At 40.7% G+C, this 209,269-nt stretch overlaps 7 protein-coding genes across 8 annotated transcripts; 4 read left to right on the top strand and 3 right to left on the bottom strand.

Moving 5' to 3' along the window:
- The first annotated feature begins 3,424 nt into the window (after nt 1-3,424).
- c16orf91 (chromosome 16 open reading frame 91) lies at nt 3,425-5,496 on the top strand. Its single transcript, NM_001113045.1, is given in 2 exon segments — nt 3,425-3,535; nt 4,619-5,496. Coding segments are annotated over 2 exon segments (342 nt in total). The 5' UTR covers nt 3,425-3,500; the 3' UTR covers nt 4,926-5,496.
- A 1,557-nt stretch (nt 5,497-7,053) lies between these two features.
- Nucleotides 7,054-11,893, bottom strand: h3f3b (H3 histone, family 3B (H3.3B)). Its single transcript, NM_203695.1, has 4 exons — nt 11,854-11,893; nt 10,582-10,723; nt 8,601-8,754; nt 7,054-8,513 (listed from the first exon to the last, which is right to left on the bottom strand). The coding sequence occupies exons 2-4, from the start codon at nt 10,707-10,709 to the stop codon at nt 8,385-8,387; spliced, it is 411 nt and encodes a 136-aa protein (NP_989026.1). The 5' UTR covers nt 10,710-10,723; nt 11,854-11,893; the 3' UTR covers nt 7,054-8,384.
- An 11,504-nt stretch (nt 11,894-23,397) lies between these two features.
- Nucleotides 23,398-69,983, top strand: unkl (unkempt family like zinc finger). Of its 2 annotated transcripts, XM_012970032.3 has the most exons (16): nt 23,398-23,708; nt 26,600-26,809; nt 35,755-35,931; nt 37,167-37,300; nt 40,048-40,183; nt 41,657-41,774; nt 43,980-44,064; nt 44,420-44,586; nt 52,047-52,232; nt 54,620-54,682; nt 56,552-56,729; nt 64,112-64,204; nt 64,603-64,833; nt 65,780-65,982; nt 66,364-66,621; nt 67,852-69,983. In XM_012970032.3, exons 1-16 carry the CDS (start codon nt 23,644-23,646, stop codon nt 68,005-68,007), a joined length of 2,460 nt encoding a protein of 819 aa, XP_012825486.1. In that variant the 5' UTR covers nt 23,398-23,643; the 3' UTR covers nt 68,008-69,983.
- A 9,881-nt stretch (nt 69,984-79,864) lies between these two features.
- Nucleotides 79,865-89,806, bottom strand: cyp2w1 (cytochrome P450 family 2 subfamily W member 1). Its single transcript, XM_002941810.4, has 9 exons — nt 89,610-89,806; nt 89,104-89,266; nt 87,179-87,328; nt 86,544-86,704; nt 84,663-84,836; nt 83,107-83,248; nt 82,141-82,328; nt 81,384-81,525; nt 79,865-80,507 (listed from the first exon to the last, which is right to left on the bottom strand). The coding sequence occupies exons 1-9, from the start codon at nt 89,799-89,801 to the stop codon at nt 80,302-80,304; spliced, it is 1,518 nt and encodes a 505-aa protein (XP_002941856.3). The 5' UTR covers nt 89,802-89,806; the 3' UTR covers nt 79,865-80,301.
- A 6,680-nt stretch (nt 89,807-96,486) lies between these two features.
- Nucleotides 96,487-98,745, top strand: cox19 (cytochrome c oxidase assembly factor COX19). The gene is made up of 3 exons (NM_001126977.2): nt 96,487-96,650; nt 97,089-97,200; nt 97,845-98,745. Exons 1-3 carry the CDS (start codon nt 96,569-96,571, stop codon nt 97,930-97,932), a joined length of 282 nt encoding a protein of 93 aa, NP_001120449.1. The 5' UTR covers nt 96,487-96,568; the 3' UTR covers nt 97,933-98,745.
- Nucleotides 98,746-100,213: 1,468 nt separating this feature from the next.
- Nucleotides 100,214-193,525, top strand: adap1 (ArfGAP with dual PH domains 1; the record flags this gene model as incomplete). Its single annotated transcript, NM_001097289.1, is given in 12 exon segments — nt 100,214-100,512; nt 137,066-137,196; nt 140,820-140,911; nt 146,958-147,040; nt 182,768-182,880; nt 184,332-184,478; nt 185,789-185,872; nt 186,601-186,663; nt 187,197-187,268; nt 187,637-187,865; nt 188,924-192,367; nt 192,368-193,525. Coding segments are annotated over 11 exon segments (1,128 nt in total).
- A 3,379-nt stretch (nt 193,526-196,904) lies between these two features.
- On the bottom strand, nt 196,905-206,299 carry get4 (golgi to ER traffic protein 4). The gene is given in 9 exon segments (NM_001016708.2): nt 196,905-198,042; nt 199,021-199,093; nt 199,329-199,404; nt 200,118-200,258; nt 200,435-200,573; nt 201,493-201,642; nt 202,133-202,214; nt 202,357-202,435; nt 206,109-206,299. Coding segments are annotated over 9 exon segments (978 nt in total). The 5' UTR covers nt 206,258-206,299; the 3' UTR covers nt 196,905-197,953.
- Nucleotides 206,300-209,269: the final 2,970 nt, after the last annotated feature.

Raw genomic sequence — 209,269 nt, 5'->3', positions numbered from 1 at the left:
TGCCAAATCATAAATAAAAAAAATAACGAGGGGCGTGGCCTGCACTCGGCGGATAGAAGACATGTTCTAAGCACGTCTTCTATCCGCCGAGTGCAGGCTATGCCCTCCTCCGCATCGCATCCGGTATCTTTGGCAACCACCCTACCTTGCCCCTGTGCTCGGCGGATAGAAGACGTGTTCTAAGCCTTAGAACACGTCTTCCATCTGCCAAGCGCAGGCCACGCCCTCCTCTGCATCGCATCCGGCATCCTTGGGACCCACCCTACCTTACCCCGCAGCATCCGCGGCCAAACATATTGTATGGCTCTCACGGAATTACATTTTAAAATATGTGGTGTTTATGGCTCTCTCAGCCAAAAAGGTTCCCGACCCCTGGTCCAGACAGTACCTACATAGGTACCTACAGTACCTATGTCTGAGGTGTGAACAAGTGAACAATGGGGGTGATTACAGCCTGAGCCTGAGGTGTGAATACTGCAGGGGTTGAACAATGCAGGTATTAAAAGGTGTGAACAACACAGTATGTTGAGGCATTCAGGTTTGTTAATCATAGGCCCTATATGAGGTAATTCCGCATTCCACCATTGAGAATTGTATTAATCAATTTTCTTCTGCCTGTGTGGCTGCATGGACATCAATACTGAAAAGGAAGAAATTGTGTTTAGTCTTATTCCACATTGGTCTCCACTGGGCTTCCATCAGAAATGATGGTGCCCCATAATACTTAATTATCAGAGTTCCTCCTCCCCAGGGGACCTTCTGTTATATATCCATCAAAAAATAAAGATATACATACATACATACATATATTAATCTGCCCCACCCCTTCTGCAATTTGTGAATTGGAACTTTGCGTCTCTTTTGGCCCCTCTCTTCCCTCTGATGGTGTTTCATGGTCTCCATTTAAATGGGTACAGGGCAGCACAGCAGTGCAGTCAGCACTGACAGTGCAGGCCAAACTTGTATAGATCTTTCTACATTGCCATTAAGGAGATCAACAGTCAGCCAGCAATGTAGAATCTACATGTTTGTGTTACATAGAACAGAATAAAAGCTTGTTGCTTTGCACCATTCCATGGAAAAGGGTTAAATGACCGAAAAATAGTTTCTCCAACCCAAGGAGCAGGGTAAAAGAGTCAGCAAAGTAAAGTTCTTTTCTAAGATAAGCCCCCTAATTCTTTGGCACCTGCATTGATCTGGAGTTCCAATATGGTCATCTGCACTAGCAGCTCTGTCCCAGAATGAGGTCATGAGACTTCTGCTGGGGCCTTTTCTTAGAAAAACACTGTACCCCATCTGGACTGCAGGGTCTGATATTATGTGCATGGGGACCGAGTGGATGTAACTGGGCTGGCCAGGTTGTATTAGCCTTAGCCTTTGCTGGTATTTAACCATCCCTAGTATGGTGTGATCACCTGTTTAAATATTATACATTTACTAAATCTATAATATTTCTCTTTTTTTATTTGTAAAAATTCAAATAAACTAATTTAAACGAATGTCTGATATTTACTTAAAAGTCTGAACTTAAAAAGTCTGTGTGGGAAAAGGTCACGAAGGTTGCAAAACTGCAACTTTTTCAAACTGTTGCATCGAAACAAGACGATCACCGCCATGGTTCTTCAGTCCTCCTCGGCAGGGCTTTCATTATACTCGCGTTCAGCACATCCTGCTGCAATCGCACATGAGCACCAGCGCTTGAAGCAGGCTGTGCCCAACCTGCTTGTTGGACACAGCCCCGCTGTGGAGGACTGAGGAACACTGCAGTCAGTCTTCAGAAAGGTTGTTATGGTTCACTGTACATGAATATTTCCAAATGCTCAATTTTTGCTAATGTATATATATTGAAAAAATATTTTTGGCACTGAAAAGCCATATATAAATTTAATAACAAAGGTGAACCACCCCTTTAATTTTGAGTTTTTTTTGTCAACATTAGTATTTAGTTTTACACAAGGCCAAACTGCTACATAATTATTACTAATTTATAACTGACTGCTTTCTCTTCTCTATTTGTATTTATACTCATGGGTAGGAGTAGCCATATTGTTTCCCTTAGATAGTATGAGGGTATAGGACATTGTGCATCTGATCCCACCATTTCAACTATATAATAGGGGTGTTTTTTTTGTAAAATGGGTGTGGTGTTTTGGGTTGTGGTGAAAAGTGGGCGAGGCCACAAAAATTTCATGCTTAGCGCAGCAGATTGTTTTGTCTCTCTTTCCTTTCTTCAAATGTAGGGAGGTATGTCAAATACTGTTGTGCCCCCAGAAGTTACATCACACACATATGCATTTGATCCTTTAAAGCCGCTAAATGGAATAAAGGAAAAGTTGTCAGAATGCTGGAAAATCTGGGGTCGCGGTAGGATGGTGGGAGCCCGGAGGGAGGGCACCAGCACTGATGTTTACTGTCAGATTCATCTGTGTAGCTGATTTTAAACAAATATTTTAACCTATTGTTGTTGTCGCAGGTGACTAATCTCCCCGCAGTGCCATCCCACCGGCTAGAATCTAAATCGTCGGTGGGAAGGCATATGCGGAGGAATTTGCCGTAGTCTCCTTGAGAGGAAACCGGCAAAACGCAGCCCTGCGTATGCCATCCCACCGGTGATTTGGCATTGCAGGGAGATTAGTTGCCCGTGACCAGGGGCGGGCCAAGCCGACCGGGCGCCCTAGGCAACCCGGTAGGCCAACTCCGCCCACCTCCCCGCCCCCCCCCCGAACGGCGCATGCGCGCCAAAGCACAGGAGGCGGTGTAGGGGAGGGCGGGGCGATTAGATCGGTCATTGCCTCCCCCGCTAATGACAAGCAGCGGAGGCAATGACAAAGTAGCACTAGGGGTAGGCAGGAGAGGCTCCTGCCTGGCGCCCCTCAATTGTTGCGCCCTAGGCAGCTGCCTCTTCTGCCTACCCCTAGTTCCGGCCCTGCCCGTGACAATGGAGATTTGTTGCAGCGTGACTAATCTCCCCGTGTGTCACAGCCCCTAAAGGTAAAGGCTCACAAGCTTTTGCCTCTGTGCTTCTTGGCATTGTGTTCCCATGCAGGGAAGTGCATAAGGAAACGCTAGTGAATAACCAGCCTTAAAGGTCCACATAAATGCATAGCAGGCTGCTTTTCAAACGTATCACAAAATTAAAACAGGTCTGGGAATATTTATTGACGCAGCAACACAGCAATTGGCGTTTCCCTTACAATGTAACAGAACCCATAAAATTAAAAAAAAAAAATCGATCGTATTGTGGAATACCAAATTTTAAAAACCTTGTTGAGGCCGGAGTGACAACAAACTGGCATCCAGAAAGAGAAATGTCGGAGATTAACCCGAGGAAAGGCTGTGATTGGTTGGCTGGGAGCGCTTGTGTTGTTGCGTCACTTCCTTCTCATGCGACCTTCAGAACATGTGTAAAGAAGCGCGGTTTCCTGCCAAGTAAAATCTACTGTTCTTCTAGGATGCGACTATCTGCGCTGCTGAATCTATGAACGGCAGAAGGCGTCACTATGTGGGGGAGCTTGTGCAAGGCGCCGCTGCTAAGGTAATTAGTGTACGCAGGGCTCGTTCAATAATACATCTTCCGAGAAACTAAGAAGAGTGTTTTTATTATGTACAGTGGTTGTGAGCATAGTAACCTTAGTATTGTATGTCTTCATAGCATGGCCTCGTTATCTTCGTACTTAAGTAAATCCTGTGATGGGATCTGGTATTAAGCTTTTCTGGGGTTTTAGCTTTAGGGAGGAGAAGCTGCAGGAGAGTATTGCAATTAAACCTGCTGTGTGTTTGTTCTGAATTGGTAGAACCGAGTTCTCTCTGCAGTATATCTTGTGCCCTAAGCTGTTTGTTGCACTAGTTCTTTATACACACAATGGTAATTAAAATATAGATGACTGTGTGCCTAACAAAGTTTCGTTTTATTTTGTATGTGTGCTTTCAAGGGCAGACTGTGTAAGATATTTGCCTTTGTCGCCTTACTCGCAGTAGGCAAATTAAATCTGGTTGCAGATTGGTGGACCCTGGTAACTGCACTAAATTAGATTTCTTATTAAGGGCTTTAACCTGCGTTTCCATGCAGTGGAGGTTTTGTACATTTTGCCAATGGCAACACAGGAGTATGGCTAAAGACACAGAGCTACTAGTAGCAGCTACTTGTAACGGCTACTAAAATAGACAATACTGATAATTGTCTTATGTGTGTTTTAGCAGAGGCAATTCTCAGTATTTTCTAAGGCAGGGTCCCTTTCTCCTCCCTCCAGAATTTAGCACAAAAAAGCCAAAAAGAGCCCTAAATGATATTAGGTAGCACAATTTTATTCCAGGCTATGCTACCCGAGGACCTAAGTAGCAACTAGGGTCAACTTGCAGTGCCTATAGTTGGATTCATGAAGAGATTTATATGCTGATAATTTTGTGGTTTGTCCCATAAAATATTATGCAATTAAAGGACATGTCAATCCCTGCTTTTAATAGCAATAATATATACAAATTGGTAATGAATGTTTAATAGAAAGTTGCTTAGAATTCTTTCTCACACACATACTTAGTCCTACTGATTGATTAATTATTGATTGATTGCTTAGACTTGTATAAATGGCCTGTATCATTGAGGTTTGTTTTTTTTCAGGTTAAGACCGACATTTGCAGCAGTTTCAAATGTAAAGACAATCCATATCAAAGCCAGCCCGGATTATAATGAGGGGAGTGACAAATCCAAACCCCTGAAGTTCTCCACCAGCAAAGCCAGCCACCGCCATTGGACTGTAGCTAAATCATTAGGAAGTAATCAACAGAGACCTTGGTGGAAAGTGGTTCCTTTAAGTGTGTTTTTAACAACAGTTTTACTTTGGGCCATCTTCAGGAAAGAGACAGACATTGACGAAGCGATTTATAAACCTATTGAACAGCTCCAAGATGAAAGTGAAAATAAATGAAAAGGATAGAGTGGGACTGTGTAAATACAAATTCTAACAAATTATTACCTTAATTTATACATTGTGGTTCCTTGATTATAGCCCTTACTTGGGGCAAAGCACTTTTGTTTTTACATGCTGCCAATGTATTTATTCAGATTATCATTCTAAGTGAAAACGCACGGAACTACTTAGTAGCAGCTATTTGTCATGGCTACTAAATGCAAGAAAAAACCTTCCATAGACAGTACTGAGATCTGCCGCTGCTAAAGCACACGTAGAGTCACATAGCCATGACAAGTAACACCATGTCTTCACCTTTACAAGTATATAACAGTATGGTTTCTGGAAACCAATATCCAGAAAGCTCCAAATTGGGGGAAGGCCGTCTTTCATTGAGTCCAATGTAAGCAAATTTAATTTTGTTTACATTTTCTCTTCCACAGGGCAGGCATGGGATCAGTTATCTGGAAACTGGTTATCTAGAAAGTTCTGAATTATGGAAAGGCTATCTCCCATAGATTATAAACAAATGGTTCTAATTTTAAATGCTTTCCTTTTTTTCTGTAATAAAACAGTACCTTGTACTTTACACCTGTGATTACATAATGAATCCTTATTGGTAGCAAAACAATCCTATTGGGTTTATTTAAATGATTTTTAGCTGATTTATGGTATGAAAATCCAAATTATGTAATCTAAAAAAAAAACCTCAAGCCCCATAGCTGTACTACATTGATCCCAATTTAAAGGACAAGGAAGTAAAAAGTAAGTCTAAAGGCATTCTTTTTAAGTACTTACTGCATATCTAAATTCCCAAATCCCTGCTTGCTTCTCTGAGATATGGTGCTGGCAGCCTACAGCAGTGTGAAGCCTACAGTGACATCATTGAAATCTCTCTCCCCCTCCTGTAGGTGCCAGTGGCAGCCTTCCTATTCTCTGAGCATGTGTGTAACTTGATCCTGTCTCCTGTTCTGAGCTACACATGCCCACCAGCCAATCAGAAGCGGATCTGCCAGAGGGGGGGGGAGGAATGAAATGAGGGAAAGGAATGGAGAATACCTTTTTAAAGATGGCTGCCTGTTCAAGAGAACAGGTAGAAAATGTGAAGCATGTGTGACTTAGTAAATATTTGATTAGGTGAGCCAAAAGTGTGGTGTTTTTACTAATTAGGTGGACTAGTGGGCAGTATGCTTTTAAAATTTTGACTTGCATTCTCCTTTAAGAGAAAACCCTTGTCCCAAGCATTTCAGATAATAAATCATGTAGTTGAAGTTGAGATTTCTTTGACACAAAAGGACAGTTAAGATAGCAAGGGCTATTCTGGGTCTTGATTTAACAGAACATTCACAAAAGGGAACTAAAGAATTCAGTAATTAAGCCCCTTGGTTGTTTTTTTTTTTTTATAGCTAAACAGTCAAAGAATCTTTGCAAAGTAGAGAATTACAAATGCACATATCAAATGACCTTCATTTTTGCTATTCAGCTTAGGAAATAAGGATATTCCATAATTAAGTAGGCAAAAGTGTTCAGCACTAGCTGTATTAAAAAAAAGTTTAAACAAGTGGGAGCACAGGTATGGGATCCCTTATCTGGAAACCTGTTATGCAGAAAGCCGAGTTACAGAAATCCCATCTCCTATAGACTCCATTTTAATCAAATAATTCAGAATTTTAAAACTGATTTTCTTCCTCTGCAAGAATAAAACAGTACCTTGTACTTGATCCCAACTAAGATTGGACTAAGATTATTGGATGCAAAACAATCCTGTTGGGTTTAATTAATGTTCTATTGATTTTATTAGACTTAAGGTATGGGGATCCAAATTACAGGAAGACCCCTTACCCAGAATACCCTTGTTCCTGAACATTCTGGATAACAGGTCCTATACCTGTACTGCCTTAGGTCTGAAAAAATATCCTTTACAGCAGAGGCACTAAAACCCAAGCAGCTAGACAATGCTATAAGCTGTGCCTACTACTGATAGCAGCCATGTCATTGGCAATAGGTCGTGAATTTCATGCATTCACAAAGAAAAAGCTACTCCTGCAACTGGTTGTAAAACAGCCAATGACAGCTTTAGCATTTCAGCCCTAGAATTGAAAAACTAAGTAAATTTTATAGGAGTGAATTAAATTGTAGATCATAATAACTGCACCGTGCCTGCTTTTAATGTTACCAATATTATTTAGCTGTATATGCACAACAGAGTGTCCTGCAATGTCAATCAGACTGGCAAAAAGGCACAAAGTCTACAGGAAGTTGCATATAAATTTAAGTAGGCCAGGAATTACAATAAGGCCATAGTCTTTTACAGTTCCTAAAATTCACATTTGCAAAGAAAGCTAATGTAATCTTTCTGAAGCTGGACATATATGCCTTCTCTAGTACACAAAGCCAATTCTCGGCACCTATGCAAGAATTAAGTATTGATGTTAGGGCCTTACCCTGTTTTAACAGATGACTGTATGTGAACCTGCAACAGTTTAATATGGTTATGATTTGGGAAATATTGAAGCAGTAGTTCCCCATACAATTATTCCCTTCACCAAGTTTAGTTGCACCAGAACTATTTACTTTGACGGTTGCTTTTTATCAGACAGTTTAAGTTTCATCTCCCGTCTCCCAGGATCACCTCTTTAAACGGGGATGGGGAGTTTGAGTCTTACTCTTCCGATTTGCTTCACTGAAACCCTACAGAGCATAATCCAAGTTATATTAAAAGTATTCTAATTAATGCAATAGTTGCTCTATTCCTCAAATACTTCAGAGAAATGCAAGGGCACTGGCACACAGGAAGATTAGAACCCTAATAAATGTTAGTGGGCTCACTGCTGTTACACTGAAATAAGGGGATTTTAAACCTCCCAAATTTAGACTATAGTACCATTGCTTTGTTCTTCCATAGCATTCCACCCAACACCAACTTAGCTGAAAAGATAATGTATAACCCCTTAGTAAAAAAGGTATATATATTTTATGCAATTAGGAAATGCTTACACTGGCACTTTGTTTTAAAGTTTAGGTTAAATACTGGCATGCTTTAATAAAACTTTAACCTAATACTAGCAAGTCATAATATGCCTTGAGGCTGAAGTATTTGCCAACAGCTGCAAAATTAAACTGGTCCAAAAATACTACAGTCATGCAGGATTCAAAACCCAGGTATAAACAATGCAACAAGTGAGGTAGTGGAAAGTTTATTTACAATGGAGTTACACAGAAAGATACTAAATTATGTAAAGAATGAAGTATGGGCATGCACTATGTTTTAAAGGAGAGGGTCACAAAAGACTAGCTGCAGATACAAATTTCTGAAAAACCTGAGGATTAAGGGAATGTCATATAAAATGTTTACTACCATCTTACTGTCAACTACTCTACAGTTAACAAACCCTTTATAAAATAAAAGACATCACACTTGTATGTACAATTGTAAAAAAAAAAACTAAGTTCAAAAAAAAGTTCCTAGCAAAATGTTTAAGCACGCTCGCCACGGATTCTTCTTGCTAACTGGATGTCCTTGGGCATAATTGTTACTCTCTTGGCATGAATGGCACACAGGTTGGTATCTTCAAAGAGGCCAACCAGGTAAGCCTCACTTGCTTCCTATAGAGACAATTAAGGACAAGTTAGAGTTTTGAACTTTCAAAGTCTTAAACATTCAATAAAGTGCCCAAAGCAAAACATACTAACCTGAAGAGCACCAATAGCTGCACTCTGGAACCTCAAATCAGTCTTGAAGTCTTGGGCAATCTCCCTTACAAGTCGCTGGAATGGTAGTTTTCGGATCAACAGCTCAGTAGACTTCTGATATCTTCTGATTTCTCTCAAGGCAACAGTGCCAGGCCTAGCAGTGAAAGTTTTCAGTGAGTTTTACACATGTACATCTATTGCGAACATACTTCACAACGCATTGTGGTACAGGCATTACTATTTAGCACTATTATAAGTAAGCTTTATTTACAGCTTGCCCCTGCCAGCAATCAGCCAGCTACTCAAAGTACCAATAGCATGTGTTGCTTAAATCTCAGCCCATGGAATTTATAAAAGCATATAACTGGTAATGCACAGCTAAAGCATGAATAGCTGGAACTACTAGAACTGACCAATAGGGTAAAACATGTTTTGACAATGTTTAACCAAACACCAAATTCCTCACAAGTCAAACCACAAGATAAGTGGCTGAGGGACACCATACACAAACTATGCAACTTATGCAATTTAAATGCTTAGAAAATAGAATATGAATAAAGTGCATTACACCTTGCAGCCCTCTACAATGTACTACATTTTCATATTCTTTTTTTCTAAGCATTTAATTTCTTAACGCTAATATGTATAAAGTCTAAAACTTAAGGTAAGATTTGAATGTTTGGCAAGGTCACTAAATGAGCAGATTCTTCAGGTATGCCCACCTTGAGAACTATAGGGCCAAACTACAAAGGTGAGCATAGGCACTGTTAGACTGCCACAACAAGCCAATGAGCAATGCCCAACTGAGACTGCCAATTTTAGGCTAGATATCAGTCAGGTAAGCCCATGGGGTACCCATGCATGGGTAAACACAGTCTGGCTATCAGGTAGCCTCTACGCACACTACCCACTTACAGGAGGCTTTATTTGGTAGTAAATCTTGTTTTTATTCAACCTAAACTTGCCACCAAGTCAGGAATTCAAAAACAACTCTGGTTAGGGGGCACCGAGAGCAACATCCAAGGGGTTGGTGAGCAACATGTTGCTCACAAGCCACTGGTTGGGGATCACTGATCTACACCATAGGGTTTTTGAATGAAGAGCTTTGAAGTGGCAAAGTTTTTGATACCAAGTCAGTCATAATATTACTAGGTTTTTCTGGATGTTACAGAACCCTGCCAAGCCTGTGATTTGGTAGCATTTACCATTGAATAACAAAGGTTATCTGAATTAATGTCAAGTTACTTTCTCAGGGGAAGCCAACACATTAGCCTCCATCCAATGAACACAGTTGCCAGGGTATTTAGGAAAAACTTTATGGGGTTAACATTAGCAATATTTCTTACATTTACCAGTCGTCCCATGGCAGACTTAAGGCATGTTAATGCACTATTAAGTTTTTGTACTATGCCTGCACTAAGGTCACCTAGGAAAGCAAAACAGCAGTGACTTTCTCCCAGAGCATTCCTAAGCATTGGCCCAGAGGGTAGCAACTGAATTTACTTTTCCTTTAGTGGCACTGTTGGCTAGACTCCTGTGGTTAAGAGTCCTTGCATGGCATATCTCCTACAGTGAATAGAACTGAATGCTACTTCCAACAGGGGTTTCTATTAAAGGAACGGTAACACCAAAAAAATATAATGCACTGTTGCCCTGCACTGGAAAGGCCGTGTTTGCTTCAGAAGGACTGCATGAAAGTTGTATAGAACAGAGTTCTACACAATTTATGTAACCTGTGCCTCCTTTTTTCAGTTTGAATACCTACCTCCATGGCTACACAGCAGCATTTCTGAAGCAACTTACCAGTGCAGAGCAATAGCACAATATATTACTTTGACACTCTTTTTGGTGTTTAATTTTAAGGCTGTATTTTGCATGTTAAATAATCTAAGGAAATTAAAATTTCTTTAAACACTTAAAACTGTGGGAATTTGGCTCAACGCTAACAGCATATTCTGGCTAACATGCATCCGTAGCTTACCTGTATCTGTGTGGCTTCTTCACACCACCTGTGGAAGGAGCACTTTTCCTGGCAGCCTTTGTAGCCAGCTGCTTCCTTGGAGCCTTTCCACCAGTGGATTTACGGGCAGTTTGCTTTGTACGAGCCATTGCTTCTTGTTATTCTAATATAAAAAACAAAAAAAACACAAATCTTAACCTAGTTGCCATACAAAATCCTGGGAAAAAAGCTGCCCCTCAGCATTTTTATAAAAATACCCTATAGGCTAAAGGTCATCCACTGGACTTCCCAAAGCATAGCCAGGGCCCCAGCTGCTGACTGATGCATTCACTAGCTCAGCCATATGGCATGAAAGCCATTTACAGCTCATGTATCCAAGCACTTGATCTAAAACTATATTGCCAATGATGTTTAAATTCAGATTAGGCTTTAACAGTTCACAAGCACCAAATAATTCTGTTTGGAGAAATTTAAACCATTTCCAATATTTACGTTTACAAGGCATCAGCGGGAAGCGCATTCAGCGAGTGTCTGCCCCTAGCGGCAGCCGGTGGTAGCGCAGCCGGAGACAGCCCGCCATTATGTGATCTTTATCTGTGGCCAGGCACAACAAAACCTTCCTAATTCCAATAATAAAACCAGAAACAAGTCCCCATATAACATTTTTTATACAGATGTGACTGTAGGAGACAAGACACGGCAGATAGATCTAAAGAGCCGATATGTTACCAGCAGTGCAGAATTACACGTTTAACAATGGGCAGAATTCTGTATTTCAAAAAATAAAAGGTGAATTTAGGCGCAGTTGCACACAGCCACGCAATAATGCGCTGGAACTAGCACATGGGACCAGAAAAAGACAAAAAAAACTTCCCACAAGGGGGCTTATACCCCCAATTCCCTAGGAACATAGAATCCCAGCCACCATTACACGGCACTGCTGCCACACGTCCCTTCTCCTCCATCCCCGAGCGGAGAGAGAACATGGCGGCGGGCAGCTCCGGGGGGAGGGAGGCAGCACACGGATTAGGCCCCCAAACTAGCAAACCATGAGAGCCCGCCGGTCACTTTACCCCATCAGTCTCCCTATTAACTAACTCACAGCTTCCGGTCTTACAAGTACAAAACCGGTAACGACGAACGTTACCGAAAAACACCGGAAATGGCGTGTTACCGGGGGAAGAAAAAACTAATACAGCACGCCACCGGGGCAAACAATATTAACCAAACTATAACATATAAAAAAAACCCGGCAAAATTGCGACCTGAACAAATAAACCGGCGCGCACTTACCGATCACTCCCGGGAGCGTAACCCAAACGGTCAAACGAGGAGACAAACTAACGTATCAGCGAGCCCGCCACCCTGCCTTATATAAGTCTCAATACGTCACACGTGACGTTTCGTCTTTGTTTCCCCCAGGGTTCTCCTGCTATTGGATGAAAAGGGCAGGGGTAGGCTATGATTGGTTAGTTAGAATCGGGTTGGGGAGGGCTTTCCCCTTTCGCGTTGGTACTGAGTAATCTGATCTGTTTCTGTGGGATCTTCGAGCTGCCAATCTCACATAGTTGTTTAATCACTACTTCCAGCGTCCCCGGAAACTATGAACAAGTCACGGACAGGGACTGAACTTCGGCTTTACTATAAGCTGATAGCGTTAGGCTGACGAATCTTAGGCAGGCCAAATGGAATTCTCTTGTGGGAAAGTTTATAATAGGTAGTTAGTCGCAGCCTTCTATTCTTGCACAGTTATGACTGCGAATCTTTGTTATTGGAGAACAAAAAAGAATTGGCGAGAATGTGCTTGGGTGCACTCCGCAACTCAGTATCATTATCCAAAAGCATTTGCCTGGGCTTTAGCATCAGGGGGGCCAGAAGGGGTAAACTGAAGTACAAGCACCAGTGGTGTAACTAGATGTTACTAGGACCCACAGCAATTCAATGTAGGGCCCCAAAATGCTGGAAAGTACACTTTTCCACTAATATATATTTAACATTTAGGGCAGTTGTGTAACTAGAGGAAGCAGACCCCTGGGTGGCTGAGGGACAGGGGGGCCCAGACTGAGGGGTTAGTTTCCTTTGTAGTTACTCCACTGTGGATTATTACATGTTACAACACTTTACATGATACTTTGATATTTGGGGGGGGGGGGGGGGCTCTGCTTCCTCTGTAGTTACACCCTGAGAAGCACCTTGTATTCTGACATGTTTTCATCAATTAAGCTTTCAAAAGCAAGGGCAGTTTATTTCCCAGCAGTTGTTGCAGGCCCTGATTTATGTTGCCCCTCTCCTTAAGGTGGGCATACATGTAAAGATCACTGTTGTTTAAAGAGCAGGTACTCAATGAGCAAATCTTCAGGCAGAATTCTTTATTAAAAGTAGTTTTATTGGAGTACCATGAACAATTGCCTTATGCCTTTTGTGTTCAGGGACACTTAATAATATTACATCAGCCTACAAAACGCATAAGCCAATTGTTCATGGTACTTCAATAAAACTACTTTTAATAAGGAATTCTGTCCGAAGATTTACTCATCGAGTCCCTGCTCTTCTAAAAACAGTGATATCCGCTCCCCTAGCGGAAGGCTCAGGCTCAGGCTCCTGTAGTTCTTCAGGTATTTATGGGTGCATAGGTGAGTGTAGCTCAGATGCTACTTGCTAAGAAGCACTGATGTTGAATCTCTTTCTCACCTTATTCACTCTCTGTACACAGGAATGTTAACTGACAGCATGGCAGTTCTGATACATAAATATCTGACCCCACTGCAAAATGTTTTATCATTATATAATATATTAAAGGAGACATATCCTATAAAAATTATGAATGTGCCAGTGAATTATACTCCTCTAGATATAGAAGGAATGTGCTTAAAAAGTTGTGTTTCTGACTGATTTATTGAGAAATTCCCCCAAAACCCCACTAGCCCCGCCCATCTGTGCCACTTCCTGCTGGCTGAATTATCTGGATGAGCTGGGGAGCCGGCGGCCCTCCATACACTGCACTGTAGGATAGGAACCAATCAGCAGCTAGGCTGACCTGATAGGGAACTGAAGCCTGTCATTGCTTGTGTGAGTGCAGGGCTGTGATTGGCTCTACCCCTCCTACTGTGCTTCTGGCAGGGAATGTTAGGACACGCCCACTCTTCATTTCAAACATGGTCAGAGAAGTGAGAGGATCTATAGGGAGCTCCAATAAAGGGGCCATTGTTACAGATAGGATTAATGTTTAGCCCAAAGGGAAACCAGCACCGGATATTATTCATAATTGCTTACAAAATTAGGGTTTTCCCATTTATCCAATATGTCTCCTTTAACTGAATCATGCAAAAACTTTGTTTAGAGCACTTAGATGTACAACAGCAGACAGAGGCCTGAATTAAGACTGATAACAATATGGCAATGCCAGGAAGTGGCTCCAAGACTGCATACCTCCCAACTGGCCGATTTTCACAGGACAGTCCAAAACTGTAATAACACATAAAACAAGACCCCAAAATCCCCAGAAATGTGTTCAAACTTTAAAAAAATCTGCCAAATTTTGTAAAATGAGAGTGGTATTTAGGGGATGTGGTTGCAAAAATGGGCGTAGTCAAAAAACTTTTGCTGCGCTACACGCAGCATTTCTTTTTGTCCCTCTTAACATTTTTCAAATGTTGGAAGGTATGCGAGCACTTCCTTTTCTGCCAAGGCATTGCCAATCATGGTTGCTTTAGATTGCACTGTGCCCTAACTTCCCTAACTTCTGTGTTGTAGCAGGAGGGGTTTTGTGTCCAAAGTATTAGGTGCGGCCTGCCTTTGTAAGGAGCGATCATATGGGCCCCTACAGTACCCTGTTTCTGTGGCTTTACATTACAAAAGACTGCTTGCAAACAGTGCATCTAAATCCTCCTGTTTCATTTTGTGACCCGTTTGTTGTTATCAATCATCAATACATTTTTTGTAATCATTGCCATAATTAGATGTGACTGAGCCCCAAAGCAAATTTAAGTCAGATGACCTATTCTACCAAGATTTATTAAAACTGCAAATTGCAGTAAGCCTTCCACAGTCCTAGTGGGCTCCCCGCAACCACTTCCTCTGTAAGGAATGTGATGTACAACATGTTTTTGCTATAAAACTAAATGATACGGAGAATGGGAATTAATTATAACAGACTCTCCCTTAATATTTCTACATGGGGGCACCAGATAACCTCATAACTGATTTTAACATAGGGGTGAAGTGATCTCTTTTGCAACAATGCATTTATTTTCTGTTGTCAGACACAGATTTGTTGAAAGATCACAAAGGTTCAGTCCTAAAACAGCATGTTTGTTCTTGGGTACTTGGGATTGGTCATGCAGGAGATATTTTCAGTTTTTGAATCTCCCACACAATCCCCAGTGCTCTAGAACTATTGAGTTTATGCGTAGCTGGATGGGAGGGTAAGGGTGGGTTGTATGAGAGTAAAGGTCCCCATACACGGGCCGATTCTAGCTGCCGATAGCGGTCCCTTAGACCGATTCGGCAACTAATGGGCCCGTGTATGTTGTTGTTATCAACTCTACTCTCATACTTTGGCTATACCCGCTGTAATAATTTGATCGTTTGGCCCCAGAGGTATGGTGGGGGATATCAGGAGAAGATCCGCTCTAGCTTGAGCGGATCTTAAGGTGTATGGGCACCTTTACATTTGTGCAGGCTAAAATAAATTTGAGGGGTGGAGTTTTGCTGTCTAAAGCTTATATTTTCTTTTCCCTGTGGTTGTGATGTAGAAGTTAGTGGGCATACAGCGCAATCTTTTTGGGCCCCTCTAAAATAACACAATTTTCATAAACATACACTGAAACTATTTTCAATGCCCCACTGGGTGATCTATACCTCTTGGGCCCCCTCCAGTCATGGCATCTGCTCCCTCTATAGCAGGGTCACCCATGACAGCAGCTGACTATTTCTAGGTTTGTTGTGTGGGAATTTGGCACAATAATTCTAAGGGTGCTAACAGAACAGGGGTATATTTACACTGAAGGTCATACCAGAGGCTGGCTGAACTTATATAAATTCTGCTGTTTTAGTCAATGGATTCCATTCTTATTGTATCTGAATTACTAAACTGTAAGTCAAACACAGGGTATTGTATTTATGGTATGAATTACATAACCATTTATTTTTGCATTAACTTTAAATGACAAAGTATATAGAATTGTTTGTCCCTTCTCAACATTCATACATGCATACTATGCAGTTCCACTGAGTGTAATTTGGCATGCTGCTATTTTGCTATTACTGGTCATATTTTTGTATTGTGTCTTGGGTTGTATTTTCAGTGGTCCTCAAAAGAGAATTGTCATTGAGAAAAAACTGTAGCTGTTGTTTACAAAACCTGTTTAAAAACTAGTTTAGTGCATTTAGTTTTTAAAAATAGTTCTCTCGTAAATTTAACATTTTGTATGTTGCAGAAACTGGCATTTAAAGATAATTTGCTATGAATTTTTTTTATTACAGAAATATTTGCATTTTTGTTATGCAATTTCAGGCCTGAAATTTCAACTACTGTCTGGTTGCTATGGCTTATTTCCCCAAGCACAAAGCAAATAATAGTACTGCACAGGTCACATGGTTGTGGTACCCTGGGAAATAAAGAATATGGCTAGCCCCATGTGAAAATTAATTCTAAAAAATCTGCTTGTGTTTTTGAAAAAGAGATTTCAATGCAGGGTACTTCTGGGGAAGCTCTATTAACTGATGTGTTTTAAAAAAAAAAACATATTTTTTCCCATGACAGTATTCCTTTAAGGGAAGATTCAATATATAGGGCTTGTATTTGATGCATATTCAGCCTCTTGTTTTAATTAAAAAATAGTTTTGGTTTCTATTATCTCTTGCATCAAACAGCACAAACAGTAAAATAAAAGGTATTTTAATTTTATAGTCGATCTAACCTCTTTGGTTGCTGAAAAAAATGTGGGGGGAGGAAAAGGTACCCAAATTATCTTTTCCCAGCCCTGTGGGTCATATTAAATACATAAATAAAGGTGTACATGAAAGACTATTTCTTGCAAAAGATCAATTTGTTAACTGCACTTTGCTAGGCAGCTTATTTTCTCATAGCATAACCTTAAACCTGAAATGCAAGTACTACCTCCTTGGAAGTATGTCACTTTCCTTGTTGATGAATAGTACCTATGCTGTTGCCAGGAAGTGGGGTTAAACAGCCTACCAGGGCTACAAAACTTAAACTACATTACTGGTATATTCAAGGACAATATGTAACGGTGGATACAAGTACTGATTTTTGTTGCAATTACATGTTACATGTTAATTTAAAGTTGCTTAGAATTACACTTTTTAAAGCAGTTTTTGGGTGGAGACCCCCTTTCAACCTAAATGTTTTTAGATTTCCGCAACCGAATGGCATATTACTGACCCAGATGCCAATACCTCTTTTTTTTTCTAAAAATAAATCATGTACTGGAAATAACCATATCAATGCAATATAGCTGCACTTTAATACTCTCTAATTAGCACAACAATTTTCAGGTAGAAACAAAACACTTTAGTCTGGTGACAATGTTTCTCTCTCTCATTTCCACAAATCATACCTCTGTTTATGGTTTCCTAGACCTGCCTTTTCTTTATGTCCAGTACTGGTGCTATGACTATGAATAGCTCTGTTTGGATTCCAGTGGAATGAAAATAGAGATGATTGTATTTGTTTTGCATAACAAGGAGTAATCGGTACAGGGTAGAAATTTTAGTTAGTGATCAAAATGTGTCCTTTTTATATTTATATTGGAGCATACTTTTATTCAGGACCTTACAGCAGCTAGCACTGTTTTGTGAATGAAAAGGTCAGAGCTTTGTAATCAGAAAGCAGATACACATTATCAGGGTCGGACTGGGGATGTGCGGGTCCACCGGGGCTGCCGCCCCAAGGGCCCCACACACCCCCGCTGGGGGCCCCCACCTGCCACACATCACTGAGTGATGAGTGAGTGTTTTTGTATGTGTTATTTATTATTTAAATATATCCAAACAGATTGGAATCATGTAGTTATACTGAGGGGCACATTTATTAATGTATGAATTAGTACGATTACAAAAAAAACATATTTTTTCTAATTTATAGAACTGTGCGTATTTTCTACAATTTTTTTGTTCATTTCTGCGACTTTTTCCTGCTTTGTGTCAATTTGTGTGTCAAAATTGTATTTGTCTCAATGAGTGCGAAAGTTTCGTTATTTATTCAAGCTTCGGTATTGTGACTTTCCTTTGGCCAGGTTGGAGCTGCAGAGTGCCATTGAGCCCTATGGGAGACTTTCCTTGGGCCGGGTTGGAGCTGCAGAGTGCCATTGAGTCCTATGGGAGGCTTCCAAAATCATGCACTGAAGCTTTAAAGTCAGAAAGTTTTTCATGCTGTTTATGATCGTTTGGATATGAAAATTTTGGAACTTTTGGAACGTACCACAATATTTTCGTACGACCACAATATGATTTTTCACGAAGTTTAACGCACATCGGAAATTTTTGTATTTAATCTGAATTTTTTGCATTTTTTGCAAGGGCTCTGGCACACGGGGAGACTAGTTGCCCGCGACAAATCTCCCTTGTCGCGGGCGACTAATCTCCCTGAAATGCAATCCCACCGGCAAGGATGTAAATCGCCGGTGGGATGGCGGAAGCTGCGCCTTGAGAGTCGCGAGCGACTAGTCTCTCCATGTGCCAGAGCCCTTAATGATCCGAAATTTTGACTTGATGAATCTGGCCCTGAGTGTTAAATATATGTAAAACACAATTACGTTTTCTAAGCAGGTTCTTTTTACAGGTTTATGAAGTGGGGTGACAATGGTGCAGCACTCCCATTTATGCCAATTTGGCAAACAGGGGCCCTAGAACAAAGCCTGCTCCTATATGCGCATTACTAATACCTAATTTATGGAAGCAGATGCTAATTTGCATCTGCAAACTGATAAATTGATTAGCACAACCTATTTTAAGCCTACTATAATAACAACAACTGTTAAAAAAAGATAAGCCAACAGGTAAAATCAAAACAAAAAGGTAAAAAAAGGAGATTCTTAAAGAGGAAATACTTTTGGGGCGGATTTATCAAAGTGTGAGATTAGAGCTCACCACCAAAAAAATTCACCCATTTTATATTCATTCCCATGGAATTTTTATAAGCATAATTATCAATTAGTGAAAGATAGAGTTCACCAATCAATAAATATGCTTCCCAAAATCCCATAGGAATGAATAGAAGGTGTTGATTTTTTTGGCAGTGAGCTCCAATCTCACATTTTAGTGTTTTAAAGTAATGAAAATATAATGTACTGCACCCAGGGTTGCCCCCTCTGCTGGCTAAGAAAGCCAGGCACTGGGCGGGGGTGACATCATGGGGGATAGGGAGGAGGTTGGGCTGTGATGTCACAGAGCGGGAGGAGGCAGGGCTGTGACATCACAGGGGCAGGGCTTTGACGTGGCGAGTCCTCCCTGGTTTTCCTAAGTAGGGAAACTGAGCAGCAGGTTTTGATCCGGGCAGCCCTTCCGAAAACCGGGCTGTCCAGATCAAAACCGGACTGGTGGCAACCCTAACTGTACTGGTACCTGCACAGGTAAGTTGTGTATTTGCTTCAGAAACACTACTATAGTTTATATAAACAAGCTGCTCTGTAGCCATGTGGCAGCTATTCAGTCTGAAAAAAAAGGGGAAAATCCACAGGTTACTTAGTAGACATCAGAAAAGTTCTGTAGAATACAATGGGATTCAGTCTGCTATCTGCCTGTGCCTTTTCTCCTTTTTTCAGTCTGAATGGCTGCCCCAATGGCTACACAGCAACTTGTTTATCTAAACCAGTGATCCCCAACCAGTGGCTCAAGGGCAACATGTTGCTCACCAACCCCTTGGATGTTACTCTCAGTGCCCCCAAACCAGATAGTTATTTTTGAATTCCTGACTTGGGGGCAACTTTTGGTTGTATAAAAACATGATTTACTGCCAAATAAAGCCTCCTGTAAGCTGATAGTGTGCATAGAGGCTACTTAATAGCCAATCTTAGCCCTTATTTGGCTCCTCAATGAACTTTTATGATGCTTGTGTTGCTCTCCAAGTCTTTTTACATTTGACTGTGGCTCACGAGTAAGAAAGGTTGGGGATCCCTGATCTAAACTATAGTAGTATTACTAAAGCAAACACACCAGTTTTACCAGTGCAGGGCAAAAGTACATTGTTATTGTTTTTTCATTACTTTTAAATACTTAATGTGGCGCCCCCAAGACCACCCCCATTGCGCGCAGCCTCCCCCTCACATACGGAGCAGTGGGGAGAAAACGCGCTGAAGTTTTCTGTGCGTCCGGTCCCCATTGCTCCATATGCAAGCAAATTTTCAGTGCGGCTGGGGTGGAATGCCGCCCCTAAATTTGTGCCGCCCCAGGCCCAGGCATTTGTGGCCTTGCCACAAATCCAAACTCCTGTTAGGAGAAAACTGCACTGGCCAGGGATTAATGCTGCCGAGTGATCCTCTTCCTTCCTTCCCCTTTTTTATGAGATACTGGGGCCTGCACATGTGTAGTTGGGCAAAAAGCTGGCTTTTTAGCTGAACTAGTTCAGCTTTCAGCCTGCATTTTTTTCTGGCTGAGTGAAGTTGATCTGCTCCTTTAAGCACCTCAGTAAAACTGCATTGACACTATTACAACTTAAAGAAGAAGGAAAGGCTAATAAAAAGTTAATCTCAAGCTGCAGGCATACCTTCAGTGCCTTTAGTGCCCTTAAGTCTCTCCATATTTCACCTGTTCAGATGATCAGAACAGGAAGAAAAAATGCTGAGCTGTGTAAAGAAAGTTCCCATAATGCCTCACTCCTGCATGGACACCCAGACCAAGTGAACATGCTCATTTAATTAGACTATGAGGAAGCTTCCTGCTGATTGGCTCAGACCCACATTCCTAAGGGGGGGGAGTGAGTTCTTAGCATTCTTGAGGGAGGGGAGAAGGGAGAGAGCAGAGAGCTGCGTGTTTCTGGCACATGAATTACAGACACAACAAATCTTTTGACAGAGAAGTCAGTGCAGTGTTTCTGTGAGTGCTTATGGCTGCATTTACATAGACCTTTCTGATAAAGCTTACTTAGTTTTTACCTTTCTTTCAAGTATCAATTTGAAAAAAAAAAAAATATGTGAACTGCAAATATATTAAGATAAGGAAAGTGCTTACATGTATGTGAATCCACAAATGATATGCAGTATTAAAGGTTTATTTTATAAGTTAGAATTGCAATGTGACTTAAAATATATAGGTAGAGAGAAGATATTAGAGCCATACAAAGCAGGAGTAGTATATATTCTATTCCAAAACACTTAAATATTTTCCATATATAGACATTTCTAACAGAAGTTACAGAAGAAACGTTGCCTTGAATAAACACGCAGGGGTTATAATAATTTCTACTGGACTTTCAGAGAGTGCCGACTCTCTGGGCCGTGCACCAAGTAGCTAACTTGTTGGAGGAGGTAAGGGTGTGCTGGTGTAACTATTTTTCCACAGAAGATCGCATCACACTCCCCCCCCCGGACTGCGGATGCGCGCCAAAGCACGACGGGGGGGGCCCGCGAGGTGGCTTGGCTGCCCTTGTTCAAAAGCATAAAAAAGTACTTTTCATATCCATCTGCAGTTTGCTCTATAGGGACACAGAATGCCACAGTTCTTTATACTGCATACGGATGGATTATGGATCATTTACATTAGTCCTTGCACCAGTGGAACTTACAGTCTAAAGGTGGCCATACACGCACAGATAATATCGTACGAAACCTCGTTTCATACGATATTCGGTGCATGTATGGCGAGTTGACCAATATCGCAGGAGGCTGCTGATATTGGTCGACTCGCCGAAGGCGCCTGAGCAAAATCTGCCTTCAGGGCTGAATCGGCAGAAGGAGGTAGGAATCCTATTGTTTCTACCTCCTTATCTGCCATTTCAGCCCTGAACGTTAGTGGCTGATTGAAGGAACTTTTGTGCGACCGATGGTAGCACGAAAGATCGAAAATCGCCACGTGTGTGGCCACCTTAAAGGAGACATATCCTATAAAAATTAAGAATGTACCAGTGAATTATACTCCTCTATATATAGAAGGATTGTGCTTAAAAAAGTTGTGTTTCTGACGGATTTATTGAGAAATTCCACAAAAACCCCACTAGCCCCGCCCATCTGTTCCACTTCCTGCTGGCTGAATTCTCTGGATGAGCTGGGGAGCCGGCGGCTCTCAGCACACTGCACTGTAGGATAGGAACCAATCAGCAGCTAGGCTGACCTGATAGGGAACTGAAGCCTGTCTGTGCTTGTGTGACTGCAGGGCTGTGATTGGCTCTCCCCCTCCTACTGTGCTTCTGGCAGGGATCATTAGGACACGCCCACTTATCATTTCACACTGGACGGAGAAGTGATACGATCTACAGGGAGCTCCAATAAAGGGGCCATTGTTACAGATAGGGTTAATGTTTATCCCAAAGTGAAACCAGCACCGTATATTATTCATAATTGCCTACAAAATTAGGGTTTTTCCCATTTATCCAATATGTCTCCTTTAAGGCAAATGTCACTATGAACCACATACTAAATTGCCCTGCTGCATGGAGGCCACCAAGCAAACTAACAGCAATCATGCCCGGATTTGTGAGAGGCCACAAAGGCCCGGGCCTAGGGCGGCACAAATTTGGGGGTGGCAAAATTTTGGAATGTATCTCCCATACAGAGCAATCAGAATTACTGCCATATGTGACTGTAAAATTTTGTGCATGCGTGCAGTGGGAGTGTGCTGTTTGCATACAAGACCAGCAAAAAGCTGTACCCGTTAACTTTGAACCACATTTCTTATTTTAATAACCATAATACCGAAGCAGAAGTGGGCGCAGACCCAACCTCCCAGAGTGCAAAATGGGAGTTAATTCTGATATTTGCTAAAATGTGTTTTGTCCAGATATTTATTAGAGAAGATGCCATAGTAACCAGTAAAAGGGTGAAGTAGAACGGAAGGTGTGTTCTCTGTGTAAAATGGAATGAAAGTTGCATTGTCAGAGTAAGGAAACAATTCCTTTATGGAACGATGCAACGGTAGTGCGATATTGGTAAAACAAGGGAACAATGCAACTGCGGTGTCATATTGTCAGAGGGAAAGAGCAATGCAACAGTAGCGTAAAAATGGAAGCGGCTGTGTTGTGAGAAGGACCAATGGGAGGAGCCTCTTGTTAATGGGAGGAGGAATAGATGTATTTACGGACTAAACTGGGGCAGTACAAAGGAAGATAAAGGAAGGGCAATGCCGTCTTCATAATATAAAATGCATGTGAATATTGTGTGTGAGGAAGTTGGTATTTGTGAAAAGGCACTGCAGAGAAGGGGCGGTGCCAACAGAGGGAACTGCCGTGCGTTTTTTTGTGCTTGTAGGTCTATGAAATGTGCCGCCAATAAAAGGAATATAATAAAAGTTCTAAATGGGCGGAGGAATAAGAAGGCTGCTATGTGTGGGAAGAAGAATGGGAGGTGCGTTGCCAATGTCGGGAAGGTCTTTTTCAAAACAACTCTTGCAAAGAACGTGACCGCAAATGGGCCTGCGTGGGGAGCAATTAACTAAGGAGGGTTCATGCTGCGAGGCAGAGGGTAATGTTGTCGTTTTAAAGGAGTGTGGTTGGAGGAGAGGGAGGTGTGGCTACAAGACGGATTGGGAGAGGATGGTGGGGAAAGTGTGTTTGTAGGAGGCAATGTTGTCATTGTCAGGGGCGTGGCTTGCAGTGGGAGGTGTTACCCTAGAGTTGGGGCTGATGGGGATTTGTTATGTTGCTTGTCAGAGTGAGGAGGCGTGGCTGCAGGGGCGTGTCAGAATGGAAGAGGGAGAGTTGCGTATTTGTGTATTTAGCTGGAGGGCGTAGCTGTAAGGGGGAGTGTCAGTATGGAATGGAAACGGTCAACACGGGGAATGTGTTGCGTATGGAAGGATGAGCTCAGTTTGGGGAGGAGCGGTGCTGGGGGTGTTGTCAGTCTTGGGAGGAGTGACAAGTCACAGGCTCCAGGATTCCCGCGCATGCGCATAGCTTTGTTTTGACTGAAAATGCCGTCGGTTTCGAAAACGGCGCTGAACGGCTCCCCGCAGACCGAGAAACCGACTCATTACACGTAAGTGCTGCAAGCAGCGCACTCCTCCGGACACTGAGCTGCCCTGCAATCAGGTTGCATTGTGTCGGAGGCGCGTCTTAGCAATAGCTGATTCGACGGCAGCGCTTCATGCAACCGACAAATTATGCCCGTGAGGCCCCCTACTGCAGGGGGTCGCGATATTGTCGTTTAGGAAAGTATCGAGCGCTCAGCCAGGGCTCTCCTCCATTCCGCTCGGTCTCCCTCGCTTGCAAGAAGCGCGGCTCTTACGCCACTTACGTAGTGCGCCGAGCGATGCTTGAGAAGTCGCGCTGCAGCTGGAGTAAAGCGGTTTTGTGAATAGCCGTGAAAGCGGCGCCTGCTCGTCCCTGACCACTTTCCTCCTTTAAATAAAAGCCATTTTCCCTCCTTGTTCCTATCACACTCAGCATCTGCATGGCAGCCACTTGTTGCTGGGTTATCGCGGACCATTGGCAGCGGGTGTATTGATTCCAGCGATCGAACTCCAACTTCCAGAATTCCCTTGTTTTCAGGAGAGAGTTTTAGTTCGGTGGCGCAGGGCGAAGCGCAGGCATTGTGTGTGTGTGTTTTTTTCTTTTTGCAATGTAAGCAGTAACAAACAGCAAATAGCTGCTGTCACCATCTGGTTACGTTCACTTTCAGGCTTACTGGTTGTGTAGCGCCAGTGAGTAGTCCTATATTTACAGTCTAGCTTGCGCTATTGGAGCTGGGGAGAAGGAAACACATGGGAAAGTGGTGCCTGCACACCTCAGTGCAACTCCAAGCCAGGGATCTAGTGGATCTTCACTATACTCTTACTTGTGTCTTTAATAAATAATAAAAGTGTTTTGGAACTTTACTACAATGTTTACTTTCCCGTTTATATTGGATGTATATGGCTACGTCCTGTGTTCAAGTAACTCAGTTAAACTAATTTAGTCTCCTGTCAACATTAGTCTAAACAGATTTACCTAATATTTTGGGGGAGAGAGATAAATACAGTCCCTTTTAATTCATATCTTGATCTGAACCCTAGTTGCCCTTACTTGCCCAGGGATGTCAGACAGCTTGGCTGGTTTCAGTCATCTGGACTTGTATGCCAGATTTGGGGTTTTTAATGTCTTCCTGATGAATTGCAGATGATTTGGAAATGTTTTAACATTACATCTTCCCGATCAACATGGTGGCCAGTGTAAGTTGCATCATAGTTCTGAATGTTCAGGCTGCTGGCCTAAACAAACACAACAGTAGGCAGCTGACCGTGTCCATGTGCGATCCAGTTTATTGGCCCATTTATAATCTGACATCTTGGTAAATAGTGATAATTATGACTTATTAGGTAAGCAAATATTAGTCTGTCTAGGTACCAAACGGGTCTTCGAAGTGTTCCCTATCAGGGGGCCTCTCTAGTGAGTTTTTTTTAGTTTTATTTTCCTGAAATAGAAGTTTGCAGCCAGGTTTAAGATCTGTCTGTAAACTCCCATTTCTGCTGATTAATGAATCACAGTCTGTTTACTTGTTTCTGATTCCAAATAAAAATTTATTGAAATAAAAACTCAAACCCTCTAATGATTTCTTAAACCTCATGGGGGTTAAAACATTTAACAGATTCCAAAATATGAATTACAATCCTTAAAAGGTTAGTCCAGCTTTGTTACTTTTTATTCAGTAATGTCCTATTCCTAGCAAATTGTCAGTTGGTCTCTATTTTTCATATATTTTTGATATATATATATTAATAATGGTCAATGTTGTTGTGCCCTTTTCGTTGTACAAATGAGCCACTGACTCCGACAATGTGAGGCTGCAGTTGTTACTTCTTACTTTTCTTTCTTTTTGACCTAGTCCCTCATTTTAGAGATTGCCTGGTTGCTAGGGAAAACTCTGAAGTTGCAAACATGAGCTACTAAATAGTGAAATGAAATCTCTAAAAAATCAAAATGAAGACCAACTACTTATTGTTTCACAATATCCCTGTCTACATCATACTAAAAATTCATTTAAATTTGATCTGCCCCATTAAAGGAGAAGGGAAGGTAAAAACTAAGTAAGCTTTATCAAAAAGGTCTATGTAAATATAAGCACTCACAGAAACACCCTCTGTCAAAAGAAACACAGCATTTCTTTTCTCCTTTTTTTGTAAACATGTTCTTGGGGTATTTGATTTCCTCTCTCAGAAAAATCCTTCATTCCTAGTGCCAGAGTCTGCTCAGTTTACTCCGCTCTCCCCACTCCTGCTTCCTCTCCCTTTCCCTCAAGAATTCATAAAACTCACTCCCCCCAACCCTAGCTATTAGGGCTAGACTGGAAACAGGAAGCTATGAACACCAAGCTATAGTGGCAGCTGCAACAAGAGAAAGGCCCTAGTGCTCTTTATTTAGGTATGGTAATGCTTTCTGCAGAATAAATATGGAGTTCTAGGTGGCACTAACATCGAAAATCTATTGGCAGCAAAATGACTTACCTTCTCCATTAATACTAAAGCTGAAATTGCTGCTTCTTAATCACTCTAGGAAAGTCATCAAACTTTTTGTTGAAACCATATACAGACATTTTTTTTTATCATGCAATTGACATCTTATGTATGCCTGGACCTGGAATAATTAAAAACAGCTTTGTGTGTGGATTTGAAAACTCAACATACAGTATGGCATGTTTGTCTGAATTTATGTTTGGTTATATAGGGTTATTGCCTTTTCTTTACTTCAAAGCTATGATGTAAATGCTGTTGCTTTAGTTTCCTCTGTTCAGTGCAATTCCTTACTGTGTCCAAGATGTTATTTGTTTTGTATGAAATCTGCATGCATATTCTGTAGGTACTGTGACATGTTTGTTTTCTTTTTACTAAGCAACACCTTGCTTTGGGGCAATGCACATTAAAAACAATGGCTGATATTCTCTTTTTTTAACAGGTATCTAAAAGAATTCCGGACTGAGCAGTGCCCACTTTTTCTGCAGCACAAGTGTACTCAGCACAGACCCTTCACTTGTTTTCACTGGCATTTCTTAAATCAGCGGCGCCGCCGACCAATCCGACGTCGCGATGGGACATTTAACTACAGCCCAGATGTTTATTGTACAAAGTATGATGAAACCACAGGAATGTGCCCAGATGGAGATGAGTAAGTGTGGCAGTTAAGATTAATTCTACAGTTGCCTACAATATCAGTTGGTTGTATTTGTACTTGATGAGTTAATGTCACCCAAACCTACATAGCTATGTGCATGAAAATTCTTTAGTCTGTCAAATGAATGCTACAGATAAAATCAATGCTGGCTGTGTCTATTGTCATTCTTCATAAACCTGTTGAGTGTGTAAGAATGTTAGGAGTCCCACAGAAAATTGACCGGCACAATAAGTGTGATGCTTGTGATGTTTATTCAAAGTATAGCAGCAACATTTCAGGGGCATACCCCTTCGGCAGGCATGGTATATGCCCCCAAAATGTTGCTGCTATACTTAGAATAAACACGCAGGGGCTAAGCCCCGCTTGCATCACATTCATTGTGTTGGTTAATTTTCTGTGGGACTTCTAACATTCTAACATATTGGTTTTTTATCTCCTGTGTGCTGTGTCAGGTTTGGATAGTCGGGACTGAGTTGCAGCATGTTAACACTATTCCCTGACTCTCTGAGTTCCATGGGATAAATTATTTTAGAACACCGTTGTGGTCCTCGTCAGCCAAATAAGGTGCACATTTTAAACTTGTGTGGAAATTTTTAAAAACTGTGTGCTCAGGTAAGAATAAATGCAATTTTTTTTTACAAAAAATTCTTAGTGTGCAATTTGTTGTGTGTGCTGGCCTCGAAATTTGTGTGCACAGGCAACAGAGGAAACATTGCAATAGGCGAATACAGGTTCTATTGCCCCAGATCCTAGAAATGCTCTGTTTCGAGAGTTCGGTACCAATACCAACACCATTTTTGGACAAGTGAAATGAGGCTGGGTGCAAGAGTACAGCGGTAAAGGTAAACTTCCCCAATGGAACCATTAGCATACGCTATATTATCTATAATATGACACTTGAATATATAAATGGTGTATTTGGAACCATCATAAAAGAGCTGTATCAGGCACAATCATAGTGCTGTTATTCCACATTCTTAGTGAATGACAAAAAAGAAAATAAACTGCAATAAACAGCTGCCTGTTATAGTGGCCATAAAATGTGCTATATTTACCTCAGGAGATTTTAAGACCATATCCCAAACAATAAAACATAATTAGTCAAGTGAGAAAGCAAGCAAACAATGTAAAGTCATTCATATTGCAAAGCTTATTCACCAGTTTTAACCGACGTGTGGTGTCTCGTCCTGGGATACACACTACACATATTGCATATAGACTCAGAATGAGACTCTCATTGTTCCTATTATAATGGAAGTATATGACGTAAGGCACCGAGTCTGAATTCAGTAAGTTTTTGTGCATATCACAAAAGTTTTACTTTTGAGTCTTTACATTAATGTTGCTGCTTGGTAAAGCCAAAGCAAAAATAAAGATACCGAAGGGTACCATTTCTCCTTAGAACCAGTATGGCAGCTCCAACATATGTTGAGAATAAGAAATAGATAGGAACCATGCCTAATTAATTTTCCATTTAGCTACTGAGCTTAAAAATGTTGGTATGTGCTCCTTGCACTTTGTATAGTTGTAGTTCAGTCCTTCCTGCCTTCTGTTATGAATCGGCTGCTTATTGACACAAGGGAACTCTGGAGCTACCACCACCTCCTGACCAAGTGGTAGCTCCAGGGTTCCTTTTGTGCCCTGCATCAGTCGGCACAGCACACTTGTGCTTAAAGAATTGAGTATAGATGTCATTTGCATACTGAACATTGGAAATGATTCAATTGAATCTAATTTGTGCCAAAATGCACATGCAGTTGCATTAATTTTGCCAAATTGAATGCATTTGCACCAGACACAGCGCAAATATATCAGGCGCGATGCCTGCTTTTAGGAAAAGATGCTGCATTGCGGGAAAAAAAACATGGCAATTGGGCTTAAAATTGCATTTTGCTCAGTGCGTTTGCAGCTGTTTTGAGCCCTATTTTAGTAATGCTTTTGAAACTGTATGTTTGTTATTTAAAAAAATATATATATTTTTTAATAGAAATATGAAAGAGCAGATCAGTGCTGTGTTTTGATGTACATTAGCATCTACAGACATTACACACAGAGCAACTAGTAGCAGCTACTTGTTGTGGCTGATCTTGTACTGATAATTGTCTCTACGTGTGTTTTAGCAGAGGCAATTCTCAGTATTGTCTATGACAGGGTATTTTCTGGTGTTTAGTAGCTGTAACATGTAGCTGTTACTAAGTAGCTCCGTGTGCCTTCACCACTTATTATGTGCTCCTGCCCAGGGGAAAATGTTTGCTCTACTCAAAGCAATTAGACTTGACTGAACAGTGTTATGCATATGTCTATATGGGGGTGAATCTTTCTCCCCGTCCTAAAAACAGCTACTCGACATTTTGCACTGTTGGCATGGAACTCCTTCTTCTCTGCAACAAATAAATGCTCTTGGTTTTTTTGTTTTTAACATTAAATTTTCCCAATAAAAGAGAATGCTTCTTATTTTTGGACCTGATCATATATTTTGCATCAGTATAAAGAAAAATGTTTTCTCTATACTCAGAGCTTTGTTTATAGAGCAAAGGGCATGTTCCTTCCCTCTTACACACCCCCTTCATCCATGCTTTTTGTTTGTTTGCAAATAAAGACAAAGACTTTGCAGTTGTTTCTGAACTACAACAACCTTTTTTAATGACTTGGTCATGTGTGTAGAGCTAGTCATAGCTCAGCTTTAGCTGAAGAAGCGTAGAAATTCCTGTGCTTGCTAAATTTGTCTGTTTTTTTACTTGTCTTACTGTTTCTGCATTCACTTTTAGGCAGTCTGATTAACAAACATACCCATGTTCTCTTACCATGCATTCTACCACATGCTGTAGATAGTGTGCTTTTTATGTATTTTAATGGAAAGCAGCTGCGCTAGTGTTTTAGCGTGCTTTGATCACTGTGGTTTTCCCTGAACAGATTGTGTCAATTAGAATTTTGTGTTTTGTATCCCTAAAGGGGGCAATACAAAACTGCGTTCAAGATGAGCCCAATAGTTTTTTTTTTTTTGTAGCCCTAAACAAATTATAAAAAGGAAAGTAAAAAAACTTTCATGTTAAACTTGATTGTTATACCCTTTAGATTGTAAGATTTTGCGAGTAGAGCCCTACTTAACTCTTGTATTGGATATGGCACTCTATAAATAAATGATGATGCCCTCCCTGTTCCTTTAAGAGTAGTAGTATGGGAGTAGGCGAAGGTAAACAATCAAATTATCTTTCCCACTTAGGGCAAGGGTACACAAAGTGGATTGACCACTGTCCTCCTCAGGCATTTTTTTTATAGATGTGGAGGAAAGTGAATCCACACTTATGCGTATACACCCCCATAATTCCATTGGCAGGCCTCTGATTGCTTAACCAGTGGACCAGCTGATTGGATCTGGGCAGTTTTGTTACCAGTTTACTTACTTCTGTAGGGTCAGCTTTGCTAATAGTTTATGGAAAATTGCCATATTTATAAACAATTATACTGGTAAATTGGGAAACAGTATAATATTTGCGATTACAATGCAACCTCATGTCCCTAGAGCTCACCAGACAACCTGCCACCCAGGGCCCCCATGCAGCCCACCATGATATTGTACTAGCAGGCCAGTATAACCCTATTATTTTTTTAGCCCTATTTTATTGTGTTTTTAATATTTTGTAAAGCTTGTATGAAGCCTGACGTTTAAGTATCTATACATTTTGGAACAAAATCCATATTTCTTAGATACAGTAAAACCATGTAAGGCATTTCATTTATGATATTAACAGCCACATTCTCAAATTTTCGGTCTGTTCAATGCTTCCTTGTTTACATTTTATAAATTCCTTCTGCGCTGAAATGCTGGTATAGACTCATTTAACACTGGCCTTGACTAGAGTACATGTTTCTGATCTAGTTTGCTATGGAATACCTCGGTGACTCACCGCACTGTTATTGCTTATCTGTTTTCCACTTTATATAGTCTATTGTAAAATTTATTGTTCAGTTAAATTATTGTACTGCTTATTATAGGTCAAATGTTTCATATGTCCATTATACTAAAAAGCACGTAATCTTAACATATGGGTCCCAATGCTGTTTAGAGTGGGTCACCAGGGTCATCAAGGGGTACAGGAAGTATTGCAGTTGGTGATTTGCAGTGTAATTTGTGGGCGGTGGACTTGGGTGGATGGTGGGTGGGGTTTTGTTATAATAGGGTGTGACTGGGGTGTGTCAGGGGCATGGTCATGAATGCACAGACATTTTTTCTTTCAATAGGGGTACCCCGGTGACCAATGGGTAAATAATTGCTTCCCCCCGTGGGGTGGGGAGGAGGGCCCTGTTAAAATAGTCATTAAAACAAGGTATTATGACCATGAAGATCAATTGTTGATTACTTGTTTAAAGGGAACATATGATTGGCTGCACCTTTTTAACATTACACTCAGGGATGTATTTATAAATATTGGAGACAAACATCACACTGTTCATGTTACCCATAGCAAGCAATAATCAATTAGATTTGAACGGTAACCTACAAGTTAGAAAACAAAAGCAAAGTTTGATTGGTTGGTATGTTGGTGTGCTAATAAATACACCACTCAGTTTTTCCAGATTGTTGATCTTCAACAGGTTGCATGTGGGGTTACCGTAATAGTTTTTGATCAGCCATGATAGCCTGTACCCACAGATGGCTCATGTGTTGACCCATTTCTTAGCATTGTTTCTTGGAGGTTTGTAGTACAATTTTTCATTTTTGTTTTAAAACTTTGCAGCCTGGCCCCCAGCCAGGGTCATGTGACTTGCAGTACTCTGCTGCACAATGTACCAGTAAAGCCATTGGCTGCCAAGAAGCAAACTCCCATGTTCATAAGCCCAGACTTTGTTTACTTATGTTAAAATGAAATTGGTGGTGCAGTCAGAGACACTGTCACACACCCATGAAAAAAATCCATGGACTATAAGACAAAGGAAGATGTTACTAAAGCCTCTAGGAATTGTTCACCTCTATTTTTACTCACACGCTGGAGCCCAGTTTAAAAGAAGATGCCTGGCGGTCTGCCATCCGCACACGCTCCCTCTTAGTTGCCATGACAGCACTGATGTGAGGAAAATGAAATGCAGGCACATCTACAGACTTACCTGTTTAACTCTGATGCATTATTCAGTCAATCCCTAGTGCATACGGCTATTGCATTCCCTGCAAATGGATTTTTTTTTCTTGTAAATAATGTATATTTTTGGGTTTGATTAAAGGATTCCTGGAAGTAGTGAACCCCTTGTAAATCCATCTAGATGGCCAAGTCATTATTTTTAGTTATGATCTCTGTTTTGCAGACTCAGATACAGAACAATTTAGGGAATGCAGTGTAAAGCCAGGGTGGTGGCTGTTTTATTTTAAGGGCAACTTAATAACCTTACATATATGCAGTGGACTGCATATGAACAAGCAAATGCTCATTTGTAATAGCCCTGAAGCCTTACATATTAATAATGTTAGCACATAATATTACAGCAACTCTTTGGTTCCGAAGCTGCCTTTTTTCGTGTGAGTTATATTGTTTCTTTTGACAAATTTCCTTTTAGGGGAAAGAAAGTTCCAAACACATGCAGTTATAAGTGCAGTGTGCACCTTCTGTCTATGTATATGCCATGTAACAGCTATAACTTTCTTTCCATAAAATCCTCTGCCCAGCTGAACTTTATAACCAAGTCTGTAGAGTTCAGCTCAACCACAGCAACATAAGTGATGATCTACAACAGGGGTCCCCAACCTTCTTCTCGTGAGCTACAGTCAAATGTAAAAAGACTTGGGAGCAACACAAGTATCATAAAAGTTCATGGAGGTGCCATAAAAGGGCTAAGATTGGCTATTAGGCAGCCTCTATGCACACTATCAGCATACAGGATGCTTTATTTGGTAGTAAATCTTGTTTTTATTCAACCAAAACTTGCCCCCTAGTCAGGAATTCAAAAATAACTACCTGGTTTGGGGGCACTGAGAGCAACATCCAAGGGGTTGGGGAGTAATATGTAACTGTTTGGGGATCACTGCTTTACAACTCTGGGGACATACTAAAATGGATTAGTGGCAAATATAAGCTTGCTGAAGCTGGCTAACCTGATATTACTTTTTAATTAAATATATCTGAAAACTGGAAACGTTGTAAAAACTAAACTAAGCTCAAAAAATGTATATTTAAAGGGGACCTGTCACCCTAAGAAATAATTCCAAATTGTTTTCTATTGTTTTTGTCAAGCAAAATAAACTTCACTTACACTATATAAATTATTTTCCTTTTATTTTTTTCAACCTTGAAATTCACAGTTGCAGCAAGCAGGAAGGCACCATTTTGTGGTCACTGTTATTAAGGCAAGCTTTGCATGCTGCTGAAATCGTGTTTCTGTGCCAGTATGGGGGGACCTGATCCCCATGTCCCTGCACTGGTTTCAAATTTAGATGGTGAGGAGGGAGGGGGAATACGAGGAGGGCAGCAACATCTAAGAAGTTCTGAATTGAAAGTGAAAGTAACTCTCTGCCCTACCTCTATGCCTAAGGTATAGAGGCGGGGCAGGCAATATATGATTGACAGCAGGGATTTTTAAATGCTTTTATAATGGGTAAGATGTGTTAATAAAAAAATGGGTTTGGAGTTCATGTTTAATTTAAAAAGTATGCCTGGGTGACAGGTCCACTTTAAATAAAAAAAGACAACTTACAGTTTATCACCTGTAGTCACATTCTAACTTTACACAAGGATACTTTATGACAAGTAATGTCTGTTTTTTAATCGTCTGTCTTTTATTAAAAATTGCAATCTTCCTTTGAATTGTTGGGCAAGAAAACTGTTAGTTTTGAAGTCCTAGCTGATAGGACTTTTGTATTAAAAATTATAAAAGTCAAATTGTTAAAAAAAAAAAAATTTTTTTTGAGTCTTAATATTACTAGGAGCAGCTTTTTGCCACCCCTGGTAACCAGTAGGGAGCTGCCATTTTAGGAAAGATTCTCAACTTGTCCCATGGTAGCAGTTCCCCCTGCAAAGCTATGTATGTGGACCAGGTGGTAAACAACTTTTTTGTGAAGTATTGTTTCTAGTTGTTGTTTCCAGCCAGTCCATATGAAAGACGTGAAAATAGGACTTAATTTATTGCCCATGAGACTATGTTTGCTTTTGCTCAGTATATGTGTGACAGTTCGTTCAGATTCACTTGCAAAGAAACTGTGGCATTCTAAATCCCTTGGCAAGTAGCCTTTGTTTTTATTTGTGTGTGATCACCTATTTGTTTTTTTAGCTTACACTGGTTTAGAATTTTGGTAACTAGGTTATCACTTAGCACCTTAGCAACCAGACAGTGGTTTGAAGATATACGATATAGAATGAACTATGCATATCTTATAGGCATACTCATGATGAAGTATTATGATATGTCCCTATAGGGACTATAAATAATGAATAAGTCATGAATAAGCTGACTAGGACACAGTGTCGTGCTACCAGTTGTGCTGGGTCATGTAAAGATTCGAATCAATACTAGATATTTATTCTGCCGTTTAGGGTGATAATTAAATCTAATTTCTGCTCAGACCGTAAAAAATCCTTCTGAGCTTTTATGGTGAAAACACATGGAGCTTCTAGTAGCAGCTACTTTTTCATGGCTACTAAACACCAGAATACCAAATACCCTGCCATAGACACTGAGGATTGCCTCTGCTAAAACACATGTAGAAGACTGTTATCAGTAAATAATCTGCATTGTCTATTTTAGTAGCCATGACAAGTAGCTGCTACTAGCAGCTCCGTGTGTCTTCACCCTAATAAAACTATACCTTTCCAAAAATTATAGAGTTCTGAAATTACCTGAGATGCTGTAGTATGATCATTCTTTTTAGTGCCTACTGCTCTCTTTCAGATAGCGTTAGTTTGGGGTACCCAATAGGAAGTAACTACCAGGAGATCTTAAACCAGTGGTCTCTATATCCCAGTTTTCACACTTTTGCATATGTCCCACTCAGATTTTTTAAAATAAATGGTCAGGGTGCCCTGACTATTTAGTGCCACTTATGTCACCCCTTCTATTTTTAAGCAGACTATTCCTCGACTGTTACAAATAAGATGTTTACAGCTGTAAGAACTGACCACATATTTTCACTTCCTTTATTTATTCTGTTCCTGAAACAATGTTTGTACCTAATTTCTGGCAGTATGTGTTGCTTAACATCATAGTGACATTTGTTTGCAATTATAATTTGCTGCCAAATGTGATTTCTTGATAACCATAGAGTGTTGGTTTGTTAATTATTAACCTTTTATTTTATTAAAACAATGAAAAAGAAACTATACAAAGGTTTATTTTAAAATAAAAGAATGTTGTTACATCAGTTCAACATCATTATTATTGATCTTAAAGATGCTACTGCCGTCTTATAGCCACGTTTTCTGATAGGTACAAATGAGTGCTGTTGAGTCATAAGGCCAGGGGTGCTCAAAATGTAAATTGCCATTTTCCTGTAGTTCTTGAGCTGGTGATCAGTAGATCACAACTGCCCATCACTGTCACCATTTGCCATATTTTATATATATTTGTATTAATGGCTTGGGAAATGGGTGGTAATCAACAACAGTATGAAGTGTAATGCAATGAAGGTTCTTTTCTCACACTGTAAGTTCTGGGTACTCCTGTTTTAGGCTATCAGAGTCTGGACTGGGATTCCAAACAGGTGCTGGCATTCAAGTACACAAAGGTCCAAATAGCCCTTCTACCAGCCCAATAAATAATGACTATCTATGACCTTTTATAGTAGCCCCTCTGGCATTTGCCAGAATCAACAGATTGCCAGTCCAGGCCTGAGGCTATCATCTGCTATGCTATTACACTAGCCTGCACTCTTATTATTTTCCTCTTATTAACACTAGCTTGTGTCATATACAAAACTAAAACTTGCTCAAGTGAGGTTATACTCTTTTATGTTACAGCTGTCCATATTTGCACCGGACAACAGGAGACACAGAAAGAAAATATCATTTACGATATTACAAGACTGGTACTTGTATTCATGAAACAGATGCTCGAGGGCATTGTGTGAAGAATGGACCCCATTGTGCCTTTGCCCATGGTCCTCATGACCTTAGACCTCCAGTGTATGATATAAGGTAATGATTTTTCTCTAGATATCAACGTTTTATAGAGTCACCATACGGTTGGGTAAATTCCCTTGTTGTGCAGTAAATCATACAAGTTCAAGTAAATGTCACATTTGTTAAAATATTATGCTTTTTATGGCATATTGTGAAAGTATTATACTTTTGTAGGACATTTAGTGGAAATATTGCATCTGCACCAAAGTGCCCTAAAGTTCAGTGTTTTAAACAACACGGCAAACAGTTCCTTTTTTTTTTATTTCAGTTTTGCAGAACAGAAAATCAGATTGCTTCTCCCAGAGCCTGTACCCGTTAGTAGAACAGAATTTGTAAAATGGAGGGGAGTTCTATGCTCTCCACCTCACTATACTCTCTATTAGAATAGCTAAGTAACTAATATTTAAAACATGCGCTCTTTGGGCAGCTGAATTTTGTTTGTATGTCTTGACATATGACAACCAACAGATAAAGGCATTTGTCTCTCTACTCCAATACCACTTCATGCCAACCTGACTTGGTTGGAATGTTGGTAGGTTGTTCCTTTGTTAAACATTATAAAACAAATGATCTTTATTACTGTATTAGAACTATTTTGTGTTATTACTAAATCAATTTCATCTTCACATTAAGATTTATGGTAATGAAGAAGTCTATGACTTACATCACAGGCTTTAGCAGAATTTCCTTCTCGGGCTGTTTTAAAAAAAAAAAAAAAAAAAAAAAAAAAAAAGGTCAGATACTAAAGTAAATGTCATTTAATATGTTCATAGACAAGTCAAGCATCTAAAGGCACCTTCCTTTCTTTATTGGCATGCCACTGTTACAAATCTACCTTTTCTAATTTTGATCTTCTGTCCCATTTTGTTATCATCCGTTCTCATTTTTCTCATCTTTTTTTTTTTTTTGCTACAACCTATTTTTCCATCTGTTTGCTCTTCTATCGTTCCATGAAAGATATCTTCACCCCTTTCCTTCTTTGTGGCAACTTCATTTGTAAGTTTTGTTGTTTGCAAAATAACACACACTTCTCTAATTGCTTGTTGGACAGTTAATACTGTACTATCAGAAAACCGTTCTCCCTTGTACAATCAACATAGTTAAAATTTGATAAAAATATAAGTTACAAAAAAAAAGAAAACAGTTCTCCCTGCTCTGGTTTTGTGTTCTTGATGCGCAGAATATTTACATTTTTAGAATACTTGTTCTCTGAAGATGTTGATAGTAGCATGTTTTGTACTGTGATGCAGGGAAATCCAGGCACAAGAAGCCTTACAAAATGGGCAACTTGGAAGCGGTGATGGAATTCCCGACCTGCAGCCTGGAGTTTTAGCAAGTCAAGCAATGATAGAGAAAATCCTTGGAGAGGATCCTAGGTGGCAAGGTAAGTTTACAACAGGCTGCCTTGTTGCTTATTATGTTTACTAATGTATTTATTGTTCTACCATTTTTATACATTTATCCACTACTTACAGTTGTTTAACCAGTTGATGCGTGGAGATATATATATATATATATATATATATATATATATATATATATATATATATATATATATATATATATATATATATATATATTGATCATAGGAAGCCGGCACTCACGTTAAATCAAAAATATTTCGCCTGGGTGCAGATACCTCAAGAAGTCAGTATGTAGATTGTAGCCCAAATGCAGGAACCACTCACTCAGGTCTTATGCAACTTGAAAATCAATTTATTAAGGTGAACAAACGACTAATGTTTCGGCTGGCACTCCAGCCTTTGTCAAAGCCCCATAATATATTCAGAAGGACCCACACTCGCGGGTATATAAAATAATTTAACAACAAGGGTTAGAGTATATAAATAAGACCAGAAGAACCTGCAAGAGCTTATCAGATATGTTCTTGGCATGTTACTAGTTGCTTTTGAGAGTAACTAAATCCCTGGCATTGTGTCTTGCTCTATTAAACATGGCAACATTAACAAGAGTATACTATATTGAATAGTACTTGAATAATTAAATGTTTTAAGTGATTTTTGTTTTATAGATGTAAGAGGTTTGTAGGAACCTGTACTATGTATAATATATCACTGTGTATAGTCAAGCTAGAGATTATTCTATATGTGTTGCCTTGATGTTGGTTGACATTTAGAGAATAATGATAGGCCCAACCTACGAAGAATGCTGTTGCTGGTTGTGACATTAAAAAAGTCTGGTGTTTTACATCATCAACCAGTAACAAAGCTTTACAAGCCTGGCCTCTCTTTAGCGATTCAGTGTGTCTTGCAGGACCTCTTTTGCTTGCTGAATTTATTGCTTATACATTGCAGTTAGTGATTTTCTTGGTATTTTTCTCCCAGTATTGGACACGCATCATCTTTAAAATTGAAAAGGCTTCAACGTAATATTTTAAGACTCTGTATTGCTAAAGATAATGTAAAGCTTTGAGAAATTACTTATTTTGGTGGACGCATGCCATGGAATTAAAACTCTTCCTAGCAATAGACGGCTAGAAGGAAAGCTTGAAGCCAGATGGCACGGTGCAGATGAGACTGGTGGAGCTGCAAGCCCCTGCAGTGAGCACATTAGGTGCAATTTGTACAATATTTTACTCCCGTGTGTTGTTGATGCCGTACACAAAACAGCAGTTAACCTGAATTCCAATCTTTTCAGCATGCTAGTGTATTTGCAGGCAAATGGTTGGCATAGATAGCTGAATGAGGAAAGAGGGGTGGCTTCTTAATAGAACAAAAAAACCTGCCATCATGCTTTGTATATTATAAGCAAAACAGCTTTTCTTTTGTATTGAAGCTGTGCTTCTGTGTCCTTTTCTCTGTCACTTTAAGGCAGTTTTTTTTTTGTGAAGTCAACTGCAGGGAATCCTTAAATATGTGCTCATTGCCTACATTGCTGTGGCCTTACCCAGTAAATTGGCAAGCCATGTCCTAGTCCTATTGGTTGTTTTCCCAGGCTTTCCCCTAAGGATTGCAGTATTAGAAAAAAAATTAGAAAGAAACAGGCTGTCTGTGCCAGAGAGCTGGCCCCTATAGAGAAGGATTACATGGAGTATGATATTGCTACGGAAGAATGTTCTAGTTGCACTGATTTGACTGTCCAGCCTGCGATTTTATGAAACCTATTGTTGTGCAGGAGGGTAGCTTGGCTGCTTTCATAACCTTACATATCACTGTCTTATCGGAGACATGGACTTTCTGAGCACGTGGCAATGTTTCCCCAGTTAATTTGTGGTCTTTGTTTTGGCAGAGTTGGATTTCCATCTTTCTTGTTGGTTTTCTTATAGCAGAATATGTTGCTTGCCTCATTCTTTCCTACTTTCTGCTTTTTAATGTATTCTTCTGTTCCCACATTTTCTACTTCTAGTCCCAGAATGAGTTTACTGTCACATCTGGCATGTTTTTTTTCTGCCTGCTTATTCCTTTGCTGTTTTCCTTGCCTTATTACTTACCAGTCTTAATTGCCATACTCTGCTCTCTGCCCTGTTCTAGCCAGAGTTGGACCTACTCCATTCCTTATTACAAATTCTGCACACTGCCTTATGTCTTCATTCTTCCCCTGTCCCCCTCTGTTTTCTAGACACAGCTCCCTACTTATCCATTACTGCTCTTTGTCCTATGCCCTTGTACCGTTTTATTGTTCTCTGGGTTCAAGTTAATTATTCAGAATGGTTTGATGATGGCTTATGTACAAGATTTGATAATTACTTTTTAACTTTTGCTTTTTTTCATTAGTTGCAATAAAAAAAGTGGTGTGCAGAAATACCCAGATATCAGTTAGTTAAAAATAGCCCCTTTCTGTATTATAGTTCCTTATTTTTAGCATGTAGATTCCAGTTGATTCTCAGACCAAAAAAGAATTTTATGACTTGGCTAACAGTGAAGCGTAATAAATGTTAGTATAAAGACTTGAAAGAAAAGAAGTGGGACAGTATATACTTCTATATGCAGTTTCTAATCTGTGAATCATTGTGTCAGTACTCCTAATACCAATCAGCAGGGTTTAAGAAGCATAGGCAGCATTTTAACCAAGCCCTTCTCATGATTCTGATTCCCCCACTGTATTATTTGCAAAGCTATTTTTTTTTTAAAAGCATATTCAAAATCAGTGTAAATTGTTTTCCCTCCGTAGATACTAATTTTGTTTTAGCCAGCTACAAAACTGAGCAATGTACTAAACCACCAAGGCTGTGCCGGCAAGGTTACGCGTGTCCACACTACCACAATAGCCGGGACAGAAGACGAAATCCACGAAAATTCAAATACAGGTAAATAAAATGACACCTTTTTCCCACGAGTTCATACAGCAGTAGGTAAAATCACTATTGTTCCTCATTTTTACTTCTGTACCCCCTTTATTTGAAAATAAGTACAACCTTAAAAAAATCGCTATATTCTGTCTTTGTTTTAGCTAGGTACAAATGTACACAGGCTATGGCTTGTTCTAACACAACAAAATGTATATACAAAACTACCTGTAGTATTAGATTAATAAAGCACTTAAAGTACATACAACTGACCGAAAATTACGTATTTTATTTCCATTTGCTGGAGGAAACCGCAATTATAGAGAAATATTACAGTGTATATTGTTTCAGTTCATAAGCCCGACTGACCAGTTGGTTGTGTCACATCTCTTCCCTGAATTCTTTTCTTGAGTACTCATGAATACATCCCAGACCTGCAGACCAAGTAAAAGGGTTAACTTTTTGTATGTTGTTAAAAGAGCAATTGGTCTTCCTTTTTTGCTATTTGTGGTTTTTGAATTATTAAGCTTTTTGTTTAGCAGCTCTCCCTTTGGAATTTTTGCAGCTATCTGGTTGCTGGGGCCCAAATTACCCTAGCAACCAGGCAGTGGTTTGAATGAGAAACTGAAATATGAAAAAGAGAGGGCCTGAATAGAAAGCCAGGTAATAACAAGCAACAATAACAAATTATAGAATCAACGAGTGAATCAGAAACTATAAAAAAAAAAGGCAAATTGAAAAGTTGTTAAGAATTGGACATTCTATAACACCAAAAGTTAACTTAAAGGTGAACCCCTTTAATGACTGCCAACAATAGATTAATAGTTTTTCTTTTTGCTTCTTAAGGTGACCATAAACGTACCTATTCCGATCTTTCCTGCGACCATTGGTCGTTTGTTCTCTCCATTGGCATTCAGGATTGAATTGTCAGATGTGGAAGTAGAAACAATAGGGATTTAGCCCTATCTAACGATTCAGCCCTAAACGCAGACTTTGCTCAGGCGCCTTCAAAATTTTTTTGTTCAGATCGTCGAGACGACCCATATCCGAGGCATTTGCGATATCGGTCGTCTCGTCGATCTGCCATACATGCACCGAATATTGTACGAAATGAGGTTTTGTAAGATAATATCGGAGCATGTATGGCCAGCTTTAGAATACAAGTTATGGATTAGTGTGGTAAATTAATAAGTAAGAATGCTGGGTATCTAGTACCAATATCAAAATGCAGGGGTCTACTAGTGAGAACAAATTGCACATAGGGATGTTTCAGCAATATAGAAAAAGTGTGCAAATAGTCAGTTGAAGGTGTCATCTGATTTACACAATACTGTATGCAATTTGTGGACTACATGTACAAACTGGAGTGCAGAACACTGAAAGCCAATATTGACTCTTCTATCCTATTTGGCCAGTGTTAAAACTATATTTTAGCTTCCTGTTTTTAAAATGTATTACTGTATTCAATATATCTTTGAACCTTTTCCATTATAGGTCTACACCTTGTCCAAGTGTAAAGCATGGGGATGAGTGGGGAGAGCCTTCAAAGTGTGAAAGTGGTGACAGCTGTCAATACTGCCACTCACGCACTGAGCAACAGTTTCATCCAGAGGTAGGCTTGTGTCAACTTAAAGGGGATGCAATCGCAAATATACTTTTGCATAATAAAAGTAATTCATTCTTAGCAACTTTCCGATATATTTATTATATTCATTTAAAGTTACTAATGTAATTGTCTATTACTATTTTCTGCTCTGCTAGCTGTGATTTTTTTTATATATATATATATATATATATATATATATATATATATATATATATATATATATATATACATACTTATATGAAATCCTGTGAGTGCTGACATTACATTACAGTGTGTATAAAGATACACTATATATAAATAATATATCATTGAACTAGTATAGGAGTAGTTAACTAGCCAGCTTTCTTCAAGCCAAGACTCCAGTTCCTACAATGACCAAAACACTTCTGTAATTCTCACAGGCCTGTAATTCACAGAATATGCTGAATATTCTAAATATGCTTAACTGTAGCCAATAACATCAGTGAAGGTATTAAAGGAACAGTAACACCAAAAAATGAAAGTGTTTTAAAGTAATTACAATATAATGTACAGTTGCCCTGCGCTGGTAAAACTGGTAAGTTTGCAACAGAAACGCTACTATAATTTATATATCAACCGTGTGCCGCGAGATGTTGCCTGGTGTGCCGTAGGCAGGGCCGCAATTTTTACTTTAAAAAAAAATCCGGGCCCTGTCATTGGTTGCGCCCCGTGTGTACGGGTGACGTCAGTACGCACGGGGCGCAACGTTATAAAAGGGCCTGTGTGCGGTCGCGTGTAGGCAGAAGTGCAGAGGCGGCGCGCGTGAGGGGAAGATGCTGCTGAAGCCGCCGAAGAGTAAAATGCTGCTGGGCACCAATGTATTAGGGGGGGCCACGGGGCACACTGACTTATGGGGGCACTGCTGCTGGGCACCAATGTACTAGGGGGGCTGGCTCTTGGCACCAATGTACTGGGGGGCACTGCTGCTGGGCACCAATGTACTAGGGGGGCACTGCTGCTGGGCACCAATGTACTAGGGGGGCACTGCTGCTGGGCACCAATGTACTAGGGGGGCACTGCTCTTGGCACCAATGTACTAGGGGGGCACTGCTCTTGGCACCAATGTACTAGGGGGGCACTGCTGCTGGGCACCAATGTACTAGGGGGGCACTGCTCTTGGCACCAGTGTACTAGGGGGGCACTGCTGCTGGGCACAGAGTTAAATTTTTTAACATTTTCTAATGGTGGTGTGCCTCATGATTTTTTTCATGAAACAAGTGTGCCTTTGCCCAAAAAAGGTTGAAAAACACTGATATAAACTATAGTAGTCTTTCTAAGGAAAACACAGTTGTACCAGTACAGGGCAGCATTACATTATATAGTAATTACTATTATACACTTTCATTTTTTGGTGTTACTGTCCCTTTAACAATGGACAAAGAGACCATGGTCTTAGTAGTAAATACATTTCAACAAATTGTTGACTTTTTATATGTATATTGGACAGTAGCTTAAAATGAAATATGCTTTCATTATGCAAAATTTTAATTTTGAATTTACAATCCTGTTAAACATTATTATCTAAATTTTATTAGAGATTAAACTGGGGAATCCAAAAGGGTTCCCAGAAATATAATCTTTGTTATGGTTTATCTTTCTTGACAGTCAGGAAAGTTTTCCATGCATTGGAACATTTATCATTTTGTCTACATAGGGATAATTTACATCCACAAATTAAATGGGCAAATTTCAGTTTTGGTAGGAAGAACAGAACAGCACTGAGTGTAACTATACAGAAGTGTAAAGAGATCATTCAGACGCAAGTACCTTTTAATGAAAATGGTTTTACCTGTAACTCAGTTCAGGTAAATGTCCAAGTTACCCACTGCATTTGCAGATATAAATGAGCTCTAATGTGTTTAACTGCTTTGAGCATTTGAACATCATTCTGTTCAATATATTTGTAGGAGTAAGGCTTTGAAAGAGTGGTAGTACTCTGATCACTGTTACCCATTTGAACCCCTACTCCTTAATACTAATCATATTTGGGGAGAAAGGATTCTGACAAGACACTCAATAACGCTTGTAAAACGTAACTATAGATAGATCTATTCCTAAATAACACTGTAACTTGTATGTAAATTTTATGCTGTATTCTTTTTGTTCTCTCATCTTTATTACATACCAGAGCTCTTAGGTTGACGGTACACTTGTTTTTTCTATACTTACAAATTTTTGCAATTTTTATAGATCTATAAATCAACTAAATGCAATGACATGAGGCAAACTGGATATTGTCCAAGAGGTCCCTTTTGTGCTTTTGCCCATGTTGAAAGTAAGTAATAAAGTTAAGTAAATAAAAAAAGTTGTCTTAAATTCTGTCTGTTTGCCATTTTTTACATCTATCTAATTTAATTCTGCCATCCTTGTGCTACAGTAGGTGTTCAGGTTAGCTTAGATTTATTCAGTCACTATCAGCCCCTGTCCTATATAGATAGCAGTTTTAAAATCTACATTTAGACACAGCCAGGTGCTGTCTTGAGAATGAAACTGGACCTCCTAGAATTGTATTGTCTCAGTGCCTCCACCTGGTGGTTTAGTTTAGTGACTTTTCTGCATCCATTCTTTTGGATGGTTCTGTTTTTGGTTTACAATAATGATTTTGGGATTTATAACATATTCTCCTACAGGAATTCCCTCAGCAGAGGAGGCTATGAATGTAATGTTGCAGTCAAGCTGCCATTTAAAGCAAGGTCCTTCCCTTTATTCGGGTGACAGTATAGGTCTTTCCAGTGAGTGGAGCACAAATCTGGGTTGTACTAACAGCATCCTGAACCACAATGAACAAACCGTAAATGTGAGTATTGCATGCAGCTATCATTTACATTTACAAACTACGAACTGTAGCAAAAGCCTCATTTTACACAGTGTCTCTTGTTTAGGAGAAGTATCAATCTGTTTTGAGGATATATGTGAACCTGAATGACTGACAAACTATTGTTAAGGAAGGGACATTTGCAGTTTTGTTACATATTAATATTAAAGTGTCTCTCAAAATAATTCCTTTAAATACTGTATATCTGGGGATATATATATATATATATATATTATATATATATAATCCTTAAAATATATTTAACCGTTATAGAACCTTCTTTATATGTATATATGCTATATTTTATAATACATCCTAGACACAAGACTCCTTATTTTTGGTATGTACATATGTTGTGTAAACCCTTTTAAATTAGCTTAATTTTAACTTAACTCTTTGGTGTGCATTTGATATTGTTGCCAGAAATCTAGAGGCCTGCACCGTGCAGCTTAACTAATGCATCAGGCAATTCACATTTTCTATTTCAGGTTATTGTATAGCCATTTGTTTCATATAAACATTTAATGCTTGACGATTTCTTTCTATACTACAGGTGTATGCCTGAGTTATAATTAAGCTCCTTTGTACTTCCCATTTTGCTTTGCATCAATTAAGTTTCATTGTTCAAATGAGTTAAATAAAAAAAGCTGAAGGCTAGGATTGTCAGCATGTTAGTCAATATATAATAATCAGTATTTTTATTGTATTTCCATTAGTCCAAGAAAGTGTCTAGACACCCTTTGCTATATTAGAGAAACACAGGAAGTACTCTACTGATTGTATAATATGTATTACTGATTGAGAAATCCTGTGTACCATGTTATGAGTGTGACACAGCACCACAGTACGTAGGTTAGTGATGAATACATCTCTGGCACATTGATATAGGTGGCTGAGATGGCACTGGAGATGTGTAGCTGGAAAATGCTACACCACAGTGTAGAAGGAAGTGGTTTATAAGTCCTAAACAGTGTAAAGTCAGGCGCTTCAGAAGCCTAGAAGAATCTGGATGCATTGCAACAGAACAGGGAAGTGTTTTCAATAGCCTGTGTGCTAGAGTGTGCCTGTGAACCGTTAGCTGGAAGAGAAGTATATCCTTGGATTTCTGCCCATAGCATTGTTTACAATACATTAGATTTTAAACATTCTAATATGGAGAAGTAGACAATTATTGCAGTAAAAGTTTTATATTTAGGGGGACATGATTAGACGTTTCACAGACTTTAGCCATGCACCCAAATGAAGATTTTACTGTCCAATAATCATCTCTAAACGATTTGATTGAAATCTAGTTTTATCAGTATCAGAATACAATTCCAAATCCATACTGACATCACAACTATGCAAGCCATTTTATGCCTTTAAAATATTGCCATTAATGTTATTAAAGCTTATATCTGGAAAAAAAAAACTTTCAAGTAATTTTTTTCGTTATTCTATTTTGTTCTTTATAGCTTTATTATAAAACATATTTTATGTTTTCAATAATTGTAAAGTTTGTTAAAAGTTTGGCAAAGTCCCACTTATGGAATCAAGGATTTTATAATTTTTTTTTTCTTTAATATAAATTCTGTCAAACTGTGAACAATGGAAGACAGGCCTTCAATTAGGTTTCCAAAATGCCTTTGCGTGCCTTTTGATACAGCATTGCACCTCCCAGGGAAGCAGCCTGATACCAGTGCAGTGCCCTTTGTGGGGAACCATCTCTTACTGACTTATTTCTTTCCCTATGTGATGAAACTACTAAAAATTTCCTCTTTTTAATTAATTCCATCTTGCATCTCTTTTAGGGTTCTCAAAAAAAATTGCTTGTTTTCTCCTCTGATTTACAGGGTTCATCTATCTAACAGGAAATTCTAACCGTTTCCCAGTGGTTTCTGTTTATTTAAAGAAAAGAAAATGTTTTATGTTAATATGTCTACAGTTTCATCTGATAATAAAATTAACACAAAGACATAAGTCTATGAAGATTTTCATTCATCCAGGTCATGGTATATCTAGTATAAATAAATTTGAAGCAACTGGACTTGTTTAGTAATCATTGAAGACGTTTCACTACTCATCCGAGCAGCTTCTTCAGTTCAACTGACTGGTATGGGAAGTCCTCAGCATATATACTCTTCCACTAATCCAATCACAATGGCACTATGTAACTCTTCAGAAAGGTGACATCTGAAACTCACAGAGGTGTGAATGCTGTGGAGTTACTTTGAAAGGATTACCCAAGTATCATGCAACTCTTCAAACAGGTGTTACTTGTTAAAGTTGCATGAATGGATGTGTGAAGAGTTCTGAAACTGCCGGGGTACAGATGTTAGAACAGCATTATATGTAGCAGACAGATGGTGTCGAAGTCCCCCGCCTCTGTTAAGGGATGGTTTCTCCACTTTGACATGAATGGCCTCTTTTACACCTCTTTCAAACCAGCGGTCTTCTTTGTCCAAAATTTGGACATTGCTATTTTCAAAGGAGTGTCCCTTGTCTTTTAGGTGTAGAAAGACAGCAGAGTCCTGGCCTGTAGTGTTCGCCCTCCTATGCTGAGCCATTCGCTTGGAGAGCAGTTGCTTTGTCTCACCAATGTAAAGGTCTGTGCACTCCTCGCTACACTGGACTGCGTATACAACATTGCTTTGTTTTTCCTTTGGTGTTGGATCCTTTGGGTGTACAAGTTTTTGTCTCAGTGTGTTGCTAGGTTTGAAAAACACAGGGATGTGGTGTTTGTTGAAAATTCTCCTGAGTTTCTCCGACACTCCTGCTACATAGGGGATGACTATATTGCGCCTTCTCTCTGCCTCAGGACGGTTATTCCTTTTGGTGTTCCTGTTGGGCTCAGTTGCTCTTGTTTTGACAAAGGCCCAGTCTGGGTAGCCACAAGCTTTCAGTGCTCCTCTGAGATGTTTACATTCCTTGTCCTTGGACTCTGTATCAGTTGTTACACTTTCCGCCCTGTGGTGTAGAGTTCTAATGACACCCAGTTTGTGTTCCAGCGGATGGTGGGAATCGAACAACAGATATTGATCCGTGTGAGTGGGTTTCCTGTATACTTCTGTTTTCAAGATACCCCCCTCTTGAATGGATATCAAACAGTCCAAAAAAGCAAGTTTGTTCTCATGGACATCCTCCCTTGTGAACTTGATGTTGTTGTCCACTGAGTTAATGTGTTCTGAAAAGGCCGCCACTTCGTTGGATCTGATTTTAACCCATGTGTCATCTACATACCTGAACCAGTGACTTGGTGTAGTTCCATTGAATGTGAGTAGGGCCTTCCTTTCCACTTCTTCCATATACAAGTTTGCTACAATGGGAGAAACTGGTGAACCCATTGCACAGCCATGTTTTTGCCTGTAAAATTGGTCCTTGTATTTGAAGTATGTGGTGTTCAGGCACAAATCTAACAATAAACATACTTGGTTGGGACTGAGTTTCGTTCTGCTGTTGAGGGTGTTATCTTTCTGCAGTCGATTTCTTACAGTCTCAGTAGCCTCTGTGGTAGGTATACATGTGAACAGTGAAGTGACATCATATGATACCATAGTTTCTTCTGCCTCTAGTTTGACTCCTTGAATCTTGGTGACAAACTCCCATACCAGTCAGTTGAACTGAAGAAGCTGCTCGGATGAGTAGTGAAACGTCTTCAATGATTACTAAACAAGTCCAGTTGCTTCAAATTTATTTATACTAGATATACAAAGACATAAGTAACTCTTACAGATATATAGTAACTGTTAACAATTCTCCATTATATCAGAAGCTTAACAATACATTTTAACAAGTTTAACATAAAAGCAAGGTAAAACGGCCCCCTCCACAACAAAATGCTTTCTATTCTAACTGACTGTTTCCTATTTGCCTTTTCTCAAGGATCAATTCAAAACTGTTAGTTATAGGGTAATGTATAAAAGTGTTATGTTAAAGTTGTAGTTTACAATTTAGTATGGCATAGACAGTGCAAGTGTCGAACCAATCTGTAATTTATTTTCATTTAAAAATCATTTTTTTGTGTGGTTTTTAAATTATTTTGCATTTTTCTTCATCCAGTTAGTAATTTAAAGGGGTTGTTTAGCTCTAAATAAACGTTTAGATTGATGTAGACATTGATATACTAAGCCTGTTTGCAAGTGGTCTTTATTTTTTAGTTTTTTGTGGTGTTTCACTTTATTAGCAGCTCCATAGTTTGGTTTTTCAGCTATCTGGTTGCTGGGGTGTTTTTTTACCCTAGAAACCAGGCTGTGGTTTGAATGTGAGACTGGAATATGACTAGAAAGTTAAGTATCAAAAAGTACGAGTAACAATAATATTGTAGCAATAGTTTTTGGCTGTGGTTTTGAGTCAGTGGTGCGTATTTTAAAGCTAAAAAGAGTCAGGAGAAAAAGACAAATAATTAAAAAAAATAAATAAAAAAAAAAATAACAATGACAACCAAAGTTGCTAGGAATAGAACATTCTATAACATAGAAAAAGTTTACGTAAAGAAGGACCACCCCTTCAATAGGAGTTGGCCTCAATATAAAGATAAGTAATGTTAGCAATAAAATTGTAGCCTCAAACCTTAAATGTAAGAAAAAAAATAAAGAAACATGTTCAAAGCATGGTTCGCGGTCATTAACAATCATTAGTGTGTGGCTGTCTCCAATATACAGTTCAGGGAGAGACAAGTAGTTATCAGAAAGATACACAGAGCAACCATGTTACGCAATACCTTACATACATACATTAGTGCTTGTCTTGTCCTATCCAAGTACAGAGTTAATCTAGAAAGCGATTGCCAGCCAGCCATGGAATCAAATTTATCTGGGCATCCTTGGGCCAAATATGTCAGTTTGATAGCGGGGAGGACTTTATTAATTAACTTGACCCCCTGAGTAACCATCGGGGCATTGTTACCTATCCAGTTCATTACTACTGATTTCTTGGCATAGTTCAGAGTTACCCTCAAAAAAGATCTAGCCTTGGTCAAAGGTACTAAATTCTCCACTAAGCCTAGTAAACAGGTCTCTAGGGAGAAGACCTTCAGTAATGCCAGGTTGTCTGCTAGGTATCTCGTTACCTCTCTCTCCCCAGAATCTCTGTATTGGGGGGCAGTGCCATATAAATGCAGGAAGGATGTCTCTGATACTTGGCATTTTGGGCACCAAGCCTCTGGTTTATGACCCATTTTTTTGGAATGAATTTGTACTGGATTAAGTTACCACACAGGGAGATTGTCATGTAGAGCGAGTCAGTGTTCCCAGTGTTCCTCACTCAGGGCTGGGAGGAACCATTGCCAGCGATGCATTGCTTTGATAAACGGTGAGGGGCTATAAGTGCCTGGTCTAGATGTCAGTTTTTTCAGGACCGGATCATGCAGAAGTAGTTCCACTAGAGGGGTATTATAGGCCTCCTCCAGCGAGAGAAATTGTGCTGTAAATGCATGGCAGAATTGGAGGTACCTTTTAGAATTGTAAGTCTTGCTTATTGAATTTTATCTTTTGCTGTTGGGGTGTGGGAAATGTCTGATTAGTCAGAATATCCCCAAGGAATTTAAGACCCAGTACTGACCAGTACATGTAGTCCTGGAGAAATTTAAAGTGAGGTAGATTAGAATTTCTCCACAGAGGAAGGAAGGGGAAAAGTGTGGGTGGTGAGTGCCCAGAGTATGCTCAGTGGGATCAAGCACAGAGAAAAAAGACATTGCACCTATTTGAAATAGCTTGTGCTTAACTTTGCATGTGTTCTCTATTAGGTCTATTAAGAGAACTGTAATTTGTTTAATGTAAATCTTAATGAATAAGGCTAGAAATATTGTATTATATTTTAAACTCACTGTACCAGCCAAAAGGTGTACCAGCCTTATAACCGTAATGATCCAAGCATTCTAATTTATTCACAGTATCTCCCCATCTTGCATCTTTTGAGTGTCAGCGGCATTGCACATGCTCAGTGCGCGTTAAGATGTTGTTTTAAACTAAGTTTTGGGTGTCATGTGAAATTGATGTTGCATCTGTCATATCAATTTTCTGATTTAGATTGTACTTGTTTCTGTGCTCCAGTTTTATGTTAATCTGGACTTATTATCAATCACTCTTGTATTGTGAAATTTATTATTTATAGATACTGAATATTTGTCAATACTTTTCAAGTAACTGACAGCAGCTCAGAGCCTATGTGATGAATCAGCACCAGCATGAATGAGGCACAGATATTCACTAAAAGACTTTTGTGACTTTAAGCTGGCACAGAAACTATGCCACCAAATTGTAGTAAATATATTTTTTAAAAATAAAAAAGGTTTTTGAGATGTCTCTCCTTCAGCCTGTCATTTTGTGTTGCAAAGAGGCCAGTCATGTTGTTTGCATTTTGTTCATTATGAATCAAAAGGGCTTGTTTATAAACACTGGGCAAATTTGCACATGGGCAGTAACCCATGGCAACTAGTTAGTGATTGTCTGCAGCCAGCTGCAGGTTGAACAACAAAAACACACATTTGATTGGTTGCCATGGGTTACAGCCCAGGGGCAAATTTTCCCTACAATACTGACACTTGTCACAGTGTCACTGCATGACTGTGCTGTTTGTACAATGTTGGGTTGAGGAGTCATTAAACAACTGTAAGTAACATATAATCATGTCTGTGCAACAGTTGCATTTAACGTTCAAAACAATTTAGGGGGTTTCTTAATTAAGACAGGGGACCCCTTCAGAACCCTTTCATTCGACTGAATCTTACACCAGTTTGGGCACATGTTAAGAGTTTAAAATTGGCAGGGAATTTAGAAATCTCTGGACCAAGGTAAACTAAGTCATTTAAATCAAATTTGTATTTGTTCCCAATAAAGTCTGTTCAGTGTCAGAAGGATTTTAACTGGAGATAGAGCAAAAGTCAGAACCACTGTAGCAGAGATTCAGCTAATTATTTATTGTTATTGATCAGAATTGAGATAACAGCAATGATTTGATGTGGTAGTCATGGGATTGGAATTTGGCGACCCCTACCAATATCAGCAAACAGACATTGCCATCTACAACTGATTTGTCCAATACAAAGGAGTGTATCTTACTGTTGGGGTTTAAAAGGAAAGCAAAAATCAAAACTTCAAGATTTGCAATTCACATGACCTCACTGGATAAGTGTATTTAGGTGATCCTCATTTCAAAGATTCTGCTCTCTGTTCTATATGCCTGACCCCATAGTCTCAATGAGAATGTTGTGAGGAAAGCACAATACTTACAAATGAAGAGGGAAAATGTGTATTATCAGTGTGAATCATATGTGAGAGGGAATTGGAGGATTATTCTCATTGTAGAAATAGGCATTGTTTTCCTAAACAGTAACTTCATTACTGCAGGGAACAATAACATTTATGTAAATTTATTTAGAAATATTCTATATTTGCATAGAAAAAAAAAAAAAAAATCAGGCATATCCATTATTTGCTTTCTGTATTCATATTCTTCCTCTACAGATTTCATGCTGTAGTAGTCCAACAGTTACATCAAGCTCAGATAGCAGTAGCTCCTTCTCGCCTGTTGGATCCATAGGCAGGCCAAAATCATTAGCAAATGGTTTGTGTTGTGAATCTGCCACCCCAGGTGTCTCTTCACTCAGCTCTAACTATCCGAGGGCACCAGGTTTTGAAAGAGAAGACCAGGTATGTATTATAGAACTGGGTGTTCAGATCTGAATTTCTTCCTGCAGTTTTGGAACATGTACATGTTTACAACAGATGTCTTCCCCGCCAAGTCATGTTTCTTATTGTTAACAATCTGTCTCTCATTTATAGATAACTTAATGTGTGTCTGAAACTTTGTTACCATGCTATGGTAGCAACCAACTTTATGTATATGCTCCAAAATCAGTCAAGTAGTCACCTCTCCCATGCTTAAAACTTCTATGGACATAGTCATAACAGGCACATATTAACCATATGCAAGTGACTGATTTGTGACTCTGTGGTTTGTAGATTAACTGTTTCTGCTACATTTTTGCATACAGACTTCAATCTGCATAATCCATTATTTCTTTCCCAAGAGGCCTTGCATTTTGTAACATTTTAGTGGCTGTGCTGGTGTTTTTGTGCTTCACTTCAACAATAAACATGATTGTACTTTTCATTTGAAACTGCCTTTTTTCCAGGTTTCTAGGTGGTTGCCTCACAAGCTGTTCATTTGTACATTGTAGATTATCTAACTCATCTGTTGCTATAGATCTGTTTTCTTAGGTTTTGGTGGAATAACTTTATTTGCACAAACCCTTCATAAAGAGAAAACTGACTATTTTATGATTTATTTTTTTTTTTTTAAGTAGCTCAAAGCTGCTGAGTGGCAAATGTACATTATTCCTTAAATATCCCAATATAAAAATATTTATCACTTTGTTATCCGAGTATTTGTGTACACACCCAGTCAAAAGTTGTTTTGCTAAGAGTCTTGAAGAGTGTCACCAGTGTAATAGATCAAGCTCTCCAATACTAACCCCCATATGTAATAAAAGAGACACCGCCCAGAAGCCAGGTCTGGACTGCGAATCAAATTAGGCCCTGGCATTTCAAGTACATGGAGGCCCAAACAGCCCAAACCAGCCCAATAAATATTGATTGTCTATGGCATCTTACAGCAGCCCCTCTGCCATTTGCCAGAATCCACAAATTGCAGTCCATGCCCCCCAGGAGCAGTAACCCATAGCAACCAATAAGATGGGTTGCTTTGGGTAACCGCTCCTGTACAAAATTAGTGCCTTTTATTACATATGCAATCTATATTGACCTAAGTGGTTACCCAATTAGGTCAATATAGATGGGGTACTATCGCAGTATTAGCATCAAGGTAAAAACAAACACATGGTGCCTAATTTTCCTGATCAAAATGTATTCCCTTTCTGATTAGATCTAAAATGTATCAAATAAAATAAGTCTTACAAATGTCTTAAATTACATATACATATTCCTTAATGACATTTTAACGTCTTAGGCTAATGCCTCAACACAGGTGGATAAAGAGCCAATCTGCGCCCTCCTGTATCTGGACTGACAGGCACAGCGTCGACCTGTGTGCTGACATGAAGGGATTTTGGTGTGGAAACATGAAAGGGATGGCATTTTGCAATGAAAATCTGTTCTGTCAGTGCAGATACAAGACGGACTGCAAAGAAGTGGAGCAACTATATATCCACTTGCATTTATATGCAGGGGGAGAAATAGCCTTGTGTGGCAGTAGCCTAAGGGTAGCTTGTTTAAAATGATACCAAATATGCTTAAAAGAAAAACCAGGGAGTTCGAAAACTTTTGACTGGTAGTGTCATCATTTACCTGCAAATTCCTATACTTATATAGGGTGACAATAGTCACCCTAAACTAAAATGAATAAATTACTTCCCAGACAACCAACATGATGTGTCAAACACAGCATTGGTATTGTATGTTTGTGGACAGTGGGATACTTACATTGACACCATTTTATGGCTTTTCTGTGTATAGGCTGAGAAAAACCTATGGGATTGTTCTGCAAATGCTAAGCCTAGGAATATCCACCTTCTGCTATTTCTGGCTTTTTCCCCACCCCTTCAGTTATATCATATCATAATACTTTGGCTGCAAATCCATGCCCCCTTATGTTGATTGTAAGGACATCATAACACGATAAGAGGACTGGACAATAAGGGGAGCCAGGCACTTACATTACAGCATTTTTTTTAATTGCCTATAAATGATTTGTGTTTTATCTGTTTTGTATGTGTTATGGAACTTACTAATATTAAGGAAGTTTTCTTAATTTTGCAGTTGTTTCCCTACCCCTTTCTTACCATATCCATCTGTCTTCTTCATAGCAACTTGCTTTATAATGGACTTATTTGCTTATCTGCATTGTGTGTCTTATGGAAATATGGGACTTTGATAATAATTCAACATACATTCTAGAAATGACCTGTTTCTGTTCAGAGCATGTATTAACTCAATTTTCTCATCATATTTTATGTTTGATGCATCCTCTCTATGATTGTTTTATGGTAAGCTTTACATTTGTTTCCTTGTTGTTATAGGCAAAACACAAGTGCCTGGCATTGGATAGTAATCACAAAATGAATGATCAAGAAAATAAGCAGGTAAGAAATGTGGAACTATCTGTATTAGATTATGTTTGTCAGCAGCCATGGAAGATGTCCAAACCCCAAATTTATTTAACTGTGCACCCTAATGTTATCCCATCATTATTTGATAAAGGAGCTTTTTTGGGTAAATGGAAATTTGCTGTGTTAAGCTTGTAAAATAAAGCAAACCATAGATTTTTCATGATTAAAGAAATAGGCATAAAGTATGTTTGGCACAAGCCCAATTTATTTAATGCACAGATATATACTTAACCCTTTCATTTACAACCAAGCTAACATTTTAGGTGTATTTGGGACAGAATATATATGTTTTGGCTGCCCACCCTGCCACTCCTCTTGTCTCCACATGCTAGCCCCACAATTTGGAACCACTGCTTTATGGCAGATGTGCCTGGTCAAATTTAGAGGGAAAAAGTGTTCTAGTTTCCCAGTGAGAATTTCTAGCTAAAAACTGAATTTGATTACTTGTACAGGTGTAGGATCCTTTATCTGAAAACCTATTATCCAGAACGCTCTGAATTACAGGAAGGCAATCTCCCATAGACTCCATTTTTTCTGTAATAATACAACTGAACCTTGTACTTGATCATAACTAAGCTATAATAATCTTATTGGAGGCAAAACAGTTGGGTTTATTTTAGGGATGCGCAAAATCCTCTCTTTCTCTCTCTTAAAATTATGATTTCATACAGTGAAGTCTATGGAGCCTCTGAGCAGTTTAAGAGCCATAAAAATTCTTTGGAGGGCCACATTTAGCCCACGGGCCTCCAGTTGGGCAGCCCGGCTGTAAATTATATCTTTTTAAATGGTGCATATGTTATACATAATGCTTAGTGCTCTATCATGCACCAAGAGATTATACCCTCTGTTGTATATTAGTAGGATATTAAGTCACCTTGGTATATTATATTATGTAGCACCTCATTCATTTGATGTTATTATAATGATACACACTATACTTTTATTTAATGCATACTTACTTCATTAATAGGACAAATGTTCCATCCAAAGACATTATTTTATGTTGAAAAAATTGAATACTATTACAAAAAAAAGTCACCTTGGAGTTCTATTATATATATGTATATTTTACAATAGGAGGAATATGATTCACTATATATAATATTATATACCAATGTTATAGTGTTTGACTTTAAAGCTACTAATAGTTGTGAAGTTTAATATATATAAATTTGCTAATTTGTATATTTGCATTTATTATTTGGAGTAGCCATATTGCTTACCTTATCTGGGCACACTGTAAGCAAAAGGTGATTTAAGAGGAATAACAATTACTGTGCCCTTCATCACCAGGACAAATGCAGAGTTCATGTGTTTTTTCAAAGTCACAGTGTTTATTTACATGACTGCTGGCTGTCCATGGTTAGCCTTTATTCTTAGGCTCTCCTGGGGCAATAGTGTGCTCCTTGAGCAGTTTCATTTCACAGTTACACAAACAGTGCTGGCATTTTCTGCATTCTGCCCCATAATACACGAACATTCTTTCACGTTCCCAATAATGGCACATTACTATATTTGTAAATGACTGGAAGGCTTTAGTTGTCTTTGGGGATTATTTTTAATGATGGTGTATTTTCCAGTTGCAGAGTTTATATTGTTAATAAAGTACATAAATATATATGACAGGTTTCAAAGATTTATATAATATAACTAAACCATATCTAAATAAAAGCAGATTTTGATTTTTTTTTTCTGTAAATGTAATTTCTTTGCATTAGAATTTTTTTTGTTATACTAATAAACATATTATTATTGTACTGTATTTGCAGCTGCTTTTATTTTGTTTGCAACAAATGCATCGTTACTTATTTCATTTATATATATATATATGTTTTTAAACAGAGCCATCTCAGTGTTTTTTCAGTGGTAAACCCACTGGCTTCCAGTATAACCTCCAGTATAACTTCTAGTCTGGCATCCAGTATTGGCTCAGATAGTTCATCCCCTACTGCGCTATCAAGTGTTAATGCCAAAGCACTCCCATTCTACCCTGCTAGTAATACAGTTGAATCAGTAATAGGTAAGCCTACATGTTTTGTCTTTACTGTGCATATATTATTATTTTTTTAATAAAGCACCAATATATTTTGCGATACTGTACATCATAAGGGTTTATATATATATATTACAGCTAACAGTGGGCCATGCTTGTTAGAGCTTACAACCTAATATAGAGTATGTCAGCTTTTATTTTTACCCATATGTCTTTGCTTTTGCCTGTATTTAAAAAGATGTTACGGGGCATTATATTTCCTACAAATACTACACATTGTTGAAGTGCCATTTAATTGGTTTGTATAGAATTATTCTGCACTATAATAGGTGTCGGATTTTATAGGCTGCAGGTTCTGTTGGGATGGACTTGAGAATTCATGTCAGTGTGTCACAGTTTTAAACATGAAAGAGTACCTGTGGTCATTTTATCCCTAAGATAAAAAACAGCACTGATATAATAAAAGAAAATGTGTTCGCTAGGTAGTTTCCACACTTTAGTTTTTGTGCTGCAGCTCCAGATCCTCATCAGTAAAGGTACAATATCAACCAACACTTGGGGTTCCCAGGAGAACACCTCTTAGACGCCAAAACCCTGATTTTGCATGTACAGGTATCGGACCCCTTATCCGGAAACCCGTTATCCAGAAAGCTCCGAATTACGGAATGCCCGTCTCCCATAGACTCCATTTTAATCAAATAATTCAGAATTTTAAAACTGATTTCCTTTTTCTATGTAGAAATAAAACAGAACCTTGTAATTGATCCCAACTAAGATATAATTAATCCTTATTGGATGCAAAACAATCCTATTTGGTTTAATTAATGTTTTATTGATTTTTTAGTAGACTTAAGGTATTGAGATCCAAATTACGGAAAGACCCCTTATCCGGAATACCCTTGGTCCCGAGCATTCTGGATAATGGGTCCTATACCTGTATATATATATGTGTTAATATTGTAATAACAATCATACTCTTGTATTGATTATATTAGGGGATAATGTTATAGCCTGGAAGTGACTATATTGTAACTTACAATATTTAAATTTTACATTCTGTGGGTATGATGGACCTTTAAAGGAGAAAGTTTTAAAAATCAAAAGGGACTCTCAGAGACTTGGTGCAGCTATTAGGACTTTGGGACAGAATTAAAACTCACACTATATTTAGGTTTATGGCACATATTGCATTTTCATAAAACAGTGGCAGAGAAAATGTGCCATTTGGCCTCACTGTGCTCCATAGACAGGACTGGAATATGCCCCTCAATGTGCACACAAATCTGATTTTGGCAGAAAAATACTTCAGTATTTGTCTGGCCAGTGTCCTCAAAGTGTGCATTGACAAGCTAATTCCAGTCCTGTCTAAGCACATACATATGGGGTGCAAGGAAGGCAAATCTGGGTTTTCTCTGCTGGCAGAGACCACCCAGTGGGTGCCATTTACAGGCTACCACTGTCTACCCAGTGGGCCACGCCAGACCCCCCCCCCCCTAATAATAATACCTGGGTTGGGATTAGCCATTAAATCTATTGAACTGAGATAATAAGAAACCAAGCAACTCCCTCCTTTTTGGAAATACAGGTATTGGACCACTTATCCGGAAACCCATTATCCAGAAAGTTCCGAATTACAGAAAGGCCATCTCCCATAGACTCCATTTTAATCAAATAATTCAAATTTTAAAAATGATTTCTTTTTTCTCTGTAATAATAAAACAGAACATTGTACTTATCCCAACTAAGATATAATTAATTCTTATTGGAGGCAAAACAATTCTATTGGGTTTAATTACTGTTTAAGTAATGTTTTTAGCCGACTTTAGGTAGGAGATCCGAATTAAGGAAACGCCCCTTATCCGGAAAACCCCAGGTCCCGAGCATTCTGGGTAATGGGTCCCATACCTGTAGTACCTTTTTCCCGTAAAACAGCCGGGCTTCCACTACAGACAATACATGAATGAAAAACATGAAACTGATAAGCAATCCAAATCACAGTTTTGCTTGTGCCAACTACCTATTATTAAAAATAAAAATGGGATGTTCACCTTTGGCAAAGTCCTACCATTGTGTGATCACTCTGTCAAGTGGCTGTGAGGGATCAATGTTTATTTTAAACTTTATAGTCCCTGTTTTTATATTGGCTTTTGAGTGGAATGTCATGCAAATTTGCATGTTATTTCAACATGAAAGGAAAACCGGGGCAAGCAAATGTCCCAACCTGCATTATATAGCTGTACCATGAAATCTATAAAGATCTTAACACATTTGCTATTTTCTTTTAGAGTTTTAAGATATTTGCTAGGGGATCTCCACCCAATATGCAATTTTTCTTATACATTAATTTACCATCTGAACCAAATTGTATTAAAGGAGAAGGAAAGTCTTTTTGGCATTTTACTGCCAATAGATTCACCACATTAGTGCCACCTAGAACACTGTATTTATTCTGCAGAAACCATTACCATACCTGAATAAAGAGCCCTAGAAGCTTTCTCTGTTTGTGTAAGATTGCAGCTGCCATTTTAGCTTGGTCTTTATAGTTTCCTGCTTGCAGCTTAGGGAGTGAGTTTTTTGAATGGGAGGGGAGAGCAGGAGGAGGGAGAGAGGGGAGAAATGCACAGACTCTGGCCCCAGGAATTAAGGATTTTTCTGAGAGAGGAAGATACCCTAAGAACATGTTTACAAAAAAAGGAGACAAGAAATCCTGTGTTTCTTTTGATAAGAGGATTCAGTGCAGCTTTTCTGTGAGTGCTTATGGCTGTATTTACATAGACCTTTCTGATACAGCTTACTTGTTTTTTTTCTTTCCTTCTCCTTTAAAAGCTCCACAAAACACAGCAGTCCCTAATATACCGTATATACTCGAGTATAAGCCGAGGTACCTAATTTTACCTAAGAAAACTGGAAAAACTTATTGACTCAAGTATAAGCCTGTTAGCACCACAACATGAACGGTAATGCATAGGAGACAGTATAGGCAGCAATATCACAATGCATCCTTGTCCAACCGGCACATCAAATACAATAATTTGATTCTATTCTTATCAATTTTGAGCCATCACCAGTATCCTATATCCAAGCCTTGTGGCTTTCACACTCACACCAAAGTTGCAATATAACCTATATTATACCTGGAAGAGGCCATGATGGTGAAACACTGACAAAGTGCATGAAAAGTTAACTGCAGATTCGGTGATTTATTGTATTGGTGCCTTTCGACCTACCGGCGCTGATGACAATCAGTTCTGCATTCTGTCTCCATATCACCATGCAGCCTTGTCCATCCCATAGTCACAGCACGCGCACACCTCCTGTAACTCATTTCAATAGAAACTGCCTGTCACCAGGGTCGGACTGGGTTGGTTGGACACTGGACAAAAAAAACGCGATGGTGTGGTGTCACCACTGCAACAGACAATTTTAAACCCCAATATGCTCAAATATGTATTTTGTGCCAAAAGTGCCTGTTACAAGTGGCAATAGATGTCTTCCATTCACATGGGGGTATCAGGAGCTTCTCAGCAGAATTAAATATTTAGTCTATGCCATATTCTACGTATTCCATAAGCCTTACGCCTCCAACCACTCCATTCATTATTACATGTCCTAAAACGATTATAATGGAACAGAACATAATGTGGTTCTATGTGGATCACAATAGTGCCTCCAAGGGAGGATTTGCATCCTCCTAAAACGATTATAATGGAACAGAACATAATGTGGTTCTATGTGGATCACAATAGTGCCTCCAAGGGAGGATTTGCATCCTCCTAAAACGATTATAATGGAACAGAACATAATGTGGTTCTATGTGGATCACAATAGTGCCTCCAAGGGAGGATTTGCATCCTCCCCCGCACCCCCCCTGCACCGGTGGTGCGCAAGCTTGCCAGCACGAACATACGTCAGCGGGGGAGGGGTGGGAGCGCAGAACGCAAACTAACCATATATACGCGAGTATAAGCCGAAGGTGCCTTTTTCAGCACATTATTGGGGTTGAAAAACTCGGCTTATACTCGAGTATATACGGTAAATAAATACCATTTGTATATGCTGAAATCCAGCTGCAAAACAGCTCTTCTCTTTCTGCATCATTTGAAATCCTGGCAGGAGAGAAGGGTCAAAAACATTGATAGAAATTGTAACAGCTTCTCCACAGCTTACAGACAGCATGCAGGAACTACAAAACCCACAATGCATTGCACTGTGATGTTGTTTACCTTATTTATATCATGTGTGCAGGCTGAGAACAGTCGACTATTGTTACATTTATTTTCTGATTCTCAAAGTAGTCAGCCAGATCAGTAAGGGAACAGGGGCTAGGCTTAGGGAACTGTTCCAAACCATATTATTACATTAAAAATCACGAAAAAGCTGCATCTATTTTGAATTTTTAATTGATGTATAATGCAAAGTTACTTGAAATTATGTTTATTTGATTGGTTACTGACTGCTAACAGCTTAGAGAGTTGAAAGCAGGAAGTAGAGTCTCCCCATTATATTAGACATCTGCCCACTCCAACTAACTTTATTAAAAACATTTTTTTTATTTTGCACAGTCTATCTATTTTACCCAGTTTCATTTTACACTGAACTGTTTATAAGCATTATTGCAACTCCATCAGTATTTGTTTATCCCTTTCTGTGGGGTTAGGAGTCAGAACCAGTAGTGAACCAGAACAGATGCAGCCAAACAGATGCTGCTTTCAATAGAAATGACAAATTAAAAACTACTGAAATATTTTATTTTATAGTGGAATTGCATTTCATTCATTTTTAGAAAAGAGAGTTTTTTTGTGGTGTAGGAGCTGTTTCATGTTGCGTTAAGTACTGTTTATTGAACATTTCCCCATTAATAAGTGTGAGTGCTGGTTATTTGATAGTGTGTGCCGATGTAAGAGTGATCACATGACCAGAGAAGGGACACTGGCCGAGATTAGCTGGTGTGCTTAGGAGCATTCTCTTCTCAGTGTGTGTGAGAGGAGCATGGAGTAGAGCACTGCAGGCAGTGAGTCAGCACATATACAGCAGGTAAGCTCCACTGTAGCATTCACTCTGCAGCGGCAAACTTTTCACTCATTCCTCACTGCATTGAATGTTTGTAAGCTGCCTGCACATCTGTTATGCTTTCTACGTGTCTTGGAAAGACAAATGCTCATTATACCTATACAGAATTGCATTTGAGAGAGGCATGATGTGAATGTAACTTACTGGGATGAAAATACTAATCCAGTGATGCAGAGATATGATTATAGATAGTGCTCAGCAGCTCCTAAAATATATATATTATAAATATAAATTATAAATAAATGCTTTGCTTGGACACTGTCTTGGTTGTGTTAATTTAACAATTAGCATTTGAGCTACTTGTACAAATAGTTCCAGCCCATAATAATGGCTTCTGAGTTTCTGAGCACTGGCACCAATGGCAATGTTAATGAGACAGGTTGTAAAAATAGGGTGTGTCTGGGTAAACTGGCTTCTCTGCCAGCAAAAAAAATAAAATTGCTGTTGGGAAAAAATAATTTATTTATATATAATATCTTCCGGATACCAGGCACTGCCATTGGACAGTCACAGAATCTATACTATTTTTTGCTTAGCACATTCTCTAATTAGTTACCATGTTTTTTTAACTGCCAAGCTGCTGTCAGTAGTGATATCTTACAAAAACAATTTTGTATAGTAGTGCTGACCAATGAGAACTCTGGGGACTAGATGTGTGCCTCTAAAGACTTTTTAAAGAACAACTAGGGATGCACCAAATCCAGCATTCAGTTTGGTATTCGACCAAGATTTGGCCTTTTTCAACAGGATTCTGATTCAGCCGAATCCACGGTCCTGCCCGAACCAAATCCAAAAATGACTTTTTGTCGCGTTAATGCAGAAGTTGAAAATTTTTCGCCACACCCTGCGTGTTCAACAACATTTAATCCTTCCAAGACCTAATTAGCATATGGTCATTCGGATTCAGTTCAGTATTCGGCTGAATCCTTTTCAAAGGATTTGGGGGTTCGGCAGAATCCAAAAAAGTGGATTGGGTGAATCCATAACAGCCTATGACTGACCAGGCATTTTTTCCACTAGCATAGAAGCCCCTGCAGAGAAAAGGCTAATTCATCCTGTATGTGACAAGACAGAATATGATCTGGATGTCACTGTGCACAAGGCCGGATTTTAGACAGAAGACGCTAGGTTTTCTTGGCTAATAAATGGTGCAATACATACAGACACCTACACCATTCAGCTTTTTCTCCCAGCATCCTCCACTAATACCACTGAGGATTCTGTGGGCTGTAGCTTTGCAAGTGATAAAGGGTTTCTCCCTTGACATTTATCCCTTATGTAGTTATTTGTGCCAAAGCCAGAAATATTGTTTCTCAGGGAAACTGACACTGCTTGAGCTTTAAACTTGTAAGAACATCCTGTAGCCTGTTAAGAGGCGGATTCTCCATACAAAACAATGCTACCTTCTGACCCCTGGATTCTTTACAAGCAGCAGTGCATTGGTGCAGATAAGTGAATGTTACTCAGAACTGTAATTCAACAATGATTGCTGGGCCACAAGTTAGAAACCTCAGATATATATTCATTTTAGATAAAGTCCTCAGGTTGTCCGTTAATTTCCCAGGAAGTATAATATATTTTGTATGGTAACCTTCACATAATGTATTGGTATTGAAGTAATATATATCCATTGTGTCCTACCTGTGTGCCTTTCTTGTAATGTATACTAATGCTTTAGAGTGTTAAATTGGCATTGGTGGTTGGCAAGGTTTAACTAGGATTGGGCCACTCACAGCTCCCAGGTAAGTCCTTTGTTTGCGGTATAGCTACACTAGACTTATCTGACACATTCTATACAAACAGTCTAGGGAGCTGTAAGAGTGATGACAGATATGGATTTTGAATCTGTTATTCTTATGTTAATATTATATGTGAATTAAATATTAAACATACAAGCAGTGAATCAGTGAAATGGAGCACTACTTAAATGAACCTATGGTGATGTTCATTCTGTATGGAAAATATTTCAGCTAAGCAAACAGTATGGTCTTTCCTACTCATGTACTGGGGTCCAGCTACATGCTATACAGCTTTAGAGAAGTCCTTAAAATTCTAAGCAAATTTCTTTGGGGCTTTTGTAGGTCTTTAAAATAGCAATAAGCTTGTATTAAAACTTTTGGGAGCATAGGTGCTCCAGGTGCTGAGTGTTATAACTTGCCCTTAGACTTTTGCGCTGCTGAAATGGGTAAAGAATCAAGATAATGTGATTTGCAGTTTTAATTTCTTTACATTATTTATTTGTGGGATCTTGTAATAAAAGGAATTTTACATGAGTTACAGATTTCACATGACTTCATCCATTCAGTACTTCCATGCTGACATTATGTTTTGTTTAACAGGTTCAGCTCTAGATCTTCATTTTAGCAATATTAATGTTGCTTCTCTAGATAAAGAATTAGAAGATACAGAGAATAGCGACCTTGGGCTGTCAAGTAAGAATCTCTTTTTTTTTCTTCTTTGTTTGAAAACAATTCTCTACTTTTAATTATTCAGTTATAGCTCTGCTCTGGGCCCCTGGTCCTTTAGATGCTCCAACCCATGCTTACCTTTCATCCCTATTGTAGAGAGTACAATTGTGCTCTTCTCACTAGAAGATCTGAAATTCCAATTTCAAAATCAGAATTCCGACTCTTTAATGTTACCAGGTCACCAGTTACCTCATGGTAGCAGCACCACTACCCCACCCATACATTACAATTTATTTCAGCTGCTTAAAGAAGAACTAAACTCGCCTTAAACCCTAGCCCCCCTCTACACTGGACCTTCCCCTGCTACTTCTCTGCACATTATATGCCATTCCTATGTTTTTTTTTCTTTTTCTTCTCCTCAGGTCAAAGGCTTTTGGGAAGTTCTGCTCCTGTCAATATCCCAGGCTCTCTTGCACGTTCCTCTTCTCTGCATTCATCATCTTCGCTCTCCACCTCCCCTCTTAGTTCCCTGTCTCAGTCATTGTCCCAATCTTACCTTTCATCCAACATGGCTCCACGTCAGCATCAGGCTCAGCCCCTGAAATCAGAGCACAGTGTTTTGGGAACATCAGCTTCTTCTCACAATTCTCTAGGTGAGCATAATGCAATTATGCTAGGAGTAATGCATTGTCATATGCTGTTAGTGCCTTTTGATTGGAATAACATGTTCTTCAGTGAAATGTTCTTCAGTTTTGTGACCTTGTAAAAGTACCATGACACAGGTCAATAGCTTTTAATTGAAAGGTAGTGTCTTCTGTGAAACCTATTTCATGGTAAGCACATATTTTTCTACAGATTGATTTTGAGGGACACATTAGGGAGATATTAGGAGGCTCCAAGGATTTCCATGAGTATAAAGTTCAATGACCTTTAGACAGGTCATGGAACTCCAAGCAACTAATTATAATAACAAGTGACAAAAATGGCATCACTCGGCACTAATTAGAAGTGATGACATCACTAAGCAGTGTTAGTAAGGATATTTACAGAAAATTCCTTGCTCTTGTAAATTATAGTGGTATCATACACAAGCTATATGGATCTTATTTAAAATATATCCTTATAAACAGTTCTTTTTAATACTGTGTCCCCTGTTGTAAAATATGATATTAAAATTCACCTGAATTTCTTGAGCTGTATGTGAACCTTTATATGGTCATAGATCTCCTCTGTGTCCTGGGATATTTACAGTGGTCCATCTGTAGGCATTTATTTGGTACTTTAGAAAAGAATAGCTGCTTCATATCCATACAAAGATATTAGACATAGGATGAGCTCAGTTGTCAAGCAAAAATTTGAGAGAGTTCACTTTATTCTTTGTCTGTTTTGTGGCTGACCCCTCCAGCCAAATAGGACTTTAAAGTTGCAGATTCATGAGAAAATTCCCAATAATCACTTGTGCGCATGCCCAAACGTTAATTTGTTACAAGTCAAGAGTAAGAAGCTTTATTAAAGTATAGCTGGTTAATCTCATTAAACTATAAGAAAAGCATTTATGTGACAGGTATGCTTTATTCCCTTTGTGTTGCTGTCTACCAGGTTTAAATGGTGTAACAGGCAGTATTTGGGACTTTGTCAGTGGGAGTTTTTCTCCTAGTCCCTCTCCTGTGTTTAGCACTGGCACAACCCCTTCCACCAATACCAACTCAAGTGGAAATGAGCTCTCACGAGTGAGAAAGGAACTTGATGAAGCCAAGAGCAAAATAAAAAGATGGGAAGACTCATGGCAGCAAGTAAAGCAGGTAAGAATTATTCCTAAATCCCTGTCTTCTCAAGTGGATCCAGTTTAAGATAGGTCTGAAGGCCTTTTCTTTTGTAACTTCTTCTTAACTTTGTGGTCAAACAGTTTTTCTGTGAATTGGGCAACTGAATATGAAACATTACATGTTTGGGGATTAAATAAAATCGCTGATGTCAGTGGTACTGTGGAGAAGGCTGGGGCCATAAAAAACACTGGAAGGCCAGATCGGATCCACCTGCCTCCTGCTGGACTACCCTGACTTATCCCATAATAAACACCCATTTTTTTTACAGTACTATTTAAAAAAGAGAAAAAGTTTTCTATACTTTTGTGAATTCCCCCCATTACTTTTATGTTTTATAACCTACCAAATTTTCCCTAGGCATGTGATGCTTGGCAGAAAGAAGCTCAAGAAGCAAAGGAGCGGGCAAAAGCAGCAGACACGGACAGGCATCTAGCACTAATGCAGAAGGAGGAGGTGGAAATGAAGCTGAAGAAGCTCCAAGAAGAATATGATACTCTGCGTGTGTCTCCACAGTTTTCTGTACTGACAAAATATGGAGATATAGACAAGCTTCCTTTACCAAAGCTACATTCTCTGAAAAGTCAGCTTTGTTCTGACTTGGAAACAGTTGATGAGGCAAGTGTCTGGGGTCAGCAGGGCAAGATTCTTTAGGGTTTTATTTCTACTAGGGAAATTGCAGTAATTTTAAGCATTTCATCAGTAGATACATCAGATACACATTTATATAAACTTTCTGACGCAAACACAGCAGTTGCGGGGCAGCAGTATATTATATTCTAATTACTTTTATACAATTTTTCATTTTTTGGTGTTACTGTTCCTTTAAAGAGCCCCACACAACATAGAAACCCCTAATATACCTATCTCTTTTACCTGCTTCTTCAAGAAATATGAAAAAATACCATTCAGTATGCTAAAATCCAGCTACAAAACAGTTCTTCTCTTTCTGCATCATTTGAAATCCTTCCAGGATTGTAACAACTTTGCCACAACTTACAGACACCATGCAGGAACTACATAACTCACAATACATTGCACTGTGATGTTCCTTTCCTTATTGACATCATGTATGCAGGGAATTGTGGGATTTGGAGGATGCAGGCTGAGGACAGTCGACTATTGATATATATATATATAACAGAACAGGGGGCCAGGCTTAGGTAACTAATTTTTAATTGAAGTATATTGCAAGTTTCTTGAAATTATGTTTACTTTTTAAAAAGCTTTTTTTTTGTTTTGTTTGAGTGAAATTCCCCTTTAATCAACCCAAACCATATTCAGTGATTGCTGTTTTTTCCTTTGATACACTTATTCCAAAAGGCCACAGACAAAGCTTAACAGCACAATAGTACATTTCTACTCCGTTGTTGATATTATATTTGGGTACAAAAAATGTTACCTCTGTAACCCACTTTAGAAGTACCTTCGATCCATTCTCAGCATTTGAGATGGTGCTGTGCTCATAACTAAAGTCATAAGTCCACCATTAGTATTCTGTTTTTTGCTGACTCCCACTACTTTACAGTTTCCCTCATTATGCCTTTCCTTCATAGTAAGGCAGTGGGATTCTTTAATGCAGGTTTCCTTTGGAGGTTCAGTTTATGGTCAGTGCCCCCTACCTTAGACCATAATAAGTTGCAAATAAGGGAAAATATAATTATAGCAGTCATTCAGCCATATTTCCAAAAATATTTAGCGCAGCAAGCAAGTAAGCCGCACAGTTTAGGAATCACATGTGGTAAGGCATGGCACATTAGCGAGAGGCAAGGTGCAGTGCCATCATTCGTTTGTCATATAATTTCCTTGTCATTAACTGAACTGTCTATCCTGTACTTTCATTCACAGTTAATATTCAAGCTACATTCCAAGAAATGCATTGTTTGCCACGAACAAGAGCGAAGTATAGTCCTGCAGCCTTGCCAACATTATGTACTATGCGAACAGTGCGCCACAAGCAAACCAGAATGTCCTTACTGTAAGACCAAAAGAATTAAATGGTGAAGAACCATTCTAAGCCGTTGTTTATAAGGCCGCTGAGACTCATCTGTACCATGTAATGAAACTAAATATTGAATTGTATGTTTTACTATTTGATATATAAACTAGAAATAATAAGTGAAAAAAACATATTCTCTTTAAGTGATAGACTGATCTCGACCGCTCATGGAGCACCAAAAAGTGGGAGAAATAATTTTCATTGGTTTACTAGGGATTTCGACCATAATTGTATTTACTTTCTTAGGTGGTATTTTTTCTGTAGAATTTTCTTGCTCTTAAGTTTAATGAAGGCTTTTTTATATAGTCATTCATTTGAATTAAATATGTCAAATAATACTTAACATGAGCTGGCCATTAATGCCCAGATTTGATTGGGCAGGTTAGCTGCTTTTGACTATAATGCCCAACTAGTTGAAGGGCTGTTTAGACAGATAATCCTGCAAACCTAGTGGATTGAGAATTATCTGTCCGGATGGAAATTATCCGTTGGTTGTCTGAAGGGAAGTGGAGAAGAGACATAGCTCCTCTTCACTTCCTGCTATTCTTGTTGTTTGGCCCAAACAAACAGAACACTGTAGAAGTGGCAACTTGTCTGGTATCTGTCCGTTGGGCCCGTACTAGTGCCCTTGCTAGTCGGCATCTTGACTATGGTTGGGTCAGCTGGATTGTCTGAAGCAGAGATGGCTGCCGTGAATGTCTTCTAAATTCAGGCTGTATTTGTAATTTTTTTAAACTACTCTTGTTAGATAATTTGATAAACCAAGAGCAGGGAACATCATTTTCCTGCTATTGCCACTATGTTTAGCCTTCTGGGGTAGCTGAAGAGGTAATGGCTGCATTCCAAAGGACTGAAAGGAAAGCACTTACGTATCACAGCCGTGTTCTAGATTGTATTATTACAGTCAGCAAGCCATGTTTTTCTTTGGCCCATACCAAGTATTATAAAAAGAATACAATCATCGTTTAAGAACAATCTCTGATTTAGCATTTTTCCCATCAGACCTGCGAATGAGCCGTTTAATAGGCTGACCACCGTAACGTCTGATAGTAAATGATGAAATCCATTCCTGGTAGACAGATCTGTATTGGCACCGTGCATGTTAAACATGCTGCATGTGGGCTTGGAATCCGTCTAACACTATTTCTTACTAGGTTATTTTGAAGAAGTTTAATTCTTGTTAAAGCACTTTGTTAACCAGGGATTCTGTTTTAGAGGTTGTTAAAAATTGCTTTAAGCTGCTTTGTAGATTTTTTTTTTTTTTTTTTAATATGCGATAATATTGAGCTTTTTTTGTGTACTGTGAACAGATATATTTCATGTTGGATTATTACTGTTAATAGTGTAGTAAATTTATTGTTAGGTTTCATATGCTGAATTTAGTACTTTATTAAATGAACAATATCTAGTCGTGGGAAATTTAGCCTAGGATTTATACAGTTTTCAAGTGCAAACTAATAGTATTTATAATTATAACCAGCAAAACGGATCGATAATGAGAAGGCACATATTTACTGAAAAGGAAAAAAATCTAATCTATTGAAGGAACCATTTTTTTAAATTTTGTTTTTTAACCTTTTTTTTGTTTTTGCTAAACAAGATTTTTCCACATTTATTGCAATGCGTTAATGATGTTTCTGTGTTTTTTTAATAGCTTTCATAATGACCTTGTTTATATGAACCCCTAACTTCATGATATACATTTATAAGCTTATTTTTTTTTTGTTTGTTTTTGGTTGGAGATGTGAAATGAGGTCACATGGCCACTTTTTTCAAGTGCCTATGCCTTACTGCAGCTAAACGTAAATTCAATATTCAACCAATTGACTTTAGTCTGCTTTCATTTTTTTTATTTTTTATTTCCTACAATGTATTCTGGGCATGCTTGAATAATTGGAAATATCAGAGATGACTTGGCTTTTCAAAATGTTCATTACTAAGTATAAAAAGATTAAAAAAAAAAAAAAAGTTGGATGTTAATGTGAAATTCTAAATGCAAAAAAAAATCTAAATGTGGTTGATCAATCCGGCAGTGGTGCTTTTAGGTATATTTCATATTTCGTCTTTGTGTTACTTTTTCGCAACTCCTTTCTGCTTACGGCTGATAGAAAAAATGTCGCCACCAGAGGGAGCGTTCTGGGGCAGAACAGCCTTCAAGGGTCTATGATCAGTATATACATGGGTTTAGTTGTAGAACATATGGTTAGAAGAATGCACTTCAGGAGAATACAAATAAATACTGTATTCATTGACACTGTATCTAGTTACATTTGTATTATTCGAGCTGTTTTAAATGTAGATTTAGAAATTGCAGCCGGTGTTGATTTTTTCTCGTATACAAAGTGACACACGTGCAGAGATGTAACTGACCAACTACTGTGTTACATTAGCTGTGTTGTTCCGCTGTTGCAGTTCTGAAGAAGTTCATTTATAGGATAAGCAAAGAGGTGGCCTTATCTTTGCATTCGTCCATGTTCCAAATCATGGCCTAGCTCTCAGTAATTAGTCTCCAAAATGTAAATCAGCCTTTTTAGCCTCAATCAAAACTCTCTACATTTGTAACTGCAAAGTATTTAAAGGGAAAACATACCCTATTTATATGTAGTGTATTATAGAGTTGTTAAATGCAGAGGACATGCTTTCCCAGCATAACTAAATTTATATGTAGAGCTGCTGTGTTTTCTTCTTCAGAGGCATTCACCATAGACAACAAAAATGATGCATTTAGATACAAATAGCACTTTTGTAGTGAGTTTAAATATCATTTACGCAGCCTCCACTGGACACAGCAGGCATTAGCTTCAGAGTATATGCACCGAGCAAGCTCACCCCTTAATAGTTACAGGCTGTTTCCAAGAAATAGGTAAGTGTAATCAAAAAGGGATATCGGCTTAATGTACAATTGCTCCTCTGAGCACTTTTGTAAGTTACATTGTTATTTTTCTTAGATTTCATGATATTAGCAATTTTACACTGTTAATATGGTGAATATATAACAGGCGCTCCCCCTGCTGTTAATTTGGGTGGGGGTTGGACAGAACAGCAAAAGTCTAAAGGTGGCCATACACAGACAAGCGAGTGGATCTTCTCCTGTTATTCCCGACCTACGGGTGGGCTAATTCGGTCGTTTGACCCTGGGGCAAACAATTAAATTAGAACGGCGGGTATAGGCGCCGCCGGTTTGGGGACTGTATCAACAGGCTGATGCAGTCCCTGATCCAACAAAAAAAATCAAACCTGCCCGATTGAGATTTGCCTGATTTCAAGATGGATGTTGGTCGGACAGGCCTGTCGTTCCTGCCCACCTTAAGTTGCTGATGCAGGAGGAGTTTGCTGACACTGCTGTTCTCAGTTTTATTGCTGCTGTGGCCTGGAGCAGAGAAGCATCACAAGATGCTTCCTGCACTATAGTAAATTAAGCTTTTGCCAACCTATCCCCTGCAGTGCTCCACTTACACATTCATGATATTATATTAAAAATATAATGTGTGTTTAGAAGAGAGAGATGGGTGGCAATATGTTCCCTTTCAGGTACGTGGCCACATTCAGCATTTTGGCAGCTGTAGACTTTTAAGGAGGAACCTTTGTGGTTGTTTTCTTTTAAGAGAATGGGAAACTCTTTGCCTTCACAAAGCCATTCACTGTTTGGCAGGGATCACCTTGGGTGATCAAACCACAGCGTTTGCCATACGCCTAAGAACTTCTGTTCTACTATTGTCATCCCCTTATGATGATGTAGGTTATTAACCCACGGCAGTGGTTAAAGGGTGACTGGAGTAAGGAACACCAATAGTGCCGGTGTCTGCCATGGTGGAGCATTTTCCATTCACTTAAATAGAATGTCGCTGCAGGGGGGGGAGGGAAGTCTTGATTGTTGAAGTTAAAATGGCATTGTACCCTAAATCCTCTTGAATTCTGACATGATTTAAAGCTGAGATTTTAGCTATCTTTATATCAGTGCCATTTGCAACCCATTTGTCCTTTACAGAGTGACAGAAGATATGAAAGCTTATTTATTGCCATTGTTTCCTACATTTTGTAACATAAAACCACTCCTGCACTTATTACAATTCCCATAAAATAAAAATATTAAAAAAAAGGGATACATTTCAAGATGACAGCACCTCCCAAAGAGATAAGCACTAATTATAAATAGGGTATACATACGCGTAGGTAAAATTCCAAGCTAACATTTCAGATTTGATGCTTTCCATCATTTGCTGATAATATCAATGGACTTCTCCTTGTCATTGTGTGTGTTTTGTTTTCTTTTTTGTCCTTTTGGATTTTATTTGTGTAGTCTTTTTTGCCAAAGACATTATTAACATTAATAGCATTTTCAGCTAAAAATGTGCAAGTGACTTGGTATTTGTTTGTTTTTTTACGTGACCAAATTTAAATGTTTTCTTTCTTATTTTTTTATAACTCTGTAGAGATTGTGTTGGCTTTAGACAATAGTTCATGTCAGTCGACAATGTGGAATAACCTCTAGTTGTTTAGTTGGAACAGGTAACCTGTATCGTTTGTTTTCAGCAATTTTTCCTTTCTTCTATTTAAGAATAATCTTAAATGAAAGTAGTGTAGATTGGAAAGTGACCATATGCATCGATGCTTTGTTCCTATCTCAATGTTTGGATGTACTTTTCTTGTGGTGTAGCCACAACTTTAAGTCTTTTATTTTGTATTTTAAACGCGTTCGTTTATGCAGCTGCGTATTCACAAGGAGGATAACGGTGCTTTTCTTTGGTCTTCATTTTTTTGCTTTTCAACCAACTTGAAGTGGTTTATTTCACTTCTTGGGGCTTTTTTTTTTATTTTCCAGTTGTAATAGGAAAGTGACAGCCATTTCATGTAAATTTTTAGTCCAAATACATTTTATAGTAGTTTTATGTGTTAGGTACATGCATGATCCATTCTGTTATTCATTGTTTAGATTTTATAAACTGGCACTTATTTAAAGATCACTTAATAATTTAATCGATGCTTAAATCAATTTTTATTGAGCTTTTTTGATTAAAGGCCTCCTTGGAGCTCTGAGTTATATACAGCCCCCCCTTAATTAATAGTAAGGTTACACATATAGAAAACAGAGAATATCCAGGGGAACTAATGTTCCTCCTAAATTTCATCTTAATTGACTTTCAAGCAGGGGTTTCAGGTGTATCTAGGAGGGCAAATAGGCAATCTCCACCTTAAATGGCCTTTAGGCCATTGTCTTACAATCAAATCACTTTGTAGGTGTTGTTAGAATTAGACATTTCCACCTTTGGTCAGTCTTGAAAGGTTGATAAGGACCCCCTACAGTGTTTCACAAGAATAGTAGAGGGCGATCTAGGAACTTGTACTCTACTGAGCATCAAATTGTTCCTTCATTAATAAAAGTATGAAGCCTGTGGCTTTGCACATTTATATGACCATGGCTTTCCAAGGAAAATACTGATAGTTATAATGCAAAGGATCTCATTTCTAGTTGTAATCTGAAATCCCACTGTAATAGAGGGTTGAGTTAGGTGGCTGGGCCTTATGTGGCAGAATGACTTCGACCGAATGACTTCGACTGGCCATCTTGATGTAAAAACAGGGGCAATTGTAGCAGTGAACCAAGCTTCCCTACCTGCGGTCATATCCTCAATAAATTAATGGGAAACACTATGCAAACTGCAAATGCCTGGGAATGCTGAAGTGTTGTTACCCAAGTAATCTCCACCTATCACAACCTTTCCTTTGGGCACCTGGGAACACCACAGGTAGCATAATGCTGCTTTGCCCCAAGTCCTAAAACTATTTCTCCACCAGTTATGCTCCCTAGGCAGCTTTTGACACCCTCAACTATCATTTACGATCCTACATTTTATCACTGGAACTTTCCCACAATTAATTAATGCTTAAAGACTACACCTCCCAGGCTGTTGAGAGACTCATATATAGTGGCAGCTAGGGGATATCAATATATATATATATATAACATATTTTATAGTGAGGTTTTATACTTCGTTAAATGTGGAAATAAGATGGTTAGAATAGAGAACTCGCGTTCCTTAGCAATATATTGTATGATATGCTTCACTTTTTAATGATATTCTGTGCGTACATATCGTAGCCAATTAAATTACAGATTTTAATTTCAGAGTTACATTTTCTTGTGCAAACTTATCAGCAGAGATATCTATTGAAAAAAATCACAAGTCTGTATAGCATATTTAATTTGAAACAATTAATGGTATGGCTACTCTTCTATGCCTTTAATGCAAATTAACTTTGCCCCCTTGCAGTGTTCCTAAGGATCATGGATTACACTTCATTGCATTTAATATCCCAGATTGGGCAAAAGTGGTTAATTTAGAATTTATTTTAGCACCGCGCCCTGTAAAAGAGCAGGTGTGTGCCCCCACTCCACCATATAAGTATTCCTGTCACTGAGAAACATATTCTTGCCCTCTATTTTGGACAATCCTGTTTCCTGCAGCAGGGAGTATTGGGAATTGAATTGGGAGCATTGCTTGAATAGATATGGAGTTTCCCTTCAAATGACCCAGTGTATAAATTAGGAAAGTTGGAAGTTCTTTGCCATGAGAAGCAATTGGCATCCAAAGCAGCAACTAATACTGTAACCCTCCACCATTGTTACATGTGATTTACCCTTGGGATCTTCATCCTTGATTTGCTACTTCTCTGTCTCTGTTCTTTATCAGTCCCAACAGGTACCATATATTAACATAGCAGCCCCTTTTATACCATATTAACCCTTAAAGTATTAGTATTTCTATTAGATAACCCTACATTTTATCTTTATATTGAATGTGCATACTTTCCTGATCTATAACAGATATACTGTACACACACACAGGTGTCCCATTGCAGTCCTATAAAGGATTTTTATACTTTTTAAAGCATTTTTATTTTATTATCCAGCTTGTTCTATGCTAGATACATTTCTTAATTACCCAGCCGCTTCTTCAATATAGGTCCATTATATCTCTATGAAAGGCAACATTTACCCTATGCATACACACCAGTACATTACTCAGCACTATTATATTATTTCTAATTCCTCTGTATTTCCTGCCTGCTGTCTCCCAGGCCACAGCACGTGTGGTTTAGTTAATGCACTTACAAATGCATGCAAATAGTGAATAGCTGACTGTTAGCATCGATCTATCTGCATCAGAGCCAGAGCTCCCTTAACCATTACAGATTACATTATGGCAGAACAAAGGTTGGGCTGCTTCTGGGTGATATTGTTAGAACCATGCCGTGGTTTGGGCTCTTTCCAGTTGGGCAAAAATGGTTTCTTCATGAGTTGATTTTAATGGAATAGACCAAAGAAATGTACCAAAATGTGAATTTTTTTGGAATAACTTTTTTCAATTGAAAACTGAAACCCTGGGTATTACTAGAACCGTTGATTGTTGCTTGTGTTTTACATTCACATAAGTGTGTTGGGATAAAGGGCTTCTCTACCCAGTTCAGTGAATTAAATATAATCCTAAGAAGCTTTCCAATATACATTTATTTTAGATTTGTAATGTTCTTAAAGTTATTAATGATTGTAACAGCTGCTGAAAGCATTATTTACTTCTATGGCCTATGGCACACATTGTTTTCTCCTCATGCACACGGGGCAGGTTGCGGGCACAAAATGCTTGCTTTTTCATTTTCCTCTGAAAATCCTTGAAGGGTGCCAGCAGGATCAGTGCTTTTATCTGTGCGTGACATAGGCGTAAAGCAATGGAACAGGCGTCAGTTCTCCTCTCTCTTTTTATCAGCTGCCTTGCAACATTGCAAGCAGGAGTGCAGAGAATGTAAGCCAGGGGGCTCAAACTCAATTTACCTGGGGGCCGCAGGAGGCAAAGTCAGGATGAGGCTGGGCCGCATAAGGGATTTCACAAAAAATTGGCTTTCAAGGGATAATGCAAGGCACGGCGGGCGGGAGCTGCTGATTGCGGAAATGACGTTATGCCATCATAACATTTATTATGGGAAGACGTTCTGTGTGCACAATTAGCTCCTTAGCAGCTAATTGTGCACACAGAACGTCTTCCCATAATAACTGTTATGATGGCATAACGTCATTTCCGCAATCAGCAGCTCCCGCCCGCCGTGCCTTGCATTATCCCTTGAATCACAATAAAAATCGCGATCCATTCATTGCTTTTGAGAAGGCGTTGGTGCGGGCCACAAAATACTGTACCGAGGGCCGCAAATGGCCCGCCGGCCGCGAGTTTGAGACCCCTGATGTAAGCGGTCCCACAGATACTACTTTTAACAGTAACTGCGTTTTTTTTATTTAAATAGTTAAATTGTCTTTTAAATATATTGGAATGTTACATTTTCTTTCACTTTGCCCAAAAAAAAAAAAATTAAAAAAAAAAAAAAGAACAAAACAGATTTTTGGGTGGAGGGCCCCTTCAATAGTAAGAGTCTTAGACATTTTTTGCAGTATTTCATGCTATTTCACACTGTTGCCAGGATATATATATATATATATATATATAATATAAATATGAGTCCAAAAGTGTCAGCAGTCTGCCGATAATTATACTTACAGGTGCTTGGTTAAAGACTTCCAGGACAGACCAGGCTACTGCGTATTGTTAAATACATCTAAGTTTTATTTGGTTATCACTTGATGCATGATACATGGTTTGCTGGTCTATCCTGCAGGTGTGTGTGTGTGTGTGTGTGTATATGTACATATATATATATACACATCTTTGTACTCACTGGATATCTTCTACTGGGAGTTTTATTTGGAGAACAAGACCCCTTTATACCAGTCTGGTTTCAATGGGTATATAGATCTAAGCAATTAAAGTAGAAATAGCTTACACGTTGTACAAGGTTGGTCCAGGTGCTCATGCCCCAGACCCTCAGCATAGGGGAGCCCAATAGGAACCAAGATAATGAGTGAGGCAGGCACTCCGGAACTCCAAAGAAGTAGATATAAAGCTCAGGTATAAAGTAAAATCAAAGTAGTTTATTTATTAACATATACACATAAATGCTATAAAGCCTTATGCTTTTCTACCATACTGGGCACTTAATCATAGGCTAGCCTATTTACTTTATACCTGAGCTTTATATCTGCTGTTTTGGAGTTCCAGAGTGCCTGCCTAAATCATTATCTTGGTCCTGGTTTCAACTGGGCATGCTTGTGGCTGCCAGAGAGAGCAAACCAAGAAGGAAGAGATGGTGGCCGCTATCCCTGCTGCACTATTTTGGCTCTTATGTTGTATGAATAGAGTTGCCACTTATTTCTTTTTGGCAGTCTGGGCATGGGATGGGGCAGGGGGCAGAGTGGGGCTCGTGAAATCTGGGGTGGCCTAGTGATGTCGGGGAGGGGGGAAGGCGGTGCCATGTTGTGGGTGTTCATGACATCAGACAAGGCGATTGGTAATTTGCTGAATGTCCCATCTTTCACGGGTCATCCTCTGGATTTCCTTATCTGGGAAACCTGGCAGTTTTGACCCAGACCACCCTTACGAAAACCAGGTCAATACTGAACAGGTGGACAGGTGGCAACCCTAGGCATTGGGGAGGAGGATAGCATGATTGGGAGTGGGATAGGGGATCTTTGCAGGGGACCAAACTGGTATAAAGGGATTTTGTTCTCTTTTAAAAATAAAAAAATGGGAACTTGCACCAGAAGTTAACCTGTATTATCAGTGAATTGAATGAACCCCCCAGGTCAGTCATCCAGGTGAGTGCAGGCTAAGCACAGCCTCCTGTGGCTCTCAGCTGTGTAGACCTCCCCACATTTTGGGTAAATACATTGCCCTATATGTATCGGGGTCTCAGCTTGTACAGATTTGCGCAAAGGATTTGACCACACTCTGCGCACTGATAATGTTACAAGAACAAAACTTTATTTTGCATTAATATGGTGTAATCTTAGAATTCATCATTCCCACATAGGCTCCTTTCTATTCTAGAACTATAATAAAGCATTGAATGTGACACATGCATCCGCATTAACCCACGAATGAAACGTTTGTGACTGTGTTCTCGTTATGCAAATATTCAAAAATGAAACTAAATTGGTGCACTAACAAATAGCAATTACAAGTATTACATAGCTTTTCCTATGTAAGAATCAAAATTCTTAATTTATGTGATTTTTTAAAAAGAAAATTTGACCAAATAATTGTCCGTGCAGCGCAAATGCCATTTTTATGTGAATGTTGTGATACAATGTTGTGTTAGTCCGGGGAGTAATAGAATAACTATTAGGTTTTGGTCTCTCAGGGTTTTGAAAAAAGGTCGGTGAATTTATGACGGAACGCGAGCTGCATACTGTAGAATTTTTTCCAATTTTAGATTTTTTAGAAATTTATTAAAACATATCCTTTTTTTTGGTTATCTGTTGACATTGCAAATAGTCTTTATCTTAACTAGTGTTGAACTATTTAGTAACCTTCTTATTGTTACAGTATATTTGTGTAACTGTGGTCAGCAAACGACCTTAAATATTATGGAATTTACATGTATTAATTTATGGAAGCTAATTTGGTTTGTGTGTTATCCAGACGAATGGTTATTGTGAATGGAATTCTTTTTCCCGATGCAGAAGGTATTATTTATAAGTGCATAATCATTTACTTGTAGTGACTTGTTTCAAATTGTTAACACTTGTTTAAAAGAAAAAAAAACAAAAAAACTTTTACACTATAGCATTTATGCAATGGTTTACAAAATTCATGGAATTATTTTTATTATCAATATGGGAATTAAAATAATTTTTGATCTTTATTTTGTGTTCTCTGATTTATTGCTCATGTGCAAAGCAGCGTAACACAGTGTGTGCGTGCAAGATAACATTTATATCTAACACATCTAACGTACCAGCACTCCATGATAACACCCCTTATACTGCCCATGCAGGTATGGAAAGAACTTCTGTACATGTATGCTGGCTGGATATTCCCAGACATTATTTATGTATCATGCATATCAGTCAGACTGGTCTGAAAATATCACTTTCCAGTGAGCCATGCTGACCAGTGCATGACGCATAATAAAGTAGAGCTGCAGCTTCACACAATTCAGGTTGTTGGCCTCAATAAATGGAACAATAGAAAGGCGGCCATACACATACAGTCTATGGCCCCTTGTACAGTATCTATTTGTTTGACGTGGGGGGGACAATGGGACACAGTAGATCAGTGTTCCCCAACCAGTGGATCGTGAGAAACACGTTGCTCACCAACCCCTTGGATGTTGCTCCCAGTGGCCTCAAAGCAGGTGCTTTTTTACTCCTGGCTTGGAGGCAAAATTTGGTGGTGTAAAAACCCAGTGTAATTGTCAAACAGAACCTTCTGAAGGTTGCCAGTCCGACCCTGATTATAGCTCTCATTGGCACCTTCAGGAATGGTTTTCCATGTTTGTGTTGCTCTCCAAATCTTTTTCCATTTGAATGTGACTCATGGGTATAAAAGGTTGGGAATCCCTGCAGTAGAGCATCAGTTAATCCTATGTCTGCCTTTAGTCAACTTCATCAAGTGGGCAGTGTTCATCATTATACTTCCTGTTGTACCCACACCATCAAATGATTCCTCTTTCAGTCTCAGCCCTGTACCCTTGGCTGTCAAAGTACGGAGCACCTGGCCCATTCCAGCATTATATTTACCAATATGATATTTACACACCATATAGCAGCGCATAATGTATTAAAGCAATGGAATAACCTTTGTTTTTACAGGGATGAATAGAATCCAGACGCACCTCAAAGCTGGATTAGAATTCCAAAATACAAGAAATAGGACCACTTAATCAGCTGATGTGAAAAATAAGCCTCTTGTGCTTAATAATACTCTTTCACTTATATCTTGAACGTTTATAAATTGAGAGGTGTGTGTGGTTTATGTGCCGCCCCATTTTATAGGTTAAAACGGCATTACTGCTTCTCCGCTCTGGGCTCCTGGGTTCAAATGCAAAGATGTGTCATGAACAAAAGTAACTTGATCTTTTATTTTAGCTATGATATAGACATGAAATCACTTACAGTGCACTCTGCTCATACTCAGATTGGCTATAGTGATGTGTTACTAAGCTGTAGGGATGCAACAAATCCAGGATTCAGACTTTTTGTGGCAGGATTCGGCCGAATCCACGCTCCTGGCCGGATAGAATCCTGAATCAAATGACTTTTTGGTTTGGTATTCGACTGAATCCTTTACAAAGTATTTGGGGGTTTGGCCAGATCCGAAAACATTGATTCGTTGCATCCCTACTAAGCTGAGAAACCACAATGGTAATTTGCTACTTCTAGAATAAAAATAGGCCTGTTGATACTTTGGTTGTTAAGGGAAATGAGGAGTCTGTTTGTTGGGTATGGCACACATCATGAAAGGCAGAGGGGTTAAAACAAAACCAATATCAGGGGTGAGGTCCAGGTCTGCCCCAGATACACCTGCAGGTGGGCACAAAGTGAAACTTTGGAGAAGACCAGTGAAAAACAAAAAGAGTTCCATCTTGGCCAAGCTTTCTCCAACACAGGCTCTTCTTCCTAAACAATACAAATGATGGAAGTCAACATACAGTAGATGTGAGGAACAATGTCTGGTATTTGTATTGCATTTTCCTGAAATATAAAAAGAAATTTCGGTACTAGCAGTGCTGAAAGGGAATTGGATGTACATGAAACTTTGGGGCAGATTTATTTAAGATTAAATCCAAAGATTTCCAGCACTGTAATGACTGCAGGAAAGTGTTTGTGATTGTAGGCACGTGATTAACCACAGGTCATCTATTGTCAAAAAATATTCCCCCATCGAAGGTGCGGGCTAATAGAGCCAGTAAGATTTTGTCACTGAACATGACCAGCTTAATTGTTGTAGGGGGGCAATTTAAAAAAAAAAAAAAAATGTTTCCCCCAGCCATAGTGAGGGCTCTATTAGCATGTACAAATGAAGGATTGGGACAATTATTTTCCATGTGATTTGATCTAATGTTAAAATATACCACTATGGACCCTTCATTTGCCATGAACCCACCCTGTCAGTGTTTAATTGGGTTGATAAGTAAATAGTAAATAATCAAAACACACACACACATTATTGATTATTTCTTATGACACCTAAACTTAGCTTCTCAGCAGCAGCCCTGGGCACACTGAGCATGCACAGTTGCCTAACAAGGTCCAAGATGGGGGGGCTGCCGTGGACAAGTTTGAAGAAATGTATCATTAGTGTTATAGGGTTTTCTGAACCTCTGGACCTGTATAATAAGTTACATTTATTAAAAAAAGCATTTCTAGCCAAATTCTTTTTAAAGCTTTAGATTTTTTTTTAGAGTTAAAAAAAATCATTACATTGTTATGTACTTTCACTACATGCAAATATAATATACTGCCAAGTAACAAATGAATAATGAAAATGGATACCTGTAGAAAATGGCAGAAAAGCATCCCTCTGCACAAATTTACCATTGGCATCCAGGAAGTGTTGGGGGTTAAATTCATGGGGTGTTTTCCAGTGATTGTTGTCATACAGAACAGATGTAAGCATAGGAATGACTTCAGTCCCCTATAAAACAGAAAGTCGCTTATCACTAAGGATTGTTGTTTGCTGTGTAAGAGTCTCTAAATGAGCTCTGAGTGTGTAAGGCTGACTATAGGGAATCCATGACCAGCCTATATGGTAAGTGAGATACTGATACAAGTATGGCATCCATTTTTCGGAAACCCATTACCCAGAAAGCTCTTAATTACAGGAAGGCTATCTCCCATAGGCTCCATAAAGCTGGCTATAGAGAATCAATGAGTAGCCTATATGGTAAGTGATATACTAATACAGGTATGACATCTGTTATCAGGAAAACCGTTATTCAGCTCCAAACATAAGGGAAGGCCACCTCCAATAGACTACCTTTTCTCTGTAATAATGAAACAGTACCTTGAACTTGATTCCAAATAAGACATAATTAATCCTTATGGGACTTACGCTATGGAGATCCAAATTACAGAAAGACCCCCCCGGAAACCCCCAGGTCCCGAGCAATCTGTATAACAGGTCCCATACCTGTATTTGTACGGTTAAGTGGTTTCTAAAAGCAAAGACAAATTCTGATTGCTGATTAAAAGGATACCATTTCATAAAACTGTTCCACTTAAAGTGTTTTATTTTAAATAGTTGACTTACCCTTGGGATGAGAAAGCCACGGAAATTCACATCCCTGACAGTTGCCCGGGACACGTTCATGGGAACAATATTAGCAAATCTCTGTATTTCATGAATCACTGCGTCAGTATAAGGCATATTCCTCCGATCTTCCACCTTGGGTAACTGCCCTGGTCTCACAACTTCCTTTATTTCCTTTTGGACTTTTTCTTTAAGAGAATAGGAAATTACTATTTATTTATCATTGATCTTAGAGACAGAAATCCTTGTATGGACTAATTAAGCTGCAAACCTGCAGGCTTTGAAAAGTAATCCCTTTCCCTCTTTCGATGTTTCTTTTAAACATACAGATAAATCAATGTTGAACAGATTTCCTCCAACTCCAGTTGTATTAATAAAAAATAAATGATCTTACTATCCCCCAAGTTCTTTAGAGCAAGACACCCACTTTTTTTAGGTGGCATTGGGAAAAGGTACTTGGCAATAATTAACATATGATATCTACCAACTCAGCCTTTGCTTGTAGCTGCATTGGTCAAACAGTGAAGTCTACCAGAGGCTTTTGTTTACTCAGTGTAGAAAGGTTGGGGAGATGCACAAGCATGATTAAAACTCATGGGTGATGCCAAATAAGGGTTATGATTGGCTATGTAGACTGACAGGCTGCAGTAAGCTTTGTTTGGTAGTCCACCTGTGTGTTTATACCCATTAGCGTAACTAGCACATAACTAGCCAGGGAGGGGGCACTTATTTCCAGCTATAGAGAAAGTAGAATCCTGGGACCCCTCACAACCGAAGGGTCTGCTTCCTTTATAGTTACACTGTTGTTTATACCTGCAAAACTTGCCTCCAAGCCAAGTCGCAATTGTGTAGGTATTTGTCCTGAGATAGGATGTTTTGTAGGACACAGAACTTCTCTGAAAGATTTCTTTGTAAGGACTAACACACTAAATTACGTTTACAAAAAATTCCAATAATAAAAATTACTTTGAATCTCAGGATACTTCATCATCAATAGGAAACCCCACCGTAAAGTTGTAGATGAGGTCTCAGTACCAGCTGCAAAAAGGTCCAGTACAGAATAGACAAGGTTTTCATCGTGGAAGTGAGTTTTTGCATTGGAGGATTCCTTAAAAGAGAGTTGAGAAATCACTGATTAGAAGGACAATGGTTTAATGATTAAACACACATACAAATGGTTTTCAATCCTTCAGCATGGTCATGGGTCACTGGAGTACATCAAGCAGTACAAGATGGTTCCTTCCAACTCCACCGTGCTACTTTTGTATTTATGATTATGTATGCCAAATGGGGCTGTATTTGGGGTCCACAGTGGACCTCTGGAGTTGGCCTAGGGTTTTAAAAAAAGCTTCAGTTCATCATTCCTATGACTCCTTTAGATAGGCAGCAATACCTTGGAGCAAATTGTTATTGTCTGTGGCAGTGCTGACAAACTCGATTGTGTGGCCCTCCATCTGTCTGGCTGCTGTCATTGCTTACCTTTGTGTAAGCCTTAAATGGTATCAGTACTGAGATTAACTGCCCCCCTGCATAGTTCCCACCTCAGATTCTGGATGTAAACCCCTGTATTGTTTACACATAAAAGACCTGTAGGCTCCCACATTGTTCACCTGTTCACACCTCAGACTGTAGGAGCAGTGCTAGCATTGTGTCAGTGTATGTACGGCAGTACAAACTGTTCATGTTGGAGTGGTCATGATCAGTTTCTTGCATAGACATGATAGGTTTCCTTGTCTCCTTCCCTACTCCCGCCTGTCCTGCTCTGCCCTGACTGTGTGCCATACTCTGCCTGCCCTATGCTTACAGTTGCCCCCTCTGACGACTTGTTTCTCTGGGCAGGGGGCGGGCTGTGATGTCACAAGGGGTAGGGAGGGGTGGCCAGCGATGTCATGGGATGCGATTGGTCGATAGCCACATCAATCACAGGAAGTCCTGCTCAGTTTTCCTAACTAAGTCAAAACTGGACAGGTGGTAACCCTACCTATTCTTCCTGTGGAAAGTGAACTTGGCAGGGGTTTGTTCTGGGAGTTTGTTAGCATTTGGAAATAGCTGTTAGGGGGTCCCTAAGGTGTGTAATTATGTGCTGGGGGTTGCAGCGCTATCCACGGGGAAGGAAGGAATATGAAATTAAGTGTGTGTCTTAATATGACATAATATAATTCTTTCACATATGAATGAAGGTGATATCCCTACAGTGAGCACCAACCATTGGGTTTTTGTTGCACTACCAACATTAATGTGAATATGGTCTTAAATGTTGTGATAACATGGGTGTGGTTTGAAGTGGGTGCAGTTTTAAAAAGGGAGTGGTCAAAACTGGCTTCCATTATCGGCCCTCCACTATCTAGGCCACAGAAGTTGGACAGCATTGGTCTATATGGCATACTAGGGATTTTGGCCCTCCTCTGATGCGCAGTAAAGGAAAAATATACCCCTGCCAGATTGGTTACCTCTTTTTAGGATTACATGTTAAATGCAGACAAAACACTGATTATTTCATATATTTTTTAACGCCCTTTTACCTGTTCCTGTTTGAGAAGATACGCATCAATAAAACCTGTGATATTATTTGCATTAAATTCCGCTCTGTGTTCATTAATGTAATTCTGGAAGAAATGCTTCAGTCGCTCTGTGTTCCTCAGGACTCGCTTATGTGCCCCAAGAATGGAGCCAAGGAGAGGGTAAAAATTAAAGAGCTGTTGCAGAAAAGGAAATGACAGATTAGATTTAATTTGTATTTATTACATTTTACTCAAGTAATGCAAGACATAGTATAACTCATATTGGTGTAATATTTAAAGTGAAATACAGCCTTGTATAGATTGTCTTCTTGAAATGGGAAAGGCTACCCAAAGAATGAACAGATAATGCAGTTCTAGTCAACTTCCCAATATACATCAATGAAACTCCAGCTTTCAAACCAAAATCTTTAAAAAGCCCCACTTACTGTAATCTGTTCCTTTAAAAAGTATGAATAAACACAATTTTATATGCTGAAATCCAGCTGCACAATACTTTCCTTATTTACATTATGTTTGCAGGGGATTGTGGGATTGGGAGGATGCAGGCTGAGGACAGTCAACTACTGTTACATTTTATTTGAGTCTCAAAGTAGTCAGCCAGATCAGCAGGGGAACAGGGGGCTGGGACTAGGTAACTGTTCCAAACCATATTATTACATTAAAAATCATGAAAAGGCTGCATATTTGTTAATCAATGTATATTGCAAAGTTGCTTGTAATTATGTTTGCTTTTTAAAAGCTTAAGTTACCCTTTAAAGTTATGTAAAGGATAGATGACACCTAAAAATTATTTTTTAAATTATATTTATTTAAATATAATGTAGTGTTACCCTGTTGTAATAATTATGTGTATGTTTTAGAACCACTGCTATAGTTTAAATGAAAAAAACTGCCTTGTAGCAATGAAGGCAGCCAGTTCCTAGTGCATCAACAGATGAGGAAGTCAAGAGCTCCTCCTCACTTTGACTGGAACAATAATTAGGCAGCCATATTGAGCATGGCCCCTTGTACACTCTCTGTCTGTTTAGCCCATGAGCTAATCAGTTGGAGAGCAGATCAGATCATCATAACAAGGGTATTTTTATTTTATGACATTACTGGTCCTTTAACGTAAAAACAAAAAAACACTTTATTGTAAATTTCTAATCATGCTTTTACAACAGGACCCACCTAACATCCTCCCTTTGCATGGCTAATTGCTATATTAATAAATGCATAGTACACACAGCATTGGAGACAGTGGCATAACTACCATATAGAAAAAAACTGCAACCATGGGGGACCTGGGGGATAAGGGGGTTGCAGGGTCTACTCTATAGTATTCCCCACCCCCTCAACCCCTTTAATTTAGCTCCTTTGCTGTGACAGAGAAGGCAGGGGAGGGGGAACCAATAGGTGGGGGGGGGGGGGTAGTGTGTAAATATGCCCCCACAAAGGCATTTTGTTTTGAGAGGATGGGCCAGCACTTCTTCGTAACCCCACTAATTGCAGCATAAGCAATCATAAAGCGCAATTACACCAGTCCTACAAAAGTGATTATATCACACTGGTTTTTTTTTAAAAAATTGTGACCTAACAATGTTTTAACTTTCTGTGACATTGCAGGATACATGATTTTATATCTTGTCCATGTCACAGGAACTTATAAAACCCATAAATATATGTATATTTTTTAATTCATGTATATTTTGTGCTGGGTGCCCTGATCTCTACCACCACCACTAAAAAGCAAATTCTGGTGCTGACTGTTACTAACATCAATCACAGGAACCCAATATGGATGTTTTTTAGTGTGATTATACATCAACTGCACCTCAATTGGTTTCCCTTTAATCATTTCTAGGGCATCAGGTCAGCTTAACTATGAAGTACAAGAGTTACCAGCAGTGGTGGGGTCCCAAAAAGTCTTGCATTTTCATTCAATAACTGGAGCAGAGTGAGAAAGGTTGTGTCATTATACTCAAACCTTTTCCCAAATATAATGGAGCAGATGACATTGGACACAGCACTGTTTAATATAATCTTTGGATCAAAAGGTTTACCTGTGGGGAAAGACAGAATATCAGATATTTCATATTGTTTTTGTGTGTTCTTTCTTCCAATCACAAACAGAGCTTTAGATTAGGGATTTAGGAACATATTTGAAATGGATTATAATGAACACTTGGCCAGCCCCAGAACATTTAAGATTTTTCTATTAGTGTTTTCAAGTCTATGGATATGATGAGAAAGATGGGGCTTGAAGCCAATGGAAACCGCCGAGCCCTGCTGCAGGGAACGTCCTGTGATGTTGCTCTGCTTAAAAAATGTTAGCGAGCAGAGAGACACATCATCTGATGTTTCTATTGTTGGTTCTTACCAGAGAAACATCCAGGTGTTCCTGTTGCACAAAATGAACAGCGGGTGGCTAATATCTGGAAAACCTGGTAGAAATAATTGTAAAAGTGTGCTCTGAGCTATTCAGTTCTATGGAGGGCTTCCATTTCCCTTAATATTAACCCTATGGAACACTCTACCAGCATGTGACTTGAAAAGCTTGATGAGAGGACGGAGTTCATCTTGGATCCTGGTCTCTATGGTCCTCTTGCCCATGCCGAAATCTCGGAGAGTTGAAAGTGTAAATCTCCGAATTACTTTCCAGGATTCACCATTACTGAACACAATGCCTAAAGCACAACATATAATTTAAGAATACACACAAGACTATATATGGAGCAAAAAAAAACATACCGTATATACTCGAGTATAAGCCGATCCGAATATAAGCCGAGGTACCTAATTTTACCTAAGAAAACTGGAAAAACTTGTTGACTCGAGTATAAGCCTAGGGTGGGAAATGCAGCAACTACTGCTAAGTTTCAATAATCAAATTATTTAATAAAAGGACACTCAAATGGACTAATTAGTGTAAATCACCAGCGCTTGTTACATGGATACATTCTCTGGGCATCTATTAGCATTAAGCTGCTAATGTAACTCTGACCAGTTGGCTCAGGACTAAATCTACTTTATGAAGCCACAGGGGCCATCATCAACTGGACAGATGTAAACAAAAAAGAGGTGTGGTCAAGTAATCTATATAGATGAGCAATTTGTTTTAACTGGGTCTCCATACATGAGTCCACTGCTTCTGTTACTTTATAAATCACTTTTATCTGTAAAATTGAAAGATGAAGGTTTTAGCCCATAGGAAACAATGGAATTTGACTGCTCAAACCTGGAGAAGAAGCCAGCGATGGAAAGGAGGCCAAAGCTTTGAGGCCGTCGCCAAGCATGCACAATGTTGTCCTATTGCTCTCCAAGCAAAGTGCCAGTTGCAGTACAACTTAAATGGACTGTAAAAAATATTAGCTAATAAAAACTGTGCTAATTTGCAAATATTAACAATTATGTTGATAGGATTAGCTATGTCTTCAAATAAGCATGAACTAAATTTTATGGAACTGTCAGTTGTGAACAGGTCAGCTCTATACACTATAACATCAAGCTGAGTCTGACCTATAGTAGTTTTCTGAACATTCCATATCGCTGTTAAATTCACCCCCACTCAAATTTCACTACTTTAAAATAAAATTCATACAAGATAAAATGGATAAAGTGAAATTTAATACATATGGTTAAATGTCATTAACCCTCTCTTTTTCTGTTAAAACCATACGTAATGTATGGTGTACAAAACATTTACTTCTTACAGTATAACTGTTTTATAAGAAATGTAGAGCTACTCCGGCTCTAAATTCTATACACTACCTTACTTGTCCGACCGCTGAGTATGCATCAAGCATGCACACACATCATGTCGCGCGCACTGTCCCCGCCGCGCTGTGAGCATACACACACGCATGGCGTGACGCACGGGGGGAGGGTGCGTGCATGCTCGGCGCCGATACAGGACCTAGGTGACGTACCGTCCGTGCATACTCAGCGGTCGGACAAGTAAGGTAGTGTATAGAATCACACACTTATATAGAGGAAAGTGTTTAAATGTTTGTTTTCCCAGAAATTGCCTGGTTTCCTATGAAAACGGCATGCTTGGCTCTGCTCGGCGGCAGGGGAGAGTGTGCGTGACATGCCCTGCGTGCATGCATGCTTGGCGCTCGGTGCCGGTACAGGACCTAGGTGACATGCCGTGCGTGGATACTCAGCGGTCAGACATGTAAGTGCCCTTACTACTTGCCTCGAGTATAAGCCGAGGATTCCTTTTTTAGCATATTTTGAGTGCTGGAAAACTCGGCTTATACTCGAGTATATACGGTACCTGCATAAAATGCTGAACACACACATGTACGTTAGCCCTATTGCTCATTGATCACAGTATATTATCCTACAGAGTATTGCCTTAATATTAAAACTGGACCCACCATGGAACATCCAATAGATGGCTAGAAGTGTAAATTCTGGTTTATTTGTGAAAATGGGTACATTATTGTGCTTAACTTACCGTTTCCATGTGTCAGTTTACTAAATATTGGCATTTCTGCTCTTTCTCCAAAGTCGTCTGCCTGTGTAACAAGAGCATCCTTCACTGCCTTGTACCCTGCTAGCACCACCATCTTCTTGGGGCCAAAGTGGACAGTAAATACTTCTCCATACTTCTCAGAGAGCTGCAAAATGTCACAGAATAGTATATCAACACTGCTAATTCTCCATCAAATTTAGTCTTTGTAAATGCCTCTCCATGATGACCCAGAGGGATAAAAAGTGAGTTGGGGAGATACTTGCAGACTCCCAAATGACAAACAGATATCTGTCTGAATCAGTCGCTGCCAGAACTACAAATTTACCGCAATGGAATTGCCCTACGAATCCCTCTCTTCCCTGACCTTCTGTGCTAAATGATTAGTCCTTATAGTTAATAAATAATAACAAACAATTACACTACCACATTATGAATATAACAGAATGCTTTGAACTAGGCTGAAATTTACTTTTCAAATAGTATCTTACCTTCATAAGGGACTGGAAAGGCTTTTTCAGGTTCAGAATATTCAGGTTTCCAATAAAAGGGAATGGTGCTGGACCTGGTGGCATTTTCAAAGCTGAATTTTTGAATCCCTTTAGCAAATAAAGCAGTAGAGTAATGCATGTTGCGAGATAAACCAATATGTCTGTACTAACAAAGTGGGTTATATAGGACATTTTCAGCTTCAATATACAGAATTTAAACTTCTGAATGAGTCGCCAGTGGGTAATTTATATACATGGGACCTAATGTTCTGTTAAGAACAGATTAATCCCATAATAATGTAGGTTTTATCTTACAGCAATGTGAACCTGAATTTGTTCTTGTTTAGATTGCACAATATAATTTAATCCAATACTCAAGATGTTTGTATTCCACATGGGAGCACAACATAAAGTACCCAATATCAGTTAAATGATATGTCCTATGCTATCTGGATTAAAACCTTCTGCACACCCTACAGTTTAAAGAGGAAACAAAAATATGTATTGCCTATTCTTTGAGAATAAATTATAAAATATTTATTAAATCACTTGACAGTTCAAGGAAAAAATAAACACTACCTACAAAGTGGCATTTTCCCCACTTTAATTCCCTTAAATAAACAGCAAAGTATAAAGTATGGAATTTCTCTTCACTTTATTATTCCCTCAACTGTGGTATAGCGTATTCTTCAGAGAGACCAGCCTGGGTGCTATTGTACTCCCCGCATCCCCTGTAGTTCCGCCCCTGCAAAATGCCCTGCCCACCTGTCGCCACTCAGCAATTCTACCCTAGCAAACATTAACACATGGGTACAGGAATGGGATCTGTTATCCAGAATTCTTATATGTAAAATGTGCTAAAAAGATTATAAGAAATTTGCATGATACAAAGATGTTGGCATGATCTGAGCACATTATAATACAGTAAAATCCAAAAGAAGCATTATTATATAACCCTGACATAGCAGAACAGAAATCCTGTGTAACCCATACCATACACAAAACACTGCTACAAATGTCAGGAGAGGTCAGTAAGACAACAAATTACAACAAAAGATTTCATAGGGACTCATTTATTAATGCAAGTGCACAAATCAATGCTAAATTGTGTACATCAAAATGCAATTTACAGATGTACTTGCTCCTGTTTTGAACTGGGGTGTCCAGGACCTACCGTTGCCACCTCCTAAAGGGCCCACCACCCCAGCCATTGAGGCTTCGCACCCCTGGTGTAATACCCTCCCCCAAACACATCACCCCCTCATGTACCACCAAAAACTCCCCCATTCTATGCATGCAGCAGGCCTGGAAAAGGTCCAAGAGGCAAGGGCCAGCTGGGTTTTCTCTGTGTCCTGCTAAGTGTTGTACTCTGAGGGTACAGTTTTCCTTTAAGAAGCTATTACTTGCAGGGATCCAGTGGAGCAACTTTGCTTTCCCAGGCCCCCTTGATGTGTGGCCAAGCTTCTTGCACCCCATTGGTGGAAATTTTTAAAGCAAGTACAATTTCCAGAATGAGGATTGCGGGTTGCAGTGGCTGGAATGGGGATCATGGTCTGCAAAGGGGCAGGGATCAGATGTATGATGGTATTTCTTACAGCAGTCCCCCAAACTAATGGGACCAGCCATGATACGGTATGAGACATATGCAGATTCCTTATATTCTAAAGCAGTGCTGTCCAACTGGCGGCCCGCGGGCCGCATGCAGCCCGCGACCCCCCTCTGTGTGGCCCCCCACCTGTCTGGCTGCTTTGATGGCTTACATTTGAGTAAGCTTTAAATGGTATCAGTACTGTGATTAACTGCTCCCCCTGCTTGTAATCTCTGTATTGTTCACCCCCTGCAGTGTTCACACCTCAGGCTGTAATCACCCCCATTGTTCCCCTGTTCATACCTCAGACACACTGTAGGAGCAGTAGAAACCCACAAATAATCCCTGCACACTACAAAAAGAACATATACTGAGGTGGTACTGCAATTAAAAAAGTTTTTTTAATATATAGTTATTGTGCAGACTGTAGGAGCAGAGCCAGCATTGTGTCACTGTATGCTGCCTGTGTGTGCCATACACACAGGCAGGGTAGGGCAGGCAGAGTATGGCACACACAGGCAGGGTAGGGCAGACAGAGTATGGCACACACAGGAAGGGTAGGGCAGACAGAGTATGGCATACATAGGCAGGGTAGGGCAGGCAGAGTATGGCACACACAGGCAGGGTAGGGCAGACAGAGTATGGCACACATAGGCAGGGTAGGAAGAGTATGGCACACACAGGCAGTGTAGGCAGGCAGAGTATGGCACACATAGGCAGGTTAGGGCAGGCAGAGTATGGCACACACAGGCAGGGTAGGGCAGACAGAGTATGGCACACATAGGCAGGGTAGGAAGAGTATGGCACACACAGGCAGGGTAGGGCAGGCAGAGTATGGCACACACAGGCAGGATAGGGCAGACAGAGTATGGCACACATAGGCAGGGTAGGGCAGGAAGAGTATGACACACACAGGCAGGGTAGGGCAGACAGAGTATGGCACACACAGGCCAAGTATGGCACAAACCAGCCAAGAATGGCACACACAGGCAGGGTAGGGAAGGCAGAGTATGGCACACACAGGCAGGGTAGGGAAGGCAGAGTATGGCACACACAGGCAGGGTAGGGAAGGCAGAGTATGGCACACACAGGCAGGGTAGGGAAGGCAGAGTATGGCACACACAGGCAGGGTAGGGAAGGCACAGTATGGCAGGTTTTTGCTGTACTACAACCATTAATATGGGTATGGTCATGTGATAACACGGGTGTGGTTTCAAGTGGGTGTGGTTTCAAAAAGGGGAGTGGGCAAAACTGGCTTCCATTGTCGGCCCTCCACCTCGTAGGTCGGAAAAATTCCGGCCCTCGGTACCACAGAAGTTGGACAGCACTGTTCTAAAGGAATAAGAAGGGGCATTTGCTATGTGGTGCCGGTTGTACCTATAGTGGCTCTTGTAATTAAGTGGTAACAGTATAATGTAGTACAGGTATGGGACCTGTTATCCAGAATGCTCGGGACCTGGGGTTTCTGGATAAGGGATCTTTCTGTAATTTGGATCTCCATAACTTAAGTCTCCTAAAAATCATTGAAATATTTAATAAACCCCATAGGTTTGTTTTGCCTCCAATAAGGATTAATTATATCCTAGTTGGGATCAAGTACAAGGTACTGTTTTATTATTACAGCGCAAAAGGAAATAATTAAAAAAAATTATTTGCTTATAATGGAGTCTATGGGAGATGGCCGTAATTCGGAACTTTATGGATTTTCCGGATAAGAAATCCCATACCTGTACCAGCAACAGAGCACAAGTAACACAATTCTATATAGAAGGACCCAGACCTGTGGTATCGTGACGGCAGCGGGCCTGGATTGGTGAGGACCCGGGTCCACTGGGTTTCTTCTAAAAGTTCTAAGTGTATAATTTATGTAAAATCCAATTTCTCAAACAATACCAGGTACACCAGGCAACATTCCCTATGTAAAGGATTGCACCCAATATACCCAGGGAGCTTACCTGCTGATATCAGACATGTCTGGGAGCCTTCTATGCTATTAGAGGGAGAGACTGGGAAACTTGGGACATTTATAGTCTCCACATAATGGTGTTGAAGGGATACAAATTAAGAAGACCTACCAAAAATCAAAAATACTAATGTCACAATATAGCTGTAACAATATTTATACTGACAACTGGTGCACATAGTGCCTTTTTGGGTAACTACTATAGCACAAGGCAACTGACACAAAGTCCCTTTCCAAACGGCAATGTAGTGCTCTAGGTAAATTGCTAGGTAGATTACTTTTTAAAAAAAGTAAATATTTATTTAAAAAAGAAATACTGTAAGACATTTTTATTGGGCTGATCAGTCTGTATTCCTGCCACTGATAGCACTGTATATTTGCAATATGAACTCTCTCTTTTTTCTAGGAGGAAGTATCCAGAAAAGACCTTGCCTTGAAACAAACGTGCCCTCCCACTGATTCACAGTAGCTACAGCATCCATGATTTGCTGGGTCAGGGCAGCTTTGGCATGGTAAATGATGGTGGTCCCAGAAAGGTTACCTGTTTTTCTTTATTTTCTGGAATTTAACTTAGAGAAGACTGTAGACGTGAGAAACAATGCATGATCCTATATAATGGGGTATTCATTATTAAAGACTAAATTTAAAGCCTGTACGGGTTATTTATAAACCCAAGGGCAAAGTGCAAAATAAGGTGCCATTTTGTGAGCCCTTAAATGCTACTGGTTACCTGGGCCTATGCACAGGCCCGGATTTGTGGGCAGGCCACAAAGGCCACGGCCTAGGGCGGCAGAAATTTAGGGGCGGGGTTGCACGCATGCGTGGTCGAATTGGGCGGACGGCCAATAAAATGTAATAAAATGGCATGTATGTATGTATGTATGTATGTATATACCGTCTTCTATCATCATAGGCAGTGAGAAACATTTGTCCTAGGTATATTGATCAGCCTGCATTAATTAGAATGGGCTCAGTCAGAGGAAATCTCCTCCAATTTCATCCTGGGCGTCCGGACCCCTTTCGTGCATATGAAAATCTACAGCCCGGTCTCACCCACGCCCAAGGGTGTACTGACATAATTAAAGCCGATACTACTCGCCAACTCATGGCAGGTCAGTGCACTCAAAGCTTCGCCACTTTGGATTGTATTTGTAAGTGGTTTCTAAACAAAGCATAGTGTGTCAGCATGGTGCAATGTTCGTTTTAGAAGGGAGTCGTATGTTAATACTGAAAGGTGTAAAAATAAAATGCTTTATTTATTTTAAAGTGTATGATAGTACCATGCACACAGGGGTTTGCTTGCGTGCAGACACAGAGCGTATATCAGTGTGAAACAGCGTGGAAGTATGAATTTCGACGCAAATATCTGCTGCGTGTCTGCGCAGGGGATAAACTCCATGGCTGTTAGTGCAGGTACAAGGGGCAGATGGGAGCGCATTTGTTTTACGCCTTTGGAGAAAAGCTGGCGCACGGCCCCACGTGCCATTGGCCACTTGTTGCTAACACTCTGAGTTCCCCTGTGCTGGAGTTCTGTACCAACACAAAGGAATGTAAGTGCTGAATGCAGGTGGAACGCAATGTGATGCGTTCTATCTACGTTTGGATGTACCCGTGTCATCCAGTTGCACTGAGATTATTCATTGGTGGACAGGGCATTGTTTAGAAGCCTATCTGCTGGAATACATGGTCTGTTTATATATTATTTGATATTTATATGAAATTTTACTTAATTCACTTTAATTTAACTTCATTTCAACTTGATGATGACTTTAGCGATAGAGTATTCAAGATATTCCTTTAGGTCTTTTTTTCCCTTTAATTTTTATTGAGGGGGTGTGTGGTTTTGTGTTGTCAATCATTGTTATGCCATTTTGTGATTCCTTGTAACTTTGCTATATAAACCACCTAAGATGTGTTCTTATTTTCTGCCTATGATTAAGTACATACGTGTACGAAACGCGTTAGGCGTTCTTTGCTTTTAATGGATAAATAAAGATTGTGTTTTAAAAGAATATCCTGCTGTCCGGTGTGTGCTTGGCATTGCCTTTTCAAGTTTGCTGGAATAAATGCACCTCATTTATACAGAATTCAGGGGGCTGGAGAGAAGTAGTGCATGCAAGGCTATTGCCTATGTCAGACCTGGCAGAATGGCACCAGTAGGAAAATAACCAAATGTCAGAGTCTAATGGCACCCCCTTGTCACTACTACTAAAGGGAGTTTATGGGCCACAAATGATCACATTTACATTATCAGAATGAACCCCACCTGTAGCAGTAGGGACAGGTAGTTACAATTCAGACAATAGGCATAATAGGATGGAGCACGCCAGGACAGCTATGTTAGTAAAAATAAAATAAACTTTTATTTCTAGCTTCCATTAAAAACATATTACAAAATAGTAGAACTGAAACCCCCCAGCTTGACGCGTTTCATGGCTCAAGGCCACTTCATCAGAAGCTCAATCATAGCTTCTGATGAAGTGGCCTTGAGCCATGAAACGCGTCAAGCTGGGGGGGTTTCAGTTCTTCTATTTTGTAATACTGTATGTTTTTAATGGAAGCTAGAAATAAAAGTTCATTTTATTTTTACTAACATAGCTGTCCTGGTGTGCTCCATCCTATTATACCTATTGTGTTGCATTCTACCACGCCTGGATCGGGGGCGTTTTTGGATGTGTTAGCACGGGACACTATGTACGCGGAACCTATCCGGTGAGCGCTCCCTGTTTTTGTGCTTAGTTACAATTCAGAAAATGGCCAGCAGCATTGGAGTTTTAAGGATTTTTCCACCATCTTAAATACGTCAGTAGGGACACTAAAAAGAAAACAAATGTAAACACATGACCAGGGCGACATCAAGTTCAGCCCCAACCCCCGGATACACCCCCATCCCCACCCCCTCCCCGAAACAAACACCAGAACGCAGTTTTGGGATGAAAAGCCAGCAGAGCATTTTATTACACATAATACCAAACGCTATATAATATATACAGTAACATAATAATCCTCATAAACGGTGCGTTCCTAGCCTACAATACGATACTAAGGGAATTAATCGCAGATTTTACAAAGACCTCGCTGCCCACCATTCCCCAAAGCAGCAGCCATTTGAATCTGCCGCTCAATAGGAGCAAATCCTTTCCAGAGCAGTCACATGGTAGGGTTACGTAATGATGATATAGCCAAGGTCCTTTCTGAGGAACTAGCCACTACATTTAACCATTCGGCTACGGAACATCGCTAGTGCGCTTGCGTAGTTTCTGCTTTGAAGCCGACGCCGCCATCTTTCTTGGGGTCAGGCTGCGCTTGCTCAGTTGCTAGATATGCGCATGTACGGAGGTTATTCTGTGATGTTACGGGTGACATTTGTTGGTCTGTCAGAAAGGGATTAGCAACTTTCTATTGAAAATGTCCACTGCTATGAACTTCGGGACGAAAACCTTTAAACCTCGACCCCCAGACAAGGGCTCGTTTCCTTTGGATCATTTAGGTAAGGGACATGTTCTGACTCTAGCAGGGTTATTACTAGGGCTTGTCCTGGCACCTACAACCTGACCTGCTACCACATTAACGGCACTGTCGTACTGTGATCTTAATGCCATTACAGGTCAAGGAGGAAGCAGGAAGTGGAATTAGGAACTGCTCTGTGTACAATGGGCACTATTGAGATGATACAATTATGTCTAATTCCTAGCGTTCCTTCCAGGGACAGTTTTAGGGCCCCTGTGTGTTCTGGTTTTGGTCCAGTATTTAATGTGTAAAGCTTATATTTACATACATACTATTCTGTAATGCTCTACTGTTCATGACATGTAACTAAGCGCATATACCAGTAGCCAAGCTTTGACTAATGATATAAACAAGAATGGAATTCTTTATACATTATTCTGATATCTTAACTTGCCCTAATTGTGTGATTTCCTTGCAGGTGAATGCAAATCATTCAAAGAGAGGTTCATGCGGTGTCTGCGCGACAACAGCTTCCAGAGTGGTTTGTGCAGAGAAGAATCCAAGGAATATTTGGAATGCAGAATGGAAAGGTGAGTGCATTGCAGGAGGTACAGCACATGTAGAATGCAGACTGTAAATTCTGTTCTAAAGCAGTTCAGCATTAGCCAATAACACGGCAAATAGGAGCAGACAAATCCTAACAGGTGTTTAAATATACCCCTCTATCTTCTAATATTTTATTTATATACACTTTAGTACAAACTTTATCTCTTTTGCTCTAAATCGTTTTACTAGCCGACCGGACTGGAAACAGTAGCATGTCTTAAAGGAGAAGGAAAGGCTAAGTCACTTGGGGGTGCCAAAATGGGGGTATATTAATCACCTAACATCCATATCCTTGTACAGGTAGGTAGCAATAATGCCATCTGGGAATTAGTCACAAACAATATATTTATTTTTAGCACAACCAATGGTTTATGTGTAGGGTAACTATTGCAGAACTATTGCCACACTTGAATTCAGTTGCTCACCATAATGGACCCAGGGCACACAAGCTTTGTGTGCAACTGGCAATGGGGTCCCTTCCAAGCAGGTTTAGGCAAAGGGACACATGAAATGGTAGCTGCGTTAGGGAGATCATTATAGCACACATTTATAGAGCAGATTTAAATGTTGTTGTATTAAAGTAATATGTTTTTATATGTTTTATATTGTGTTATATTTATTTTTGCAGGCAGCTAATGGCAAAGGAACCCCTGCAGAAGCTTGGTTTCAAAGACCTAATAAATGATGAGAAACCTGAAGAAAACAACAGCTTATAGAGGCAGAGAGCAACTCTGGACTTATAACATGTCTTCTTGAACAATCTTTATTTATAGAGTAACTTTTTGCAGGTTTTTCTATACGTTTAAGAGTTAAATGGGTTCAGTTTTTTTTACCCTATGAACACACAATAAGAATAATACATATGTGTGTACAAATGGATGTTGTAAATACCTATATGCTTCGGCTCATCACTGATTGACCCTTAGCCAGCTATGGAGACTCTAGACCTTACTGACTCACTTCAGCTTACAAATCTGTTTGTTGAATGTAATACTTTCACTTCTTGTAAGATATATCAAAAATGAATTATAGTTCCTTTTCTAAATCTGTGTCAATATTATTTTCATTGTGGCTTTTGTTTTTGTTTTCAAACCAACAAGCATTGTAGATCCCTGTCTAAATGTGTTCCCTCAAAAATATGCCAATCCATATATGCATATAATCCATATGCAAAGCTTATTGTTGCATAGTTTCTCAAAATCATGATTTGATCATGATCATTGATCATTATTTCAGGGAATAGGGCCTTTATGGAACTGAAATTCACTGATTTTTATTAAATATTTTTTTGCTTAATCCTGAGAAAACAGCTAAATGCGGTGAGTTGATATGTAACACAGATATTGTAGTACCCATATTTAACCACAAGTTGTCAGTCTTGCCCAAAACGTGTTATAGGTATAAATTAGCCTTAAAGGGCTAGTTAATATGCTTTATAAAATGAGCAATTCTTAGCAACTCTTTAATTGGTCTTTATATATTATTTTTAATAGCTTTATTTGCCTGTATATTATGACTCTTTCCAGCTGTCAAATGGTGGTCACAGATCCCAGAAGCCCAAAAAAAAAATATGTATATATATTGTTCTGTGAGGCTACAATTTTATTGTTATTGTATTACTTTTCTTTCTATTCAGGCCTCTCCTATTTATATTCCAGTCACTTACAACCTTGAGCATCAGTAGGCACTGTTTGTTTATTAACTTTCTCAGAGCTCTAACTTTTGTAAAATTGAATGTCCATGCTGGTTATAGTGGGTTGCCATAATGTCTTTAGTAAAGAGAAATAGTAAAGAGAAACAATGGCTCAGCTTGAGCCCCCTGAGAAAAATGGTTACCTTTAGGTACAGAGAGAATGCTGAGTGTTGCGGAGCAGTTTAGCTTTCCTATCTTGGAACATTCATTTATTGGATGGTTGTTTGGTTTCATCACTGTTTGCTATTGGAACACCTGTCTACCCTGGACCACTCCTTATTTAGTCATGTTGCTTGTTATCTTTGTTCAGGATTGTTTTTTTCTGTTACTAATTCTATATCACTGATAGGACCCTGTGACATGAACAAAAGCTTGGTGCACAAACTCCTGCCTGCTGCATTCTTTTGTCATTAGGGTTGAATTGAATTCCATTATTTTTGTACTGGGCCCAATACTGTCTCCTTTACAAAACATGTGGCTGAATACTAAATTAAATCTGAACCTAAGTTGTCATAATAAATAGTGGGGGCCCTATACACCTGCCTAGCCATGTTAAAAATTCACCCAACCTGTCTCATCTGCCCGGCCTTTTTGCTGGAAGCCCAGTTCTTTTGTTGGCAGTCTGGGCCCACTAATTTACCAGTGCCCATGACACAAGTCAAGTCCTGTTTGTCCCTCTCCCATGGCAGCCCCCACCACCTTCTGCTGCAGTTGTCAGACTTGCCCATTTAATAATATACTCTTTTAAAAAAGATTCCATACAATTGCTTGATATATGGTGTGTGGTTGATACTCAGATTGTAAGCTCTACGGGGCAGGGACCTCCTTCCTACTGTGTCTCATACCACATGGCACTTATATAAATATATGTATTTATTTATTATATCACTCGTCCTCCCTGTGTGTAATTTTGTATTCTGTAAGACTGTACAGCGCTGCGTACCCTTGTGGCGCTTTATAAATAAAGTTATACATACATACATACCTACATAGGCACTGCCAGCCTAAATAAATGGCTAAAAGAGATAATGATAATAGGGGCAATAGTGATACTGGGTTTGACATCTTTTCCCAAATATCTTGCAAAAGACTATGTTGCATCTATTTATTGAAGACACACTAGGCGGATTATTCCACTTTAATTTCACTTTATAGTGGTTAAATGTCTCCATCTGTAGAAAGCCTCGCAGTACCCACTTGGAACAGCAGAGGGTGCCATTGGGCGCCTATGAGGAGATTAGTTTCTTGTAATATTTTAAGAAATGCGGAACCAGAGGAGCAGAGTCAGGGGTTGCGAGAGGAGAGTCCACTTTGAATGGGAGAGAGAGGAGGAGTTCCCCGGCGGCAGTTGTGACAGACAGACGCGCACTGTGTGCGCTCCTGCAGAGCACTGAGACTGCACCTGCAGCAATGAGCAACGGGAGTCCCTCCCTGCTGTCCCCCCTTGCCTAGATCCCAGCGCTGAGTAAGAGGCAGGAGGGGTGGGAGAGTGAGGGGATATCAGGATAGCAGGGCACCATGGCGGAAGAAAGGAACAAGAGAGCCGTGACTGAGCTGGCACGGAAACCGGGCAACACTGTGTGCGCTGACTGTGGGGCACCAGGTAAGGGGAGCGCTGCTGCTACCTATTGTCTGTTAATCTGCCCCTTCCTTCCCATTCCTGCTGCCATTGGCCTTGAACTTTCATTGGGCTCTGGGAAATGCTTGGCACACACTTCCCATGAGAACAGACCAGACCCGGAGAGAAGGGAACATACCATTCCCGGAGTTGGGGGGGGGGGGGCATTTGGTTTGGTGCCAGCAAGGCAGCAGGTGTGAGTAAAGGTACAGCTACTAATGGGGTATTGGCTGGAGGGTAAGGGATTCTGTGTCAATCGTGCCAGCAGCAACAAGCAAAGGTCTGAGAACTACAGACAGCTGGCATTTGTCCTTATGGCAACTTAGCTCCCCAGTTGCTACACTCAGTAGGGCAGGTTTGTAGCCGGCTGGTAAATGAGAATCCTATGTGGCATTAGAAAGTAGAAGTGTCTGGTCCCTCAGCTGTTGTGGAGCTGTAACTCCCATAGGCAACAGTGGCATTGTTTAACAACAGCTGGAGTGTGGCAGGGTGGGCACCCCTCACCCAGGGCATGGGTTGTGTAAATCATGTGCCTATTGTATGTACTGTATGAATTAACTTGTAAGATATGGATTTTGCATTGTGACAGCAGTTGACAAAATTGCTCATGGACCCCCATCCTACATCCTTGCAACAATCTAAAACTAACATTCACTCTGAAATTGTAAGATGTTCTGAACATAAAATAGTTGACAGACACCAATCGTATGAAAGTGCCTTCCTGGAAATACATTGTAGTTCCCCAAGGATATCATCAGATACTCAATACATATTTTATTGCTATCCAACCAAATTTTCTAACCTGTCTGACCGATCGCCATGATACAAAAATGATTGGGACAATAATTCAGAGCACACATGGCCAGCTTAATAGAGAAGGGTAGTAATGAGCCAGCAGCATTTTCTTAGGTATACAAATTCTGTTTCCCTTAAAATGAAATTCAGTCACAGAAAATTGGTATATTATAGTACAGTATAGTACATTTTATACGTACAGTATGTTATAGTACAGTATAGTTCATTATATAAGTACAGTATGTTATAGTACAGTATAGTTCATTATATAAGTACAGTATGTTATAGTACAGTATAGTACATTATATAAGTACAGTATGTTATAGTACAGTATAGTACAAAAGCACCTGTATAGTATATAAAATACAGTATGAAATATAGTACAGTATATTATGTTAAAGTACAGTATAGTAAATTATAGTACAGTTTATAAAAGTACAGTACTATTATTCTTTTTATAGTACCAACATATTCTGCAGCAATTTACAAAAATTAAATATTATTCAATGCACCAATGGGGCTTATGATCTAAGGTTTTAATCATATTTGCATATTTAATCGTATTCTTCCAGAGCCAGTTAACCTGCCTTTATACTTTTGGAATGTGGGAAGAAGAGATGCAGAGAACATACAAACTCCCTGTAGATAGTGCCCTGGTTAGAATCAAACCTATGGCCCCAGCAGATAACCATTGTGTCTTGTTGTCTATAGTTATCCTACACTATACAGGTATGAGATTGTTATGCAGCATGTTTGTACAGGTATGGGATACCCGTAAACCCATTATCCAGAAAGCTCCGAATAACGGAAAGCCTGTATCCCATAGACTACATTTTTATCAAATAATTCAGAATTTTAAAACAGCTTTCCTTTTTCTCTGTAGTAATAAAACCGTACCTTGTAACTGATCCCAGCTAAGATATAATTAATCCTTATTGGATGCAAAACAGTCCTATTAGGTTCAATAAATGGTTTATTGATTTTTATTGATTTTTTAGTGGACTTAAGGTATGGAGATCCAAATTACGGAAAGACCCCTTATCCGGAATACCCTTGGTCCTGAGCATTTTGGATAATGGGTCCTATACCTGTATCTCGGGTTTTCCAAAAAAGGGATCTTTCTGTAATTTGTATCTCTGTTAAAAAAAAAATTAAATATTAAACTCAATAGGACTGTTTTGCCCCCAATATGGATTCATGCAGCTTAGTTGGGATCAAGTACAAGGTACTGTTTTAGTATTACAGAGAAAAAGGGAATAATTTTAAAAAATTTGAATTATTTGATCACAATGGACTCTATGGGAGATGGCCCTTCCATAATTCAGAACTTTCTGGGTATTGGGTTTGGAAAAGGGGTTCTCCATACCTGTACTATAATACATATATTGTAATTTAGTAGATTTAACATTGTGGAACTGTACCTCTCTGGGCAAAAAATATTTAAACAAAGTGGGTAGTGAATTTTAAAAGTGTCTTCTACTCCCATAATCCTTTGCAAAACAGTGGTTTTGGATTTGTAGTTTACATCAGCATGAGGGGAGAGCAATATGACATCCAGATCCTCCTCTCGTTCTTGTATGGTGATTCTACTACTGCCAGTTTGACCTGCACCGTCGTAGCTGCCTGATGAACACACTGACTGACAGCAGCTTCCATGGTGTTAAACTGAAAGAGGAAGCAGTGCTAGCGAGAAACCCCAACTTTGCAGAAACTGTCACACGTTGCAGATTGTAGGCAGCTTGCGGCTGGTCACACAGGGAGGAGAAGGAGTGAAGAGAGCTAATTGTAGACTCATTCTTCATTATATGGTTATTGGAGATGAGGCTTATTTTCTGACTCACAGATAAAGCGGTACTTAATTCTAAAAAAAAAAAAAACCTTGTGCGCCCCCCCCCTAAAGTAAGTTATAGGGTTTTGCCTGCAAGTAAAATGTATGGTTACAGTGTAATACATACAGAAAAGTAGAAAGCAGATGCTTTTCTTTTCATTAGGTTAAAAAGAGACACAGTTTGATGCATTTTGTGCAGGGTACTTACTTATAGGCAAGTGCCAAATAGCTTAAAGATTGTTGGAGGAAACTGCGATTTCTGTTCCCATAAGGGGTTTCTCCTATTCTTATTTAAAAAAATAATAATATACTGGTGATATCATACTGATGAAGACATACTGGTGATATCATACTGATGAAGACATACTGGTGATGTCATACTGGACAGCATGATAAAACAATGCTTTGCTTAGCAACTTCCCTTTCTTTTGCATTTTGTGCAAAACTTTTAGTGTCAGCTGGGAATGCCCATTTGTTATCCTAAATACTTTTAACCAGTTTAGTTGCAGTCTCTGCACTCTCTCCAGCTCATTAATATCCCTCTTAAGGACTAGAGCCCAAAACTGCACTGCATACTCAAGAGGCCTTACCAGAGAACTATAAAGGGGCAAATTTATGTTCTCATCCCTTGAGTCAATGCCCTTTTTTATACAAGACAGCACTTTATTTGCTTTAGTAGCCACAGAATGACACTGCCTGGAATTAGACAACTTGTTATCAACAAAAACCCCTAGATCCTTCTCCATTAAGGATCCCCCAACACACTACCATTCAGTAGATAGCTGGCGTTTATATTATTTCTACCAAAATGCATAACTTTGCACTTATCAACATTGAACCTCATTTTCCAGTCTGCTGCCCAGTTTTCCAATTTTGTCAAATCTCTCTGCAAAGCGGGAGCATCCTGCATGGAACTTATAGTTTTGCACAATTTTGTGTCATCAGCAAAAATAGAAACAGTACTGTCTATGCCCCCCTCCAGGTCATTAATAAACAAGTTAAAAAGCAAAGGACCAAGGACTGACCTGCGGTACTCCACTAACCACACTGGTCCAAATAGAAAATGTTCCATTTACTACCACTTTTAGTACAGTAAGGTGAACAATCTTATTGGTCAATAAATGTTTTAATTGGCCAGCTTTCTTGCTTAGGGCTCCCTGTGATGTTGTACCTGCCCTAGGGCCAAACAGTCAGGTGTGGCACACCCTTTGTGTGTTCAAGTTGCCCACAGTGTTTACTCAGTGATCACACTGAAGGGCCCGGTCTTATTGTGAGCGTGTGGCTATAGAGCTTTGCGTGCAGCGACTTTGATACTTATTGTATTAATAACTAGACTGACTCTGCATTTATTGGGCAACTTCCTGCCAAATGACCTTTATCTGCGTGTCTGGATCGAGGACTTTATTCCCTTCTGCTTTCCAGCACGGCAGTAAAACCAACTCTGCTTCCTTGAGATATTTGCTTTTTTCCACACCCACATGAAAGTGTCAGCTTGAAATGCCCATTTGTTATCCTAAATACTCCTGTAAGTAAGGCTTGGTGGTTATTTATGATGAACCCTTCCTGTCTTTCTAAATATTTTGGAACCAAATCTGATGGTTTCATACAACATCTGAGCTAATTTTTTTATGTGCTTTAATAAGGGAGTCCTTGACCAAAATGATATACCCCCAAAGGAGAACTTTAAGGAGTAGTTCACCATTACATTTACTTTTAGTATGATGTAGGTAGTGATATTCTTTAATAATCTCCTGCGATGTCACCTCCGCCTCTGCCCGGCTAAGAAAGCCGGCAGAGGTGGAAACCCTAAACTAGGATCACCAGGAGCCAGTTATACAGACATATTGTAGAGCTTGTCAGTTGTTTAAAACTAGCATTCTGTCATTGATTAGTGTGGGGATACAGAATATATGAGTCAGTATCAGGTCACAACAGACAGAACCTTCCAACCAGCCCCATAGTAGTTACATAGTTAGTTACATAGTTACATAGGGTTGAAAAAAGACCAGTGTCCATCAAGTTCAACCCATCCAAGTAAACCCAGCACACCTAACCCACACCTACCAATCTATACACTCACATACATAAACTATAAATACAACCATTAGTACTAACTGTAGATATTAGTATCACAATAGCCTTGGATATTCTGATTGTTCAAGAACTCATCTAGGCCCCTCTTAAAGGCATTAACAGAATCTGCCATTACCACATCTCTAGGAAGGGCATTCCACAACCTCACTGCCCTCACCGTGAAAAACCACCTACGCTGCTTCAAATGGAAGCTCCGTTCCTCTAATCTAAAGGGGTGACCTCTGGTGCGTTGATTGTTTTTATGGGAAAAAAGAACATCCCCCAACTGCCTATAATCCCCTCTAATGTACTTGTACAGAGTAATCATGTCCCCTCGCAAGCGCCTCTTTTCCAGAGAAAACAACCCCAACCTCGACAGTCTCACCTCATAGTTTAAATCTTCCATCCCCTTAACCAGTTTAGTTGCACGTCTCTGCACTCTCTCCAGCTCATTAATATCCCTCTTAAGGACTGGAGCCCAAAACTGCACTGCATACTCAAGAGGCCTTACCAGAGAACTATAAAGGGGCAAAATTATGTTTTCATCCCTTGAGTCAATGCCCTTTTTTATACAAGACAGCACTTTATTTGCTTTAGTAGCCACAGGATGACACTGCCTGGAATTAGACAACTTGTTATCAACAAAAACCCCTAGATCCTTCTCCATTAAGGATACCCCCAACTCACTACCATTCAGTAGATAGCTGGCGTTTATATTATTTCTACCAAAATGCATAACTTTGCACTTATCAACATTGAACCTCATTTTCCAGTCTGCTGCCCAGTTTTCCAATTTTGTCAAATCTCTCTGCAAAGCGGCAGCATCCTGCATGGAACTTATAGTTTTGCACAATTTTGTGTCATCAGCAAAAATAGAAACAGTACTCTCTATGCCCCCCTCCAGGTCATTAATAAACAAGTTAAAAAGCAAAGGACCAAGGACTGACCCCTGCGGTACTCCACTAACCACACTGGTCCAAATAGAAAATGTTCCATTTACCACCACTCTTTGTACTCTATCCTTCAGCCAGTTCTCTATCCAATTACAAATATTATGTTCTAGGCCAATATTCCTTAATTTGATCATTAACCTTCTGTGAGGTACTGTATCAAACACTTTAGCAAAGTCCAAGTAGATGACATCAACTACCATTCCAGCATCGAGGTTCCTACTCACCTCCTCATAAAAGGTGACTAAATTAGTCTGGCAAGATCTGTTACGCATAAAACCATGCTGGCACAAACTAATAGTATTGTGAACTGCAATGTATTCAAGTACCCTATCCCTTATTACCCCTTCCAAAAGTTTTCCTACTACTGATGTCAGACTAACAGGCCTATAGTTTTCAGGCTGAGAACGGGATCCCTTTTTAAATAACGGCACCACATTAGCAATCCGCCAGTCTCTCGGCACCATGCCAGACCTCAACGAATCCTGAAAAATTAAGTGAAGAGGTTTGGCAATCACAGCGCTCAGCTCATTTAATAGGATGAATCCCATCCGGTCCTGGACCTTTGTTTACCTTTACATGTTCAAGTCTCTTTTGAATTTCCTCCCGAGTGACCCACGCGTCAGTAGCTAAATTACTAGCACTGGGCATATTAAAAGGGAAGCCTTCATTACCTGGCTCCTCAGATGTATAGACAGATGAAAAAAAAGAGTTCAAAATTTCTGCTTTTTCCCCGTTCTCATCAACCAACTTACCCCCCCGTGATAATAAGGTTCCCACCCCTTCTTGCTTCATTTTTTTACTATTCACATAATTAAAAAATAATTTTGGATTGTTTTTACTCCTAGCTGCAATATCCCTTTCCATTTCTATTTTAGCTTGCCTGATAGGCTTTTCAGAAAAATCTTCTCCTAGGGGGTTTGAGTTGGTAAGTACAGGGCTCTGTACAAGTACAAGCTAGGGGGGAGCCTAGTGAGACACCCTCACTTCACTACAGTTTACCCCTCTTAAATACAGCACTGCTGAACACAGGCAGGAAATTTGCAGATGTTTGTTCTTTGTTCTGGACCTTCTGACCTTCACTTATGGCTGCTAAACATGGGGCAAGTTGGAAATAAGATGGGCATGCACCCAGTTACAGCTTTGTGCTTTATCTTTCACCATCAGTCTCTCTGTTTGCTCTGCTGCTTCATGCAAGGAAAGACTGTGTGCAACCAACACTTCCTAGTTGGTAGGGGTTAGTATGCACAAGCAAAGTGTCTGGATTCAAAATTAATATTAAAATTGGCAATTCTGGCCTCTTAAAATGACTGTAGCTTCATTTATAATGCTGCAGACTCAAATACAAGAGTATAAAGGGGCACAAAGTCAGTGCCCTTAGTTCTATTGTACTGACCACTTTGCATGCACTCTGCGTGGAGCAACATTGTTGGACACAAGGCAGCTCTGTACTTAAAGGGGTGGTTTTTTTAAATTAACTGTTAGTTTGTTATAGAATGGCCATTTTAAAGCAAATTTTTAATGGGTCTTCATTTTTTAATTGTCCTCCTCTGACTTTTTCCAACTTTTAAATGGGGGTCACTGACCCCAGCAGCCAAAAAAAACTATTGCTCTTTGAGGGTACACTTTAATTGTTATTGTAAATTTTTGTTAATTATTGTTTTAATTAGGTCCTCTTCTATTCATATACCTGTCATTCAAACCACTCCCTAGTTGCTAAGGTAATTTGAACCCTAGAACCAGATAACTGCTGAAATTCCAAACTGAAGAGACGCTGAACAAAAAGTTAAAATTACACAAATAATAAAAAGTGAAAACCAGCTGAAAATTGTCTCACAATATTACCCTCTATATTATAATAAAAGGTTATTCAAAGGTAAACAACCACTTTAACCCCTGCTATAGGCAGGCAGTAATAAGGGCAGGTTAGGGAGTCAGATAAAGGACCAGGGCTGTATTTAGGTCCTGTTTTGCCCTAAGCACTAGACCTTCACCCACACCCTTCCCACACCCTTCCCTTCTCCACCACCAAATTCAGCTGCTAGTGTACTGTGGTGTCTTTTTTTTTTTTTTTAAAGCAGGGGTCGGGAAACTTTTTGGCTGAGAGAGCCATAAACACCACATATTTTAAAATGAGAGCCATACAATATGTTTGGCCGCGGATGCTGCGGGGCAAGGTAGGGTGGGTCCCAATGCAATGCAGAGGAGGGCGTGGCCTGTGCTCAGCGGATAGAAGACGTGTTCTAAGGCTTAGAACACCTCTTCTATCCGCCAAGCGCAGGGGCAAGGTAGGGTGGGTCCCAAGAATTGCGGATGCAATGCGGAGGAGGGTGTAGCCTGCGCTCGGCTGATAGAAGACCCGTTCTAAGGCTTAGAACACGTCTTCTATCTGCCGAGCGCAGGGGCAAGGTAGGGTGGGTGCCAAGGATGCCGGATGCGATGCGGAGGAGGGCGTGGCCTGCGCTCAGCGGATAGAAGACGTGTTCTAAGGCTTAGTAAATACATCTTCTATCCGCTGAGCGCAGGGGCAAGGTAGGGTGGTTGCCAAGGATGGCGGATGCGATGCGGAGTAGGGCGTGGCCTGTGCTCAGCGGATAGAAGATGTGTTCTAAGGCTTAGAACACGTCTTCTATCCGCCGAGCGCAGGCTGCGCCCCCCGTTAATTTTTCTTAAAGATTCGGCAGCGAGCCAGATGCAGCCATCAAAAGAGCCACATCTGGCTCTCGAGCCATAGGTTCCCTACCCCTGTTTTAAAGCATTTTTTAATATAGAGGCCCTATAGGTGGTATCTATGCAGAAAAACAACCCTATAGACTGAGGGTGTCTACAACCTGCCACCTGCTCATATACAAGCAACGCTGGGAAACACTGTCAGCTCTGTATATGGAGCTTTGCAACTCTTCGGTGAGTGCACAAGGATACAAGATGTGCATAAGTGAGGGGGCAAGGTGCAAAGTGAAGAAAATGGTCACACTTTTGTGCCTGTTCTTTGTGCTTTGCTCCTGGCCCATTAATGGTAAATGAGGCCCAGTAAAGGAAGCCTATGACATTTAGACATGAGCCTGGGTAATGTAGGATGCTTCAATAGCCACCACTAAAACCACTATAAAAATACATTATCATAAAGTGAATGAGCTCCTTTAGTGGGTCATATGGAAACTGTGTTGCTCATGGTAGTGAGGCTTTGCCTTGATCTTTGTGCGAGAGCAGAGATTGGAGAATTGCAAGAATTCAGGAGCAAATAATCAGGGAAGTTTACTATGTGTTATATATTAGTGGAAAACTTGAAATCAGGGCATGTAAAATTGAGGTTTCACTGTATTTATATTAGAGTCTGTGTAACCTCTCCAGGCACTTATGGTATGTTGTACATCCCTGTGCCTGAAGCCCAGCACTATTGTAAAATGCCTGGGAGACACCCATATGTAATAAACACCCATAAAGTATATACTGAGAATAATTTTTACTAAAATAGATGTAATTACATATTAGCACTGATTACAATCAGCACATGCAACCCTTCAGTATTAGTGATATATTTATCCTCTTTAACTCATACATCATCAATATTTATTTCGACCCCTTAAATAAAAATAGTATTTTTTTCCTGAATCTGTTCTTACAGCTGCAGTTCAACGACTCGCTCTCCTAACAGCAAGAAGTAAAATATAGGTCGGATATCAGCAGGGCCTTGCAGATGGGCTAGTAAGAACTGTAATGGCATTCGGTATTAGACATTTATTGCTTAATAAATCATGTTCGCTTTTATGATGCGACCATCGTTGCTACAGAGACTGCAGCTGAAAGGTTGAGTTTAATTCACTGCATTATCCAACTTTTCTTTTTTTTTTTTAAATCCAGCATTTAGTTGTCCAAATTACACTCATTCCCCCAAGGTACATATAAGAAGCTTGTAGAATTTCTTTTTCCACAATTAAATGAGCATAAAAGTAGAGATAAAAGGGATTTAAGAAGATCATCTTTCTTGGCACGCTGTGCTGACGGTACCGTCTTTATCAAAGGAAACAGCGTTCATAGGAAGGCATTATTATAGGGAAAATATACCCCATTTTTAGTAGTCTTGTTATCGCTTAAACAGCCAGTAATAAATGGGGGGTATCTTAATGTGATGGGTGCTAGCTTTAATTCAGGTGCAAATTACAGTTCTGAGTGGAATCCTGGCATTCAAGATTGTTACTGCACTGCTCAGAGTAACACCAACATGTTTTTTCCTATGTTGAAATAATAGGAAATTATAAATAAAATGTACTTTGTTTAGAGATTTCAAAATACAGTATTACAGTTATACCTGGGAAGTTCAAGACCCAGTAATACAGTACAGGTATGGGATCACTTATCCTTAAACCGGTTACCCAGAAAGTTCCAAATTACGGAAAGGTCATCTTCCATAGACTTTTTGTTTAAAAATGATTTCGTTTTTCTCTCTCTTATAATAAAACAGTACCTTGTACTTGATCCCAACTAAGATATAATTCATCCTTATTGGGGGTAAAACAAGCCTATTGCGTTTATTCAATTTTTAAATATATTTTTGCAGACTTAAATAATGGAGATCCAGATTACAGAAAGATCTCTTATCCAGAAAACCCCTGAGCATTCTGGATAACTGGTCCCATACCTGTAATACAGTTATACCTGGGAAGTTCAAGACCCAGATTCTATCCTACCTTTAGAAACACTGCAGGTAGCTGTATTAGACTTGGTGTTTTTTAGTAGACTTATCGAAATTAAAACTCATCAGTTAATAGAGCTTCTCCAGCAGAATCCTGCATTGAAACTGTGTTTTTCAAAAACACAGATTTTTTATATTTAATTTTGAAATTTCACATGGGGCTAGCCATATTCTTCATTTCCCAGGATACCACAGCCATGTGACCTGTGCTCTGTTAAACTTCAGTCACACTCTACTGCTGTGCAGTACAAGATAGCAGCTCCCAGTAGATATCAATATCACTCAAGAGTAAAAAATCCAAGTCCGGGTTGGGACTCCTCCAGTTACATGGGAGTAGAAGAAACAATAGGTTACCTAAAAGCAGTTCTAATGTGTAGCACTGGCTCTTTCTGAAAGTTCAGACTCAGGCACAATGCATTGGGATGCCGCCTCCACTCCAATATTACAGCTAAAAAAATACATTTGTTGGTTCAAGAATAAAATTTGAAATGGTGGAGTGTAATTTAGAAATAAAAAGTACACCATAAAAATCATGACAAAATCCCTGCTTAATCACTGCTTGTGCTATGGTAACTGCTGATGCAATTTAGTGTTTAGTAAATCAGGCCCAAATCAGGCCTGACAGTACTAGGAACTGCAAAGTTGCATTATGGGCAAAAAAACTTGCAGGTGTGCAACATTTTTTTGGAGATTGCACCTTGTCCCACTATTATTAAATAAAATAAAATGCTTGCTATGGGCCCTTTCTAGTCTTAATCCAGACATTTGCCAGGGAGGAGACAGAGAGTGTCATATCTTTGCAAAGGTGCTGCAGGCTAAAGCTTCCTGTTATATAGGTGCTATATCTGTGGTCTCCCTTCTCAAATTCTACAAACATATATTTTTGAAAGCCAGAAGGACTGTGGTTCAAAATAGTATACTTTTTTTATCTCCTGGTTTAGAAGTTACAAGCATGTAACAAGTGTGATGGTGAGAAGAAAAGAAGAGAGAGCAGGGGAGCAGGAAGATTTAGTGATCAGAGAGGGCAGGAAAAGAGTGTGGTGGTTTCCTTGCGGGAACTGGTCCCACACTGTACCAAACATGTCTGAAAATGAATGGTGTGTGAAATAAGACTGTACTCGGCTCATGCCCCCCCCCCCCCTTGCCAGTCAGCATACGGACTGATAACTGAATTGTATTAGTGCCAGCAGCTCAGTCACAGTAAGGCCAAGCTGCTGTTCTGTAGCAAAGGTCAGAGAAATGCAATTTCAGAAGTGTAAAGGCATGGCCACGGGTATAAAAAGGCATGGTCAGAAGTGTAAAAAGGCACGGTCAGGGGTGTAAAAGGGGATTGCTGGGAGTGCAAAAGGACATGGCCAGGGGTGTAGAATAGCAGACCAGACACAACTATCAACCGCTCAGGAGTATATTTTGGGAACTATATGTATGAATGCTGTTATTTTCAACAATGGAATTGCAATTATCCATATTTTGGACAAAAATTGCATGTAGCGCTGAGAAGCAGAAAGGTATTTAATGTATGTTTATCCACTGAAGAAACTTTGCATGTGCCATGTTGGGCACCCCCCCAGAATCCAACCGCTGATTTTTTCCTGGGCCTGCGCTGTTTTTAGGAAAAAACATTTCCAGGCATCCTTGACTCGGGATTGTGCAGTTGAGTAACAGTTTCTGATTTAACTCTACCATGCCAGTGTAATCCCTTGCTACGGATGCCTGAAAAAGGAAGGTAAAATTCAGCACTATGTTTGTTTTTTCCCCAACACCCCCCTAGTGAATCAAGTTTTTCTTGTTCCTTTAAAAATGAGAAGGAAACCCTAAGGACAACCCCAACCCCCTGCAGAGGCCTCACTCCTGAGCAGCACCACTGAGTCTTTCAAGATAGCATTTTTCCTGTGAAAAAATATAATATGCCACTTCAGGTCCTTTTTATTGCAGTCGCCATTAGGACGCATGCGTAGTTAAAGTAAGGTCCAGATTGGCTTAAACTGTGCATAGTCTTGTAGGTAAGCACCCCCAACCCTGTGGTGTTACTCTGCATTATTAAGCCAGGAAAGGCAATGGCTGCTCATTTGTGACTCCCTGGTGTTGTGATTTGGGTCAAGACTTTGTCTTGTCTCTTCTATGAACTCTCCCTATGGTGTTGGCAGCTTTTCAGTCCCGGCAGCTTACAGGTTCAACAAAAGGTTGCTACCAACAGAACAGGCAGCATATCTGAGGAGAGATACCTGCTGTAATCAGACACAGGGAGATTGCTGTTTCATTTTCACTTGGTGCAATTTTACTACAGGTACACAGCAGAAGTCTGAGAGATTGCTCTTTATGCGTTTAACTCTTTGCACGCTGGAGGGGTTTTTTAAAGAGTGCCATTGCGAGTTGCCAGGCAACTGCTGGGTGCAGACTGATTGGAGAATTATCCTGCTTCTATAACTGTGGGCTGCCAGCCTAGGTAGAACTGGGAAAGTTTTATGGCAGGTTTTTATGTAAGGCTCATATTCCCTTTAAGGAAAGTAATAAAGCTTTATTGGAAAATAATATCCAGACATAAAAACAATAACCAAGCCTATATGTTGTGCTAAACTCTACTGCCGAGCTAAGCTTGCTCTACTCAGCCTTTTTTTTTGTCTGTTGCTGGGAAATATGGGGGCAAATGTGGCTTTTTTCAATCCTTATATACCTATGAAGGGTTATCCAGGTCATGATATCCAGTAACCTTATATAATACAATAATTCAGTGCAAGTATAGACAGTTCTTTATAAAAGTATTCACAATCTTGGCAAATTCTATATCATTTTCTGTTATTTCTGCACTTTGGTTCTTTCCTTTTTGAAACAGTGGAGCAGAAGCCAGCTGATAAACAGACCTGGAGTATTGAGAAAATGTCAAATGAATATATGTATTGGAAAGTTGCTTAGGATAACATTTTCTTTTATTATGCAGGAAACAACCTTTTAGGTTTACACAGATGCTGCCCCTTCTCTCCCGCTCAGACATTTAAGTTGTAAGCGCAGAGCGGGAGAGAGGTGGCGGCATCGGGGCCAGTGGGGGGCTGCATCGCTAGAGCAGATGCTCCCTTTGCACTCTTTGTAATACCTGTAAATTTGTAATACCGGCTTTAGCTGGGCCCCACAGCATGATTTGACTGCCATCATACTTCCATGTAGGTTTGGGTGAGCCACATCAAGGGATCTGCATAATACTGGCTTGTATGTGAGGGTGGCACAGATGATCTCATGTAACAAAAGGTACCCTGGACAAAATGCCAGGCATCAGGAGTGAGTGTGGGTGCAATGCAGCCTATAATATGTTCAGCTTTTGCAACTGCCCACATACAGAGGGCATGGCTACAGGAAGCTGGGTGTGCAAATCATACACTGTTATCAAGGGAGCTGAATGTAAAGGAAAGAGCTAGAGAGGAAACTGTCGTAACATTACAGGCCACAACCTGGGCAATTTTATATACTTTTTTTTTCTTCCCCAAACCACAGCCTTATTGCTTGCCTAATACACAGTCCTACTATGTCACTTCTGCTTTCTGCTAAATTGGAACATCTCATTTATTGCACTAGGGTCGGAGTGTAGGAATGCATTTTTTTAGTGCACACTTTACCAGCACCTATAGCTGCTATAAAGATCACATTTTTTGTCATATGGATTCCCATTATTGATTTGTTTTAGTTTTTGTGCTATGTTGATGAATTAGTGCTGTGTGCTGAGTGCCGCTGGCTCCCCTGCACATTCAGAGAATTCAGCCAGCAGGAAGTGGAACAGATGGGCAGGACTAGTGGGGTTTTGGTGGAATTTCTCAATAAATCAGTCTGAAACACAACTTTTTTAAGCACAATCCTTCTATATTTAGAGGAGTATAATTCACTGGTACTCTTAATTTTTATATGATATGCCTCCTTTAAGGATTGGGATTCGGTTGAGCCAGGCACTTGGGTTTGGCTGAATTCGAATCCTGCTGAAAAAGGCCAAATCCTTGCCAAATCCCAAACCGAATCCTGGATTTGGTGCTTCCATAAAACAAGTATAGATTGCATTACTGAATTAAAGTCATTACTGTACACTGAGGAGGATGCATAACCAATATTCTCCTTATAGACTTTTTTAGAGTGTTATTGGGGTTATTGGCAGACTCAGTCAGTTCAGGTTTAGCCTACTAAATGGATATGTACTTAAGTGTAAGTGTACACTTGGGGGCATATTTATTATGCTGTGTAAAAAACGGCAAGAAAATTCGCCACACATCTCCAGGCTTCGCTGTGTAAAAAACAGAGTAAAATCCACATCGTTTTTTAAGCGTTTTTTCTTCCTCCGGAACTTACGTAAAATCTGGTGTTCAGAAGTCAATGTTTTTTGTGAATTAGTTTTACACCGGAACTTACGTAAAATAACGGCGTCAAATCTGGCGTTCAGAAGTCGATGTTCTCTGTTTATTTTACACAGCTTTTTACGCCGCTTTTTCGGCGAATTCATTTTACACAGCATAATAAATATGCCCCTTGGTTTCAATCATATTGTATGATTCCTGACATACTCTGCTATATTGTTTCTGTAGTTAGAACCAGCTGTGCAGAGAATAGAAAGGGACAGAGACTGCTTTCAGTAACAATTACATTTATAAATAACTGTACAACCATTAAACATTTGTAATGAATGCATTTTATTGCAAGGAGAGGGGTATATTTTGTTTCATTAGGCAAAACTTAAGTTTTGGGTTTATATCCCATTCCAGCTGCACTGTTGATCTTTGTTGTGTTCTCTTTCGATCACTGAGATATAATGAGAATAGTCTGAGTTATAGGTGCTCTATTTTTTATAAACTGAGGAAATGCAGATAACTTATAGGGGTACTACATTGTGGTAAAGCTAATAATATCATGAATTTTCTAAAAACCACCACCTGCTGTCACTATTCCCACTGTGACACCAGTAGAAAACCCAGTGGGCCCAGCCCTCATGGAGAACCTACTTGTCTCTGTATAGGCATAAATGTCTCAGCTTCTGCAAGAGTCAAATTATTATAAGAGTCTGTAGTCTGAATTATAATATCGTTATCAGATTCTGTTGGGTACAATCTTTTATGCATCCCCGTAACCATGGTGATTATCATGCTACTTTTTGGTTTCCGTACTTCTGCACATTTGGCAATTTTATTCTCCTGATTAGGGTTAAAGGCTGAGTGAGACCGCAGTTTGCCTGCACATTTGCTTAAATGAGGGATTTGCCTAAAATAGAATTATGTTTCTTTATGTACACTTGTTTAGAGAAGATGGGACATGCACCTGAAATAAACATATCAGCATCAGCTCGTTCTAGTGACAGTTTAGTGGATGGCTTTAACTCTCCCATAAAATGGTTTCACCCGGTTAGTGGCATCATCTATCTGTGGTATAGAGCAGTGAGAACACATTGTACAGTAGGGAAAGGACTTAGCAATGGCCTGGAGAGCCATATCATTCATCATCCTTCCATTAACCCATCCCTTAGTGGTAAATTGCTGATAAATTTGAAATTGAACCTTGCAAGGTTTAGTCTCTCAGGCAGTGACGGATACTTTGCAGAAGAGAAGCTGCATGTTCAGGAATAGGCAGTGATTAATTTGTTTCCCACAAAGCCACACTCTGGCAGGAGCCCTTAGTTCAGCAGCCCCACATATCTCAATATTTTATTGTGTCGAGGACACATGCAGCTGCCTGTTACTGCATATGGCTATTTGGATGGCGTTTCCTAGGAAGACAGTTTTTGTAGGAGCAGTGTGAGTGCCAGAGGAATCCTTGCAGATGCACTGATATTAGATCTTACATACAAATAGCACTCCTGGGGATCCTAGATAGATTTGCTCTAGGGACTCATATGCTCCTTCATACACCTGCTGCACATATTTGAAGCAACGTTTATCATCATAAGCATTACTGTATTAATAAACTGTTAGGCTCATTTACTAACAATGGGCAGAACTGGCCCAGCACCATAACCCAGAGCAACCAATAAGCCACAGTAACCAATCAGATTTATAGATTAGATCAGATATAGAGTTTTTATTAAAATTCTGCAGGATAAATAAGGAATGCAAACTTCTGATTGGTTCCTGTGAATTACTGTGGTGGTATAAATATACCCAATTTTAATAAATGAACCTCATATGGTGGAATACCAATATAATTTGAATGCAAGAAATGTTACATTTGTATTCCTTTAGTTGCAGTCTTAAAGGACAAATAGACCTGTTTTCTTAGTATTGTGCCATAGGGCTGCTCCACCACCTACTACAGCCTCATGCCTCTTAAATTTAGGACCCTGTGCAACACCATTTATCTCTGCCACTCTTCTAGCACAGTCCTCTTATTGTACCTGGGCAATTGCCATGTGTAGTGATACCAAATCACCACTTACCCTGCACCCTGGGTACATCCACTTTGCCCCAGAAACCAATGAGGGGGGCCAAACCAGAAGAATCTGCAACCTGAGGTAGTGCCCTGTTTCTGTATGGCATCCCAGAAGAAAGTGGAAAACTATGCCAAAGGGGTTTCATTGAATACTTCAACGAAAGACTTCTTATTTCTTAAAGGCATCACTTGGAATATTTTTATTAAACTTAATAGACTGGGTGAGGTTTGTTTAGACCAGTGTTTTTCAACCTTTTTTGGGCAAAGGCACACTTGTTTCATGAAAAAAATCACGAGGCACACCACCATTAGAAAATGTTAAAAAATTTAACTCTGTGCCCAGCAGCAGGGCCCCCCTAGTACACTGGTGCCCAGCAGCAGTGCCCCCCTAGTACATTGGTGCCCAGCAGCAGTGCCCCCCTAGTACATTGGTGCCAAGAGCAGTGCCCCCCTAGTACATTGGTGCCCAGCAGCAGTGCCCCCCTAGTACACTGGTGCCCAGCAGCAGTGCCCCCCTAGTACATTGGTGCCAAGAGCAGTGCCCCCCTAGTACACTGGTGCCCAGCAGCAGTGCCCCCCTAGTACACTGGTGCCCAGCAGCAGTGCCCCCCTAGTACATTGGTGCCAAGAGTAGTGCCCCCCTAGTACATTGGTGCCAAGAGCAGTGCCCCCTAGTACATTGGTGCCCAGCAGCAGTGCCCCCCTAGTACATTGGTGCCAAGAGCAGTGCCCCCCTAGTACATTGGTGCCCAGCAGCAATGCCCCCCTAGTACATTGGTGCCAAGAGCAGTGCCCCCCTAGTACATTGGTGCCCAGCAGCAGTGCCCCCCAGTACATTGGTGCCAAGAGCCAGCCCCCCTAGTACATTGGTGCCCAGCAGCAGTGCCCCCATAAGTCAGTGTGCCCCGTGGCCCCCCCTAATACATTGGTGCCCAGCAGCATTTTACTTCTGCTCTTCGGCGGCTTCAGCAGCATCTTCCCCTCACGCGCGCCGCCTCTGCACTTCTGCCTACACGCGACCGCACACAGGCCCTTTTATAACGTTGCGCCCCGTGCGTACTGACGTCACCCGTACACACGGGGCGCAACCAATGACAGGGCCCGGATTTTATTAAAGTAAAAATTGCGGCCCTGCCTACGGCACACCAGGCAACATCTAGTGTGCCGCGGAACAGTGGTTGAAAAACGCTGGTTTAGACAACAGGTAAAACATAGCTAGACATACAAGAGCTAATAGCAACCATACTAATCTGCTTCAAAGAAAACAATGTCATATGTATTGGATAGAATTTAATGGTATTCCCCTGATTAAATTGACCTACTGACTGTTATAGGAAAATTAGATTATAAGTTTCTCTGGCGCAGGGACTGATGTCATTGATGAATAATCTCCTGAAACACTGTGTAAAATGATTTAATAATATATAACATTAATGTTTTGTGTTAGAACATACTGCATAATCAGATGATTCTTTTCAAATAACATACCAGCAGCGGTTTTGGTTGCTATGAGTTATTAGAACTAGAGCAAGGTTTGCATGTTATTTCATAACCCCCGGTGTCTCTATTTCCACAATATAATATGCACCAACCAAATTTCCGATGTGAATTATTTAAACACATTCCTTATGAAAGAGATGCCCCAAAGATTGTGACTTACCAAGAGATTGTGACTTACCAATAGATCTTTAGCTGATGACCAGTAAAGCCCTCTCTAATACAAAATTACTTGAGACTGTTATCAGTCAAATGTATATATGTTTTGTGTGTTGGAGTGTGGTTAAAGGGAAACTCCAGCTTCCGAACCAACATTTCTTAAAGAGTCCCACACAACACAGAACCCCCTAACATACCTATTACTGTAACCTGCTCCTTCAAAAAGTATGAATAAATACCATTTTTATATGCTGAAATCCAGCTGCAAAACAGTTCTTCTATTTCTTCATCATTTGAAATCCTGGCAAGGGAGGAGACAGGCAGTTGTGGGATTTGGAGGATGCAGGCTGAAGGCAGGCAGAGGACAGTCGAATACTGTTAAAAGAAGTCAGCCAGATTAGTAGGAGAATGGGAAGGGGGTGGGGGCAAGCTTAGGTAACTGTTCCAAACCATATAATTAAAATAAAAATCACGAAGAGGCTGCATATTTTGTATATTTTATATTGCAAAGCTGCTTAGAATTATGTTTACTTTAAGAAAAGCTTAAGGTAGAGTTCCCCTTTAAGCTACATTTTGCTTGGCATGACAACATAAACCCTGCTTCAGTGCTAGGCCATAATTGGACAGCATAACTAAAGTAGACCCCCACATTGGTAAATTCTTGGCACCCCTGCCCTGAAACGGCCTTTGGTTCAAGCCAGCTTTTGAGCAGCAACATTTGGTCAAGACCCCATTGGCTTACGATTGTTGAGATATATACGGTAGAAAAAGCGATTTATCCCAAATCTCACCCTGTTGAACCTTGTTTTCTTTGACTATCAAGGTCCTATGAGAACAAATAGGCACTTTCTCCAACTGTCACCCTAGAGGGGGCCAGCCGCATAGTTTGGGGACCTCTGCTCTAGAGAGTAAAGCTCATCCAAATTCTTGCCTGTAGCTTTGCAGTGCTGTAAATGTCACATAGCAAAGTGCCTGCCGTATCACTGTCTGGAAAACCTCAGTGACAAATCTCTTGCCGTGTAAAAAAGCCTTTTTGAAATTGATTTTTACTTGCGACAAACTGACATATCACGCACCATCAAGCGACAAACGTATTACAGTATGCGTTCCTTGGTACAAAGGCTGTGCTGTGATTAATCGATCTGCCGCCGGAACTCCAGATGAATGTGACATTATCGTGGGAGACAAGTGACTTCGGCTGAAATGGTGTTTCAGAATGTGGACGCTGTTGAGACAAAGGATGACCTGCCTTTATTCATAAAGTTATTATGCTTGTGTCTGAGGTGCAGGGAGTTGATCTGTGCTGTGTTCTGTTTACAGTCATGTTTGCTGGCATAACCAACAAATATCTATGTGTCATGGATGTAGGTCGGTTCATCAGTTGGACAGGATTAAAATATAACACAAGGAGCTGCAAGTCCTGCTGCTCCAGTTGTTAGAGCTGTTGGTTCGAATGAATGGAACAGTAGAAAGCTGGCCACACCATGTATGGAGACTAGTATGATATCCATTTAATCAAGCAGGATTGCCCTGGATATGGCTACGTTAAGTCATGTTGCTTTTACAGACCTGTTGCAGAGACATCAGATTTGTATTATTATTATTAACATGTACAGGTATGGGATCCATTATCCAGAATGTTCAGAATTATGGGAAAGTCATCTCCAAAAGACTTATTATATGTAGGGATGCACCGAATCCAGGATTCGGTTAGGGATTCTGCCTTTTTCAGCAGGATTTGGATTTGGCCAAATCCACGCTCCTGAACGAACTGAATCCGAATCCTAAAAATCACATGACTTTTTGTCATGTAAACAAGGAACTTGAAAATGTAACTGTTCCATACCCTAATTAGCATATGCTAATGAAGATGTAACCCTTCTGTAACCTAATTAGCCTATGCTAATTCAGATTCGGTTCAATATTCGGCCGAATCCTTTACAAAGGATTCAGGGGTTCGGCCGAATCCAAAAAAGTGGATTCGATGCATCCCGATTATATTATTATTTATTTATAAAGCGCCAACATATTCCGCAGCGCTGTACAATAAGTGGGTTACATACATTGGACATACAGAGTAACATATAAAGCAATCAATAACTGATACAAGAGGTGAAGAGAGCCCTGCCAAAAAGAGCTTACAATCTAAGAAAATAATTAAAATTTTTAACCCTTCCTCCATTCCCAAACCCAGAAGTGCTGCAGACTAGGTTCTGCATTCTGCAGCACTTCCAGGTTTGGGAGAGGAGGAGCCCCTAGGCAACCCCAGGTTAGTGTCAAAACAACACGCAAACATACACCTATTACACTAATACACACTTACACACATACATTTTTGGGACATTGGGGAGCCTTTACACAATCACAGCACTCACACATACTTGCAAACGCACACAACATGCATTTTGCCAACTCTTACACACTTTTTTTTAATCGTTGTATGTTATGTTGGCTTTTATATTTAATATTTTTTCTTGGTACCATAAGGTGCTTGAAAGTGGAAACTTTGAGGTCATTTTTAGGTAGGTCATCAAAACCGTTGATTTTGGAAAAGCATTGTAACTCTGTAGTATGTAGTAGAAAGACATGGGTGCCCAATTTTCCCTGAATATGTGCTTTCCAAAAATATATGGTTTTGAGGGGTCAATGTATTTTTTTGTGTTGCATAAATGTGTTGAATTTTCAGTAGCTGAAGTGAGTTACTGAGTTACTGCAGCCCAAAAATCATACCCTGACCCCTTATGGGGAGCTTTAGGTTGTGAGACTTCACTTTCTCCCCAACAGTCACTGGGGCCAAGGATGTTAAGGTATGTGGCTCCAAAAATACTGCAATGCGGATGACATGATATCAGTTTACTTAAGTGTCATATCCCTTTAATTCCACAGGCAAAGCCATAATTATGTGTGAGATGCCTTTTAAACTGGAATAGTACATTTATATAATGGGGTACCTTTGTGGGTAATATGCCACATCACTAATAATTCCTGTTTTATGCTGCGTGCATACTTATGGAGGACTGTTGAAGTGCAAACCAGGGATGCCCAGCTTGCAGCCATCTAGCTGTGACTACAGTTCTCTAGATCGCAAGCAAGGCAAGGTTATAGGTGTGCCACAGGCCCTAGTCATATAGTCATCTGTAGATTCTGTCAAATGCCAGAGGGGCTGCTGTAAGATACCATAGACAGTCACTATCTATTAGGCTGCTGGGGGGTTCTTTGGGTCTCTGTGTACTTAAATTGCCAGTGCCTATTTTGATGCCCAGTATAGACCTGGCCGTGCCATGTCACATATAGTATTTATACTGGCACTTATGCACCCCCTGTTGTATAGTTTCATTGTCTTATACAGACATAAGGAGTCACTTCAGGTGTTCTCATATTTTAGGTAGGGGGGACATCAGTTCTTATAATAATGCAAGTTTTAAGTCATGTGACATCATATAATGGATGACATTACTAAACTATACAGATATGCTTTACAGGATATTTATGGCTTTTGTGCATTTTAGTATGTTTTTCAAGAGCTGGGCATTTTACTAATAATGGGCAAATGAAAGGGGATTTTTTTTTTGCCTCCACATTGCTGAGGCGCCCAAGTCACTGTTCCCCTCCAGGAAAGCAAGGCTGGTGAATTTCTGTTGTGTTACCATGCACTGCTCATTCTAACACATTCACCCACTGTTCTGACAAGACAGATGTCACTTTTCACACATGATATAAGTACAGCTCTTTCTTTCTGTTATGTTATATCTCCAGCTCGCTCACTTGGAAGCCTGTGGCCCTTGCGCTCCATACTTGCTTCCTCCCAGCTGATTTTCCTCCACATTCTCCAGGGCTTTGTCAGTGTTACCCAGGGTCAGAGGGAGAGTTCAGCCCTGAGAGTTCACACAACCCTGGGAAGATGAATCTTAGAAATACAGATTATGTTGACCCTTCATTTCCTGTAGCATTATGAGCTCAGATTTCTTGCATTTAAGAAATTAGGGGATATTTAACCTGTTTGTAATCATAAAATAAAAATTTAAAATTGTTGTTTTCCCCACAACCTGTAAGCTTTCATGGCAGGCAATTATTGTAGCGCTGGATGCTAATGAAAATGCATGTTGCACATTTATTAGGTGTCCTTTACTGGGGAAACGTGCAGAAATGTGTCAGTTCAGGTTTTTAGTTGATAATTGTTTGGGCATTGCAAACTGCAAAGCTGCCTATGCATAATAGAGCAAAGGGACCCTGGTCAGTAGCAGGAATTTTATTTGTATCTTTTTTAGCTTCAGTGCTGGAGATTAAAGGGAAATGAGGGACTTTTCAGTAAGAATCCGGGACTGTGGGTTGAGCTGTCAAAAGAGGGACTGTCCCTCGGGACATTTGGGAGGTATGGTATGGGACCCTATGTTTCCGGAATGTGGCCCTGCATACAGTAAACAGGACTTTTCTCAGTGTGATAAAGTGCACTTAATAAACCTGAGCTACCATGTTGCTTGCTTAAGCAGAGAGCTAGAGATGCTGCTGTTACAGTTGTTCTGAAGGCAGACGATGAAAGTACTGTCATTAATTTGTATAAAATAAACTCTCACTCATATGTACAATATAAGTGCAAATAGAAAAAGAAATCCCTTACTTAAGCAATAGGCTACAGTATACAGGTATGGGATCTGTTATCCAGAAACCTGTTATTCAGAAAGCTCCGAATTATGGGAAGGCCATCTCATAATTCCATAGAATGCCATAGAATCCATTATAAGGAAATAATTCACATTTTTTAAAATGATTTCCTTTTTCTCTGTAATAATTAAACAGCACCTTGTACTTGTTCCCAGCTAAGGTATAATTAATCCTTGAAGGAAAAACAATGCCAGGTTTATTTAATGATGTAAATGATTTTATAGTAGACAATGTATGGAGATCCAGAAAACCCCAGGTCCCGAGCAGTCTGGATGATAGATTCCATACTTGTATACTTGCAGTTTATTGTCTATGTAAAGGAGAATAGCTGCTTCTTGTAATTATGTCTGGATTTCCTGGAACTGTAGGGCAGAGTACAGAGGGTGAAGCTACTTATTTTTCCCCAGGAAGAAAAAGTAGTGGTCTGAACCCAAACAAGCTTTATCCTCATATTTTACTGTCAAAATAATAAAGGGCAGATCAATCCTATTTATAAATACTGCGCATTTTCCTCTAACTTCCTCCTGCTGGTCTTTCTGTGTCAAAAAACATTTTCTTTGTTGGGTGTGAAAAGCATTCACTCTCCTTTCAGGGTTAAAGGAGCCCCGAAATAAACGAGGCAGGAGTGAGGGCACGGGGCCATGATAATGCTAGGAAAGGCCCGGGGGGTTGATATGGCTTTAAAAGGGCAAGGCATTGTGGGAATTGTAGTTCCCAAGCTGATTGGCAGAGGCGGAAGGAAGTGATAAAAGGGGGTGTGCGCAAGTCTAAGGAACCATTTTGGAGTCAGCAGCCGAGCGAAGAAGATGGCCCAGGAACTGCTGCGTGGGATTCAAGAAGCGATGGCGGGACAGGAAGGAGCGGCGTTCCGAAGGGAGCTGCTGGCGCTGCTATCCGGAGGCCAGGACGGAGAACCAGGACATCCAGGACCCGGTGAGGCGACAACGGCACAGGCGGCGCAGACGGGACAGAGGAGGACCACGAGGCGCACCAGGCCACCGGAGAGGCTCAGCCCGGACGCACCACAGGACCGGAGGAGGCGGAGGAGCGCATCCCGGACGGGAACAGCAGCAGGCACGGAGGAGGAGGGCCCAGGACGAGAGCCGGAAAGAGGACGGGCGAGCGAGTGTCAGCAGGAGAACGCGCACAGAGCCAGAGGACGTGGCGCAGCCCCGGGGACTGGACGCAGGACCGCGAGGAGACCAGCGGCCCGAAGGTGCGTGAGAGGAGGGGCGGAGGAGCGCGACGAGGGGCAGGAAGCGAGGGGGCCCAACACACGGCAGGCAAGTGGGGCCCAGGCCGGGGGAACGGGCCAGGTGGCGCCAACGGGAGGGGCAAACGAGCAAGGGACGGCACCCCAAGGGGGGTTACCCAGGGAGGGAACAGAGGACCGGCGGGGGCTAGGCAATGAGGGCAGCAGCCCAGGGCCGGCAGCAAGGGACCGAGCTACAGGGGACACGGGAGAGAGGGGAGGAGAGCGGCACAGCGGGGCACGGATGGGACCAGAGCCAGGACGGGAAGGAGCGGACAGGGAGCGGGCAGCAAGGCTCAGCCCGAGGGAGACCCCAGGAGGGACACGGGGCAGGGAGTCGAGGAGCAGAAGGCGCTCCAGAAGCAGAGAGAGGGAAGGGAGGCATGGCCGACCGGAGGGCCGGGAAGGCCACCTGAGGAGGAGGAGCCCATGGGAATCACGGGCTTCACCCAGGCCCAGGCGGGCCGGCCGGGATAGAGGGGAAGGACGAGGCACAGGGGCCAGGTCACCTGGGGGGAGGTCCCCCAGAGCTTGCTGCCGGTGTGTTTCCTCACCCAGGTATACGGGAGGCGACAGGAGGACGCCGGACGGGCAGGGAAGGAGCATCAACAACTGCGGGAGCAGCAGGGGCCGCCCAGGACAGGACACTCCGCGGGCGTCTGCGGCTACAGAACAGGAGCAGCCGGGAGCCAGCCAGGCCCAGGAGCAGGAGAGGACGGCCCCGGGACAGGCGATTGCCAGCGGGCCAGGAGGGGGTAAGATGGGAGAAGGGAACGGGGGGGGCATCCTGCAGAGTCTGAAGGAGCTACTAGCAAGGTGGGAAGGCAACAACCCAGACACAGGGGTAGCAACAAGGGTATGGACGGGCGCCACGGCAGGTACAGGGCAGACGGGGGCGACCGGGAACCCGGGACCAGCAGAGGGCACCGAAAAAGGGGCAGGAGGGAATGCGGCAAAGAGCGGGGAGGAGGCGGGAGCAACAGAGAGGGAGAAGGAGAAAGACTCCATGACGGGGGGGGTACCGGATACAGCCAGGCAAAACGCCTACGTATCCTTTGCGGGTCCCCTGGGAGCGCACCTCAAAAAGGAGGTAAGGGAGAAGATTGAAAAAGGGGAGTTTGTGGAAATATTTTCCCTGCTGCCCTTGGAGGAGACAGTGGACATCAAGGAGGATGACAAGAAGGATGGGAAAAAGGAGGAGGAGGAGAGGGCAAAACGCTATAGAAAGATACCCAAAACATTTGGCAATTGGTTGAGAGCCTTTTGTATCTTGGCCAGCGTGACCGGGGAAAAACACCCTGAGAAATGTTCAGCGCTGTTCTGCTACCTGGAAGGGATATGGGATGCGTTTAGGGTTTACGGCGGGTTGGCATGGTGGAGATACGATGAACAGTTCCGCCAACGCCTCGCCGTCAACCCCGGGATGAGGTGGGACCAAGTCGACATGACCTTGTGGATGAGGCTCATGATGGCACAAAAAACATCCCCCTTTCCAAGGCCCGCCGGTGGGGGGCAGTCGGCGGCTCCACCGGCGGGGTATAGACTGGGATGCTGCTGGATGTATAATGATGGACAGTGTAGGTGGGGAACGGCCTGCAAGTACAAGCATGAATGCTCGGGTTGCGGGGGGTCCCACCCATACAGCAAGTGCTTCAAGAAGGGAAAGGGGGGAACAAAAAGCACAGATACCGGAAAAGGGGAGGACGCCGGTGAGCTTAGGCGCGATGCTGCCTTGGCTAAGACGGTACGGTAGGCGAGGGGACGCAGAGTTTTTAGAAAAGGGCTTCCAGTTCGGATTTAGGATACCGTTCAGGCCACGGGAAGGGGGGGGTACACATGGAAATCTAAAATCACTGGTGAGGAACCCTGGGATAGCTAGGGAAAAAATAGGAAAGGAAGTGGCCTTAGGGAGGATGGCCGGGCCATTCAAGGACCCGCCATGGGACAACCTGAGGATATCCCCCTTGGGGGTGGTTCCCAAAAAGGAACCGGGCAAATTCAGATTGATACACCATTTGTCATTCCCCAAAGGGGAGTCGGTAAATGACGATATCGATCCAGAGCTCTGCTCGGTATCATATACTTCGTTTGACAGGGCTGTGGAAGTGGTACAGGCAGCGGGACCGGGGGCATTAATGGCCAAGGCAGACATAGAGTCGGCTTTCCGACTGCTGCCCATACATCCGGAGTGCCAACACCTACTGGGTTGTAAATTGGATGACGAAATTTACGTCGATCTATGCCTGCCTATGGGCTGTTCCATTTCCTGCTCCTACTTCGAGAAGTTCAGCAGCTTCTTGGAATGGGTAGTGAGAAAGCGCACAGGGTCCCAGAGCCTGGTACATTACCTGGACGACTTCCTGTGCGTGGGGCGGGCTTCTACGGAATGGTGCTCATTCTTGCTGGAAGTCTTAAAAGAGGTGACGGCTGAGTTTGGGGTGCCGTTGGCTCAGGACAAGACCGTGGGGCCAGTCACCTGTTTGAGCTTCCTGGGGATAGAGATTGATACAGTGGCGGGCATGACAAGATTACCGGGAGACAAGTTGACGGACTTGAGCAAGGGTGTAGGTGAGATGATCGGCAGGAAAAAAGTTACAGTCAGAGCGGTACAGTCGCTACTGGGTAAACTCAACTTTGCATGCAGGGTAATCCCTATGGGCAGGGTGTTCTGCAGAAGATTGGGCACACTGCTAAAGGGGAGTAAGGAGGGTCACCACCACGTACGTTTGACAGCGGAAGTCAGGGGAGACCTGCAAATATGGGATCAATTTTTGAAAGAGTTTAACGGCAAGGTGATTTTCCGGGGAAAAGAGGTCACAAACGAAGAGATTCAATTGTTTACGGATGCCTCCGGCAGTGTAGGCTTCGGGGCCTATCTGAACGGTGGTTGGTGTGCTGCACACTGGCCGGAGGAATGGTTACAGGGCAACCTGTTAAAAAATTTATGTTTTTTGGAGCTTTTTCCAATTGTGGTGGCAGTTTTCCTATGGGGGGCACAACTTGCCAACAAACGGGTGGTATTCAGGTGCGACAACCTGGGGGCAGTGCAGGCCCTCAATAAGCAGTCGGCCACCTCGCCGGAGGTAGTGCGGCTTTTGAGGGTCTTGGTTCTACAAAGTTTAAAGATTAATTTATGTTTCAGAGCGGAACATGTCCCAGGTGTCGCAAATGTGGTTGCTGACGCTTTGTCTCGCGCTCAGTGGGAGCGTTTCCGACAGGTAGCACCAGAAGCGGACCTGCAGGGTGCCCCCATGCCGACTGGTCTGTGGCAGCTCGGGATCGGAGACTTGAGGGGATGGTGAGGACATCTGTGTCAGACGCTACCTGGGCGGCATACGGTAAGGTCTGGAAGGACTGGGAGCAACTGATGGCTTGGTCGGGGGGTACTTTTACACCGGAGGAAAGGATGGAAGCACTATTATGGTGGGTTTATTGGAAAGTAGAAGAGGGAAAATCGGCAGCGACGGTGGAAAAAGGAATGGCGGCATTGGCCTTCCTCTTTAAGCTAAAGGGGTGGGAGGACATAACTAAAAAATTCGAAATACGGCAAGCAGTGGTGGGGCTTAAGAAGGCGAGGGTAAAAACGGATGGCAGGAGACCGGTGTCAGTGGAGCTACTCCACGGTTTGCAGGGGGTGCTGACCAGCATCTGTAGAACCAATTACGAGACACGATTGTTCCAAGTGGCCTTCACATTGGCATTCTTTGGGGCCTTTAGAGTGGGGGAGTTAGTGAGCCAGAGTAAAAAGAAGCCAGGGGGGTTGGACATTAAGGAAGTAACCATAGCAGACACGGGCATCTGGGCATGGCTGAGGAGGTCCAAGACCGATAAATGGGGAAAAGGGAGACGGATAGAGCTGGCTAAATTGGATGGAGGGGAGATTTGTCCGTGGGGATGCTTGAGGAGGTTCCTGGAAATACGACCGGGACATCCAGGACCACTGCTAGTCCACGAGGACGGGCAACCATTGACGAGATACCAATTTATAGCAGTATTCAGAATAGGTTTAACAAGGCTAGGCAAAACCCCGGGAGAATATGGAACGCACTCATTCCGGATAGGGGCGGCCACGGAGGCAGCGAGGGCAGGCCTACCGGAAGAATTAATACGCAAGATAGGGAGATGGGAGTCGAAGAGGTTTCGCAGCTACATACGACCGTCACTCTTGTAAGGTGGTGAAGGGAAGGGGAAAAAGAAAAAAAAAAAAAAAAAAAAAAAAAGAGCAAGTTATCCTGTTATATGTGTTGGTTGAGTTTTATTGTATTTCAAGGTCACGGAAAAGTGGTCTGGCTGGTTGGACATTCGTATATTCACTGGGCAGCCGAAAGAGCAGCAGCCAGACACGCTGGAAAGCAGCTGGGTTTTTCGGCAAGGCAAGCAAAGGTGAAGTGGTTTGGGTTTAGGGGCTTACGATGGCCTGAGTTGTTGGTCAGGGTGATGGAGCTGGTGGCAAAGGAGGCACCGCCAGACGTGCTGGTAATCCATGCAGGAGGAAACGACATGGGCATCGTTGCGCAGAGAGAATTGGTGAGACTAATGAAACGCGACGTAGATTTGCTGCGTTCACGTTTGCTGGGGGCTAAAATAGTCTGGTCCGAAATGGTGGGCAGGCTACAGTGGAGAGGGGCCAGGAATCAAGCAGCAATGGAGAGGAGCAGAGTAAAAGTAAACAAGCTGATGAGTGCGTATGTTAGGCACGTGGGGGGGGTTGTGGTCAGGCACAAGGAGTTGGAAGGTAGGCTACCGGGTTTTTACCGGACGGATGGTGTGCACTTGTCACCAGTGGGGCTAGACATTTTTAACTTGGAGGTGGCTGATGGGATAGAAAGGGCCTTGGGGTTTTCAGTTGGGCAGGCGCGCCCGGCGTAAGGGGTTCACCCCGGGACGCTAGTGGCGGAAGGTTAGACGGAGGCTAGTGAGTACAGCCATAGGTTGGTGGGAAATGGGGGCTGTGGTGGCTAGAGAAAGGGGGTTACTAACCTCAGGAAAATGATTACGGTGGGGGGGGCAGAGACAGCTTCCACAAAGCAGCCTTCAGCGGCTTATTGTTACGAGGTTACCAATGAGACTGTGATGTTATGTTATGTTATGTGATGTTATTTATTTACAGTAATATGTTATTGTTTAACAAATTTACAAGGTTGTAAATAAACAGGCTGCGGCCTTTTCTATCCACAAGAAGTTGTTGTGTGTACGTTTATTGGGAGAGGTGAGGTAAGTGAGAGGGTAAGGGGGGTTAGTTTGGGAGGGCCACTAAATTGACGCTGCACTTATCAAGGAGCCCCGAAATAAACGAGGCAGGAGTGAGGGCACGGGGCCATGATAATGCTAGGAAAGGCCCGGGGGGTTGATATGGCTTTAAAAGGGCAAGGCATTGTGGGAATTGTAGTTCCCAAGCTGATTGGCAGAGGCGGAAGGAAGTGATAAAAGGGGGTGTGCGCAAGTCTAAGGAACCATTTTGGAGTCAGCAGCCCCCACCCTCCCTCCCTTAGTTACGAAAAGGGGATAAGGGTAATAGAGGATAGATGTCAGGAGTAATTTAGTCGCAGCCGGGATGGATTTAGCTCGTGGTAGGGCGGAAGGTTAGACGGAGGCTAGTGAGTACAGCCATAGGTTGGTGGGAAATGGGGGCTGTGGTGGCTAGAGAAAGGGGGTTACTAACCTCAGGAAAATGATTACGGTGGGGGGGGCAGAGACAGCTTCCACAAAGCAGCCTTCAGCGGCTTATTGTTACGAGGTTACCAATGAGACTGTGATGTTATGTTATGTTATGTGATGTTATTTATTTACAGTAATATGTTATTGTTTAACAAATTTACAAGGTTGTAAATAAACAGGCTGCGGCCTTTTCTATCCACAAGAAGTTGTTGTGTGTACGTTTATTGGGAGAGGTGAGGTAAGTGAGAGGGTAAGGGGGGTTAGTTTGGGAGGGCCACTAAATTGACGCTGCACTTATCATGAATAAGGGGAAGCTGAAATTTCCTCATAGCCCTCACCTTTCATGCAAAGCATATTCCTATTGTGCGCTGTGACATAAGTAAGCGAGACCATAAAAAGACATTAGGGTTGATCCACTAAAGTGCGATAATCGTTATCGCTAGCTTTTTTGCGTTAAAATTGATGCAAAAAAAATGTGCGATTCACTAAAGTATTATCACGTGCGTTAAGATGCATATCGCATGCGCTAAATAACACATGATCACAAGGCGTTAATTTTAACACATTGCGTTAATTCTTGCATAGATATAATACTAACGCATGATTCACAAACACATAAGAAGCTTTAGACGCGCTAAATATCGCATTAGTCTATGTGAAAATGAACACCTACTTGGGGCAGGTGGTAATAATAGAAAAGTACAGTTCATGAGCTGTTGACAACACAATATGGACTTTGCAGTGTGATTTATTCAAGTCTGTGTTGGCCCTAGAGTGATGCAGCCTCCAGTTTTCAGGGAAATTGTCATTTTCAGAACAGTAGTTTCCCCGAAAGTAATGTCGTGTATGGCTAATATGGCGTGCGTTTTTTCGCATGCGGTGACAATTTGTGTGTGCTGTGTTAATTAGTCCGCGTTGCGTCAAATCCCGCACGAAAATGGTCTTCGCGAGTTAAATAACGCAAACAGCATTGTGTCTTAATTTTGACGCGTATCCTTTTAGTGAATCATGCGCTAAGTTGCGAAAAATAAGACGCAATAAAATTTTTAGCGCATGCTATAAATATCGCTTGTTTTAACGCACTTTAGTGAATCAACCCTATTGGGTCTTATTTATTATGTTAGGCGCAGAATTATAAGTATGTTAAGGCCCAGACACTAAGTGGCTGTGGTTAAGATTTGTTGTTGTGTTGGTTAATTTGATTGAAGTGCAAGCTGCAGCACGCAGATGCCCATGGGAATCTGTGCCTTAGGTTAAGGTACCAGAGGTTCAGTCGCCTGCAATAGATCTTTTATTCACCAGATGTCAGAAAACGAAACCCTTTTTTCATAGGGAACCTGAACAAAGTGGCAAAATCAGTTTTATGATACAAAAATTTGGTCAGAACCAGATATGCACCTTGTTTTAATTACTGTGTTTTACTGTATAACATCATTTCACATTATTTAAGGGGATCATAGAGACCTTCCCTAAACAGCATGGAGACTCATTAAGAATGCCTGATTTATATGGTGCTAATGCCTAAATTCCAGTGGTTGTGATTTAGTTGGTGCAGTCCCAAATCATGGACCCAAAAGGAGTAGTGCTTACCAGAAATTGCACAGAGCTTTGGGTCAATCAGAGGCGAGTCTGGGTTTAACTGGATGTGGCCAGGGTAGATTGGGGTATGACCTACATTTTTTTACTTTTTAATATTCACATGTTGGGAGGTTTAGTAATGTCCTTTAGTTTTTCTAAAATGTATGCACTTGAAATATGTAGGAATCCCGTGTGGCCATTAGTGGGTTGTGATGTGTTTGAAAATCAGTGAGAGACTATAGTGAATAGATGGTGCTGACTGGTTATTCTGTACTGGGGAGGGAGAAGCATTGTGGATAGGACGCTTGGGTCGCTCAGCTCATAGACAGGATGTTGAATCTGCCACTTGAAAGTTGCCTGACCACTTGATTTATCCTTCCATCGCGGATAGACGGTTTCGCAAATTGTCTGCAAAACATTGTGTCAGAAACATCTCGCTCCCCTTGACTTGCTAACGTTAGCATAGGAGATTTTCCCACAGTCTGTTAATATCCATGCATCAGTTTTTTTTCCTTGACATTATTGACTTTTGTGTCTGCCCGATTATTTCAGTCTTTTGCTAGAGACGGATGTTTGTATTTTATAAATGGATCCATCATAGCTCTCACTTGATAAAGCCATAATGCTGACATAATAAATTGATAACTGCAAATCCTGCAAATTGATTTTCCCAGGGATCTGACTTTGTGACCATTTGCACATTCCTGCCACATAGTTTGCTTGTTACGCCCACTGAACCCTGCCACTCTACCATACTGTTACGGAAGCATAACCACCATACTTTAACATGTTGTCAAGGTTAGGGCATGCTGGGTACTGTAGTTCAGCATCATCAGGGTTGTATTCTTAAAGTGATATTACTCAATAAAACTTTTTCCCAGCTCTCCAGGGCCTGAAGCTGTACAAGGATGCAAATTATCCTTCAGTAAAGGCAACTGTTTCTACTTCAGCTCTTTGCAGTAGGGACGCAGCCCTCCTTCGCCCCCCTTTTGACGCAAAAAAGCTAAATCATCAACTTGGCCGCCTCATACGGCTAGAACCCCTAAGGCGGTGCTGTCTCACCAGAAGCTGCATGTGAAATTGATATGATCTGGTGGTTTCTTTGAGGGAACCTTTCTGATTTCTGGTGCTTGCAGATTTCTGGTTACACTCCAGCTTCTGACAACATTTCTTGCCTCTCATTAAATCTGCTCAGGCACCTTATACAGGCTTTGCAGGGAGCTCACAGGAGCATGTGGGTGACACAGTGAACCAGGCACACACAGGAAACTGGACTTTTAGAAAATGAGCTTTTACTATGGCATTAACACAGTAACATATAACAGCACACTGCAAAATGGTGGCCTAGTCTTCTGCAGGAACAGGAAGTAAAGAACATGTAACTAGCTGCTGTCCCAAACTTAAGCTCAATTTATTAGAATGACTTTGGCCCCTTCAGGTGCTGATGGTCCACTGACTTAGCTAATCAGGTAGATCATCAACCCAAAATTTGTTTCATTCCATAGGCAGATTGTCCGTTCACTAGATTCAGTATTATCACTGACATTGTGGGAGGACTTCTCCCCAGATTCCTTTTGAGTGTATGTTTGGGTGTATATTTTTAGCTGCCCAAATACCAAAATCTGGCTTTTTAATTGATTTCTTATCATGAATATGAAATAGCAGTGTCCCATGATGGGACACGTGGGTCGGGCAGGTTGGAGCCGACATCGGCACATGACTTGTGGATCATGGGCGTGTTCGGGTTGAGTGTTTCCGCTTGCTCTCCATGCCTGTGACCTAACACTGCCGGCCTGTGTCTTCTGGCTTCTGACTTTATAGACACACGCCCCCCACGCCCAGCCCTTTTGTGACATCATTGCAGGGCGGGCCTATAAATACAGGGCGGGAACTGGGTCTGGTAGGGCTCAGGTTGGGAGCAAGTGGGTTAGGGTCAGGTGTGGGTCAAATTTTTATCGACCCCCACATCACCTGCCACCAGAATGGGCTTGCTTGGTCCAGTTTACACTAAGGGGCATATTTATTATAGTGTGTAAGCCAACCTGTGATGTTTACCATAGCAACCAATCAGATATTTGCTTTTGTTTTCTAATTTGTAGGTGACTGGTAAATTCTAATTGCTGCTTGGTTGCCATGAGCAACCAGTGAAGTTGGCTTGCACACTGTAATAAATATGCCCCCTACTCTGCTACATTTAGTGCCAGTGTAAGGCTGCATATTTGACATCTCAATACCAAAATGGCAAAATATGGCCTGAGGTAAGGACTTCTGTAATGTATGAATCTGTGACTATAGTCAGGAAGTTTCTCCAGGTAGCTATTACACATTAAATCTCAATATAAGTGTCAGTAAATAGCCACCTGACACAGTGCCAGAAAGGGCTGCTAAAGTGTCTAAATTCATGGACAGTACTCAGAGCTCAGCTGCTCTTCATTATGTGTCTATCCGTGGGCATCAGCCAAGCAGTCTATCAGCCCAAGGCCACAACTATATAACCTTATAAAGTATCTAATAGTTATTATTGGCAAAAATGTCAGTAAAGTATGGAGAGTAAGTATTAGTCCTTATCCCAAGATGAATCATAAATATGTAATATATGTAATACAGGTATAGGAACTATTATCCAGAATGCTTGGGACCTGGGGTTTTCCGAATAAGGGATCTTTCTGTATTTTGGGTCTTCATATATCAAGTCTACTAAAAAATCATATCATATTAGGAAAGAAAGATAACAGTGATCACAGTATTTATTCCAGAAAAGGCAACAGCCCATCAATGGCAGAGGTGGTAGCCTTTTGTGCCATTAGTGCCTTTAGTTTTATATAGCATGTTCAGTTTTGCAAATCCTTGTACTGTCTGGGTGATATCCCTTGAATAACTCATAACAGTTGAAGTATTAACAACATAATTTGAGTCACAACAGGGAGAGGCATCATTTATACAGTACTGAAAGGCAATAAACATGTGCATCGACCTGAAACACAAGCAATATAATACACAGAGGTTTCGATTTTGTGATGCACGTTTATGGGGCAACATTATACATAAGCTACAAGCTAAGGGCCTATGAATTTTGCTGTTTATATTTTAAAGGACTAGATTAAATATGCCCTTCTGCTGGTACAGAAAAGCCTTGGATTCACAAAGAAGAAAACAGTCCTTAGGGGATGGTCACAGACTGTCTTTCATTCATTTTTTTTTCTTTTAAATAAATAGGGAATAATGCATCCCTGTTGTAAAAATGTACCAGTATCATGTTATTGATATATTCCATGACTGAATGAGCACTTTAATACAGGTCTTGGAATGTTAAGATAATTTCTAATGTCCTTTGTTTACAGCTAAAGACATCTCTAAGCTCCCGTACATAGTGGGCCTGTACTGAGAAAGGGCAGACCATGTTTAGTAAGGGCTTCTCTATAGATGTTGTCAGGGGTTAGGTAGCCGGGACCAGCTTTCTGGGGGTAAAGCAGCCCTTGGCACAATTACAACACGTGAGAGTATATTCTCTTTTAGGCAGTTTATTTTCACTTTTTCACAAAAAATTACAAAATTGTTCAAAATAAAATCCTTGCCACATAATGGGCTCTACCTAACACAGGTCAATTGTCCTAACTAACCAGGAGCAGACCTACCGCCTGTCTCCCACACAGAGAAAAGGAAAACAAAGTTCAAACCTTGTAGTGCTTTCAAAATCTCTCAGTCAGCTCACACAGGCAGCTTCCCTGTGTCTTTCCCCAAGACTGCAGCATTCTACTGCCTTTTAATTAGCCAGCTGAGATGCCTCAGGTAAACCCACAACACCCGGGGTTATTAAGTTACTATAGTTCTAGTGGGTACATGGCTTTGGTTAAACAGAGGTTTGTGAAACTGCAACCAACATGCTTTTATACAAAACAGTTAGCATGTGCCATTCTGTGGCACTTTTATTTATGCCTTGGCTGTGGAGTAGGAACCCTTTCATCCTTTTTCATAGGTTTGGGAGAGCTTAAGGCCCTTGAAGCGTTGCGCTTCTCTTGCTGCCACGCTTTCGCCTCAGGCTGAAGCTGTAAGTCAAGGATCTTGATGCCTTTTCAGCAGAGGCGGCTTGTGTCCTTTTAGAACTCACAGGTACATGCTTGGCTCTGATTTCAGATACAGCTCAGTGGGCAATGCTTTTAAATCACTATTCATGTTCATATGCTGCTTCCTATGCCATTGTGTGAAAGACATTAAATCAATTTCTTTGCACGGGCGAAAAAAAAACCCAGAAAAAAGCAAATAATTTATGTTGAGATATTTTGTCTTTAGACCACTGTTTTACTGGCATAATGTCCTATTCCATGTGTGGGTAGAAAACAATTGTGTAATGATTTTATAATGTAAAATATATAGTGACGTTTCCTAGACTCTGTTCATGTACAAACGTATTATATGCCTGGGCAGATGTTGCTGGACTTCAGTAATCTGTATAAATACCAGTCCATGATGAATGCCCATTGTCTACATCAGTGATCCCCAACCAGTGGCTCACGAGCAACATGTTGCTCACTAGCCCCTTTGATGTTGCTCCCAGTGGCCTCAAAGTAGTTGCCTATTTTTAAATATCCAGCTTGGAGACAAGTTTTGGAACCACAGAGACATAGTTTTACTCCAAGCAGAGCCTCCTGCATTCTAGTAGTCCACATGGGGCTACCAAATAGCCAATTACAGACCTTATTTGGCATCCCCAAATAACTTTTTTCATGTTTGTGTGGCTCACCAACACTTTTTACATCTGCATATGGGTCACAAGTGAGATAGGTTGGTGATTCCTTGGTCTACATGGACACTGTTCACATTGTAAAATGTGAAGGTTGACTGGACGCCAGGGGAACATTTAAATCAGCTGCCCTGCCACTTCCATGGTGAAATTGTGCAACAAGACGCAGAATAAGCTTGTGAATGCCTAACTTATTGCCTTATGGATGTGTTGGAATTCTCCTGACTTGGGTATAACCTGGTACTCATCCTTGCCTTTGCAGATCCAGACTGGGCATCATATACACTCGGGTTGTTTGTTTGCTTAAGCTGTTCTGGAATCCATCGGAACATTCCCCAGATCAGCAGAGTAAAATCTGTCCATTTAGACCCCTGGGACGATGTGCAGATTGAGGTAAGAGCAGTACTTCTATTCAGCCATTTACATACTGTGAGGCAGCGTTAAAGCTCTGACCACTACAGCTGGAATATTATTTTATCCCTGTTAATGGGCAGGCTATCCCCTTGGCACCATAAAGCACTTGACAGGACATTCATTTAAATGATACATTCATTGCTTTCCAATGGATCTCCTAGGGGCACTACCTTGTGCTACATTTACTATTAGTAAATATTATATATAATATATATATATATATATATATATATATATATATATATATATATATATATATACAATAGTCCTGGATTTTATGCTTGTTCAAGAAATCATCCAGGCCCCTCTTAAAGGCATTAACAGAATCTGCCATCACAATATCACATTCCCAAGCATGACAGTCTAACCTCATAGTTTAAATCTTCCATCCACTTTACCAATTTTGTTACTCATCTCTGTATGCTCTCCAGCTCATTAATATCTTTCATAAGGACTGGAGCCCAAAACTGCACTGCATACTCAAGGTGATGCTTTACCAAAGGCAAAAGACCTATAAAGAAGCAGAATGATGTGTTCATCCCTTGAGTCAATGCCCTTTTTTATACAAGACAGTACTTATTTGTTTTAGTAGCCACTAAATCACACTGCCTGGAATTAGACTTATACTTTATCTACAACTTATCTACAAAAATCCCCAGATCCTTCTCAAGTAAGGATCCCCAACACACAGAGCTACTAGTAGCAGTTGTTGTGGCTACTAAAACAGGCAATGCTGATGATTTACTGATAATTGTCTTGTCTTTATGTCTTTATGTTTTAGCAGGGGCAACTCTCAGTTTTGTCTATAGCAGGGTATTTTCTGGAGTTTAGTAGCCATGAAAAAGTAGCTGCTACTAGTAGCTCTATGTGTCTTCATCCTTAGTGTATACCTCACATTTCAATTATTTCTAACTGCATTTTTTAACATTGAACCTCATTTTCCATTTATGTTCCCAGTTTTACAATCTTGTGAAATCACTCTGCACTCAGCAACAACAGCACTTTCAATGCCCACCTCCAGGTCATTAATAAACAAGTTAAAAAGCAAAGGACCAAGGACTGACCCCTGCGGTACTCCACTAACAATACTGGCCCAATTAGAAAAGGTTCCATTTACCACCACTCTTTGTAATCTCTTTGTTTTCTATACAAGTACAAATATTATGTTCTAGGCCAGTATTCCTTAATTTTATCATTAATGTTCTGTGCGGTACTGTATCAAATGCTTTAACAAAGTCGAGGTTCCTGCTCATGTTCTCATAAAAGGCAATTACATTAGTCTGACAAGCTCTGTTACGCATAATATCTTGCTGGCACTAACTTATTATAAATTATTATTGTGATTTGCAATTTATTCAAGTACCCTATCCCTTATTACCCCTTCCAAAAGTTTTCCTAGCACTGATGTCAGACTAACAGGCCTCTAGTTTTCAGGCAGAGAATGGGATCCTTTTTTTAAATAACAGCACCACATTAGCAATTCGCCAGTCTCTCGGCACCATGCCAGACCTCAATGAATCCTGAAAAATTAAGTGAAGAGGTTTGGAAATCACAGCGCTAAGCTTGTTAATATCCTAGGATGCATAACATCCAGTCCTGGACCTTTACATGTTCAAGTCTCTTTTGAATTTCCTCCATGCATCTGTATTGCTGCTTCCCATTGTCCCTCTTCAGGCCCTGTCCCTGTTACATATAAGAGGTGGGTCATTCAATAGAAGCACAGAGGGATGTAGGCAGCGAGTCAAAACTCTTTGAGGACATTGTCTGGTATCATATAAAGTTAAGGGCAGAATGCTTTTCTGGGCAGTCTGACAAGCAGAACAGTTTAAAGGTAATCAGTTTGATATGTAATCAAGATTTGGTATTGAATTATAAGCATCTACAAGCAGACTGCTTTATGAAAAACAAAAACACTTTCTAATAACATACAGCCAATCAGCACATTGCATTTTAGTATGCCAGCCAATGCCCTCTTGCACTTGCGGGCGGGCAGACAGCTAGTGGCTCAGCAAACCCAATTAGGAGCTGCAGCATATATTTCCCTGTGTGCGGGCAGACCCCTCCAGATTATATGATCTATCATGGGTTGCATGACAACAGGCATTTTAAAAACCTCTAAATGTGCCTTTTAACAATGCAGATGAGTGGAAACACAAAGCAAGTCATATAGTCTAATGGCATATTTACATATAGAGAAATATTCAGTTGCAGTTAACCAAGATCATTGTGCCCCCATCGGTTTAGCCTTCTTGCATACTTTAAAATGTATCCAAGTCACCCAGGGGATAACTGAAAGGATTTACAGACATCTTTTGCTTTTAAGAGCACAGAAATGAGGCTCATATTTAAATGTGCCCACTATCCTCCATGTCCAGCCCCTTTTCATGGGATGGGGCCCTTTCTTTTTCTCCCTGTGAATTTAGAAAAACAATGGCTGGTATCACAGCAGTGGGTTACAAATAGTGAGTGAATTATCATGTAATAACTGAGCGACTGTCTGCAGGTTTATGTTCTCAAGTTGCTTATCTGGGCTGCTTGTTGTGAAGATGAATATATTCCTGTTATTATAAGATTAATATCCCACTGAAAGTGATTCAGTTGCAGAATGTAGTGTAATGATTAGCCAATGACACCAGACTCCCTCACTGAAAAACTGGTTGGTCTCGTTTCTTCATTCCAAGTGAAAGGGGAAATTCACAGTGTATATAATTACACATTGTTGCCTAAGAATCCTGTTGTACTAGAGTAAATAAGACACAGGCAACCTGAGGTCTTTCAGTACAGAGATTAGAATTATACCAAATAAATTCCGGGCTGATTTAGGGGGACATTTTTCTCAGATTTGTAAATACCAATATGCAACTACCATTTGCTTTTATAAGACTATTTTATGTAAGACAATGAAAGAAAAAAATGCTTAGTGAGGGACTCGCTAAAGCGCTGCAAGAGATATCCAGAAGCCTGGAACAAAATGGCGGAGGCGTGAAGATGATTTGTGCCAACCCATTGTAGTATTTAATTGGCATCCCCACCAGTGATTTGACATATCATTATCCTTTAATTTTGAAGCTCATCTTGATTCTGTATCCATATTCTTTCTGCTGTTAGGGTAAATAAACCCCTTCCTATACTGCTGGTGAAACCTCCTTTCCTCCAGTCTCAGTGAGTCTACTCTTGATTGATTGATTAAATATATATTTTATTGGCATGGCCCCTATATGTACATGCTGATCATATCCCCTCTGTGTGTCTCTTTTCTTGGCAAATAACTTCAGGTTGTCAACCTTGTCCTTGATCTTGATGGAAAAATGTGTCTTCATACGGTTGTAGATGGCTTTAGTTAGGCATCTGGTATCTCAAAGGAAAAAATGGTGTTATGTCAGATAAACCACTACATTTTCTTCCATTATCTGTTGCAAATAAATATTGTAATGTACTATTCTTAAACCAGGAGAAAACCAAAACACTTGCTTCTCAAATCCATACATGGCCAAGATTTAGAGCTTTACATACCATAATGACCAGTAGCAAATGTGATCATGAAAAAAAGAAAAAGCGCTTCCCTAATTCATGACTGAGATGTATTTTCTTTCTTTTTACAGTACATGTCTTGTCTGGGAAACAAAGTAGCAGAAGCAAAATATGAATCTAAAGTGCCAGCGTTTTATTACAAACCCGCCTCTTCTGATTGCCAGTAAGTTGTCTCATCTACATCTGTATTTATTTGCATTATTGGCACAGACCACAACAGCAATGTTTTAGGTCAACACTGACCCTTTTTCAAAGGTTTGATAAAGGTCATAAGACTGATAAAGGGTCAACATGCATCCATTTATAAAAAGTATCCAGTGTGGTGTTAAATTCTTGTTTGCAGGACATTGGTGGTCAATAATGCTTTCTTGCAGCATTGGGGTCCTGAGTTTGATTCTGTCTTGGGCGCTATAATAAGGAGTTGGTATCTTCTTGCTGTGTCCTCATGGGCTTTATGCTCATGGTTTCCATCCACACTACAAAAATACACAAGTGGTTCCTTTGCTCCTGATCTGGACCTTGTGATTGTTGTTAAATGTGATAGGAACCTTAGAATGTAGGCTCCACTAGAGCAGGGAATCAAGTGTTTCAGAAATTGCCCACCCAAAGCCACACCTTATGAATACATTGCTTCCGAACGCTGACATCACAAGATCTAGAGGAATGTTTGGCTCTTTCTGCTCCATTCTAGGAATGCAACGATCTGTACGTTTGGGCACAAACTACAGGATGCTTTGTAACTGTGTTAAGCTGTTTGCACCCAGATTTGCAATTATCAATTCATTTGCACCAATTATAGAAAGCCTGTTTGAAAATACCTTTAGGACAGTGGCACAGAAAATGCTTTGTTGCCCTCAAGAAGTTGTGCTCCCCAAGGGTGACAGTGAGCCTGAGAATGCCTTTCCTTTGTGAATCATGGGAATCACCACAGGAATTTTCTCCTTCTGTATTTTCACTTGATTAATCGATTAAAATGTTTTGCAACAGTGATTCCCCTAGTTCCTAGTGAAAAGGTATTTTTGGGCACTTTGTAGCTGCTGGAAAAGGGCATTTGGGAGCACTTAATGAATATATAGTATTATTATTTATATAGCGCCATAATTATCCTCTTGAGTTTTACAGAGCAAAGGGATACAAATACAAGACCAAACGATTATACATATACAGCCAAGCATTTCCAAAATCAATTCTTGGACAGTATTGAAATGAATCATTTGTCAGGTCAAATTATTTTCCTTTTTAGTGTTACTAATCCTTTAAGAGGAGGCTGTGGGTATTTTGTATGCCCCATAATGTGTTCTTATACTTGCCCCTGGCTTCCCACAGCTTGTAAGTGACCAATACAGGATTGTTCCCTTTGGGTAAGAATTTGCTTTGCATTCTTATATTTAATCCATTTATCGCTTGTGATTATGTGCTAATGAGTATGAGATATGCTTTGCTGAAGGGCAGTTGAGGGCACAAGTGACACCTCTACAATCCCATTGCCTAGGTTAATACTGTGCATTAAATCAAATCAACTGAATAAATTGCTCAATTGACTGGCATCCAGTTTGCTGAGCATCACTTTTAGCCTGTGTTTGTAATAGCACTGCATATTTGTATTTCTTTTTTGCATATTTTTATTGTGTGCCGATTCAGGAGATTATCTGCCCATGTATGGGTACCCCTGAAGGGCCTACCCAACCACTGCACCTATGCCCTAGGTCCAAACAATCGAATTAGCCCAATATGGGTGCATATTGGGAGAAGATTGACTCGTTGGGTGACCTACCCCTTGATCATGTCCTGGGTTAGGGAAATGGAAATAATTTGGGCAAACACATTTCATCAATTCTCCACCTGCTTGTCACCATATGTACACATGCACATATAATAATCACTGGGGGTCACTAACAAATTAGCACCCCCTGCCCAGTGATTCAGCCCTTCCTTCACTTATTGTTGTACAAAGCCCATCTGCAAACAGAATTAGCAAGGGAAGTATTTCTGGCTGTGGATAACACAGTCCTGATTGCTACTCAGTAGGGTTTAATCCGGGCACCAGCACCAGAGTGTCTGAAGCTTGATTATAACAATCCATTGCTGCTGTGAGTGATGTGGCTTCTAATTACTGGCACACCACTCTGGGCAGCAAACAGCATCCCCCAAACGCAGCAGAAGGTGGTGTATAATGAGCCTTAAAAATGTAACAAAACATTTTTTAGAATTCAGCTGAATGGCATCCTGCTCTGCTGTGGGCAATGCTTCCGGCCGTAGCTGCCACTTAAATGATCTATGAACCTGCAAAGTTCTGGAAATTTGGCAAAATCAACACTTGCTCACCTGGAAAATTAAATACAGAAAGGCACTTGATATTTCCCCGGGTTACCCTGCAGTGCTTGTGCTTTAAAGCGCATGAAAAAAATATAACTTTACCTTTGTTGTTCTGCAGTATTTTCAGTTTACTGAGAAGCTAATAGCTTAAAATTAATTTGCTCAGCCACGTATTTAGAGCCAAAGTACAAAGTGGCATTATTTCATGGAAACTCTCGAACAGGTTCTTATGCACTTGGTTGAAGGGTAATATTCCACTTATAACAAAGTATTACAGTTAGAGACCAAAAGTTAGCCACCTCCCATCAATTGTATTCACTTACCTACGGGTGGGCGATATCGGGAGAATCCAGGGTAGTTCGATCGTTTGGCCCTGGGGCCAAACGATCAAATTATAATGATGGGCATAGGTTAAGTCGGTCCGGGGCCGATCCAACTAGATTTTCTAACCTGCCCAATCGAGATCTGGCCAATTTCAGGCCAGATATCGGTCGGGCAGGCCCGTCGGAAGTGCCCATACACGGGCCGATTAGCTGCCGAATCGGTCCAAGGGACCGATATCGGCAGATACAATCGGCCTGTGTATGGGGACCTTTAGCAGAGAACTGTCCCAGCCTGAGGTCCTTCCATCGTGCACCATGGAGCAATCCTGTTCCTGCTTCTTATTTCGTTGCGCGGGTGCTCATGCACAGAAGAGTGAAAAGCCAAACTTTAACAAAAAAAAAATTTCACTTCACTGTGCAATCATCAGCCCTGGGGTAGCGAAGAAAGATGAAATGGATGAAGAGGATCATTCTTTGATCCTTGATGGAATAACCCAGGATGGGTGCTAACAGGAGCACCAGCTGTATCAGGCAAGTGAATACGATCATTTTGGCACCCCAGTGATTTCACCTTTCCTTCTCCTTTAAAATGAAAAGGCTGCTATACCCCTGAGTCCAGTGGCTAGAAGGCTTTACGAAAAACTCAACTATATGGGCCCAAGCTAGGATAGACGCCTCTGTCCCCAAACCCCTTAGCCAAAATGACCCATGGGGGCAAGGTTCATTTAACCCAGGTTCAGCTGAGGCTTTCACCAAAGTGAAGTCCTCCCCTACTAAACAAGTGAAAAAGATAAAAGTGACATACCTGCAGTGTTAAGGTGGCAAACGATCGTATGGCGATCGAGTTCCCATACGATATGCCATCCACGGGCAACGATAATTCGGGAAAGATTTTGTCGCATCATTATCGTAAAATACCTACGATCGTACATCTACGTACGATCGATGTCGTTGACTTCTGCTGCTGGCAATCGTGACATGCGCAGAGAACAATCGTTGAAAGACAAATGTCTGACACTCACACCAACTGGCAGATTTTATCGTTAAACGACCAAAATTTTTAAACCTGGCCGATCGATTTTGGGGACGATAATGTCGGCTCGTTTGGTGGGCCGACGATCGTTCGTACACCACCAACTATACGATAACTTAATGATAGCATCGGATCGTTCGGGAATCGGTCGTTTGTAAGTAAAAAATCGGTCCGTGTATGGCCACCTTTAGGCCAAAAGAAAAGCTAAAGATCACCCCCCCCCCAGTGCGCACATACATTCGAGTGCACAAGAGCATGAGGTGACTAAAATCCCAAAACCCCTGCTTGTCAACACCAAAATTGCATCCAGCAATCCTCCAGGACGGTGAACTAGGGGTAGGCAAATAGAAGAGGTATGTGCCTTGTGCCCCCCCAGTGTTGTGCCCTATGGACATACCTCTTTTGCCTACCCCTAGTTGGCCTTGCGTACAAGGAGTGCATGTTAAATAAAAAATGCCATCAGTATGGTCCTGACCGAAAATTGTCCTTATTCATTATCCAGAGCATAAAAGGGCGGTGCAGCTAAAAGCATAAAAATGTATTCTGCAATGTGCCTTACTTATACACTGTGAGCCACCACCTCACTTGTATTTATTGGGGCACCCTAGGGTCACTGATCTTAGGGCACGGTGCACCTCTGGTCTGGTCTGGTAAAAATTCATTCTAAATAGCCCTGAATCTGGCCCCCACAGTCACTCTGGACCCATATTATGGGTTAACAGAAGCCCCTGTTCCATCTTCTTCTAGAGATAATTTGTTGGGCTTGGTACAGTATCAAAACCCTCGGAGACATTGTTAAAAATGGGAAATGTAAGCACTTTACTGTCCTCCAACCTGAATTCTATCTCCCCCGGCATGCTATTTTGGTACCTGCAGCTAAAGTATGCATTTCAGCCATCATTCCCCAACAGACAATTAAAGGAAATAGCCTTGGATGTGATTTACTAGCGGTGGTCTGAGCAAAATATTGTTGCTGCTTTTTATATATATATATATATATATATATATATATATATATATATATAATATATTATTTATATATTTAAGGAAAAAGGTCCTGTTGAGGACCGAAATGTTACTACTACTTCTGTGCAATGTGTTTGCAATAAAGTTGTGAAATTTTACATAGGGCATCCCTCCCCCTTTCTCAAGCGTACCTCGTGGCAAAACAGTGATCCGTATACTTGTTACTTCCTTGTATAGCATAATAACGGAAGTGACGTGGCGGGTCGCCGTGGAGACGGAATACACAAGCAGTGTATTCAGTATACACAGAAGCCGCCACATCAGCCCCGTATAGAATACATATTACTAATAAACATCGATATCAACAAACTATCAGAATGCCATACAGTGGCTCCAGGACATACATCTTAAAGAGACAGAACTTAGCAAGATTATACAGTACCCAAGGTAAAGTGTAAGGTTCAGCCACCACCTCATTATTCAATGTCAACGTAAACGTTCATTACATAAAAGAGAAAAAAGGAAAAGAAAAAGAAAAACCAAAAGGAAGAAGTATTACAAAAACAATATTATAAAAATAAATGCAGATCAGAATCCCTATTTAACTAATTTGGGGCCAAAGTATTTAAATGATGGATCCATTCTACCTCAGTTTTCTTAAGGAGTTTGACACGATCTCCCCCTCTCCTAGGGAAGGGGACATGTTGTATAACCCGGTATCTAAGATCATCGGATGTATGTCCCACTTCTAAGCAATGTCTGGACACCGGAAGAATTCTGTTACCAGTATTGACTGTAGATCTATGCTGTGAAAACCTGTCTCTGACTTTTTGGATAGTTTCTCCAATATAGATTAAATTACATGGACACATTAACATGTACACAACAAAATTGGTGTCCACGTATTTTTTATGATCTCCCTGTATGAGGGTCAATAAACTGTGGCCCTACCAAGACAAAACGACATTGAGAGCAACCCTTACATTTGTACATACTATAATATTCAGATGTTGCCAGGGCTATCTTGGCATGATATAGTTATCTCTGAGACTTCTGCTAAGGGCTCTGGCACACGGGGAGATTAGCCCCCACGACAAATCTCCCTGTTCGCAGGCGACTAATCTCCCTGAAATGCCATCCCATCGCCAGTGGGATGGCATACGTGGCAACTTTCTGGGGAATCGATGTGCCACGCATGCCATCCCACTGGCGATTTACATTTTCTCTGGTGGGATGGCATTTCAGGGAGATTAGTCGCCCACGAACAGGGAGATTTGTCGCGGGCGACTAATCTCCCAATGTGCCAGAGCCCTTAACCTCATTGGAAGATGCAATTACAGTGATGCGGCCCAAGATAACCTTTATTCCTTGGATAAGGGTGTGTGCATCTGTAACAAGAACATTGCCAGTGTACTTGGTATTTGGTTTTTCCAAATGCAGTAGTCTGTGGCTTATTTCCAGTGTCTGTTACAATATAAAATAAAAGTGCATGAGTGGTGTGTTTAGTACATACACAAGTTGTGCTGGGGAGGCAGCCTGCTGAGTTATGTGCTGTGTGTGTTCATTTCCAGAGTGCTGCGGGAGCAATGGATCAGGGCCAAGTACGAGAGGAAAGAATTCATTCTGATTGAGAAGCAGGAGCCCTATTCTGCAGGTAGGAAAGCAACCTTCAGACATACTCTGCATCATAAACATTTCCATGAAGAAACTGTTAGTGTTTTCTTTGCCGCATTGTGTTACTGAGACTGATCTGGGATTTGTTGGCTAGATTTGTGCCAAAAAAAGCTGTGAAACAGTTGAAGGTTGGAGGTAATCCAGTCAGAGTTGTCTTTAAGAGTGCTTCTAATAAGACCAACTGCACGAGGCCCCAGACTTAAAGGGGCTTCATAGAACAGTTTTTACATGAAGAAGAGAGTAAAAGAGTAACATTAGGGGTCATTTATAAACACTGGGCAAATGCGCACCTGGGCAGTTACCCATGGCAACCAATCAGAAGTCTGCCTTTATTGTTATACCTGCAGCTGACTGGAAATATCTAATTACTGATTAGTTGCTCTGGGTTACTGCCTAGGTGCAAATTTGTCTAGAGTTTATAAATGAGCCCTATTGTGTTTTCAGGCTTATTTACCAAGTTGGGTGCAAAATTGCTCCAGTGCACTTTTCAAATACATGTAATTGCTGTGGGTAACTGCACATGTGCCATTTAGCACCCAAGCCCCACTATCATCTTTGTGCAGGGATGGTAACAGTGAGATACTGGGAAAATGTTGTTGGCTCTCCAACCTGAAGCCTGGGGGTAGGATTATAAGTAATAGCGCCCACCAATGGCATTGCCATCAATAAGCAACCTTCTTTTTCTCATTCAAACTTTGGGACTAGATTTTAACCTGTTACACTGCAATGCACCTTATCAGAATCTCTACCATATCCTGAACATTGCAAGACACCCACATGGCCATTGATAAGCACTACCTGGATCTTGCAGGATTCATTAGAATCAGTACAGTACTTTCAGTACTTTATATACTCATTTTCTGCTACAGTGATCCTGCCTGTACATAAAATTCTTCTTCAGATTTAGATACTTATGGGGGAATGTAATGTAAGTCATTAAATGAAATTGTTTGCAATGCAACCAGGTTTCTATATTTCTTTCTTTGTGCCAGCAATTTTTGTTTGGAGCTCATCAGCAACTCTTCCAGTGGAAACAGAATTCACTTTCTGCAATAAAGCAGAAAAAAAACAAAATGCCCTGGGGCCTAGTTGCCATGAGGCAAGGTGAGACGCCTCTGGCAACAAAACATTTTAACATTAGGAGCTCAATTTCTTTTTTTATAGCTGGAAATTGTGGGTACAGGGGGTGGGCAGCATTTGGTCTGCCATCTCAGGTGCCAGGGAGAACAAAAGCATGCTGAAAAGCCACCATCAAGGAGGTCTTGGAAATAATAATAATACTGCAGAATAATTACTGCCCAGCCCTTTTTTACGTTGTGAAATAAGGTAAGGTTAACCCTATAAGTAGGCAAATCCTTTTTAACTCTTACATTAAAGACAAATATGCATATATGATATAGGCATTCTATTAGCCTAGCAAGTAAACAGAGTTAACCTTGTGTTGCATCAGAGCAATCTGCATTGTTAGCTGTAATTGGCCAGTAATTATTTTCCCATCATTAATCTTATAATCCAGGCAACAGCCCTGCACTGTGGTGATTCTGGGAATAAGAGAAGTAAATGTTTCAGCAGCCAAACCTGTTCAGTTGAATAAACCTATTATTATGGGCAAATTGCCCTGTATTTTGTAAGCTTAGGCGGGAATATTCTAAGGAACAATTTGCAAACGTGCCAGTCTACATTAATTAGACTCAGTTGTAATTTTGATGAAATAACTGTCAGTCATCATTTCTATCATTTCATAAAGCACGCAGGCTGTTCAGCTTGTGCCGCTACGCATTGCACAACCTGGAAGTTGGGGCATATTGACTACTTTTTTGCATATATATGTCTAAAATTTCCATGTTAGATTTTAGTTCAATTTTGCATTACAGGATGATTTCTTGATATGAGGAACAATACGGGAGTCAGAGACATTGCAGGAGTCAGGACTTTAGAGGAGTCAGAGACATTACAGAAGTCAGGGACAATACGGGAGTCAGAGACATTACAGGAGTGAGAGACGTTACAGGAGTCAGACATTAGAGAGGTCAGGGACAATACGAGAGTCAGAGACATTGCAGGAGTCAGAGACATTGCAGGAGTCAGAGACATTGCAGGAGTCCGAGACTTTACAGGAGTAATAGACATTAGAGAAGTCAGGGACAATACGGGAGTCAGAGACATAGCAGGAGTCAGAGACTTTACAGGAGTCAGAGACATTGGAGAAGTCAGGGACTGTACGGGAGTCAGAGACATTGCAGGAGTCAGGACTTTACAGGAGTCAGAGACTGTACCGGAGTCATTATAGGAGTCAGACATTAGAGAAGTCAAGGACAATACGGGAGTCAGAGACATTGCAGGAGTCAGGATTTACATGAGTCAGAGACATTACAGGGGTCAGCAACATTAAAGGAGTCAGAGACATTACAGGACAATACGGGAGTCAGAGACATTGCATTGCAGGAGTCAGAGACTTTACAGGAGTCAGAGACATTGGAGAAGTCAGGGACTGTACAGGAGTCAGAGACATTGCAGGAGTCAGGACTTTACAGGAGTCAGAGACTGTACCGGAGACATTATAGGAGTCAGACATTAGAGAAGTCAAGGACAATACGGGAGTCAGAGACATTGCAGGAGTCAGGATTTACATGAGTCAGAGACATTACAGGGGTCAGCAACATTAAAGGAGTCAGACATTACAGGACAATACGGGAGTCAGAGACATTGCAGGAGTCAGGATTTACATGAGTCAGAGACATTGCAGGAGTCAGGATTTACATGAGTCAGAGACATTGCAGGAGTCAGGATTTACATGAGTCAGAGACATTACAGGGGTCAGCAACATTAAAGGAGTCAGAGACATTACAGGACAATACGGGAGTCAGAGACATTGCATTGCAGGAGTCAGAGACAATGGAGAAGTCAGGGACTGTACGGGAGTCAGAGACATTACAGGAGTCAGGACTTTACAGGAGTCAGAGACATTACAGGAGTCAGGACTTTACAGGAGTCAGAGACTGTACCGGAGTCATTATAGGAGTCAGACATTAGAGAAGTCAAGGACAATACGGGAGTCAGAGACATTGCAGGAGTCAGGATTTACATGAGTCTGAGACATTACAGGGGTCAGCAACATTAAAGGAGTCAGAGACATTACAGGAGTCAGAGACACTACAGAGGTCAGGAACAATACGGGGGTCAGAGACATTACAGGAGTCCCTTTTTTATTAGGATGGGTTAAACATATTAAACATATATATGTATATTGATGAGCCATCCAGGGACACCCACCATACAGTGTGCTGTACAGCTGTAAGAGATAGTTTTGTCAGCATGTTAAAATTCTTTTAGCTTTAAATTATTTGTTCTTTGTTGTTATGATGTGCCACTATTTAGCTGTATCACAGGATCAGGTAAAGTAAGTGGACATATTTTTTCCATAATAAAAGAAAATATAATATGACAGTTGTTATATACTGAAAGCTGTTGATGCTGTTCAGTATTGTTACATACTGAAAGTTGTATTAGTCTGCATCGTGGGCTCTGACTGCTGAAAGAAACAGTGTAGCAGAAACCAGCTGATTAACAGACCTGTGAAGAAACATTCAAGGCTGACTTCTGGCTTGTTTCAGATCAGATCCCAAAACAGGAAGGGACGAACAATTACTGCTTAACAAATAACTTTTAAACAAACAACTTTTAAACCATTAAACGTGTGTACTTTATACATTTTGGAAAGTTGCCCAGAATTAATTTTTTTTTATATTTTTCATTATGCAAAAATCAGTTTTTGGTGGAGTTCCCCTTTAATTCCCCTTTTTTCCCAGTAAGGGTGTTCAGTTTTCATGCTGGTGTTTCAGAGAATTGCATTACTGTGAATTGCCCAGCTATATTCTAAGAATAAAGAAGTCAGAGATGTGGCAGCATCTCAAAGGAAGGAAAGTGGAATTGGCTCTGTGTTGTAGCACTTCTGCTCATCGTCTGTGATTTCTAGGAGATAGCATGCTGGGAACAATACCTGCACTCCTCAGCAGTACTCACCTGACTAGCTGACTCTAGACCAGGGGTTCCCAACCTTTTTCACTTGTCAGCCACAGTCAAACGTAAAAAGACTTGGAGAGCAACACAAGCATCATAAAAGTTCATGGAGATGCCAAATAAGGGCTAAGATTGGCTATTAGGCAGCCTCTATGCACACTATCAGCTTACAGGAGGCTTTATTTGGTAGTAAATCTTGTTTTTATTCAACCAAAACTTGCCACCAAGTCAGGAATTCAAAAATAACTACCTGGTTTGGGGTGGCATAATAATAGAGAAAGGAGACCCTGAAGGACAAGGGGGCCTGGATCGCAGGGTCTGCTTCCTACATTTTGCATGTAGAACTTCATTCCACGCGGGCTCTCAGGTAGGAAAGCGAGCAGGGCTTTATGGGGGGGGGGGCGGGGATGTGTCAGAGCAGAGGGAGGATGTGTCAGGGCGGGAGGCCGGGTGAGTTTGCTATTTGTGCCAGGCCCCTCTGAAGATTTTTTTTGCAGGGGGCCGAGAAGTTATGCTGCTGCCAGGGACCTACAGAACCAGAAGGTGAAGGGAATAAATTGCTTGATTGTCAGGGGTGGGTGAGAGGAACAAGACCCACATTTTAGCTGAATATCAGGGACATCATACACAAAGCCTGACAGCTTTGTGGGTATTCCTTGGGTGCCGGAGTGCAATTGCACTTTTTGTGTTTATAAACGAACCCTGACATCTCTAAAGGGAGGTGTGGCCAAACAAATATAATACTGTAAATGTTTTAAAGGGAGCTTGGAGGGCCATACTTTTAGTAGCACAGGGCCGCCCTGGTGTTGGCATAGACACACAAGTTTCTGTGGGAACTGCAATTTTCATTTGAAGGAAGAATTTATTTCTACTACAAAATGCAGCTTCCTATTGGAACTACAGATATTAAATAAAGAATTAAAAGACTTTAGAGAGAAGCTGAAAGTCACATTTATGTATGAAGTTGAAGAGTAGGCACTCAAGTCTTAAAATTATTTTGACAGAATAATCAGCGGTCTGAACCAAAGCGTGCCGGCAAAAATGTTCACCTCGGCATAGAGAGTCAGTCAAGCAGATACTATTAGACAAGCGCACGCTGAAGGTTAGGAAAGGGAACAGTAGTGCTGACCTGGCATCGGTGGGGAGAATGCATGAGTAAAGAAATAAAAATAAAATCCTATTTTTACTCAGAATAGGTGTTCTATTATAGAGCAGTCAAATTACGCTGTCAGAGTAACACACAAGTGATCTTTATCTAACCTTCACACAGCAGAGCACAGCACACCACTCGGCCGTTTCTTATTTGCAACTTCACTTTGCAGTACTGAAGGAAAACACAAACTAATGCAGGCTGAATTTGGGGTTCTCTATGGCCCCAAACTAGGTTCTTAAACCAACTGGATTCTGCAGATCATAGAGAAGCTTAGGGCTGTTGCTTTTATTGGCAATCCCAATTAGGGACACAATAGCTTCTATTAAGCCAAATTTCGAAACAAATCTGAACCCATATTGGTGTGTCAAGAGCTTTATGGTCTCATAACTTTAAAGGTGTTTGGGTCAATTCAGCTGAAAACTGTGGGGATGAATTATTTGAATCTATAGCCGACATTTAAAAAAATCATGGCAGAAAGTGGTGGCAAAAAAACTTGAACATGAACAAATGCTATCAAGCTAATTAGTGGCTAATCAGACCACTAATTTTTGAGATTTTTTTGAAAGAAAAACGTAAAGTAGATATCTTGCCACCAGAAACTTGCCAAGTTGCTTTAAAAGTCAGTGAGACAAATACATATGTTAGTGGGACAAACCACAACTGCCCATGCAAGCACTCAAGGAAGGCAGCCCTAGATGGCCGCTAAATTTGTAACAACTTGTCAATTCCATCCAACTTTCTTCATGCATCTGGGAATCAGAGGGAGGTTTTCTGGTCAACCATACTTTGTAGGAGGATTCTGTTTCCATAATATCTTTGGTAAATAAGAAGTTTTCTCAACAGCCATTTATATGGAAGTACTATATATATATATATATATATATATATATATATATAGAAACGAGTTGCTGGAAAGCTGCACACCATAAGAGCAAGATAATACCTGGGTGCCAGTGCTGAAAGCGTAGATACACAGGGTTGGAATGACAGCACACGCAGGATGTTTTTCAAGAAGAATCACAGAGGTTTAGATAAATAAATGTGAGGCTTTATTCAGTCCGACGTTTCAGTTCCTATCTGGAACTTTCATCTGTCCCTGATAGGAACTGAAACGTCGGACTGAATAAAGCCTCACATTTATTTATCTAAACCTCTGTGATTCTTCTTGAAAAACATCCTGCGTGTGCTGTCATTCCAACCCTGTGTATATATATATATATATATATATATATATATGGATCTGTTATCCAGAAACCAGCTATCCAAAAAGCTTTGAATTATGGTTAGGTCATCTCCCATAGACTTAATTTTAAGCAAATAATTTTCAAGTGAATGATGGGAGTGATGGACATAAATAGCTTGTGCTTTATGAAATGAGACAGATGAACGTATGTGCAGCCAGTGCAAGGAGAGAGGGGATCTAAGTGTTTAAACTTTTCTAAATATATGCTAAAAACATGCAGTCTTAATTAAACCCCATAATGTGCAGTACGGAAGAGGAAATGGAGCACTGGAGATACCTGAACAGGCAGTCCAGTTGTGGCACAGAAGGAGTCAAGCAGAGTTGTAATACAAATTATAGGCAAGGGTCAGGAGCGGCATCGGTCAAGAGAAGTCAGTGTGTGGGTACCTAGCCTTAAATATAGAGGTCTGTCAACAATTCACAAAAGACATATAAGGGTTACTTAAAATGTGCATGACACAGTGCAAAGAGAAAAAAAATCAGTGCAATCTGCCATTGTTTTTTTGCACCCTGCCTTTGGGTTGGGAGACAAAGTAGTGTTTTTTTGCTTTCTTTCCATTGGCATTTGTGCTTAAACATTTCTGTTTCTAGAGAGGTACTGCTGTGCCTGGTATCAGATACAATGGCAAGAGGGACATTGTCTTGCTAACAGTGGCATGTAGTTCACTAGATACAAAAGAGTCGCTGTACAATCCAGGGAAAATAATAGCTTTGTTCTGACAAATCACTAGAAGCTGTTATTTCTCTTTGCATGGCCTGTTTGTCTGACAGACGACGCCTCCTCTAGCTTCTCTGTGCCTCCTAAATACCGTATTTATATAAAGAAAGCCTCATTAATGGAAATTCAATTATCTTTTAGCAGGCAATTAAAGGGGCACCAATGCCAAAAGGCATATTATTTTTTTAATTAAAGGGGCAAATAAATAGCACCTGAAATTGCCTTCTATCTACTCTATGAATATAATAAAATCATACATTTCTTAAAGGGATTCTGTCATGATTTTTATGGTGTACTTTTTATTTCTAAATTATACTGTTCGCATTGCAAATAATTTACTCTACCATTTAAAATGTTATTCTTGAAACAACAAATATATTTGTTTGGCAGCCATCTCATCTGAGTCTGAGCTTTCACAAAGAGCCAGCGCCACACATTAGAACTGCTTTCAGATATCCTATTGTTTCTCCTACTCCCATGTAACTGGAGGAGTCCCAAGCCAGACTTGGATTTCTTACTATTGAGTGCTATTCTAATATCTGCTGGGGGGGGGTTTGATATCACTCCAACTTGCAGTGCAGCAGAAAAGTGTGATTGAAGTTTATCAGAGCACAGGTCACATGGCTGTGGCACCCTGGGAAATGAAGAAGAACATGGCTAACCCCATGTGAAATTTTAAAATTAAATATAAAAAAATCTGTGTGTGCTTTTGATTTTAATACAGGATTCAGCTAGAGAAGCTCTATTAACCGATGCATGTTGAAAAAAACTAATACTAAATGGATGACTGTGTTTTTTTATCCATAATGCCTTGCCCTGAGAGAACTAAGAAACTATGGGGTTATATAATAAATGGTCTTAAATTTACTACTCTTTTAGCAACCAACCATCAAGTAGCATTTACTGGTTATGCTGAAAACAAACATCTGATTGTCTGTTATGGATTACTAGATGTTGGTAAAACATTATTGCTATGGGTTAGGGCTGTGACACACGGGGAGATTAGTTGCCGTGCGACAAATCTTCCTTGTCGTGGGCGACTAATCTCCCCGAAATGCCATCCCACTGGCTAGAATGTAAATCGCCTGTGGGATGGCATACGCGGCGGCGTGATTTTCCAAAGTCGCTGAATTTTCCTCTCAATGCAACTTCGGCGACTTCGGCAAATCGCGCAGCCGCGTATGCCATCCAACTGCCGATTTACATTTTAGCTGGTAGGATGGAATTTAGGGGAGATTAGTTGCCTGCGACAAGGAAGATTTGTCGCGCAGCGACTAATCTCCCCGTGTGTCACAGCCCTTACTGGATGTGGGTAAACTTAGGACTTTGTATTACTTTACCTCATTAGAGTAAACAGGGCCACTCCCCAAATTGTTGCCTTTGTTTCATGCTCACAGTTGAGGAGGTTCAGATTCTGTGAAGAACAAAGCAGTAGGGATATAATTTTGCTGTTCTACATTGATTAATATAGACAAAGTGTATTTTTAGCAGTGAATCGAATTGTGTTGCTCCTTTAAAAGAAATCAACACTTAAACTGGCCAGGTTCTTTATACTGTTCAGTTGATTGCCAGTTATTATCTGCGGTTGTGTGGCTCTTTAAAAGCACAAAAAGTTTGGCCATTAATTTTAAACCTATATCTGATTAGTCAGTGAGTCAGAGTGGAGCATTAAGCCCATACACTTTTGTGTCCATATTGCACAAATATCTAGGCAATTGAATTCTTTTCAATGATTCTTATGGTATTAGTGACAACAGAGTATATTTTGAGGGGCAGACTAAACAACTTTGCCATAAAGCAATGCTATACAGGACTCTGTCTACAAGAAGCAGGTGCTACTGGTATTAGAACACAGAATTTTGCAAGTTAAGTTGGCCATACACGGGGAGATTTAAGCTACCTAATTGGGCCATTCAGACTAATTTTGCAGCTTACTTGCCATGTATGGGGCCCCAATGGGTATACCTGACCAATAACTGTCCAGAAATCAGCCTTAATGGCCTGTACACTGTATGACCATTGTTGTGATCTAAAACCGCCCACCTTAGACCAACTTTACATTGACTTCTCAGTATTATACAGAGAAACACATTAATTTTCCCCTCAAGGCGGATAAGTTACTTTATATTTTAGTATATTAAATTAAATAGGCAAAGTAATTTCACCCTGTAAATGTGAGGCGGCCCTTTCATCTTATAGCATTATATTAGTGAACTTATTTAACTGTAGCCCACTAAACATGTTTATATGTGCAGAAGTAATTGGTAACTGTGAGTGGAATGCATAATATCCTTCTGGTTGCAGTAGAAAGTTCCTCTGATGGCACATCAGGTATATAATAGCATGGCAAAGCACCAGAAATCCAATAACTAGCATGGGAGTGGGAGGGAGGGGAGGTATATCAAGTCAAGTGGAAGGATATATGCAGAGACAAGCTAGACAAGGCAGAGAAGCTCAACATTAGAAAAGCATAGAAATGAGACAGCTCTGACTCAGTTATCAAGACCTAAAATTTCATTTTCCTGTTTTATTTTATTCATGGAAATCATGAATAAATGCAATGTGTGAGCTGCAAGTTAAATTACTGGAGATGTAGTTACTTTGATACTCACATGTTTTTTCTGCTCAAATGCCCAGCGTGGCACAGAACATGAATTAGTGAGAAGCACTGCCTACCTTGCTCTGGGGCTCACCCTGCACATGTCCATTGGGGAAATGACTGCCTGTTTAATTGTGTAAAGGATGCCTTTGGAACTGATAATAAATAATGATGTGTGTGTGTGTGCATGGTTAAAATGAGTGCTTACTGTATGTGAGTCCATATGTAAAAAAGGGAGAGAACAGAAGAGAAGGAACCAAAGTACAACTTATAGAAGAAAAGGATATTTTAACATTATCTAACATTTGTGTAATGTAGGACACATAAAAAACAATCATGATCATGGTATGGCTAATTAGGTGTTGTTTCTGTTTCTGGCTGTGGGGGGACAGAGAAAGAGGCTGGAGGGAGAGTAATGCTAATAAGTAGAGCAGGGGGCTCAAACTCAATTTACCTGGGGGCCGCAGGAGGCAAAGTCAGGATGAGGCTGGGCCGCATAAGGGATTTCACAAAAAAAAGTCGTGAGCTGCTGATTGCGGAAATGACGTTATGCTATCATAACAGTTATTATGGGAAGACGTTCTGTGTGCACAATTAGCTGCTAATGTCTTCCCATAATAACTGTTATGATGGCATAACGTCATTTCCGCAATCAGCAGCTCCCGCCCGCCGTGCCTTGCATTATCCCTTGAATCTCAATAAAAATCGCGATCCATTTATTCGGCGTTGGTGCGGGCCACAAAATATTGTACCGAGGGCCACAAATGGCCCGCGGGCCGCGAGTTTGAGACCCCTGAAGTAGAGTAAAATGAGATCTCCCTAATAAATTCAGTCTTGGGTCTAAATTTTCTCAAAATTTGCCTGGGCCACTCCTCCTATAGTATGTTATTTTGTATAGGGGGATGTTATTATTATTAACATTTATTTATAAAGCGCCAACATATTCCGCAGCGCTGTACAATAAGTGGATTTCATACATTGGACATGCAGAGTAACATATAAATTAATCAATAACCGATAGGAGGTGAAGGGAGCCCTGCCCAAAAGAGCTTACAATCTACAAGGAGAAAGAGTTGAGACACAAGGTGTGGGAATGGGCATGACCGGAGTTGTAAGAGGTGTGGCACAGGGTATTGCTTTTAGCAGCACACTGAGGTTATGTTAGACTAGATTAGGGTAAACTGCTCTAAAGGTCCCCATACACGGGCTGATAGTAGCTGCCGATATTAGTCCCTTGGACCGATTCGGCAGCTTATCGGCCTGTGTAGGGGCAGAAACGAGGGGCCTGCCCGACCGATATCTGGCCTAAAATTGGCCAGATATCGATCGGGCAGGTTAGAAAATTCAGTCGGATCAGGGACTGCATCGGCTCGTTGATGCGGTCCCCGAACCGACTGCCCTATTGACACCAATATAATTCGATTGTTTGGCCAAGCGAGCGGATCTCAACGTGTATGGGGGCCTTAAATAAATGCGTTTTTAGAGAACTTTGAAGGCAGAGAGTCTGACAGATTGAGGGAGCGAATTCCAGAGAAGGGGGGCAGCCCTTGCAAAGTCTTGAATGCGAGTGTGTGAGGAGGGAATGAGAGAGGAGTTGAGGAACAGGTCAGTAGAAGAGCATAACAAGCGGGTTGGATGGTACCTAGAGAAAAGTTCAGAGATGTAGGGTATGCTGATTAACCAATTCTATACAGTTATGGAAGGAGGTAGACTAGACTTCCATCTCATAGCTATTAATCAATTAGCTTGTATTAATAAGAAAGGTAATAGATGTCTTTCTGCAGTGCAGGGTGCCGTATTACCTATTTGGTTGAGTAATAATATTAACTAGTCTAGGGTGATAATGAGAGCCAGGGTTTGGATTATCTCTTCAATTACTTGTTTTCAAAAGTGCAGAATTAGAGGGCATTGCCACACCATATGGAGGAGTTTTGCAAGAAAGTGACTGCGTTTTTGTATATTAAGGTCCATCAAGTGCAGCCTGTTCTGTGTAACAACAGATATTGTATCATCTTATCGTGGGCACTAATTAAGAAATCTAATACCGATTCAAGGATATCCTGCCACATATCAGGAGTGATTGTCTTGTACCCATCTATCCCTAGCTTTCGGTAATGAGTCGGGTTTCATGAGTAAGAGGCTATAGAAGTTTGAAATGGGTTTATGGAGTTCTGTCTGGTGAATCATTATTTTAATTTGCTTAGATGTTATATCTATATTACTGTTGCCAAACTGAGCTGCCGTGGTTGTAAATAGTTGTACATACTGAAAAAAACATGTGCGGGAGGTTAAATTTTTCATGAAGAGTAATGGTTAAGAGTTTTCCCTCTTTAATAATACCATAAATATACTTGATTTTATAGGCGGCCCACTTTTGGGGATCTGGGATTTCTTTTAAATGGGGAATATGTGGGTTAAGCCATGAGGGAAACTAATAGAAACATTGTGTAGTAGCCCTGGGGGATCGTTGGAGGGCGAGTTTCCAGGCTTGAATGGTAGTGTTCATTAGCATAGTAACCCCTATGTTATGCTTGGTACCTATATACAATAGATTCTTAAGGGCTTCATAAAAGCCAACTAGGTGGGCTTCTATGTTGGTACCCTCCACCTCATTCTACCCCTTCGCACCCCCCCCCCCCCCAGACAGATTCTCTGTCATTCTGAGCAGTGGTCTCCAACCCTTTTTGTACCACGGACTGGTTTCAAGCAAGACAATTTTTCCAAGGACCAGGGGTGGTGGGTATAATACAGCTCATCATAATACAAAATCAGTAGGAGACCTGACCTTGTTTTCCTGCAACTAGACACGCCCAGCCCCCTTGCTCTTCTTACTTCCACCTAAGTGCGGACATCCCCTGACGCTTAGTATGGAGCTTTAAGTACTTTGATCCTTTTTACAGTAGAAAACTTTCTGGGCTTCACAAAGCTGTTGTCATGGAGTTGGGATCACAGGTAATTGGGACCAGAGGTGGCCCAGTTCATCACAGCCCATGGCCCGGCACTGGTCCCCGGCCCGGTGGTTGGGGACCCCTGATTCTGAGGGTACGAGTTCCTTTCCAGTGCATTTTTAATGGTTGGACCAGTCAAGTGTGAAGCCATACAGACAAGTAGTACTGGGATTCAAAATAGGGCCTGGCATTTCAAGTACACAGAGGCCCGAACAGCCCCCACCAGCCCAATAAATAGTGACTGTCTATGGCATCTTACAGCAGCCCCTCTGGCATTTGCCAGAATCCACAGATTGTCAGTCCTGGTCTGGTTTGAAGTCCCAGTACCCATTACCCCTCAATGTTTAATTTGCTTGGGGCATCAGTACCAACTACCTTGGGGTAAACTGATATAAAATACAAGCTCAGTTGCAGTTTGTATGTCTAAATTAGTTTCATGCAGAAATCGTCAACAGAAAGAGCTATTTGGCTTATTTATAATGTAGTGAATTTTCTTTTTGTTGAAGCACAACCAAAGGCACAAATCCCTGCTAGTCCCGTGTGAGCCCACGTATCTGATTTTATATGCAAGAGATTGTTCCATCTGCAGTGGCATATAAATCATAGATGCACAGGACCTAATGCGAATGACACAACACTGCTATTATTATTATTATTGCTACTATAATAGCATTCACATCACTGATAATATTACCCAGTTTGGCTGAGTCTGGAATTACAATCAACACCTAATTGGCCTGTAATAGGCTAAAAACAAAAAATGATTTCATGCAGCTTGTCTTCAGTTCAGATTTTTTTTTCCATAGTGCGCTCCCATGTGTTCTGCATGGGGCTTTGAGGAGCCAGAGCTTAAATGGGTGATTGGTCTTCTTTGGACGTTATGAGCCTTTTTGATGACAGGATGGCAGCCATTCAGACAAAAAGTAAATACCAATATGTTAGAGAAAAGGAACATGTAAGATTAGAGTTGGTATGGTAACATGAGACCAGATGCTTATTGCTCACTAGTGTTCTAGACGTTCTGTAGAATTAGACTGAGGCCCAGGGAAGAGCTGGATCCCATTCAGCTAAATCTGTAGCGTAGTGTTTCTTAGCCCCCCCCCCCCCCCCCCGTGAATATCATTACTAACCTTAGATCACCCATGGTGCTATTCCTGCAGGGCACTGCTGCTTATTGCCCAGCAATCCACTTTGTGTGTTCCGGACACTGCACATATGCAGCAGAGTAAAGGTTGAACCTGAACTTTAAAGTTGCGAATTTTACTCTACTATATGTGCACGCTATCCGAACAATGCAGAGGATCTCTGGGCTGTCGCGAAAGATGGCAGGACGTGGCAGGAACTGTGGTCTAAGTAGTAATGATATTTACTGGGTAGTACCTACCACATCCTAGCACCCCCCAGCCCAGTGAACATTTCTTTCTTTGTCCTTTAAAGGAACAATAAGTCTTGCGCTGGTAACACTGGTGTATTTGCTACATAAACCCTTCTATAGTTACTATAAATAAGCTGCTGTGTAGCCATGGGGGCAGCCATTCAAACTTGAAAAAAAGGAAAAAAAGTCCAAGGTTACATAGCAGATAAGAGATAAGCTCTGTAGAATACAGTGATATTTTATGTTATCTGCTATGTAACCTGTGCCTTTTTTCCTTTTTTTCCAGCTTGAATGGCTGCCCTATGGCTATACAGCAAGATATTTATATAAACTATAGTAGTGTTCCTGAAGCAAGCACACAACTTTACCAGTGCAGGGCAATAGTACATTATATTTTAATAACTTTAATACATTTTCATTTCTTGGTGTTACTGTTCCTTTAAGAACTATTTTGTACTGTAGAAAAAAACATAAAAACAATGGTTTACAGCATCAGATCTACAGATGGAGCAGACAGCGCTCCCTTGAGGTATCGGGGTGAATACTGTGCCCATAGATGGCTGTGTTGATTGCTTTAAAGGGATTTGAGTACCACAGGAGAAAAGCACTGTATAATTATTTCCCTTGACACAATGATTGTTTCATCCAGTTCCTAACACCAGCCTACTCTCTTCCTTATGTTAATGTAATGCAACCCATGTGTTTTCTTTCTAACTCATTCCATGTCCTCTTCCTTCCCCATTTTATCCTCATTTACTAGTTTAAAAAAGCTGCATTTAATTCTATCTGCACTGTTTGCATTGCCATGGCTGTTGGAATGTTGTGTAAGTAATAGAATACTGTGGAGCTGATGTGCAGCGCACCACACGGGCCCCCTTGGACGGCAGCCATGTGCTTTTCAGTAAATGACATCATTGCGCTGTCTAGGAGCCATGACTCATTCCATTAAGGGTTTTACTAAGGTTTTCTGGACTGTGGACAATCAGGAGCAACAATTCGGTCATCAGCATCATTATTTCCAAATATAGTTCCGCTGCTGTAACCTAGGAACACAAGACTGGAGCATAAAAGTGCTTAATGGCAGTGATGTACTTCGCTAGCCAGGCTAAGGATTAAAGGGCTGTTTTACAGTGTGTTTATACCACTGCTAAGGCATATGTTCTGTGGATTAAAGGTAACAAAAAATGCCTTCCCCACTCTAAGAGAAATAAATGATATATGTTGTGGCTTTAAGTATATCTCAGTTTATTATCCTTTCTGAAAGGGGCAGGATATTGATCAATTATGGTTATAGAAAAACATAGGGGCTTCCAAACCCGAATGAAAAAATCTGCTGACAGATTTCAGCTGCTCTGCCCTCTAAAGGCTGATTCCAGCTTGAGACAGTAATTTGCAGTGCACTACCTGACAAACAGCATAGTTGGGCTATAGCAGGGGTCCCCAACCACCAGGCCGTGGGTTGTGCTGAATCAGGCCACCTGGTCTCCCATTGATTTTGTATTATGGTGAGCTGTATTATATTTTATAATGTAATAATATCGATAACAATAAAAATAAAGTGCATAATATAAAATGTAATAATGACATTTACATTATATAAGTAATAATTAACTTATATACTATGCGCTAGTTGAACCCCCATCCTTGGAAAAATTGTCTTGCTTGAAACCAGTCCGTGGTGTAAAAAAAGGTTGGGGATCACTGGGCTATGGGATAAAATGCTAGGCACATTAAGAAAATTTTAAAGAAATCTCAAAAACAGCAATTTTCCAAGCTATGCAAGGCCACCTGCTCAATCGGTGCAAAAGGATGTGAACAGCATAATAAACAATGATGCAAAGAACAACAAATTCACTAATCCATCCATTAAGACCATCTGTACTTCCTGCATTTGTATGTAATTTGTATGTTTGTAAGTTATCATAAAGGAAAATTAGCCCCATAATAATACACCAGCTAATCTCTTGCCTTGTTTGTACTGCTTTTCCCAAAAAAAGAGAATGGAGCTGTTGGGAATTAAGACCTTTACTTAACATAAATCTGCATCTGTTGATAGGAATGGATTGAGAAGAACAGTAGTATGGTTTCTTTCATGGGGGTAAAGTTGACAACATATAATTGTATATACAAACACTGTATTACTGGATTTCTTTCTCAATGCCCTATGCCATCCACATCATTCTTAAAGGGTGCAATTTCTAAATCCTGTGTAATTAAAAGTGAGAAAGTTTGTTCCCTTAATTCACCCTTGCCTGCCCTGAAATAGCCACTTTGTGCGTGACTGACAGCTATGCTATTAATGGACTGCTCATAGTTAATGCTATATCTGCTTCAGTGGCTGATAGCTGACCCTAATATAATAGCAGTGGTTAAAAGGGAACTAAAGAACATTGTTTGTGTTGTATTTTATTATTTTTTTCTAATGAAGCCAAGACAAATGTACAAACTTTGCAAACCAGGCCTAGGTTGGCTCTGTTTCCAATCTCATTCCTGTGTATTACCCTAGTCATGTCTTAGATAACACTTGCTTATGGGGACTACAATATGGCTCAAAAACAGGGATTAGGCCCATCAGTTAAACATTTTTTCAATAACATTACCCATGGATTAGGCTTCTTATAATGTATTTATAAATATATACTGTATAATTGGGCATAAATATTTCTTTCAGAGTGAATGAAATGAGAGAATGTTATTATTCAGGCCCTAGTGTAGGATTTCAGTCTGTCAGTCTAAGCTCTGATAACCTTGCACTAGTCTTGGTCCTTTGGAACAATGTTCCTGCAGTTGGAATTGGGATTGGTTTCAAATCATATTGAGCATGAAGTCTTCTACAGATAAGTACAAATCTGAAAAAGAAATCACAACTTACATGTTCAAAAAGGACTTCATGCAGGGAAAGGAGGATCCAAAAGTAGCTCATAAAATATTGGTGGCTCAGTGGTTAGTGTTGCTGTGTTTGATTCTAATAAGGCCTTTCCTCATGTAGAGTTTCTGTGCGTTTCTTGCCACTGTCCAGAAACACTCACATTATCTGTCTAGTGCTGTTTGATAGCTTTGATACAGTTTTACTTTTTTTCCCGAACCAAAGATTTCCATACTGTTATTCTGTGATCTCTGCTGAGGGCTATTTATTGTAAACATTTTCTCTGATATTTGTGTTGTACATCAACATCCGAGCAGCTTTCTCCAATTAATGGGTCTCTGACCCCCTTGAGTGAGCATTAATTACAGAAGTGATTGATGCTATGGAAACTATCAAAACTTGCAAGTGGCTGTCATGAATGAAAGCGAGGCGCTCACAAGGGAAGCAAGCATTGCACTTACCAGCTGCTATAAAATATTCAAATGAGCATTTCTGATAATATCTCCCTTGACAGACCTCTGAGGCAGGATGGTCTTTGTTTTTATGCCAGCAAAGAAATCTCAGCCAGCACCAAAGTAAGCTACTTCTCAGTGCGAGCAAGTACATTTATTGGGAGATTAAACTGTTCCTGGTTTGGATGAAACCATGCAAGCCTTTAGGGACTTGATTGAAGCTCAATTAGGGTGGGATTTGGGTTGGAAACTATAGCTCAATGGCTGCTACACCAATATTTTCCTACATCTGTTACCTTGTTATGACCAAAAGTTGGACCAAAATGTTAGGCACCCCCCCAGTGAGTGTATTCACTTACCTGATACCCTGGGCTGGTGCTCCTGTTAGCTAAAAATCTCAGGGGGTACATGCAGGTAAGCGATCCACCTCAGTCTTCTCTCTCGGCCCCAGCTGCACATGCGTAGTAGAGTTAAAAGCAGTACGTTAACAGAAAGGGGGGAGAGGGTAGGCCGATTTGCTAAAAATTAGAATTTCACCTCTTTAAGTTACCAGGAGCAGCTTTTTGCCACCCCAGGTAACTTTCCGGGAGCTGCTGCCTGAGGGGAGTGTCTCAACTCGCCTCATGGCAGCAGCATCCCTGATCAGGTAAACAATCTTAATCACTGGGGGGTGCCTAACATTTGTCAGCCCCCAGGGATTTTAACTTTCCTTCTCCTTTCCTTCTCTGTGGTCGTTGGATGTTTTTAGGTTAAGCCCCCATGGTAGGTCCAACTTTTCACCCCAAATCCAACCCTAACTGAGCTTCCAAATGTTTCTAAAAGATCAAAAAGACATTTTCTTCAAATCAGTTCCTAACTGGCCTATAGGCTGAGCCTGAATGCTGGTCTTCACTTTTTATAAATGTGTTTGTCTAATGGAAATATCAAGTAGTGATTAAGAAATAAAAGGCATAACCCTAGCTTCTACAAATGTTGTTTTTGTCTTTGTCCCATAATGCAACTCCTCCAAAAACCCAACTCTCCCTCTTATATAAAACATATATAAGACAGTTTGTAACATTTTTCATCTCTATGGTCAATGACAATCTCTGTGGTTATGGCACATGCAAGAGCTTATTTCCTCAAAATGCAGACATAGAGAAAGAATTTCCTGTTCCCATAATAACCTAGTGGGTAGATAATGTGTATATGCTCACACAGGCATCCAATACACAGTGCTAGCCTTATTGACATAAAAAGTTACAAACATTGTATGATATTACATGATAAATGGGTAACTTAGTAACTTCAGGACCTGCTGGTTAATGCAAGGGTTAAGCAGATTTGGGTTTCAGGATTAGGGTTTCCTAGCATAGAGAATGCTAGACCATCCTGGAACAGACTGAGCCATGTGAAACCACTGTTTGCCATAAACATGGGAACCAATTGCTTGTTACTTGGTACAAAAATGAACTGTCTGCCAAATAACAACAAACCAATCTAAAAACTTATTCAGTGTGATTCCAATGCTTTCATCCAAGTGGTGGAATGAAAGAATGCTCTAGATTTGGAGTATTAAGGAAACTTGCCATAAAGTAGGTCAGACCATCATTTCTGCTGAGCTTGGGGATGAGGACTCTGCTTTAGAACTTTGAAATATTAATGATGTAGCCTGTGAGCTTGCTGCCAGGGCAGCACTAATCAGAGCAGCAGGGAGGCACATCAGTAAGCCCAGCGTGTGGTACACAATTATTTACATACACAGAATCATTATTTACACTGAATTACACTTCCCTGGATGTTCATTAAGTCATTGCTGGTAACAAAGTATATCAAGTTGGTTCCTCCCAACAGTGACGCTCCCATCAATACTTAGTCCGTCACTGCACTGTACCTTGATTGGCTTATAAGTACAGGCATAGGATCTATTATACAGAATTCTTAGAACCTGGATAAGGGGTGTGTCTGTAATTTGGATGAGAATACCTCACATCTGCTAAAATATTTTTAATTATTAAATAAAACCAATAGGATTCTTTCGACACCAATATGACTTCATGCAGCTTAGATATTATCTATTACAAGGTACTATTTTATTAAAACAGAGAAAAAGGAAATAAATAAATATAGAATTGCTTTGTTAAAATATACACTTTGGCCGATGGGCTTTCCTTAATTTGGAATTTTCTGGCTATCAGGTTTCTGGATTAGTTATCCCATACCTGTAATGTACAGTATATTTAATGTATTCATGCCTAAAAATTACTGTCTGTGGGACCCATTGTCATGGTGCTTTGACATCTCTTTGCCTAGGGTGGTGGGCAAGCAATTAGTGGGGGAGCGGATCAGTCGGCCATGTGGATGTAATTGCAGGAATTATTGCAAATTGAGAGTGACAGGGCAGGCGTGAGCAGTGTGGTTAGTGTGGACCATGGGTGTGCGGTAGGTGGGGTGAAGGCCAAAGAAGGTGAATAAGGTTGAGTAAACGAGTAAACTGAGTAGGGCGGAGGGTTATAGTGTTAAGGCAGGTTGGCCGCAAGTAGTGCCTTTTGCACCAATATTAATTGGCCAGGCTCTGGTGCAGGATAAGAGATATCCATCCCTGTTCTCCTAAAGCAAATATTATTCATGTAAGGCAAAATTGTGATGTTGTTGCATCTCAGAATGGGTAGTTAACACTAAGGACAGATTTCCATTAGAGATATACAGTTTTCAACTGCCTCCCTTCTGACTTGTTCCAATGGTTTTATGTAGGTGTTGAAGTATTTCAATGTCCATATAGCGATTCCCAGTGTCCACATAATCTTTGGGGTGTTAGAAGGTGTAAAAGAACTGCTATAATCATACAATATATACCAGGCAGGGAACACTGTGTTCTTCTTTATGGCAAGTCTCAGCATCGGGATGTCCCTGGAAATCACTGCCAAGTGCTGACAACTATGGAAGCTGTAGGAGTGAACTCTGCTAACTACTGTATAATTCTGAATAAAGAAAGCAGTCTGAGCACATTAGGAAGATAAGGAGAAAGAGAAGATTAGGTGGCTAATTGGCTCTTATCTGCTGTCAGATTGTATATTTCTTTATAACCTCTGTTTCGTGCACAAATGGACCGAAGTGGATTAAACTTCTGCAGAATACGAAATGAGAATCAGTGCGTTTCTTTCTCTCTTCCTAGCATGGAGATACAGTGTATAATTAGCTATACGCAGCAGAAAATAGCAATAGCAAGTTTGGGAAGTGCTCCTTTGAGAGTCTGTTTAGCTTCTTTAATATTATAGTTTACTCCTGCTACAGAGTCTCTTCAGCAAGCAAATACAGAACTAGGTTCATGGTTAAATCTGACTTCACATAGAGTCCAAAGATTTGGCAGATCATTTGAGAAATAAGTGACACTTACTTATAATAAATGCAAAATACACAGGCTCAATAACGTCCGCAAGTGCAGTGAGCCTAGTGCAATTTTGGCACCATTTCCATGGTTTTCCCATAGTGCAGCGTTTTTTGTCCCAGAAATCCACCCACCCCAGCTGCTCTCCTACTGGCCGGGCATAAGTTGTCATGCACCAGTCTCCTCAGAATATTGGGGGGGACAGTCACTATTAGTGGGGTGGCAGGAGCTGTTTGGGCCTCTGTTTAATGGAAATGCCAGGGTCTATTTTGAATCCCAGTCCGGAGCGTATTTTAAAGAAAGTACCTTTGATGATTGGGTTTTTACAGGCAAATGACTGCAGGGAAATATACACAAACTAAACTGCCCTTGCGGTTGTAAATGTACTCTACAGGGTGGCACTAAGCGCAAACTGATTTGCATTTAAATGACTTATAATCAGTGCAGCCCTTAAGGCTGGATATTTCAGATTTTTTCCTGCGGTGGCTTTTTAATGCCTTCCAACACAATGGGACATATGAGTTAACGTAGACCATTCTTTCCTGTACATAAAAGGCAATAAAGGCTGTACTCACTTCCCTGCACAGAATCTCAGAAGGCAGGTGGAATGCAGCAAGTTGTGTTCCAGTGAATGTTCCAAGTTGTATGAGCCTCGATTGGGAAAAATAGGCTCAACTCATGCATTCCCTAGTGGTGGAATGCTTTAAAAAGCCATTCCTGGTGAAATGCTCAATTATAGGTGCCCTTAACATGAAGGGCTTCTATCCTCATCATTATTCCTTTTTTTTTTTTTTTTTCTAAATAGCAAGCATCAATTTACAGTACATATAGTACAGCAAACATGGGACTTAATTGCAAATAGGGGTTACAGAATGGAATCTCTTATTTAAGGGTCCTTGTGCTGAATGACTATAGATCGAGTTAGAGACTGAGGCAAGATCAAATCCTTCCAGTGCATCAAAGACATCCAAACTGCTATTTTTTGTCTCCGCTTCTTCAAAGTGTCGACAGGTTCTGAGGGAATGAGCTTAAAGGGATTTATTAATAAACAGGCAACAGCTTTTGTGTGGCAGAACCTCCCACTTACTATCATAGTAATGCAGATATGTGAAAACAGTTTCTTATGATAAATATAAACTTGTCAGATATTATGTACAGTCATGGTCCTAATGATTGTGAAAGCAGTAACATTATGGCATGGGGACCCTATAGAATGTAGAATTTGGCTCTCTGCTATAAAACTGATACTACAAACAGGTGCCACGCAGATTTCCAGTTGTGTGCAAAGATGGGCTTATTGGTCTCTGAGGTTCTCTCCAGCACAATAAAAATGCTGAGTGAAAATAAGTAAAATAGCTAGGGCAATAAGGGGCAATATGTGCTGATGCGCATTAAAACTGGGCTTGTGGTAAAAATAACGTTTGGGTATTACACAATAGGGAAAGGTAAAATCACTGTAGGAAGTTTTTACCCAGTGGCATTACCCAGTGATTCCAGTTGCTTATCTGCTACCCTGGGCTAGTGCTCCTCCTCTTCTTCAACCAAAACATCAGGCCGAAGTTGCTGTAAAGCATCTCACCTGGTAATGAAGATAGAGTTGGTACTTGTGCAGATGCTGCTTTTGTGACATTATACAAAGCTCCTTCTGCCTGACCAAATCAAAAACAGCAGAAAACTAGTCAATTGTTTTGTTGATGCAGAAAACTAGTCATTTGTTGATGCAGAAAACTAGTCATTTGTTTTGTTGATGCAGAAAACTAGTCATTTGTTTTGTTGATGCAGAAAACTAGTCATTTGTTGAAACAAATTGAGCAAGTCAGAAGATCATTTTTCTATTGGAGCTTAGAAGCTTTGACTGGGTGGGTCCAGGTTGACCCAGACCTTGCACTATAAATGGTGCTTAGTGATGTTTTATCTGTCACATGACTCATTAAAACTTGTGTATTATAATAAATAAAGTATCCCCAGTTGAAAAATATGAGGATATTAGAAGTCACTGTAGTTTCATGACCTCGGCCTTCGGGCTTTTGCTTTTATATGGTCATGAAACACCTCGGTGACTTCTTATAACCTTATATTTTACAAGAGGTGGTACTTTATTCACTGTAATATTAGAAGTCACCAATGCTGCAAGCCAAGTGTCTTTTAAGGGTTTATTAAAGATAATAAAGATAAATTACAGTAGGGGATACATTATTTATTATAATCTATCACACAAAATTGTGACAGCCTGCATTTAGTAAGGTTTTCTCTTCTCTGCTCCACCAACCCCTCACTCCTTTTGCTGTCCTGTTAGAACCTAATATTATAGTCCTTCATAGCAGGGTTTTTAGGGAGCCATCTCAGTGTATGTAGTTTTAGGTCCCCTTTGCAGGTAAAGTCTAACATCATATTGGGTACCGCCTGGCAGAGGACAGAGGAACATAGGCAGTATCATAGGGACTTGGCAGCAGGGGCATCGTAAGGGGGTAGGAAGAGAGGGAACATGTACAGTGTGAGAAAGTGTGAAGTCAGAGCATATCACTGACATCAGAATGCAACGTTTATTGGTTTAGATGAACACAATATATAGTTTAGGTCACTGTAAAATGACCATACCATAGATTATAGTGGAAATAATTTACCCCCTGTTAAAAAAACAAGGATTATAATTCCATTGCTATATAAAATATTTTTTTTAGGTCATAGAACTGGGTATGGCTTCTAATATCTTCAGATATTAGAAGTCATTTTAGGAGAGGGATACATTTTTATAATACACAAGTCTCAGTTAGTCACAAGACAAATTACATGGCTGATTATATATCATTTACAGGATATTCCTTGTGTATTGTCTGTATATATTTATATTGTTAATGGCATCTATGTAGATGTCAGTAGGAGATTATATCAAGCCACTGCCTGTCTAGAGGTCTCTCTGCATTGCAGTCTCTTCCTAAAAAATGATTGTAAACAGAGAGCTATAAAGATAATGGATTGTCTGTTTAAAAAAGTAAACAGAATCTGCAAAAGACAGCTGCTTTTGTGCATCTGAGCCAGCCCGAAGCATGCAACTATCCACGCGGGCATCTTGGCACAGTGATTTATGGATCAGACTGAATTTTCTGTGAACTAAACACAAGACAGACAGCGCTCTCTCCTCTCTCTCCCCTCTCTCTCTGTCTCTCACTCACTCTCTCTCCCCTCTCTCTCTGTCTCTCACTCACTCTCTCTTTTACTTTCTCTGGGTAAAACTGTCCTGTTGTTTCAGTTTATAAATTACCTTTTAATGTCGTCAGTATCAAGCTAAGTAAAGATTATTGGTACATAGCCAGGCATGATAAGTCAATGGTGTTTATTTAGAAATTATGTGCCACAGCGGTTTTAAGAAGCTCTGAATAAGAGAAAGCAGTGAATCTTTTTATAAAGATTAATATGTCATATGGCAAAAATACACAGGCTGCAATTCAGTGTTTACCTAAAAATTACATTACAAGCCCCAGTGCAGGATCTTCATTGGGATCCTTCAACCCCGCCTGCCATAAAGCAGCACCTTTCTCCTAGCTCATTCTACCATCTTTCTCCTGTGGGTAAAATTCAATGGGCTTTGGAGGGCCTCTGTGCCGTGGAAACCCCCTTTGCAATTGCACAGACTTCACCAATATGGCCACTTTTGGGTCCGTGGACTCTTTGTCCATTGGTACAGGCAGCCAGCAGTAATCCTCCATACAGTTAATACTTTCAAGAAAAAGTCTAATACATATCTTGGATTGAAGGTGCCCATGCATGCAGCAATACTGTCAGGTCATGTGGCAGATGTATGTATCAGGCAGGACCACCTCTGGGCCCTTAATACTTCAGGGCCCCCCTAGTAGCTGCAGTATGCACTCTGTGTATTATTATTATTATGCTCCTGTTCCAATCATACAATCTCCAAAACAAAACAGGTTTTAAAAATAAAATAATACCACTGTATAACTTGGGACATTGACTTAATGTGCTTTAGTTTGTCTACAGATTTGGTCACCTGTACATAATGCTGCTACCTTATTGGAAAAAAAATCTTACCAGCTCTCCTATATTTTTGTTTTGCTGCCCTATTAATAACAATAGCATCTAGTGTCATTTTTACTTGTCATGTGTCAACCCTACCCGTACCCAAAAAGTTCCATGGACCCTGTTTTGCTTTCTTCTCTGTGCTGGACTGGTTCAGCAAATGATCTCCTTCCATCATGTCCCTGACTCTTCATTGTTAAGCTATACACACGCTCACAATGACCTATTCCATTTAGATGTATGATTGGAAGCATGAATCTCTCAGTAGTTCATTCACTGAAGGCCTGAGTTCAATCCTGGTATCGGCTTCTTGTGCCCTTGGGTTTGTTGTATTGGGCATGTTTATTTATAGTTAAGGGTGGATAGGTATGCTAGGTGCAAAGAATATGTTAAATAGCAAGCACTTTGTTATATTTTATATTTTTGTTTAATAAATTCACCAAATTCAAGATCTTTCATGTTTTTCTTGACTTTTTGGAGAATAAAAACCCTCTCAGAAGCCATTTGTGCCAGTTCTACTTAGCAGTGCCCTACTTCAGTGCCCTAAAACATAGAAAACTTTTCTCTTATAACACATTTACTAGTGTAAAATAGTAATCCCGTTAATGAACAGCACTGGGATTTGAACCACATTCAGCAATGCAAAGACCTTATAAAAAAAATTTCAAATAGCTTTGAATTGTAGCAGTGGAACAGTCTATACTTTAGCTGCAGCTTTCCCTGCATAGGAATGCATTGGAATAAGATTGTAACTCATCGGTGTCATTTTTAGGTCACCCCACAGCCGTCAGAAGCTGGTGAAATAAAATTATCATAATTATGCGTACAGTTTGAAGCATCCATCTGTGTTATGATTTGGGAACTGGTGGGGGGAAGGGGGGAGTGTTAGTGAAAATATGAATCTGAAATGTAATGCAACTGTGTCTACTTGTTGAACTTAACGGGTAAACATAGCCTTTTTTGAAAATTGCCCTCATCTTGTAGGCAATGATAATTAATACACAGTGCCTGATTTCAGTCTGGGCTTAATGGATAATTACCACATGTACTGGAGCTTCCCATAGATCTTCTCTGGTCCCTGGCTGTGTAATAAATGAGTCATGCGTGTGTCCTTAGGCCCTCGCCCAGAAGCCCAGTAGGGTTTAGGTAGTCTTAGGGCAGGCAGCATGGGCAGGCAGAGTATGGCACACACTTCAACAGAGTATGGCACATACATAGGCAGCATAGGGCAGGCAGAGAATGGCACACACAGGCAGCATAGGACAGGCAGAGAATGGCACACACAGGCAGCATAGGACAGGCAGAGAATGGCACACACAGGCAGCATAGGGCAGGCAGAGTATGGCACACACTTCAAAGCTTTCAATTCATTTAATAGAATTTGGAAAGGACAATGGCTTTATTGTTTAATATGAAAGCTTAGGGAATGTCTGTAGAGTGTTACAAATAGTTCTGCATAAGGTGGAAGGGGTCAGTATCACTTTTAAGGTTCACTAGAGTTTTCCCACTGGAAAAGAAGAAGTACCTAAGCCAAAGGGTGTTCAGAACAGCTACAATGAATCTAAGCCCTACCTATAACATAGGTGTATGCTGACTTTATTTTAAGTAGGTTTTCATCTTTAGGGAGAACAAGACTGAAGTGCTGAAGTTGGGGTGATTACTGAGGAGAGTGGAGCTGTTCTGGTACCAAACACAGTTTAGTTTGTGGTTTGCACAAGAGGGGGTTAATAAATAGAGCACTCTGGATATTGGATGTGCAGCTTCCGGTAATGGAAAAGAAACATATTAAAAGTCATATTAAGTGCTACCCCAGAACTCACTGACCCTCCCATTGAACATGCAGCATGGGATAATGTGCTCTAATTCTCATTTTAGGCTAGGCAGACAATGAAGACATGAGGAAAGTCTGTAGCCCAGACTGAAGAGGAAGCAGCAAGGCTTCCTGCAATTAGCACATTTGTGGGCTGGAGATGATGACAAATTTACTTGAAATACCCCATCTAATGTATTTTATTGATTTCTGTGTCTTAGCACAGGCAGATGGGTCAGTGGTTCAACCACTTTTTGCTCACGCAGGGACATCTTGCATTCACACACTTCTGTGGGATCTTAAAAACAGCTCTGCCCCCCACCTACAGTTTAGGTTTTATCCAGTTTTGGGCTGATTTGGTTTTGATCCTTTAAAACTTTAAGCTTTACATACATACAAAATACATATATATCATATGTGTTTCCATAATTAACCCTCACTCTCAAAGTTACTGGGAGCCTTTCTCTGTCCAACTTCTGTGGTACCGAGGGCCGGAATATTTCTGGCCTACATGGCGGAGGGCCGATAATGGAAGCGAGTTTTCACCACTGCCCTTTTTTAAACCGCACCCACTGCAAACCAATGTTATCACAAGAGCTTTTAAGACCATACCCACATTATTGGTGATAGTGCAACAAAAACCCAAATGGTTGGTGCTCACTGCAGGGATATCATCCTTCATTCATATCAGAAAAAGTTTATTATGTCATATTGAGACACACCCTTACCCAACCCCCCACACATAATTACACACCTTAGGGAATAAATGCTTATAAGTAGCACACACAGGTAGGCAGAGTAGGGCACGCACAGGCTGGATAGGGCAGGCAGAGTATGGCACACGCAGGCAGCATAGGACAGGCAAAGTATGGCACACACAGGCACAGTAGGGCAATCAGTGTTTGGCACACACAGGCAGGGTAGGGCAGGCAGAGTATGGCACACAGGCAGCATAGGGCAGACAGAGTATGGCACACACATAAGCAGCATAGGGTAGGCAGAGTATGGCACACACAGGCAGCATAGGGCAGACAGAGTATGGCACACACACATAGGCAGCATAGGGCAGGCAGAGTATGGCACACACAGGCAGCATAGGACAGGCAAAGTATGGCACACACAGGCACGGTAGGGCAATCAGTGTTTGGCACACACAGGCAGGGTAGGGCAGGCAGAGTATGGCACACAGGCAGCATAGGGCAGACAGAGTATGGCACACACATAGGCAGCATAGGGTAGGCAGAGTATGGCACACACAGGCAGCATAGGACAGACAGAGTATGGCACACACACATAGGCAGCATAGGGCAGGCAGAGTATGGCACACACAGGCAGCATAGGGCAGGCAAAGTATGGCACACACAGGTAGGGTAGAGAAAACAGAGTATGGCACACACAGGCAGCATATGGCAGACAGAGTATGACACACACAGGCAGCATAGGGCAGGCAGAGTATGGCACACAGGCAGGGTAGGGCAGACAGAGTATGGCACACAGAGGCAGCATAGGGCAGACAGAGTATGGCACACACATAGGCAACATAGGGCAGCCAGAGTATGGCACACACAGGCAGCATAGGGCAGGCTGAGTATGGCACACACAGGCAGCATAGGGCAGGCTGAGTATGGCACACACAGGCAGCATAGGGCAGGCAGAGTATGGCAAACACAGGCAGCATAGGGCAGGCAAAGTATGGCACACACAGGCAGCATAGGACAGGCAGAGTATGGCAAACACAGGCAAAATAGGACAGGCAGAGTATGGCAAACACAGGCAGCATAGGGCAGGCAGAGTATGGCACACACAGGCAGCATAGGACAGGCAGAGTATGGCACACACAGGCAGCACAGGGCAGTGTACTTTATATCCCATATTTACCATAGTGTTAGCAGATTTTAGTGAATCTAAGGCTAAGGGGTGTTTTCTCATAGGTTTGATGCCTCTTTACTTTATGCTTGGATCTGTGTGCCTAACCTCCCCAAGATAGGCCTTTATTTTGCGCAGGGTTTTATGCGCCTGTGACAGGGGGAATTGTGACACTGGTTCCCATATTGCGCCCGGTGTGAGCGAATGTCTGGCGCTCAGAGGTGCAGGGAAGCAGAGCGCTGGCAAGCTACTTCCTGTCATAGGAAAAAAATTATTTTCTGATTGATTGTTTTCTTTGGGAATTGATTGGTGAGGTCACCCTTAGTGAATAATTCCCTAATTAGCATTTTGACTTGGCTACTGTAAATCACTGGGAAGAACTAAGACGGCTGAGTCATTCCTCTAAGCATGCAATTAATCAAACACGTGGCCATTGGCCAGAATGATACTTTTATATATTCTGTAAAGGCATTCACTCTGTTTTCTACCCTTTGGCTCACAACCCTATAGCTTTGAGGTTATTTTGTTCTATCTAAAGCAATTGGGCAGTGCCAAGCCACAATCATTCAGGCTATATCCTATATATATGCACAGAACAGTCCCTCTCTAGATTTATCTGTGCATGCATATGAGTAGGAACTGCCAAATAGCTTTACATTTACCATTTTGCTCTTCACAGACAACAAAGGCACCATTGATGGCGGTTCCTAGTAAATAATAATGATAATAATACTAATAATTATAGTATAGCTCACTGTTCTTTATTGGCCCAAAGTACATCCTATTCAAATGAAGCACTGAAATTTGCCTAACAAAATGTTGTTGTTTCAAATAAGAAAAGTTATTTTAAATTGGCTAGGCCCCAGTATGCTTACCCAAGCAGCCTTGCTGGGAGTTCTGCAGTCCCAATTGTGTTCCAGAAGCCTCCCTCTTTAAAGGGTCACTGCACCCTACAAGCTTCCTGCAGAATTGTGCTTAATAGAAAGAATACCTATGCAGTTTTATGTTACAGGCTATGGGAAACCCTAGTGACTTTAATCTGCTAATGCAATCCATATGAAAACCATTAGCATCATGTCTAATTAAACATGCCCCATTGGATTATAACAGAATAGAGAAAGACATAGGTGGGTGGCAAAGAGAAAATAATTATACAGTTACCTCTTTAATATTGCCATTAGGCAGAAATATCAGTGTAACAATCAATTGCTCATAAATATTCTTGTTTAAATGCAATGTTAGGGGAAAGTAGCAAGCAGGCGTCGCAGATGTGCGGATTTGGAAAACAGATATAGGCAATAAAATTAATGAACTTGTTAATGATCTCAGTTTATCTCTTATTACATGAAGCCGCGGCTAAAACAAATCGCCCATTTTATTTCATTTACCGTTACTGGCATTGGTTAATTAAGAATTTTTTAGGAGAAAAAGGGCTAACATTTAGCCAACTCTAAAAGAAGTTGAGGTAATATTACAGCCATAACGCATCCATTTTTTAAAATAATATGTACAGTATGTGTTTCATTTGATACGCACTGCTAACTGCATTGGTAAATCCATGTCAACTCAGAAATGGGGGGAAGTAAAATGTGAAGGTCTTTGCATTGCCTTTCAATGTGTGCCCATCTGTGCCCAGCTTGGTACCCACACACAGAAACAAAAGTATTTAATGCATCAGAATAAATCCCACTGTGTGACTTTAAGCCTTAGATGTTAGAGTGGTGTTTTGGCCTCCATTCTTGCATTGAAACAAAAAAAGTTCTGAATTTGAGTTGCATTGAGAATTTCAGAAGCTCTGGGCTCTGGTTGCTGCGCCATCTAATGGATGGTAGATAAAAAAGTGAGAATTGAGCACAAAGCAGCTATACTAACTGGCAGCAGGAACTGACATTTCATACTCACTGCCTAATAACCTGGAACAAACTCAAAGTTTATTGGCATGACCAGAGATTTACCTGCACATCACCTTAATACTAGCGGTAGTTCAACTGTATTCTACCCATTTAGCATTTAGCCTTAAGATTAATCCCCCTGATTTTCAGGTAAATAAGCAGGCACCCTTAAATTACACCCCAAACTGACCCCCATCTGCTGATTTGGGTCCATTAGGGAATCAGCCCCTCGGTTTTGAAACCACTGCTGTGACTGATTTACCAGTTAGATTTAAAGAAATAGTGAGGCTCAGCTAAGGCCAAGTATGTGCATTGAACTTATAAATTATATAAATATATAAAATCTGAACTTTAGGAAATAACCAAGCACTAATAAAGTATATGTTTGTGTGTTGAGGCAGCCATTCTTTGCTGTAGGACCCAGTTTGCACAGCAGGTAACCGCTATATACATTACAGTGGAAACAGCATACATGGCATACGTGATTATTCACATATGCTAAAATTCCCTTGTACTAAAAAAGACTTACTGGTTGTTTTACTGGTCCTTTAAATGTCTCAAGAATAAATAACATATCACGGACCTTCTGCCTGGCTGCTAATAGCAAGTAATTGAGGTTCAGATTGATTAACCTGCAATGTAACAGAGAGTTCCTGCAGTTACACAGTAATTCTATTATTCTCTGTTCTCTTCTTCTGCTGGCAAATCAGCAATAAAGAATGTACCAGGCTCATGGAAAGGTATAAATATATCTTTATATAATGCAAAGGAACTTCAGATACTTTATATGGTAAAATATATTCTTATGTTTGTCACTCAGAGGGTTAAAAATGTATGGATCGGTTTCACTAATGCTTTTATCCCCCTCCACTCTAACATCCAACATCCTAACATAACTCACACATTAACCTCAATTACATTAACAGACCAGCCAATAGGAAACATGTATGATATGATGTCACATAAGTCATTAATTGGCTTCTCAATGCAATTTAGAGGTAGATCAAGGCATGTTCATCATTGTATGGCACATGGCATACATGACACCCCAAATTGTGGGGTTACCCCATCTGGGAGGCACAGAGCAGTTAATAATTGAGTCTAAGTTGACTGCCATTTGGAGGAGAAAGCTTTTTTTCCATCAGTTATTACTGCAACTTTGGCAGAGGGAGTTAGAATAAATGGTGGACAGCGAAGAGGGCTGTCCCTATAGGGGATACACCCAAACTGCTTGCATCGTTTTACATATAAATAAGTAGCTTAAATGGGTGGTTTAACACCTTCAGGTTAACATTTAGTATGTTATTGCCAATTCTTAGCAACTTCTGTTTAGCAACTTCTTTTTTTTGTAATTTGATTTTCTTTTCTGCCTTGCCACATATCCGGACTGTCTGTGGGGCTACAATTCTATTTATATTGTTACTTTTTATTACTTATCTTTCTATTCAGGCCCTTCTCTATGTATGTTCCTGCCTGGTTAATATGTTAAATTGGACAATAGCAACCAGATAGCTGTTGAAATTACAAACTGGAGAGCCGCTGAAGCAAGTTGTTAGGCACGGAACCCCCCAGCAATTCTAGTCCCATGATGACACAGTGTTCAGCAACCATAATCCCAGGCAGGGAGTAGCATCATCCCAGGGTAGCAGGTAAGCGACTAGAACCACTGGGTAGTGACCCCCTAGTGATTTTACCTTTCATCCCCTCTTGAGTAAAGATGCATAGAGGGTCTGTCACAATTTGAAAACATTGAATACAGTCTGTAAAAATGGCCCCTTTATTGGAGTTCCCTGTAGATCCTATTAAGTCTCTGTCTGTATTTCAAATGAAGGGTGGGCGTGTCCTAACAGTCCCTGCCAGAAGCACAGCAGGAGGGGAATAGCCAATCACAGCCTTGCACTCACATAAGCACAGACAGGCTTCAGTTCCCTATCAGGTCAGCCTAGCTGCTGATTGGTTCCTATCCTACAGTGCTGAGTGCTGCTGGCTCCCCTGCACATCCAGAGAATTCAGCCAGCAGGAAATGGAACAGATGGGCGGGACTAATGGGGTTTTGGTGGAATTTCTCAATAAATCAGTTCGAAACTCGACTTTTTTAAGCACAATCCTTCTGTGTTTAGAGGAGTATAATTCACTGGTATATTCTTCATTTTTATATGATATGTCTCCTTTAAGATATGGTTGTTGGAATAGAACATGCACAAGCACATCAGTATCAGGCACTTTAGCTTACGGGCTGATAATAATAAAGCCATCTCATGTAAGATCAGTAGAAAAGCAAGGGACTGCAGACATGGAAATATATATGTATTGAGCCACATATCTATGGCAGCACATCTGTCAGCGTGCCTAATGGTGGCCATATGCGGGCAGATTTAAGATACCGATTCAAGTCAATTAGAGACGAATTATCGAATTAGCCCGATATCGCCCAACTTAGGTGGGCAAATCGTGAAAAGATAAGCTTGTTTGGAGACCTTGCTAAACGAGTAGACCTTAACATGTATGGCCACCCTAACACTTATGGCCAAGCACATGTTGCTATGAAAAGGGTGTTCTGTTCCTGTATCCTGTGCTAGAGCTTTTTTTTCATGGAAACAGGCAATAAAGGGTTAAAGAAGTCCTACTGATGCCAGCCTGGCACCTAATGACATTTGCAGTGCAATTCAGATGAATGTAGAGGCAGGTTCAGTATAATATAATTGTGATATTTGCAGCATTCCCGGTTGCCCAGCTTTCTGCTTTTCCTTTTCCTGTTCGTTCACCTGCATCTAATTCCATTACTGCCGTATCGCTCAGTGCTTCCTTGGGTCCAATTACAGTGCTTCGGTGCGTGCCCTCACATATAATGCCATTCTTCCCCCCACTCCCCGAGGAATCCAGCTTCCCCTGTAATCTGCATTACATCAGAAATAAATCACACACTTGCTCTTGTTATCATTAATTACATTTAATGTTGTTCTTCACTCACTAGTGGCTGATTTCAGTGTATTGAGACTTGTTTCCCTGCTTCTTGCCGCGCATTACAGTAACGCAACACAGCACTTGACATTGTTCTCTTTTGAATATGCCGGTGTCATTTTAACCTGTTGCTTCTTGCAGGAAGGGCCCTGTTAGTATAATACATAAAATAAAGCAAACATATTGCTTGTTTACCTTTCCCTTGGTGGTGTGTACAAACTCAGACTATCACCGAGAGAGAGCTCAGTTCTTGCTTTGACTCAGAAACCTTGAATCAACAGTTTGTCTCAGAGAACACTTCTAGCTATTGTCACACACTTTTACATTATATAAGTTAGAGATTATTCATTGCCTCAAACTGGTCAGGTTTTCTAGACTTGTGCAGACCCCTACAACAGACCCTTAGCTGGAACTGAGACATCCAATGTCAACTCTTTTTCTGAGACTTGATGCTTTGGACATCGTTCCATGACTGCACTGGTACAACCTACGCTTGGGAACGCACCACCCACAGCAAGAAGAAAAAATCCTTCATGGACACCCACACATACAGCCTATAGAGCACTATTACTAACATTGAAGATAAATATCACCAGTGATGTTGCCCATAGCAACCAATCAGACCTTTGCATTTGTTTGTAAGCTTATAGGTGACCAATGAAGTCAAATTGCTATGGGACAAAGCACCAGTGATATTTATCTTTAATGTTAGTAAACAGGACCCTTTGTGCCTCCCCTGCCTGCCCCATGAATATAGCACTGATGGATGTAGGGGGTAGCAGCAGGTCTAGGTCTCTGCACTCCATTCACACATGCTTCCAACTCCCATATGAAAGCTGTCTATTTTGCTGTTTCTTTCCTCTGGAATTCCACCCCTGAATTCCTTTGTAGAGAACACTCTCTTAATGTCTTGCATGTGGTCCAGTCTTACAGAACTTACAGGACAATACCCGAACCGTCGTGCACTTTGCCCTCCTATTTATGCCTGTTTGTCATCTATACACCCTGCCTTCCTGTTGGTAAATGAGCAGTGGTGTGGTTTACAACTAAAACACCTAAAGCGTTCATAATCTTAACTATCCCATCTCCATTAGAAGTGAAATCAATCAAGGCAATTGCTTTTTACAATAGCTGTAGTCTGAATGTTATCACTTACCTGCTGAATGACTTCCCTTTTCCCATGTTTTTCAGAGAACAAAGAATAATAGGCAGCAGTCTTTTTGCCTTCAGGGTAGTTGTATCTCAGGTAACATCTTTGAGGTGCTAGTCGTTTTCAGAAAGTTCAGTTATCACTTTGCTTGTCCATTACTATTTTGCTCAAGTTTAATTGGCTCCATGTAGTTTTGTGCCAGAGATTGGCAATGCTCAGGAAAAGAAAAGAACTGACATCTGAATAGAACAATTCTCCAGGGGTTGGAGCTGGTGTTTAGAGGACCATTTGTTAAAACCTGTAGATCCTTCTCCTGATGTGTGAGATATGTCACAGAACACTGTGTTTTTTTCCGTTCTTCAGCATTTATCTTTTTTTTCTTGAGTTTGAAGAAGATTCCAGAGGCAAAGTTTCTCCATTGAGCAACGGTAAACGCAACTTGAGTTATCAAAATTCTTGAGTAAGTGGAGTGATGGGAATATTTATATTGAATGTCACCAGCATTGAGCTCCTAAATTCTATTAGCGAGAAGACAAAAAATCTTTCTTCATGGCTCCAGGAGCCCTCCCAACACTATTCTGCACTATGTTAGAGGTTTAAGCGGAGCAAAGCTGTATATTTTAAAAGCACAGTGAGTCAATTTTGTCAACTATCATTTCTGATTGATGACATTACATTGGCCCTGCAGCTTACTAGTTGGAGGGACTGAAAAAAATCCTAGTTGAATCAGAATTATTTACTAATGAAATGGGTTTATTTTATGGTTAATAAAGTCTATATTGCAGAGTTGATTTTGCAATTGCCATGTCTGGGCATGGGATCTCAATGGGCCTGCCAAACAAGTTCTATTTTTCCTGGAGAAGGAGCGCGGAGCTAGATGAGTTGTCAGTGTTTAATAATACCTTTTGAGGTGTGCCACTATCTTCTGACATGGATGGGTTTGTCACATTGTAACAATTTGTTTGTTACTTAATAAAATGTGTCTTGCTATCATCGTCATTATCATTGATATACTAGTACCTTAATAGTTGTGCCAAGATAAAATAGGCATTATGCTGTAAATGTATCCTGCTAGGTTCCAGTGAATGCAATTATCATATTGCAGTTTTCTTATTGAAGCAGTTTACAAATGCATATTATATATTAATATTGCCTATTTTTACAACCGTGACAAGTAGCCGCTACTAGTAGCTTCATATGTCTTCATCCTAAGACTGTTGAAGATTTAATACTGGCTTACCTTTTCTGACAGGTTATAGAGAAGGACTTCTCTGGAAGCGAGGACGAGACAACGGGCAGTTTCTAAGCAGAAAATTTGTGCTTTCAGAACGTGAAGGAGCATTAAAATATTTTAACAAAAACGACGTGAGTATGTTGAGAGGTGCCTACAAACCTGTAGCATCCACTGTATTTTTTCCTGTTGCCGGATAAACACTGGGTTTTCTGCTTTGTAGCAACTGGTATGATAGTATTATTGGCCAAAACTCTAGTTCAAAGACTGGCCTAATCACTAAATTATATAGCCAAAGTGGCCATGTATTGCCAGCTTTAGTTTTCCTTTGGCCAGCAGCCATTGACCTGCTTTTAAGATGATGAAACAAGACGCTTCATAGGATATTATGTGCATGGTGGGTAGGGAACAGTATAGCCAACTCTGCATCAGACACCCTAGTGAATGTACTAAAAACTTAAATCAACCTGGCTAAGTCTGACCTGGGTAACATTGAGACCATGGTTGACATGTCAGTAAGAAAGTGCAGAGCTTATAATGGTGGAAGTGATAATAGACATCATATCAACCACGATCACATGATCAAGGCTGATCAATCTGTATCATTTGTGGGGCAACTGTTAAAATATATATTAATATTCTTTCCAAGGTCCCTGAGAAAAGTTCTGCTTCTGGGTCCCCAGGTGTTGCTAAATTTCCAGCATTCTTCAACATATTATCTAGGCTTAAAGCATGATCATAGTTGTAGCAAAATAAATCAGAGGACCCAAGGCTACAAAACAGGTATACGGGCCTTGTCTTACACCATAAACCACATAGGGGTTGTCTAATTGGTTTTGTATGTTGTATTTAGGGTTAAGATTTGGGGTTTTAAAAAATGAATAATAATTAAAATAAAATGAAGGCAGGGGGGCTGTGCTGAGTGGTATCTGGTAACATAAAAGTGGCCCCAAGCCTGGTACCCCTGTTAGTGGGAACATCTGGGCACCCTCGCACTAGGACTGATGCCCATGAGTAGGGAACACTTAGCTTGCTGTGAATAACAAGTATTTATGGATCTGGATAACAATGGCCTGCTGACCCGTGATTACAGAGATGCCATTGTCACTTGCAGAATGCTCTATTGTTTATGTCTGGGGTGAAACGTCATGTTTGTGGTACAGAGCTAGTCAGAATGCAAAACCAACGCAAGAGCAGGGCAAACACAATGTCACATGAACCAGAAGGTCAACGCAAAGTTGCGGCTATGGACAGATAACACGGATGCTCATTGTATGTCAGAAACGAGGAGGACAGAGGCATTTCTGGTAACTGCCAGCAGAACCTCCAGGAATGTATTAGTTTAGAATAAAGATGCTCATATAGTGGCTCCCAGCTGTTGTTGGCCTCCCAAAAACCCAAATGTCCATGCTCCCATTTGACTTGTCCAGACCCTTTTGCCTGTAGTAAGAGAGTGAGAGTCAGGGCATATTATGCACTTATACGTTATTTTCATATATTGCAAATATTTCCTTTGCGTGGGTTTAGATGAAACTTTCACTGGCAGGGCAATATCTCAGAACTGTGTATATAAATGTTTTTCCAGGCAAAGGAGCCCAAAGCAGTTATGAAGATTGAATATATAAATGCTACTTTCCAGCCGGCCAAGATTGGGAACCCAAACGGCCTGCAAATTACCTATTTGAAGGATAACAGTACAAGGAATATCTTTGTGTATCATGAGGATGGGAAGGTAAGTGCCTAAAGGAAAGGGGAGCATTGATTCTCCAGATATCTCTAGGCTTCAGCGTAATAATGGGAGATTAGAGATCTGCATGGGCTGTGGATTGTGTAACTACTAATTCTAATACATTCTCGTGACTGGCATCATACCTGCAGTGTCACATATTATAACCCATACCGTGCCTGGAGAAGAGACTTGAAGAGTTCTGAAAGCTTGCATTTTGTAATCTGCTAAATTAAGCAATAAAAGGGGTCACTTACTCTACCAGGTAAATTACAACTATGGAGGAGAACCACATAGAACTTGTTTGGTTCTGCCTTAAGAATCTAGTCGCAGCTATTCTGGCAAATACCAGAGGGGCTGCTGTACGGCGCCATACACTTTTGCCCTGTATTAGACCTGTAGAGTACTACCATGACTTCAGTGAACTTGAAATACTAGGGCCTACTTTGAAAGTCTACCCATGCCATATATTGCCACCATTAAACTTGTTAGTGTGGAGTCATGGTGAAAATTGGATGAGGGGAAGTGGTATGCTCTAAAGGCACTAAAGAAGCGCTGGGCCAGAAGGCACAGTTGCCCAAGGCACGGGCCCCTCCTTAGGTTGGGGTCAAGCTACTGGTAACTACACAGTGTTCTTTCTAACCAAGAACTATGGTATGGTATGTGTTTGCCAAAGGAATTGAGGTTTAGGGGAGAGGTTCTAGGTTTATAACTGGTCAGTCACTAATCTACCACTGAATACTTATTCTTATTAAACACTGGTGCCAATTTCTATGATATCAGTGCCCTAAGTACCCTACATGCCGGCTGCAATAAGCAGTGTACCAAAGGTAGTACATTTTTTCTTGCTTTATATCACAGGCTTGTGTATTATCTGAAATCTGAAGGGGGGTTGCCATTCGCAAAGCTATATCAGACTCCTCCTGACACCTGTGAAGGGCGTAGCTGCTGGGAGTTGCCTTGTTCTCCTAGTAACGCTCAGTAATAAAGGTCAGCTCGTTCAGGCAATGTGACCCCCTGGCTGTTCTATAGAACAGCACCACAGTGCCACCTAGTGGGCAATAACAGCTGCACCTTAGTTCTAGTCACTAGAAGAAGCAGCCAGTAGGTGGAATGCAAAAACACAATGGAAAAAGAAACTCACAGAATTCTGAAACCCCTGATTTCCTCCTTTTCATTATATTACAAGTATCACCGGTTTCCCTCTAATCCTTTACTGCCAATTCAACTCACATAGGCATCCGACTATTATTTACATTGCTCTATGCAACAAGCTCTGCCCACGAATCATTGTATTATCATTATTACCTTCACAGGAGATTGTAGACTGGTTCAATGCCATTCGAGCTGCCCGCTTTCACTACTTACAAGTGGCCTATCCCCGTGCCCGGGACATTGAGGTGAGTGTGTCAGTAAAGCACAGACAATACATGGTACAAAAGGTTCTAGCAGTGTTCAGTTCAAGCCTTGACAGCACTGCATTACTAGAAAGTGAGGCTTCTTCTATCAGAGCAGCTGATGCTGCAGGACTGATTATTAATCAGCACTGCTGCAGACTGCACTGTTTTTGTGTGAGGTAAATCTGAATTAATTCCTAAATAAACTTGTGTATTGTATAGGTTGTATAGTTTTAAAGTAGTATAAGGGCTCAGTTACAAAGTGGAGGGCAAGATGCAAAGTTTGACTGTTGCTACAATACTGTGGGGGTGCCCCAATTTGTTGCTAAAGACCCGTAGAAATAATACAGAAATAATGGGGCTCCACAGAGGCTGTATTCCAACCCAAAGCAGATAGATGGATAAACTTAGGTAACAACTATTACATCTCATGCAAATATAATATTATATTGTATGTAATTATATTCATTATATAGATATAAGCTCATTGTACAGGTATGGAACCTGGTTTGGTTTCCAGAAGCTCAGGACCTGGGGTTTTCTGGATAAGGTGTCTACTAATCATTTAAACATGAAATATACCCAATAGGATTATTTTGACTCCAGTAGGGATTCTTATATTATATTATATATATTATGGGATCAAGTACAAGGTACTGTTTTATTATTACCTGTAGTTATTAATCTCTGTATCATAGTGAATCTGGACATTGTTGATCTTTCCCTTTCAGCTGGTGCCAAAACTGACAAGGAATTTTCTGAAAGAAGGCTTCATGGAAAAAACAGGTCCAAAGGTCTGTGAATTCCTCTTGTCTTACCTAGTGGGAAGTTTAGGGACAGAGAGATTGTTGCACAGTAAGGCGGGGCAGTGCTTGCTGCTGGCCAATGATTGTGTGCAATTAAAAAATGGGGCAGGACAGGCCTATGGGATGATTTTAATGTCACAAACAAGGAATACAGGAAAGAGTAAGGAAAAATAAAGGGGAGGCCATGGGTGGTGGGGGCAGTAAAAGCATTTGGCTGTAAGGATAAGAACTCCTAGTTACACCTCTTAAAATGTCATAATAGGGTATTTATCAGCTGTAGTAGCTGCAGTTGTTCCTCCAAAAAAGTAGCAGAAAAAATACATGTAGGAAGTCTTCCAAGGTTGGGGGGAAAAAGAATAGTCCTGGCTGCTAAATACCATCTCTTGTGGAATGTCATTTACCCAACTATTGCACATAGGGATCAGCTACCGTCCCACAAGCTGCTTCACTTCACAAATGTATCTGTCCCACATTGCATTTAATAAGGAAAGTACTCAGGGCTGTATTCTTCATCTTTGTAGCACACAGAAGGCTTTAAAAAACGATGGTTTACTCTGGACGACAGAAGGTTAATGTACTTCAAAGATCCGCTGGTAAGTTGTTTCCATGTGTCCTTATAATAAAATATCTATTTCCATGCCCTTCATACACTTATTGACATTGATTGACATTGATTATTGTTCTGTATTACGATTACAAAAGCAGATATATTTACATTCTCCCCTAAACCCGAGGGACATTTGCTTGAAGCAGTTCCTTTTGGACACCAGCGCATATATGAACTGCTGCTCTATCCTCCTCAGGAAGTTCTAAAAAACCTAGATAGTTCTCCCTGCAGATACATACAAGATATTTAGGAGATCCACAAGCACATGCCAGCTGCATCCTCCATAGGAAAATATAATGATTCCTGATTTAGGGGTCAATGCTGAGCCTAAACGCCTGTGCAAATGTTCTGCAGGACGCTTTTGCCAAAGGAGAGGTTTTTATTGGAAGTGCGGAGAATAACTATCAAGTACAAGAAGGACTTCCAAGCTCCACACAGGGGAACCACTGGCAGTATGGCATCACTATAGTCACTCCGGATAGGAAGTTCCTGTTTGCCTGTGAGACTGACACTGATCGGGCTGAGTGGGTGGCAGCTTTCAGAACAGTTCTCAGCCGGCCTATGCTTCCACAAGAATATGCAGGTAAGTACATGCCATGCTAGAAATTGGTATATGTTATTGGCAAAGGAAGAGCGGGTGGGACATGATCTCCATGGTGCTGCACTCTATTACAGCAGAGGTCCTATAAGTGTAGCGCTGGCTCACTAGGGAGACCCAAAGCAGTTGGAACCTTCCAAACTAAAGGGAAACTAGGTTGACATTGGAAATGAGTGATTATTTTCTGCTGGGAATCCTTTTTGCTCTACTGAAGGATGCCTGTTGGGACAGAATTATGTACAATATTTCTAGGGTATTTATGAGGGTTACAAAAAGGTTTAAAAACAGCCGTGTTTTAGTTTCCGTGGCATTGATCCTATAGTGCTAGAGTTTCCACAGCTGTGAATACATAGTGCTAGAGTTTCCACAGCTGTAAATACATAGAGCTAGAGTTTCCACAGTGAAGGGAGAGTGTAGAGAGTTTATGTTGCACAAGAGTTTGCATCACAGCAGAGGGTGGGCACTGAATTTGCCAACACCAAGTTGTCCAGTGAATTGGGATTGCTCAGTGGACCGAGAAGACATTATATGAATTTCCTGCCCAGTGAGTGTGGCACTGGAGGTTTTAGAGCAGTGAGATAATGGTGCTAAAGCTCCCAGTGCAATAAGAGGAAGAGTTTTTAGCGCAGTGAGAGTGTGGTTCTAGAGTTTCCAGAGAAGCCACGCCAAATTTTCCACAGCATTGAGCTTCAGTGCACTGATAACTCTTCATGCCTTTGGAGTTTCCACTGGACTGGGATAATGTGGCTAGAGGTTCTAGTGTAGTCATATTCTGGTTCTAGAGCTTCCAGAGCAATGAGGTAATAATGCTAGTGTTTTCAATTGTGTGGGATTATGGTGCTAGAGGTTCCTATTCTGTAAGCATTTTTTATCAAGTTGTTTAGAGCACTGAGGAGACCTCTGTCATTTAAAGTGCACCATGCACTGATAGTGCTAAGTGTAAGGGCACAGGCTATCTGGGTGCCAGGCAGCAAACCCAGCCTATGCCTCACTGCAGTACTGGGGATACCCCGCTAATCTTATCCTATGTGTCCTTGTTTCAGTGGAAGCTCACTTCAAGCATAAACCATAGAAGATGGATTCGTCCACATGTTTACAAATGCACAAGGTTTACAGCTGAGAAAAATAAATTCACCTGAACAAATGACTGATAATGGGGGAAAAAAGCTCACTAATAATAAAAAAGAACAAATGCTAAGTGTGTGTTCCAAGCGCCAGTCTGGATCGGCTGGAATACGTTGGGACCAACTGATTTCCATGTTTCACTACACTTGTGTCAGGAAGTGCTAAGCTTGTGCCAGTGTTGTCTGTCTCTGTGTCATGAACAAGCGCACTCTAGTGCCGAGTCTGGAACAGGAACCGCACTGCGTCTGCCCCTCTGCACCAGTTATCCCTCTGTATGTTGGCCAAGGAGCACTTACAGTATGCTTTCTGCAACAAATGTCACCGTGTAGAAAATGCCAACATTTTCATTCCTATTTGCATTAAAATGGGAGATACACAGGCAGGACTCATATTTGCACTCTCGGAGCCTGGATATTTCCACCAACCTGACTGGTCATATTCCATAGCCTGAACATCCTTCTTCAGCATAGGAACCAAGACCAGTGGGACCTACAGTTCCATGAAGATTCACTTTCCATACACTTTCCATGAAGATCGGATTCACATACACAATTAGAAACCAAGGGCAGCCAAGCAGGATTCATTTGCTGTAAAATATTGAGCACCTAGGTTTGTACCTGTATAGAAATGATCTATCGGGGCTTCTGTATTCAATATTCCGAAAATATAGGGACATCATTTATTGTCCTCGTGGAACATGGATCATCTTTCCATTTATACTTAGGAGGAGCAGGCGCCATATTGTTTGCGGCAACAACCGAACCTATGAAGGCCTATGAAGTGTGGCTCTCCAATATGAAGGAATTATGTGTACAAATCAAGAGCAACACCTTCACACCTCTGTCTGGCAGTGACACCTATCTATCAATGGGTAATATATTTCCAAGCTGTTCTGGTTATTCCCCCCTCTCGGCCTCCTGGCCTTGTATGGTACTTCACTGTCACTGGGTGACCCTATATCATTAAGCACAATTATAGTCCAGCCCAGTGTGTCTGGGTGTAATTATATCCTAAATAATCTTTCATGTCGGCTTTAAACTTAGTAATGTTAAAGAATCGCCGGAGCTGACCAATGACATTCTGCTTGGAAATCTGTATTATTTTAAAAGGGAAATATATTTTGTTTATGTAAGGTTTATCTTCCAGTTAGAAGGAGGTCTATACATTCTGAAATATTCTGTTCTGGTGCATATGGAATCTCAAGTGGCAAGTACGTATGGAATATAGGAATATTCTGCACTCACTGTAGCACATCTCCTGGATGTTTTAAAAAATATATGTCAGATGAATGCTACTTAGAAAATGGGCATATATTTGCCATTCTAATATGAATAGTCACAGGAAGTCAAACGTGAGGGCCATGAATTTGTGTGATTGGGGATGGGCATGACTGGATTTAGGTACCAGGTATCTGTGTATCTGTGTGTGAGCTTATATGTGGGTCACAGCTGTATATGGGGTATTGGTAATATTGCAATATTTACACATTCTTACCATAAATACAGAAGGCTCTCATTCAGCGGAAGCAGGCCGGGTCTGGGATTCAAAATAGGCCCTGGCATTTCAAGTACACAAACAGCCTCCCACCAGCCCAATACATAGTGACTGTCTATGGCATCTTACAGCAGTCCCTCTGGCATTTGCCAGAATCCACAGATTGCCAGTTCTGACATGGAAGGTAGAATATTGTTTGTGGACAAGTTATGAAAGGAGCACAGGAATTATGTGCATATATAGCAATTTAACATGGATTTGCAAAACAAAAATAATCTTAATAATAATGAGAGTGCTTAGTCACAACAAACCTCTGATAAAGGCTGGCCTGCTAAATGAGTCCACTTCCCTTATATACTAATGGTCCCGCCCTGTGGTACTATGCTATTTAATCAGTCATTCATGTGTTGTTTCAACTCTGCAATCTGCACTTTTTAGATTGCTTTTCACTGAGATGAATTTGTAGAACTTTGGGCTTAGGGTAAAAAAAACAGTCCATTTAGCTGGCCAACAACATATAGAAGAGTGGTATAGCCCATACTAGTAATAAAATTGGTAGGTGCCACCCAGATGTCCTATCATGGCAGCCAAGTCTAGGATACATGTAGCTGGAACCTGAGTCATGGGACTGTAACCAGGGTATAAAAAGCCCATTTGCCATTAACACAGACAAGTACAGAAGTACATCACACACAAACTAGAGGAGACTCACCCGTCTCCATTTATGTTGTTCCCAGGAACATATTATCATTCATTAAAGCCTAGCATAACCGATTATATTTTTAGTCCTTGAGAGCATTTTTTACACTTGAATTTGAAACAACAGCGCCACCTGCTGGTAATTTTGACTGCTTGCGAGAGAAGAGTTATCTGGTGTTTCTCTGGTCCGTTCTAAGCAGGTCAATTTCCTCTGCTGACTGTGGCCAGTCTACCGAAGGGACAGCAGTTGGCGCTGTTGTTAAAGATTAATGTCTTGAAAACTATAAAAAAAATAATGCAAATTGCAATAATGCTCAGAAAGCATTAACAGAGAAGATGAATTTACCTCCTGAATTCAGTATGAGTGTGGGAAGGGGGTGCAGGGAGTCACAGGGAGTTGTGTGCAAGTGATTAGGGACATGTTACACACGTCGGTCCCTGGTTGAATAAAGGACGATGGACAGACTTTGAGCAATGCCTGCCATATGGATAATAGTAGGAATGGGCCCAAGCCGTGTGTGTCTTACAGTACAAACATTCTTTATATTTAAAGCAATTATATATGTTTCTTCCTAATTTTGTTTCAAGTGGAAAAAACTGTACATACAGTGTAAATATGTTCTGAGATGTGTGAGATTCAGTTCATATCCTGATTATAATGTGATAACTAGTTAACCAAGGGAGATGCCACAGACAGATATTGAAGGGATATCCCCTGCATAGACTTTTCCATTGCTCCAAGGAATTACTGTGAGCGCCTCCCTTTAATATCAGATACAATATATATAACAGTCATTCGATTTTAGATGCTGCTGGCTGAGTAACATTAGTTAATGAACCAATCTCCTGCTATTTTAAAGTGTCCCATCTTTTGGGTCGGGACCTAGAAATGGGATCCCTGCTGTTTAGGGGGGTCTCCATGATCCCCTGGGGTACAGTGGCATTCCTTCTTACAAGGTGCAGTGTTTGAGCCATGAAGGTCTGAAAATATATTTATGTTATATATATATTATATTGTCTGTGTATATGGCCTTTCAGCTGTGGGGAATGCTGGGAGGCACATTTCAACAACAAGGATACCCTCAATGGAAATGAGAATTTGAAACAAGGAATAATAGACTGAGATTGCACAGGGCATAAAGATGAAGTTACTCCAACCCAAAGCCAAGTTATAATATAACTTGGAAATTGCTTAAAGCCGAAACAGTGGCAGAGGATCTGGGCACTGACCTGCTTACTAATTATGGCACTACCATCTTTGTTTTTCTGCATTTACTAAATACCCAAACAGAGAGACCAATCCAGGTAGGTTAAAAACTGGGTGTGTTTTGGCCACACCTGCTGCATAGGCCCCGCCCCTGACTGCAGTCCTGTTTTTGAGAATTTTCATGCGCTGGTGCAGTAAACTTTAATGTAAGTGCAAATTACAGGGGGTGACCCATGAGTGGGGGGTGAAATCAGGGTGGTGCCCAAAAAATGAACAAACTCCTCCGTAGAAGAACAAAATACAGGTTGAAAGGTTGGTAGGGATTGGACAATAGCTTTATAATGAGAACATGTGGGAGCGGGAATGGGGATAAGTAACTTAGTACTGTATGAAGATAGATTCATTTTTTTTTTATATCCTTTCCCTATAAGACATTGCAATTTGCAATTCTCTCAGTGGGTGCTGCCATGCTGCTTGCCTCGGCATAGGTACTCTCCGTGGATTACTGTTTTTGCCTGCTTGTGCTCCTGTATATCAGGATTTTGCATTGGATGTCTATGGAGAACAGTTCAGTCTGAGGCAGTCTGACAGCAGCAGCTTTTTATGCTTACGGTCAATAGAAATGTTGAGAGAAGTTCTGTTGGTAGAGCTATTATACCCCAATATATAAAATAAACACCTACAAAAATCATTTTAGTAGGAAACTTTTATATATCTGGGCCTCGGTGAGTGGTGGGGTCACTAGAGAGAAGGATGTGCTTTGGCCGCTCTATGGTGGTTATTTAATAAAAGGTGCACAGTTTGCTACAGTTCCTGTTACCCATAGCAACCAGTCAGCACGTAGCATCTCCTGGCCACATGGTTTAAAAGCTAACAGATTATTGGTTACTATGGGTTACTGCACCTGGGCAAACTTTGTGCCTTTTATTACATATGTGGCTATGAGTAATGTACCTACATGTGCCCTCCCCTGTATTGTACATAGCATGTGATTCTGAATGTATAGCAGCTGCACAGAGATTGGTGTGTGTTTGTAAATAACTATGCTGTGAACATTTGTTTGGTCGCCAATAGTTGTACTAAATATTATTCTGATCAATAAATTATTACTTCAAACAAACCCGCTACACAAGTGCTTGTTTTTGTAGGTATAAAGGTAGGGGTGAGTTCTGGGGCTCATTGGGTGGGAGCTGCTGTCTGTGCTGAGTAAGGGGCTTATTTTGCCTTGGCCAGGAGGCTATTTGATTGAAAGCTCTGCAGGACAGTGATATGCTTTTTCAATAAAACATTGACCAGAACTACAAATAGGAATTATCTACAAATCCAACACTCAATAAATACCAGACCTGCGCCAGCTAGTTTCTATAGAAGTCAGTTGGAGCTGTCCTAGGCAGTCAAGCCAAAATTCAAACTCCTCGAGATTTTTATTCGAACGAGTTTAATGCAAGTTTATTCAATCTAAAAAAAACAACTCGACATTAATGTGACACATGGATCATTTGATAAGGTTAAGCTGCTACTCCAGACTGAGTCGGCGGTTTATTAACCCATGAAGGGTGCAAAATTGAGGACCTGCCCAACTGATACGTAACATAGTAAGTTGGGTTGAAAAAAGACCTACGTCCATCACGGTCAACCATATTGACTATATATAACCTGCCTAACTTCTAGTTGATCCAGAGGATTATGGTATCAACCAGATACCATATAATTTGGAATTGTCTTGAGGCCTAATGGTCATTTCAGCCAGATTTGTGGCCAGATTGGGCAAAGCAACGCTCATCTAATGGCCGGAACTTTACCTTTATGTGCAGCTTTAACTGGGAGGGAACTAAATGTGGCCTGTGCCAGGAAGCGCCTCTAGCTCTGCTAAGCAAAAATGGCCTCCCCAGTCTCCTTATATGTATATGTTCAAATAGAATGATGTGGGAAAGCAAATGCTATGGGATCAACAAATAGGTTTTACTACTCAGCACAATATACAGACATCTCCATGTATAATCTCTGTTTAATCAGCACAGACAAAAATGAACCCTATGGGAAATGGGATTTTGTCAATGAGTCTCCTTTAAAGAGAGCATGCAAGTACCCAGAAGTACCCATTTTCCAGCAGTTCCTGGGGGAATGACGTGGCTCTTACTAAAGGTCACTAATACAGAATATGGAACCCCAGCCAAACACAAACATTGACTCAACACCACGTGCGGAACAAACACCTGCTACATACCTTCTTGGCTCAGCCTATCAGCTCCTCCTATACTGGCTTCAAATCAGCTAAAGGAGTTGCTTTTAATTAATACCAGATTTATACAAATACTTGGCACCCATGGGAGCACTCTCACCCAACCGGCTCTACAGGTAATGGTAATTTGGATCTCCATAATTTAAGTCCATTAAAAATAATTTCAAATCCAATTGTTCTGCCCCCAATAAGGGGTAATTATATCTTAGTTGGGATCAAGTACAGGTACTGTTTTATTATTACAGAGAAAAGGGAATCATTTAACCATGAAATAAACCCAATAGGGCTGTTCTGTCCCCAATAAGGGGTAATTATATCTTAGTTGGGATCAAGTACAGGTACTGTTTTATTATTACAGAGAAAAGGGAATCATTTAACCATTAAATAAACCCAATAGGGTTGTTCTGCCCCCAATAAGGGGTAATTATATCTTAGTTGGGATCAAGTACAAGGTACAGTTTTTATTATTACAGAGGAAAAGTAAATATGTCTTAAAATTTTGAATTGCATGATTAAAATGGAGTCTATGGGAGATGACCTTCCCATAATTTGGAACATTCTGGATAACAGAACCCCTAGCTGTAAAATACATATAATCACAAGTGTGTTGGAGGATACCTGATGGCATGGTCGCTGTGTGGCATTACATCCACAGAATAATCTGTTTGCCATAATCCTGGAAACCCATTATCCAGAAAGCTCTGAGTTACAGAAAGTCCATCTCCCATAGACTCAAATTTAATCAAGTAATTTACATGTTTTAAAATGATTCCTTTTTCTCGGTAATTAACAGTACCTTGTGCTTGATCCCTACTAAGATATTATTAACTGTTATTGGAGGCAAAACAGTCCTTTATGTCAAAATCTATTTTGGAAACTTAAGGTGTATATCTTGCCAAAATAGATTTTGACATAAAGGACTTGTACTAGATTCAAATTACAAAAAACTCCCAGGTCATTCTGGGTAATAGATGCTATCCCTGTACTTCAGTTGCACCACTGGTACGTGCAGGGCTTTATTACTGAACTGCTTCAGGTACTGCCCAGACTCTCATTATGGCTGCAGAGCGGGCAAACTCTTTAAACTCTCTCCTATTTCCCTGGCACATGGAATGTTCCTATAGGGTGGGGCACAGCTACAGAGATGCCAGGAACCCAGAGCAGTGAGGGAGAAAATACACGCATTCATTGTTTAGGGAGCCATCACAAATCTACTAGTTTATTTGTCATTAACAAGTTTGTTTTTCATCAATATTATCATCATCATCATTAGCTTCCTCATCTGAACTCTGTATTTAAATATTTTAGCTTTTCTAATATGCCAGCGTTTGGCACATCTCTCCTTACCCACGGCGTCCATAGTGCACAGGCATATGATGAGCAAGGATAGAGATGGCAGTTACACAATCCATGTCTGCTTGGGCACAGATAACATTACTGATGGCAGGGAATGGAACCCGCCAATCTTTCTACATACAGGATCATTTATAAGAGAATTCTTCTACCACCTTCTCTTCTATCTACTTCTATTACTGTGCTGGAGATTGGCACTGCCTTATCCAATCATATTCTATATTCCTTTACATGGCAGCAGGCACAGGCTTCTATAGGTGCCCACTACCAGGTTTCGATCCAGGAAACAAAAATCTCTGTAAGTATATAGGATTTGCAGTCTTCCTGCTATCTTTATATTGTGCGTATGGAAATCTGGATACATATGAGAAAATAAAGCATGATGGAGTTCACCAGAAGGAAAATGTACAGCTTGTAGAGTGAACTCTATTTACATCCTTTGATAAATGTGCTCCTAAAAGGAGTGACTAGAAATATAGGGAGTTCCCCTCTGGTGAATTCATACAAACTATTTTAAATCATCGATAAGCTCAATGTCAGGCAGGAATACTAACACGGATTTCCCCACTGAGGCTGTATTGGGCAGTACATATAAGGGTAGAGGCACACAGGGCGCTCCATGCATAGGCACTGGGTCGGCCTGTGTGCAGCTACACTGAGCGGACCCCTCGGCAGGCTGACAAAAGCAGATCATCTTCCCCGTGTGCCCTGACAAACCTAAATGATAGGAAACAGCCGCTGGTAGAAAGTAGGGTATATTTCCCTTTACCTTTGCATACTGAGAAAAGAATATAATACTGTAAAAATCAAAAATAAGCAAATGGGTCACTTACATTTTGTAAAAAAATAAAACACAGACAGACGATATTGTGTAGTATGGCATATACATGTCACCAATGGCCAGTCATGATCAAAAGTGTTTATTTGAGCCTTAATACAAGCAGAGTACCTCCTCCCATCAGTTAATATTACAGTGAATAGAAGCTGGCTACCAGTCCCCATGCAGATCTTTACTGGATTTTCACAGGAAATAAAAAAAACAAAAATCACTTCCCATAATTCCTAAATCATATGATACAACCTGCCGCTTGGTATCAGCAGGGGCTCTTAAATGCTATCTCTAACACATAAAATAGTACATTTCCTTGCCACTGTGACCCACTGGCATAGTAAAGAAACTTATGGGGATTAAATGTACAAAAATCACCTTTACCGGTAATAAATATTGCAAAATATTAAAAGAATGTCCTTTGTATTTAAATAATGTTCTAGGTGAAGTTTCTCTTGGTTTTGTATCTAAGAAGCGAAAGTACCACTCGCACACTCACACACACACATATACACTGGATCCCAGGGAGAACAACACAAGAATACTTGCTGACACACCAAACAGAATTGCTGGAGTCCCAACCATGTGACCTGTGGCATTCTAGCCATTGCTGAACAACAACTCCCATCCTTCTTCCTGCTGGAAGACACTGGGAGCGGTGGTACAGGGGTGCTTGGAGGACCGCAGGGAGACGCTTGATTTCCTGTAGTGAGACGAGGAGAAGGTGGGAGGTGACAATGATAGTATGGGCGTACACATAACTTACATCTAAAAATCCTCAATCACCAAAAAGTGACAGAGAAGATGATGGAACGAGATGCCAAACTCAAAGTGAAGGGATTTTCTATATTGATCTGCTTGGCTTTGGCATGTTGGGAAACTGTGTGTGTGCTTCACAGTAAAATGCACATGCCATTTGCAAAGGCTCGAGGGGAAAGATCTCCGATACGCACCGGGCTGCTTCCATCTGGCTCTTTAACATGATTTACCCATCAGCGGGATACAAACACAGCTCATCGTGGCTGCTTACAAAATAACCCTTCAAAGATGCAAATCATAGAATTGGTCTTTTGAGCTCCTGTTTTTAATCATGCAGCTCCTATTGAATCGCTCGCTTCTCTTTCTCAATCCAATTCAATGGGACTGCTGTCTTCTTGGCCGTCTTCCACATCGTCGTCTTCCCCAGAGCCCATCAGGCTGTTCAGTAGGTTACCTGGAAAGGGGAGGGAAAAGAAAAGTGATGAAAGTCAGAAAGTGATGGACCCAAAGATTTTGGAAATTATGTGGCACATTTATCTAGAATGTTTCCCAGCAGATCAATCTTTTCCCCCCTGACATTAAGGTAAGTTTTCAGGGTGAAGACACACGGAGCTACTATTAGCAGCTACTTTTTCATGGCTACTAAATGCTAGAAAATACCCTGCCAGAGACAATACTGAGAATTGCCTCTGCTAAAACACACAGAGACAATTATCAGTAAATGATCAGCATTGTCTATTTTAGTAGCTGTGACAAGTAGCTGCTACTAGTAGCTCTGCGTGTCTTCACCCTTGAAGAATTGGTGGTCACCTGCTTTAAGCAGTCAACACATTTAATTTCAATGTGGTATTAGTGCTTGGATCAGCTCAGCAGAAGCCCTGAGCACTAACGTCTGTCTTAATTCTTAATGCAAAGCATATGCAGGGTGAATGGACTCAGAAATCAACAAACAAGGGTTGCCAGATCACCTGGAAAATTCAGGAATGCGTTTAGTAAATGTGTCCCTGTGAAACATTGTTTTGTATTTTATTGTTCTACGTTCTAGGGTATTTCAAGGTAAATTAGCAAGCAAAATAGGATCTGTTTTGTAATGAATGTAGTTTAGTTTCAAATGAAATGAAAATGAAATTTCAAAGCAATTTATGCGGCAGATCTACGTGTAGTGTAAATCACTTCAAACCAACCCTCTTTGCTCACAGTTTTTTTTATTGGAGGAAATCCTCACCTAATCACAACACTACCAATAAAACATAACGGCGCCAGTACCCTGCCTATTGACAGGTGATCTCTTGGGGTAAGTTTGCCCCAGAATTAGAGTGGGAGAATGACAGAACCAAAGGGGAGAGTGGAAATGTGAGATGTCAGTAACAATGCAGTGCCTTCTTACATACTAGTACTAGTATTAGACAAACAAAAACACACTCCTACTTACCCAATAACCCCCCATAAGACGAAGACTGTTTCGGAGGTACACCAAAGAAAAGCTGTCCTATCCTATCCAGATACTGAAAAACATGGCATAAATAAGTATTAACCTGTAGCTGAAGAGAACAATCTGTATCAATGTAATACCTTGTACTTGTAAAACAGATGATTTAAGTGACAGTATCCGTAAATAGAAATACATCCCACTGCTTATTAAAGGCAGCTGCCTAACAGACTACCAATGAGAACAAAAGTATCGGTTATTAATAATAACTTCATCAGCAATATTGTCTCTCTCTCTCTGTTGATACATACCTCATTATACATTGGATCTCTCTTTAAAGAAGGCTGATACTGCTCACACAACACCGTAAATACAGTTAACTTCCCTCTAAACACAAATAAAAAAAATACATATAATTCCAGACATTAATCTTAATGGAAAAGTAACACCAAATAATAAAGAAAAGTGTATAGAAGTAAATAAAATATAATGTACTGTTGCCCTGCACTGGTAAAAGTTGTGTGTTTGTTTAAAAAACACTACTATAGTGGTACATTTTACATAGAGGATAACAGATTATGTGGAATACAATGGTGTTTTACAGAGCTTATTAGTTACTTGCTACATAACCTGTGCCCTTTTCCTTTTCACTAGCATGAGACATTAGTAGTATACCAGGGCACCCCAAAGTGGTAACACAGAAATAAAGGTCTAATTACCTAGAGCAGTGTTGCCCAAATGTTTCATACAATCACCCATATATATCAACTGTTTAGGGGCCAAATTTAACTAAACAGATGTCATACAAAAGCTTCTATGAAGCCCTGTGGGGGTGGGATGGAGGGAGAGAGACAGAGTGTGTGTATCCCTTTGGCACTAGAGTACAAATGAGGTGCATCACTTCCTTTTATTATAAAGTTGCTTAGAATAAATACTATTGGGCTATAAAAGGTTAAGTGTTATGACAATATATTTTCAAAACATATCTTTGCAGCCCGGTAAAACAATACTGACATCAAACATAAGATACCAATTTAAGGGGGCATCATTTTGAACAGTGTATACATCTATGCCCTCCCATGTGAGTTTTCAGAACATACCCTTCTACGGCCAGCAGTAAGAACCAAATGAAGTTTAATAGGGGTTGCACAAATGGAGGCCCCCTTTCTATAGACGGGTGCTTCTGTGTATATGTTGTGAACACCACAGACGCGCTAGTTTTGTTCTTTAAGCACAGGAATCTGCAAATAAAGAAGATAAGAGTGAATAACAGGTTCCGCAGTGCCAGGCAGTGAATACAGCACACACCTACTGTGACAAGATGATATGAAACATGAATGAAAGGTGAATGGCTTTAGGAATGGCCATGCCCTGTGATATTTACACAATAGCAGTGAAGTAATAAGTCTGAACCTACTGCAAGACTGCTTGCGCCACAAACATGTCCACTTCGCTCCGGTACCCCCTGGTTGAGGAATATTCTACCAACATATTGGCGCAGCCTTCCCCATCAGATGAGTGCAGAAAGTGATAACGGGATTCGTAGTAGTTTTGTTCTGAAAGGAGAAGAGAACGTCAGGCCAAGCAGCAGACTTTCTGGCTGGATTTATATTTATAGTAGCACAGCTGCCTGGCGAATGAGGAAGACAGATAAAGAGGGGCTCCCCTGTGAATATCCCACTACAGTCTTCTCCCCCAGGGTTGGTACAGCTGCACAAATGTAAATTTTCATGCTGTCATTTCTTTTCTCTACCAAATACATCAGAATCTGCATATTTTTACCTATAATTTACAGAGACTGATGTGTTTGGTCAGCAGTATCATTCCCCCCCCCCCAACCTACAGCATAATTAGCCCCACTCCAGTAAGTCAGACTGTTCTTTGTCACTAAAACATCAGTCTCTCATCGGGTACAACCTCTTTTTCCACCCAATACAGACGCCAAACAAGGTAGGCCTCTACCATTTTTACAAAAATATACTTTTTAGCAGTATGTGCTATTGGGTAATCCTAAATAGAAAATTGCCATTTCAAGAATTAAGGGCCGCCTCCTGGGATCATACAACTCACAGTGCACACAAACAAGCCAAGGCACACATACATGCTAGGTCACATCAGCCAATTAATGGGCAGAGTTCTGCCTTTTGCTTCCACACTACTTCCTGTTAAAGTTAAAGCTGCATTATTTCTGGTCATGTGATCTCCGAGGGAGCACACAGCCCATCACTAAAGTGTGGCTCGAGGGAAAGGATGTAAAAGGGCAATATTTACTGATATATATATATATATATATATACTATCTGTTGGTTAAGTATTCATTCTGGGGGCATAGGTTTCCTTTAATGTCAGTCACAACAGTTCCCAACCAATCAGTCATTATAGGAGGCTTCACTGTAATGTCCCTCATCCACTACTCACTGGAGGTTTGGCCAAAATAGACCAGTCTATTGATGGTACCAGCCTGTTCCAACTTACCTTTCCACAATGTGATGGCCAAAAACTGATGTAGTTTTGGGTGACCAAATTTGCCAGATCCACCACTAGACCACTTTAATGCTCGGGAGACAAAAGCAACTCTTTCAGGAGAGTTTGGATCCATCAAGCTAAACAATTTGGCCAGATTTTCTAAAATGAATAAAGAGATTTGAATGAAACATCTCTGAATAGCTGATACTGTATAATAGAGGTTGGCTGCTATAAAATGCCAGGAGTTGCAGTATGTGAGCGGTCATTTAAAAAAACAACCTTCTGCTGGTTTAAGATTTAAGGCCCCTGGCTGTGTGCCATTAGTTTGACCTTGTACCACTGTCCACAGTTGTGAAGACTGGACTATGTCACATTCAATTAGTCCATGACAGTGGGTAGAATCATATGCAACCACATAGGCTGACTCTTCCAGATGCATGGATGGGCTGATGAGCAGCTGACTGGACCATCCCATGGCGATGTAGCACCAGAGTCTCAGTTAGTGGTAGGAAATTGATCAAATTGTCAGAGCAAATAAAAGAAAAGGTGAAGAATTGAAGACTGGCTAAAGAGTTCTTATGGGTCACATGCTGTGTAGTTATGTGCAGACACGTGGCTGTACAACATTCCTGCAGCAGGAATTACCCACCTAAGAGCTCCTCTGTCACCTTTACTTCATGCTTCTCCAGAGATTCCAGCACAAGCATGGACAGATCAGCAGCACTGTTTTGCTACAAGATAAGAAGCCATATTGCATGTTAACCTTATATGAGAACATGTAAAAAACATAGTAACAATATATTTCAGGGTTGTCAAAAAAAATTGTTGATTTTAGAAGCTTTTAGTCAAAGATAAAGAGGAACGTGTTCTTACTTGACTATGGCTGAAGAAGAGGAGAGCCCCGGAATACATTAATTCTCTTGCTTCTATGTGCTTGCTCTGTGACATATACCTGCAAAGCAAGGTCACATACAAAACCATTAGCATTTCACACTAAAGAATCTATTATCAAGATGATATTTATATATTTATTGTTTGTTGAGTTTTTTTTATTCACACATTTATGGAAGATGGCCTTTATCTGTGAAGGTTCTGAGTTATTGCCTGGCTCTATACTAGAGAAACAATATCCCTTACTCCCTTGCCAGAGGGGTCTGGATCACCTGGATAAACTGTATTTTTTATTTATGCTAAATCAGGTTTGACTGTAGCACCCAAAGGAAAACCCATTCTCCAGCAAGGTTCAGGTGCTAAGCACCAGGATAAGGGGTCCCACGTGACTGTTTATGAGTGATTAATGCGCACATATATTTTCCCTTTATTGGAACCTAATTCCACACAGGTACAGGTATAGGACCCGTTATCCAGAATGCTTGGGACCAAGGGTATTCTGGATAAGGGGTCTTTCTGTAATTTGGATCTCCATACCATAAGTCTACGAAAAAATCAATAAAACATTAATTAAACCCAACAGGATTGGTTTGCATCCAATAAGGATTATTTATATCTTAGTTGGGATCAATTACAAGGTACTGTCTTATTACTACAGAGAAAAAGGAAATCAGTTTTAAATTTCTTATTTGATTAAAATGGAGTCTACGGGAGACAGGCTTTCCGTAATTCGGAAATTTCAGATAACAGGTTTCCGGATAAGGGATCCATTTACTGTATAATTTTTGCAGCTAAATCCATGCAGCTAAACAGTCACTATTCTGTATGAAACTGGGCCAGCTTATTCATACCCACTGCTTTAACTACATGTGATGTCTGCAGGGAGCACCATATTAGGCCCAGGTAGAAATGTTCTCTATTATTTGTACAGATATGTGATCTGTCCCGAAACCCATTGTCCAGAAAGATTGAATTTTAATCAAAAAATTCAGCTTTTCAAAAATGATTTCCTTTTTCTCTGTAATAATAAAACAGTACCTTGTACTTGATCCCAACTAAGATATAATTACCCCTTATTGGGGGCAGAACAGCCCTATTGGGTTTATTTAATGGTTAAATGATTCCCTTTTCTCTGTAATAATAAAACAGTACTTTGTACTTGATCCCAACTAAGATATCATTAATCCTTATTGAAGGCAAAACAATCCTATTGGGTTTATTTGTTAAATGATTTGACTAGCCTTATAGTGTGGAGATCCAAATTGCGGAAACATCCCACATCTAGAAAACCCCAGGTCCTGAGCATTCTGGATAACAGGTCCCGCAACTATACATAGCTGCAATTTTTATTTCCAGAAAATACATTTTACCCTATTCCAGAAATTCCCTGTAGACACCCATACATTCTATTCTGGCACCAAAATATTTAAAACATAGGAACGCGCCATTTATAAGAATAACGTTTGCAGTTTGGTCCCATAGGGAAATGGCCAAACTCTAGATTTTATTTATTTATAAATAAATAAAATAAACTAAAGTTCCCCTTAAAAATAACAAACTAAACCCCAAGCAATGAGTTCCCTTGGTGCAGTCTATGCCAGACAGGGAAGGAGCACAGAGGCATATGTGCCATATAACAACACATAACATTAACATGTGAAACTTGCAAGTTATATCATTTTTTTTTACCAGACACAATAGCATTGTATTCATTGCTCTCAATGGTATGAGTAGAAGCAGCTGTCAGTACAGAGTGTAGCTCCATAATGAACACATCTTTAAAGCTGAAACTACTCTGCAGAATGCAAGTAACATTTTGGCAGATGTGCCATGATGGCTCATAACTCAGGCAGTAGGGCCGGCCGTGCAGCTCATCCAGGCAACCTTCCCAGTAAAACTGGCCTATCCCCTTGTTCCCTTACCACACGTAGCAGGAAGGTGAGTCTTGTGAAATGAGGTATAAATGTGGCTTTGATACGGTACATACACCTGCCTGCCCTAGTATCAAATATAGTGCACAGACCACTGAGGATATAGAACTAAAGTTGGATATACACAGGCAGATTTCAGATGCTGATTTGGGTCCAGACCGATTTGCCAGCTTATCAGCCTGTGTATGGGCACCCCCAACAGGCTTAGGTTTTTTTCACAATATATTTAACAGAATATGAAAAATGAACTCTTAGGCCTTATAATATATACACGCATTTTGATATTGCTAAGTGTTCAAGGTCTGTGGTTTTTGCAGGACAGGTAAACAACGTCCCTCTATCTGAACATCCACAGAGAGGCCTCATTGGCTACGCACCACTGGCCTATGGAAATTAAGGAACTGCCATAAAACACAGCTTTTCTGTTTGAAATGTACAAGCAGACAAAATGGCACATGCTGACAGAACTTAATGCTACATAAATGATTACATTAAAATAGACTATTAACCCCCAAATGTTTAAGCACAGGTACAGGAGTAAATAGTTCACAGGTCTCATGGTTCAATAAACTGTATATGGCCTGAAGGTCCTCTTGTGACACATTTCAGTACAATATCAAAGTGACACTGTTCCTCAGCTCCCACGTTCCACTGCAAGAACACAAACTATGGCAGCACAGTACTCATCATATGAATATGAAACCTTCCATATGGTTCAGCGAGGAGGCTTTTTGGCCCTGGAGTCAATATGTAGCACAAGGCATTGGCTAGAAGGCTGCTGAGAATTTCATGCAGAGCTTTTACAACCTATAGAGATGATAAAGTGACAATAATATTGTGACTTTATTACGGCAAGTGGCAGGCCCGGACTGGCAATCTGTGGGTACTGGCAAATGCCAGAGGGGCTGCTGTAAGATGCCATAGACACTATGTATTGGGCTGGGCCTCTGTGTTATAGAAATGCCTGGGCCTATTCTGATCCCAGGCCTGGCGAGAGGCCACAGATATAATGTATAATACATACCAGCTAACCCTTTGTTTCATGCTCACAATGAACTACAAATCCCAGCACCACCCCTACACACAGTTTATTAACACCAGAGAAGCTGCAATTTAAAAGCTGTGGGTTTCACTGGCTGTGGATGATGGGAAAAGTCATCTCTTCTTGAATACAAGAGGCGCAATGGCTATACACTCTGCTTCATTAAACTGCTCAAGTTGGTTACTACCATAACAGATAATATATTGAGGTACTAATATAAAGGACGTGAATTCAACGCTGTGTCCAACACTCATGACCTCTATGGCCATAAAGCCCAGGCCCAATGAGACGTTGTGCCTGATAGCGGGTGAATAAGGAAAAGAAAATATGGAAGCACTGTATCCCCAGTCACTACTAACAGCACAAGCCTCAAGACAGGACCCCGGGTAATGCCCCAGCGCTTTAGTAACAAATAGATAGAATAAGCTTAGTCCCTAGTCAGATGTTGCCCAATCTATTGACCAATCACACGCGAGGAAAGAAAGATCTTCCCCCTTAGCAACCAGTTTTCCCGCAGCCAATCCGCAGTACCGAATACAGGAAGCCTCTGGGACAGGTGAGTAACTCACATAAAAGAAGTCACGATGACGCGACGCACAGCCAATCCCCAAAGTCCTCACAAGACAGGCTCCACCCTCCCCTAGCAACCAACGGAGAAGCAGCAGCCAATCAGTAGTGACGGGGCTTCAGTTATGGGCCTCAGAATGCTCTGGAAGCTCTAGGTAGGGGTTTTGAACTAACGCGAAATAGAGTCGCCGTACCTGAAGAAAAGTGTTCTGTACATCTGGTGAGCTTCGTAGTAATCGCCCTTCTCCACACTGGCTCGCAGCTTTCCTTCCACCCGCTGTACCCCGCCCCGGTTTCGGGCACTACCTTTGGAGCCATCCTGCTCCGCCATTGCAGCAGCCATGTTGGGGGCGGGCGGGGTGACAGTACGAAGACGTCACACGAATTGCGCAGGAGAATCGCTATGCGTACGGAAGCAGGAAGGGGTCAGTTGCAGAACTGTCAGGGCTGACGCGTGATTTGGTAGAGCGAGTGTTTGCGCACAAGCCGCCGTAGCTCTGAATAGTGTCAGGTTATTTAGTGTTCCCCCGGCCAAAAACACAGTGTATCGTAGAAAAAACACACACACACATGTATATATATATATATTTTATTTAGTTTAAATCTACTTTTAGGACTTGTTTGAAAATCAGATGATGTTTTAGGCTACATTCATATCAAAATATAGAAAATTTGAAAGGGTTCACATACTTTCCAGCACCACTGTTTGTATAGGCAGCTTTTTAGAACTTGGGGTGAATAAGGGGCGCAGAGGCCTCAGTGTATGTCAGGGCCATTAGTACATTATATCCTTTTCTGGTGTTTTCTCATTTCAGTGGGTTAAAGGGGAACGCCACCAAAATAATATAAAATAACAGTTTGTTCAATAAAAGCTTTGGCAAGCAGGTCCCTGCAATCCCATGTTTCAGTCTGTAACCAATGTTTGTTATGTGTGATTTTATTCATACATATGAACTGTTCACATACTATATGTTTAGTATATACTCACCTATTATACAGCGCTGCAGAATATATGTTCACACTTTGTGTTAAAATGATAAAAACTCGTTATTTGAAAACGTGATCTTTATTGAGAGCAGCATTTGGATACTCTCAATGCAGCAGGTGTACCAGGACTGTTCCCCCTGTCGCTAGTTCAGAATGAATCTAACCTGTATACAGCCTATGTCTCCATATCCCCCAGTACATGTATACTGTGCATAAAAGAGGGGGTCCTGTGACTGACAAGAAATGGTTTTGTTATGGTTTAACCCATTCCTCCTGAGGTTACAGCCAGCAGGCCTGGACTGGGATTTAAAATAGACCCTGGTATTTCAAGTATACAATGTTATGCATGTATACAGTATAGTATTGTAAATAAATTGTAGATTCCACTATTAACCATTTCCAAATATAAAGCCCAGAGACAGCAAGTGGTACCAGCTCTTTCAGAATGTGCCCACAGATTATAGGGTATAATTAATAAAGGACTTCTCCCTATGCCCTAACCCAGTGCTGTCCAACTTCTACGGTGCCGAGGGCCGGAATTTCTCTAGCATACATGGTGGAGGGCCGCTAATGGAAGTCAGTTTTGACCACTCCCCTTTTTAAACCACACCCACTTCAAACCACACCTATTTTATCACAGTGGTGGTAGCACAGCAAAATCCCAAATGCTTGGTCCTTACTGTGGGGATATCAACCATCATTCATATGTGAAAGAATTATGTCATATTAAGACAGGGGGCTCAAACTCAATTTACCTGGGGGCCGCAGGAGGCAAAGTCAGGATGAGGCTGGGCCGCATAAGGGATTTCACAAAAAATTGGCTTTCAAGGGATAATGCAAGGCACGGCGGGCGGGAGCTGCTGATTGCGGAAATGACGTTATGCCATCATAACAGTTATTATGGGAAGACGTTCTGTGTGCACAATTAGCTCCTTAGCAGCTAATTGTGCACACAGAACGTCTTCCCATAATAACTGTTATGATGGCATAACGTCATTTCCGCAATCAGCAGCTCCCGCCGTGCCTTGCATTATCCCTTGAATCACAATAAAAATCGCGATCCATTCATTGCTTTTGAGAAGGCGTTGGTGCGGGCCACAAAATACTGTACCGAGGGCCGCGAGTTTGAGACCCCTGTATTAAGATATACCCTTAAATTCCATATGCCTCCTCCTCCACTGTGGATAGCAGAGCAACCCCCAGTACATCATTACACACCGTAGGGGCCATTTAATGGCTATTTCCAACTGCTAACAAACTCCCACAACAAACCCCTGCCAGGTTCACCTCCCACAAGCAGCATAGGGCAAGCAGAGTATGGCACACTCAGGCAGCACTCTGCCTGTCCTATGCTGTCTGTGTGTGCCATACTCTGCCTGTCCTACCCTGCCTGTGTGTGCCATACTCTGCCTGCCCTACCCTGACTGTGTGTGCCATACTCTGCCTGCCCTACCCTTCCTGTGTGTGCCATACCCTCCCTGCCCTATGCTGGCTGTATGTGCCATACTCTGCCTATAGTACCAATGTCTGAGGTGTGAAGAAGTGAACAATGGGAGTGATTACAGTCTGAGCCTGAGGTGTGAACACTGCAGGGGGTGAACAATGCAGGTATTAAAAGGTGTGAAAAACACAGGGGATTACATTTTTAAACAATACAGGGGGATTACAGCCTGAATCTGAGGTGAGAACCATGCAGGGGGCCAGTTAATCACAGTACTGATACCATTGAATGCTTACTCAAAGGTAAGCCATCAAAGCAGCCAGACAGGTGGGGGGCCAGACAGAGGGGGGTCGCGGGCCGCCAGTTGGACAGCACTGCCCTAACCTAATCCAAATCTTTACACACGCTCTGTGTATGTGTCCATGTCTCTCTTTACTATAAAACTAATGTCCCACGGAGGGATTAGTTGCCCACTAATCCCTCCGAAATGCCTTTCCACCAGCAAGGGAATCGCCAGTGGAAAGGCCTATGAGCAGCTTTGGTCTTCCAAAGTGGCACAGTTTCCTTTTGCAGGCAAAAAGATCTATTGTAGGTTACTTACCGTATATACTCGTGTATAAGCCGATACGAATATAAGCCGAGGTACCTAATTTTACCTAAGAAAACTGGAAAAACGTATTGACTCGAGTATAAGCCTAGGGTGGGAAATGCAGCTGCTACTGCTAAGTTTCAGTAATCAAATTATTTAATAAAAGGACACTCACAAGTGCTTACATGACTACCATATTAATTAACACAAGGTATGGGCTGAAAAATGAGGCGCATCCAGCATAAGATAACCACATGCAAGGTTGTACAGGTTAATATCTCAATTTAATTGCTACATTTTTGCACACAGGCACCTGGCACCACACACAACTACACACA

The sequence above is a fragment of the Xenopus tropicalis genome, chromosome 9, assembly GCF_000004195.4.
Source record: "Xenopus tropicalis strain Nigerian chromosome 9, UCB_Xtro_10.0, whole genome shotgun sequence".
Lineage (NCBI taxonomy): Eukaryota > Metazoa > Chordata > Amphibia > Anura > Pipidae > Xenopus > Xenopus tropicalis.
Note: the sequence above shows the minus strand (reverse complement) of the source record. Positions and strands in the feature narration are given on the sequence as shown.

What these genes read in the sequence shown, in the direction of transcription:
- h3f3b (NM_203695.1), bottom strand. Translation starts at nt 10,709, where the DNA reads ATGGCTCGTACAAAGCAAACTGCCCGTAAATCCACTGGTGGAAAGGCT. An exon ending in AAGAAGCCACACAGATACAG is followed by an intron (nt 8,755 to 10,581) that starts GTAAGCTACGGA and finishes TTTCACTGCTAG; the next exon opens with GCCTGGCACTGTTGCCTTGA. An exon ending in CAGCTATTGGTGCTCTTCAG is followed by an intron (nt 8,514 to 8,600) that starts GTTAGTATGTTT and finishes TTGTCTCTATAG; the next exon opens with GAAGCAAGTGAGGCTTACCT.
- unkl (XM_012970032.3), top strand. Translation starts at nt 23,644, where the DNA reads ATGCCGTCGGTTTCGAAAACGGCGCTGAACGGCTCCCCGCAGACCGAG. An exon ending in TAGCGACCTTGGGCTGTCAA is followed by an intron (nt 64,205 to 64,602) that starts GTAAGAATCTCT and finishes TCTTCTCCTCAG; the next exon opens with GTCAAAGGCTTTTGGGAAGT. An exon ending in TTCTTCTCACAATTCTCTAG is followed by an intron (nt 64,834 to 65,779) that starts GTGAGCATAATG and finishes GCTGTCTACCAG; the next exon opens with GTTTAAATGGTGTAACAGGC.
- cyp2w1 (XM_002941810.4), bottom strand. Translation starts at nt 89,801, where the DNA reads ATGTCCTATATAACCCACTTTGTTAGTACAGACATATTGGTTTATCTC. An exon ending in GAAGTATCCTGAGATTCAAA is followed by an intron (nt 82,329 to 83,106) that starts GTAATTTTTATT and finishes ATTCTCTTAAAG; the next exon opens with AAAAAGTCCAAAAGGAAATA. An exon ending in TTTTCTGCCATTTTCTACAG is followed by an intron (nt 80,508 to 81,383) that starts GTATCCATTTTC and finishes TGTATTGTTTAG; the next exon opens with GAAGAAGAGCCTGTGTTGGA.
- cox19 (NM_001126977.2), top strand. Translation starts at nt 96,569, where the DNA reads ATGTCCACTGCTATGAACTTCGGGACGAAAACCTTTAAACCTCGACCC. An exon ending in GTTTCCTTTGGATCATTTAG is followed by an intron (nt 96,651 to 97,088) that starts GTAAGGGACATG and finishes ATTTCCTTGCAG; the next exon opens with GTGAATGCAAATCATTCAAA. An exon ending in TTGGAATGCAGAATGGAAAG is followed by an intron (nt 97,201 to 97,844) that starts GTGAGTGCATTG and finishes TTATTTTTGCAG; the next exon opens with GCAGCTAATGGCAAAGGAAC.